Here is a 214145-nt window from a genome sequence, read left to right as displayed (position 1 = left end):
AATCTTTCCGGCTAATAGAAGCTCTTCAGGCCTACCGCATAACATTTTATACACATAGGAGTCTGTTTGCAAAACTTTTTTTAAAAATAAGTAAAGAAAGTCCTATTAAGTTCGGCAGAAGCTGCTGGGTCCTGTATACACAGCAACAAAGAGCCTCTGCTCTGCCTAGATTCAGCAAAAAAAAAAAAAGGCAAGAGAGAATGAATGAATGTTTTTAGGCCTCCCTGCAGCAGACATCTAAAGGCCAATATGGCTAAAACAAGCATATTTTTTTAAATAGAAGCAGATCCCATCATGCATCTGTCCAGACAACCCCCCCCCCGCAACCCCCCCAGTGAGCATGTGGGAGAGAAAGTTAGAGGCAGGCAGACAACTTCCAACTGTACACTGCCTTTGACCATGCTGTTCCTAATTGCATTCCCCTGTCCCAGTCAACAAATGAGCAATTATATGGCTATTATGAAAATGACACTACTTGTCTGCCTTTACAGGAAAGTGTTTGGTGAAAGGTGGAAATTCCCATCTAACCATCAAAGGTCCCCTATATCCCCTTCATAGTCTCCACACACATATACACACCCCACCTGACCTGCACCCATGGAAAGAGTTAATATTCTAAGTTTATCCTGGGGTGGGGGGCTGAATTACACTGCAACCGATTCTGCTGACATTCGCCCAGCTTCCGGCAATCAGTTTGCAGTTCTCAACATGGCATGAAGCTAGGCTGCAAGACCAGGAGCGACGGCCTGGTCACATGCTGAGCTGAGCTCTTCCACGAGCTCTGGACTTTACAAAGATTTAAAACAGAAAATCAGCACACGCACACACAAAGTCAAGGTGGCTTTTTTCCCTTCCAGTTGACAGATTTTCTTTCTCTTGCATTTAACATTACAAATATCAATCAAGGAAAACAAAAAAAGAAACCAAAATTCATGGAGAAGGAATAATTTCCACGACATACACAGACATAGAAGAGAGCTATAATTAGAAAACATTTCAGAAAATGAAACAGTTTATAGATAAAACTGTTAATTAAGCATTGCTACTGAAAACTCTGATTGGCTCCCCATCTCCAGGAGTAAATTGAACACAGGACATGATTCTTGGCTGCTTTCAGTTGCTGTGTTAGACCTGAAGCCCACTCTCCCCCCTCTAGATTCCCAGCCAAAAGAAGAACAAACCCCACAGACTCACAGCCTGAACAATTTCCCAGAATTCCTCTCCCCCCCACGCTCCAAAAGCTTTGAAGAGGCAATGCCAAACATTCATGAGCCTTGTTGTCCCACAAACACCTTCCTATCAGTTGCAATCTAGGAAAGTCTTTCTATCCCACCTAAAAAGGATGGAATGTCAGGGATGGACAACTCCAGTCCAAGCAAAATGGTTCCTCGTGGAGAGGACAGCACTTTACCAAAGGATTTCTACTGGTGGTCAAATTAGGATTTTTAAGAACTCCATTCTAAGCTTTAAATTCTAAGCTTTCTACAGGCTTTAAATTACTCATTCTGGAATAGCTCAATCAGCACCCAACAGGATTTATCTGAAGTGAGTTAGCCGAGTCTACACAGACTCATGATTTTAGGTGTCTAGCTTCAGGTATCCTAAGAGCCAATGCCCTTTAAGTAATGCTAAGCACCACACTGTGCCCCTTTAAGGTGTCAAGCCTGGTACCTCAAAACCTTGCCCTAAACATATATTTTCACTAAAAATCTTACTGATTTTGAAAAAAGAGAGAGAGATAAGCATGCTTCTCCTCAGAGAAGGGACTTGGGCAGGAACAGCTCCCACCATGGACCCAGTACAGACACCACATCGGTTTCAGACTCTCAGATCAACCAATCCCCTCACTCTCACCACAGACTCATATGAAACCTATTCATAGGTGGTGTATAAAAATGTCTCTTCATTCTCTTTTTAAAATATAAATCGCTTCTCCAGAATTGTGCAGCAGTGGTCATCATGCCATTTGTTTTCCTTCAGGTTACACAGGACAGGTCCCCATTTTCCAGGTTAAGAGAGGGAAAGGGATGGGGGGAGAGGGAAATAACTCCTCCTGGGAAAATGGAGGTTTAGGAGAAAGCCAAGGAAGATGATCTGGCAGATTTGCTGATATTGCTTCTCCTCCCTGCTTGGGGCATGGGAGGCTTTAGAGATTGCTGAACAGTTCATTTTTCTTGCTCCAGTCCATCTGCGGTGCCCTTTTGCTGGTGCGTTTCTGGTGGGCACGCTCCTTGGCCACTGCCAGTGGGATGTCCAAATCAAGAACGGGATCAGATTCGGAGCTGCGTTGCTCCACCTTCCCTTGAGAGTTGAGCTGCAAGGGCAACAGGGGGACAAAGGCAGAATAGAGTACACAGCAAAATGTGAATGCCTGCTATCCTGCCTAAACCCCATTTATTAACCCTCCTCTATGCAGAGGCCAAGGCCGAGATGCAGGGTAATGCTTGCCACTGCTGTTGCGGAATCCACATTCCGAAGCATTCCCAGGATCCAGAGCCCAGTGTGACTTCCTCCTTTCCTGGTAAGTGTGGTGATGACTCTAGCCCAAGACCCAGTGAACTCCACTCCCAACCCAAATTGTGCACACTTCCACAGGATAGTCATGTTTGCATTCTCGGTGTACTGTTCTCCGCAGTTATTTGAATATATACATTTTGGGGTTGTGTAGCCAGAAAATAAAATCCACAAGGGTTCTGCATCCTTGGAAATATTTGTGGGGGAGATGAAATCCATATAGAATATAGCGCCCACCCCCACCCCTCTGTTTTGTTGGTGCTGCACCAATTACCCTGGTGGGCACAACTGGGAGAGACTAACTCTTCCCCGTTCTCCCACCCAACTCTTGGCTATGCATACTAAGAAGGGATGGGCGAATCCTCCAGTGTCCGGTCTGGGGGGTGGGTGTCCACCGTGGGGCAATTTGGGCCACTTCAGGCTCTATGGATTTCTCTGGAGCCCTGCCACATCCGCCGGAGTTGGCAGAGTGGCTCTCCAACTTTCTAAAAGAAGCAATAGGCTAACGGTGGCTGCCATTAGCCTATCATGGGAAAACTACAGCCGTAAATGGCGTATTTTATGGACTTGCTTTTACATAAATTGCAGCTGTTTGCAGCTATATTTACGTAAAAGCGCTTTATGGCCACAAATGGTGTACAATACACCATTTATGGTTGTAATTTTCCCATGATAGGCTAATGGCGCTGCCATTAGCGTATCGCATTTTTTAGAAAGCTGGAGATCCACCCCACGGGAATTCTTGTGGACGCTGAGGTGAGTGCGGCTGGTCCGCTGCGGACTCCAGAGGTCGGATTCTTTGGAATCTGAGCTCATTTGAGTCCATGGCGGGTTTCTCCAGCATCCCTAATAGTAGGCCAGTCTCTTCATCCACAATGAAATCGTGGACAAGGGAGATTTTAGGTTTCCTGCATTGGGCAGGGGGTTGGACTAGATAGTCTTGTAGGCCCCTTCCAACCCTATGATTCTATTCTGGACCAGTCTGACATTCAGCATCAGCTCTGACAGACCAGAGGACAACCTGGTAAGGCAACCAGGAATCTTTTGGATGGGGTGGGGGGAACTAGGAGAGGGAACATACATAAAGTGCTGTTCTACTTAACTGGCCTGTTAGCCGCTCCAGTGCCATCCCTCCCCCTACCCATGGCCACACTAATAGGGGGCACTCCCATCCCTCTCCAGGTTAACTAACAATTCCCCAGGCACATAACAATTAGCCAGTAAAACACTAAAGGTCCCCGAATCAGCAAGCCAGCACAGCACAATTAAGCCAGCCCGTAAACAGCTCAAATAGCACACATTCAGATAAAAACTTTTAAAACAGCCCTGGTATCTTTTTTTAGTGTCATTTTTCCCAACAGCCACTAAACCTCCCAGGAGTTCTTAGTTAAGAGGCTAAAATTTACTCCAGGTACACAGCAACAAATTTGCCTTAGGGCCAAACTGTGGTGCACTGATCATGCTTTGTTAAAAAAAAAAAACACCATTCTTAATGCTGCCCATTTTAATTCTGAAGGAAAAGTGGCCATGAGGTGTTCCAACCTGACACCATGCTCCTAATCTGGACCAGGCCCTGCACCAGGTTTCCAACAACGTTACTCTCCCTGACTGCTATTTGCACCTCAAGGTGCTATTTGCCACCTTTGGGGCAAATAGCAACTGGAATGGGGTGATTTTCCAGCAGGAAACTGGTGTAAGGCCCTGATCTAGCTTGGGCTCTGAATAGGGTTTTTCCTTCAAACTAAAGAAAAAAATGTGGCAGCATTACGAATGCATTTTTAAAAAAGGCATGCACAACAACGTTTAGTTTGGCCCTCAGTTTTTCCCACAGGCCTGCAAAAAAATATGGCAAAGTTGTTCGCCACACATAGGACCCTCCCCACCACCCCAGCTTCCCTCTGTGCCAGGCAGTTTTCATACCTCATTGTGAGCTTCAATTAGACTCGAGGAGGGAGACACAGGCACAGGGCTAGAAGGGCTTTCAGAGACAGACTCTGACTGGTCATCCCTGTAATTCTCCTAGAAAAAAGAAAAGAGAAACTTGAAACTGAAGAAGAAAAAGGTTCCATATAAGCAGCAAGCAGCAGGAGTATTTCAAATCAAAGACAGTGGAATCGAAGGCATTATTTTCTTGCAATTTTCCATTCTAGCTAGTAGACATTTCTCCTCCCACCACTTTGGCAAAATTTAGGGAATGGAATCGTCATCTACATCGCACCGTTCAGAACTCAGTCTCTTTGCCACTGTGCTACACTGCTCAACTAGGGCTGATACCCAAATATTCAGGCCACCAAACATTCAGAAATGTCAGGGGGGTTGGGAGTGGCAAAAACCTCTCTGGAAGATCAGGAGGGGAGGCAGACATTCAGTTGTGGAGGAGCTTTCAGGTGGGAAATGCTTACTTCTTTGGCGCAGTGGCCTTTTCCTTCTGATGTTAAATGCAGCTAGCTTCTGGCCACTTTAAAAATCTCTCATGGCATAATCCTATGCAGGTTTTAACAGAAAATAGTCCTACAGCTCCCAGCATGCCCCGGCTAGCCATAGCTGGCTGGGGCATGCTGGGAGTTGTAGGACTTTTTTCTGTCAAAACCTGCATAGGATCCCACCCTTAAGAATGCAGCTGGGAACAATGCTAGTATGGGACATTGTACTGGAAAAAAAGATGGCTGTCCCCATGGAGCATGACTGTCCAGAGAAGGTGGGAGGTGGGGACATGCACAGCCTACTCTTGATGTACCATAAGCTGATGGGTACAAATGTGATGGAAACTAACTCCCCCCTCCCTGCTTCCACAAACATTTGCATTTTTTCAGGGCATCAGAGGGGCAGCTGGAGCAGCTCTGTTTTTAGGAAAGGAGCCAGTACGCCAATCATCCGGATCACTGCCTCTCTCAGCAGCACCCAACAAAACATGAGTGCCCATGTTTTGCAGCACCCAGGGAAGGAAACCAAATGTTCCCAGGGAGACTTAAAATGGCCTCCTTTCCTCAGTAGTTTCACAGAAAGGAATAAGGCATCGGCCATACATGAGGCTGGGCAATGTTGATTTCCTCTGGTCTGACCCTTCGTTAAAAGGGAACCAGCAAATAGGAATATGGGAAAACCCACTTCTAAGCACATAATCTGCTGTCAGACCACAGGCTGATAAGCCTCCTCTGGGCATCCTCCAGCATCTTCATCCCTAAGAAGGCCCGCACCCTGCTCTCCCTCTGACAAGAGCGGGGGGGATATGAGGAAAAGATCAAGCCAAACACTCCTATCCTCTCTGACTTTTTAAACATGAGCTACACTACACCTCAAGGCCTTGGCTGGAGTACAGCCAGCCATTTGAGTCCACAAGTGACCAGTTGCGATGGTCTGGGGCACACACAACTCTGAAGAGACAGGATTTGGCCTTGCCATTACTTGCTTTCACCTTGGACAGCCACCACCCTGTTTCTCCTCCCTGGCTGTGAGATGTGTATATGTGTGTGTGTGTGTGTGTGTTTGTGTGCACACGTGCGTGCATTCAAGAGACACTCGCGCCTTGAAGTTATGTCAAAGAAAGGGAGGGGGAAGTGCTTGAGCCAGTTCTTCCCTCTGTTTACGAACAAAAGCGAACTACCCCTTAGATTGTCACAAAAACCATTCCAAACCTCAAGATTCAAAGAAAGATGTTTAAAAAACAAAAACAAAACACGTGATGCTATTGAGGGGGAAAAGGGAAAGCAGACAAGTACTTTCAAAATGAACTTTAAGAAGCTTGCTATCCTGTGCTAAGACTCTTGGAAGGGAATACTCACAAACTACCTGGGGGGTCATCCAGACTGTTTCAGCAGACAACATCGATCGGACGGCCAAAGGAGGTGACAAAGGAATAAAGAACCACATTCTGTGTTTATTATGTTTTGCCAGAGTGATGAGGGATGCCCGCCCAACATGTTCCATCAATCAGATAAGTTGTACGTAAGCAAGAAGACTCTCTTATCACCCAGAGATATGTCTGGAAGGGTGTCATTTAACAAGGAGGTTGCTCTACCTACTGTGGATATAAACAATTTTATGTCAATTCAATTCAATTTTTTGACATAAATTGGCTATGCTGGCTAGGGCTGATGGGAGCTGTAAAAAAAGAAAATGACAGCGCAATTGGGAGTTGACAGATCTCTTGGAATACAGCTGAAAGCAGGAGTTAAATTCCTACAAAAGCAGTAGTTAGGAGTGAAATAGGTTTCAGACATCACTACCTGACAGATGGCTGCGTGCCTATTATTGACCAGTTGATGGACTGGCCTGTAAGGAATCGACAGCCACCCAATATGATGCAGGGAGCCCCCACACCTGAAACCCAATGGGGAGAACTGATTAGCAGTTTATCCTGACACTAAATCAGCATTTAAGTATTCCAGCACTGGAAGACCAGGTTTGGGTTCCTCTCTTTATGCCAACGAAGATGAGATGACAAGAGAAAAATTATGATACCTGTGTAGGAAAGTGGTTTTGTATGAAGCATCTCTAAACGATAGGACAAAAAAGTGTCAAGAACAGTTAGGCGCTTAAAAGCAGATGAGGACTGGGAAGTGATTTAAGGATGTTAAGTCTAGTGCTGTGCCAAAAATTTCTTCCACATTTTTTGACCATTCTCATTCAATTTGATAGAAGAGAAATTGCTTTCAAAAAGATATTCAATGGTGAAGAAGTTCTGGAGAAATTCTCATGATGAAGTAGTTCTGGAGAATTTCTTGGGCTGACCTTACTTAGGAGGTGGCCGAGGAGTCAGCACAAGTGTTCTGTTTTTCATTGTACAATCATCTCTCTGGCAGCCTGTGGCCTCTTCAGCTTCCTACACTTCAATTAAAGTCCGGTTTAAGGAACCATGAGGCAATTTCTCCCATAGGGTGTTTTCAGATCAGGACATGCAGGCAACCTGGGAGGCTAGCTATGATTAGGTAAGCTCAAAAACACTACAAAAATAAACCGTAAAACATCCTGAATGAGGCAGAACAATGGAAAAGAATGGGGAGAGAAAACTTTCAGGAAATCAGAGGACAGATTTTGGCAGAGCACTAACTCCACCTCATCCCTGGAACTAGACACAACACTGCCACCCCTCTGCATTGCGGTGGATGCAAACTGGGGGCCAGCCTGCCAAGACAGTTGATGCTGTCGCAGCACAGCCCCCCCAAAAAACCCTTACAGAAAAACAAAGAAACTGTGTTACAAGCCCTGCCAATGGGGAGCCCTACCTGTGAGAAACTGTTGAGAATTTCTCCTGCTGAAGAAATTTGGTGAAACTGTCTCCCTTACTGTTCACAAGTGGAGAATTTCAAGAAGCCATTTGTACAGAGTTCAAGTTCTTTCTATCCCCAGGTATGTGAAAGTTCTCTTCAACCTACTGGGAGAACTGCTACTTTATGTGCCTCACTCAATGGCTGATTTCATATGCAATGCTAAAACATGGCTAGCATTAAGAGAATGAGCATAGCCTCCCCCTGGGCTTATATGCACAGAAACATCCACATCCATTTTTAATTAACTACAGTTTAGCATGTTAACTAAACACTAAACTGTGGTTAATCTTAAACTATGGCTGGTGAAGACAAGCCAGCTTCATAAACTATGGTTTGAAGTTGGCTTGTTTCCACGAACTATAGTTAAGATTAATCACAGATTGTCCAGGTTTGGATGTCACTGCAAGCTACACGTCATAAAAACTGAAAATGATCACAGCTATAGCAGGAGGGGGGTTAGGCTCATTCTCATAACATTAAACTATGGTTTAGCATTACATCCTAACCAGCCCAATTTCAGCAAGATGCTAAATTCAAAGTTGGGACTATGAAACTTGCATCACCCCAGGAAAGAGGTGTGCAAGACAGAGTCTCATGCTGGGAGATACGTTGCTATAGACAGAGAAGAAACACTGCCCCACATACTGGAAGCCGAATCCACTTCTGTTTCAGAGCCTTTTACAGTTGCTGTCCTTGTGTTAGAAATAGGGATAGAAACACATTTCTATCCCTGTTTGTAGGAAAATGTGTAAAACAATTCATGATTCTGAAAGTGATTGTTACTCCAACTGACAGAAGTCAGATTCATCCCTTTGAGATGCAATACAGCCACACTGGTTTCTACACTGGCTTGTTGATTATTGTTCAAACCAACCAGAAAAAAGAGGTGGCACAGTATATATTTATCTATTCAGTTTAGCTTTAGTCTGGGAATATCCTCACTCTGCCCCTCAATGTATATTAAAATCCATGCCCCCTGCCCTCCTTTTGAGGGTCTAATGAGGCTTCCTTTCCGCTCTGTGTTTAATTAGGTTTTGTTTTTTCAAAGCAGACTGGAAGTAACATGGCCTTTTGGAACTGCAGCCATGACTGCGAGAAAGATTCCACCCACAGGGTGAAGAATGGTCCATTCTGTTCTGTGACAAGAGGCAGGCCCTGAAATGAGTGGCATGCCTTTGAGGGCTGTAGCCTTCCTGCCTCTGCCAAGGGGTCAGCTTTGCTCTGCAGCACAAAACCAAGAACCAGAAAAAAGGCTACAAGACCCTCAGTCTCTCCTTTCCTAGCTTGGGGGAGAAGCTATATTTCTGCTATGGCAGACCGCCAAGGGCTGCTCGAAACATTACACATTTTCTACATGGACAGGATTTCCATAGAGGGAAAGACAAACAGCATTAAAACCAGAGGAAGAAGGTCTCAGAGCTCTCATTCCATTTTTTCTTGTGCACATGCATCAGGAGGCTGCAGGTAATCATAGCTTCCTAGCACATGGTACACCCCAGAGGGCAGGATAGTCACCCAGGAATCTGCGTAGACACGGTTTATGCTTTTTTCTTACATGGAAGTGGGGTGGGTAGCAAATCTATAGTGCTGAAAGTGGCCCTAGCGCAACATAACAGGCCCATCAATGAACTATGTACTTGGCAGAAGCTTTACCTTCTCCACATCACCATTGGCAACTGGCTCTGGCAAGGGACCTGTGTGGAAAAAAACAGAACAAAACACCATGCAGTTAGTGAAGTTTGTTTCTTTTAACAGGGTTTCTATCACCCTTTGCTAGTTAGCATATCCCTTGTATAGTTGCCAGCAGCCTGAAGCAAGAAGGACTGCTTCCACTGTGACTCCCAAGTTCTGTCACAGCAACCCACCCCAGTAAGAGCCCCTTTCATGCACCCCTTCAGCCACTTCTCCGTATAGCATCAATGTGTGGGTGGGTGTGAATGCCACCCGTGCAGCATCAGTCATGGGGCGGTTTCTCCCCCACCCAAGAGGGTGGAAAGGCCCACACAATTATTCCTGCCCACATAGTTATTAGCTACATTTTTATCCCTCCTTACTTCAGTGTGGTCTCACCTACTCCCCCATTATATCCTTACAGCAACTCTATGAGGAAGGCCGGGCTGAGAGACAGCAAGAGCGAGACAGAGGGAGACACACACCCAAAGTCACCCAAGGAGTCCTTGCCCAACATTCTGTCCAGTACACCATGCCAGCTCTCAGTGGTTTTCATGCACAAACTGCAGCTCCATGGCCTAACACCATGGGGAAGCTGCCCTCACATGACTGCAGGTGGGTAAAGAGGGACCACGGTGTCAGTCGAAAGGGCAGTGGCAGCACTACTGCTCACTTCACTCCATTTTCAGGAGCCCCGTTCTGACTGATGACTTTACTCCTCTCCAGCCTAGCCATGGTAGATGGTGGTGTTGGATGGGGCATGGTGGTAGCTAGGCAAAAGTTTAAGAAGATTTGCATGTCCAAAGTCCTGGGTACAGTCCTTGGCACCAATGGTGTTTGAGCCAGGAAAGCCCGCCACCTGAGACCAGAGGTTGAGAGCTGCTGCCAACTAGCAGTTATAAAACTAAACTGCTTGGCTGCTGATGCAATTATGAAGTAGGAGACTTTTGAGTGGGTCATCTAGGTCATCTTTTGGCTCCACAAGTGCAGGTCTCCAAGCAAGGACCCACTGATTTTTCTCTCTAGAACATTATGGCCCTCTAGATATTTTGGCCTACAACTCCCATCAGCCCTAGCCAGCACAGCCAATGATGAGGGATGATGGGAGTTGTCAGCCAAAACAATTGGAGGACCACAAGATGCCCACCCCTGCTTGAGATGCTTTTACAAATATTAAATCACGATTTTTAAAAGGTGAAACTGAGGTTTTTCTAGGCCGATGATTTCTGTACCCAGTTTCAAATTCTACATTCATGTGAAATGCTCACTGCCCTATCATCTATGTATGACAAGAACAGGATTCTTGTGGAAAGTGTTTCTTTGTTGCTGATCACATGGGAAAAAACTCACAACCACACTCAGAACTGGAGTAGAAAGACTGAGGAATGGCGCTAAAGGCAAAATAAGCCCATTTCACGCCATATCAAGGGGGTTCGTAGAGCAGAGGGGACTTTTCCTTCCTTAACCTGCCTTCCCCAACCTGCTGCTCTCCAGGTGCATTGGACCTCAACTCCCATGCTGGCTGGGAATTATGGGAATTGCAGTCCCTCACATCTGGAGAGTGCCAGGCCGGGGAAACCCTTTTGAAAATCTGAGAAGATCCTTTTGATTATCAGAGTATCTTCACCATCCTGAGGAACCCTTTGCGAAGAAGTGTACCTGCTGAAGGGCTGACTAACTATAGCGCCAACAACAGGTTGTTTTGCTGGGAAATGTGGAGGTTAAGAGGATCAATTAAGAGCTTCCAGAGCACGTCCTTCTGCTTCCTTGTTGTGTAGCTCATGAGAGTCCTACCATGTTAATCACTCAAGCGTCACTTCCCTCATTCTGCCACACCCACACATCAGCACAGGGAATACCACAGCAGGTGATGGGAAGCTTGAGAACATGTTTCATAATAGACGCCTTGATGGGGAACACACCGCAGGGGGAGAGGTTAAGACTGGGCCTTTCAAACGCGCGCGAACTTCAGCTGCACTATGCAGCTGAATATGCAGTCGCTCTACTGCAGATTAAGAAATAGTGCAGTAGAAGTCAGGCTGGGATCCAGTAAGGTATCAAACAGGCAGGCCCTAGTTCTTGGGCCCGGACAGTTCCTTACGAAGGTCCTCCAAACTGGATAGTCAACAAATCGTCTTTTGGCTTGAGTGAACGTTTAGAGACATCCACCTTTCTATGTTAGGAATCTGTTGACCAATTTTGCAGAACATGTTAGAGAAAGACAACGTCATTTTTTTTTACATCTTGTTATTCACACGGTGAGTGCACCTGTTAATAAGTGGGCAGCGGGTGCCATTCCCTGTCAGATGTGGAGATAACACTATATGCCAGCTCAGTCTTAGGTTGCTGTGCAAACCAGGAGGCCTATAGTTGCAAAATAAATAAATAAACCAAGAGCTGGCCTCTTGAAGTCCTGCAAGCAGCTTAGAAATCAAGTTAGCATTGGGTGCCTTTGCATGCCTTCTCATGTCTGAGCCGTTGAAACACTTGAGCAGTGGTGGGAAATGTGAGGCCTGACAAATGTTGAAGGACTGCGATTCCCATCAGCCCTAGCCGGCACAACTAATGTTGAGGAATGATGGCAGTTGTGGGCCAACAACATCTGGAGGGCCACACATTCCCCATTAGACACTATTGGGGGAGGCCCAGAGCACAAGCTGGGCATGAAGCCTGGATTCATATGACCAGCATCTCTCCAGTTAAAGGATCTCTGGTTCCAGAGCTGGTAATGCATTTTCCCCCCTTTCCTCCAAACCCATTAGAGATGTCATGCACAAGAGGGCCATCAATTTGCACGTGAACCTGCCCAGATGTCAAGGCCTTCTTTGGAGGGCCTTCTCTGGGCCTCCAGAGGTTAAGCAGCTGGCAACCAGAGAAAGGGCCTTTTCGATTGTGGCACCCCATTTATGGAACACTCCCACCACCCCAGGAAACTTGATTCCAAGTCTCATTACTTTCCAGCAGCAGGTGAAGACCTTCTCATTTACAGAAGCCTTTTAATTTATTGCAATACCATCCTGCGATACCTTATATGAGTGCTGCTATAATGGCATTTTTATTCAGGTTATTTTTAATTGTTTCTAAGAGCTGTTGTAAACCACAGTTTAAATGGAAGGGTGGGGCTTTAAATATTTTGTTTTACACAAAATAAGCCACCCAACTAAAGATTCATTCGCCCAGCTTTCCCCAACATGGTGCCCTCCAAATGTTTTGGACTACAGCTTCCATCATCCTTGACCACTGCCCATGCTGGCTGGGGCTGGTGGGAGTTGATGTCCAGGAGGGCCCCATGTTGGGGAAGGCTTGGAGATCCAGTGTGGTGTAGCGGTTTGAGTGTTGGACTGGAATTCTGGAGATCCAGATTCTAGTCCCACTTGGCCATGAAGCTCACTGGGTGACTTTGGGCCAGTCACTGACTCTCAGCCTAACCTACTTCACAGGGTTGTTGTGAGGATAAAGTGGAGAAGAGTATGTTTACCACCATGGGTTCTTTGCAAGAGGAAAAGAGGCAGAATATAAATGTAATGATCAATAAACTTAGCCACTAGCATTTAGCAAACAATAAGTCTATCTACTGTGATATTGTCTGCAGAATGCTTTTACAGAAAAATACTACATTTACAGGAAAATACTACATTAAAAAGATTTCCTCACCAACTTTTTAAATGTTTCATCCTGCTTTCAAAGCAGAATGGCTATGCAGTTTCTTCTGCACTACAAAGCAACTACTTCTATCCAAATGCAGAGAAATAAGTTGGCAGTAATGGTATGATCATCACCTAACCTCTTTCCTTAGGTCTCTTGCAAACTCCAGCACACAAGCTTACACATGGGCAAGCATGAGGAAGAACATGAAGAGACACAGTTCACATGGAAGAAGAATCGGCATTGATGATACAATTAAAATGGGGGGAACAGACACTACACATGGAGGGCCTTAGCACACACTCATCCCTTCTTGTTCACACAATCCAGGTGAAGGAAGCAAAGTCCTCCCCACTCTCAATGCATGTGTGTACTCTGGTACACACATAACACTGTGTCCCTCTAAACCATGTTTTGCAAACCAGGAGCCAGATTTATTTAGGGATTTATTTGCCACTCCCAAGACTGGCTCCCAATTTACCAAGCCATGGTTTTCGGGGGCCAGCATTATATCTCCACTTTACTTATGTACTGCAAGTCTTCCACTAGTATCTATAAATACAGAGTTAGGAGCTGGCCATTATTTCACAAAACTAAGCCAGGGTGCAGTCTTGCTTTTCCAAGTACATCTTCCAAAACCAGGGATGCATGAACGTACTGCTGCTTGCCCCCAAAGCAGTCAAAAGCCTCCGAAAACATTCAGATCAAGTCCTCGCAAAGGCTCGAGCCTTTTGCAAGGGTTCAATTTGAAAACTCATAAAAAGCCCCAAGGGTGCTTGCACAGAAAGTTCTTCCTGGCAGACATTTTGCGCATAGAGTCACCTTCCCACTGGGGATTCCAGAACTGGTAGTCCCAGTCCTATCCCTAGTGGGAAAAGACACTGTCGCTTGCCTCCTTCCTGTGCCTCAAGATAAGTACTGGGCCCAGCGGCAGGGGAAGGAGACAGTGTCTCTTACAGGATTGAGGCGAGCAGGGCCTTGCTCACCTCAGTCTTGCTGGGCTGCATTTATACAGGAGTGGTCACTTCTGCAAGCATCTCTCTTCAAATGCTAGCCACAGCCCGATCCGAAAACACAAATGGAAAAGAGATTCTTATCGAACCCCACACAATCCTTAGGACTACTATGACAAAAGGATGCCTCCTCACCTTTCAGATGTGCTTCAGAAGGGATGACTTTGCACTTCCTGAAAAAGTCGTCTGTTAAGCTGTCCACCACCAACAGCTTGGTGTCATCTCCACCGGATCGTATGGCCGAAACAACGTCCGAGTGCTGCTTGCCTTCCATGCACACCCCATTCACCTGCCAGGAGAACAACGTATTTTGAGCCCTCACAGAGAAACATATTCAGGCAGGTGCCAGGAAAGCCTGTCACCTCAGATCAGCCTTCCCCAGCCTGGCGCACCCCAGATGTGGACTACAGCTCCCATAATCTGCTAGGCCAGCTGGCGATTATGGAATTCGTAGTCAAACGCATCGGAAGGCACCCGGTTGAGGAAGGCTGCCTTAGACAGAGATCCTGATACCAGCCCGTGACCAATATTAGTGACACCACTACTGCAGTGCTGCAAGATATTGTAAAGTTTGTGCCACTCCCTCGGCAAAAGCAACAGGCACCACAGCTTTGGCCAGCATCATGGGACAGTCGCAACTATCATGTCACATTATCTTTAAGTACCCTGGATTACAGCTATGGCTAACATTTACTTTCCATTCTCTGGCAGTACTCATATGCCTGGAGTAGCCTTCCCTAACCTGGCGCCCTCCAGGTATCCTGGACTACAAGTCCCATCATCCCTAGCCAGCATGGGTCATGGTGGCAGGGATGATGGGAGTTGTAGTTCAACAGAACTGGCTGCTCTCGAGCTTTATCACACTTCCCATTTGTAGTTCTCCATGCCAACATGGATCTAGAGCAGTGGTTTTGAACCCCCTCTGCCCACTGCAGGGGACTCTCTCCAAAAAAACCCCATCTGCTGAAGAGCTTCTGAGCACTTGCCATGCTGCAGAGGACGCTGGGGAACTTTCTAAGAAGCACATTCCTCAAAGGAGAAGATCTCCTTTGAGGCGGGCAAACTCCCTTTTGGGGAAATATAGCCGCCATTACCAACCCTAGCATTGAAGAGTCCCACACAGGTTTCCAAGGAATCGCAGGGTCTCTCAGAAGAGTCCAAGAACCACCAATATAAGAGCTGCACAGTCATGCCCGGCTTCTTCATGGTGTGATTCCAGAACTGCTCTGTGAGTGCCAGGAGATCGCTCTGCATGGAGGCCAATGTTTTCAGTGGTAAACCTTCACGTTGGCACCATCAGAAAGTATCTGAACTGTCTCCGTGATTGAGCAGGATATCCCTGGAACATTTTGGAGTTTCCCCCAAGAACCTGAAGTGGTCCTACTGATCAGGAGCTTGGGACCATTGGCACTTTGGGCCTGGCAAAAGCTCAGCACTGGCTTGTATGAACACTCTGCCATTCTCCCAGTTTTACTCCATCTGAAGTTTCAAGGAAGGAAATGTGGCCACAGGAGCCTGCTGCAGATTATTTTTTATCATTTGAAACCAGCACGCCTGAGGTTTCAGTACTTCTCGGAAAAGTTGCCTTGAGAACGTTTTGACCAGGAGCAAGAAGTCACCAGAGCCACAACCCGGTTGTTATCTTTAGAAGCTAGTACCTGGCATGATGCAGCAGCTGGGGCAGGAGGGAATGTGGCTGGAAGGAAGCAGTAGAAGCAGGATGAGCCCTGCCACTGCATAGAGCATAACGGCCACCAGAATTCCATCTGGGCTGGAACTGGATACCTCCAATTCTGATCTTCAACTGATCCTGTTAACTCTTGCTCATATTAGCAACATCCCAGTCATTCACACATATTTGTCAAGTGCCAGCAATGTTGACTTAACAACAGAAGTCAAACTAGAGCACAAAAGTAGCTCTAGTTAAAAGAGAAGACACAAAATATTCTCATTGGCTGTGAAGCTTGGACACTACTTGGATGTCAATTTCTGCAGCCCATTTCATTAATTCCAACTGGGACAAATGAGTCACACTTTGTTATGAGCATCCCCAGAAACCGGGATACTATCAGTTTCCAGAACCACAAGCAGAGTTGCATTCTGTGGTTAACAACACACTGACATACTTCTCCAGTAAACTGAGTTCACTGCAGTAGATCTGTAGGCTGTAGGAGAAGCTTAGTCCAAGTACACAAGAAGGTTTAGGAGATCCAAGTAGCTACTGAATAAGGGACAACAAGCAACATTTTTGAGATTCAAAGCAAAGCTAGCCAAGTTGGCCATAAGAAAAATGACAACATCCATATTAGTGTAACACCATTATTAGGTCAGCTGAAAGGTCACAAAACAGAGCAAGCTTTCAAGATCTTCAGATCTCTTCATCAGGCAAGATGAACAAATGGGTGGCTGGGGGGGCTGAGAAAATAGGAGAAAAAAGGTGACATGTTGAAGTCATGCGATGCCTATATCATGGTCAGAGTCTTCAGATGAAATGGGGAGGAGCATTCGCAGACATTCAAACTGGACTCCACCAGGTGAGGTGGTGGTTTCAGGCTTCACCTGGATTCACTGCTGTGGCTCACTGGAACTGCACAGGCTTTGTGTGCATGAAGTGTCAGGATCAATCCGAAAGGATTTTGGGTAGCGCATCTGGGAAAGATCACCCAAGAGATCTTCAAAAGCTGCTGTCAAGGGACAGCTCTAGGACAGACTGACCACTAGCCTAATACTAAAACGGCTTCATATGCTTTGGTAGGCACAGACTGTCACTCATGTCACTGTACACACATGGAAAACTGTACACTTTGGCCACATTCGGTTGATCAGAGGGGGAAACAATACAGTGTGGGTTGTTTCCCCCACCCTGCACATGCCGGTCACACAACTGGCATTTCCTCAATTACCCGCACTGCATCACGGGTTGTCGTGTTGACTGAACCTGGTGCACAGCTCAGCAGGCTTCTCACCCACCCCATAAACCCTACTGCAAGCTATGGGTTGTAGAGTGGGTAAGAAGCCACCCCCGCCATGCACTGGGTTCAGATGATACGGCAACCTGTGATCTGGCACAGGTAATTAGGGAAATGCTGGTCACTGACTGGTGAGGATGAAGGAAACAATCCATACTGTGTTGTTTCCCCACTGATTGTCCGAACCTGGTCTTCATCTCACTTGCGGTGGTGAAACCTTGTGACAAAACAGCACACGTACTAGGGAGGAAAGGGAAATACAGATGGCCAAGAGAGGAGAGCAGAGAAAAGCCCTGGATCACATATGAACTTGCTTTGTTATTAAGATCAGCAGGAGAGACCCTTTTGAAGACACCCTCAATTGCATAGGTCCACCTGCCAGGCACACAGGTAAGGGCTTTTTCCTGGGTTGCTCCCATTATCTGGACTGCACTCTCCCTTTGGAGTTGCTACTGGTCCCTTCTCTCTTTCTCTCTCTCTCTCTCTGCATTCAGGAATGGAGTCAAGACACATCTTTTTAACTTGGCTTTTTAAATTGTTACGGTTCTTAAGGGTGTTTTTAATGTTTTAATATGTTTTTTCTTTAATTATGCTTTTATTTTCTGAACTATTTGTAAACTGCCTTAGTTGGTTTCAGAAAGGCGGTACAGAAATAAAATAAAAAGATAGACAGACAGAAAGACAGACAGACGATACTGATGGCAGAGGTTAGGGAGAAGATAAGATGAGCATGCATAACATAACTTACACTATAAATATGTCTCCTGGCCTCTTTAGTCTACATACCCCTAGACTCACCAGGTAGTCTCACTGTCAGTTTGTACACAGCATCACATGCGTGGTGCAGGCCAATAATCTAGCCTGTGTGTGTCTCTGGCCACACGCACAGCTGGCAGCTTTGCTTGTGCAATCCTGTGCTAATCGCTTCAGGAAAATCTGGTTTTAATAAGGTTTTGCTGGCTTCTCTGCTAATCCCTGAACAGCTCCAGCGTGAAAGATCTGGCTGTAATTGGTGCCAGGGCAACTAATACATCGGTCTTCCTCTAGTTCAGCAGTTCACAAGCCTTCTGAGTGAAGTGACCCAACAATGGAGCTCTGTTTGTATTCGATTCCCACAACCTGACCCATATGGGCGTCTTTCAGGCATAGCTCCTCAACACATTGGATTACTAGGGAATCTCTCTTTTTGTCCTTGTAAGAGGCTATCCTGTTTGACTGGGGCTAAAGAACCAATATCAAAATGGATACTGTTGTGATTATTAAGCCGTGGCCAGGGCCATGGAATGACTTGCTGCTACAGGAAGTTCCGCCTTTAGGCTTACATTCAGCAGAGGAGAACAAAGAAGGTTCAACGAAACTGAATGTATATGCCCACCTCTCTCCATTATCCTTGCCCCCCACCTTCCTATCCTCCCTATGCATATTTTAAACTGCAAGCTCCTTGGGGAAGAGACCTGTTTTGTCTGATGGTGCTTTAATGAGTTATAACAGCTGGGTCCCCCCCTCACAACTCCAAGATTCTTAGCAAGCAGTGTAGATGTGGAGCTTCTGAGTTCCTACCCTTCTGGTAAATACCTAGAGCAGCCAGTTGGGCCCTGTTGCCAAGGTCAGAGAGTAATAGGGAAAATGGTCTCACTCATGCTAAAATAATGCACTGATATCAATCCACAGTGCATTCTTGCTGCACATGAGAATCTCAATGTACACACACACACACACACACACACACGGCTGGAGGTCCCAGAAAACAGTAGCTTTAATACCCTCCTACCTAAACATCAGAATTAAAGAGATTTGAGAAAGAAAGAGTTACATACATGCATAGTATGTCAGATTGCCAGCCTAGGTGTTTGCAACAATGTAGGAGAATCTATAAAGCAAGAACTGCTCCAGAGTCAGGAAATGGGGATTGAACTTCCCAAATTTAACGGATAGTTTATTTATCTTGCTTTAAAAAGAGCGGGAGGAAAGTAATTTTGAAAAACAGTGGCAGACTATGCTGCTAACTTTCTCATCTTGAATTGCAAGCTACATTTACCTTCCTCACGAAGAGAAGAGCAGCAGCTAGGATACTCTAATTTTAATAATTCATCTGTGGCAACCTCTTCTGAAGTCACTTTTTTAGGTTTGCTGAACAATGAAGAAAAACTCAATGGTACAAAATGTACTCAGAATGTAGCAAGTCCAAATGCAAGAGTGAGATAGGCCCATTTGAGATGTAACAGATTTGTTGTTATGAACACGAGCTTCTAGCTTGCATGCTTCCCTCTCCTAATCCTGTGTCTTCAAGAGAAGATTTTCAGAAACACCTGCAGTTTCTCATTACGACCAAAGTCAGGAACCTGTGGCCTATTTACAAATCTGATCAAACCATGGTTTGCTAATCTGGCTTGTTTAACTAGCCACAGTTAGGGGGGGAAATGTACAGAGCTGTAGTTTTTTCAAAAGCAGATGCTTTCACTCTTCTCTTTTGCACAGAGGAAGAAGAGGAGAGAGAACAGTGGAAGCCAGAGGCTTATCAGAGGTGGCCATCTGTAAGTCTACAGGAGGCCCTGTCTCCCCTGGGAAAACCAAGATGGAGACGCCATCTGTATTTCACGAACTGTCGGGCATCTTTTGTTCCATCGTCCACTCACTGACGAATCAGATTTCTTTTAGGGATGTACGAAAATTTTGTTCCACTTGCGCTAATGCACATGCCAATGAGCATGAGCGCCAGTGCAAATTTGCGCAAATCCCCTCCAAAAGTAAAAAAAAGTGGTCTGCCAGTCCATGGAATCCATGTGGCTCATGAAAAGCTGGCCCACTGTAGAATCCGCAGGTCAGATTCATAGAGATCCAAACTCATTCGAATCTGCTGTGGATTTCTCTGACATCCCTAGAGACTGCCCCCTGGCCCTGGAGGCAGGGCTTTCCCGAAGCTAGCTGACCTCCTGCACTCGATGTGACAACATGGCTTGTTACATCTTAACCGGAACATAGAATTGCATATCACAGGAAGGCGAGAAGCCACCTTAATCACATCACTCTGCAATCATCTGGCTACATGGAGAGCCAGCATGCTGTAATGGCTACAGTGTTGGACTGGGAGCCGGGAGATCTGGGTTCTAGTCCCCACTCAACCACGAAGCTCACTGGGTGATTTTGGGCCAGTCACAGACTCTCAGCCCAGCCCACCTCACAGGGTTGTCATTGTGAGGATAAAATGGCGGAGGATTATGTATGCCACCTTGAGTTCCTTAAGGAGGAAAACAGGCGGGATATAAATGTAATAAATAAGAATAAAGAATACATGCCCCATTTCCACACTGACTTGAATGATCTTGTTTCAGATTCATGCCCCCTCCCCCCAGTGCACCCCCTTCATGCATACCTCAACAATCCGGTCTTGAGGCAAAAGCCCTGCCGATTCAGCAGGCGAGTCTGGATCCACTGCCCGGACATACTGGCCTGGCTTGTTCTTGTCACTATGGAGGTTGAACCCATACCCATTGGGACCCTTCTTCATTTGGCAGAGACGGGGCCGCAGCTCTTTCTAAAGGAGAGAAAACACAAGAGGCATCGGGAAGATGGTTTGGAGTTATTTCGCCATCTACTCAAAGACTTCCCCATCAATTCCTTTTCAAGTTGCACAGTCAGGACCAGAGAGCTGGCATCTGCTTCAATATAAAATGCTGCTGCTTAAGAGTGGGACCTGCTTGCAGTGACTCTGCAAGACTGGTCTGGGGCTGCAGAGGATAACATGGATGGGCTGGCTTTATATCCCGAGGCATGCTCATAAACATATCAGCAACAGAAGTACTTCTGAATATTGCGTCCCTTCAGTGATCTGGGTCTGCTGAATAATACCCATACAAAAAACAGCAAGAGATCTGGGGAAGGGAAGCAGTAGGCTGTCACTGTAGAATTCGGCAATATCTTGTTAATTTATATTATGCACGTGCACTATGAGCACATAGTGATATTTATCAGAGGAAGGAGAAAATAATCCTGACATGCCGGAGGTCAATGCTACTAGCTTGCTCTTGCCATCAGCACATCCTTTCCGTGGTTTGCCTCCATTTAGCGTAGGTCACGATTCTTCACATGCAGCAAAAAGAATGCAGAATTCCGCTGAGAATCCCAGTGTTCATGTTCTAAAGCAAGTTTCTAGCCCATACGGCTGCAACGGCAATCTTGAAAGTAATGTAGGCCAGCCTTCCCCAACCTGGTGCCCTCGAGATGTGTTTGACTACAACTCCCATAACCCCCAGCTACCAGAGCTGGCTAGTGGGTTATGGGAGTTGTAGTCCAGCACATCTGGGGGGCACCAGGTTGGGGAAGGCTGACGTAGGCAGTTGCCTTGCTGGTCAAATCTCAAAAATTGGTTGAATCAGACTCGGGGGAGTGAGGAAAGAGCAGAGCCTTCGTGTCCTTGCTCCTCCCACAATAAGCAAAACTAGACTAAATCAGGGAAAACAGCAAACAGGGCAGAACCATGCAGACCAAGAGGCAGCGTGAAAATCTGCATAACATACAGGTCCCATCATTTGACTTTTCCTCGGTACAGAATTTGGATTTTTATTTTTTATAGTGCAGAATACACCTTGGCCAGCCTCCCACAAACTGCAGGCTTCCAGATGTGTTTCAACCACAACCCCTATCACCCCACTGAACTCTTAAGCCTGGTGCCCTCCAGATGTTTTGGACGACAACCCCCAGCATCCCTGACCATGGGCTGTGCTGCCTTTGGATGGGAGTTGTAGTCCAGCACATCTGGAGGGTGCCAGGTTCAGGGAGGCTGACCTAGACCTAGACCTAGACCATTCAGCATCCAGCATGCCCTGCAGGAACTTTTATAGCTGGAAATGTGCCCTATGCAAAGACGATGCAAGGAGGGTTGACATTTCAGGCATGCAAACATGTATGTGCCAATGCACGCAGCAGAAAAGCTGCCACTTTGCCTTTCCCCTCTTGCATATTTATAATAGGCAATACTCTGTTGTTCTACCTGCACAGTCAGCTCCATATTCATTAAGTTCAAGGCTTCCAAAGATTGGCGCACAATTAAGTGCTTAACTGAGACTTTTGATCATACCTGCCGCAGCATAAATTGTAAACACCCTCCCCCTCGCTGCATTTCTTTCCCTCATCCGGTCACCCACAGGGCCACCCTCCCTCCCGTTTCCTCCTTGAGCAGAGACAGAACAGCTGGGTGGTGAAACATGCCATTAGTTGCCATTACCACACTGAAGGCTTCTAGGGTTGGGGAGGAGGAGCTGGCACACCCAGCAGCCTTCACATTGTCACCCTCTGCAGATACTGAAGCCAAGCCGATGACGGAACACATGAGTTTCTTTGGGAAGCAAACATCCAGTAATTGCAACACAGCCCACTGACACATTGTTCTGTGTCCAAATCCGTCTCGAGCTGTCTCGCTCATCAACATAGTGTGGTTGACGTACAATCATTCCTTCAACTTGCGTGGTGCTTCCCAGATTACATAAAGAAGGAGGTCAATGTATGTCCAATACTCACCTAACTCTAATTCCTTTAATGCTTAAGATAGCCTTTCCCAACACGGTGCCTTCCTGATGTTTTGGACTTCAACTCCCATCAGCCCCAGCTAGCATGGCCAATGGTCAGGAATCCTAGGAGCTGTAATCTCAAACATCAGGAGAGCACCAGGTTGAGAAAGGCTGGCTCAGCAGATCGACCACCTTGTTCCCAGGCCTCCCACTGAGACTGCAACCCATCTTCCTCCACTGCTCGCTATGACATTAAACTTAACCCAGCTATGGAGCTCTTTATGAAAAAAAATCCCTGTCTAGGTGACCAGTTGGCAATCACCTTCCTACAAAGGAATAGAAGGAAAAGCCCACAAGATCTTTCTGCAGGGAAGGCTGGAACCGTTCCCATTAAAAGCTTCCAAGTTCAATGCAGGAATCTCTTCCACATACCGTTTTGGTATTTTATGGGAGCGAAAGAAAGAAGCCAACACTGCTACTCATTATCACATTTAAGGCTGCGAAAGCCCTATGCTAAATAACATGCACCGGGGGTGGGGTGGGGGGAGACTTTCTGGAACATTTTTTGATGTTGGAAAACACATGTAGAACATCATGTATAAAACTTGGTGTAAGCGTTATGCAGACTTAAATTAAACAGCTGCTCCTTATTCTAGAACCTCGTGGATTCATGGGATGAAGTGGACGGCTTTCCCTTTGGAAACACCCAGTTCCTCAGCCAGCCACAGGACATGGCCTCTACTCTGCAGCTTTGGAAATAAGGACAACTGTCTGGCAATCTACTCACAGGTGTCCTCCATGAGCTTTGCCAAGACTGCATTTTTTTCAACCAGAGCTTGTATTATATAGATTTAGTAAAGCAATTGGCAAAATCCTCTTTGCTAAAATACATTTTTAGCAAAATACATTTGCTAAAAATATTCTTACTGCAGTTGGTTGTGTGCCGTACTGTTTAGGTGCTTTTCCTATAATTATTTGTGTGTGTGTGTGTGTGCGCGCGCGCATGCGCACACATATACACACTCACAGAGTATCACCCAAATTATAGTACAGCTCTAAGGCAAGGGTGGGCAGCCTTTTCTCTGTGTCGAGGGCTGCATTCCCTTGTGGATAATCTGTCAGGAGCTGCTGGCAGTGGGCAGGACCTCTCCCTTTTTCTCCCCCTTTTTCGCCCCACCCCATGGCCTTCCAGGAGAGGAATAGGTTGCTCTTGCCAGAGGTCTCAACTGATCGCTTGCAGAGGGCTTTGGAAATGAGGCTAAGGGCTGCATGAAATTAGGCCAAGGGGCTGCTTACAGATTGCCCACTCCTCTCTAATGCATGGTGGAATTTCAAATAGGACTTTGTGTTAAAATCTGCCCCGTCCCATTTGCCAGAACAGCCTGTATTGAGTTATAGCTACAATGTAATCTTCAGTGTTCCCCTCCCTGCCCTCCAAGTTCTTCCAATGGACTTCCTGCACAGGGCACCCTGCATGCCTCCTCATTAGAAGAACTCCAATTATGATGGGTGGTTTGCAGAAAAGGTAAGCGTTGCAAGGAAGATCACGTTATTCTCCTTAGTCCAATGAAAAGAGCGTACTTGACCTCACTTGTTAATTATATAGCCCAAATGCAAACAAATATCTTCAAAAAAAGCCACATTTTTAGAATGAAAGAATACATAATGGCAAATGATGCAAAAACTAATAAGCAATGAGGGGAAGTTCACTATAGGTCAGCCCTGGCAGCCATTGATAGCCTTCTCCTCCAGGAATTTGTCTAACCCCCTTTTAAAGCCATCCAAATTGGTGGCCATCACTACATCCTGTGGTAGCAAATTCCACAGTTTAACTATGCGCTGTGTGAAGAAGTACTTCCTTTTATCTGTGCTGAATCTCCCACCAATCAGATTCCTGGATTCTAGTACTATGAGAGGGAGAAAAATGCCTCCCTATCCGCATTCTCCTCACCATGCATAATTTTGTACACCTCTAAGGTAATGATTCCAGATAATGAGCTGATCAGATTGATCAAGTAGAAAGATGGAGAAAGGTATTAGGAGCACAGCACAGGCAACATAGAGGGGATGAGTAGGACCTTCATAAAGACTGAAGCTTTTGTTTCACAGTAGACCACAGAGTCCAGTATGCCATCACTATTATTTCAATACACCAGCTGTTCTAAGTTGCCTGGTCACTTGCCCCTGATGTCTCCATTTTAAAATTCCCAACACTTATGTCCCAATTTCTAAAAATGTTCTGCTGGACTGAGAAACTATGTGTGTTACAAGCACTTTCCACACGGTTCAAACAACACCCAGCCCCACAAGGAGCTTTTCGCCAAGATTCCAGCACCACCCCTCAGTTCTCCCTTATGTGGAAATCAAAGTAACTGACAAAGCAGGGCTTTGGCTTCACTTTACATATGCCAGACACACCTTTTATTGCAGAGTTCTGAGGAAGAAGCCTGTCTTCTTGGGGGACATTATAAATTTAGACAGCCAACAAGACGTTTCATGGCTCTGGATCGATTGCTGGGAACCAGAAGGGACACAGGGCTGGATGCTGTGGAATCAAAATTCCTTTGAGCTGACGTTTTAAAGTTTCTCACAATCTCAGCGATCAGAGCAAACTAGCCAATAGGAAAAAGTACCGTATTTGCATCGATCACCAAAGCTTTTGGGAATTTTCAGAGCAAAGGAAAAACAATCACCAGCATTTGCATCAAGATAACCTTTCCTGCCACATACTTTCTATGCTCGTCACAGTGAGAACCTTAGTTATATAAGCCATTGTAGTTTTTGGCATTGCCATAAGGAAAACCAACAGAGGTTTCTGTAAAAATTTGGCAGATCGTTCCTTTGTGATGCCTAGTCCCAGGTCTTCAACTAGTATAGGCATGCAGAGTACAAAAACAAAAGAACACAAGAGCACCCCATCTTCTGAAACATAGCTCCTTTCTTTCCAAAACTGGGACGACCAAAGGGTGTGGTTTTCACCCCAAGATGGGGAGTCTGAAGACTGTGATTTCAGGTAGGCAGGGGACAGTTCACAGAAGTGACCCCTTTATTTCCACTCTGGTATCTCTGAACCAACCACCTAAAATAATCCAGATGTGAAATCTACAGGTATATCATACAGCAACATGTTCAGTCTAGTCAATGTGATACAGTGTTCAAGTGTTGGACCAAAACCAAGAGACTCAGATTCAACTCCAACTCAGCCAGCCTACCTCACAGGGTTGTCATGAGGATAAAAATGGGGCAGGGAGAATCATGTATGCCACCTTGAACTCTTTGGAAGAAAGACAGGATATAATTGAAAACAAATAATAACAATAATCAGCCCTGGAAATGCAAAAGAGGAAGACAAGGGATTCTTTGCAAAAGGAATGTAACGTTCATAAACAAATTAAAGCCGTCACTCCATCATGGCCATGGAATGGCAGGAACCCTTATTAAGGGTTCCTCACAATTGTCCTCCATGGCAGGGAGCTGGCATAGCAGGCTTTAGGAAAGGAACTAATTAAGTATTTGGAGGGGGGGAGGGGAAAGCTATGGAGGAAGTCACCCAACTCCCCTCTCCCTGTTGTGTCGTGGAATGTACTAGCCAGTGCCAAGTTTACATTAGCAAGTATTTCGCACACACCCTTTTGTCGAACTGTGCTCTGTTCCTTCTAAAGCACCTCTCTATTGACTCTGTGAATCAAAACCAAGGAAATAATGCCTAAAGCAAAAAGACTATCGGCTCCTCATAATTTCAGCCAGACTTCCCCAGGCTGGTGCCCCCCACATGGTCTGGACTACAGCTCCCACCACTCCTGACCACTGGCCACACTGGCTGGAGCTGATGGGAGTTGAAGTCCAAAACATCTGGACGGCACCAGATTGGCAGCAAATGCGAAGCCAGCAGCACCTTGTTTTAACACATTTGAAGTGTGTTAAACGTAGGAAGGGGCATTATTCCAAGCCAGAGAAATAGTCTCAAGTAGCTCAGTATTCTCTACACTGACTGACAGTGACTCTCTGGGGTTTTGGACAGGACATGCTGGAGACTGAATCCTGCCTTTAGCCTATCGTCGGGGATTATTTTACAAATAAGGAACTGAGGCAGATAACATGCTAGACTGAGGTCACCCAATGGGTCTACAGAGTTGGAATTTGTATGTACTCCATTACTCTTGGACTGCACGCGGGGCTGTAGCTCAGTGGGAGAACACCTGCTTTGCATGCAGAAGCAGGTTCAATCCCCAGCATCTCCAGGCAGGGCTAGGAAACAATCCTGCCTGAAACCCTTGAAAGCCACTGCCAGCCAGTGTTGGCAATACAGGGTTTAGATGGACCAATAGTCTGACCCAATATAAGGTGGCATCCTATTTCACAATACTTTATCACTACTATTCCTAGTTCACAATACTTTAATCCTGCTCTGCTTCACACACCAGCCATGTTTTAAAACACCTTCCCAACCACTTCTGGTCTGTGCAGTTTTGCCCAAGTGCCAAGTACTTACAAAAACAAGCTCTTAGAAAATGAGTACCCTGACAGTGCAGCAACAAATTGCAGATTATCTCATAAAGTCCAAAGGGATAATGTCTTCTTATGAATAAGGTGAGGAACCACTAAGCAGAGCTAGGTTTAACACAGCCATTCCCAGCCTGCCATCTTCTGTGTGTGTTGGACTCCAACTCCCATCATCCCCAGCCAGCATAGTTGTTGGGGTATGATACCTGTTGTAGTCCAACACATCTGGAAGACACAAGGTTGGGGAAGACTGGTCTTTTACAGGAAGCTGAAGATGAATGATAACAGCCTAAAGGCAAGATTTGTAGCTTGATCTTGGATCTATTTCATCTCAGTTGACTGCTTTAGAGCCATTGTTTTATGATAAAGGCAGGCAGTTGCCAGCATTTGCAGGCATGTTCCATCTGGAGCTGGATTATCCAAGCCAAAAACCTTCAAGAGCCTGCAAAAGCTGGGGGATTATTGCTCTGTGCCTCGGCAGCTATGTTATGTCATGGGGTTCCCATGCTGTTCAATGTCTACATAAAACCACTGGGGGAGGTTATCTGGAGGTGTGGGCTGAGGTGTCATCAATATGCAGATAACACCCAGCTCTATCTCTCCTTATGCAGATGACACCCAGCTCTATCTCTCCTTTCCATCAAATCCAGGTGAGGCAGTGCCTGTTCTGAATCAGTGTCTGGGCACGGTAATGGACTGGGTGAGGACCCCTCAATCCAGACAAGATGGATGGACTCTTAGTGGTTCATCTGCCTGAATAAGAGATGTTCAACCTGTTCTGGAGGGGGCTGCACTTCCCCTAAAGGATCAGGTTCATAGCTTGCAGGTGCTCTTGGGTCCAGCATTGTCACTAGAGGTACAGGTGGACTCTTAACACAGCTTTTATCAGCTTAGGCTGATACAGCAATTATGTCCTTATCTGGACAGAGATAGACGAGCTACAGTTATCCATGCTCTGGTAACCTCTCATCTGGATTACTGCAATGCGTCATATGTGTGGCTGCCTTTAATACTTCAGCTGATCTAAGACAGGGCAGCAAGATTTCAAATGGGGTCTGGTCAACATGATCATATTATGCCAGTACTTTTACATCTGCACTGGCTGCCAGTCCATTTCTGGGTCCGGTTGAAAGCGCTGATATTAACATTCAAAGCCCTAAACGGCTTGGGGCCAGGTTACCTGAAGGATAGTCTATACATACACACACACACACACACACACACACACACACCTGGACCCTAAGATTGTCTTCAGTGGTCCTTCTCCAGGAGCCCCTGCCAAATGAAGTGAGGTGGGTGGGTACTAAAAATAGGGCCTTTTCTGATCTGGCACCCCACTTGTGGAATGAGCACCCCGAAGAGGTTCGCCTGGCGCCTATGTTGTGATCATTTCAGTGCCAGGGAAGACCTTATTTTCCCAGGCATTTTAGTCTTTCACTTCCTATGATTTTAAATCTCTTACTGTTTCTTACATCTTTGCACTGATGCTAGGTTTTATTTATATGTTTATTTTTATTTCATACTGTATAGTTTTAAACTTTATATTTTATCATGTTGTATTTTATAGTTTTGCAGACATCTGACCAACACAGTATCCCATCTCCATGCATGGATTCAGTGGGAAAAACAAAGCATCAAAACATCTTTGTGAACCACCCAGAGACCTTTGGCTATTGGGCGGGACAGAAATGTAATAAATGAAATGAAATGAGAGCAGTCCATAGTTAACTTTCTCTAGTTCACAGCAGTGCCTTTGCTAATAAAGGCTAGGCTCAATCTAACATGTTCCATTCCGCTGTCACACCCAAGTGCTCCAAACCACAGAGGCAGCATCTCTGTACTATTCTACACAGGTAGCACAAAGCACCATTTGGGTCAGGAATATGTCAGCATACATACAACGTTTATTTATTTATTTTAAAGGAAAGCAACACAACCCAGCACTGTGGTTACTTGCTAAAGATAGCTTGTAAGATGCCTTCTGCCAGTGGGTAGCCTATCAGTAGCCTCAATGCAGATTATTTTGATTGTACTTATACTTAGCTTCCTGAATACTACAGAGAAGCAAAGAATGAGTTCATTACAACCATTTGGCTTGTTGTTACCACCAAACATTAGCATGCATGTCCGCATCCTGTCCGTGGCTGATAGCATGAAGCCACTGTCATGTGCACTGCAATACTTTTTATGCACTGTACTACAAATGTCAGCTCTTAACACATTGGCAGTGATGCACAAAACGTACAACTGCTCATGGTGATGGCTGCACACAAATGGCTAGCCACTGGCAGACAGACACACACACACACACACACACAGAGGAATATCAGTCACATGACGCTGTGGTGCTGACCTTAATTGTCTAGTATCTGCGGAGGAACTGAAGAATGACGTTGACTAGCTTCTGCTTTGAACCTTACTGAAATCTTAATAGAAGAGTCACAGTACCCATGTAAGATGGGGGTTAAGAATCACCACAGCCACACCAATAGTGAAATGATCAAAGCTTATAACGTATTCCAATTACTTTGTTTTGTTCCAGAGATCCAATTCCTAAGAAGCATTCAATTCTGACATTGCTTAATTTTTAACTGTATAGTGATGGCATGGCCCTGAAAGGCAGCCTACGTACAAAATAATCTACTATTTGTCTCCTTATTTAATATTGCCTTGTTGAGGGGACTGGGGCAACTCCTCTACAAGGAATGTTCACAACATTTGGGGCTATTAAACTTATTAAAAAGATGAGGGAGGGGGCATCTTTCCTCCTTCTCTCATAATACTAGAACCTGGAGTGATCCAATGAAGCTCAGGAGTGGGAGATTCAGGGCAGACCAAGGAAACATTTGTTCACACAGCACAGAGTTAAGAGTATGGAATTCAATACCAGAAGATGTAGTGATGGCCACTAACTTGGGTGGCTTTAAAAGGGGATTAGACCAAAACATGGAGGATAAGGCAAGGGCTACCAACCCTAATGAATGTAACTTCCATTGCCAGAAGCAGCATGCCTCTGAATACAGGTTGCTGGGGACCAACAGCAGCAGAGGGCTATTGCCTGCATGTCCTGCTTGCGGGCTTCTCAAAGGCATCTGGCTGGCTGATACGGGAAATGAGATGCTGGGCTAGGTAGGCTTTTGGCCTGACCCGGCAGAGTTCTTATATTCAGGAGTGGAATACAGTAGAATGACAGTGAACTGCTTCATTCAGTACAAAGCTTTTGGTTTCCCTACAGCATTTAAACAGAGCTCAAGAGAAAAAAATAGGTGCAAATAAAATGAACTTAACAGGAAACTGAAAGCATTTTGAGCCAATACAATCTCTTCGTTAGGGGACGCTAGTTCAAAAGGAGCTCCTTTTGAACTGAACATCCACCGCTGCGCAGCTTATGCTCAGAGATGGCTCTACACCAGACTTTCCCAACCTGGTACCTTCCAGGTATTCCTCAAGGTAACCATGCCCAAGAAAGTGGAAGGATTTAAAGGCCAAGACCAGAACTTTAAATTGTGCTCAGAAACAGACAGGTAACCAAACAAAACCGGAACAAGGAACATGCTCCAATTGTTGGCTTCAGGTATTAGTCTAGCCTTCTTATTTTGGACCAACTGAAGCTCCTGAACAGGTTTTAAAGGCAGCCTCATGTAGACAGTGTTGCAATATCCAGCTTGGAAGTTACTAGAGCACGGGTAACTGACACCAGCTCTGTCTTCAAGAGAAGCTACAGCTGGTGGACCAACCAAAGCTGATAAGAAGGTGCCTTTAGTAACCACCACCAAAGGTGTCCAGGGCAAGAATTTGGTCCAAGAGCACTCCCAAGCGACATACCTGCTTAAGGGGAGCATAACCCCACCCAGGGTGGGATGAGTACACTCTTCCCACGATCACCAGAATTCCTGACAAGATCTAGGGATTGTTGATCTGGATTTAGTTTCATTTGACTTCTACTGACTGGGTGCTACTAACCTCTTTCTTTGTTAGATGTTTTCATAATATGCCAAGCAGCACTCAGCTCTCTAGTGACCTTCCAATGTTACAAGCCCACTTCCGCCTCTGTTCTTCCCTTTTCAGTTCCTGGTACATACTGACTTTTCATTGAAGTGTTTCTTTAGAAAGCTTGCCCTCTTCAAGACGGGTCTTGTTCACAAGGTCGAGTTTCAGACAGGAATTCTGAAGCAAATGACTCACTGTGATGGGCAAAACCTTGATCCTCTGAAAAGTTGGAACGTAATGTTTCCTTTTCCTTTCCCTCATTCGGAAAACCCCAAAGCCACACTACTCCTGTGCTGTGTCCTAGGTACAGTGGGTGGTTACCAGGGAGAGGGTCTTTTCAGTGGTGGCACCTGGCTTTGGAATACTCTCTCCGGAGAGGCTTGGCTAGCATCCAGTCTGATGTCTTTCCAATGCTAGGTGAAGACCTTTTCTCTTTCACATGCTTTTAGCTTTTTAAATCTGTTATGTTTTGGCTCATACATTACATTTGTGCTACTTTTAGCTTATTTGTGTTACTTATTTTATTGTGTTTTATTATGTCTTAATATTTTTATCATAAGCAATCCTGATAACTCCTTTGAAGGGCAGGGTATACATCTGAATAAATAAATAAAATACTGACCAGAGAGGTAGCGTATCAACCAGATAGACATGGTCTCACCTGGCTGGAAACCAATTGCAATCATGAGCGTCCTCCAGATGTTTTGGCCTACAACTCCCAGGATTCTAGACCATTGGCTATGCTGGCTGGGGCTGATGGGAGCTGAAGTCCTCCAAAATATCTGGTGGCTACTAGGTTGGGGAAGGCTAGGCTAAACACATGGATGAGGGGGGAATTGCACTTGCTGGCTCCGTCTCAATGTCTGCACATTCAGAGGGACATCCAAAGAGGGGCAGGGGCAGCTGTTTGTGCATGGGCACTCCATGCACCGGAAACCCAACCTTGCAAGGTTCATGATCTCATGGAGTGTCCATGTATATGCACTGTACATGCTCCTTTTCAGACAGAGAGGGTGGGAGCAGCAGGCCTGGTCCTACTCCCATTTAGGATATGTATGGAACTAAAGCCTGGATGAGACTCCTGTGGATGTATCTACCCAATTCAGAATTAATTGATGTACTGGGATTGTAGGACCTTAATCCAAGGGCTTAGGGCAATTTTTTATTTGTATTTTGTACACTGGCTTACTCAGGATTCTTGTTACTTGAATGAGATACAGCAGGCATGAGGAACATGTGGCCCTCCAGATGTTTGGAGCCACAACCTAAGAACATCTGGAAGGCCACATGTTCCCCACCCCTGACATACAGGTTTGCTTTGAAAAAATGGGAATAAAAGCTATCGAGACCACAGTGGACTATCATGATGCCTGTCCCTACGTACCAGGAATATACCTCTTAACAGCCTTTTAAGCAGCAGCAGCAAAAGGACTTGGCTGCTTGCCTGTTCACTAATCTCATTGTAGTACTGTAGCTCTCAAAGTAGTGCATGAGGACAGAGAACAAAGAAGCAAGACAAGTTCCTCTGCAACACAAGGGCTCAATTCTCTCTGCTCAAGACACAACCATTTATGAGAGGATTCCGAGTGCTCAGGATCACCTTCAGCACTTTTGCCTACACCTTCAATTGCAGCCACAAGTTTCAAGGTGGGGAAGCGGGAGAAATGCAACGTTCAAAAATTCCTCTGCACTGCCAAGCCAGATGTTCCTGCGTTCAAGATGTGAGCACTTCCTCTGTAAGCAGCCCTCCCCCCCAAACCTGCCCAGGAATCTCTACAGATGTGCCCCCCTCCCCTCCATTGGTTTCAAACCGATTTGCAAAAAAGGACTTGGTTTGTTTCCTCACAACACCAAATCTGCTGAACCAGCGTAAGTTGTGCAAAAAGACCCATTTATCCTCATGCTAAACAGACACCTTGCATATATATATATATATATATATATATATATATATAAAATCTCAAGTTCAGTCAAAAGTCAGCATCTCGATTACTGGGAAGCTCTTTTTTTAACCTTGGCATTTATTTCAAAGGAAAATTCATGTAATAATAATTGCCCGCAATTAGGGCTGCCCATCCCAGACCCAGAGACTCTATAGCCTGGTTTACAAGTAACAACAACCCAGAGTATGGGCTGAGCATGGGTTGTCATTGAATTGTGGGTTGTCATTATGTGCAAACCCTGTACTATGGTTTAATTCTAAGTTGTTAACCATAAACAACCCAGGAAGAGAACCCATGGTTTGTTATTGGGTTGTGAACTGGGTTGTTTAAACCATGGGCTGTCGTTACATGCAAACCCAGACTGTGGGTTATTTTGCCAGGCTACAGAGGTAGCAAGAAAGAGTGGTTAAAAAAAGTGGCTGCTCTACATGCCAGTACTACAATACCACAAAGGCATTTGGAATACAAGAAGGGAGCGGGCGGAGGAGGAGAGAATCAAACAACTGAAAAACAACCTGCGCTTTGCATGATCATCTGACAGACAAAGCCTGGGTAAACTCTGGGTAAGGCAACAACCCATACTCTGGGTTGTCATTATGTGAGAACCAGGTCATATATCAAACAGGGCTTTGCTCCAACTTGAGTGCCCAAACAACCATCCTCATCTCCTACCTGTGCTAGACTCCTTGTTGCAGAAGGTGGGAGAAAAGGGCAGGTGAATGGACAGAGCACCAAAACTATGAAGTGAGGGAAAATGATACACCACTGCTGTATATTGTCTCTAACCAATATGGAGAGTTAAGTATCATTCATCATGCACTCCAAGACCTGGTTTGCATGACATGACAGCACACTGTGTATTAATTAACCCTCAGGGCACGGCGGTACATCTTATCTGCCATTATGAACATGCAGGCCCTGGCTAGGGGTTGCTGTGGCTTGTCGTGTCATCCGAACCTGGGTGGCAGGGATTTGAGGGTTAAGTAACCCTCACATAACCTTAAAACAGACAGTGGGTTATGTGAGGGTTGTTTAACCCTTAAAAAACAAACAAACCCCGCTATCCAGGTTCAGATGACACAACAAACCATGGCAACCCCCAGCTGGGGCGAACATATTCATAGTAGCAGATGGCACACGCCACAGCTCCTTGTGGGTAAATTAACCCATGATAAGCTGTTGTGTCACTAAGCTAGCACATACAAAGTGTCACTAAGTATGTGCTAGCCCAAGAATCTTGAGCCCATGAAAGTGTCTAACACACCCTGTGAATGCAGCCCATGTAAACAAGCCCAATAAGAGGTGATTTATATACAATATCCTGAATTAGACAACGTAAAAACACACACATCAAGGATTTTGTGCCCTTGATCGAAAAGTAAGAGCTAACTTGAATAAACAATGTGAGTTGAAGCAAGTGCACTGGGATCCGTGCCAACCTCTACAAACATCAAACTGGAGTGCGCTACTCTGGTTAACAAAAGTGGAATCGCTAACGTGTGCGATGTGGCTTCCCACCGATAGCTGTGCTTGAAGCTAGGGGGAAATGCAGGGAACAGGAAGATCAGACTGATGTGGAGGGGATGGCAATGGCTACACCTTCCAGAAGGATAAACAGCAGCAGCAGCGGCACAAGCGGAGCAATCAAAGCAAAAGCAACTTTGCTGTCTCCCAGTGTTAAAACTCTCAGGAATTCACAGGTAAACCTAAGGGAGCAATGACATCACTAGGGCTCCCTCACCCACAGGCTTACCTGGCAGCAGTGGTGGGCAGCCAAGATAATGCTTTACAAGGAGTCAGTTGAAATACATAAAGGTGCCACCTTTACATTTCTCACCGTGCCCAGGTGCACATGAAAGCAGTGCTCCAGGCCACTGTGGAGAAATGAAAATGCTGGCGAACTACCACCTGGCACAGGGGAAGAGACCATGTGTCTGAGGCATACTGGGGCACTGGGACCCAGAAAACACCCGAGGGTGCAATGTTGGTGCCATGCCAACTCATCATCTTGTTGCAGGGGCATATGAAAGTATGCCCTCTCTGTAAACGCAGTCAGAGGTGAAGCCGTTGATCCGAGAGAACTCCCTGTTAGACAGCCTCTCCAATGACCTTGGGCCTCCTTATCATGTAAGCAGGCTCAGAAGAGTGCTTACGTGGTAGTATCACTTCCACTGTGTATAACAGAGGATCAGTTACACACAGAAGAATAGGGAACTAAGTGATATGCATCACGACTGCCCATGCTGGGGCTCAGAACATGTCCAAACACTTTAAGCATCAAATTGAAACGCCACTAGTTTAGGATCCTGACTGCAGTAAAAAAAAAAAAGCCACCCCTTACTCAAGATGGGTGAAGCCCTTAGATCATGTCTCTCCTCTACATAGAGCAGGGCCTCTACACAGGATGATATTCTGATTCTTTTTTAAGCACATGCAAACATAAAGCATGCCAATTATGTAACTGCATGCAGATGTATTCAGATTTTCACAACATATTTTCATTACAGAATGTGCATTACTTGGCACAGAATATGGCCAGCTTTAAGCACAGCAATTTAACTAGAACTCGGGAGCATGGCTTCCAAACTGTCGCCTACTAAGTTTCAGTCCTTGGACAAGATCTCAGGAGAGTGCCCAACTTTGCTTTGCGGGACAAACGTACAAGGCAGTCTTTTTACACCAAGCTGTTGTGTTGGATCAGCATCTCTCAAACCAGTTCAAGATTCCCGAGACTCCCTTCACACCTGCTTGCAAGCATTTTTCAGCACCCTGGCTGCACTCTTTAATCCCAGGTGGTGCAGGCCAGGAGCCTTAAGAAGTCAGGAGGAAAGATTTCTGCTTCCTCAGTTCTCTCTCTCTGATCCCACTTTTCAAAGGCCAGGGAAGAAGCTGGCAGTAAAACATTCTCATCCCGGCCCCCTATTCCAGCCACAGTGGAAGCTCATCTGCTGCAGACCAGACAGAGTTGCAATTTAAATACTAGGAGGAAAGATCAAGGGGCTCAGGAAGTTGGCTGGTTGGCGGAGGTGACAAGTAGAGCTGGGCTACACCAATGGGTGAGGAGGTTTCAGGTCAGGATGCCACATGGGGAGCTGCTATTGGAGTGCTCAGAAAGTAGCATGCGGCCTGAGAAAGATGTGCTTAAGAAACTCCCAACAACCCACTGCAGAAACCACCGTGGAAATCAGACAGCTAGCCAGAGAGAGCTAGTGAGCAGCTCGCTCCCAAAAACATTTCAAGCTGGAAAAGAAAAGGCTCTCTGTCTCCAACGCATTTGCATGAAAAAGGGAGTAGCTACTTGGTCCCAAATTAAGAATCCTTCTAATGCCCCATTCTAATGGGGCAACAGCTGTGTTCTCAGCTTCCCTGAGTCACCAGAAATTCAGCTAAACATTTGTTATGCAAAGAAGCTATCTATCCTTTGAGGCTGGAAAAAATGAAAAAGCAGCAGGGATCTCTTCCTTCCTAGGAACAACCTGCTCCATTTGCTCCCTTTCAAACCCCCCACCTTGAGCTCCGGAATCTTTAGCAGACTCTCCAGTTTTATCAAAGGTGTGAAACACACTCAATTCTCAGCTAGTAAGACTTGGAAATACACAAGAGCTTTGAAGGCAGGCCACTGAGTCAGAACAGCTTGACTCTGTGGTTCCGAAGTGGTCTTTAGCAGGAAGAATACGCAGCCCAGCTAAAAAAATAAAAGCAAGGCAAATACATTAAGGGTTTCAGCAGGAAGCAGCAGCTAGACCATATTGTGCCAGGCACTGTTTCTTTGAAGTTGCTAAAAAGAATAAAACAGTCCCCATCAGTGAGCTCTGGAATACTTGACAGTAGGTCATCAGGATGCCATTTAGGGCAGATAAAAGGACAACGGATCTTTAAAGGACCTTTAGTTAAAATTATGATTTGATCAACTGATTTAAAAGACATTTATTATAATCAGGGCTACTTTTTTTAAAAAAAAGCTGGTTTAAAATGAAATCTGAATTTAGTACAAAAATGTTAAATCCTACCCTTCTCTTAAAACTGAGTGCATATCCACAACAGCAGCCTTCCCCAACCTGATGCTCTCCAGATGTGGTAGACTACAATTCCCATCATCCACAATGTTAATTGTAGTCTAACGCATCTATAGTGTGCAGTCTACACCAGTGGTCCCCAATCTTTTTGACCAGCTAGGCACCAAATTTGGAATTGTATGTGTTGTAGGAACTCGCACAAAATGGCTGCCATGGTGGGTGCGGCCAGTCAAAAAAACACTGATTTCCCAGAAGGCAAACTGGTGAGGCAAAAAGAAAAGTAATTTACCCAAGAGCCTAAGTATGTGGTCAAAGTGGGGTCTGAGCTCACATGACGTGACAACCCCCCAAACAACAACAAAACTGAGGCAAATACACACATACACTATAACAAAACAAACTTAACACGTGCACACCCCAACAAGGCAAAACATGCACTCACACACAGAGCGCAGGCAAAACACTTTCCCTTGCTTCCTGCCAACCCATCTTGCTCCACAGGGTGTTCCCTATTCACCCCCAGCTTCTGTCTGTTTTTCTGGGCAGGTGGGCTCACTTCAAGATGAAGCTCTGGGCTGCAGCTACTCACCATTTTTATTTTCTAAGAATTCCTCTGGGGCTCATGGGGGCCCCAGAGGCATTCTTGGACATAAAGTTGGCACTTGCAACATGCCTGCCTCCCAGTTACATTTTTTTTTTTAAAAAAACCCATCTAACACACATACAAAAATCAGAAGGGGCAGGGAGCATGGTATGCACAAAGGATGGTGTCTATGTGTACCACACTGGGGACCCCAGGTCTACATACACCCTGAATTCAAGTCTGACATTCTATATAAAAGGAGAAACCCTAGGGAAACAATTGCTTTGAACTGAAGCATTTGGTCATGTTTCTTGTATTTATTGTCACATCTATCAACCACAGTTGACATTTACTTTCCATCTCATGGAGAAACACTGAATTGCCCAGTAATTACTTATCAGTAATTCTGATAAGTCCTGATTGTGGGCTAACACGATACTAGATCCTAGCCCTTATCCTCAAGAAGTGATCTTTGCACAGCACCACTGCATACATAGAGAGCCAACTAAAAATCCATTGATTTCACACGCACATACACATACCCATATAAGCAGATACAATTGGATTGCATAAAATGGGTGGGCAGATCTGGAACTACTGTCAGATCTCTGGATGATTTGCAGCAGATATGCAAGGATTTCTGACTCCCAATTGTTTACAATAGCAGCAACAAAATGACTCTTTCCTGCCCTTGTAAATTAGACTGCAGAAATGAGGAATGCTGTAACCATGACTGGATATATGTGTGGAAGGAACACCAGCTCCATACACTTCTGATTCCCAAAACCAATTCCTGGATTTAGGATTCTTTAACTCCCTTAAGAGAAGCCATGGATGTTGTCTCCATTCATCCACTGAAGAAATCAAGGTCTTTGCTTTAAACCTCAAGCATATGGATTTTTCTGTTTCTTAGCAATACAACATCTCTCTTTTCATATAAGTTTGCATTCAGGATAAAAGTACATTCAGGAACAGTTACACATTTCAAGTTTGATATTTGCCCAATCCATGCCTGTATTTCCAAGGGTGGGAGAGATACAACATACATGATGATCACACAAAAACTCTGCTACTTGCACAAAGAGGCTGCAAATAAATAAGCTATGTACAGTCAGGGCCAGAAATATTGGAGCAAGGATACCTGTTTTGGCAGTTGGCCTCTGTACACCACCACACTGAAGTTGAAAGGAAACACACCCAGATGGGGGCGAAGTCAGGACTTTCAGCTGTAATTCAAGGGGTGTGACAAAAGTGGGGCACTAACCATTCAGGAAGGACAGCCAGTGGCATACACACATACCCATCGTTGGTGGCTCATAAGTAATGGAACAAACCAACATCATTTCAAACTTAAGGATCACCTTTAATACCTGGATGAAAATCCTTTGCAGTCAAAGACTGCCTGAAGTCTGGAACCCATGGACATGACCAAATGCCGAGTTTCCTCCCTCGAGATGCTTTGCCAGGCCTTTACTGCAGCTGCCTTCAGCTGCCGCTTGTTTGTGGGCTTTCTGCCTTCAGTCTTGTCTTTAGTAAGTGAGAAGAATGCTCTATTGGGTGGAGATCAGGTGACTGACTTGGCCATTGAAGAACATCCCACTTCTTTGCCTGGAGAAACTCTTGGGTAGCTTTTGCTGTATGTTTTGGGTCATTATCCATCTGCAATATGAAGCGGTGTCCTATCAGTTTGGCAGCATTCGGCTGAACCTGAGCAGAAAGTATAGCCCTATACACTTCAGAATTCATCCTGCTGCTTTTCTCAGCAGTCAGGTCATCAATAAACACCAGTGACCCGGCTCCATTGGCAGCCATACATGCCCATGTCATAACACTGCCTCCACCATGTTTGACAGATGATATGGTATGCTTTGGATCATGAGCTTCTCCATACTTTTCTCTTCCCATCATTCTGGTACAAGTTAATCTTGGTTTCATCAGTCCCAAGAATCTTATTCCAGAACTGGGCAGGCTTTTTTAGGTGTTTGCTGGCAAAGGCTGATCTGGCCTTTCTCTTCTTGAGTGTTACCAGTGGTTTGCACCTTGTTGTGAAGCCTCTGTATTTACATGCATAAAGCCGTCTCTTGACTGTAGATGTTGACAATGACATGCCTACCTCCTCAAGAGCATTCTTGACCTGGCTAGATGTTGTGAAAGGGTTCCTCTTCACCATGAGCAGCATTCTGCAGTCATCCACTTTAGTTGTCTTCCGTGGTCTTCCAGGCCTTTTGCTGTTGCTGAGCTTGCCAGGTAATTCCTTCTTTTTCAGGATGTTCCAAACTGTTGTGCTGGCCACTCCCACTGTTTTTGCCATCTCTCTGATGGGTTTATTTTGTTTCCTCAGCCTAATGATGGCCTCCTTCACTCGCATGGACACCTCTTTGGGCCTCATGTTGGGAGTTCCAGTGAACAGCTACCAAATGCAAATGTAACACTCAGAACCACCTCCAGGCCTTTTCTCTGCTTGATTGGTCATGGGGTACCCAGGAAACAGGCCACACCTGGCCATGCAGCTGCTTGTCAGCCATTTGTTCCATTACTTATGAGCCACCAACGATGGGGGGGGGGTATGCCACTGGCTGTCCTTCCTGAATGGTTGGTGCCCCACTTTTGTCAAACCCCTTGAATTACAGCTGAAAGTCCTGACTTCGCTCCCATCTGGGTGTGTTTCCTTTCAACTTCAATGTGGTGGTGTACAGAGGCCAACTGCCCAAACAGTTATCCTTGTTCCAATATTTCTGGCCCTGACTGTATGTTACTTTGAAGAAGCGAGGCCTGTTGAGCCATAATAAATGTTAAACCCAAAGGTTTCCCTATACCCCATGATCCTGGTTTATCCATAGGACAGCCAGTAAAGTCACCTAAAGAAAGCAATACATGCCCAAGGCACTGGGCAGCCTGTCAGATTTTAAAAGAATAGCTTTATTGGAATTGCTGGGAAAGGCTACTGAGAAATTGCTACCCACCTCTCTCAAAGCAACTTAAGATGTCTTTGTATAACACTGTGCTTGTAACCATTGGTTGAAACAATAAAAGCTTTACTGATTGATAGATATAAAAGGTCAAGTGAATGACAACTGAAAATGCTTAATGATACACAATTAACAATTTGGAGATGTAACTAAGTTAAAATAGTACTCAAAAGAAGGCACACAGACACAAGAAGGTCCACAATGAATTCTGGGTAACTGAACTCAAAAATTAATTGGCAAGCTGATCTAGATAATATGTAAGGAGAGAAAGCCCACCACTCAAGGACAGGGGCTATTTGAAGAATGAAGAGTTGTAAAACTTAATAATTAGTGTCAGTTTATCTGAAGAATGTTGGAACATAAAATGTTTTATTTTATTATTCAAGGTCAAGTGTGTACTTAAAAGTTTTTCCTTATTAGTTAATGGTTGATAATTAATGGGAAATAAATATTATATAAGGTATAAATGCTATAAAACTGATATATGCACTGCCAAAGGTGCCTGTGTGCTTCGCCCAAGATGGAGACATTTCTGAGTAAACAGCTGGATTTTATATTTTCAAACAAGGAAGATAAAAAATGTGTGTTTCTTATTCCCAAGAGCCCTTGGGGCAATTCCAGCAACTGCATGTGAAATCTGCTCTGCAACCATCATTCCACCTGCTAGAGCCTTATTTGACAGCCTGCAGACCCTTCCTCCTGCCTTTCATTCAAGAAAAAGTCACTTTTCCCCCTCCCTTTCCTCCATCCCCAACCTACTTTTTGTAAGATCTTGCCTTATGATCTGTAGATCTTGAAAGCTTGCACATTTGGGGGGATCTTTTGGTTAGCCTAATAAAGGTATTACACTAGTATGACTGTTGGAATTTTGCTTATCTTTGCTTCTAGAAAAAGTTTATACACTATACAGCTATCTTTGCTTCTAGAAAAGTTTATACACTTAGGCTTAAGTAGTAAATTTTGTGTTACTACTTAACTTTTGATTCACATTTGTGAATCAAAAATGTGATTCAGAATTAATCTTCTCTAGCCTGGAAGTTATAAATTTGAAAGCTTTTTCTGTGTTTTGATCTTATAGGAATTTGAGGAGTTAAGACCATGACACCAAATTTATGGGATAGTAATTATTTATAATGAAATAATATTGTAGGAAATATATACACTCTGATGGTGTGAGTATATCAGCATCTTTACCATCCGGAAGCTCACCAGTCTTGTATACCTATCAGCTGAACAGCCCATTCACAGCTGAGAAAGAAACACAGTACTTAGCTTAGATCCCTGCTTCCAAGGATGCTGCATTTTGGCACAATAATTGATCACTATTGATAATTCCACTGCATCTCTAGAAGACGCGGTCACACACAATACAATTGCAGCATTGGTACAGAAATGTGGCAGAATTACCTGCACTCAGAAGAAAAACAACCCTCTCCAGTCCAGTGATTTGTGCAGAAACACAAGGGATGGAGTCCTCTGAAGGGAGAAAATTCTTACACCCCCCCCCCAAATTAAGTTGGTCCCCAATTTTAAAACCCAGAAATTGGCATGTCTCATTTCCAAAGGTTCATGAAACACTAAAGCTAGGCAATAGTATATCTGCCTTGCGGGGAGTGATGGGGACTAGGAGAAGACGTCCACAGCCCACCAAAGCTGATTGCAAACCTCTCAATCTTCTGGCTCCAAGCCCGTCAACAGGCCAGCTGATCAAGCTGCTAGCCACCAACACAACACATGGCAGAAAAAAAAATGCTTCAAGCTTGTTAAGCAAATAAAGGCCAAGTCCAACCCAATAAAGTAAATAGGACTCTTGACACATGCAAATATCCCAGCTGGTGAGCAGGGCCTAAAGGCTCATCGTTAACTCCAGCAGGATACCGGACTTTAAGCCTGGGGAAAATGCCTGGCAGCCCAGGCCAGTGGCTGACAAAAGCTTTTGATCGGCTGATAAGTGTCTGGATTCATTCTGTTGCACCATGTGGATTAAATGTGCAGAGCTAGCTTCAACCCCCCTCTTTCAGAACAGTTTGTCTTAAGCTTCATTTCAAAACTAAAGGCCTGAGTCTACCAAAAAAAATGGTTCCAGAAGCCGCCTGCAATGGCAGTCCTTCCAAAGGTGGTCCTATAAGCAGAGCTGACAATTCAGCTGCAGCAGGGGGCTTTGTAAGATTCAGTGAATTCAGAAGCTGAATTCATAGACAGGCAAACTCCGGGACACAAGAGCATCAATTACAAGGGTCAGCAGTAGGGTACATCCGCCTTCCCCACCTGGGGCTGTCCAGATGTGTGAGGCTACAACTCCCATCATCTCCCAGCCAGCATGGCAGCCATGCTAGCAGAGGATGATGGGAGGTAAAAGCCCAACACATATGGGGGCTACCAGGCAGGAGTACATCTATCACATGTGTGTGCTGTCTTTGGATTGCATCCAGTATTAGCCTAACTTAAGTCCCATTCTTTTTAATGAATCCAATACTAGCCCTATACTAGTCCCATTCATTTCAATGGGTCTAGGATTTACTTTGGATACAAACCATTGACAGATATTCTGGAGATCTCTCCTTCACTCACAAAGGAGTTTGGGCATCAACAAAGTGCAAATAATTCACTTACTTTGTTATTTGGGTTCTTTTACACATTTGCGTAAGGCACGCTCATAACTTAGGATGCTTTCTGTAGAATGTGGAACCTTTGGACAACAAACAGGGACAATGGGCCAAAAGTAGGGATGTACGAAAGTCACTTACCTTTTCGAAGGGTGACATTTGCGGTGGGGGGGGAGGCGCTCTGTCCCTCCCCCCGAAATTCTCTCTGGTCGGCTCCGCTCTGCGGAAATTCCGTGGAGCTGCCAGCCGGGGCCGCCTGCAGCCAGACATCGGGCCGCTAGGCAGCCTACAGGGACGCAAATGGTGGCTGCCGTAGCTGCCGCCATTTGCGTCCCTGTATTTTGCCGTGATAGGCTACATAAATTTTTACGTAGCCTATCAAGGCAAAAAAAAACAACAGCAGACGCAAATGGCGGTGGCTACAGCAGCATTTGCGTTCCCTTTTTTTTGGCCATTTTAGCCTACATAAAAATTTACGTAGGCTATTATGGCAAAAATAAAAAGGAAACGCAAATGGCGTAGTGGCCGCCATTTGCGTTTCCCCCCCCTTGTTTTTTTGCTGTAATAGCCTAGGTAAATATTTACGTAGGCTAAAACGGCAAAAAAACAAGGGAACGCAAATGGCGGCCGCAGATGCAGCCGCCATTCGCAAGTCAGAGTGGACTGCACCACGTAGGTGCTCCGTTCCGGGCCCATTTCGTGGGGTGGGGGGGCTTCGTTCCGCCACGGATTTCGGGGGGCCGAATGCACTGGCATTCGGCCTCACCGAGATCTGTGGCGGAATTTTCTGACATCCCTAGCCAAAAGGGAAGAGAAGATAAGCAGGGCAGCATAGTTTGACCATCAGAAGCCTTGTAAATACTTCTTTATGCAAGTTGTGTGGGCTAGTTTTGAAAACAAGAGCCAGGGCTTTTCAAGAGGGCAAATTCTGCACTGCATAAAAGCCACATACAGGACAGCGGGGGGCCAACTTCACTGCTTTTCTGAATTCCTCTGCAGCCGAAGCCAAGAGTATTACGAAATTCATTCCAGCCCTGATCTACAAAGGTTTCAGCATAACCCCAAATCTAACAGCAGGGAGTCTCCACTCAAAGGTTTGAGAAATCTCAAGCTCTAACTTGATGCTGATCCTTTACTCCACTCATCCAAAAAGTAGGAGATAACCAGAACGGGGGGGGGGGGGGGAATTCCCATGGATGTGGTAAATGAAGCAAGTTCTCCTAAATTTGATTTTACTTACAGGAATTCCAATTAGAGTATTCAGTTGCAGTTACGGACAATGTTGGAAAGAGGGACTATAGGAAAAAAAAGTGTGTCAAGAGAATTGAGTTGGGGAACTTAGAACTGTCTTAAGGGCAAATCTCGTCCTAGCCTTGGTACAGTTCCTCTGTGCTGAGAGATAGCCGTAGGCCTCAATACTGCCCTCACAGGAATCAGGAGGTCTGTGAATACCTCTGATATCTCTATCTAGCCCCCTCCTACACCCATTAACCTGAAATACTTCAAACCATGCTGTAATAAGTTAGAGGATGTGGATACAGGAGGCTTCCACTCTCTGACTGTCATGGCCCAGTGCAAGGTATGTGCATGTACCAAGGTGAAATTAGGTGAGTGGCTACTAAGGAGAGGGCCTTTTCAGTTGTGGCACAACATTTGTGGAATGCCCTGTCCAGAGACATTTGCCTGGCACCTACATTGTGCTCTTTTCAGTACCAGGTGAAGATCTTCTTATTCTCCCAGACTTTTAAATTCTTCAGTTTTTATCATTTTAAATTGTTGTATTTATAGAGCTTTACACTGTTGTTGTATTTATAGAGCTTTACACTGCTGCTTGCTTTTACTTTGGTTTTTTTACTGTAGTTTTAAATGTGTACGTTTTATACTTTGTTTTGTCACGTTGCTGTTTTATGGTTTCAGCTGTTGTGAACCACCCAGAGAGCTTTGCCTATTGGGCAGTATAGAAATGTAATAAATAAATAAAATAAAGGTAGCAGAGGAGGGAACATGTCTCTATCTAGTCCTATGGCAATCTCTCACACATGAGGCTGCACTCAGGCTAGAGCAGATCATTCTTTATAGCTGTTTCACCCATTATCATTCAAAAATCCAGTTTCAAAAGCAAATGCTGCCTATTTTTTTTTTTAATTCAAAGAGTTAAGCCTACGTTTTGCACAAAATTCAGTTTCAGCTCAGCCAAAAACTAAGCCTCCCACATGACAACTGAGGAGTTCATACCACTGGCCCAGGGCCACAAGCCACCGTGTGCTACAGGATAGGCTATTGTGTTACTCTTGCCTCAAAACAAATTGTGAAGAGAGCTGGGAAATGTGCAAAGAAAATGAGTCCCTGTGGGGCTTGCCACAAAATGACACAATAATAGGCCTCACCTCTCAGCCTAAAATATACGTCCTTCCTGTATGCGGGGAGAACAGGAACTGAAGGGTATGAACTTATGGTTGCCTTTCGGCACCGCAGCCTTGTTAGCACTGACAGTTCAAGTTGCAAGGAAACACCTTTAAACAACCACCTTGGCTGAGGAAACAATGCCTTGTCATATAATAATATGTATATTTAACACTTCAGTGAACTCAGATCTGGAACCAGGGGCTAGTACTTCTTTTGTTTAGAAAGCCCAATGAATAGAATACATATGTAATGCTGTGGGCAAGCGGGGGGGAGGGTTGTCAGTGCAAGGAAACAGAGTGGATCAGGTCTAGCTCAGTCCTGTGCATGTCACCCAATTGGCTTCACTGGCTTTTACTTACTCCCAGGTAAGTGTGGCTAAGATTGCAGTCTTAGGCCATTCCTTTGAACCTCTCCTTCCTTCTGTGTGTGCACCAGACACTAGCAGAAGAGATTCTACTCCACTCCACAGGATATCAGAACAAGCAAGAGGAAGTCTCCAGCCAATGTGTAGTTGTAAATGGAGTTTCTACCATGGGGTTTCTATTCATGGAGCACTCCAGGAGTGAAGCCATTTTCCCCCTCACCCTCCATGAAAAAATCGTCATAATCTAGGAGGGTAGGAAGTGACTGACACTCCTAGGACTGCTGTATGAAGAAAATAAAAGATGCGTTTCAGCAAATGCTATGGGAATGATTAACAGCAGAATCAAGAACTGGCCTTGTGAGAGAACTTTGTGCAAATTCAGCCGTTCTGCTTCTGCAGCCTCACAACACCCCTACCATTCATCGTTCAAAGCCTTTCGCTGCATGCCTTCCACCCACTTCTTCCCAATAAGGATTTCTGCACCTGCGCCATATCATGGTTAAGGATTCCACCGCTCCACCCGCCATTAAGAAAAGGTGTGGACAAGGACAAGGACATCATAACCCACACATACGTGATAAAGTCTCCTATCTTAAGTTATCTCGAATTTAGATAATCTCCCTTAATAGTCCTTACGGGAAGTCGCCCTTCTAGCAGGACAGGAAGCTTGTCAGCAGGGGATCTTGGGCAACAGAACTGCAAAAGCACATGCAGAAGTTCACCTAGCAGCTGGATAGTTGGCAACAGTTTCTCTTCTTGCAAGATCACTAGTTCTCCCCATGTGCAACTTTAACTGCAAGGCTGCATATTCTGTCCATGGCCCTGATCAAAGGATACACACAAAATGAAAGAGAAATGATCTGAGAAAGATCCAAGTGTAGCATGTCTGACTTCTTGCATCGCATTAACGATTCCTCTTTCATTTTGTAATGGAGTCAACCCGTCCCTAGCTACCTTTAATATAAAACAAAGTACTATCTGTACTGAAGAGTCTGCAGTGAATTTTCTCACACTGCAGCCCTCTGTGAGCTTTCCAGTTCTGTTATCACAACACAGTGAGGCCACATCAATTAAGCACACTCCAAACAGAAAAAGACAGTGAAGACAGATGTTATCTTTTCAAAGATAACTAAGAAATCTATACCACTGAAGGGGATACTGTTCACAGGTTGTTCGCAAGGGTAAAATTGGCTAGACCAGGTACAGCATGAGGTGCAACACCGTGTAATTTAATAGATTCTTACATCTCACCTTATCAATAAATTATTCCCATGGCTGCTTGAAATTGAAGACCTCCCCTATATGTTATTCCTTTTTTTTAATCTTGCCCTTCCTTTGAAGAGTTTAGAATGGCATACACCAGCCTTGCCGAAACTGGCTCCCTCCAGATGTGTTGTGCTATGATTTCCATCATCCCCCTTGGCTGGGGACGATGGAAGTTGTGGCCCAACACAACTGGAAGGCACCAGATGAGGGAAGGCAAGCATACATTGTCTCCACTCCCCAACACCCATTTTATCCACAAAAACATGATGAGGCAGGTTAAGCTGAGTTCACGCAACACGACAACTCACACTCAAGGCTGAGTGTGGGTTGTTGTTGAACCATGGGTTGTTGTGTTGTGTGAACCCAGTCACACTAACAAACCATGCTTCTTAAGCATGAACAATCCAGTTTACAACCCAACAACAAACTATGGGTTCTCTTCATGGCTTGTTCATGGTTGACAAAGCATGGTTTGTTAGCGCAGCTGGGTTCACACAACAACCCATGTTTCAACAACAACCCACAATCAACCTTGAGTGTGGGTTGTTGTGTTGTGTGAACCCAGTCAGTGACTGGTCCATGATTGCCCAGTGAGCTTCATAGTTGAGTGCAGATTGGATCCTGGACTTCCCCAGTCCAGACTAAACTGATCTCATTTTTTGATCAGGTAACCTCCCTTGTGGACTGTGGGAATGCTGTGGACATAATATACCTCAACTTCAGCAAAGCTTTCAACAAAGTGCCCCATGATATCCTGATGAGCAAACTAGCTCAAAGTGGGCTAGATGAAACAACTACCAGGTGGATCCACAGTTGGCTACAGAATTGGGCTCAAAGAGTGCTTATCAATAGGATCTTCTCAAACTAGGGAGAGGTAATGAGCAGGGTACTGCAGGGCTCAGTCCTGGGCCCAGTGCTCTTCAACATTTGTATTAATGACTTGGAGGAGGAGGTGCAGGGAATGCTGATCAAATTTGCAGATGAGACAAAATTGGGAGGGATAGCTAATGCTGTGGAAGACAGAAACAAAATTCAAAGTGATCTTGATAGGCTGGAGTGCTGGGCAGAAAACAACAGAATGAAATTTAATAGGGATAAATGCCAAGTTCTGCACCTAGGAAAAAGAAACCAAATGCACAGTTACAAGATGGGGGATACGTGGCTCAACAACACTACAAACGAGAAGGATCTTGGAATTGTTGTCAATCACAAGCTGAATATGAGCCAACAAAGTGATGTGGCTGCAAAAAAGGACAATGCTATTTGGGGCTGCATTAATAGAAGTATAGCTTCCAAATCCCGGGAAGCACTAGTCCTCCTCTACTCAGCACTGGTCAGGCCTCATCTGGAGTCCTGTGTCCAGTTCTGGGCACCACACTTTAAGTAGGATGCAGACAAACTGGAGAGGGTTCAGAGGAGGGCAACAAAGATGATCAGGGGACTGGAAACAAAGCCCTATGAGGAGAGACTGAACGAACTGGGCATGTTTAGCCTTAAGAGAAGACTGAGGGGAGATAGGATAGCACTCTTCAAGTACTTGAAAGGTTGTCAGAGAGGAAGGCCAGGATCTCTTCTCGATCATCCCAGAGTGCAGGACACGGAATAATGGGCTCGAGTTACAGGAAGCCAGATTCCGGCTGAACATCAGGAGAAACATCCTGACTGTTATAGAAACAGGACAATGGAACCAATTACCTAGGGAGGTGGTGGGTTCTCCCACACTGGGGGAATTCAAGATGAGGGTGGACAGCCATCTGTCAGGGATGCTCTGACTTGGATTCCTGCACTGAGCAGGGGGTTGGACTTGACGGCCTCATAGGCCCCTTTCAGCCCCACTATTCTGTGATTCTATGACCCCACACTGGTTCTCATTGGCTTTGAAGTAGAGAGGCCCCTCCCATGTTTGCCACAATGACCCCTCCCCTGGTCAAACAAAAGCTGAGCAGCAGGACTCAGTGTTCCCAACAGCTGAAGAATTCCACCACAAGCTGCCTGCCACTCCTAACAAGAGAGGTCAGGATGGCCAAAGGAAAGGAGCCATCAGTGTTCTAGGCTAAAGTCCAATAAGGAGAACGATTAACAGAACCATATACAGTCATAAGCACAAGAGTGGAAGAAGTGATGGCTCAGCACTGGCAGCAAAGTCCATTGCCTCTTTTCTATCCCTGCCCTAAAGCAGAGGTGCGCAAACTTCAGGCTTACAGGATCTACTTTTTTTACTAGAACCCCAAGATCCACCAACCACAGCCTGATGCAAAAGACATACACTTAGAATTACTTAATTCTGAGTCCAGGAATTTGTTTTGAGTACCATCCATGAATGGTGCTCACAGGCCTTCCACACACAAAAAAACACTCCTAGTTACCCCGTCTTTCTTCATTGCAGCAGTGTAATTTAGGATGTGTGGGCATTCTTATAACTGTGGGTGCTGCTGTTCTGAGCATGGCTTCCGAAGCTGAGTGGAAGGGAGGCTAGTCCACAGCATGCACCAGTGCAAAGGGGCATTCTCCTCTAGGGGCGGTGAGGTCTTCTGCTGGGCCTCTGCGTTAGGAGAAAAAATGATCAGTAGTGCCATCAGGGCAGGACTTGGGGCCAGGAGTCCCCACCTCCCCAAAACACAGGACTGCCGTACCACACTTCAAAGGGAGTGAAGTAATACACATTACCAGCTCAAGGGGTGGGCGTGCGTGAATACCATTAAATCTAGGGTCTAAAATTACTTAACTGCATCACTGTAGGCAGTTATCATAAAAAAACATTGGTTCTGCTCAATTTAAGCAACAAGCCAGTCACTGGAGAGAAGCAAACAACAGGAGAGAATTCTCTAGATAGAGAGCCATGGTAGTGGTTAGACAGGTCACTCTCTCTCAAATTAACATAAGAAGAGCCCTGCTGGATCAGACCAAGGGTCCATCTAGTCCAGCATTCTGTTCACACAGTGGCCGACCAGCTGCCCACGGGAAACCCACAAGCAGGACATGAGTGCAACAGCACCCTCCAGCCCATGTTCTGCAGCAACTAGTGTTCATAGGCATACTGCCTCTGCTACTGGAGGTAGCACATAACCATCAGGACTGGTAGCCATTGATAGCCCTATCCTCCAGGAATCTGTCTAACCCCCTTTTAAAGCCATTCAAAGTGATGGCCATCACTATATCTTGTGGTAACCTACCTCATAGGATTGTTGCAAAGATAAAATGGGGGAGAACAATACATTCCCCTGACCCCCTTGGAGGGAAGTCGGTATGTAAATGTAACCAATAATGATTAGATCAGCAACAGAAGTCAAGTTCACAGAGTTGTTAGGATTGCAGGCCTAGCCTGTGATCAACTCACACTTACAGGGAAATAAGCCCTACTGAACCCAGTGGCATTTGCTTCCAAGTAAATGTGCACAGGATCCGGGTGACAGATGGTATTGTTGCTGATGTTGTAATAGAATGCTGAAACAAATATTTTATTTGTAAAAAAGCTTTTTCCCCACAAATAAAATCTTTGTTTCAGCATCCTGAGACATTTCTCATCTATTTGTGGGTCTATTTTGGATGCTCTCCCGCTTTTGCACTGATTTTATAATGCAAGCTAAGACAAGCTAAGTTTGCACCTGAAAAGTTTCCTTTTTCCTCAGGGAAGACCAGGTAGGTTGATATGCAATCAGCATGAGATCCTCAGAAGATGCGCAAACTCTTCTCTTGTGCAAGATTTTCCCCAATGTATTTATTTGATTCATACCCCACCTTATGACCAACGAAACAGTGCTCATTCTCTTGCTCAGTAAAATCGGAGAAATTCAGTCATTTGCATGATATCACCCCCACCCCACTCTCTGGGATTAAAAAAAAAAAAAAGTTAAGTGTATTAAACCAAAATGAACCTTCCCATCTTCCATCGTGTGTTAGAAGGCCAACATCCAGGAAATCTGAGATAAGCAGACTGTGTGTCTCTGTTGATTAATTAGTGCAAATGTTTGAGCAAATTACTTGCTTTAGATGCTGAGCAGCAGATGTCAAAAGTATCAGCAGTTACCACCTGGAGATCTCAGGGACAGCATTTACAAGAAAACAAGACAACAGATCGCCTCTCAAAAGGCACAGCATGATAGTTTGAGCTCCAGAGTTAGGAAGGGAGCCCCCCAAAACAGTGTAGGTAAATAATAGGTTTGCCACACAGGATCATTTAGCAGAAATGGATTAACAAGATGAAGGTTATTACAGAGCACTGCATGAAGGTGGATGTCCTCCCCTATTCCAGGGTATGTTAATGAGAGTGTTTTAAATCTTGTATGAATCCGGTTTCCTTGTATTAGCAGTGTGTCCTTACAACTGCCAACGTAAAGGCACCGCTCTGCTCTTCAGCAGAGCTACCCCGGAGACTTGCTTTCAATACGATGTGGCTGGCTTCACATTTTGATCGGGGCCCTCAGCTATGGTATGCCTGGCACCTGCTGGTGCTGCACTACCGACACCGCAGGTGTAGCACCCAAGGGTTCCTACTTAAAATGTGAAGCTGACTGTGTGGATCACCGGTACGAGCAAGCAATTTTAGCCAGACCAGTGTCACTTTAAATGTGGGCCAGTTTAGGGAAAACGTAGGAAAAGTCTACCCTTCTGTTACTCACGCTCCTTTTGGACAATTCAGGTAACAGAGGCCTATAGTCCCGTCTTCCAAACTTGAATGACAAGGAATGGTTAAAAGTGGAGTTAAAATAATTAATTTGGATTAAGGAGATAGTTAATATTGTTCTCCCCAATAATGATAAGCATTTCCTCTTCTAAAAAATAACCCTTCAGTTCTAACATTCAACTAACATGGCTACTCAAGAAAATATCATTTAGGGAAGTCTCTGAGCAACCACAGATCATTCTGTCCAGAAGTGGCTAGTAACTGGGCCTGGCCAAGGTGTTTTGCTGCCTGAGGCAACGGAAAAGATGGCTTCCCCCTTATGCCATATACAGAGGCCAACTGGACTGGTAACAGAGTCTTACTTTAACACTAGCAATGGGACAGCATCCTCCACTGCACCCAAGGGCAGCAACCTAGCTTAGGGGGCACAGGGCACGCTGTGCGGCACACAAACTCTTGTCCTCCAACACTTTGCTGCCACTCTCCGCCCCTTAGCATCTGCTGCCTCACCCTACTTAACACTTGGACTGCCCTTGCACAGGTTTCTGCTCTAAGCGCCCTCTCTACCTTGCTGCAAAAAAATGGTCATTTTACTATTAGAGGGGAGAAATGGAGCCCTCACCACTAAGGTATATAGTTTTCAAAGATTCTTTTTTCCAGATCTCTTTTGAAAGTGGCCCCAGTTTTATTAAGACAACTTTGTTACAGAGAACAGCAGCAAACAATTCAACGCTAGAGGTATGGTAGGAAGTTACGAGCCTGCATCTCATTTCATCGAAGTATTGAGATAAATGGTCATCACAGAATTCCTATGGAGCAGGAATGGGCAACCTATAGCCCTCTTAATGTTTTGGCCTACAGATCCTATCAGCCCTAGCCAGCATAGTCAATGGTGAGGAATGATGGAAACTGTAGGCCAAAACACCTGAGGGCCACAAGTTGCCCACACCTGCTCTAGAAGATAAAAATAATTTAGTTAGCAAGTACAAATATTTATGGCAGTTTTTGCTAGCAGTACTCACTATACTTCTATGGTTTGACTACATAAAGATGCCCCAGGGAGCTGCCTTGCAAGAGTATTTTGAACAATCCCAGGGCTGGACAGTACACACAGATTACCGGTCTAGATTGTCAGCTCCACATACATTTCTGAATGGACAGTGGATTTGTTCAGAAGTACCACCAAACTAGTTCATGTTTACGTAAAATATCTAAATCCCTCACAAAGGGATTCCAGGGCGGCTCACAATCTTACAACTAAAAATAAAAAACAGTTTGGTGTTACATGAATAAGTGCTAACTTTTGCTTTCCCTGCTGCCATCCAATTTAGTGGAAAATCAGTTTGCCATGACCCCAGAACCAGACAAACTATGGTTTGCTGCTAAATCAAGAGAGAAGTTCTGTGCAGGGAAGAGGGAAGGAGTGCGCACAAACACTGGGATCATCCATGAAGCACCAAACCATGGTTTGACAGCTACAGAAAACTTAGTGATGAACAGCCAACGTTACCAGCAACTCATACTTACATTTGTCAGCTGTTTATTCCAGCTTTGTTATCCACTGGTATTCCCATGAAAAAACTTAAGTGACATGCTATGATTACCCCCAGCAGATTTTACCTGAATACTTCCATGAAATATCTCTAGCTGCTCTTACAGGTTGGTTTCCAGTTACCAAGGGGGAAATACAGTAAACACTTATTGGTCTTGCAACCAAGAGATAAAGTGTAACTTTGTAAGCAGCCTGTGGAATATAATCAAAACACAGAAGAATGCATAGTTACAGGCACACACAACTAGCATGGGTGTTATATAAACATTATTAAATGTGCTGCTGGTAAGAATGTGGCACCTTCATGATGTAATTTGAACAATTTTTGGTGCTGGATTCTAACTGGAAGTTTACGATTCTCAAGAACAGGGGCTGGGGAGCCTACAGCCCTCTGTATCAGATAGATTCTGATTCCCATCAGCCCCAGCCCACAAGGCCAATGATCAGGGATGATGGGAGTTGTGGTTCAACAGTATCTGGAGGGCAAGAGTTTCCCCAGCCCTGCTCAAAAGTGTGTGAACAACTCACGAGTAGTGCCTGTTTAATTATAGACATCCTTCCATTTCATCCTAAGCACAGATTCTCACTCACCTATAATTCCGCATTTTCTGTAAAGCTTCATTTTAGGAAATTACTCCAGGAAGCAAGAATTCTCAAGAACAATGTGGCACAAGGCAGACGTACCTGTTTATAAGGCAAACATGGGCTTCTCAGCCACATGTTTGCCTCATAACATTACTGCTGGAGCAGCAGGGCATTGGCAAGGGAAAATCAGCAGAAGGAAAAGGTTTAACCCTTCCCTCATTCACTAGTCCTCCTCTGCAAGGCCTCCCTCCAAGGCAGTTTTTAACCGCGTTCCTCTGCAGTTGTGCTCAGGGTCTGGAAATAAGCTCCAGCAAGGCAGAAATAGAGAGGGAGAGCTTCTGTAGGGGAGAATCAGCAGGCCTAAGGAGGATTACACATGCCTGCTATTCCCCCTGCAAATGCTGTCTTGCTCCTGACATTTGCATTATGCCTTAGCAAAGGCAGGTTTGGGAACTCATGATTGCTAAGGTGACCTGTAGCTCCATCCATAAACAGCCATCCAATCAAGCTGACAGACACAGGCATAGAACAGACAACATTAAATATTTAGGGAGTTCATTGCCAAAAGATGTTATGTCATTAGCATGGTTTTAAAAAAGGATTAGACAAATTTATGGAGGAGAGGCTATGAGGCCCACTGCAGTCATTAGTAGATCTAAGCCCTAAATAGCATCAAAACGATGAGCATTGTATTAAAAAAAATCACACCAAGTGCCCCTGTGATTCCCCCCCCCCCAGTACCTCCATTACCCAGAGCTTACGGGACACCAGTGCAGTAATTGCCTCTCTTTTCTAAACAAAGGGAAATAGAGTGGTTTTTTGTTTGTTTAAAGGAACAGGGTAATGGCTCATTAAGAATAAGGTTCCATGGATTTAAATGGCAAGTGGTGAGTTGATCATTAAGAGAAACATAAGGAGAGCCATGCTGGATCAGAACAAGGATACATCTAGCCCAGCATTCTGTTCTCACTGTGGCCAACCAGCTCCCCACAGGAGACCCACAAGCAGGACACAAGTGCAACAGTACCCTCCTGCCCAGGTTCCCCAGCAACTGGTATATGTAGCCATACTGCCTTTGATACTGGAGGTAGCATATAGCCATCCTGATTAGTAGCCACTGATAGTCTTCTCCTCCATGCTCCATGCATTTGTCTAACCCCTTTTTAAAGCCATCCAAACTGGTGGCCATCTTGTGGTAATGAATTCCATAGCCTGACTATGTGCCATGTGAAGAAGTTCTTCCTTTTATCTGTCCTGAATCTCCCACCAATCAGCTTCATGGGATGACCCCACTGGATTCTTGGCTGCAATTGCAATAAAAGGGAAGTTACGCAAGTTCCATCCTTGGAGGGTTACAAGAAGCTGGACAAGAGTTACCAAAGATGCATGGTATGGATGGAGAGTCCTTCCACAGAGCAAGCTGTTAGGCAGATTACCCACAGGTTCTTTGAACATCACGGTTCCATGACAAAATCACGCTTGATGCCCTTGATTGCCCAAGGAGGCATGGATTACATGCTGTCCCTCCCTGCTCTAGATGATTGGAACCCATCTCAGTTAACAACAAGCCCACTCTTCTCTATCTCCTAGCATTTCGACAAGGGAGGTACAAGACATTTTGCTGTCTGAAGCAGAGCGCAAATGGTGAGACACACCCCTCTCCCACTAGGCCCAGCATTTTAAAGCAGCCTTCCCCAACCTGGTGCCCTACAGGTATTTTGGACTACAACTCCCAGCATTTCAGACCATTCACCCTCTGACTGTGGCTGATGGGAGCTGGAGTCCAAAACACCTGGAGGGCACCAGGTTGAGGAAGGCTGTTTTGTGAAGTCTTGCTGCACCATTCAGATCCAGGTGCCTGCCTTCATCTGCTCTCCCTACCACTGCACACAATATGGTGCTGCCTAAACCAAGTTGCATCACCCCGCTCCGTGGCAGGGCCAGCCCTCTGTTTCGTAATATGCTTATGACAGAGAATATAATCTAGCCTTATATCAGTGGCACATGCCGCTCAGAGCCACAGCATACCTTGCACATGCACAGCCTTGAAGCGGTTTGCATTTCCACCCTCCCACATGCTTTTGATCATCATATGAACAGGGATTTCAAATGTTTCTAAGCAAATGACTTCTCTATTTAGCTGCTTACACAGCTGTAAATCAAGTTCTATCAATGTACAGCAGTGTGCACATTCTCAAGGTATCCTAGGGCTCTGGGAGGCCTGCCTTCTTGCCAGCTTCCCCAGTTCCAGAACTTTGTAAATCCAATCCAAGAATTCATTGCAGGAAAGTGAGCACATGAACGTTCCCCTCCAGGAAAGCACGTGCCTGAGCAGCAAAGCTCCCCATAGATTTTCATTCAAGAAGTTTGTTTCAGCTAGGGCTTGGCCACAGAAACTGCTTTTAGTACAAGGGCTGCGCCCTGAAATATACAAAGGAGTTACTGCTGACCTAACTGCAGTCTAATTGCTGATTTTATCACCGATCCTCACTTGATTGCTTCTGCTTTTAAATGTCCTTAGTAAGTACATTTCTGTGGGCTGCCATTTTATTTTGTGAGCCATCTTGTGAGGTTGGTACACACTAAAAGGTAGGATGTAAAATAAAGTACTTGAGCATATGCAGAGTTCGTTTCCCATATACACATGACTATTTCTACACAGGATTCTGGATGGCTCCCATCCAAGTTTCTGATGAGGTCCATAACTGCTTAGCTTCAGCACCTGCTGCTCCCAAACCATTCACTGGGCTTTGTCCCACATGCTTACAGAGCAGGGTGTCTACCTAGAGCACATGGCAGAGACCCAAACACGGCATCTCTCTTTTTAGAAGTTAAGACAGAGGAAGTCACCAAGTGTGGTTAAAGAAAAGAAGCGTGGCTATATGTGCACACTAGAAGACTCAAACAGTGGAAGCTTGGAGGAGTAATATTTCAGATATCCTAGATATAGATATGTTCCTCAATCAAAGTCATATGACGTCTTCATAAAATAATTTAGAAAAGAGAAATGTTTTATCCCTGTCAGTTCTTACATATTTCAGAGAACTTAGAAGAGCTCTTAATGGTTTCTTCTCTCTCCTGCTACTGTTTATCCATTGCAAGTTAGAAGTCTGATATCAACTCTATAAATTGTTTGGGGCCAAGCTATCCAAAAGGCCTCCTCTGTGTGAGCTTGCCTGTAATGTACAATGTTCTTCAGAGGCCCTGTTGTATGTTCCGCTACCAAGACAGGCCAGGTTGGCAGGTGCACGGAACAAGGCCTTTTCTGTAGTAGCCCCCTGATTGCAGAACTCCCTCCCCTAAGGAGGTCAGATTGGTCTCATCTTTACTTCACTTGAAGCAGGCTGTAAAAATGGTTTTGTTCTGCTTGGCTTTGGATGATTTTCTACTTCCGCTCTCTGGTTTGTTTTAAAGATGATCTTCTTCAGTTTTTAATTGTTTTGTTACATTGCGTTGTTTTTAAAGTTGGATATCACCTTGGGGCCCATTTGGGCCTAAAGGGAGGTTCAGAAATATATTAATAGATAAAAATAAATGAATGTGCAGAACGTCACAATCCTATGTTTATTCAAAAACAAACTCCACTATGTCCTATGGAGCTTACTCCCTTGTAAGTGTTCTTAGGATTGCAGCCTTAGCACATTCAATTTTTACTGTAACCAGCAAGAAAGTTTACTATTATTCCCATTTTGTGCAAGTAGAACCTAAGGCAACAGGTAATAATGACTTCCTCAAGGCCACACAGAGGGGCCAAGGCAGAATCAAGACCTGACTATGGGTCTCCTAGATGCAAATCTCCCTCTCAAGTTACTGGGCCACATTGACCGCGTTCGCACAATTGCGTTCGCACAATCACCGTAGTAAACAAGCCACAGTGGCTTATTTAAGCCAAGTGTGTGCCACACACCATTTGCCTTGTCATCCGCCCAAGCATGGCTTATTGTGTTGTCCGCAGCCTGTTAGTATGGCTTGTTGAACGGGGGAATCAACCCTCAAATAACCCAACAACAGCCCATGGATTATTTGAGGGTTGTTTCCTCCTCCAGCAAGCCATGCTGCCTGGGTTCAGGCACAAAAAGCTGAGGTCAGGTGATTAGGCAAATGGTACCTGGCACACACCATGGCTTGTTTAGCCCACAATGATCATGCAAACTGGCCCAACTCTCTCCACAGGGCAGGCACAAAACAAGCCAAAAAGCTGCAAAGAAGATTTGAGCTGCAATTATCAGGACCTTGCCCAGTTATCTCAGTAGATAACTCTATTGAATATACGAGTAGGACTGTAATCTTAAAAAAAAAAGGGGGGGAATCCAACATTCAAGAAACATTCAGCTCACACACACAGTGCAAGCGACCCAGCTTCCAAGAAGAGGTCACATTTCATAATGGGGCGGGGGGACGGTTATTCATCAGAGAAAATGTTAACTGACTCACCCCAAGGAAACCGCGGGGGGGGGGGGGAGAAGATAAGGTCGGCGCTCCCTATTTAAGATCACTTATGCATAAGGAGACCCATAATAGACATACATTACGGATCTGCTACTACTAGTTCCTCAGCTCTGCTTGGCGCCGTACAGCAGACTTTCACAAGGCTCGCCGCTGCTGCAGCAGTTGCCCTGAATCCAACCCTCACCAAACCCGGGTCCTTGCGCCATGTCAGCGTTGCAGCCATCCGCCACCCCGCTCCCGCTGAAGATTCTGCGCCTGTAAGAGCGGTGCAACTGGCAGAAATTCAGGCGAGCGTTGTCGCAGTTCCCCCGACCGCGGCAGAGAAGCTCGACGTTTCTTGCCAACGCTTTAGCCCGCTGAATTTCTGCCTGCCATGCCGCTGCTTAAAATGCCGCTGGTCTTGTTGTTATTCCTGGCAGAGGCTGCGGGCGTTTAAGATCCCACGTCCTCTCCGCGGCTTCTCCTTCCACCAACTCGACCCCTCCCTTCCCAACCCCCCGGGGCTCTCTCAATCTCTTGCGTCCCCGGGAGTGACCTAGATTATTACCCGCTGGGCAGCGGGATTCTTTGCCTCGCCATCCGCTTTCCTCCTCTCCTCCTCCCGCGGCTCTCGGCCGTCGCTCTTCCCCTCCGACGTCTCCTCCGGCAGCCCACGGACGAGGTCTTCGCTGCACTCGAGGCCCAGTTTCTGCAGCCGCTCGTCCGTCTCGGCGTCCACTACCAGCAAACGCACCGAGCTCGCAGCGCCTCGGATACGGTTCACCACTTGCTGGTGGCTCTCCTTCTCCACGTTCTCGCCATTCACCTCTACCAGCCGGTCTCCAGCCCGCAGCCCGGACTTCTCCGCCGGGGAATCGGGCTCCACTAACCGGATGAACTGGCCCACTTTGCCTTTTTCCCCGTGCAGGTGGAAGCCGTAGCCGTTCGGCCCTTTCTCCGGACAACACAGCCGGGGCAAGAGTTGCTGCTCGCTCCCTCCCCCGTTGTCCATGTTCCTCCTTCGACCGACCAAACGTCCCAGGAAGCTCAGCCGCAGCCGAGGAGTGCGAAGTTGCTGGAAGGCTGCGAAGCCCCGGGCCGGCAATCCCAAGAGACAGGCCTAGGGAGCTCCGACTGCACCGCTTTGGAGCAACAGCAGGTGTGCGCGGGGCGGGGCGGGCCCGGAACGATCCGAGAGCGCAGGATACCGATTACGATTGTAGCAATTAGCCGCAGCTCCGCCAATCGCTGCTTTACCCCGTGTCTGAGCGTTCCAGAATCTGTCACTGACATTTTATCAAGGGGGCGGGCATAATTGCCGAAGGGTAACATTGGACCAATGAGATTCTGGAGAGGGAGGAGTCGAGACTCACTGAAGCTCGCCCCTCCAAGGCAAAAACTGAATCGGAAAGCGCAACGGAGGCGGGAATATGTAAATAGAAACGGGAAGCCCCGCCCCTCCTTCTTCATTGGTTGTCTTGAGCGTACAAAGAAAGTCTCTCTCTCCCTCGCAGGAAGCCGGAATGGTGCGAGGGGGCAAAACTGAAATGCCTGTAGGCTTGGAGGCTCCCTTTCAGGAAAAGCAATAGGCCTGAATATGGGGCAAAACTGGAGCGACGTGAATGATCAAAACTTCAAATGCATCATCGTGGCATGTGTGTGTTTTCTCCACAGACTTGTAGGAGACGGAGGTTCCTGTACCAGGAAGGGAGGGATCCATGTGGGAGAGTTAACTCATAATCGGTCCTAAGCACACGCCCCATTTTTTTTAAATAACTGTGACCATCATGGCCCAGTTGAACTCTATCATAGGTTAATGTAATCTGCTCGCTCACGGACTAGTTCAGTGGCCTTGAGCAAGGTGGCAGCTGCAAATCTGTCACAGCAAGATTGAGCAGGAAGCAAGAATGGTGTGTGGAGTGCATCCAAAACCAGGAATAGGGAGATACACATAAGGCCATTTCATACATCATGTGGGTAAACTTGGGCCTGCTCGCAAGTTAGCCAATCCCAGCTTCCTACTGAGTGTAGCTGTTTGCAAACACAGATATCATATCTTAGGTGCGGACCTGAACATGGAATGTATAAAGAGGCATTGATTCTGCATAGACACTTCTCTACATTCCCATGTCGATGCTAGTACGTTGATTTCACCCACTGGCAGTGTGGATCCTATTCAGTTCCCACTACCGCCTATTTCCAGTGGATTTCTGACCATGCTGTTGTGCATGTCGCAGAATTCTGGTCGCTATACCAGGGTTGACCCACATTTTCAAAAAGTTCAGAATAGGGTGGGTTGCAGTCGGACACTTGTTAGAGCATTCCCAAGAACAGTTCAACAACCCAGAATCACTGGAAAGTTATTGTGTCGACTAAAAGGTTTTTTTTTTAACATTGCATAAATCAGGTCTTATTAATCTGGCATGGAAGGTAAAGGAAGTTTCTATCCATGTTTGTTAGGATTGGACTGGGGAGCTGGGAAGAATGACCAGGCCTGCTTTACCAAGAAGCTAAGCCACATGCTACACCTGACCCACACACACACCAAGCAGACTGGGGAATACAGGGAAGGAAAGAGGGCACAGGTGGTCCAGCCACTGCACAGGAAGTGTTGCTCAAAGAGAAGGTACTTCCTAGCACAGAAATTTGACCAGTGGAGGCTGGTAGCTCCAATTTCAGTGGGGCCATGATTTCATTCTGGGTTTTTGCCAGAACTCTAAAGGAGCTATCCAAGGTCCTGGACCCTATCCCCAAAATGGGTTCACACCTTGGATGGCTGCTTTAGGGTTCTGACTGGTTCAGACTGAAACCCAGAATGACATCAAAGCCCCACCAAAATCGGAGCCACCAGCCTCCACTGAGTTTTAAACTGTTATTACTGCATCACCCATGCTAATTCTGTGAGAGCATTTTGGACTAGCAGCATTAAGAGTCAGGATCTGCATAGTCCCTATATGGCTTGTGAGTGTCAGATATGTGCACCTGATCCCTACATAACAAACCGTACCTGCCAAAATTCCCCCTTTGGCACAGCTATTAAATATACAGGAGTCTTGTCATCCTTTGCATTGAGTCGTTTTACCTAATGTGATGTCACCATAGGCTAGATTGCAGTATGGACTCAACCAAACCACATTTTAGCACAGGCCTTGGGAAATGCACCTTAAGGTTACTACACATTGTATTTGTGTAGCAACCTTATGAGGCTCACAAAATAAGTTCACAGCAAAACCTCTGGTATAAAGGATTTGTGCAAATATTGGATATAGGTGTGAAAGCCAGCATGGTATAGTAGTTAGAGTGTCATACTGGGACTTGGGAGCTCTGGGTTCTAGTCCCCACTCAGCCATGAGGCTCACTGGGTGACTTTAGGCCAGTCGCTTACAATCAGCCTAATCTACCTCACAGGGTTGTTGTGAAGATAAAATGAAGAGGAGGGCCATGTAACCCACCTTGGGTTCCTTGGAAGAGGAAAAAAGGTGAGATATAAATGTAATAATAATAAATAACTGGCATAAATAAAAGTATATTCACCAACAATTACTGCATTATGCACTTGGAGAGGGTGGCGTGTGTGCTAACTTTCCTTTTAGTGATTGTCAACAAAGGGGGAGAGGAAGATGTTCACAGAAATTTTGCTTAGTGGCAGCAGATTTTTAAGAGAAGACTTTGCTGACTTTGCATACTTGCCAGGTGTTTGTATATTTGTTATTTTGTTGATCCATGCTCACTTCTAGGCTATTCTTCTATTGTAAATTCCTCTTCTAGGAAAAGGAATTTACAATACCTGCCATACATTGCATTATTAAGCTGACTAAGCACCAAGCAAAAGGCAAGTGTGCGCAGAGTGGGGGAAAGAAAAAGAGAGCTGAAAAGGAGAGAGGCCAAACAATTATATATAACAACTCATGGCCTGAGGCCAAGGATACAGTTGAATTTAAACAGGGAAGCATAACAATCCTTTACTATGTTAAAGTTCCAAAGAATACCATGGGGAGCGGGCTGAAACAGACTTCATGAAATGAGGGCTGCAAATTTTTACTCAATTAAATAAAGCAGTTAAAAACCTTTCAATCTGTTAAAAAAAAAGTGTCCCTGATTAAGTGGACAAACAATATAGAAATAAAATAAAGGCACAATCCTATGCATGTGTAGACAGAAAAAAGTTCTACATGTATAGAATTGTGCTCCAAATTATTTTTTTTTAACACAAATACTTACAAAAAACATAGTTGGGAACCATCCCCTTACGAGAGGCAATTGCCTCTCCTCTCTCACACATCTTCTAAAATGGGGCATGATGTGGCACATCAATCTGAAAACAACAACAAAAAGCACTTCCTTTTGTTTGGAATTATTATTTTATTCATGTGTAAAGGTATGCAGATTTGATCCATCAATTCAAAGCCCTGCAATTAATCAACCAAGATTTTCTTTAATGGGGTGACAAGCCCTAAAGGTCATTTGTGACTTTGGGGGGGGGGTATGGAGATTAGATGCAAAAACAGAAGGAAAAAAGGATGGGTTTTGTGGACCTGGACTTGTGTAAAAAGAAGGCTTTGGTTTTAGCCTGGGCAGATGTAGCTTGTCATACAGAAGTGAGAAAACTTGCTGAAATCTTTGTATTGGTGATGAACAGAAAATGGTTGTCAAGCCTAGCAAGAGGGTTATTCATGCCATGAGGAATCAAGCTCATGGCTTCTAAACACCTTCAGCTTGAAATGGCAGGGAAATTGGGTCACCCCCTACCCTTATACCTACTCCAGTTCTTTCCTCCTATTTTAAGAGCAGCTTCTGCTGCACAAAGAGGAACCTTGCAGCTGAATGAAAATGGAAAATATACTAAGGAACTGAAGGGAAGTCTTTCTAAACAGTCCCTGGGGTCCTTGGAGCCACCAGGGTGGCTTCACACATTACATTTTCGTGGATGCATGTAAAACATGTTGTATTTACTGTGATGTAGCAAATGTAGCTCATGCAAAGGCACACTTTTTTCTGAATTAAATTGGAGGCACATTTCTACTGTTCCTAACTTTAGACCAGCCACAGGAGCTGTGCCTTGAACAGCAACTTAGTACCAGGCAATTGCTGAATGCTGATCTCTGTGCTGCAAAATGCTTCACCTGTTGATTTCTACACATCAAACTTCCCTTAATGGCACAAAAGCAGACCAGGCTGTGTTGGTTATTTTGCTGGGCAGTGGGCAACTTCTCTTAAGACACCCAAAGTTTTACTTTCAAAATGTGTAACAGCACAATCCTACACATGTCTACTCAGATTAAGTCCCATCAAGTTCATTAGGACTTGTTGTAGGCGACATGGTGCCTGGCTCCAGATATTTTGGACTACAATTCCCATCAACCCCAGCTAGCATTCCCACGGTTCAGGGAGTTTTAGTCCAAAATATCTGGAAGGCACCACGTCGCCTACAACAAGTCCTGTTACCTGCCCCTTTGAAGCCTAAGAGTAAGTGCTGCCTGCCTCCAGAGGAACTCACCCACTGCATGTCTAGGGGTGGGGTGGGTCCACTGCAAACAGGCAATTGTGCTGTGGGGATGATTGAAAGATCTGGTCTAGGGGTGTTGAACCTCAGGGCCAGGGGCCAAATCTGGCCCTCATGGCCACCCCCACTTCCGCTGGCCCCACATCTTTCTCCCAACCACTGGTGGTGGGATGGTTTCCTGGCTTTTGAGCAGTTCTCTTCTCTAGAAGTGCCTCTATTAAGGCTCGGTTACTGGCAGTAGGAGCTCTCAGCCAAAAAAGGCTGGTAGTTTGGCCTCACCCACCACTCGAATTCAGCCCCCAACAGCAACTCCAAAGTGGAATTCAGCCATAGGCTGAAAGAGGTTCAACACCCCTGGCCAAGTGGTGTGCTATGCAGAGATGTGGCCAGATTGCCCATCTTGAGAGGAGGCTGCTGGGATGGACGCGACTCACAGCGGTTGGGGTATGGAGTGGCACTGCGGTGTTGGAGCACAGAGCTGTGTGTGCCGCATGGCCTGCCCTACGCTCTCCTAAGCTCACCTGCAGCCCGCTGGTGTTGTGGAGGAACCTGTCCTGTCTTCCATGGTGCAGTAATTCAGAGGCCAGGCAGTTTCTGTAGGTGGAATAAGGTGGGGTTGGGTGCCATCTTGTCCTCTGCCTCAGGCAGCAAAATGTCTGGGGCTGGCCCTGGAGGCCAGGGCCAGCCCCAGAGTAGTGCTGAAGTGCTGGGGCAGCTTCCCCTGTGAGTGGGCATTCTGGTCTCGCAGGAGCATTGTCTGCACACGAGCAGTTCCCTCAGTGCCCAGGGATGCCACAGCACACAATGGGAACTGCAGGTACAAGTTCAGGGCTTAAATTGAACCCTGGGGCTCATTCCCAGGAAGCTGCGTTTAGGGCGGGAAGTCCTCAAATGTAGCTTTGGGTTGAACTTTGAGGGAAGGGGCAAAAGGCGTGTGGGTATGAAACTGCCTTTCCTCTTTTGCATTTTTGGGGGCAATTTATTTTTGGGGGCAACAGTGGAGAAAGCCACTCCATGCATCCTGCAAGGCAGACCAGGCTGAAACGCACTTCCTTGACTTCTTTGTAGATAGTTGCCATCACTCACTCCATTCAGCCTGGATCTGGAACAAATGAGGATCCCTAAGGCTTATGGATTACCAGGCTGGGCCAGGGGAGCAAGCAACTCTGAGCAAGCTCTCTGGGTTACTGCCAGTGCCTAGTCTCTGGTCCTCAGTAGTCCAACATGTGGCACGGACAGGGGCAGTCTGGCATGCAGAGGGTTCAGATCACTGGAGGTCTGCAAAAGATCCAGTCCACTCCAGGTTCCAGTTTAAAAGCTTTAAGGTGCAATCCTAGGCATGTTTAGATAGAAAAAGGTCCTACAACTCCCAGCATCCCCCATCCTGCCATCCTGGGAGTTGAAGGACTTTTTTCTGTCTTCTGTCCATAGGATTGCACCCTTACCCAAGTTGAAGATGTAGGAAGTGGGAGAAATAAGTAACACAAAAAGAAATAAAGGAGTTTTTAGGAACACTGCAGTACAGTAGACAACATTATAGGGAGTCAGCACATTTACTCGTGAGAAACTAGGGTTTCTCCCACCTTCAATGGCACACAAAATCATAGGTAAACAGCCCCACGTTTATCTCTACCCTGGGGGGGGGGGCAGAGGAGAGCTAACAAGGGGATGAGGGATTAGCCAGCCACATGATCGCAGCCCTCCTTGGTGGGGGGATTTGGGATGCTCAGGCATGTCAGTGATCACGTAGGCAGGAAGACCTGTGTTAAATGTGTTTACAACCCCCTGCTGACAGCCCAGACAGGTGAGGGAAAATGGGTGAATAGGGGAGATTTTGTCCTGGTTTCCTGGGACACAGCTGGGGTGGGGGAGTGTTCATTCATGTATTTGGAATGATGCTTCATTGGGGTCCTATGGAGAGATCCTTAAAGGAACAGATATTGTATACTCAGACCACCTACACAGAAGCACTCACCAGATCTCCTTCAGCTTCTGTTTGGCTGGCAGCAGTCATTCCCCCACCCCGCGTAGCATTGTTCTGTGGCGGTCTGGGGAAATAAATAAAGATGAATGGTGGCCACCAGCCAAATGAAGGCTAGAGGACAGCTGGTGACTGTTGGCCCCCCTCCAGCCCCCCACCCCAAAACCATTGGAATGTTTTTTTAGACTGGCTTTGAGGATATATTACCTCCCAAGGCAGTTTACAAAGCAATCTAATAAGATTACATGAAAACAACATGGGCAAAGCAATCCTACCGGGTGTGGCAGGCAGATCCAAAGGCAAAAGCAGGGCTGACCAAGGGTAGGCATGGCCAGGCTCCTGCAGAGGGCCCACACCCCAGCAGGGGACCACTGCCAAGAGCTCCTTGGACTTGCTCCTCCTCTTCACCATTGCAACCCGTGTGTTCACCTGCCTCTCGCTCCAGCCCAGACAATGGTGGGGGTAAGAAGGAGGAGCAGGAGATGCCACTGCCTGCTTGCTCACAGGCTCGCTGCTCATCAGGCAAACAAGTGGCAGAAACAATGAGAGAGAGGATGAGGAGCAGTAGCAGCTGGTAACACTGTCAGGGAGAAGAAGGCAGACTCACTGGGCAAGAGGGTGTCTCGCCCAAGGGCCCTCAAAAACCGGGAGCCAGCGCCGCTTGAACCTCAGCACCTCTTGGTATGAGCTGCTCCTGATAGGCACTTTGAGTCTCTTCAGCACATACCAGCAGCAAGAGATACGCATTTGAATGAATACTAATATTTTTAGTACCCAAACTATAATGTGTGAAGGAAACATTGTTTTTAATGAAAGCTGGTGTTTGATCAGAAATGTTGCCCCTGTGAATAAGGAAAGGAAAATGTTGCCAGGCACAGTGGCTGTATGACCGAAAAGTGAAATTCATTAAAGCATGGGAAGCACTCTGTATGTTTTCTTCAGTAATCAGCACTGAAGAACAACATAGAACTAGCAATCTTCAGAAAAGTTAGATGTTTAATAGCAGCAGCAGCAGCAGCAACAATAGCAGCTTCGGTATAACCTGTGCCTTTTCCATCCTGCCACCTGAACAGGTATTCAAGAACTGATAAGGTTAAGAAAGATGCATTTCAGCTGCATAACAGAAACACATCTTCTAAGAAGCGCAGCCAACATCTCTTTCCACCACCACTCTAAGCATCAGCCTGGCAGGAACAGCAGCAATTCCATTGGTGGGATGATAAAGGTATTTGGAGAATGCTGGAGTCTGCAATATGAGAGCAGGAGGAGGAGGAGGGTTTTAAATTAACAGATCATGTTTACTTTTCCCTTCATCACCTTTGGACTATGAAACATGTAGTGAAACTTTGGGAGCTCATTACTTAGTCTCTAAGTCTTAGAGGATGCATTGTGCACCCAGATCCTCCCACACCCACTGCGTGAGGCAATGCAAATTCCAATCAGGAGTAGCCACTCCCTTACCACTGCAATTATATTCATGTTTACTTGGAAGAAAGTCCTAAACAGTTCGATGAGCTAGGATATGCAACTTGATCCTATGCTTGGTTACGAGGAAGCAAGCCTCACTGAATTCAATGGGACCTATTCCTCCTATGTGCATAGAATTGTGGTCTTATATCACTCCTTCTAATAACAAACTCAGGCGAGGAGCGTCAACACGATTATAGCCAAAATGGGGCCACTGAGAAACAAGACAGAGGTATTGAACCCTGAGGTTTGCAGAAGTACAAACATCGGCTTAAAAAAAACAAATAAGGGGACAAGACAACCCCCACAAACCAGCCCAATGAGAACTGAGGATGCTAAGTACCCACAGAATGTCGACTGCCAGTTGGAAAAAAAAACACATAGAGAAAACTGGGGGTGAGGGTAGTGGATTGCAGTATCCCAGAGGAATGCTGGGAATCCTGTGCTGGAGCACTGTCATTAGGAGGTGAGGAACTATAACATCTAGCTGCAGATCCCACTAACAAATAATTCTTCGGGAGTAAATCCCATTGAATTCCATGGGACACTGCTGAGTAAGCAGACACTGGATTGTCGCTGTTAACCCCCAAGGAATGTGTGCAGGATTACAAAGTAAACATCCAAGCCGGAAGTTGTTCCCTTGAAGAATCAGACAAACACATTTGCTCTCCAACAGACGGAGGTTTAATTCTGTAAACTTGAAACTAGAAATCCATAAATAGCAGCCAAGACAAAAAGTGTCACTGTATGTCAAACAGGAGTGCTCAAGAAAAGGAAATACTCTGGATGCAAATATCGCTGCAGCAGAGTAAGCTTCACAAACAGACTGGAAGAGCTGGTCTGATATCACAGTCAAGATATGATTAACTTGAGAACTAGTTATGACATTCTGGAAGTCTTTAAGCAAGGAATTCATCAGCAAAAACATAATAATTTTCTGGCTGGTTATTGCTACCTAATAATGTGGGCAGTCAGAGTAGTTTTGATTGCTAGATCTGATGTCCTGATGTAATGCAATCATGGATATTTTGCTGTCAACAATAGTGAAAGCAGAAGAGAATCCGTAAAGAGGAAAAAGTACAGAACAGTCTAATTACATAGACAGAGTTTTGCTAAGACTTTGGCTTAAATTTAGTAAGTCACAAGTTGCAATCCTATGCGCAGTTACTATGAGATCTACCTACAAGTAACCATGCACAGGAATGGGCTGAGAATTTCATAGACTGGCCTTAAGGAAAGATTTTGGTTGCAATGCTATACACAATTACTTCGGAGTAAGGCCCATTGAACTCAGTGTGACTTTCTTCTGAGTGAACATGCTCAGGATTGTGCTGCATGCCTTAATTCCTCAGTCAGTTGTAAAATGATAGTCATGAAGTACTGTAATAACATAGGGCTGGACTGAAACAGGGAGGGGTGCTTCATTTAAAAATACCTTTCTATAAATCATACACATTTTCTACTGCTGTTCAGGGATGTGTGTGTGAATATGTTTGCCCTATTCAGAGCAAGGGCAGCAAGCATTGCCCTCACTTGGATTTGACTTCTTGATGTCATCACATAGCTGTCCTGAGCACTGTCCTTACTGTTGAAGGGCAGGATATAGATTTTCTAATCCTATGCATGTTTAGACAGAAAAAGTCCTACAATTCCCAGCATGCCCCAGCAAGTGGGAGAGCGGCCAGCTAGGTTCTCTGGAACAGCCACCTGCCCTCTGGTTTGCTCCAAGAATCTCAGAGTGAGCCAGAGGATGGGAAGGGTCTCTGTAGAGTCATGTTGGCTAGTGAAAACAGCTGGTGCAGCTCTTCAGAGAGCCTGCCAGGCCCAAATGCTTTACTCTGAGGGGGTCCTTCCTCAGAGCCAGGCATTGTGGGAGTGGTGTTTCAGGAAATTGCCTGTAGTGCGGGACAGGAGATCTCCTGCGACACCTCTCCAACAATGCCTGGCTCTGAGGAAGGACCTCCTCAGAGTCAAGCATTTGGGCCTGCCATGGCTGGTTTTCTGAAGAGCTGGAACAGCTGATACAGCCCTTTAGTGAGCCTAGGAAATGACAATGAGGTGAGGGGTGGGAGCCGGGGTGGGTGGGTTGTGCAACGGTGGGGGGTGGGACACAGTGGGGAATGATGGTGACATGGTGATGGGGGCAGTAATGGGAGGTATGCTGGTGCTGGCTGAGCATACACTCAGAAGCAACCTGTTCCTTCATTCTTAGCATCATCTGCCTGCCTGAGCCACTATTTTGCACCTGGGTTTGGTTGGTGGACTTCGGGATACTAGTGCAGAAGAAGAAGAAGGGGATCCTGCATGCCTGAAGTCTGCCCGGCCCTGAGCTAGATTATATCCTGAGGACTCCTGTGCTTTTCAATCTACTCTTTTAAGAGAGGGAAGGCCTATCACAATCCATTGGGTGCAGGTTAGCTTCCCTTTCCAAATTGCCAAAGGGATGAGACTGAAAGCAGGATAGAGATAACCATCTACCACCACTCTTGTTATATTTTTACACAACACAGAGACCATTGTATGCACTGGAAGCAAGTTTTCTGTTGTAGCACATGCGTTGCAACAGAGGTGCCTTTTTGACTGGGTGCACATCTTGCGCCAGCTTTGTACCACTTGTGACGGATCAAGCAAAACACGGCCTGCTAACGCTTTGAGAAACCTCCTGGTTTTGTTGCTTGCCTTGTCTAGCACCAAGCAGGCCAAAATGGGTGGCTGCATTTGGTGGATTATACGGTGCACAGGCCTGGTCTACAATGGTTAGGGAGCTACTGATCAACATCCACACAGCTAAAAAGACATTCGCCCTGTCTTGCACACATTACAAACACAGACGAATCTCTGGTTTGGAACCAAGTAATGCCTGAGCGGCCCTGGCAGACAATAAGAATGCTCTCCTCTTTCCAGTGGCTTCACTGTGCTTTTTCTTTGACATATTTACAGCATTTACTACTTTGAAGCATTTCAGTGCAAAGTTCATTTTACCATCCCCAGCCCTTAAAGGCTGAACTGGGCTCCAGAGGGTAGCAAGGTGAGGGATTTGCCACAGCTCAAAGGGCTCCCTGCCCCAACAGCGCCGCCATTCTCACTTTGCATGGAATATCCGAGAAGGGGTCGGAGGTAGTGTGAAGGAATGCTCAGTTTGCATGCCCCACTTTTCCCAGGTTAAGGGGGCATTGCTGAGGGTGCCTTGCTCCCCAAAGCCCTGGCAGGAGCATGGTTGGTATTATGGGGAGACAATGACCCGGTTCACATGATACAGCGGGCTATCATGGGTTAATTAACCCATGCTTAGCCACAGCGCATGCGGCAGAGTCGGAGCCACCCGCCTCCGCTGGTGCGCAGCTGCTGCTTTGAATATGCAGCCTCCAACTGGGGCATCCGATATGCAAGCTCTACTGCCTGCAATGCAGGGTGACCACTTATGCATTGCCATAAAAGAAGAAATGCATCACCAAAAAGGGGCACAAGAGGGCACAGATATCTTAATATTTGTGTGTATATATATGCAGATTTAGAAATCATTTCTATAATTTAAACAGAAATACATCACATCTCACGCTAGTAGGGAAGACTGTGACCAGGTGACCTGTGTGGCTGTTCAGTCTGCTGTCCAGGTACTAACTGTTACTGGACAACTTCGAGGCCCCTCCCTGCCCTCCCTTCTTTCCCTTTAAACTGGACCTGGATTGGGAGCCCTTCAAACAGATGATGCCTTCAAATAGAGGACTGTCCTCTGTAAAGTAAGACACATGGCCACCCTGCTCCAACGGTATGTCATGAGCATGGCTGGCCGTGGATAGTTCTTGCCTGGCCCAATCCATGCAACTTGGCAATCCGTGTTTTGGAGAAGATGACCCAAAGGGGATGTGCCTATGGGATGATCAGTAAGAATGACCTCCACTTTCTGAATGTGGACATTAAGCAGGGTTAATGATTTAATGGAGCCCAAGATTTCCCCTTGATAGGGGAAATCCTTCATCAAACTAAGGGCCGCTACCAGATATTGCTGATGACATGGTGATCAAGCTATACATTGGGGGAAAGCTTTCTCTTGTGGTATGTGCACTGCGATAGTGTCTTTTGAGTTGCGCGTATGCACCGGGGGCCTGCACAAGTTGTGCTACATCAATCTAAATGCAACCCACTAGCCATGTATTTCCAGGAAGCAGTAGTAAGGAGATAGGAGCAAGATGTAGGTAAGAAAAAACAGTTAAACTGCATTGCATATAAATGGCAAAAGTGTTACTGGATGCCATCCAGGGCAAGCTAAGCATGATTAAATCCTACTGAAACCCATTGAGGCTGCAGTCCACTTACTTGGGAATATATTCCAATAAATTCAGTGGTATATACTTCAAAATAAGTATGCATGGGATCAGGCTGAAAATGTGCACAGTTATTTCTGGATTTCATCTATTGCTTTGAATGGACTGGCTACTTCTCTTGGGCACTGCTGGAATAAAGACACAGGAGGAGTCCCTTTATATGAAACTATGTATCATGGCATGAGCCCCCCAAACACTGCCAGATCACTCCAGTGAGGACCTGTGACATCAACCCTATACATAGCCCTTGTAGAATGGGAGGTGTTTGTAAAAGATGATTATGTGGACAGCTATTGCACCAGTCCAAACATGAATGGCCCAGGGTTTATTTTTCACCCACGCTGCTTGGATGGTACTAACTTGCAAAAGGAGCTTGCTTCTGTCCCAGGAGTCCCAACCATGTTTGGAAGAAAGAGATTGAAGAAGTCCAGGGAGGGGCAAACAATTCATGGTACTCCACCCCTTTCCCAAGCAGACAAACCCAGAAGCACCCACTGTGCATCTGAATAGAGGGTGCCAATGCTTCCTAGAGGGATGGGATAACTTCTCTTCCCAGCCTGTTGCGCTTCCGGCATGTTGGGCTTTCCCTTCTCAGAAGGCCTTGGTTTGACATCAATGAAAAGAGGAGTCAATGTTCTAAGAAATTTTCTTTGTTTATAGTGAGAAAAAAAATATACAATGATCTCTATCCAAAAGTAACTACGGCCAGCAGCATTCTCCTGACGTAACAGGCCCTAGGAATAATACTTGGATCCCCTAGATCTTTCCTTGGGGCAGAGGGAGGAAGGGAGGAGAAGGAAGGCCGCTCTGACTACAGGATCCTTGGGTGTGGGAAGCAGGAAAAAGGCAGAGGTCAAAAGGAAATCTGTCTCCTTTTTCTTTACTGAATATTCCTGCTGATTTCATTTATCACACAAAGCATCACCTTTCAGGGCAAGCATAAAGGTTATTGTGTCCACCCCCCACCTCCGCAGTCCCCCCTCCCAGTCATGTTACTATGATTAAATTAACTCTTTAGCCTGGGCAGGCCTCCTACACAATGTTCCTATGGACTTTGCCAAAGGAGACCTTCTTGTGTGTTCGTCCTGCATCTGCGGTCAATGTAGCCCATTCCCAATGGCTTTGGAGAAGTGGGTTCTACGACCAGTCCAGACAGACCCTATCCATGTAGGTGGCAGAGGATAGTGGCATGGTAGCCAGAGGGAACCTGATTGGCTTTGGTACAGCCAATCCCATCCCTCCAAACTCCACAACAGCTAGGCCTGGGTAATCCTACAGACCCTGACCACCTCCATTTTAAGCACAGGTTGGCCCATCCTGAACTTGAGTGTATTTGGCCTTCGTAGTAGCGTCTTGTGTGCGCACACGTGCACGCGCACACACACACACTCTGACACATCTTTCTTCATGTATGCCCACGCACACGCATTCCGAGAACAGGCATGACTTATTTCTTATTTATAAACTATGAACAACATTTTCTAAAAAGTATTATCTTTGGAGAAGATCCCCCCCACACACACACACCAAAAACCGCCCAGCTCCCTCCCTGCATTTCTAATATCCCACTCTGCTTCTTGGCACTAGGTCCTCTGGGCTGCCCTTGCATCGTCCTCCCTCAGAGGAAGGCACAGCAGCTGGTCCTCTTCTTCTGTGACTCTATGTACTCATGGATTTGGAACCGGGGCTCCTCTGGCTGCCGGATGGCTCGCTGTTTGAGTTCTCTGAAAGCAGAAGGGCGGAAAGGCCGCTCAGGTGCAATTTTGGCGGAAGGGTCCCTTTCTCGTTCCCACAGGAAGCCTCAGCTTGGCTAGTGAGATATCCACTTAGCCATCCTGCAGAGCCCAAAGCAGGCATGCCACAGGCACAACCTGCTGAAGCTCCACCCAAGGAATGGTGATGACCCCACCCTCTCTGCTAGGACCTTGAAAGCCGCCTTCTCCACCAGGGGTGTGGAGTCTCTTCAGCCGGGGGGCCTGAATTCCATTTCAGAGAAGTTCTTGGGAGCCACATTCCAGTGGTGGGTGGGGCTGAAGGCAAAAAGGGTGGGGCCAATTGCAATGGGGTAGGGCTAAAATACTAAAAATGCTAGCATATTTTTGCTTAAGGCCCTTCATGCCAGAAACTCAGCCTTAGGAGAGCCCTGTCAACCTTTTTGAATGACGGAAAACTGCACAAATGCCAGGAAACCACCAAACTATTGGTGGGCGGAAGAAAGAGGGTGGAGTCAGGGAAAGGGGCGGTGCCCTTCTGGAGAGTGCTAGAGGGCTGGATTGGTACCTCTGGAGGGCCAGATTTGACTCCCTGGCCTGACGTTCAACATCCCCTGTTCTATACCTTCTCCTGAATGTTCTGTCACAAACTGAACATTGGGAAGAGCTCCAAAAAGGGTTCTTCGAATCATGGAACTAACTGGGCAACAGACTGGGATATGAGATTTGACAGAGTTAAAATTTGTCTATGGCCACCCAAGAAAGAAGCATCTGGGACAGGGGATAGAGGAAATCTCACTGAAAACATCAGCTCTGTGAGGTATGACAGTGGGTCGGGTGGGGGGGGGAAGTAAATTCTTTATTAAGAGATTTTAGGAAAGGCTTGAAAACAAAGCAGCATACATGATGCTGTTATATAAAATCGATGATGCGGCCGTGTTTAGAATACTGTGTATCATTCTGGATGCTCCATTTCAATAATGTTGTTGTGGAAGGTACAGAGAAGGGCAGCTAAAATGATCAAAATGTTAGAGCACTTTTGGGGGGCGGGGGGTAGGACAGTTATAAGATTATGAACACTTGTGACCATGTCCTACATTTCTGAAGGTCATGAGTCTGATTTTTATTTGGTCTCACTTGGGACAGCCAGTTTTATGGTTTTATTTATTTATTAATTAAATTTATTAATCGCCCATCTGGCTGGTCACCCAGCCACTCTGGACGATGTACAATAATAGAAACAGTTTAAAACAATAAAATTCTACATTAAAAACATATTTCTAAAAATACCCTAACCCACCCCAAATGTCTGCCTGAACAACCATGTTTTTAATGCGTGGTGGAAGCTCATTAAAGAGGGGGCATGGCGGAGTTCCCTAGGGAGGGAGTTCCACAGAGTGGGGTCCACCACAGAGAAGGCCCTCTCCCTCGTCCTCACCAGCCTACCTGTCCTGGCTGATGGGACAGAGAGAAGGCCATCCGAGGCTGATCTTGTTAAGCGGCCTGTCTGGTGTTGCTGGAGGCGCTCCTTGAGATAGGCTGGGCTAGAACCGTATAGGGTTTAAAGGTCAAAACCAACGCCTTGAATTTGGCCTGGAAAGCAATTGCAACTCCTTCAGCACCGGAGTGATGTGATCACGCCGGCGGCTGCCTTTAATCAGGCGAGCTTCTGCGTTCTGCACCAGCTGCAACTTCCAAACCATCTTCAAGGGTAATCCCACATAGAGCACATTACAGTAGTCTAGACAAGAGGAGACCAGGGCATGTACTACCGATGGGAGCAGATGGTCGGGAAGGAAGGGGCGCAGCCGCCTTATCAGATGGAGTTGATACAACGCTGTCCGGCTCACAGCTGACACCTGAACCTCCATGGACAGCTGGGAGTCTAAGATGACCCCCAGGCTGCGGTCCTGGTCTTTTATGCCTTTTAGGGAAGTCAGTGGCCGTGTAATGGCTGCATCACTTGGATACTCTTACGGTCAAAGAAACTGATGCCACACCAGCCCAGTTGGCCAGTGTGTCTCATGACGGGAGAGCTTGATCAGGGGAGAGTAGGATGGCTCAACCTCACTCCGTATTACATAATTCCTGGGAATGAAGGCAAACAGACGAGCCTGTTACTCACTTGGCAATGGCCAAAAAGGCCAGTTCCACATTCATACCCGTCTTGGCACTGGTCTCCATGAAAGGCACTCCATATTCCTGGAGAGAAAATAAAGCACAAATAGCAGCCAGGTCTTGCCAGCAAACCCAGTGAATCCTTTGTTTGTTTTTGTGCTGGCACATTGGCACTGGCAATAACTCAGAGCCTAACAAACACGAACCACCATCTTAAGGAAGAGGGGAGCACGCATTTTGCTGGACTGTCCCCTGAAGAAAGTGGTCCAGCATGCTGCCTGCTCTGAATTATGAGGCACTAGTGCTTGCCTTACTCCACTCACCCTGGCTAGCGATTCCCCATCTTCTGTCCTTATCACTCTCTCACTGCTCATATCGGCCTGCAGACAAAAGGGGGGAGATTAAATATAATATACTGAGGCAGGGTATGTTCACAGAACACAGTGCAATTACCTGGAGGTATTTCCATCTGTGGGGACAAAAAAAAAGTGAAAATGAAGAGTCCTGACGGGTTAAATGTTCTTAAACATTCTCAGCAGGGGCAGCTCCTGGGGATCTTGGGCTGGGAAGCACCCAGGCTTGGCATCCTGATGTTTGGTTTTGAAAATACCAGTTTCATGCAGCTACTCTAGAGTTGCCTTACCATAGCCACTTCTTCATTTGAGCAGGTCCTGGCTCTAAGGTTCCCAGTTAAAAAAAAAACAAAACAGGACAAGAGACCCAGCAGAACAGCGCTCTCCAGTTCTGCAGAGTTGCCTCCAACTATACAGCTGCAACATACAAGAAAAACCGAGGCCCTCTTCATACCATAGCACAGCAGCCCAGGAGCTACTTCCCAATGGCTTCTCCCCCATGACTGCAGTACTGTTTAAATGCTGTGTGAGCGGGGACAATTACACAGACTCCTACTGTCCAGCTGAGACTAAGTGGGGCCGGGTGCACCAGACACTTGGGAAGAAACCATGTCATGGGACCTGACCACTCCCTTCCTGCTTCCAGACGTTCCTGCAGCAAGGGGAGAAGCCATTAGGACAGAGTCCCCCAACCTGTTGTCCCCAGATGTGCCAGACAACAACTCCCATCATCCTTAGGCTGCATGGCCCTTGGGCCAGCACATCTGGAGGGGACCAGGTTGGGAGAGGTACATTAGTAAGTAGCTCCTGTGCCACAGTAGTGCCATCCGACCGCCTGACACTCAAGGACCAGCCTGATACTGGCCCCAGCAGTGGAGGATGAGGCTGAACTGAGGGCCGACTCTTTCGGACGACGCAGGTGTGCTTTTAAAGGCGTATTTGTAAAAAAACGAATGCCTTTGAATCCCTCTTCTCAAGATGACACAGATTACACAGAGCCATTTCCTGCATCGCTGTTCTTTGTGACAGATGCACATATTTAGGCACTGCCCTTCCACAGAACTTTAGATTTCCTGGGATTCCCAGTGTATTTCAGAAGTAAGGTATGCAATGGTTTACTTGGGGTTTACTGGATGAAACCACAGGCCCTGGGTGCCCTCTGCTGGCCAGTCTTAGTCAGCAAGGGTCCAGTAGCATGCATTTTAAACCTACTTAATTTAATATGATATACAAACAATACTATGTTATTTTATTTTACATAATAATCAGAAATGTAGCATCCCTAAAGAAACATTCTGACCACATCTAAATTTCCAGTAAAGAAACATGCTGACCACATCTAAGTTTCCTTGTTCAAAACATCTTGCATGTTTCTTATATTATATACATTTGGCTGTGCAGAGAAACATGATAGTAATTGTACTTCATGGCCTTTTGGTCCCTCTGTTTACAAACATTTTGGGTTCCTGTGCCAACTTAAGATACTACTTCATGCCTCTGATCTAGTCCATAAACGTTTTTGCCACAATACATTTGTCAATCTTTGAAATGCTACAGGACACTTTGTTGTTATTCCCTGGCCAGACTGAACCAAGAAATCCAGTCATGCCTAAGCCACTGAAACTGTTTGGGAGTGCAGCACATGCAAAGCAAGCAGTGGAGACAGAAATGCTCATAATATTGCATGCGGGAGCAAGGAGCCTCTGCATGTATTTACGAGGCTATGCTATCAATGGAGAGAGTTCTCAAAAGCAGAGGCAGCATCAAGAATTTCCCTTATGGGCCAATCATAGCAGGAATTGTGCAAAGCACGCAATAACAGAATGTCTCTCGTGAGAAGGCAGCTCAGAGTCATGAAAGTGGGGAAGTGTTTGCAAAGCAGCACAGGTTGGCATCACTTGTCAAGAAATGGTACACACCTTATTGCCTAGCAGCATAATGACCACATCCTTCTGAGCATATTCATGGATCTCTGTGAGCCAGGCCTGAAAGAGGCAGGTGGGGAGAGAAATGGGGAGAAGCGGGAAGGTTTAGTGTGGTGTCAAATGGTAAATTCTGTGTAATACTGAGAGCTGGGGAAAACAAAAAAACACAGAATTACGTGGGTGGTGGCATGAGGCATCGAAATCAATGTTATACTGTACCATCTCATATTACAAAACCAACCTTGGATTAAGCCCCATTGATTACCCCCTAGCTTCATGCATCATGTCCCCTTGCAACTAAGCCTATGGGCCGAAAGAAATGCATATTCTTTCTCTGTTTACCCTGCCTCTTTCCCCCTCTCTATGTTCTTTATCTCCCCCTATGTCAATTAAGGCCCATGTCACAAAAATCTAAGTAAAGTTGTTACTCTAGTAACAATTTTTAGACTGTAAGCTTCTTACAGCAGGGACTTGTCCTCTTCTACTTTGTGAAGTACCATGCACACTGATGGTATTACATGAGTTAGCAATACTTAAGCTTATTGAAAATATCCCCCCCCTCCCGTCACCACTTCCCACTTCAAGTTCCTCTCAGCATGCTAGATTTTCAAGTGTCCCCTGTGGCTCTGTGTCTATCAGCAGCGTCATGTGCAGATGATCCTGTTTCTTGTCTTGCTAGGAAAAGCTTCTGCTGATTTCTGCACATCATACAGCTGTTGGATGCAAAAGCAGTTCAGCCTGGCAACCTTACGCTCCTATCTCTCTCCCTTGATGAATGGAGGAGGATCCAGGCCAGTGGGAATAAGCAAGGGCTGCGTGATCATTTTGTTTCTGTGCAGAACCACATGATTCTATGATTGCAGATGTTAAATACCCACCCGAATATTGTCGAAGGACATTCTGCTTGTTATATCATAAAGGAGGAGGAGCGCTGGAAGACAAAAAGAGAAATGTTTGTGTGTGTGTGTGTGTGTGGAGGGGGTCCCTAAAATTGCCAAGCTATTGAGAAAATGTAAAGCTGTCTTATACTAAATCATGACAGGAGAGACATAATAGAGGTGTATTATCCTGCATTGAGCAGGGGTTGGACTCGATGGTCTTGTAGACCCCTTCCAACCTGACTATTCTATGATTCCATGTGTACAAAATTATGCATAGCGTGGAGGAAGTGGAAGGGAGAAATTTTGCTCCCTCTTGCATAATATTAGAACCCGGGGTCATCCCATAAAGCTGATTCAGGTCAGATAAAAGGAAGCATTTCTTCACATAGCACATATTTAAAACTACAGAATTCACTTCCACAAGATGTAGTGATGGCCACCACTTTAGATGGCTTTAAAAGGGGATTGTACACATTCATGGAGGCTATCAATGGCTACCAGTCCTGATGGCTATGTGCTACCTCCAGTAGCAGAGGCAGTCTGCCTATGTAAACCAGTTGCTGGGGAACATGGGTGGGAGGGTGCTGTTGCGCTCGTGTCCTGCTTGTGGGTTTCCTGTGGGCAGCTGGCTGGCCACTGTGTGAACAGAATGCTGGACTAGATGGACCCTTGGTCTGATCCAGCAGGGCTCTTCTTATGGTCCATCTACTCCAATATCATATACTCTGAGTCTTGGAAGCTCTCCAAGTTCTTGGACAGGAGTACACTCCTGCCCTTGCTAACCGTGGTTCTTTTAAGTGAAGATTCTAGGATTAAACCAGGGATCTTCTGCATGCAAATCATGAGCTATATATACCACAGAGTCTGACGTATGGCCTGTTTGCATTATTATTGGATGTTAGCAATCAGAGGGTTACTCCACTAAGAATCCCAGCTCTGACCCAACCTGGAGTGCAGGAAGGCACCCTATTGGAGGACCCACCCTGCGCATCTCGGTAGTAAGCATGAGTCACGCTCCGGAACCGCTCCTGGCCTGCAGTATCCCAGATCTGCAACAAGGCAAAATTGGTAAATCAGGATAAAGTTTTTCATCATTATATAGCAGAACTCAAATGCCAAGCAAATGCCAGTGTAAAGAAAATCACACATCCACACAAAACCAAAACCTATATATAGCTCTTAGGAATAGTCAGGGCCAAGGTTTAGGGCCTTCGCAAGAAGAGGGTCAAATTGTACTATATAGTGGCATGTACAGAAGTCCATTCAAGCAGATGATTCAAAGCCAGAAAATCCATCTGAGTGCAAAAAATTAGTGGCATGTTGCCTCAGAGGCACAGGGCAAGTTATAAACCTGCCTTAGACCTGGAAAATTTGAACAACTCATCACTCAGTGGCTATCATTCCCTTCCTGGGCAAGGTGCTTGAGAAGGTGGTTCCTGGCCTGCTCCAAACATCCTTGGATGAAACTGATTTCCTGGATCCATTATCATTGAGGTTTTGGCCTAGAAACTGCCTTGGTCACCCTGTGGGATGACCTTTGCTGGGAAAAAGATGTGGATGTGCTACAAAAAGATGTGCTACCCTGTTGATTTTCTTGGACCTCTCAGTAGCTTCCAATCTCATCTGCTATGGTATCCTCCTGGAGAGGCTGTCCAAGCTGGGGGAACCACTTTTCAGTGGCCCCACTCCTATCAGGATGGCCGATTCCAGAAGGTGGTGCTGGGGGATTTCTGCTTGGCATTTATATTTGGGGTCCTGAAGGGTTCTATTTTATCCCTCTGAGTGAAATCATCCAGGGATTTGGAGTGAATGGTCATCAAAATTCAGGTGACACCAAGTTCTTTTTCTCCTTTCCATTTAATGCAGGTGAGAAGGGGGAGTGCTAAATCAGTATCTGGACAAAGTACTGGCCTGGATAAGGCCCAGTAAACTGAAGCTCAATCCAGACAAGACAGAGTTAATGGATGATCTGTCTGCCCAACCTAATGGTGTTCAACCTGTTTTAGAGGGGGCTGCATGCCCCCTAAAGCAGGGGTAGGCAACTTTGGTGGGTTAAGGGGCTGCATTGCCCCCTCTGGAACCCACCATGGGATGCATCCTTCCCCCTCTGCAAGTGGCCACGTGGCCAGATCCCCAGTGATTCTGCTGAGAAACAAGGCGCGTGCCCCCGTGTGCCCTGTTTCCCAGCAGAACCAGTGTTCTTCTACAGCACTGTGCTCCTTCCATTGTTTCCAGACATATTCTAGTGGATCCCATCCCATTGGTGCAATAAAGATGTGCAGAAATAGGTGGCATGCGCATGCATAGATGAGACGCTGTCACAAGCACACCTACACAGGGGCCCAGTGAAGGTACTGAAGAAGACACATCTATGTGGGCCTTTTAGGGGGCTAGATGAGCTCATTCAGCACAGCACATCCCCTCCAGGCAATGTCCTCCGGTCACTCCTGCCACCTGCATGACAGATGGGATTAGAGCAGGGCCAATGCAGGATATTCCAGTGGTCTTGGGCCTCTGGTTGTTGGTGGACCGCAACTTCCATCAGCCCTAGCCAGCATAGCCAATGGTGGAGCATGCTGGGAGTCACAGTTGAATAACATCTGGGGAGGCTGGTGGCTCCGATGTCAGTGGGGCTGTGAATCCACTCTGGGTTTCAGTCAGAACCAGCCAGAACTCTGCAGGAGCACTCCAAGGTGCTGGATGCTATCCCCACAATAGGTGTCACATTGTAGCAGACAGGAGGATGTCTTCTGAATTCACCCACAATCTTTTATTCCCGGCAGGGTTCTTCTGTGCCCTTAACATCTGCATGATGAACAGCTGAAGCTTTGGCATGGCAAGAGCTCGCCTGTCACGCAGCTCTTAAAGGCACAGGACACCCTGCCAGTAGGGAAAAAATAACAGAGCACACCCCTATACATGTTTAGAAGGAATTCACAGGATATGCATCTTCAGTGTAAGTGCATCAGACTTACCTGCAGTTTCACTTTCACACCATCCACCGTCACCACTTTGTTCTGTAAGAAAAAATAAACAAACCATGCTAGCATATGCAGTGGAATAACAGGAACTGGACATTCATCTCTTGCTTTCCCTTTAGATCAGCAGAGGGAGCTGCAACAGTCCTACAACTCAAAGTGTAAAGCTCCATGGGACAATCTGTAGCATTTCAGTACGGTTTGTTAAAAGATAAGAGAAAGAGATATTTTCTGCCAGAACTGTGGAAATTGATGTTAGAATTCTCTTAGAGATTCCTAGCCCACTCAGAAAACTACAGCTCCCAGGGTTCTTTGAAGGTAAAAGCCAGTCTGGTTAAATCCTTTTAGGTTTATAGCACAGGCATGCCCTAAAGGAGTGGGGGACCAGCAGGCACGCAGGAAAGGAGATTTTATACAGGATGCAGTGCTGTGTTTTTTGTGAATTCTCAGCATTTGCCTATACTAGCTCATTTTTTCAAGTGCATAGGCGTATGCCTATACCTGTATGATTTCATACAAGAAATGGCACTAGATGGTAAAAGCTACCTGGACATTACAGTCATCCTCTGAGGCTCTCCTTCAGGTGCCCCTGCCAAATGAGGCAAGGTGGGTGGCTACAAGAGAGAGTGCCTTTTCAGTGGTGGTACTCTGGTTGTGGAACACTCCCCAGAGAGGCTCACCTGGCACCAAGGTTGTGGTCTTTCCAGCACAGGGTGAAGACCTTCTTATTCTCCCAGGCATTTTAAGAACTATTTTTTTTTAGTGATGTTAGTACTCTATTCTGCTGATTTTAATTTGGTTTTTATGTTGTAATGGTTTTATTCTTTGCTGCTGGTTTTATCTTGGTTTTATTCTGCACTGATTTGATTTGATTTTTTGTTTTAATGTTTGTACTGTATGTTTTTAATGTATTGTGCACTAGCCAGAGAACTTCAGTTGTTGGGCAGTTTAAAAGTACAGGAAGTAAGCAAGTTAAAGGTGCAGTCCTTTGCATGTTTAGACAGAAAACAGCTCTAAAACTCCCAGCGTGCCCTACCCAGCATGGCTGGCTGGGGAATGCTGGGAACTGTAGGACTTTTTTCCGTCTAAACATGCAGAGGATTGCACCCTAACTAAATAAACAAGCAAGCTGCAAATTATGTGGCTTTCTGTCATGGGCCTTCTTCATTTAGGGCTACAAGGCTTCACTAAGTGAAAGGGACTGCCTCATTAAAAGAGGAACTAATCTTTCTACTATTCATTTGAATAATGTCTCATCATGATACAGCGAATCTAGGGGAGCTAGCACATTGCCAGAACTGCTTGGGGTGGGGTCAGGAGGAAACCAGTTCCAACCAGTGCTGCTGCTTGCCGTCAGATACAGCTGATTATCAGTGGAATCGTAAGATGTCTGCCACCCAGGATTAGAAGCCAGTATTCATAGGAGATTCATACATTGCTGAAGACACCAACAACAACAGAAAGGTATCCCAACTAGAAAAAGACCAACTAAGATTAATGGGAAAGTCCCAGTTTTGGGTTACACACCTAGACAGAAGTTGCATTCAACAAAGTGGTCTACAGCACCCTTCCCCAACTTGGGGCCTTCCAGATGTGTTGCATTCCAACTCCCATCCTTCTTGGACAGAAGTAACCATGGAGGGCATTAGGCTGGGGAAGGCTGCTCTAACCACTACACCACAATGGCTTTTTACCAGTTACTGTTTTGATTGGCCAAACAACTCTCCATAGTTCCTTGAAGTAAACCATTAGGACTTGGCATGCTACATAAAGGATTCTTGACTCCTGCAGAAGATTTTGCAATCCACCAGTGTTTTCATACATGAGGCTTAAAAGGGTTTCAGTTTGTTTGCAATGCATATACAAACTACTGACCTACATTGGCCAGGATGTTCATTCATATTACAAATGTCTGTCCTCCCTTTGCTCTTTTGTATTAACAATGATGGGACAATAACTGAAGTAGTGCAAGAGAGTCTCAAGGGCAACTTAAGCTTCATGTATGAAAACCCAAAGCCTGAGGCCTTGACTACTGAATGAACATCTGAAATTACCCTTTAACTGCCACTCAGGAACAGAGTTCATCTTTACTGGTATGGCATGTGACTCAGACCTATCTATTCCTACAGTACTTACCAAGAGGTCTTAGTTTTCCTCTGTGTAAATGCTGTGGAGCAATGATGGCTTCCCCCACAGCAGATAACACTGTACAGATTATTGTTACTGAGTCAGTTGCTGTACAGCCTCAGCGTGGACATAATTCAGTGTGGACATAATCCATGGATCCCGGCGTTTGCAGTACTGCACTCTAGCATGCTTGCTTCTTTGTTATAGCCAGAGGTTACTGCAATACAGTGGTGAGTTAGGTAGGGACTTACATCATGTTATGGAGGCAGCAGGGCTGCCACCAACCTGCACTCCTCCCCACATCCAACATATCTGAGATTAATCTCCCTTTTAAAAACTGTTTTAAATTGTTGCTGCTGCTTTTATTTTTTAATGTGTTTTATCATTTTTATTGTATTTGTTTTATTATGTATGTTGCCCTGAGAGCTTTGGCTCTAGGGCTACATATACATTGAATAAACAAATTATCTATCTATCTATCTATCTATCTATCTATCTATCTATCTATCTATCTAATCTATAAACTCAGAACTCTGAATCTAAATGGCCTTAATCTGGAGGACAATTTGTGAGCATTACACCAGGCTATACCTCTGTTTTTTCTCCTAAGGAACTTTAATCTCCATGTATTCCAAATTGCCACTCCTGATACCCATTTAAAAGCACAGGTACTGATGAGGGTGGAAGCTGAAACATTTAACTTAAAATATATTTTTAATACTTTGTTGTTAGTCTTTCTGTCTTTCACATATCTGTATATGCTTGTGTGTATGTGTGTGTGTATCCATCTACTTGATAATGTTCACTAAAAGAAATGTATGATGTGACATCAAGTCACAGATTCGTTTTACCAGTGTTACCAGGAAGATGTATGGGTGGTGATGGGGAAATGGGGGTCTGCACCCGCCACGTGTGCCCCCGCCTCTGGTGACATAAAGATAGGCTCCTAGTACAATATGAAAAATTCCCTCCCACTTAAGCACTATCAGAACCTCAGTATCGTTTGAGATGTGGACAAGCCTAGATATACCTTTCCAAATCACTGTTCTTTTCTCCAGTGCCTCATTCTTTGTAGCCTCTTTCAACAATCCCACAAAAGATGTTAGACTGTCCATCCAGTTAATGTCATGACAATCCAAATTGATGGTAGCAATCCCAGAAAACTGAGCATGAGAAACATCAGCACATCTAAGATTGCCTAGTCATGACAACAGTTCAATTCATACAGAAGAGATGCTGAAATTATATAAAAAAAGGAAGTCTCTGGCTGAGAGTAATCACAGGTTTCTCCCCAGACATCATATGCATGTGCTTGTTAAAAGATTCAGTTAAGCTCTGTAACTTTTTAAAAGTTCAGAAAACTCTGTACCTCTAAAAGGTTTAACTGCTCCATAATTTGACATCTGCATGAGGTTGTGAGGACTGGGGAAAGGATGAAATACTGTTTCTCCAATCATACCACTGCAGTAGCAGGTGAAGCTGCATTTACTGGATTTTTCCCTCTTTCAGCTGAATTAGAGCCACGGGATATGGAATGTGGCAACTTTATGGGCCCTGTTCTTACAATATCTTGGCAATGTGGTAGTTCAGCCTTCCCCAGCTGGCTGCTCTCCAGATGTGTTGGACTACAACTCCAGTCAACCCCAGCCAGCATGCTAATTGACTGGGAATGATGGGAGCTGTAGTCCAATACAACTAGGGGGAGGGGCAGGTTAGGGAAAGCTGTGCTGAAAAATTGCTTCTATATAATTAGGATCTCCGGTTGCAGCAGTGATATATGTATGTAAGCACTAATTCAGACAGATTGTATGGACCGTTTCCAATGCCATGCCAGTGGCAGCAGCACCAAATGGACAGAATCCTAGGCAGGACAACAGGAAAGCTCCAGGGGGGCACGGCTCAGGAAAAACTAGCTAGAACCAGCCCGCGGCAACCATCCCCCATTCACTAAATGCTAGGAAAACATCCACATTACTAGACCTTCAGCTTTGAAAAACAGCTGAGATTGTAAGAGAAGACTTACTGGGTTAGACTCATGGTCAACCTAGCACAGTATCTAACGGCAATCTAATACAGTAGCATAATATTCATAGAATCATAGAATAGTAGGGTTGGAAGGGGCCTACAAGACCATCGAATCCAACCCCCTGCTCAGTGCAGGAATCTAAGTCAGAGCATCCCTGGCAGATGCCTGTCCAGCCTCATCTTGAATGCCTCCAGTGTGGGAGAGCCCACCACCTCCCTGGGTAACTGGTTCCATTGTCGTATTGCTCTAACAGTCAGGAAGTTTTTCTTGATGTTCAGCCAGAATCTGGCTTCCTGTAACTTGAGCCCATTATTCCGTGTCCTGCACTCTGGGATGATCAAGAAGAGATCCTGGCCTTCCTCTCTGTGACAACCTTTCAAGTACTTGAAGAGCACTATCACATCTCCCCTCAGTCTTCTCTTCTCCAGGCTAAACATGCCCAGTTCTTTCAGTCTCTCCTCATAGGGCTTTGTTTCCAGTCCCCTGATCATCTTTGTTTTTCAATTAATCCTAGGTTTATTAGCCATAAAAACTTCTATTGCCCATGGATTTGACTTTTGAAAGAACCTATTTGTGGTCTTGTGGCAATGAGTTCCAACAGTGGATGAATGCTGTTTATAAATATTGTTTTAAACACAGCAGTGATAGCCTCATTGAGTTCTCTCTAGCTCTAGTTGTAGGTGTATAGCACCCACAGATAATATCCTCAAGCCATTAATGGTTTTATGGATATGTGTCTCTATAAGATCTCACTTAAGCAGTCTTCCTTCTAACCCACCTTGATTTTTGGGGGTAGACCCCTTTTGTATTTAACGCATTTTGTAATTCTGATCTTCTTGTTGCCTCTTTATAAACCTTTTTCTGATTCTATTCAGTCCTGTTATGAGATGCAGCTTTAGAATTATACACAGAGAGAGCCTAAGATATTCTGGTGCCTGAGGCTGAAAATCCAAATGGTTCTCTCTCTCTCTCTCTCTCTCTCTCACACACACACACACACACACACACACGGTAAAAATATAATAATTAAATAAATGACAATTTGGTGCCCCAAGTTCTACTGCCTGAAGCAAACCTGTGAAATTGCACAGCAGCCCTTCCTCAGGCAGAATGGAAATGTCACTATGCTCAGCTACAAAGAGAGTAAGAAACAGAAACAGAAGCCTGGTTTGAAAAATGGACAGAGCAATCTTAACCGTTATCCAGGAGAGCTCCAAGTCAGGGCCTCTGAGATAGCATTCCCCAACTTGGTGCCCCCTAGATGTTTTGGACTTCATCTCCCATCGGCCCCAGCCAGAATGGCTAATGGTCAGGAATCTTGGGAGTTATAGTCCAAAGCATCTTGAGGGCATCAGGTGGGGAAAGGCTGTTCTGAGACATCCAAAGCCATGCTGCACTCATGGAAATGAGGGAGGAGTGGTGTTTTTGTTCCTTTTACCCCTCATCAGCCATGTTTTTTAAAAATTAATTAATTCCCTCTTATTGAAAACAATGGGAAGGAACTAATCTATGCCAGTTCCAGGACTGGCATAAATTACTGGTCTGTTTGGTGGTGGTGGCAGCGAAGTTGGGGGGTTACTTGGAAGTCAGATCCATCAGAGGGTGATGAGGGCCTCTCGACAGCAGGCTTTTTATCCTGCAACTTATCGGGGCTTCTGCTTCCAGATTCTTTGCAGGATTAAGATTGGCTCCTTACATGGGCTGACAGAAGTTTTTTTCTGGGGAATTTCTTTGTCTGCAAGTTCTACATGTTTCATTATACAGCCACTAGATGGTTCTGTGGTATAGTAGAATGTGCAATTATACATGGCTATTAAAGTGGATTAATATTTATTACCGCATTATCCCCAATCTTTTAAAAACCAGGCTAAAGGTCAGAAAGCGTGGGAGACCCCTGGAGGTTGACGATGTCATGTAAAGGACCTGCCAACTTCTGTGAGTGACCAATCACGAGCATGCAATAGAAGCCTCATGTAGAAATGCCCCCAGGCTATCCTATGGCCCCTTGGATGCCTTCCCAGGGATCATAGGATTGCAGTTTAAGCGCACTGAAAACGTAATACCATTACCTGTCTTTCCAGTCTGTCCAAAGAAAAGTTCTGTGGAACTCAAAAAACCCAAATATATCGACTTGCATACATAACCTTGCATATATCCACACCAGTTGGTCCCGTATTCGAGAACTTGATTTACAGACATGATCCAAATGCAAATAAATAAATGGTCTAATAACATTTTACATCTTCTCTTTTCTGGGACTAACATGGCACAAGCATCCATGTTGGTGGCAGTGCTTTCTGATTGTCTACAGAAAAGCGCTGTGACCAACATGGATCCTTGTTCTGATTGATTTCTTCTTTACACTAGGAGAGTTGGTCATCTGTGCCCCTCTTCTCTGTTCACAAGTTCCTGCAGTCAAGGCCAACCCAGATGTGAAATCACACGCCTGGTTTTATTCTTACTCTTTAAATAGTGCGACAGGGGAAGGCAGAGGACTCAGGATTGGGGCCAAAATGTGTAGGGAGCAGAGGCATTGCTGCTGTCCCAATGAAAGTCACCCTTCCCGCAAACTGCCATAATCCCCAGGTGGGAAACGTTTATTGGTGCCAATAGAGGCTTCCCACGTGGAGCAAATAACAGCTTTGTGTGTCAGAGAGATCTTTATTGGGACTGTAGCGGGGGAGGAAAGGGTTAAATCTCTCTTCAACATGTGCTGCAGTCCTGATCCCCCCCCCCCCACTATTTAAAGGGGGGGGGGGAAATCAGGCATGTTAAACACCTGCATGCATTTAATGTAATGTCTAGGTTGGCCCTTATCATATCCTTTGCCTGCATTGTGCCCATCACAGTATAGGGACGGCAGGATGTCTGGCCACCGTTCCCTATGCTGCAGCAAAAGTGCCTCCCTTTCAGGGTTGACAGCTGTAGTGGTCTCACCCGGAAGTCTATGCCGACGGTGGCTATGAAGGTCCCAGAGAGGAAGGCCCCGTCTTTGAACTGGATGAGGAAGCAGGTTTTCCCCACGCCTGAATCTCCAAGCAGCATCACCTACAACACGGGGTGCAAAAGCCCATTAATAGAGCAAGGGACAGCAGATGCCTTCAGTGGGGCTGGGAGCAGGGGAGCTGAGGGGAAAGAGGAGCAGGAGGAAGAACCCAGCAATCCGACGTCCAGGGCCTGGGCAGGGAAGCAGAGCTCCATGGAGCACAACCCGGGCTGCTTTTTGTTACTTCCAGTCTGGTCAACTTCCTCTTCTCTCGCAACTCCCTTACCAGTTATTTGCTCTTCACATAATGGGCCACTGTCCTATTGTTCTTAGAGCTACTTTCAGTTCCTGTTACAGAAGGATCTCTCTCGTCGGGGGGCAAATGTAGAAAGCTGCTGGAGCAGCCAACAAAGACCAAAAATGGGAAATACCTAATCTTCAGTCTCACTCAGTGGAGGCTGGTGGTTCCAATCTCAGTGGGGCTGTGTATCCATTCTGGGTTTCAGTCAGAACAAGCCAGAACTCTAAAGGAGCAATCCAAGATGTGGTTCAGCACTTTGGATAGCTCCTTTAGAGTTCTGGCTGGTTCTGACTGAAACCCAGAATGGATACACAGCCCCACCAAAATCAGAGCCACCAGCCTCCACTGGTCTCACTTTAGCTCTCTCATACACCCATCGTATGCTTCCCTGCATTAGCCTCCAAGTAGCAATAGTGGCTATTCCTCAACATGAAAAACGTAAAGTAGAATGTAGAACAACTCCTTGAAATCTGTTTGTTTCCCTCTTCAGTGCTATAATAAGCTTACACTGGAGCCTTCCCCAAACTGGTACCTTCCAGATGTTTTGGATTACTATTCCCAGGATTCCTGACCATTGGCCATGATGGATGGGGCTGATAGGAGTTGAAGTCCAAAGTATCTGGAGGGTACAAGGTGGGGGAAGGCTGGTCTAAGACTTTCCTGATAAGAGTAAATATGGCACAAGTGCTTTGCATACCTTTCTCAGCCTTAAGAGTTTCCCAAAATTTGGGCTCAGGGAAGCCAATATATAACCTCCACCCCCTGCCATGGCTACAATCCCAGGTCCGTCCATCCCAGACCTCTGCAGAAAGGGGTGAGGGGTCCCGCTGTGGTCCTTCTGGTTTGACTGCAGACCCATATAAGAAGAACCCAGCAGGATCAGACCAAATGTCCACCTAGTCCAGCCTTCTGCTTTCCACAGTGGTCAGGTAGAAGCTTCCTGGAAGCCTTTAAGTCAGACACAAAAGTAACAGCCCTTCCTTGGGCTGGGGCTGGGGACACCAGCAACAATTGCTTCCATGTTTGCATGTTTCTATTCCATGCATATCTTCCAGGAAAGGGGAGGGAAGGAAGCCCCTATGCCAGCAGTAGAGTCCATGGCAGATTGAGAGAGAGAGAGAGAGAGAGAGGTTTCAGCAAGTCGTTCTGGCCCTCTATGCTCTCGCAAGATCTGCATCATCCAAGCAGTGTCTGATCTTCAGCTTATATGTTAGCAGTTTTGATGGGCATCAAGCCAACAGTCTTAACCTTCAGGGGGATTCTGGCCCTCTCGTGTGAGTATGTCACCACTTCATCTCCCAGGATGAACAGGAGGTTAGAAACCCTCTTCCCTGATGGGTTGACCTCATTTCCATGACCCTTGAAAGCATCTCTTCCTTCTTGCCACCATTTCCCCTCTGCTGAGCAAGAGGTAAAGTGTTTGGCCTGTCACCACTCTAGGAAGCAGCTGCTGCTGCCGCTTGTCTCACAGTTGGAATTCACTTGTTGTCCCAATCCGATTCTATTCTATCTCATACCATGCATTTGCTCCACCACCTACCACCTACCCAGGCTTTATGACTATAGCTTTGGCACAAGGCCCCATCTCTGGCCTGTCTTTAGACACCACTTCAAGAACCTACCTGATACAAACAACCCATCAAGCTGTACTGCCACATATTCAGTTTTGGCTCTGAATGCACTGTATACGTTTTGGGGGAGTTGCATCCAATGTTAGTCCTACTTAAAGTCAAATTGAAATGAATGGGGCTTAAGCTGGACTGACACTGGATACAACCCTTTGGATGCAGACAACAAGGCTGCAATCCCATCTGTGCACTTACTTGCAAACCAGCCTCATCAACTCAGTGAGACTTACTTCCACATAAACAGGCTTAGGTTCGGCTGTTATTCTGCATCAAAGGTTTGGGGCTGGAGAAGTTACTGGGTCTCTTGAGATGCATTTGTGAGCTGTAAGAAATGGCACTGTGCCGAATTTTTATATCCATTTATTTTCAACCATTTATTAGGGGGAAAGGGTGAAAAGAAATTGCACCTAAAAATTGTGGGAAGGGGTGAGAATTTTGGAGAAATTTCTTAGGGTGCAGGGCTTGAGTGATTACCTTAATTTAAGGAGGTGGCCGAGGGGTGTGGGTGCTCTTTTACCACCACCACCCCATTCTATCCTTCAAGCCTCTCTGGCTGCTTGAGCTTAGAAAGCCCCCTAGAGAACTTAGCCAGGACTTCCTCCTGAGAGAGGCATCTTTGGTTTTCCTTTGTTGTTATTGGAGGAGGAGGAGGAGGAGGAGGAGGAGGAGGAGGAGGAGACGACAACCCCCACCCCCACCTCTCTCAGCTTTCAGGTCCTCAGCAGGCAGCAGCACTAGAAAGCCACAAAGGAGGAATCCTGGTTAAGTCCTCTAGGGTTTTTTTTCAGAAAGCACAAGCAGCTGGAGAGCCTGCAAGACTAGAAGGGGGGAATGGGAAAAGAAAGAGCACACACACACCCCTCAGCCACCTCCTTACAATAAGGTAAGCACTCAAGCCCTGCACCATGAGAAATTTCTCCAAAATTCTCAACATCCCATGAAAGTGGCAAAAAAACGACTGCCCCATCCGCAGGGAAATGAAGAGGTTGCGAAAGGGCAGGCTAGGATTTGGCAAAGCGCTAGTGAGAAGCTGCTGCTCAGATGGATGCTGCTCCCATCACGTTTGTCCTAAGCAAGCAAGCATCCCATTAGTTAGCACAGCCTCTGCAAGTGCCAGACATCTATTAACCCCTCAAGTAGTCCCCAATGGCACAGCTTGAAATCCACCAACTTTCTTCCCTCACTGCAGCCAGATCTCTCATTGATCTACGAGCAGGCTGTGATTCGAATCTCGAGTCTGTTTGCAGCAAATAGTTCCTTCTTTCTCTGCCCTTTCTCTGTATAATATCCCCTCAAGTCACTGTGACCGTAAATGCACACAGACTCCACCAGCGGCTTGAGTACCTCTCAGATGAAAGCCTGACAGGTACCACTATAGTACCTTGCTCAGGTGAGAAGTGCCATGTGCCAGCTTTGTCCGAGCTGGGACTCTCTTCCTCCCTTGCAACTGCCTCACCCTTGTTGCAAGACAGCAGAGCAAACATGCAAGCCAGCATCCACTCCTCCTAAGCAAACAGACTTCAGCACAGAAGTCCTGGTTTTACTGGCACCTCTGGATCCATTTTCACACGGAGGCGGAGAAGGCATTATCTGTTTTATTATGAGAAATCTGAAAAGCACTCTTCTCATGGCATCTTAAAGACTTAGCGTGGCATAAGATTTTGTAGACCAGAGCCCATTTTCAGGCTCTAGTCCATGAAAGACTGTATCACAATTGACTTGTTAGTTTTTAAGGTGCCACCAGACTCCTTTTGGTCTCCTGTTAGTCTTTAAGTCCCTGACCACTTTTAGTTTAAGCCCCTGTCCACCTTTAAGCTCCTGTTCTACTTTGTTAGTCCTTAGGATGCCACCAGACTCCTTTTAGTTTCTGCTGAAGGAGACTAACAGGGCGACCCCTCTGGAATTTATCACACCGAGGAATCTGGATTAGCGAGTCCTCATCCACCCACAAAGGGTGATTCCACCAGCCGGCTTTGAGATAAGAGCAATTTCCTGTCTATCACTAGGGAGCAAACCTATCAGATCTATCAGCAGCCCTTGCAGAAAACAAACACTGGTCTCTTAAGAGCCAACACTTTAAAAAAGTAATTCTAAAAAACTGAAGACAAACAAACAAAACTACAAGAGCAGAGCAGGACAAGGGCACATCTCTGGGGTAATGGAGACCTCCACAAGCAGGCCATGGGTTATGCATCACTTTGAGACATCTCTGCTCAGAACTGCTCCTCCTTTGCCAGAATACAGCATTTCCCCAAAGGCCTAATAGGTGGGGCCCACTTTTTCACCCCAAGTTAAAATGGGAGGTTCCATTTTAAGAGTGTGAAAGGGTAAGAGCTACTTGCCTGCAGAGGAGCCCCGCCCCCGGTGTTTTTTATGCTAGGGATAATTCCTGATTGGAAGAAAGCAACGCCCCAAACAAGGGTGCCTGCAGAGAAGACACACGCAAGCAGGGTGGGAGGTTTTGTGCTATCTCTGGGACAAGAGTGACGGGAGGCCTCGTTGGGCATCTGCCAGGGTTCGCTGAGAGCCCCAAGAGTCCATTGGCTTGACTACGGCTCCCCCTTTGTGTTGCTGCCTGTCCACCTCCTGCCCATGCCAAGCGAGCGAGCAGCAATGGGAGCAAGGAGGAGTGGCCGCCTCTGCTCACCTGGCCCCCTCCCCTCCGGGCAATGGGGCGCCTGGGCACAGAGGGGCGGGGCCAGCAAATGAGCAGCCGTGAGGAGGAGGTGGAGCTACTCGGGGTGGAGGGACTGAAAGCATCTTTCCAAAAAACCCACCCAGAAACTCTGGGGCTGCTACTGACTGAATGGTGAAATAGCATTAAAGTTTGCTTTGGGTTATGTTTTCCTTCTGGCAAGGCGTTAAAAAGCCAGAAATGAACAAGGGGCCAACAGGTTTTCTTCTGATGGAGAAGCCTGATCAGTGAAAGGCAGGGCCACCTGGGGTGCTTCCAGATGGAGGGCTCCAAAGGCATACCAGTCCAAGGGCCCTGTGCACCTCTTCCATCTTTTTCTCTTTCATGGATTTTCTGCAATAAGAAAAAAGATGGAAGAAGCAGTGGGAATACACGGGAGAGTGGCAAAGGGAAGATGTCATTGTCCGTGAATGAATCAGGGCGATGGTGCCCGAAAAGCCTCATCTAAAGCACCCCCAGTGTCAGGGTAGAGGGCAGGTTTTGCCTTGACTGCATGTGGCGAAGGGGCTTGCGTGACTCCGTGAAGCCATAAGCGATGCCGTGCAGGGCCACCCAAGACGGACAGGTCATGGCGGAGAGTTCTGACAAAATGTGGTCCACTGGAGAAGGAAATGGCAACCCACTCCAGTATTCTTGCCTAGAAACCCCCATGGAATGTATCACAAGGCTAAAAGAGATGACGCCGGAAGATGAGCCCCTCAGGTCGGAAGGTGTCCAATATACTACTGGGGAAGAGCAGAGGGTATTTCCAAGTAGCGCCAGAGAGAGTGAAGCGGCTGGGCCAAAGCCGAAAGGACACTCAGCTGTGGATGTGTCTGGTGGTGAAAAGAAAGTCCGATGCTGTAAAGAACAATATTGTTTAGGAACCTGGAATGTAAGATCAATGAATCAAGGTAAGTTGGAGGTGGTCAGACGTGAGGTGGCAAGACTGAACATCGACATCTTGGGAATCAGCGAACAAAAATGGACAAGCATGGGCGTATTTAATTCAGGTGACCATTATATCTGCTACTGTGGGCAAGAATCCCTTAGAAGAAATGGAGTAGCACTCATAGTCAACAAAAGGGTGGGAAAAGCAGTACTGGGGTACAATCTTAAAAACGACAGAATGATCTCAGTACGAATCCAAGGCAAACCATTCAATATCACAGTAATTCAAGTCTATGCCCCAACCACTGAGGCCGAAGAAGCTGAGGTTGATCGGTTCTATGAAGGCCTACAACACTTTCTAGAACTAACACCAAAAAAAGATGTCCTTTTCATCATAGGGGATTGGAATGCTAAAGTAGGAAGTCAAGAAATCACCGGGATAACAGGCAGGCATGGCCTTGGTGTACAAAATGAAGCAGGACAAAGGCTAACAGAGTTTTGCCAAGAGAACACTCTGATCATAGCAAACACTCTTTTCCAACAGCACAAGAGGCGATTCTACACATGGATATCACCAGATGGTCAAGATCGAAATCAGATTGATTATGTCCTTTGCAGCCAAAGATGGAGAAGCTCTATACAGTCAGTAAAAACAATACCTGGAGCTGACTGCGGCTCAGATCATGAGTATTCTTGTTGCAAAATTTCGGCTTAAATTGAAGAACGTCGGGAAAACCACTAAACCATTCAGGTATGACCTAAATCATATCCCTTATGAATATACAGTGGAGGTGAGGAATAGATTTAAGGGATTAGACCTGATAGACAGAGTGCCTGAGGAACTGTGGATGGAGGTCTGTAACATTGTTCAGGAGGCAGCAACTCAATCCATCCCAAAGAAAAAGAAATGCAAGAAAGCAAAGTGGCTGAGGAAATGAGGCTGAGGCTTTACAAGTAGCTGAGGAAAGAAGGGAAGCGAGAAGCAAGGGAGAAAGGGGAAGATATACCCAACTGAATGCAGAGTTCCAGAGAATAGCAAGGAGAGACAAGAAGGCCTTCTTAAATGAACAATGCAAAGAAATCGAGGAAAACAACAGAATGGGAAAGACTAGAGATCTTTTCAAGAAAATCGGAGATCTCAAGGGAACGTTTTGTGCAAAGACAGGCATGATAAAGGACAAAGAAGGCAGGGTCCTAACAGAAGCAGATGAGATTAAGAAGAGGTGGAAAGAATACACAGAAGAACTATACAGGAAAGATCTGAATGTCCCTGATAGCCATGATAGTGCGCTCACTGAACTTGAGCCGGACATCCTGTAGAGTGAAGTCAAGTGGGCCTTAGGAAGCATTAGTAACAACAAAGCTAGCGGAGATGACAGTATTCCAGCTGAGCTATTTAAAATCCTAAAAGATGATGCTGTTAAAGTGCTGCACTCAATATGCCAACAAATTTGGAACACTCAACAGTGGCCACAAGACTGGGAAAGGTCAGTTTACATTCCAATTCCAAAGAAGGGCAACGCCAAAGAGTGTTCAAACTACCGCACAATTGCGCTCATTTCACACGCCAGCAAGGTGATGCTCAAAATCCTACAAGCTAGGCTTCAGCAGTATGCGAACCGAGAACTACCGGAAGTACAAGCTGTGTTCTGAAGAGGCAGAGGAACTAGAGATCAAATCGCCAACATTTGCTGGATCATGGAGAAAGCAAGAGAATTCCAGAAAAACGTCTATTTCTGCTTCATTGACTACGCTAAAGCCTTTGATTGTGTGGATCACAAGAAACTCTGGCAAATTCTTAAAGAGATGGGAGCACCAGACCACCTTACCTGTCTCCTGAGAAACCTGTACGAGGGTCAGGAAGCAACAGTAAGAACCAGACATGGAACAACTGATTGTTTCAAAACTGGGAAAGGAGTATGACAAGGCTGCATATTGTCGCCCTGCTTATTTAACTTATATGCAGAGTACATCATGAGAAACGCCGGGTTGGATGAATCACAGGTCGGAATTAAGATTGCTGGGAGAATTATCAACAACCTCAGATATGCAGACGATACCACCCTAATGGCAGAAAGCGAAGAGGATCTAAAGAGCCTCTTCTTGAGGGTGAAAGTAGACAGGGGAAAAGCTGGTTTGAAACTCAACATTAAAAAAGCCAAAATCATGGCATCTGGCCCCATCACTTCCTGGCATATAGAAGGGGAAGAAATGGAAGCAGTGACAGATTTTATTTTCTTGGGCTCCAAGATCACCGCAGATGGTGACTGTAGCCATGAAATTAAAAGACACTCGCTCCTTGGGAGGAAAGCTATGGCAAACCTAGACAGCACAGTAAGAAGCAGAGACATCACCTTGCCGACAAAGGTCCACATAAGCTATGGTTTTCCCAGTAGTAACGTATGGCTGTGAGAGCTGGACTATAAGGAAGGCTGAGCGCCGAAGAATGGATGCTTTCGAATGTGGTGCTGGAGAAGACTCTTACGAGTGCCCTGGACTGCAAGGAGGTCAAATCAGTCCATCCTAAAGGAAATCAACCCTGAGTGCTCATTGGAAGGACAGATACTGAAGCTGAAGCTCAAATATTTTGGCCACCTAATGCGAAGAGAAAAGTCACTGGAAAAGACCCTGATGCTGGGAAGGATTGAAGGCAAAAGAAGAAGGGGACGGCAGAGGATGAGATGGCTAGATAGCATCACCGATGCAATGAATATGAACTTGAGCACACTCCGAGAGAGAGCGGAGGACAGGAAGGCCTGGCATGCTATGGTCCATGGGGTCACGAAGAGTCGGACACGACTTAACAACAACAACAGAATGGTAACCGTTCACTTCTGTGCGAATCGAAGACTGGTGCATTTAGGGATACCGGTAAGAGTAAAGCTGCTCCTGATCCCTGGTGAGTCCAATGACCCCAGCCACCGGGAAACAATGATTTAGCCCTTTCCAAAAGGGTAGCCGTGTTAGTCCGTCATGGCAAAAGCAAGAAAGAGCCTTGCGGCACCTTGTGCATCAGATGACGTGGGCGGCAGTCACAAAAGCTTATGCTATAACACTTCTGTTAGTCTTTAAGCCAGGTGCCACAAGATCTTAATGCACGTGTCTGTCTCTGTCCTAAGAGCAAAATGTACACTCACCCACAAACGTATCCAGTGGAGCCCCAACATCATTTCCCAGAAAAGCTGCTCAGGGAGGGGGGCAATTTCTAAGTCAAGGGACAGTAGAGGGAGGGATGCTTGTGCTTAACCTTTCCCTCCCAGCCGCTTTTCTGCTCAAAATCCCCACCTGGGGTTCAAGTTGTGCATTTGCACAAGCATGCACTTAATTATATCTCAGGGGAAGAAACTGTCAGGGTGGACACTGAGCCCATAGAATCCCAGAGTAGTTCTCATGCTGAAGAAGAGCAGTCGCTACTGGGAGAGGAGTGCGCTCCTCTTTCCCAGGGCCAACAGCTGACGGAGATTCCTCCCACTAGCATTCCTAGTTTAGTTAGCAGTCCAGGGAGTGACTCAGCACAGATAGCAGACTTGGTGGATGCGCGACGCCGATGCAGAGAGCGGCGCCAAATGGAGGGTGCAGAAAGGAGGCATAGTGCCCGGTTGGCGCTCAAACAATGGCTGCGCCCAGAGGATCCAAGGGAAAAGGGGAGGGACTCTCCCTAGTCCTTAAGTTCAGGGGTCTGCCAGTAATTCCCTTTCAAACGGGGACCAACTGTTCCAACTTAGGGCATAGGTGCTGTGCTGCTCAGATCTAGTTGCAAACAGTAGAGTTGTTAAGTTGTAAAAGAAGAATAAAGCTTTGAAAGGAATCCCTTTGTCTGTGTCTGGACTTGGCTACTGGATTAGACTGAGAGAGGCCTCCAAGGAGCCCTTGACAGAAACAGTTGGGGGCATTTTGACTCAAAATGGCCAGGCGGGAAAGAGCCTGTCACCCTCATTGCCCACTCACTAGTTCTCTGCTCCAAAGCCTCCTCCTCCTAAAGCTGTTTTTGTTGAAACATGAATGGCGTTGGGCTTTGTTCAATGCATTTTCATGTGACATACAGCTTGTCCCTTAATCAGGATGTCTCCTCTCCTATCGCTAGTTGAAGCTGTTTGCTTATTTCTGGCAGAGTACTTTCACACATGAACAAAATGCACCCCAGACCAGTCCAGCGAAGGAGTTCCAAGTATTAGTTTCATGATGAACAAAATCAATAATCACAAGGCAAGACAAAGCAATTGGGTCGGGCGCAGACGGAGTTGTGGTGGGGCTCACGACCGGTGCCATTTTGGACCACAACACCTGACAGGGCCAGCTCAGAGTGCATAAGCAGAGTGAGGCGGCCGCCTCAGGCAGCAGATTTGGGGTGTCTTGAAAGGGCAGCGAAGTGTTAGTTAATTTGTTGCAATTGGATTCTTACTGCCAGGGAGGGGAAGAGGTGCTGGTAGGATCTTCTGCCTCCTCTTGTGCCACAGTGACATGGCTGGCTCTGCATGTTAACGCAGCTTGCCTTGTGTGTGTGGGGGGGGAGGAGGGGCCATTTGCTGTTCTGCCTCAGTCAGGCAGCATAATATCTTTGGATGGCCCTAACATCTGATTTTACATCACGAAACTAGCACTGGAAACTCCCATGCTGGGTCATCTTGTGGAACTGGGAAGCAAAAGGCGATCTGCGCCCATTCACAAGACCGCTACGCTAGCTGCAGCCAAATGTTTCTTCAGCCTGTGGCCATTCTTTGCTCAGGTTGTTCACTGCGAAGCTGGCAACTTTGCATGCTGCTGCCAACCCAATTCCAAAATGGTTTATAGGGGTCGGGGGAGAAGGCAGCTTCTGCTCATGGCAGATGACTGGCACAATCCATTCACCACCAGCTGAAGAACAAAGCTGGTCAGTAGGAACTGACCCTTTGAACTGCCCCCATGTACAAAACAGCTCCAGCTTACCTGCGTACAAACTTGCAAGAGGCTCAGCAGATTGCTAGATCAGCAGACCTGTGTCTGACTCGCAATCCAGGCATGGCAATAAAGCGGCTGCCCCCATCCCCCAGCTCCCAGGATTCCTGAACATCAGCTGTGCTGGCTGGAGCTGCTGGGAGTTGTAGTCGAAGAGATCTGGAAGACATCAGGTTGGGGAAGGCTGCAACAAAGCTGTCCAAGTGCCACCATTTTCATAACAAGAGTGGTTTGTGGGTGGCAGTGCTCTGCTAGGAGGGTAAATATAGTCAGACCAGAGAGGACTCCCACTTGGACCATTGTTGTTGTTGTTCAGTCGTGCCTGACTCTTCGTGACCCCATGGGCCATAGCACGCCAGGTCTTCCTGTCCTGCGCTCTCTCCCGGAGCGTGCTCAAGTTCATATCCATTGCATCAGTGATGCTATCTAGCCATCTCATCCTCTGCCGTCCCCTTCTCCTTTTGCCTTCAATCTTTCCCAGGATCAGGGTCTTTTCCAGGGAGTTTTCTCTTCGCATTAGGTGGCCAAAATATTTGAGCTTCAGCTTCAGTATCTGGTCCAAAGCTGGCTTTGTCTGTTCATGTCAAAGTGCTAGCACAGATCAAGCTGCACACACGTCTGCACCTGTCGACAACTTCTTGAAAAACCAAGTAGCCTGGAACAGTGCCCAGATCTATAACTGGAGGATGTGACTAAGACGTCTTCCTGCTTATGTGGACTTATTATTGAACCTACCTTATTTACAGTGGCTGAAGAAGCGCTCTACAACTGACTGACAGTGACTGTGCCCTGCTCTCGCTTTTGATGACCGCTAAAGCTGCAATCCTGTGCATACTTCCCAGGGAGTAAGGCACCTTGAACTCGCAGGGAGGTGCTTCTGAGAAGACATGCCTAAGATCACCCTGCAAGAGTGGGATTCCTAGAGCTCACATCCCAGCCTGGGGAGGGATGTGCTCTGCTGCCCTTCCCCCACTGGGCCGCCTTCATCCGGAAAGATGCGTCTCATCGCAGGCCTTCCCACAAAGCCGACTTTGAGCTGCTTCCTCTTGGTGTGGTTTGAACAGCAACTGCTGCTGCTGCTGCTGAAAGAGAGAGGCTCTGTTGCTGTTTCTTGGGGATCCATTTTAGCTAGCAATCTCCCTAAAGGAAGAGAACACTGTAGTCGGACTTCACCCCCCTCGCAAACAGCCATATAACGGGGCGGGGGTGGGCTTAGCTTGAACCAGTGGCACCTGGTAAAACTTGCAGTCAAGGATCTGCCAAGATTTAGAAAAGAGAGCCCGTATTCAGTGCCAGGTGCGAGTTTTGCCACCTGTTCTGGCAGCGTTATAACAGCTGAGTGACAGGCAGAAATTCAGCAGGTGAAGTGATCCCCACCATTGCATCTCCAGGTTGGGGAAAATAGAACCTGTTGACTTTCTGCCAGTTATGCAGCTGTTAAGGGGGGCAGGGAGCAGGAGAGGTGGCAAGCCTAAAGCCTCATGGGAGCCTTGGAATGACTGGAAGAGAGTGCCTCTGAGCTTCTGAAGATTGCTTCCCCTTCCTCACCAAATGGCTGCACGCAGCGTCCACCCGCTGGGGATGGAGGGGAAGGGCTTTTCTGGCAGGCTGCCTTGAGCGCCAGGAGGAGCACCTTTCACTTCGGAAACGGAGACGGATCAGTTTTCCTCGTGCCACAGAGTTCAGGGGCAACCAGGGAGTTTGGAGTGGAAGACTTGGAAAATCCTCCCTCCAGCAACAGCGAGGCGAGAAGGAAGGCGAGCAGGGGGTGGGATTTACACCTCCCTTACACCCTCCCTCCAGGGTAACGGGGCGGGGGTGTCATTGCCCTATTGCAATCCGCCTCGCGCATCATAAAGCTGAGATGACAGCCAAGGAAGCCCCCCCAGCCCCCCACCCGCTACGCCCCCCGCCACACCCACTCGCGCCCCCTGGCGCCCCACCTTGCCGGAGACGTCGTAACTCCTGCCGAGAGAGGAGGCTCCCTCCGCGGCCGGAGGCGAAGGGGTCCCGTTGCGCGCGGGAGGGGCGCCCTCGCCGCCGTTGCCGATCATGGTGGCTCCGGGCCAGGGAGCAGGAACTGCTTGGCAGCGGAGGCTGGAGAGCTCCTCCGGCCACGCTGCTGCCGCCGCCGCCCCTCCTCGCCCGCCCGCAGGCCCGCCCCTTTCCGCGCCCAGTGGCCGTTGTGCTCGGGAGGGCCCCGGGAGGGCGCCCAACCGAACCGAACCGAACCGAGTGCGGGGGCGGAGCGGGATCCGAAGCCCCGCCGAGCGCGCCTCGCATCCGGCCCAGATCGTCTGGGCGAGACGTGGCCCCAGCCCCAGCCAGCCCAGCCCTGCCGGCGCAGGTTCGCGCCGTGCTACGCGGTGGCTGGACACAGACTCTGTTAACCACCCTGTGCGACGCATCCTAAATAAATGCCCCGGCAGAGGGGGGAAAGGATAGCGGTTGTCGTCGCTCCTTCAGCGCCCGTTTTCAGACGTTCTCCTTACCCGTGCAGTCGTATGCGTGTCTCCGCTTTGACTTCAACGGGACGTACTTCGGGGTAGGCAGGGGCGGCATTTTGTGGCCTTCCAGATGTTTCTGGACTACTGGGGCTGATGGGAGTTGAAATCCAAAATAGCTGGAGGGCACCGGAGTAGGGAAAGCTGCAACAGAGCCATCCAGTGTTGGCTCCTTTCAGAAGGAGAGTGGCTTGTATGTGGCAGTGATCTGCTAGGAGGATGAATAGTAAGAGCGGAGAGGGCTCCGGTTTACACATTAGCTTTTCTTGGTCCCAAGGTGGCTTTGTTTGTTCCTGTCACACTGCTAGCACAAATCAAGCTGCACAGACATCTGCACCTGTCGACAACTCTTTGCTGGCTAGAGCTGACGGGAGTTATAGGCCAAAACATCTGGAGGGCCATGAGTTGCCCACCCCCTGGTGTACAGGATTGCAGCCTAAGCCAGCTTTATACACACCGGATCATATCATACTCCTTGACACCTTGTAGCAAGGATCCCTTGGTTTTGATTGAGGCAGATATAAAACACTTACCTAGGAGTGAGCCCGACTGAACACTGCAGACGATGACACGGTACACAGGATCAGCTTCTGTTTCACACACATGTCCCCCCACCCCCCCGAGACACACCCAAGAGCCAGTTTTAGGATTGGCAGAAAGACGTAAAGCCGATAGCGCCCTGATGATCAATGATGTTTAAGATGCCCTGTTGCACTCCATGCCACTGGAAATGTGTGTCACCCTCCACCTGTCAGAGCAGGGATGGAACTAGATAGTTTTTAAAATATTAAATATGGGGAGAAGAGAGAAGACAAGCCTGACTCTGAAGCTTGCTGACAAAGGTTCCAAAGAGACTTCTGGCTTGCCCGGCATGCAGCCTCTAGTCCACGGTAGAAAAGGGAGCTAGCCAGCCAGTATATCAAGACGCTGGACTGACGTTGCTACTCAGCCTTTCCCAACTTGATGCCCTCCAGATGATTAGCCAGCAAGTTGTTGTTGAGAGGTGCAGATGTTTTGAACCACAACTCCCAGTATTCCTGACCATGGCGATGCTGGCTGGACTGATGTGAGTTGAAGTCCTAAATATCCGGAGGGCCCCAGGTTGGGGAAGGCTGCTTTGGGACTATGATGCTTGCCTCTCATCTACTTCAGCTTGTGCCTCTTTAAATCAACAGTTAACTACAAAACTCACTGTAAGTCAACAGTACTCTGTGCTCACAAGGAAAGTGACTAAGGCGACCACCTATCCAATGCAGGGCAGGAGAAGCATGGAAGGGATTGTTCCCTCCTTGCTTCTCCTGCCACGCATTTGAGGCTAGACAGCTGATTTTGGCTGTCTAGCTGCGGGAAGGTGGAGCAGGGGAGGAGGCTGCCAGAAGACATTGGATGTGTTGTTCTGGCATTTTCGCCTTCCCCGCCCCAGAATTCCCCAAAGCAGGGCAGAAGGGGGGAAAGGTCAGTTCTCGGCGCACAGGCTCTGAGGTCAGTTCCTGGAAAACCACAGCGGCAAACTGCTGACTAGCGGCCATAGGATTGCTCCCCCCGAGTGCAATCCTATGCATACTTAGACAGAAAACAGTTCTACAGCTCCCAGCATTCCCCAGCCAGCTGGAGCTGGGGAATGCTGGGAGTTATAGGACTTTTTTCTGTCTAAATGTGCATAAGATTGTGCCCTTAGGCTCCAATTCTGTAGCCACTTACCTGGGGTAAGCCCCATTGAACTTAGTAAGACTTACTTCTGAATAGGCATGTATAGGATTGTATGGTAAAAGAGTAAAACTGCCCCTGCAACATCCTAGTGTTTGGCAAAGTGGGTAGTAGTAAACAGTACCCTGTTCCATATATATCAGCAGTAAGGAAATGGGATCATACAGTTCCACATTCTTCTATTTTAATTGCCAGGACTTGGAAATATCAGGGTTTTTTCAGGCATCATTGGCACTAAATGAAGGACAGAACAATCCTGCTCCATTTATATAAAAAACGCTTATAGCAAAAAGATTGGACAGGGTAGCTTTGTATGCTGGTTTGTATGCTGGTTTTCTATTTTGGAATACAATCTGGCAACCCAGTAAGGGATATCCACATATGAAGCTGGAGATTTGCTTCCAAATTCCGCTGCAGCAGCAGTCTGCACTGCCAAAGAGGCAAGCCACTTTTAAAACTGCCCAGAGGCTTGTATCTTCAGTACTGGAATTCACACACAAATATGTCCCTTCTTTGGATCCATCCCCCACCCAGCAATGGTATGAAGTGTGTAAGAACTTCAGTATGGTAAATTTGGCCCTGAGACTGAATGTGTAGGACAAACCCACACTAGATCAGTTGATTCTGTGAAATTAACTAGCACTTAAATATACATTTCATGCTTCCACAACCCACTCAGAGGCAGATTTTTTCCCTTCAGTTTGACCTCTGGCCTCTACAGATACAGAAATACTTTGGCTACATGCAGCATGAAAATCAAACGATATCCGAGAAAGGGTACATTTGATGCCTTAGGAATTCTCAGATTTCATTAAACTCTTCTCTAATCTGAGCAAATCCAGCAATTAAACAGAACAAAGTGTGCATGTTTGTTTTTGGGACTGCCAGGAATTCTTCGCTCATTTGAACAGCAGTAAAGAATCATCTTACCTAAACAATCTCCTTATCTAATCTGTTTAAAGTGACCCTTTTTTTTTTCCTTTGTACAAAATCATGTTCATGGTAATTACAGAATACAACTCCTCTGGCTAATGCTAAAGGCATTTTTTAATAACTGAAATAGTGCCCAGTCTGCAGCTGATGGAAATCAATTGTTGATCTATGAGCAGAACCAGCTCTTTCTGTCCTCACTCTTGTCCTTCACCTGTCTGACTGGGCAGAAGGTTCCTTGTGTGAATACATAGTATCAGATCCCTGGGTTTCAAAGCGGGACATAGATCCTATAAACTAGTAGCTGAAGATGGGCTGAGACAACAGCGAAACTCTGAGATGCAACAAGAGTCTCCATGGAACTTTTGACTGAATATTTTAAACTATTTTGACTTTCCTTGGAAAAGAAAAACATGTTGATAATATACTACAGGGGTGGAGAACCTTTTTCAGCTTGAGGGCTGAATCCAGTTTCAGAGAAGTTCTTGGAGGCTACATTCCAGTGGTGGGCCGGGCCAAAATCAAAGGGGCGGGACCAAGACACAAAAATACCAGCATATTGTAGCTGAAAGCTCTTGTTGCCAATAACAAAGTCCTAGGACATGCATTTCAACCTTTCAGAATGGGGGGAAAACTGCAAAAATGCAGGGAAACAAACAAAGTATTGGTGGTCGAGGGAAAGAGGGTGAGGCTAAGGGAAAGGGTCTGAGGAACCCCCGAGGGCGGAATTAGGACCCCAGGAAGTCTGGATTTACCCCCTGGGCCTGAGATTCCCAACTCCTGATGTAATATAAAATCTGATGAATATGAAAACAGGCACAACACTGCAAGAAATTGAATTCAGATCCATGAGGTCAGAAAGTTCTGTAGGGTGCCTATTAGCCTCTTTTAAATAGGTCCAAAGTTAACTAAACAGGTTTACTGCTTCTTGGACATTCTGTGTGAGGCTCACTCTTTTTCTTTTTCTTTTTTAAGTATTCCTTCCATTGTAGCATTATCAGGTCCTCTAAGTCTATACTAAAGGGGGATGAATGGCTTGCCAGTGGCATGCTATTAACTTTTTATGTAACAAGAAACTCCTGTTGACCTATATGTATTTATTTATACCTTTTCTCACCTCCCACTCATAATATATATCACAAGGATACCTAAATTTCTTCTTTCTTTCTTTCTTTCTTTCTTTCTTTCTTTCTTTCTTTCTTTCTTGGTATCCAGGCAAAGTTGGTGCATGGTGGTGGGAGGGCCATCTATGAAGTATTGACATGATACACAGATTTAACCTTTTTTCTTATAAAATAAAAAGGTTAAATTACAAACTGGGTAATTTTAAAATGTGCTTAAGTTCAAATGAATTGACAGAGGGAGGGAGTGCTGCTGCTGCTTCTTCCTCTTCTTCTTCTTCTGTTTGTGTCCTGCCCTTCTTCCAAGGAGCTGAGGTTTGCACACAGCACAGGTGTGTTCCATTTCATCCAACCCAACAGCCCTATGACAGAATGACCCACTCCAGACCACTCAGTCTGCTTCATGGCTGGGTGAGGATTTAAAGCGAGGTTGCCCTGATTGAACTCCAAACCTCTACCCTATCCCAATCTGGCTCCTAATACTGCAGTCTATGAATATTGCAATCCTATGAATGTTCCAGACGTCTTCACTCCTGCAGAGGAGGGATAGCATTCCCTTTCTTATATTGGAGATTGAAAGCATTCCTTATGGGAGGGAAGGGGTGGGCAAAAAACACAAAAAACACCAGCCTATTGTAGTATAAAGCTCTTACTGCCAGTCGCTAAACCTTAGGAGAGGCCACTCACCCTTTTAGAATGGGGTAAAAACTCCAACAAAGCCAAGAAACCACCAAAGAATCAGTCGCTGGGGGAAGAGGGCATGGCCATCTGGAGAAACTCATCCCTGTTCCCCGTCCCTGTCATATAACACTGGGTGTGCCAGCTTCCAGCTGAACCCTGTTGCCAACTCTGTGGACTTCTGGCATTCCCATAGCTGCCTGCCCCACCAACCTGTGTTGCCTCTGTATGTGGGTCTCTGTCCCACGGAATGTGGGTCTGTTTGTGGTGCCCCACCGAAACTGCTTCGGTGCTCACAGATACCTGTGTAATTTAGGGCACAATCCTATGCTTGTTTAGAGAGAAGAAACTCCAGCAACTCTCGGTGAATGCTGGGAGTTGTAGGACTTCCTTCTGTCAAAACATGCATAGGATTGCATCTTCAGGCAGCTGGAAAAGATGTCATTCTACTGGTCCCAGGATTAATCATATAGCCTCTTTGAAGTGACGCATTGTATAGCCCCTCTGAAGCAGCCCATTTAATCTCATGATTGACTAAGACTCATCATACAACACAGTTCTCTAAAACTAGACCAGGTTAAACTTGCTTAGAAGAGGTGTCTCCTAATGACTCCGACCTCATTATTTACACTTATGCGAATTGGGAGTTACAACACTGAGGTCAGATTTGGTTTCTTCTGGTCTTAAGTTACATGAGTGAATGTCAAAAGCAAAGCCACTGGAAGAAATTCATTTAGGCGGTGATAAACTACAGTAAGTGCAGTTATAATTAAGTTTCTTTCCTAGGTGTGTAGCTAGTAATGTCCTGTCCCTGACCCAGAAAGTAGCGATGCGTGCAAACACAGGCAGGCAGATGGCACATGCAGATAGGCTTCATGCAAGCATTTTTTATTTTTACTTTTTGAAGCTACTTTCCCAGGTCTCCAGGACCTCCTATTTAGCCTTGATTTTCCACTACCCCTTGCTAGAGGAACCTGTATTTCCAGTCTCTGTAACAATGCTATGGAAAATATTCAAGAAATGTAAGTGCATCAGATCCAGAAAACTGAATGTAGATTAGATTGTTTGGTGGATTTATGTGTTTAAAATTTCCAACGTGATTTAAGGTTTCTCATGGGTGTTTTACAAGTGGCAATTATTCCATGAGGCAGAGAAAAATTATAGCCTTCACCTTGAGCCTTCAAATAATTTCCCCGGCAGTTTCGTGAGAAAAGGAGTTTTCGGTTCCCAGCAACCTCAGTCAAACAGGTGCTGTTTTGTCCCAAGGGCCTATAACATGGATATGTCAAATAGCAAGATTCTGTCCATAGAGCCAGGAAAGAAAGAGCAGTTCAGTCAGTAACAGCTTCTCTGTGCCAGTTCAAGGTAGGGTGGCTGAAGACAAAAACATTCTTGCCTCTTTGAGAAGTGTGCATATGAAGCAAGATGCATCCCTCCAAATGATGGTGCGTGGCATTTTGCTCCCCTATCGTGGACTGCAGCAAACAGGCTATTTTGTCTTTCTGGTCTGGCCTAGCACCTCCTATGGGGAATTAGAGTGGCTGGGTGTCCTACTTTACAGATGGCAGTCCTCTATTTAAAGGGCTGTCCAGTCCATGTCCAGTATAAAGATCATAGAATCATAGAATAGGAGGGTTGGAAGGGGCCTATAAGACCATTGCGTTCAATCCTCTGCTCAATGCAGGAATCCAAGTCAAAGCATCCTTGATAGGTGGCTGTCCAGCCTCATCTTTAATGCCTCCAGTGTGGGAGAGCCCACCACCTCCCTAGGGAATTGGTTCCATTGTCGTATTGCTCTAACAGGAAGTTTTTCCTGATGTTCAGCCGGAATCTGGCTTCCTGTCACTTGAACCCATTATTCCGTGTCCTGCACTCTGGGATGATGGAGAAGAGATCCTGGCCTTCTTCTCTGTGACAACCTTTCAAGTACTTGAGAGCGCTATCACATCTCCCCTCAGTCTGCTCTTCTCAAGGCTAAACATGCCCAGTTCTTTCAGTCTCTCCTCATAGGGCTTTGTTTCCAGTCCCCTGATCATCTTTGTTGCCCTCCTCTGAACCCTCTCCAGTTTGTCTGCATCCTTCTTAAAGTGTGGTGCCCAGAGCTGGACACAGTACTCCAGATGAGGCCTAACCAGTGCTGAGTAGAGAGCAACTAGTACTTCATGGGATTTGGAAGCTATACTTCTATTAATGCAGCCCCAAATAGCATTGGCCTTTTTTGCAGCCACATCACATTGTTGGCTCATATTCAGCTTGTGATCTACAACAATGTCAAGATCCTTCTCGTTTGTCATGTTGTTGAGCCACATATCCCCCATCTTGTAACTGTGCATTTGGTTTCTTTTTCCTAGGTGCAGAACTTGGCATTTATCCCTGTTAAATTGCATTCTGTGGTTTTCTGCCTAGCGCTCCAGCATATCAAGATCACTTTGAATTTTTTTTTTCTGTCTTCCAGGGTATTAGCTATCCCGCCCAATTTTGTGTCATCTGCAGATTTGATCAGCATTCCCTGCACCTCCTCCTCCAAGTCATTAATGAAAATGTTGAAGAGCACTGGGCCCAGGACTGAGCCCTGCGATACCCCACTCGTTACCTCTCCCCAGTTTGAGAAGGTCCCATTGATAAGCACTCTTTGAGTTCGATTCTGTAGCCAACGGTGGATCCACCGACTCATTGTTTCATCTAGTCCACTTTCAGTTAGTTTGCTCATCAGGATATCATGGGGCTCTTTGTCGAAAGCTTTGCTGAAGTCGAGGTATATGGTATCTACAGCATTCCCACGGTCCACAAGGGAGGTTACTTGATCAAAAAATGAGATCAGATTCATCTGGCAGGACTTGTTTTTGACAAATCCATGCTGGCTTCGAGTAATCACTGCATTGTTTTCAAGGTGCTTCCAGATGGATTTCTTTATCATCTGCTCCAGAATTTTCCCTGGGATTGATGTCAGACTGACTGGTCTGTAATTCCCAGGTTCCTCCTTTTTGCCCTTTTTGAAGACAGGGACAACATTAGCCCGCCTCCAGTCATCTGGCACTTCCCCCGTCCTCCATGATTTCTCAAAGAGAATAGACAGCGGTTCTGAGAGTTCTTCTGCCAGTTCCTTTATTACTCTAGGATGCAGTTCATCTGGCCCTGGAGATTTGAACTCATTCAAAGTAATGAGGTGTTCCTTGACCATATGCCTATCAATCTCAAGCTGCAATCCTATCCCTTCAGCCTGTACTTCGCCTTTGCCAGGGGGGTCATAGACCTTCTTTTGGGAGAAGACTGAGCCAAAGTAGGAACTGAGCACCTCTGCCTTTTCTTTGTCATCTGTTATCATTTTGCCATCCTTATTTAATAGCTGAACAACAATTTCTTTCCTCTGCCTTTTACTATGCACGTAACTGAAGAAAGCCTTTTTGTTGTTTTTAGCATCCCTCGCTAACCTCAGCTTGTTCTCAGCTTTAGCCTTCCTGACACGATCCCTGCAATTCTGTGCTACCTGCCTGTACTCTTCCTTTGTTACTTGGCCTTCTTTCCACTTCCTATATGTGTCCTTTTTTGTTTTCAGGTCATCCCTAAGCTTTTTTGTGAAGCCCCATTGGCTTCTTCTGTTGTCTCCCACCTTTTCTTCTTGTTGGAATTGTTTGTAATTGTGCCTTGAGAATTTCCTTTTTTAAAAGCTCCCACCCATCTTGGGCTCCTTTTCTCGTTAGCATCGCTTGCCATGGGACCTTACTGATCATTGTTCTGAGTTTATTAAAATCAGTTTTCCTAAAATCCAGGGTACACGTTTGACTACACTCGGCTTTTGCTTCCCTTAGAACCAAGAACTCAAGTACAACATGGTCGCTTTCCCCCAAAGTTCCTGTAACTGCTACTTTATCCACTAAGTGTCAGGGTGGACAATGAGCCCATAGAATCCCAGAGTAGTTCTGATTCTGAGGAAGAGCAGTCACTGGGAGAGAATCTGGGAGAGGAGCGCGCTCCGCTTTCCCAGGGCCCACAGCTGACGGAGATTCCTCCCACCAGCATTCCTAGATTAGAAAGCAGTCCAGGGAGTGACCGAGCAGAGACAGCAGACTTGGTGGATGCGCGATGCAGACGCAGAGAGCGGCGCCAGATGGAGGGCGCGGAAAGGAGGCGAAGTGCCAGGTTGGCGCGCAAACAACGGCTGCGCCCAGAGGCTCCAAGGGAAAAGGGGAGGGACTCTCCCTAGTCCTTAAGTTCAGGGGTCTGCCAGTAATTCCCTTTCAAACGGGGACTAACTGCTTCAACTTAGGGCATAGATGCTGTGCTGCTCAGATCTAGTTGCTACCTGTAGAGTTGTTAAGTTGTAAAAGAAGAATAAAGCTTTCAAAGGAATCCCTTTGTCTGTGTCTGGACTTGGCTACTGGATTAGACTGAGAGAGGCCTCCAAGGAGCCCTTGACACTAAGTCATCTCTGTTGGTTAGGATCAAGTCAAGGATAGCCAATCCTCTAGTTCCTTCCTCTACTTTCTGTAGGAGGAAGTTATCCACCACACAAGTCAGGAATTTCCTGGAGGGGCCATGTTTTGCAGAATTTGTCTCCCAACAAATATCGGGGAAATTGAAGTCCCCCATTACTAATACTTCATGCTTCCTTAAAACATTGGCTATTTGCTTTTCAAAAGTTTCATCCTTGTCTTCTCCTTGATTGGGTGGCTGGTAGTAGACTCTGACCACCAGGTTCCTTTTATTCTTTGCTCCATTGATTTTGATCCAGATGCTCTCGATGGGGCTACCAAGCTCATCCTCCTGTATTTCTGTGCAGATATATGTATTTTTCACATACAGTGCAACCCCACCTCCCTTTCTGTTCCTCCTGTTCTTTTTGAACAAGTTATATCCTTCAATTGCTGTATTCCAGTCATGAGAGTCATCCCACCAAGTCTCAGTTATACCTATCAAGTCATAATTTCCCTCCTGTATTAAGAGTTGAAGTTCGTTCTGTTTGTTTCCCATACTCTGGACATTAGTATATAGACATCGAAGACCATGTGCTTCATAGTCTGGCTTTCTTCCTATATGTGTCTGAAGACTATTATTGGGCGCTATCAGAGCTGTTCTCTCCATTGCAGTGCATGCGCCTACGTCCATTGTTACCCCCAACATGACATCTCCCTTCCCCGTAGGATTCAGTTTAAAGCCCTCCTGATGAAGTTCTTCATGCTGTGGCCAAACACATTCTTCCCATCCTTTGTGAGGTGCAACCCGTCCCTTGCCAACAGCCCATCTTCCAGGAAGTATAGCCCGTGGTCCCAGAATCCAAATCTCTCTCGTCGGCACCACCTTCGTAGCCAGTCATTCACCCGGAGTATTTTTCGTTCCCTTTCTATCCCTCTTCTAACTACTGGAAGGATGGATGAGAAAACTATCTGGGCCCCAAAGTGCTTGAGTTTCCTTCCCAAAGCTTCAAAGTCTGACGTGATTTCTTCGTAGCTCCACTTGGCAGTAACATTTGTTCCCACATGGATGAGAAGAAAGGGATACCTGTCAGTGGGCTTTATGAGTGCAGGCAACCTTTCAGTCACATTTCTAATCCGTCCTCCCGGGAGACAACATACCTGGCGAGTCCACGGGTCTTCACGACATACTTGGGTCTCGATCCCACGCAGCAAGGAGTCTCTCACTACTACCACTCTTCTCTTCTTCTTCTTGTAGGCCTGGGTTTCATCGCCTCTGTTTGACTGACCTTTAGCCTCTTGCTCACTCTCATGCAGGTTCCCCTGTGATTCTTCCTCTGCAGGCTGTCCTCCAGTCTCATCCGCAAGTACCTGGAATCGGTTCCACAGCTCCACTGCTTCCACTGGTGCAGAGTGGCGTCTAGTTGTTCTTCTCCTAACTGTCACCCTTTTCCAAGGAGTATCCTCTACTCCATTTTTCTTCACCTCAGCATTTCCCACTGCCTCATCTTGCTGTTGCTCTTCAAGCTTCTGGTCTTCCCTTTGCTGCTGTAGTTCCCCCATTCTGTCCAAGAACTCTTCGTGTTCTCTTATTCCCCGGAGGGTCGACATTGCTGCTCCAGTCCACTTACTTTTTCTTCCAGCAGCGTGATCAACTTGCACTTGTTGCAGGAGTAAGCCATGTTGTTCTCAGGCAAGAAAACAAACATTGCACACACCTTGCAGGTCACCACCACTGGAGAGTCCTGTCCTTTCATTGCCTCTTTTCCCTTTTTGTGTCTAGCTTTGTGATTGTTCTAGACTAGCCTGTGCCTGCTCCTCTACTCAGTAGAGGTTAAAAGCAGAGTCCCACTGGTGTGGAAGTGTGTGTTACAAGACAAATAAATGAAAAAAAGTTAGTTAAAAATATAATAAAATGAAAAATGAAAAAAAAAGTTAGGGGCCTCCCCCTTGACCTCCCCTGCCGAACTCCCCTGGCCAACTCCTGTTTGCTCCCCCTGTCCGCTCGCTCTGGTCGCTCGCTCTCTGGGAGCTTGCCTGCTTCTGTAGTCCCTGGAGCAGCTGGAGCAGCTTGCTCTGCTCTGCTCTGCTCTGCTCTGCTCTGCTCAGCTGGGAGGCGGGAAACAGACTGAAGCTTCCCGCCCACTCAGCTGCTGGGAGTACTCAGGCCACACCCCTCCAATTCAGTTGGAGCTCTCAGAAGCACCTGGTGAGCTCACAGCCACTCAGAAGGATAAAGGGCAGCCCCCTGGGCTTCCTGCAGCCCACTTACCTCTTAGCCTCTGTCTCCTTTGTCTCCTTTGTCTCTTCAACCACTGCAACTCCCCTGGCCAACTCCTGTTTGCTCCCCCTGTTCGCTTGCTCTGGTCGCTCACTCCCTGGGAGCTTGCTTGCTTCTGTAGTCCCTGGAGCAGCTGGAGCAGCTTGCTCTGCTCTGCTCGGCTGGGAGGCGGGAAACAGGAGCTGGGAGGTGGGAAACAATTCTTGTGGCATAAGCTTTCACAATCCATGGAACCAGTGTGCTGGTAGATCAGATGCATGAAGTGTTATACTCCAGTTCGTGTGTGTGTGTGTGTGTATACACGAGGGCCAAATTAGAAATGATATTAATGTAATTGCAATTAACATGTATGCTTAATGGGGAGTGTGAAGAACTAAGACCACAGCAGGCAAAGGGTGGTGGCTAACTCTTCCCCTCTGCCATGATCGTAACAAAATCTTCCCCTAAGATGGCTATAAGCCTAAGGAGGTGAAACTTCCATAGGCACCAATGGAGACTTCCTTCTCAAGACATCGGGGAAGGGTTTTTTTCATCAGGATTGTGGTGGGGAATGGGTTAAACACCCCTGCCTGCATGCCATGGTTCTAGTCCACCTTGTATGCTTGCCATAACATCAGTGGGAAGGGGATCTCCCAAAACTGAGCAGAGATACCTTCTGTGAGTGGTACTCTTCTGCCCATGGAGGCAGATGCTAGATCCAATTCATAGTAATAATTCGGGCCCAAATGCCATGAAACGCAAGAGGCACAGCCTATGGTATTTTTCATTTTTTAAAAAAATTACTTGTATAAACAGAACATAGGTTACAACATTACATACTTATAGATATAATATATTAAATAGATGTGTCATATCCTTGGAAGTATGTGTTCTATTCTGCCAAAATTCAATAAAAGGTTTTAATCAATCAAAAATTAACATTGTCTTCCCTCTCTTACTTAGTTTAGGCATGACTGCATGATCATTCCCATTCCTCAACCGTAGGAATATTGACAGGTCCGTTTCCGTAGGAATACTGTCAGCCTCTGTTTCTCAGCATAATAGATTCTTGCTGCTCCCAGCCTGAGGCATTTCTAGGCAAAGCTGAAATGCGTACAAGATAAGCCCAGTGACCATTCATATTGTTCCCAAAGCCATCTTAGTGTAAAATCCATTATCCATCTTAGTGTAATTCACATTGCTGTCAGTGATCACTATACATTTGAGCTTTGCATGGAAATGTCACAGACAAGGAGTGTTTCATGGCCTTTTGGCACCACAATAAATCTGCTAGCCTTTAATGTGCCGCAGCACTTTTATTTAGTGTTGGTTGTGACAGACTGACAAAAGTACTGCTCTGGAATTTGCCTCCCTGGAGTCTATGCACTCAGAGATATCTGTGTGGACTTCAGGTTCAGCATCCAGCAAGCTACACAGCATGTTAAATTCAGTTTACAGTAAAAGAGGCAAAAGGTTTCTTAAATATAATGAGAAAACTTGCCCACATTTGTATTTTATAAAGCACCATGCTCATTGATGGCTTATCCTCACCCTTGTATGGCAAAAGACTGGAGAAGGGAAAAGATTTCCCCACTAACAGAACACTTCAAATTTGTATAGCACTTTAGAGCATTCAAAGAGCTACACATATATTGTCTCAATATGCCTTAAAACAACCCTGTAAAGCAAGCCAGTATTCTTATCTCCATGCTGCAGATGTGGAGAAAGCAGTACTGAGGCTGTGGCTTAGTAGCTTGCCTAAGGCTTCCTCCTGGATTCATGACAGAGGCAATATTTGAACTGAGGACTTCCTGGTTCACACAACTCGGTTTCTTATCACAAAATACGCTTTCTAATGTCAAGTTTTGTTATCCTACAGTGGGCCTCTTCACTCGAGCACAGTCTGGAATCTTTCAATCAACAAGGCTAAGTTCACCTTAATACTTTGACAGAGCAATCCTATGGCCCCTAGACATTGTACGTACATATGTACGTATTATAGTAAATTTCAAGAGAACAAAGCAAAACAAAACCGTAAAAGCAAAAGAACTGTTGGCATAATTGAATGTATAAATTTCAGTTAGTACATGTGAAATGTATATGGCCCCTAGACCATATGAGGGGCCATAGCACGCTGGGGATTTCCCCCTCCAAGATCAGAAACAGCGGAGATCTGCACCCCCTCCCCCACCCCATTGCAGCCAGTATGGAAAGAACTACGCCAGCTGCCCTCCCAGACTGGGAAGTCAATCATGGAGAGGGAGAAAAGGGCGTGTTTTGGTGGGTGGGGAGGGAAGGAGACTGGAGAGGCCAGGATATGAACTGTCCAGAGCCTCTGCTAGCCTTCTTCCCTCCCCCTCTGAAGCACCCTCGCTAAATGGGCATCAAAGCCCATCTAGCAAAAAATCCAGGGCGGGAGGACGGGGAGGTGAAGATTGCCTCCTCTTGCCCCGCATTGGATGAATGGAAGCCTCTGAGCTTGGGAGCTCCTGATCACTGGGGGTGCAATACAATAGGACTGTGCCCTTACTTTTTTATCTTCAGCCATTCTGCCTTGGGGATACCCATTCAATGTTTTCGGGATGGGTTTTATTCTGGTTTTGTTTAAAAGGGTAAGAGACCTCCCCCCCCCCCCCCCGGGCTGCATTTTCCCACATGGATCTTTTTAGCCCATGACAGCATCTTTCTCACTGCTAAAGAACGTCCCTTTCATTTCATTTCTCACTGCTAAAGAACATCCCTTTGACAAGTGATCAGTTAGGAGCTGGAGATGGGTATGTACACGAATGGACATTTCCTTGGAGATCCTCAGGACAGGAAAAGAAAATCCAGACCATTGACAGAGTGCAGCCTTCCTCAACCTGGTAATCCAACATATCTGAAGGGTACAACTCCCACCACAGCAGGGCCCATGGCTGTGCTTACAGGGGAGAATAGGAGTTGTAGTCCTACTCATCCAGACAGCACCAGGTTGAGGAAAGCTAAGGGTGCAAACCTATGCATGTTGAGACAGGAAAAAGTCCTTCACCTCCTAGCATTCCCCAGCATTTTCCCTGTCTAAACATGCACAGGATTGTGCCCTAAGTATCTCTATTCTTTGTTGATGTCTGTATTTATTATTAGGATGGAGAGATCATTCAACTTCATCTCAAAGGGATGTCTTGGCCCTCTCCATACGTGGTAACTTTCTCCCACTGATTAGTAAAAAATACTCCCCAACAATTTCTTTTATTTTAAGGGCAAGCAGTTCACTTCTGTTTGGATGTGACAGAGCCCATCCTTCTGGCGTGGACTCCCCAGACCCTAATAAAGCTCCACACCATTGCTGCTTCACCTTATCAAGGCTCTTCAGTTCATTCTGTAGGTGTGCCGCACCTTCCAAAAAATGTGTACATATAGCAAAAGATAGACCCATGTGATTTTCACTGTACATATACGCTTTTCACAGATGTACACATACAATTTTCCCTGTACGTAAGTGTGGGAAATCCCTGTCACCCCACCCCCACCAACAGTGTATCCCCATAGGAAAAATGCCATGCATGCCGCACATAGTATGTCTAGCATGCTAGCGATGATAAGTGTAAGACGTGCTAGTCTTCTACTCTCACTCCCAATTTGCACTGAAAAATGAAAGGAATCTATTTTAATCCAATTCTTCCTCCATACCTTCAAATGTATGGCAAACACAACCTGCAAAGAACCACCAATTCTGCCAGTCTCAGAAAGAGAGACTACCTTTTGCCTAAAATTGCCTTATAAGTGCCACAAGGGGGCAGCCTTTCACTTTATTCTAATATCCAATTCGTTCTCAGTGTGAATCCTTATACAGACAAAATGGCAGAATCCATCCATAAGAGGGAGATATCTGCAGGCTCAGGGGAACCCAGAGGTTTGCAGAAGTACAGAAAATCTTTGTGGGGACAGGAAACCAGTAAAGGGGGGAGGAAGAGACCCCAAACAGCCCAAGGCAGACTGAGCATGCTCAGTGACCACAGAATGTTAACTGACTGTTGCTGGGGTGGGGGGAATAGAAAACCAGTGGTGAGGGGGAAACGGAATAGAGTACCCTGGAAAAGGGCATGGCTGGCTGGCATCCTGAAAAGGAGCACTCCCACACTGCAACATTTTGTTGCAGGTCCCACTTGCTTGTGACCATCACAACCAGCAGCACTCTTGCAGCAAAGATTCATGGTATGTTGCTTGTCCTTTTAAAATGAGTTAATTAAATTAGTTAATACCAACAAGGATATTTGCATTCGTTCTTCACCTTTTTTTCCGCAGGCATCCTTCCACTACAGGGGAAAAAATATGTTGGCAAAATCAGCCCGCCCCCATGAACAATCTTATCATGTGGTTGTTATAAATTATTCTACGGTTTTTATTCTCCTGATTCACTCAGCCAGATTAGGAAAATAAGTATTTCTGCTGTTCATCTTCACCAAACAGTAAGGCAAGCAGTTTATAAAACTCTGAGACAGCCATTTATAGCCAACACTGGGTAACTTGTGGTGTGATTCCTGTGATCATATAACATGAGAAAACGTAGCATGTATAGGAAACAGGGCCTGGGATCTGGATGACTGTGATTCAAAAGATCACCTACAAAATAAAGTTGCATACATGGTACATTTACAGAACATTTGCACTTATGGGGTTACGGATTTTGGCAACTAGGCCTTAAAATGTTACTGAATTCAACATGTCCATGGCTTAGAGGCCTCTTTTATGTAGCTATTGCAACCTCCCCAGGCCTGGGCTCTCCAGATGTTTTGAACTACAACTCCCAGCATTCCTTACCATTTCCTATGCTGGCTGGGGCTGATGGGAGATGAAGTCCAAAACATCTGGAGGACAGCGGTTTTAGGAAGGCTAGCTATGTGATGAGAAAGCCAACAATCATGGGATATTGCCAAGGGCATCACATGGGGTGTCAGGTGGAGGAAGAGGAAGGCTACAAACCTGTTTGGGTGTATGCTGTGCAGGCTGCCTCCGTGCTGGGGCAAAGCAGCAGATGGAGCCCAAGGCTGAGTGGAATCCATCCAGGCAGGAGAGGAGGAAAGACAGTAAGCAAAAGGCACGGACAAGGCGAGGCAGGGCAAGGCAAGGCAGACAAGCTAGGATCACAAGGCAGGAACATGGTGTGAGCAGCAGCAGTTACACAGGAATCCCCGAATGGCTCAGTGCTATCTAGGAAGGTGTTCTGAGTGGGACACTGCCACGTGACTGACTCTATCCAATCAGGGGCGGAGGAAAAAAGAGGAGGATAGGCTTCTCCACCTCTGGGTGCTTCCAGACAGACGCCCCCTAGCGCTACCAGTCAAAAGGCGTTATGCACCTATGGGCTCCTTCACACTGAGCTTTTATCCTGCGATTGAAATTGCTCCTTCACGGAAGTTTGTGGGCTCTTTACATGATGCTGGGATCATCCAAGGCATCTCCTGCACTAAATGCCCTTTGTTCTGTTTTTAAATAGATCGCAGATAGCGAGCAATCAAATTACCCCATTGTGTTCTGTTCGCTTCAGTTTCTTCCATGAAAAGAGGAAAAGCAGCAAGAAGAGGAGCGAGATCAATGAAAGATATGGAAGACTCAGCTATGGGGAGAAGGAGGGGGAAGGGGAGGGGGGAAAGGAAGCGTGTGAAAAGGGGAGTCATTGTGATCCTGCATTTAAAATGGAAGCAGAAAGCCGCATTTTAAATGCAGGATTTTAGGCTGGTGTAGAGATGCCCCTTAGCTCCTTAACAGTTTTTTTTTTTCCTGGTAAGAAAACAGGCAGAAGCAGCAGTGGGAAAGCATGAGAGAGTTATGAGTGAAAGACGGCGACGATGTCTGGACCCCCCGTAAAATTCTATAAATGAGGCAGGCTCATATGGAAGCACCCTCTTTCTCTCTCACTTTGCCATAGTTTCCCCTAATCCAACCCAAGTGGTAGCTCTTTCTGGCCTAGGAAACTCTGGGCCCCTCACTAGAGTCCTCTTATGGGTCTCTTCTTGACACTGAGGACTACTTCACATGTTATTTAGCAGCATATATGGAAGGTCATTTACACACATGATTTATGGACAAAGATGTCATGTGCATCCCTTAAAAATATAAGCAGCCATTGCTCTGCTCATGGGGATTGTTTTTCTCTCTCTCATCTGACTCGTTTGAAAATGCAAACAAAAGGGTAAAACCAATGGTTCAAGGTGGGGCTGGGTTTTTTCATAGCTGCAAAATATGTTGGTTGTTCCATATCTACTGTATATTATTGATTCTCCTTATGAACAACACCAGGTCAAAATTCTCTGTAGCCCCACTATAGAGATTTTAAACCTCTTTTTCTTTAGTTTTTTCCTTTGTCAGGCTCCACCTCAGCTGGGCCCCTTTTGGTGCCTCAGGGGCCCCAATCCCAGCCTGGCAGGGTTCCTTGGGTGCTCCGAGTCCCTCCCATCACCCATGAAGTGACTGGGGAAAAGGACTCATTTCACTGTGGGCAGCTGCTTTGCAGGATGGGCTCTGAAGTCTGCTTTCACATGACGCCACCTCTGAAGGCCTTGGTGCCCTTGGCCTTGTCCCCGCTGCTGGGTGCCCTCAGAAAGCAAACTGCCTTGGGTAGTGGAGGGCTCGGTTCAGACTCCAAAAGGTCTGAGCTGCCTCTCCTGGGCTTACTGGTGGTGACTCAGCCTCCTCATCGGAGATATTCGCAGAGAGTTCTACTTCAGGCTCCAGATTCTGCATGTCCCGGGGCTGTGAGACTGCCCCGGGCAGCTTGGGATCTGAGTATGAGGAGCTGCTAATGCTAACAGGCGGGACTGGGAGCCAGCTCACAACATAATCATGTGGACAGGGGCCAGAGCTCAGTGGTAGAGCACATGCTTTCTTTTGCAGAAGGTGTCTCATTCGATCCCTGGCACATCCAGTTAAAAATAGTCTCTGCCAGCATGATGTGGAAGACCTCTCTCGGAGAATCTGGAGAGCGGCTGCCAATCAGTGTAGACTAGGTGTAGGCAGCCAGTGCTCTCTGGATGTTTTGGACTACATTTCCCATAATTCCTGACCATTGGCTATGATGGCTGGGGCTGATGGCAGTTGGAGTCCAAAACATCTGGATGGCACTGGGTTGCCTACCTCTGGTGTAGACGATACTGGGCTAGGTGGTCTAAAGGTCTGACCTTGTGGATGGCTTCTTATGTTCCATTTTGGTGGTATGTAAAATGGCAGGTTCTCTGCCTGTGGCGAATAAAAAAGAAGAGCCATTCACCATGAGGAAGGAGCAGATTTGGCTTCATGATGGTGCAATACAGCCACTGGGATTTGGCTATGTGAGGGTGTTTGAAGCTAAATCAGAGTGATGGCAATGCTTTCTACATTCACTTTGGCATCTTCTGGGTGAGAGAGAGAGAGAGAAAGATGGTGCCCAGTAGTATCAGGGTATGCAATCACTGCCACAACCAGACCGTGAACAGGTCCATGAACATGAACAGTACCATGAATAGAGAAGGGGCTGAAGCTCAGTGGCTGAGCACATATGTTGTATGCAGAATGTCCCAGGTTCAATCCCTGGCATCTCCGGGTAGCACTAGGAAAGGTGGTGTTTATGTATCCCAAGAAGCAAGAAAACAAAGAAGTGTGTGTGTGTGTGTGTATATATAAACATTTGTCCCCCCTGAAAGGCCCCTTTTCGGGCTGAAAACATCTACCTGAGAACTTCCATCTTAGCCCTAGTTCCATTAGGCATCCCTGCATGTAACACGTAGTTCTGCCCTTAAATATACATGTGAAGCCACCCTCAGTTTAACGACCTGCACCATAACTAGCCAGGAGAGAGCGGTAAAACTCAGACACTTTCCCTGCATCCAGAGATGGCCCAGGATGGTTTAGTGCCTGAGGCAGAAGAACATTTATTTGGAAAACCCTGATTGTAAAATAATGCGAATAAACAAAATAATGGCAATTTGCTACACTGTGACGGTGGCCCCCACTTGCATAATGGTAGGGCCAGCCCTGCCTGTGTCCCCATTCCTCTCTTACTCTGTCTCACCAGCAACAGCTGATGCTGACAAGTGAAAGAATTGGACATGAGCTTTCTGGTTCTCACCACTCTTCCTTCCATGGGGAGGTCCACTGCCTGTGCGGAGACCAGATGGATGAGGAAACGATGCCCCACAGTTTACTCTGACTGGCAATGTCAAGGTCGCTTCTCCAGCTTTCTAATGGATGTGGCAACAGGGTTGTGAGGCTCCACCTACATGAATGGCAGTGGTGGCAACAAAGGCAAGGGGAAGGGAAGGGAGCAAGGGATGGAAAATAGCAGGAGTGGCACAGGGCTCTGTGGAGGGTGTGCGCATAGAGAACTCAGCACTTCTATCCAAGGCGCTCCTATATTTGGTTTACTGAGGAGGGCTAGCTTTTTCTTAACTTAGGCTAGCCCACCAGGAGAGGCCTGCGTGTGGAGATACAGGAAGCCCCATAATGTGTACCGTACCAATGGTCATGGCCTCCCAGGTAGTATTTATTACCATCATCTGCTGAGGTTATTGCACAGGAAGCCAAGCATCTGGATTTCTCCATGTAGTAAGCAATTCCCAAATATGCCTATGGTAGCTGAGCAGTGCTTACGGTAAATCCGATGCCCACAGTTGCAGAAAAAGAGCCCGGTATGAACTTGCCCTGGTCAAACTGGACTAGCAGTGACGTCTTCCCCACTCCGCTGTCTCCAACCAGGATAGTCTGCAGAAATCAGACAGAAAGACATTTTAGCATCCCTTGGTGAATGACAATCCAAATGGACTAAAGAAGATCCAAATCAAAACTGCTGATGTTCCGTTTCTGAATCCTCAGCATACACATGCAGGTAGCAAAATAATGCATGGTGTGGAGAAAGTGGATAGGGAGACATTTTCCTCCCTCTCTTATAATACTAGAACCCAGTGGGGTCATCCCATGAAGCTGACTGGTGGGAGATTCACCAGCTACATCCAATACTCAGTAACTTCCCTAACAAAAGGGAAAGGGCTTTGCTTTGCTTTGCTTTGCTTACAGAAGTTTGCAGGTTCAGTCCCGGGCATTTGCAGTTAAAAGGGTCCCAAGCAGGAGGGCTGGGAGAGAACCTCTGCCTTAGAGAGCTACTTTCACTCAGAGCAGATTCAGAATAAGGCAGCTTCATATTTTTTGAAAATGAAAGGAAGACATGTCTGCTATGGGACTGGAATCCTGCCTTGAGCCTGCGAACGCCTCAGTAATTAAATGACTGATGAATGGCATAGAAATTACTGAAACACTTAGACAGTTCTAAGCAGGAACAGTCTATCTGAGCAATAAGAGCTTGGAGTTTCAACAGTACCTTTAAATGTGTACAACGAATAGTAGCTCATTCATTTCCACCACACCTCACACAGGGGTCAGCTGTCACCACAGCACTCTCGGGTTCCTTCTTTTTCTTTCCCTGCCTCCCTGCACTCTTAATATTTCCAATATTTGCTTCAAGATGGTAGGAGGAATGCTGCTTACAGGATCAAACATCAAACCCTAAATCAACTTTTTATTTAAACAACATTTTTTCTGCAGAAATCTCTCAGTTTGTGGCTTCTCTGTCCTCAAGCCAGAGGAAATTGGTGTCACCCCTAACTATTTCCTGGTTCTCCCAGAAATTACAACACACTAAGGCTGTGCATACTGGATCTTTCATATTATTACATCATTTCCTTTCTTCTTAAAAGAGAAGGGAACAGAATATTAATCTTCCAGGTGTGCAGCTCTTTTAATAACTCCCCCACTTCAAGTGCATTTGGGTTCAGTGACGTCCTCCTTCATCTGCCATCTTGATTCTGCTCTGCTCTAGTTTCAGGGTGTGCCATTGATGCAATCTCTTCCACTGCCTTCCTCTGTCCTGGACTATCCCCTGGGGGATCTCTGCCCTGGTCAGCACAGGACAAGGATGCCATGCTTGTCTGCTCACACCACACTCTCTGCTGGTTATGTGCTTGTCCCTTATTTGCATTTATGGCATTGCCCGATGCTTCTGTTGGGGAGTCTCTACATGATCAATTCATTGCACACTTGTGATTGGCCATTCACGGAAGTTTGCAGGTCCTTTACATGACATCGTCAGCCCGCAGGATGTCTCCCACGCTTTCCCCCATTTATCCCGTCCCTGCCTTTCCCAGCACAAACATAAGTGTGTCTACTCAGAAGTAACCCCTTTGTGATCAATGATGCTTGTTTCCAAAATGTGCACTCCTGAAGTTACTGAGGTTCCTGTGAATTGAAATAATGCATTTAGGAGCCTTAATGTCAAAGCTTCAAAGCTTCAGTTGATCACAACATGGCAGGGAGAATGCTGTGTTCTTTGTTGTTTTAAGGAAATAAGTAATGGGGGGTGAGGGAGAGAGAGAAGGAAATTGTTCGAGCTTCAGCAGGTTCAAGGCTGAGAGAACACTCTGTTCTTGTAATGATTGTTGCTTTAGGGGAGTAAGTAATGCGGGGGGAGAGAGAAGGAGAGTGATTTTATCAAAGGATAAAATGTGGGGGGAGCCTGGATGGGGGGGGAGCCTCTCTTATTGGTAGAGCAGCCCCTGCCAGTCAGATGACATTCACTCCAACCCCCCACCCGGAAGTATGTTCTGCGAAGCAACTTATACTGGTGCGATGCACTCATGCGTGGAACCCTGCACAGACCAAAGCACACCAAAGCCAATCCCTTGAAAAAATCCAGGTAATCCTCCATTTGCTTCTCCTTCCATTGTCATGGAGAACCCCCCCTTGGTAAGTTCCTGTTACTGAAGATGCTCCTGCTGGCAGAAGGAGCCAAGCGGGTGTGATCGGGCAATGTGTACCATCATGCTTGCTCATGAACCATCAGCCAGGGCTCTCTGGAATTCTGGCTTGTCATTTTGCGTGAACATTGCCTATATCCCGTTTTTTCCCCACCCCCTTTCTCCCATCAGATATAAAAATGCTTTCATTTTCACGGCTTCCTATTTGCCATTGCAATGACCACTTTCCAGGTCTTCCACACCTGAGCCAAGTCCTGAGCTTGCAGGTTTAATGTGGTTGGTGGCTTCAGACCACATGAAGCTTGGTGGGTTCGGACCACTTTTTGTTGTAGTTGCTGACTCAGAGTTTGTTGTTCTTGTTCTTCTGTCTAGGATTCAATCACCACCACTGTTCTCTTCCAAGATGGTAGGAGGAATTCCTACAGGACAAACTCAGATTTTAAAATCAGCTTTAAGTGTTACTTAAGGTTTTTATTGAAGGTCTCAGCTTGTGGCATCTTTCTCTTCAAGCCAGAGGAAGTGGGCATTGCTCATAACTAGTTTCCTCCCAAGAACCACAACTGCCTCAGGCTGTACCTACTGGCTTTTTCAATATTCTCTGCCTCCACTAAGCTTGAAAAATTGTGGACGGAGACTCCAGGGTTTCAGCAGTGGCAGCAACTTCTGCTTTTTCTTCCCAGATGTTACGAAGAAGAGACAGTATCCCTAATTGGATGGGGAAAGCAGAAGTGGTTGGGGTGTACTTACCGTTACACCATGTGGCATGCAAATGTTAGAGGAAAAAACCCATAGCGCTGTGAAAGAGCAGCAGATTTGCCTGATGGAGTTCAGAAGAGCAGGTGCAGAAGACACAGGATAATGCAAGCCCATGGAGATGGCCAGCATGCTGCAGAGGCACTTAACTACGGGAGTGTCGTTCCTCCTCCTCATAGGTGAGAGGATTATGTTTGTCAGCTTACCCTAAGGGAACATGGCCACAGAGAGAGAGTGTCCAACTGGAATGGGAGTGCTTTATCCCCAGACAGAATTGTTGCATGCCGTTGTTTCTGGTGTCCTACTGGCTTCTCCAGGGTTTTTTTGGCCACTAGCACCATGGTTGCAAATGCAGCTGCAGTAGCTGCAAAAGCACAGAGATAGTTGGGGATCTGGGGCCTTAGATGGGGAGAATCCTAGGGTTTGGAGGTTATCAGTAGGGCAGCTAATTTTAGACCCTGAATCCTAAAATTGTATGTATTCGAGGGGGTACTGTGGATTAGTTATTGTTTTGAACCTTGGCATCTCCTCTAGAATTGGGAGCAGTAACAGTGGGTGGAGTTTGTGCTAAGCCCTCACTTCTGTGTGTGCTGGATAAAGGAACGGTTGTGGTTGAGGCCCGCTGATTCCTGCAGTCATGGTGTGAAGCACAGAGCTAACACTTCACCTCTCCCTCCCCAACAGCTATTCGTACAGCTGCTTCTACATTCCTGATAGGTTAGAACAACAAAACTATTTGTGAACCATGTTAAGAAAACATCCAGAGGATATGCAGTTTTACATGTTAAATTCACTCACATCATAGCCCCATCATGACGACAGGAATAAATGAAGTTTGCTTCTGCTGCCGTCATGAACTGCCACTCTCTGAGTAGTCATTTGGGGGGTCCCTGAGCTGTAGGTCCCTGGACTTCGGCCCTGAGGTCCAGCCCTGGCTGCACCACTGAAGGTTATTTGTTTTAGGATTTAAAAAATCTTCCCTATATTTTATAATAAGATGCAAGGAGCTTGTGTTTCCATAGCCTGCTTCAAGATGCAAATTAACCATTTTCGCATTGGCTTCATAGCTTACATTTATTGCTCCCCCCCCTTTTGTGTGTGTGCAGAATTTGGCATATTCCGCCAGTATAAGGACAGTGTCAGGGTGGAAACTGAGCCCATAGAGCCCCAGAGCAGTTCTGAAGAGCAACAACCCGTGGGAGAGGAGCTCGCTCATCTCTCACAGGCACAGCGGCAGGGAGAGATTCCTCCTGCCTGCATTCTTGGGATAGATAGTGACCCTGGCAGTGAGAGAGCAGGGGAGGGGGTTTTGCTGGATGCTCGGCGCAGACGCAGGGAGCGGCGTCAGATGGAGGGCGCTGAGAGGAGGCACTCTGCCCACTTGGTGCTAAAACAACGGTCGCGTCCCAAGGACCCAAGGGTAAGAGCAAGGACCTCTCCATAGCTCATAAGTTCAGAGTCTTCCCGCTCTTCTCCTTCAAACGGCGACCAACTGCCTTACCTGGAGCTTAGGCTACTCTGCTAACTACCCCAGTGCAGTTCCTTGCTTAGTCGCTGGTGATTAGCATCTGAAAGAGTAATTACGTTGTAAAAGGAATAAAGCCTTGGAAAAAATCCTTTTCATCTGTGTCTTGAGTTGGCTATTGGAGGGGACTGTAAGAGGCAGCTAGGGTGCTCCTGACAGTGTAGAAGATCCATGAGAAAGGAATCAGTGTGGGTACAGTCAGTAATTTCTGAAGAGTAATGGGAGTAATTCCCCCCTTATCACAATGGTCCTAGTCCTGATGCTAGCAATCAATGCTCAATAATAGTATAAATGTACTTGAAGCAAAGAGAACTTGGCTGTAGGAGAAGCAGACCATGTTCCTTCCTTATTTCTTAATTGCAGCCACTTCCCCATGTCCCAAAAGAGTCAGAGCAGTGAAGACAGTTAAAATGAGGATCCAAAAAATAAAAAAGGGATCCATGATTTTTCTGTGCTCTGTGATTGGATGGTGGTTTTGGGAGTCTTCCTTTTAAAAATCATATGAAATCATGAGGATACCTTTTTTGATTTCATGGATCCTTGTTTTACTTTCCTCCATTACAAAGATGGAAACCAGCCCCCATTTTAACCCTCAGGATCTCTATAATGAAGGGGCACTATGCCTTGTCAACTGTGGAGGTAAATCGCTGGTGGAAACACCCCAAAGGACTGCTAGTTATCTCCTGCTCATGAGGAAGTGACAGCTAGCAAGTGGCAGGGATGTGCGCCTCATCTCCTCCTCCTGCCTGGGTGATTCACAGCACTTTTTGCGTATAAGTCTATGTGCACATAGGCTTCCAGTCGCCATGTTTTTTAAGAACATGGTGATTGTGGTGGAACTGGCGAGTGGAGCAGGGGCTGGGGTGGCCTTCTTACTTCTCATATCCCAAAGTAACACCACCAGAATGATCTCTGTCTCTGAAACACAGCCATTTTTCTCCAGTTATTCAATCTTTTCCCCTCCTCCACCACTGTCTCTGATAGGAGATTGCTGGGTTATGTTCAGCCCTGATTTGGCAACTAGAGTTTCCTTTTGCCAAAGCTCCCTCCCTCCCTCCTCCTCCTCCTCCCCCTCCCTTTGCTGAACTTTCTGAAGTTGATACTTTTGGCGCCAAGCTGTCTGGGTTGCTTAGAACATATACAAGCTGCTTCTCTCTGGGGTGCTTCATTGCTATTCTGCTCCACCTCATACCACATGGAAGCACCTCCAAAACAGCCCACTTCGACTTATTATCTGGGCTTCGGACTGAAGCGGTGCACAGCTCTAGATATAACACTAAACTGTGGTTAATAAAAAATGGGAGCAAATGTTTCCAGTCTTTTTCCTGTGACTGTGCCATAGAGAAAATGGAGAGGGGAGTATGTGAGCCCAAGGCTTACCTAGGCTTGTTCCCATCATGCTAAACTATGGGACTTGTTACGTCTAAATGTGGTCACAGACTTGTGGTCACTAAACTTGTTAACGTCTAAATGTGGTCACAGAGCAGAAATACAGACTGGTTCTCTAGCATAGCAGATTAACAGAAATTGGGAAAATATCATATTAGTAATATCCAGTTCACCAGAGACTCAATTTATTCGTTCTTATTTTAATACAAATATACAATTTATACCAAATTAAAAGTATACACTTTATTTTTTGGAGAGCGTGTTTTGTTTTTCTAATAATAAATTTTATCCAATTTTGAACAAAATTATTGTCTGTCTGTCTCCTTTCTTGTGTATGTAGATAGTTTGTTAATGTTGACATTTCTCCATTTGCATGCCACTTATGATCCCATGCAGACAATTTGGTTATTTTTGACAGATTTTAGTGCATGTTGCCTTGAGAGCTATTAGCTATAACGTGATGTACACATCTTAGAAATTAATAATAGTAATAACTTCCTGTATCTTCTGTAACATATCTGTACTGCAACTATTATATACATCACTAACTCTTGACACACTGGAAGTACATGTTTTGTTAAGGTCTATTAAAAAAAATAAAGCATTTAAACCAGAGTTGGGCCACATGTGGCCCCTGCAGCCCCCAGTGTGGCCCTACTACCCCCTGAAATTTGCGGGGATCCCCCAAATCTTTTTTTTTCCCAAACCAAATGGCATATGGAGCCCCCAAAGGGTCAAATTATCTTGTTTGCAAGCTAAGTTTGATGCTTTGGGGGCTCCATAGCTACTACAGAGTTGCAAAACGGTCAACATTAGCTTGCAAATAAGCTAATTTTGCCCCTTTGGGCACTCTGTAACAGCTCTGGATGCCATTCTGTTTTTAATATTTTTATTTCCCCTCAGTTTTTGGAATCCACAGGGGTGGTGGGGGCTACAGGGGCATGCAAAGTTCAGCTCAAAATTTAAAGGTATTTCAAATTTAAATACCCAGTGGTATTTAAAGTTTAAATGCCTTTAAGTAGCTGTTATCTCTGATGACTGATTGGAGATAGGATCTGGGTTTCCCTGCACTGTGCTGAAGAAAGGCTGTCTTTCTTGGGAAATCCCAGCTCTTATCTTTGGTCAGTGATCAGAGTGTGGGTTTCCTGCACAAGGATGGAGAGGAGCCTGCAGAAGAAGCTTCCAGGCTGAATGGGGAACCTGTATGGGCTGATTCTGGCCCGTGGCCTGGAAGGTCCCCATCCCTGATCTAATGGAAGTTTAATAATTGTTATCTTTTCAGTTTGTATATTAACGTTTCCATGATAATTTTTGCTAATTCACACGGCCACGACATAGGAAAATAGGTGCCCTTTTCTTTCTTATACTTCCAACATACCTGGCTATATGATACTGTAGTTTTATTAACAGTAATTAATGACTAGTATACCATCTACTCAGGGGCCGCGGTGGCTTAGTGGTTAAGACGCTGAACTGCAGACCGGAAGGTCGGCAGGTCAGCAGTTCGAGACCCAAGTGCCGCGTGACGGAGTGAGCTCCCGTCTTCAGTCCCAGCTCCTGCCAACCTAGCAGTTCGAAAGCAAGAAATTGCAAGTAGATAAATAGGTACCGCCTCGGCGGGAAAGGTAACAGCGTTCCGTGCACCTCGGTGTTCAGTCATGCTGGCCACATGACCACGGAAGCGTCTTCGGACAGCGCTGGCTCTTCGGCTTAGAAATGGAGATGAGCACCACACCCTAGAGTCGGGCACGACTGGCTGGGGACACCTTCACCTTCATACCATCGACTCATTTATCAGAGACTCCAGTTATGAATGTCTTATGAACTCCACCTGCCCTGGGCTGATCAGAATCTTCCCCACATTTAGGCTTTGTTTTCTTATCCTACAAAGTGGTCTTTATAGTTTTCCTGCAGGTACTTGTCATGTAAACAGCTACACAGAAACCTCCCGATGTGCATCCTTCTTGCCAAAGGCCACTGATTCAGCCGTAGGGACATGCCATTTGATTGTTTTCTGCTATAACAAGAGGGATAAGGGCTGCAGCTACTGTCTCAATTTGGGTTCATTCTGTTTTTCAGGTGTTACTTCTGCTCTGACAGGCCCTCCAACACTGGCTGGGTTTCTTGGCAGGTCACTGTCTGTGGTGTGTCAGTACGATAAAGGCTATCGGATGTACATTAAATATTGGTGCCAAGGAGCCGGTTGGTATACTTGTACCACAGTTGTTAAAACAAAAGGAACAGAGGCAGAGGTGAAGGTCGGCAGAGCCATGATCAAGGACAATCATACATGGCATGAATTCACAGTGAGAGTGGAGAACCTCACCCAGGAAGATGCTGGGACTTACTGGTGTGCCATAAAAAAAGCAGGGAGCGATCTTGGATTCCCTGTAGATATTACAGTTCTCCCAGGTGAGTCCTTTTTCCAAAATTTACAGGAACCTCAAAGCCAAATACAGTTAAAAGGGAAGAAAGCTTGAGAGAGAGAGACAAAGCCAGATTCTATGCAGATTTACTCAGAAGGGGATTACTCCCAGGTAAGAGTTACATACAACTGCAGTTCTAAAGAGAGAGGCTACTTTTATACTATTACGTGTATGCATCCCGTATCTGAGTGGTGAGAAGTTTCAGGAGTTCTAGCACTAGGCCTCAGTCTCCTTAGAAGGAAGCCACTGGAGACGTATGGTGTTTCTGTGATACAAGGTTTATTTACAAATATATACAGGCAGAGCATAAGGTGAGGGTCCACAGTATTAAACAGTATTCAAACTCCCACAGATTCCTGCTCCCCATCAGATGTCTAGGGGAACCCATAGTGCCAAAGGATTCCCTACAGAGGAAAGCCAGCTCTCTGTCTCCTTTTCAGATCCAGTTCCAGCACAGATTTACTTCCTGCTACACAAACACAAACTCTGCTAGGCCCTTCTTATCTAGTGGAGGAAGAAAGAGGATTCATTGTCCATCATCTATGCCTTCCTGAGCCACCCTAGCTCCCACTGAAACACATCATTAGAATGGTACCTGCTCTCCGCCATCCTTTATCAGGTCTTAAGAATATTGGCTTGAAGCTCCCAGATGAATAAATCAGCTTCAAGAAATCTTAAGAGTCAAGGAGGGTTACATAGTTGGAAAAGAGATCCTAAATCTCTTTGAAATCATCAACATGTAAAGCAGACCAACCCTAAATCCAGAACAATATTTAAATTAACCAAAAAAGGTTATAGGAAGAGAATATTTTGAAGGTTTAGTAATTTTCCACAGCGCAGAATCAAATTATTTTACCCATTAAATAAATAAATTATGGTAAATAAAACACTTTTTTAATGTTGCCACATAAATTTATGCTTGTAGAATTGTCTCCTGTCACAGACTATGGTAGTAATAAGGCTGTTGGAACTAGAGATGTCAGACAAATCTGCAACAGATTAAAATGAGTTTAGATTTCTATGAAGACCGACCTTTAGATTCTGTAGCAGATGGGCTTTTTCCGAGTCGCATGGTCCTACAGACCAGTTTTCCACTTAAGCTGGGGGGATTTGTTCTAATTTGCATTAGTGCTAATGCAGATTGGTGCAGTAGTGCAAGTGTGCATTAGCGCCAATGCAAACTAGGGCGAGTAGAACAAAATTCTGTTTAAAAAAATCCAATTCTGTCAGTGAGTGGATGACGGAATTAAAGACACCTGACAAACACAGACGGATTTAACAAAATCCATACATCCCTAGTTGGAACTGACTGGAGTAAAGTTGTTCAACATCTAGAAGGATGTGCCTGCAATGCAGCAAATCCCCAAACTCCTTGTGCAGTGGATCCTTGCCAGCACATGATGAAACAAACCAATGCCAGCCTTAGGCTTTTTCACATTCACAGTATGAAAGTCAAACTGAAAAGTCTTCCTGAAAAATGTATAACGTATGCTAGCTCAGTATTTGATTTACCGGGCTGAGGTTGAGTGCAATTTCCCCAAAATGAGCGTACCTGGGCAGGACAGGGGAGTCTGGAGAAATCCCAGCTGCTTTGAAGTCATGAGCCCCTGAGTAAGAGGGTGCTCTGGAACATTTCTCAACTGTTTGGAATGTTGCTTGTGTTACATGCTTCCCATTTTCATGGTTAGGGAGGCATCTCAGGTGAAGGGGTGCAACATTTGACAGCAACTTACTTTGTGACGTTTGTACGAACCCCATGCAAGGCCATACTTGTGACACCTTCTCTAATTATCATTAATGGAAAAATTTTGTACCCTTTGTTGTAAGACAGGGGTGGGGGGCCTCCGGCCTGTGGGCCAGTTTGGACCACCAGGCTGGCCCATCTGGTCCATGGGGCATCAAGCCCCCCCCCCCCCAGTATCCAAAGCCCAGCCCCCTGACTACCAGGGGCTTGGAGGAGGCAGCGGGAGAGAAATCCCTGTTGTAATCTCCCATCTGTGATCGGAGATTACAGCAGGGATGCCCCCTACTTAGTGCACAGCTCACGCTCCCACTTGGGTTAAGGTGCAGGGCTTCACTGCATGCTGGCTTTCCCTGGGCAGTGGATGCCAGCGTCCAGCAAAGCCGGCGCTCCAGCTGAAGTGTCAGGGGAGGAGCAGTCCTCCATCTGCCAGTTTGGTTGAGGAGGCTTCGCCGCAAAACTGTGCACTTGCCTGGCACTTCCAGGAGCTGTCTGAGCCCCGAGGTTGCAGCTCAGCCAGCTTCTGCAAGCACCAGCTGAGTGCACTTCACTCCTGCCTCTCCTTCCCCTGCGCAGGGTGGAAGAAGCAGGAGCAAAGCCAGCCAGGTGTGCAGAAGTTGAAGGACAGGCAAAGCTGGCTCCCCCAGCCAGGCACCTGATGATGTCAGAGGGCGGGGCTCCACCCCTGACATCACTGGTGGGGGCCCACCCCTTGACATCATCAAGTGCATAGGGAGCATTTCTAGATGAGGCCCTTAACCCACTATATCTACTTCCGGTTTCGTTGCAGAATTGAGATCAGGTCTCTACACAAAGAGCTTTTTCTTTCCCACCTTTCTGTACTGCCCTCTATATCACCTTTAGGTGGCACTGTGGGATAGCAGAATGACACAATTACACTAGTGGGGACTTGTGCTTTGTTCTGGGATGAAAAGAAAGACTGCATTTTCTCCGATCCACCCCCCCCCCCCACGAAAGTGCTCTTTTAAAAAAGAAGCAAAACTGGAGGGTCACATCATCTAAAGCACCCATAAACCACCGTGAGTGAGGAATGATAAGTGCGCAATAAAGCCTCATGCAGAAAAGCCCTTGGAGTGCCGGGGGCGTGGGGGATCCAGTCCCTATGGTTCCTCGCCCCTATTCTGAGAGATACCACTGGTAGTATTGAGAACACTCAGGACTACGCTGTACAATATACAGGTAACCTGTGATTGGCTCTCCCAATACGTTTTTCATTTGTTTTTGTTGAAAACATCTGTAAGTTTGATCAGAGCAGCAGTGCTGAGGGAGAGGATTTTTAAAGTCCTGCTCCCCCACCTCCCTGAATATGATTTTGCTGATATCAATTGCCCTCCAGAAGCTGCTGTTAAACTCTGTTCTCCTCTCTAACGTTGTAGCCCACTTGAATGGAAAACTACTGACCTTACCAACTTCTGAATTAAGTTGGCCTTTGTTTCTGAAATATACGTTGAAACAATTATTTATTTATATATTACACTTATATTCCACCTTCTTTCCTCCTTAAGGAACTCAAGGCAGCTTACACAATCCTCCTCCCCCTCCATTTTATCCTCACAACAACAACCCTGTGAGGTGGGTTGGGCTGAGAGTCTGTGACTGACTCAAAGTCACCCAGTGAGCTTCATGGCTAAGTCGGGACTAGAACCTGGATCTTCTGACTCCCAGTCCAACACTCTAGCCGCTACACCACACTGGCTGACTCACAATTCATAGCTATTCCCTTTTAACTGTCTGCTTTTCATATTTGAATCCATATCGATTCAATGGTACAATTGCTAATTATCCCCATCAATATGTAATTGCAGTTGCTCTAATCCAGCCATTTCCTTTCTGTAGAGAAAAGTAGCACTTGGCTTCCATGTATAACTTTTGCACTGCATGGCACTAGATGTGATGGCTGATGGGGTTTCCCAAAATCTGATCTGGTTTTGTAAAGTCCCTTTGTTTCAGGCCATTTCAAAATGGAGGCAACCATATGTTGTCTCAAAACAAAGAAGTCGGAGAAACTGAAGGATGACCCCATGGTAAACAGATTCCAGGTGGAATCTCTTGTGAACTTCCCAGGCCCTGTCTTTTAAGAGACAGAAGCTGTCCGACAGGGCGAGGGGACAGCCAGACCCACTTTGGCCATGTGGAGGCAGGCTTGTAAGAGCCAATCACCAAAGCAGACAAACCCAAAGGTCCCACTTTTCATGTAGAGAAGAGATGAGCTGTTTGAACTATGCACTCTTACAGTTTTGTGAGCCATTAATTTTACTAAGGAAAGATCTAAGGCCACTTCATTCTCTATTGCTAATCAAAAAGCCTAATCAAATGCTCAGAATTTGACTTTGGATTTAATGCAGAGGAGAGTCAAAATGGTATACTAGGAAATGACTTACATTAACAACATGTGGATACTTCTACATCAGTTTAACCCCTGTTATGTTCACAGAGCCCTTAACTATATGTATGTAAAGAAAGGGGCAAGATGGTGTCATGTACTCTGAGGGTGTTTCTACATTAAGCAACCCCCCCCCAAAAAACCCACATCCTTTCCGGAGCTTCCTGCTTTCGTCTTGTTTACACAGCAGCCAGGTGGTTTGAACTGAGGGAGTGCCTTCCTCCCTCCCTCCCTCCCCAGCATGTGTGCATAAGGGAGGGTGGGTGGAATCTTCTTTTCGTAGCTTAACTTCTGCTGTACTGTTTTCTCACAGCCCTCAGGAAACCTCTGACTTACTTCTGAGTAGATATAAAATGTAGGATTGTGCTGCAAGTCTGCAACCCTTGGCACACTTATGTGGAAGTAAGCCTCATTGAACTCAATGGGACTTACTTCTGAGTAGACATAAGATCACCCGGTAAGTCTGCAGCCCTTGGCACACTTACTTGGGAGTAAGTCCCATGGAACTTAATGGGGTGCTCTGAAACAACAGAGTACGTTGCTTCTGAGCTTGGTGGGGTGGGGGATCAGATGTGTCTCCCTTGGTTGCAGAGAGGCATTTTGCCCTCTTCTCCCTCCAGCTGAGAAATGCAGAGGCAGGAGACGCAATCAGCAGGCAATTCTTGCCCTTGCTCCTATCAAATCTCATCGTGACCACATCCCCAATGACTGAAAACAAGCACCCACAGCAGGCAGACACAGCAGTTTCTTCCACTATTGGAGAATTTCACAGGGAGGTCATGCACTCCTGTTCCTTGGGCTGGAAAAAATACCACATTTGTGTTTGGGGAAAACACCAGATAGGCTGGAGGAAATGGCGGGAGACACCCTGGAAGGTAACGGCATCATGTAAAGAGCCCTCAAACTTCCGAGAGACAGCCATCTCAATAGCAGGATAAAAGTTCAGTGTGATGAACCCCTGAGGCTGGTGCCAGCATGAAGCTAGATTATCCAACTCTGTTACTTGTGAGGCTGAGATCCTGTTAGGTAATCTATTGGCTGGGTTACTCATGCAAACAGCTGCCCATATGTGTAACAGAGGAGAGGACTTGTGCAAGATTGCAGTTTCTCCCCTATGAACACAAAATTACAAGATTCAGTTCTTACTGCAGAAATGGAATGGCAAACTCATACAAGTCCCCAACCTCAGACATTACAGTAGATCACTCAGCTAAGCAGTTATTTGCACAAGTAAGCTGGCTGAGAAATCATTTAACCAGCTTTTTGAAGCTGCCCCAGAGTGGTTCCACTGATATATGAGGAAGTGGTGGGACTCATGTTACCTTCACCCATGTGCTTTTGTTTATGGAATTTAGGAATTTGGAAGGGTGATCCAGATGCCCCCGGAGGCCAGTAATTTTTGGTTTATGTTTTAGAGCCTACTACAACAAGAGCTGTAATGACTGAATATTTTTCCACAACCCCAATTATCTCTACCACAAGACCACCAGAGACCACCAGTAGGTAAGAATGAATAGACAGAAATGTCAGTGTAGGGAATCTAAGACATGGCAACAGTACTGGTCTGTGCAAGAACTGGATGGCTAGCTAAGCACCAAAGGAGCAAATGTGGAGTATTTCACATGTTGCCTTCATTCAGGGACTGTAGCTTAGCAGAAGAACCCGTGCTTGGCATGCAGAAGGTCCCAGGTTCGATCCCCAGCATCTCCAGGCAGGAATGTGGAAGACTCCTGCCTGAAACCCTGGAGAGCTGCAGCCAGTCAGTGTTGACAATACTAGGCTAGATGGACCAATGGCCTGACTCCGTATAAGGCAGCTTCCCATGTTCCCATTCCAGCATTCAGCAGATAACTTGTGTTTTCCTTATGGTAAATTGGGGGATTGGGTGAGGCACATATAAAGGAAAGGAGATGGAGGTTTGGAGATGGAAGGGACAGGAGCATGACCTATCTGCATTTGCAGCACGAATGAGGTGGCTCTCAATGCATCAGCAGAAGTGAGGAGTAGAATTAATATTCCCTTTATCACAGACTCCATTTAGAGCTTAAGGGCTTTTCTCCTATGGAGGAACATTCCTTGCTTCCAAATTCCATCCAATTGGAATGAGTCCAATTCACTTATTCATATGACATCCCACTCTTTACACAGTGCATAGCTAAACTATGGCATTCACGGCCAGAAGATGTAGTGATGGCCACCAATTTGGGTAGCTTTAAAAGGGGGTTAGCAAATTCATGGAGGATAGGGCTTTCAATGGCTTCTAGCCATGATGGCTAAGTATTATTTCCAGTATCAGAAGAAGCATGCCTCTCAACACCAGTTGCTGGAAACATGAGCAGGAGGGTGCTATTGCTACTTGTGGGCTTCCCATAGGCATCTGGTTGGCCACTATGGGAACAGAACAGTGGCCTGGGTAGGCCTTTGGTCTCATCCAGCAGGGCTTTTCCTATGGTCTTAATTGTATGCCAAACAGCCAGGAGCAACCGCAACCAAGTGGTGTCGCACATACTTTCTTCCTTTTTGTCTTAGAAATCTTCTTGATGACTACGCGATCCTGTTACCAATTGTTTTTCTGGTGTTGGTGGTAATTTTAGTAGGAGCTCTACTGCTAATGTGGAGGATAAAGAAGCAAAATGGTGAGTGAAAGTTTGTGGAAATTCCGTACATTTATCTCGGCTGTCTCATCCCTTTGGAGGTTGTTGCTAGCCTCCTCCCTCTTGTCTCTCCACCTTCATTTCTGGTTTCCTCCATGCTATCTCGTTATTTGACCTTTGCACAAACCAAAACTCCTGAAATTGGGTTAAACCCTAATAAAAATCAACAAGAGACTTGGGGCACAATCCTATGGTCATAGGCAGCTGCCTCCGAACTCAGATGCGACCACCTATCCAATGCAGGGCAGGAGAAGCATGGAGGGGATCATTCCCTCCACGCTTCTCCTGCCCTGCATTTGCGGCTAGACAGCTGATTTTGGCTGACTAGCTGCGGGAATGCGGAGCAGGGGAGGAGGCTGCCAGATGACACATAGGACGTGTCGTACCAGCATTTCCACTTTCCCCGCCCCGGAATGCCCACTGGAACGCCCCGTTTTGGCCACTCTGTGCTCCTCTTCTGAGCGCAGAGCATGGGGCCATTCCATGCTGCCTGCGAGGCAGTGCAGAAGGGGGAGAAGGTCGGTTTCTGGAAAACCACACATCCTATGGCTGTCTAGCCGCTGACTAGTGGCCATAGGATTGCTCCCCCTGCCGAGTAAGCATCAGTGACTTTCTCCTCCCTAAATAATGATGTATCGAGATCCATAGGAAGAATTTATCCACATATTCTCCTATTTGGTACAGTATTTTTATTTTATTTATTTACTGTACGTTTCAGTAACCACTGTTGGTTGGGTGGTGTCCGATACATTAAAAACAAAGTACAAACATCGAAATATAAAAAATAAAATCAGTGCAGAATGAAACAAAGATAAAACCAGCAGCAAAGAATAAAACCCTTACATCATCATAGAACAAAATTAAAACTAGTAGCAAAATAAAGCATTAAAAGCATTAAGAACAGTTCTTAGAATGCCTAGGCGAATAAAAAGGTCTTTACCTGGTGTTAGAAAGGCCATAATGTAGGCACCAGGCCAGCCTCTCTGAGGAGAACATTCCACAAATGGGTTGCCACCACTGAAAATATTAGAAGCAATGATTTTGTCTGTTACTGTCAAATCTTTAAGCTCTCATCTTCTGCACCTGGGTTAAAGTACAGTCTTGTCAGTAGGTTGCTGGAAAGATACTGGAACAATTAGTGCCCACTCCTGACCTGACTGTACCACTAATTCCTTGTATGCCCTTGCCCAATTCACCATGTTTTAAAATAGGAAACTCTGCAGTCCTTGCAAAAGGATTAATATACCAAGCTGAGTTTCTTGTAAGGAGTCAAAGACAGAAAAGCAGCAGGAATGGGAGGGAGACAGTTCCAGAAGAGGCTTGTGGATCCAATTTTGGTGGGGCAGAGATTCCATTCTGGGTTTTACTTAGAAGCAGCCAAGAATCTAACAGAGCTATCTGAGGTGCTGGTCCCTATCCCCCAAAAGAATCCAGCACCTTGAACATCTCCTTTAGATTTCTAGCTGATTGTAAATAAAACCCAGAATGGATTCTCCGCCCCACTGAAATTGGATCCACCAGCCTCCCCTGGATAGTTCCCTCTCACAGTGCCTCCGTTTTAAACGTGGCCCTCCTTTATAGAGAGGGGCAATTATTCCTCAGGAGCTCTTATATTTCTGGCAAGTTCATGTTTGGGAACGTGAAGGAGGTGAACTGAGCTTTGAGGAAGAATTCAGAGAACCTCAACAAGCTCACACGTCACACGTTCGCCCATCTCTAGCTGAGTATTCCCCTCACCTGACTTTACACTTCAAGAAAGCTTTGGTCCACTTATAGCGGCACAAGGCTTTCTACAGCATCTTGGATGGGCTTGCTCCTGGAATGGGCATGGGAATGACGCTCCATGATTCCATCACGATTAGTAGCCATTGATAACTTATCCTCCATTATTTGTAAGAAAGAAAGAAATCTCACCACATTGGCTACTATTGGACTGCCCAATCTACTATTCAAGCTGATGGATAGTAGCCAATCCAAGACAAAAAATACATGTATTATGCAGTCGCACCTGTGTATGGCTGTAGCTCAAGTTATAGGAGACACATTTCTAAAAGTACAGCCATGCAGTTGTAGAAATGAACAATCATGTACACATATAGTTGTACATATCTCACCTAGTGGCTACTTACTGTTTTCTGTGGGGGGAAGGTGTTTTGTTTTATGTGATCATCAGTTGTGATTTCATAATAGCCAGGAAGTTGGATAGCAGCTGTCTAGAAGCATGAAAGATGGAAGTCCAACTTCCTGAAAGTTAAACATTGTTCTCCTGGGGCAGAGGAAGGAGATGAAAGAACACAACCAATGATCTCTTCAAGAGGACCCAACAATCTGGCCCAGTCCAGACCTATGTAGGAACTAGGTTGGGAGAGGTGGGAAAACATCACCCTCTTCCCATAGCAATCATCCACTTCCCATAGGAACCGCCCACTTCTCCTTGGAGAGCTTTCCTCTCTGCTTTGAAAACTACACTGTGGAGAGCCTAGAGATGCACGTTCCTTTCTGAATTTTGTTTTGCTATTGCCCTGATCTGCACTTTTTTTTGTTTATTTTTTTAGAAATATAGGCTGCAATATTACATCAGCGTCTTAAAACTAACCACTATCTTTTCAGCTGCCAAAGCATATGGGGATACTGTACTGTCTATGGTAAGTAACTAAATGGCTGCTTTCCTCATCTCTCACCTCCAAGAATTCACATGCACACCTCCACCCACACTGTCTTTGACAGAAAGCGAGAGGTTACTAGGGAACATGGTCATGAAGGATCACTGTCAAAAGCCATACACAAAATATATTTCCCACCTACACAAGCAGTCCCAGCCTTTCCTGTGTACACAATCACATGAGCAAACGCAATGTGTGAATCAGTACACAGAATCATAGAGTGGGATGAGGCCTCACTGTCATGTGGTTCAACCCCCTGCTAATGCAGGAAACCCACAGCTACAGCCTCCCTGATAGGAAACCCACGGCTACAGCTTCCCTGATAGGTGGCCATCCAGCCCCTGCTTAAAAAACCTCTGACAAAGGAGAGTCCACCACCTTCTGAGGCAGTCTGTTCCAGAGCTGAAGAGCTTGTGACATTAAGCGCTTCCACTCAAAACTAAACTCTTCCTAAAGTTTAGTCCAAATGTCCTTTCTTGTACTTTGAATCCATTCATTTGGATACTATTCATTGGAGCAACAGAGAACAAATTTGCTCCATCATCTATGAGACAATCCTTTAAATACTGGAAGATGGCTATCGTATCACCTCTTTATCATCTCTTCTCCAGGCCAAACATACCCAGCTACTTCAGCCTTTCCTCTCTTTCTTGCCCTCATTTGGACACATTCCACTTTGTTGATAGCCTTCTTAAACTGTGGTGCCCAGAACAGGACACAGCACTCCAGGATATTGTCACGGATATAGTCAGCAGCAAGTATGAGTATCAGGCCAGGGTTATGAAAGGGAAAGGTGGAGTTATGGATGAAGGTTTGGCCACAGGGTCAGAATTCCTGGTTCCACATATAAGTTACAGAGAGATAATTTCAAATCTTTGCATCTCTTTTTCTTGTTATTCGGATGTATTTCTATAATGTGTTTCATTGGTACTTAGAGGCCAGTGAATAAACAGACCTGTGTGTTTGGTAAGGCTGATTAAGAAATAAAACGTTATTGGAAAGAAAAGAAATGCAAGGAGATAACAGATAAGGAACACGAGAAAGCAATGTGCTGAACTAAGAGAGTGCACTGTTTAAGAACTGTGCAACACAGCAGCTTCCTAAAGAAGATGCCCTGACGGCTCAACCTTCCTTGGGGGGTGGGGGATATGTGCCTTGGCTCATTTTCATTTCCACATCTGTGCCTTGAATCATCCCAGAGCACAGGCCACAGAATACCGGGCTCAAGTGACAGGAAGCCAGATTCCAGCTGAACATCAGGAAAAACTTCCTGACTGTTAGAGCAATACGACAGTGGAACCAATTACCTAGGGAGGTGGTGGGCTCTCCCACACTGGAGGCCTTCAAGACGAGGCTGGACAGCCATCTGTCGGGGATGCTCTGACTTGGATTCCTGCATTGAGCAGGGGGTTGGACTCGATGGCCTTGTAGGCCCCTTCCAACCCTACTATTCTACGATTCTATGAATCCTTATTTGCCCATATTATAGCACCGTTTGGGTATTATGCATGCAGGCGGTGTGGGGCCACATGTGCTGGGCCAATCCCCATTGTCCCTGTTCCCATTCATTCCACCCTGACCTCCTCATGCAGGATGGTCTGAATGGGTCATCTATGTGCTTCTGGTTCAAATGCACTTAGAATCGGGGATCCTGATTGCAGGGAAGCTTCTACACCTGTTCAGCCGAACCGCCTTCCCAGGCAGTGCAGGAAGAGCAGGAGTGGAAAGGCCAGGGCCAGCATTCCTAGGCCATTGAAGGTGGAGCCAGTGCACACAGCCACACGCACCCCTGACCAGAGTTGGAATTTGCCGTTCGGGCCTAGCACCTGGGCAGGGCCCATGTGGACGGTGTGTCTGATTGTCTCCATACAGCTCACATCTACCCACAACAGCAGCTGTTCTCACATGCAATAGCTACAGAACTTAGCCTGCAGGATATATTCTTAGCCTGCAGGTTTTATTCTGGTTGTATTGTTATACTGTGGTTTTAATGTTTTATATATTTTATACTGTTTTATTGTGGGCTCTTTGGTTTTAATTTTTGTGAACCACCCAGAGAGCTTCGGCTATTGGGTGTTTAAGAAATGAATGAATAAATAAATAAATGACTTTTATTTATTTTTATAAGATGTGTATCCTACCCTTCAAAGAAAGAAAATACATTCCAGGGCAAGCTGTATGGGATAAAAAAAAAATTATCAATAAAAATGCAACAACATTAAAACTAGTGACAAATAAAAAACAGCATGGGTGGTATCGTACGTTAGTCTAATTTAAGTCCCATTGATTTCAATGAGTCTACTCTAGGTTGGATGAACATTGGGTACAACCCTGTATAAAACAGCATAAACCTAATTGGATAGGAAGCGAAGCTGTGATAAGAACTGGGATTTTTTTTAAAATAAAGGCTTTCATTTTCTGCTGGAAAGATAATAAAATGGGTGTCAGGGAAATCTTCCTGGGGTGGGTATTGACTAGCCAGGGTGGTGCCATATGGAATGACCAGTTTGTGTCCTGCTCCAATTCAGGGACCAGCTTGTGGTTCTGTACTCAGAAGGTTCTGACGCCTGGTATGAGCTAGGATCCCAGATAATGCTCCCTGCTTTTGGGCGCATATAGAAGTCCTGCATCCCAGATGCCTGTGGGACATGTCCTGACATACTGCTACAGATGCATAGCAGGCTGGGGTCTGCTCAAAGGCCCCGAAGCAGACACTGTATTGTTTTGAGTTAATTTCAGGCTCCTCAACCTGAAGGCAATGCTGCCAGTGCAATGGTGAAGCCCTGGTTCAGATCCCACCACAAGAGAGTTCCTCCCAGCCCTGATCAAGCCAGCAACGGCACAGCAGAAGTGGAGTACGCATCCATGGAAACAGCAAGATGCCCAGCTCCTGCACCACAGGTTGTGTCCATGGGTCACATTTGCCAGCTATTCCAGTCTTTCCTAGATCCTGCCTTTGAGGCTCCATGCATGCTAAAGACCATGCACAAGCACATTGTGCTTCGCGAGTGGGTTGTTGTTGTTGTTTTGAAAGAAGATCCTGTCAGTGAAGCGTTCTTTAGGAAGATGCCTGAGAAAATGTGCCCCTCATAAATTCCAGCTCCGTTCCCCCATTATGGGCTTCTCAAAAGACATGCCTGGATATGGAGTGCAAGGTCAGCTGAATTCAGGTGGCCCCCAAGTCACAATATGGTTTGGCTACCGACCAAGGATTTTTCCAAGTGACAGAAGCCTCCCCCAACAATGGGCCAAAGCCAATTGTGATGGGAATTTGTTGCACCTCGGGAAGTCAGAGAAATGCGTGCTGGATTCAATGAGTTCAGATTTCTATGAATCCAACCTGTGGATTCCACAGTGGACCGGCTTTTTCCAAGTTGCACAGATTTTGCAGACTGTTTCTTTAATTGGGGGGAGGGAATTGTGCAAATTTGCACTAATGCATATTAGCACTAGTACACACTTGCACAAGTGGAACAAAATTCTCGTACATCCCTAAAAAAAAATCTGATTATGTCACTGACCGGATGATGGAATGAAAGACGCCTGACAATCTGAGTAAAGCAGACAGAATGTATTTAACAAAATCTGTACATCCCTAGTTGCAATTTGCAAAACAGGAATCTATGCGCACACACACACACACACACCCATTGGGTCTTCTCTCCTCCTAAGGCATCAGTGTTGGACATAGCTAGAAACTGGATGATGAGTGGAATGAACTTCCACAACAACAACACTTCCTGGTCTGCCTAGTATTGCCTTGTCGCCATGGCAGGAAGATGATTTACGGTGACTCTTGGGAGTGTAGCTGCCACATCTAGATTCTCTAAGCCACCATCGACAAATTCTCCCAAAGTCCAAATACTGCAATTCATTATGCAAACTAAGAGTGTATGCACCCATTTCACATAATTATCATTACATATTTATCCTGCCCTTTTTTCAAGGAGCTCAGGACTCAACCAGGACATTGTTTTAAGACTGAGTGTCTTAACCCAGGACTAGGATGGACATGTGTACTACTTTACAGAGGACAGGCTTCTATCTGAAGAGCTGTCAGAGGACCTATTTGAAGGTCTCCTCTATTTGATGGGCTGTCCATACTTGGTCCAAAGATAAAGAACCATAAGGAGGGAGGGGGCCTTGAAGTTGCCCAGCCACTGTTAGCACCTGGACAACAGAGGACTGAGCAGGCGCACAGGACACACCTTATCAGTGCCTTCCCTACTAAGGTTAGAAACATTGCATTTCTATTAAATTATAATAATTATTTCTAAATTTGCATCTATACATATAATTAGCATATATAAATGCTATGCAACTCTGTGTCCTCTTGTATCCCCTTGTTTGGTGGTGCATGTCCTGGTTTTTGGGCAACATTTAAGTGGCCAGCCTACCCAGGGCTGAATGTTAATTGAGCCTTTTAGTCTCTTTTCTATTCATCCATGTTGATGTATCCCACTCCATGTATGAGGCCTGGGTCCCTTTAAGCTAGGTTAGGATGAGAAAAGGTGCCTTGCCTAATTAAGGTCACCCATTTTGCTGGGGTTTGATTTCTTGTGGGTTGTGTCCCCGCCCCCATCATGCCCCCTCTGGAAAGAGGATGTCAGACCTTCCCCCTTGAAAGGTGGGAAGTTCTGCTTCTGAGTCAGAGGGGCATGCTGAGCTACCACCCAGCCCCCCACAACACCAGTGCCTGAAGGTACAAGCTCAGACCATGGCCAGGCAAAGAAGTACCTACTTATAAAAAAGGACTCATTAGGAAAAACCCATTTCTCTTGAGTAGGGCTCTGGTCAGAGTGCTCCAATGTACTGCAGCTGAGCCATGAGTGGGGCTCAGGAGGCTCTGGTGATGAAAAGCCTTCACTGTCTGCCTAACCAGTGCTAGAAACAATGCTGTTCTGTCTGCTCCACTGTTTTGTGCCATGCTGTGTGACTGGTGCTCCTGACCCTTTGGCTCCTTCTTGACCCTGCTTCTGGACTGTGTCACGTATCTGACTGCTTGCCTGTGCTTTGACTTTTGCCTGCCATCTTGACCACTCTTGCCTAGCTTGAACCCAATGGACTGAAACTTGTGGGGTTCAAGGACCTTTGCCTGCTTCGTTACTTTGCTTCTTGGTTAGCCCCTTCACTCAGAGGCTGCTGCAGCCAATGTAGGGACCCCCCCCCCCAGATGTAACATTCTCTGCCTGCAATGGTTTCTTCTCGCTGACCAGTAACAAATGTCCTGTGCATTGCCTTTCTAGGTTCCTACCAACACAGAACAAATTTCTTATGCTACCTTAAGGTTTTCTGCCATGGATGAGCAAGCTACCTATGCCAATGTGAAGTAGGCATCCAATCCTGACAACAATGGAGTACTTTGTGAACTGAAAAAGAAATATGTGGAACCTTTTCTATGGGATAGTTTCCTCCTGCTCCTCTTCCTCTAATGGATCACTGCAATGCCTCATCACATATGTTGCTCCAGGCTTTTGTTCATTTTTTCCCACTGTAGGAACCCAAGCAGAATATTGCTGTCAAGAAGGCATCTTGAACAAAATCTGCCTTGCTGCCTCCAAGCAGTGGGTTGACCATCTGGGTGAAGCTTTCACAGGTCCCCACACAGTTCCTTTCAAATCAGGAATTTAAGTTTTGCAGTAAGATTGTGCTAGGGTAACTCGTTGCTTGCATTCCTATGGACCGGACTTCCACAACTCCCATCATTCCCAGTCACTGAGAATGAGGGGAGTTGCAGTCCAACACATCTGGAGAGCAACAGGTTGGGGAAAGCTGCTGTGAATCCATTGCTTTGGTAAGATATATTTTATATTGGAACTGATGAAGTCTGAATGCTGAAGTTGCATGCAACTAGGTATGTTTGCAACTGCAGGCCCTGTCTTTTTAGAATAACTGTTTGGGAAATTCTCCTGGGATGGATATAATAATAAAAAAATGGATGCAAATGGCTTCTGATGGTGAGAATAAATCAAAAGCTGCAGCCTGAAAGAAAAGAAAGAGGTGGTGGTGTGCCTGGAGGCATTCTTGTTGAGCTTTTTTTGTGGCATGCTTGGTGGCTGGGGGACTGACCCATTCCTCTGAGAAAGTGGATGTTTCGGGCAGTATTGCTGAAGAGACAAGTTGAAAATATTCATTGTGTGGGATTCAATGTCTTTTTGTTATTGGGAGCAGAATTCTCTTCCATTGCTCCTTATTTGAAGAGGATACTGGATCTTGTGAATGGCCCCAGGAGTCCTCATTAAAGCAAGTGAACTGCTAAAACCTGAACCAGCAGAGGACTGCAGTTCTTAAAGAGCCAGGACTCACCTGCTCAATTCCGTCAGGCTGCAGCAGAGGAAAAGGAGGAAAGCAGGGCCACTCCCTCAGCTGTGCAACATTCAGCTCCTCTCCTCGAACGGTTTTCCATTCCAGCTGGTCATTACGAGAACTTTGCAGCTAGGAGTGTCTGAGTTTGCTTTTCCTCTTCTTCCTCTTCCTACCAATCTCTTTTCCTTTTGTGTCATGTTTTTTAGGCTGTAAGCCTGAGGGCAGAGAATGTTGTATTATGGACCTTCATAAGCCACTCTGGCAGCCTATTGTGGGGGCAATAATGTTTTAAATAATGTCATGGTGTTTTGGAAAGCCCCTTCCTTGTGCATCTCATTTTGAAAAAAGATCCAGTTCCTGAGGTTCAAGGACTAAAAACTTCCTTCTGTCTTTCTCCTTTAACATATGAGGGCACTGACAGTGCAATCCTATGTGTGGTTACTGCAAAGCAAGCCCCATGGTGTTCAGTGCCCCTACTGAGTGGGTTTAGGGATGCTGCCCGAGTCTGGGAGACTGTAGCTGGCTCAAGTCTACCCATGACAAGGTGGGATTTGGCCCTTCAGTACTTGGGCCCACTTGATCACAAACCCTTGGGCAGAACTTAACCCACTCCCTAATCCTCACTGAGAAAAATGCGATTAAGTCTGCATTCCTTTATTTAACTTATTTATTAACATTTACATACTGCCTTAGGGTGCAATCCTATGCGTGTAGGGCTTTATTCTGTCTAAACAGCTCCTAGCATGCCCCAGCCAGCCATGGTGGCTAGGACATGCAGGGACTTGTAGAACTTCTTTCTCTCTGAACATGTGTAGAATTGTGCCCTTATTTGCTAAACACACACACACACACACACACACACCCCTCACATCAAGCTGGTGTACAGTAATTTAAAAAATAAACCCTTAACAGTAGAACAGCTACATAATTTAAAAGGCTATATTAAAAAGATGCATCTTCACACCCTTTCTAAAAGCCAGGAGAGTGGGGGCCAGTCGTCGTCCTTGAGGAAACACATTCCAGTTTGAAAGCAACACAGGACAAAGCCCTTTCACGAGTGCCTAAAAAACAGGACCCTGCAGGTAATAATGTCCGCAAGAGGGCCTATCCTGCAGATCTTAATAGTTGAGCAGGTTGATAATGAGACTGGCAGTCCCTTAGATACCTCGGTCCTAAGCTCTTTAAGGGTTTAAAGGTGAAGACAAACACCTTGAATGGAATTGCACCTGGAAAGCAACAGGCAACCAGTGCTTTCAGGACAGGTGTATTATGTTCCCAATACTGTGTAGCAGTTAGCAGCCTAGTTGCTGCATTTTGCACCAACTGATGTTTCTGGACAATCCTCAGGGGTAACCCCATGTGGAGCACGTTGTAGCAAACACAATGTAACCAAGGCATGACTAACTGTTCCCAAGTCAGACCAACTCAGGAAGGGTTGCAGCTGGCACACCAAGCGTAATTGTGCAAACACGCTCCTTGCTGCTGCCAGCGCTGCCACCACCTGGAGCTCCGGGGACAGCGCAGGATCAAGGAGCCCTCCCAAGTTATAGACCTGGTCCTTCAGGGGGAGCCCAACCCCTTCAAGAACCTGGGAGTAAGTCTCACTGAACTCACCAGGGCTTACATCTGAGTAAACATGTATAGGATTGCATTGTCTACTTCTACATATAAGCAACTTAAATCTTGCAAGCAGCTGGAGCTGAATACTAAATTCCAAGTCCTTTAATTCATCAGAAATGCCAGATCATCTTCTTTTCTCAGCCTTTTGTTTTCCACTCCAGTGCTTTCTACAAGAAGAAAATAGAGCTTGGATCTTTAGTTCCAGTAAATCAGTGGTGGTCTATTTCTACCTTAATAGGAATGTTCTTGTGCACAAATGCTGAAGGAATGCTTAGAAAACAGTGGCTTGGAGAAGGCAGAGAGGACAGATAAGAGTACTGATAAGGAGAAACAGGCAAAGACCTTAGAATGAATAGCCTTCCCCAACCTGATGCCCTCCATATGCTTTGAACTACAACTCTCATCATCCCTGACCATTGAAAATGCTGGCTGGGATGGTTGGGAGTTGTAGTCTGAAACATCTGGCAAGCACCAGGTTAGGGACGGCTGCTTTAGGTAAACAAAGCACGGTGCCTGGATGATACAGCCAATACAGAATTTGTATTGTATATTTGTATATCATTCTCAATACAGAATGATACAGAACAATACAGTGTTTGGGGGCTCATTTCTTGGTGCCAAGGCCTCCAGAAGAATAGGGAGATCAAAATGAGAAAGAGGGGTTCAGCAGCATGGCTTTCATTTCATTCTCCCCATTTTCATCCTGTCAGCTGGTAGATCTTAATAAGAAAAGGCTCATGTGACAATGCGATGTGATATTTGCATGTTCCTCCATGCAACATGTCGCTTTTTCAATAGGACTGATTCACAGCCCTGAATCAACATGCCAATCTCCAGCCCTGCTAGCACTAAGAGCTGGTAAATAATTCACAGCTACTATGAACACTGGGGTGTAGCTCCCCATCATTCAGCTGCAGTTCCCTTAAATGAGCCAGACCCCTGTGCCAAGAGGGAGGCTTTTAATGTTCTGTTAGATCAAACATCAATCAAGAGCATTAACTCTCGAAAGAATAAAAATTATGACATAGACACAGGATATAAGATAAAGTCCTCTGGAACAGATGGGACCCTGGATGTCAATAGCACATTTACGTTTGGCCCATGCATACACAGTTAGGAGGCATAATGGCTAGTACCAGTAGGCTCATTATACTGGCATTGACCCAGCATCCAGTATTGTTCCCCTGAATAGAAATAATAGCCAGGCCACTGGCAGGCTCCAGAGATATGATGGAATGGCTGTGCTGCTCACATTCTCGTTTGGCTTGAGAGTGAGAGATGGGCAAGAACGAACTGTGAAAGACTTGCGGTGGTCCCAGGTTTTCTCCTTTAGCTTAGGGGTGTATGAGAAATTTGTTTATTGTTGACCAGAATTATCCACTTCACACCTCCCAGAACCAAACACAGTCATGAATGCAAACTGTGGTCCAAGTCCATACATTTCTGAGTTTGTGATGCAATTCACAGAACAAAACAGAAGTGTTTGAGAATGTGTACATTTGAAAAATGCATATGAAAAACACATCCTTTTGAAAAATCTGCGGAAAAGACACTTTAATCAATGGGAGAAAAAATGTGCACAATTGATGCATATATTTGGAAAAGTGCTCACAAAAATGCGCATAGATCTTTCTACAAAAATAAAAAAGTTTGGGGTCTGATACAGACACAAGTCAGAATGAGCTTCGAGGTGGATTCTGGAGTCCCTAGATGAGCTCAGGTTTTGCTGATTTGCACATCCCTACTTTAGTTAACACAAACTCTTGAGTTTGCATATTGAAGAATTGTCACCTCTGTGACAGTATGTTCCCAGAAGGTGTAAATTTGAATGGATGGAAAACAGCCTGAGTAACTGATTATGGACGAAGTCAGAACATAAAGGCTATGAGATGTTACCAGCTTCTGATGCTAATTAGAGCAAGTGGTTTTCCTCTCTCCATTTTGGAATTTCCCTGTCTGTAGCATATTGCCATCATATAACCCATATCCTTAGCCTCCCAACAGGGTATGAGATTGCCCTGCAGTGAAAGGAAAGCCAAGATCTCAGGACAGAACATTTTGATTGCAAGAAGTTTTCCCTACAATCCATTTGGAGGAGGAGGTTACTAACAGGTTGTTATTAGCTGCATAATTTCTCAAAGGTGCTTTTCTGCCTTGTGGAGGAAAACCAGCTACCTTGTCCATTTCCTTCTTATTGAGTCTCCCTGACCCCAGGCCATTCAGCTCCTCTTTTATTCCAGATGCCAGGCAGGGTGATGTCATGTCTGATTTCACATCATGATGTCACCTTTGCTCTTCTGGTCTGTTCATCAGCCTTTGCTGAACTTTTCCAGATCCATACATATGGGAAGCACATCCAGCTCCCTAGCAACCCCCCCCCCCGCAAGACTAGGAAAATGCCTACCAGCTGCACCACACTGAAATTGGGGATGGTCTCAGCAGCAGCAATAGCCAATAGGCAGCTGCAGAGCTGAAACGGGATCAGTGTCTGTCAGAGTTCCCCTTATGACCTGGATCCCCTGAGCAACTCCTTAAGGATCTCTTGCCTCCTTAACAGTCCCACCTCCCTTCTTTTAAACTTCCCCTTCCCAGTAACATGGGGTTTAGGCTGTAGATGTGGGGTGATTGACACCCCAGACACACAGGGTTTAACCACAACAGTTTACTGGTAAATTAAAGCAAGCAAATCACAACTAAAGGTATTTACACAATAGAGCTGAGGGATACAAAAGCCCTTAAAAGAAAATAGAAGTTGCAAAACGCAAGTTCCTTTACCCTAGCTGTACTTAGACTTCTCCAGGCTGCTTCTTCCTGCTCCCTCTTCAGGCTCTGGTCTCCCCAACTCTGCTCTTACTGGCTCTCTCGCTTTTTTTTATACCCTCCTCCATCAAAACTGAAAATATTGTTTCCAACCTGGAGAAATGAAACTTAACTGGGGAAATGAAACTGAAACTTAACTGGGGAAATGAAGCTACTCCTCTCAGGGATACCTCCTCCTAACAAAAAACCCAGGCCTCTAAACCTGACCTTCTCCCCCTTTGCCTCAGTAAGCCTCAAACCTTCACAAATGGATGCTCCAGATTTAAGTAAGACTCTCATGGATGTGAAAAGGAGCCATTTTCTGGTTGCAGGTCTCATAAAGTGCAAACTCTTCCCATTACATTCTTGTACAATTCACATTTTATGTAAATGACCATCATCACTACGCAAGATGAATAAATAATTATGTAGCACTTTTAAGAGCTCAAAGAGCTTCACGTACATTATATCAGTGATTCTCACAACAACCCAGGAAGTTAGGCCAGTATTATCCCCATACATGGATGCCTGATGCAAGAGCTGTTCATTTAAGGGCACTAATGAGTGTGACTCAGCAAGCCTACTACAGATTAAGGGTTGTATCCAATGTTAGTCTGATTTAAGACCCATTCATTTCAATGAGTCTACTCTGACTAGGACGAACATTGGATACAAGCCTAAATGCTTTGAGCACTGTAGGGTTACTTACTTTAAAATTGCAGGGTTGAAACTGCTACTGGTCTTAGAAGTTATCCATGTATTTTGAAATGGACACAGCTTCTGTGCAGGCCATTCCATTTTTAAGTGCAGAATACCTCTGCTGTCAGTAAGGCAAGGAAACCTGTGTAGCTCGATATCTTAAGGCTTCATTACCTAAAAGCAGATCTGTTTTCTGCATCCGCTACAGCTAGACTTTGGATCAGGCTTCTACAAGATGGCTTCCCCAGTATGAGGAAGGCTGATGCTCACACAACCTCAGCCTCTGGCACTGAGCTGCTATACATCATTCTCTTAAACCTGTCCCAACACAATGTTTTGCCTTCTTTGCACTCACTTCCCTCTCCCTTTGGGGACCTATATAAGTCTTAATGCGTGATATATTTTTGCCTTCCCCTATCTTCATAACACTTAGACTACATTAGTTATTTAATCTATATGATATACCTATGAGGATGTACTAATATGGATTCCATGACTGGAAAAACTGTAGGTAAGGAATTGATCCAGTGCCAAGCACTTACAGCTGATCGACACATTCAGAAAAGTCATGTGATATAACCGTTCCAGAATGGTTGCACTTTGGAATACAGGTGAGCAAATCACAGCCTTGAATGCACATGTGCGTTCATTGTCCTATACTATAAAACCTATAGACATGGGGTGTCACAGCGTGTTGCACAGCGTCATATATAAGATGACATAATTTCTTGCCAGGATGTCTATAGCTTTAGTGTAGTTCTCCAACTGGCCCTTGTGTTAGTCAGAATCAGGGCTGGCCCTACCATTAGGCAAAGTGATGTAGTTGCCTCAGGCAGCAGAAGGTGGGTGGTGTGGAGGGGGCAGTGGAGGCAGCCCCCTGGCCTTCTCTGTTGGAGGTTAGAGCTGTGTGTTCTGGGCAGCCTGTCCTGTACCCTGAAGCTAACCTGCTGCCCTCAGGTGTAGTAAAGGATGTTGTTCCACCACCAGTGTGAAAATAAGACTCAACTGCCTGTCTGGTCAGTTTCTATAAGTGGGACGAAGAGTGCCATCTCATCCTTTGCTTCAGGCAGCAAACTGTCTTGGGCTGGCCCTGGTCAGAACCCTAGCCTCCAAATATGGCTGGGGTAGTGAGGGGATATAGGGGGGGTGGGGTGTGCAGGACAGGTGTGTCTTTACTAACCTGGGTGTGTCTTTACTTGCCTTGGTGTGTCTTTACTAACAAAAGACATTATGTTGTTGTTGTTGTTGTTGTTCAGTCATTAAGTCGTGTCCGACTCTTTGTGACTGTACATGCAGTTTTATGCTGGTGGGAAAGGTGGAATCTAGTCCTGGGGGAGGAAAGGCTTCAGACTATGCTGGTCATTCATCGGATCTTCCCCCAGCATATTCCCATATCTGCCCATTTCCCCTCCTCTTATGCCATGCTTGTTGATCTGGTGTAGCACTTACATAGACTTAAAGTTACACCACCATTAAGGGATTAAATAGCAATCCTATCATCACTCAAGCCTGGATAACTCAAGAGTAGAATTGTTAACTCCAAGTTTTCCAGCTTGATTGGATTATAGGTCAGGTTGTTTGACATCCAGCCATGGATGTCCATTCATGGTCTTCCCTGGTCTCAGTTTCACAGATGCATACTTTGACAATAAACATCTGATATCAAAATGCAAATTCTGCATTGCTGCCAGATTAGAAACTATCTTTTGGTATAGTGTTGTTATGGGGTTGCCTGCTGATTACTGTGAATAGTAATCACAGTAGGCCAATCACTATGGCTTTGCCTGAAGGCAATACCTGGCTATAGTTTTGGACTTGACCAGGAATCCTAATAGCCAAGGATATGCAGATGAGGTCTGTCAATGGGAGCTAATGCTTTGCTGATACAGAGCCTACTGGAATGTTCTGAATGGGAGAAACAACTGAGAGCAGCTGTGTTTATATTCAGTCAATTCCCAGAGAGCACGAGTCTTGTCATTCCAGAGTTCTATGGTACTGGATAGAAAACTGCTGCACTTTAGATCCAGAGGCCTGGGAAGTTTGCAATGTTGTGTCATCATTGTAAATATTCATTTTCTCTACTACGATCCAACCATAGCATTGCTCTCAATGGTACGCAGACACTAGCATTTAGAACTCATGTGCAACATATGCACCAGGCCTGACTTAGCCTAATATGGATTTAAGGGCTTGCAAGTGTCAGATGCAGGAAGTCATGGTCCTGACACTCACAATCCAAATGGTGACTGTGCCGATCCCCACACCGATCACTCCTAGTCCAAATGGGCTGGCTATTCTGGCACAGGTGCACTAGTTCCTAGGGCACTAAGCCAGTAATGGTGGCAGCCATCTGCTACTAGGTATTTCCAGATCCACTTCCTGCATTGGTTGATGCTTCACTGAGGAAGCTGCCATCTGGAAGTATGCCAGTTACCATTTGACCTATGAAATGGGGCATTTCTCTCAGCCATTTGGTGAGGTTTGCAGAAATACAAAAAAAGAAGAAAATCTTAGCAAGCAGCCTACAGCAGAATCTCCAGAATGAGTTTTCAGTCTAATTAAGTGCCTCTTTTTCTCAGTTCACTTCTACATGAGGAGTCCTCCACAGTGGTAGAGTTAGTTATGCCAGGGCCAGATTCTATGCTCCACAATCAATAGAATACCAGCTTTGCTCAGCGAGATCTTCAACAGCAATTAAAATTGAATATCCTGTTAATTACTGAAAGTGAAAAGTCATTCAAAGATGGGGGGAGGGAGGCACTCTAAAGGCTTTTCCATCTCAGAAATTCTTCTTCCACAGCTTGAAATGCAAGCCACCCTCCTCAATAAGACTGCAGGGACTGCTACTACTAGCAAAGGGATAATGGACTGGTAAAGCAATTGAAATCAGTTTCTTCCTGTTCAGAATCCATTTGCCAAGTTCAATATTAGAAAGACTTTTGCATGACTAAGGGTATTTTCATATGCCCTTTTCATAGAATCATAGAATCATAGAATCATAGAATCATAGAATCATAGAATCATAGAATCATAGAATCATAGAATCATAGAATCATAGAATCATAGAATCATAGAATAGTAGGGTTGGAAGGGGCCTACGAGGCCATCAAGTCCAACCCCCTGCTCAATGCAGGAATCCAAGTCAGCGCATCCCTGACAGATGGCTGTCCAGCCTCATCTTGAACGCCTCCAGTGTGGGAGAGCCCACCACCTCCCTAGGGAATTGGTTCCATTGTCGTATTGCTCTAACAGTCAGGAAGTTTTTCCTGATATTCAGCCGGAATCTGGCTTCCTGTAACTTGAGCCTATTATTCCGTGTCCTGCACTCTGGGATGATCAAGAAGAGATCCTGGCCTTCTTCTCTGTGACAACCTTTCAAGTACTTGAAGAGTGCTAACATATCTCCCCTCAGTCTTCTCTTCTCAAGGCTAAACATGCCCAGTTCTTTCAGTCTCTCCTCATAGGGCTTTGTTTCCAGTCCTCTGATCATTTTTTGCAGCCACATCACATTGTTGGCTCATATTCAGCCTATGATCTACAACAATTCCAAGATCCTTCTTGCTTGTCGTGTTGTTGAGCCACATATCCCCCATCTTGTAACTGTGCATTTGGTTTCTTTTTCCTAGGTGCAGACCTTGGCATTTATCCCTATTAAACGTCATTCTGTTGTTTTCTGCCCAGCGCTCCAGTCTATCAAGATCACTTTGAATTTTGTTTCTGTCTTCCAGGGTATTAGCTATCCCGCCCAATTTTGTGTCATCTGCAAATCTGATCAGCAATCCCTGCACCTCCTCCTCCAAGTCATTAATACAAATGTTGAAGAGCACTGGGCCCAGGACTGAGCCCTGCGGTACCCCACTCGTTACCTCTCCCCAGTTTGAGAAGGTCCCATTGATAAGCACTCTTTAGTCCGATTTTGTAGCCAACTGTGGATCCACCAGATCGTTGTTTCATCTAGCCCACTCTGAGCTAGTTTGCTCATCAGGATATCATGGGGCACTTTGTCAAAAGCTTTGCTGAAGTTGAGGTATATGATGTCTACTGCATTCCCATGGTCCACAAGGGAGGTTACTTGATCAAAAAATGAGATCAGATTTGTCTGGCAGGACTTGTTTTTGACAAATCCATGTTGGCTTCGAGTAATCACGGCATTGTTGTCAAGGTGCTTCCAGATGGATTGCTTTATGATCTGCTCCAGAATTTTCCCAGGGATTGATGTCAGACTGACTGGTCTGTAGTTCCCAGGTTCCTCCCTTTTGCCCTTTTTGAAGATAGGGACAACATTAGCCCTCCTCCAGTCATCTGGCACTTCCCCCATCCTCCATGATTTCTCAAAGAGAATAGACAGCGGTTCTGAGAGCTCTTCTGCCAGTTCCTAGGATGCAGTTCATCTGGCCCTGGAGATTTGAACTCATTCAAAGTAATTCAGTGTTCCTTGACCATATGCCTATCGATCTCAAGCTGCAATCTTGCCCCTTCAGCCTGCACTTCGCCTTTGCTGGGTGGGGGGTGTAGTGCAGGGGTGGGGAACCTTAGGCCTGGGCTCCAAATCTGGCCCTCCTGGTTCCCAGATGATGGCCACAACAGACTTCAAGGGAGTCTACATACATACACACACATGCATGCATGCATGCATGGATACATACATACACACACACACACACACACACACACACACACCCTCCACAGAGAAAATGTCAGGGAGAAGAATTCTAGCCTAGCTTTCTCCCTAACATCATTGATGAGCTACTTTAATTCATGGAGGAATGCATTCGTTTATTTTTTGTATGGAGTTGGAGTATTCAGGTCATGTGAGCTTTCACCTGAAGTTTGAAATGGTATAGTCCAGACACATGTTTATAATCTCAGTGAGGGCCAAACCACATGGGACATTGGAGCTCCATGACTGGCTCACAGTGGTGGTGGTGGTGTAATGGTAATTGCAGCCACAGGGGAACTTAGTTTGGATTGGGGTTGTAGCACTGGGGTGGGGTTTTTAACCCCTTGCCCCTGGGCTATTTGCTCGATCTGAGAGTTAGTAGCTGCACTAGTAATTCCTCCCCCACACACAACCCTGTGCAGCAATAGGACCTTCATGGGAAGGGAGGCAAGTCAAATTGAGAAATGAGGGCAAGAGTGAAGAGTAACCCCCACCCTCCTGCACATAATCCCAATAGCTGTATTTACATTTTTAAAAACCCCAGGAGATCTGAACATGGATCTCAGAATGTCACATCTAGTTAGTCCAGAGAATATTGCCAATGTTATAATGAGTTGACAGCTACACTATTGGTTCTTCCACTCAGTAGAAGCATCAGAGGGGGAGAGAGAGAGAGAGAGAGAGAGAATGAGAGACAGAGACAGAGAGAATGAGAGAGATAATGAGAATGAATAAAGCCTTGAGAGTTCGGTTCTTGTGTCTGACAAGCTGCAGACTTTAAAAATGCATTTATATCAAGACTTACAGGGCCAGTGCAGCCAGAATAGAGAAGATAGCCAGACAACAAAAAGGAAGCAATTTAATGTTAAGACAACAACTAATTTCCAGAAAAGCCCAGATAAACATAGACATTTGCACTGGGGTTTCACTTTAGCTGTTGTGCAGCCCTATCCTCTCCTGATAATATATAGTCACCTTGAAACAAGAAGAGAAGTGTTTGGCTTATCTAAACCCCATCTTTATTGGTTAGTTTCAAACAAAGGATTAAACAACACTGATGTCTCTGTCCTAGACAGAAAGAAACCCAGGAAAAGTCAGTGAACATGTCACATAGCAAATAAATGTTAATGGTAGCCAATGTCTAAATTTCAAGGCATCTAAAAGCAGAGGCAACTGTGAGGGCAGGGAGCAGACACAATCACGGGTATGTACATATTAATAGCATTTCACACATCACAGAACTGTACCAACACTGGGATTTCTAGAGCCAATTTGTTTATACAAAAACTCAGTAAAATGTTATACCAATAAATAGAATTTGTAAAATAGAAACGCAGTTTTATGTGGATTTTTGCAGACACGGCTTAGCCAGCAGTCCATCCACTAAACAAGATCCTGACTGAGGATCCCTCATTTTGGACAGCTACATATACAATAGAGCAGCCCACTCCAGCCTGGTACCCTCCAGTTGTTTTGGACTACAACTCCCCTCACCATTGGCCATGCTGGCTGGGGCTGATGAGAATGGAAATCCAAAACATTTGGAGGGTGCATGTTGGGGAAGGCTGTGAGAGGGAATACCGCAGCCTGAAGGAAAGCTCATTAAATATTAAGAACTGGAACCCTTCATTTTAAGAATAAGCTATCACCACTGTTAGTCTCATGTACATTTTCCCTGGAGCCTTATGCATGCAAAGCAGACCCACTCTGAGCTCTCCTTAAAGGTTGCTGCTGCCACACAGTCAGCTAAAAAAAAAAAAAAAATTCACCTAAAAGAGGATATTGTCGAGTTGGGAAAAGTGCGAAAAGAGCAACTAAAGTGATGAAGGGGCCTGGAGCAACTCTCCTCTGAGGAAAGTTTACAACACATGGGACTGTTTAATTTAGAAAAGAGCTGACATGTAGGGGTGTACAAAATTTTGCACAGTGAGGAAAAAGTGGATAGGGAGACATTTTTCTCCTTCTTTCTTAACAGTAGAACACCAATGGGGTCATCCCATGAAGCTGATTGGTGGGAGAAGCAGGACAGATAAAAGGAAGTGCTCCTTCATACAGCACATAGCTAAACTATGGAATTCACTTCCACAAGATGTAGTGATGGCCACCACTTTGGATGGCTTTAAAAGGGGATTGGACAAATTCATGGAGGCTATCAATGGCAAGTAGTCCTGATGGCTACGTGTTACCTCCAGTACCAGAGGCAGTATGCCTATGTACAGCAGTTGCTGGGAAACATGTGTGGGAGGGTGCTGTTGCACTCATGTCCTGCTTGTGGATTTCCTGTGGGCAGCTGGTTGGCCACAGTGTGAACAGAATGCTGGACTAGATGGACACTTGGTCTGATCCAGCATGGCTCCTCTTCTGTTCTACAATGTAGTGCAACCTTCTACAACCTGCTGCCTACCAGATGTGTCAGACTACAATTCCTATCATTCTCAGAAAACATGGCCAATCCCCATTGTCCATGTTGGCTGTGAAGGATGGGAGTTGCAGTGAAAATCATCTGGAGTGCACCAGGTTGGGGAAGGCTGCTGTAGTGATATCCCCTAGAACTAGAACCATGTGAATCCTATGGATGATACTGATGTGGCTCCTACCTACACCAGCATTACTCCTTCCCAAGGGCTGATCATATAGAAGCAGGAGCCACACTTCTGAGATATATAAGAATGATGAAAATGGGTACAAATGAAAGCATTTGGAAGTAAGAGCTTAATACCTAACCAAGAATCACGCAAGACTGAAATCTGCAGCCATCAAACCAATTAAACTGGATTAGTATGAATGAAGTATTATTAAATTCAGTGGAATCATCAGAGTTTTTGGAACAGGTTATTTGAGGATTGCAGCCTATGGCTGCAATCAGAGATGCTAGAGAGTTATAGAAATTCTATAGTCCAGAATAAAAGCTGCCCTGGCACTATAAGAGAGGGTTTTCCCCAAGAGACTTTGTTTGCAGGGCAGAACAACACAGCTTATGTGGCAAGTTTCCAAAAACACCCCTTAGCGTCTGTTTGCAAACATGCTCTATTTCTGTTTACATTCAGTGTCTGCCTGTATCTCCTTTCCAAATTACCCCATTACTGCTTAGAAATAAACAAGGTTCTAGCAGTTGCTGTCCAACAGCTGCACTGTGTTAACAGCGTCGTAGACACAAGCAGTTCCATTCCCCATAATTTGTTGGCAAATTGAAAGTTTCTTGCAGTGCTGTTTTTCATGGGATTCTATAAATAAGCTACATCCTGGCATTAATGTCCCATCACGTCCAGAACTCATTCTCGCCATCTTTTGGGCTTTGCGAACATTGCAGATATTGTATAGTTAAGGAACTAGTTCATGAAAAGATGTTAAGTTTAGGATTGGGGTCCCTTTTAAGAGAGTGCGGAGATCATGATTAGGAACACAGGAAGCTGCCTTGTACAGAGTCAGACCATTAATTCTACTATTGTTGACGCTGGCTGGCAGCAGCTTTCCAGGGTTTCAAGGAGGAGTTTTTCCAGCCCTACTGGAAATGCTGAGGATTGAACGAGGGACCTTCTACATGCTTTACCATTGAGCTATGGCCCCTCCATGACTAAACTTCCATAGTTGATTCCACTCCCCACTCTCTGGCTCTTGTTTTAAGTTTCCTCCTCCCTTCAGGTCGAAAGGTATATGCAATTGCAGTGAATCAATTTTTTTGACTTGCAACACGGACCTCTTTCTTCCCTCCCTTTAATTATTTTTTAATACATTGCCGTGGTTAAGGAGATCTGCGGACCCGTTTCAGGAGGTACTTGTTTGCCCCACACATTCAACTTGTAAAACATCATATGTAAACCACAAAGATAATAGAATCATGTAAGAAACTGATGTTCTAAGTCTCCATCATCACCCCCTTTTGCAAAAAGTGCACTGTCCCTTGCTTAGGTTGCGCCATGCATTGTTTCTTAGGTGAAATCTAGTTCGTCTTGGTGCTCTCTCCGACACCCACAAACCCTCTCCCCCACCCCATGCCCACAGACACACACGGAGAGAGCAAGTCGGTACCTTGTGCAGAAGGTCCTCATTGTAGTAAGTGCTGCTCTGGATGCCAGCTCCATTGGCACCCATGCCTGAGTAGCCATAAGGGCTGCCAGCCCCGCTCTGATATCCCCAGTAGGTCTCCATTTCTTTCTCAAGACAAATTTTCTTGCGTCAGTGATAAAAGCACCGGCTCTGGGCCAGACCTCAGTGCAGCAAGGGAGAGCCACGGTTTCCTCCGCTCAAGCCTGCTACATTTTCCTCCTCTGCTGGAGAGAAAAGGGTGCGAATGAAACGCATCTAAAGGGAGCTCATCCTGGACCAAGCTGAGATGGAGGGGGTGAGAGTGTTGTTGACGATCTGGGCTCGGTTTCTAGGGGCTGAAAAGGTGCTGAACAAGCGAGAACCTCGCAGCTTTTAGAGATCCAGAAGGCTGCATCGCCTGGACAGGCTTTCGGCACGAAGGCTAGCTCCCGCGGCCCGAGAGATCGAAAAACCTCTTGCACTCAGCTCAGCAGCACCACGGAGAACTCTGCAGCACAACGCTCCCCTCTGCAAACTCTGCCCTTCTAACACGGATCAGCACCGAGGACAGCGCTCGCAACACCTGGGAGGCTGTGAGGTCAGCACCTGAGACAGCGCCCCAGGCCGCAGACTTAAACCATAAATAAAGGCATTGCAATAAAGCTTCTGGCGTTGTCCCTTTAATTTTCCAAACTTGAACAAACACTCCGTCTTTCCTCTTCCGTCACAGAGGCACACACCGCCCCCTGGTTCCTTTTCTGGCACTGCCAGCAACTTCCCAACGTATCACCGCGGGTTTCAGAGTAAATAAAAGGGGTGTGAGCATGTGTGAGGATGTTCAGCTATAGTGTTTCCTCCCTATATTGAATAAAATCTGGTAAAATCAGCCCATGCCCCCAGCACTTTTCAATATCGCTTCTTCTGTCAGGAAAGCAAAACATAACTCCTGGCCCTTCTCAGACGCTCAGGGGAACAGAGCTGACTTCATTCATCATGCGAGCAGGGCCATATGGGATTGGAAAGAGATGTACCAGCTATTTCAAAATAAAAGACAGCTGCTGGAGGAAAACATGATCCCTTGAGGGTGCTTGTAGCATTTCCTGTAGCTTTTCTTCAGTTTGCATTTCAAAGGGAAAGGAGGGAGATCCTTACCTGAGTGGTCCGTTTAGGTACCAAGAACAGATGCAAGTGGATATGGAGAAGTTTCATCAGACATTCTAAGTTCAAATATTGGAGTACTCAGTGGGACATGCAATTATAAAGATACATAATTGTATCTTTAAATATACAATTAAAAATACTTTTTAAAAGTCTGGCAACTCAAGATAGTTCATACAGCTCCAGGAATTCTTCCAAATAACCTGAAGCAAAGCTTTGGAATATTATATTACCCTCATTTTTATTAAACACAATGCAGACGAGAGAGAAAAAAGCTGTCACTGTTCAAACGTCTCATATAACTAGGAAATTCCTAAACAAAGACTCACAGTCTTTAAAGTAATATTCTTCAGCTTGATGTTTTGGATGACAACTCCCATTGACCATTGGTCATTCTAGCTGGGGCTGATGTGAACTGTAGTCCAAAACAACTGGAAGAATCCAGGATGGGGAAGGCTTATAGGAAGAGGCTTGTGCCATCAGAGATCCCTGCCTGAGTAAGCACTGAAACTGCTAAGAATAAGGAATGGATGGATGCAGCTACCCAATAAGATGCAAGATGCATTGAATACACACACCATGGTTGCTTGAGGGTGGCAAGTGAAGAAGTAGATGCACAGAGCAATCCAAAATCTAACATAGGGGTAGTGAACCACAGGCTCAGGGCCCAAATCTGGCCTGCACAGGGTCCCGCAGAATGTCACACCCCTTCCCTCAGCCCCTAACCCCCCAAACACCAATAACTTGGTATTTTTCCAGCTTTTCTCCAGTTTTTTCCCCTTCCTAAAGGGTTGGAATTCCTCTCCTATGGCTTGGTTTGTTTGTTTGTTTATTTATTTATTTATTTCATTTCTATACCGCCCAATAGCCAAAGCTCTCTGGGCGGTTCACAAAATTAAAACCAAACAACACACAATAAAACAATTTAAAATATATAGAACATTAAAACCACAATATAACAATACAACCACAATAAAACCTAGCAGCAGTGCAGGAGTTTAAAATACAGATTTAAAACAGCAAAGATAAAAATTTAGAAAGCTAAAATGCTACAATGCTTGGGAAAATAAAAAGGTCTTCACCTGGCGCTGAAAGGAATACAATGTAGGTGCCAGGCGAACCTCACTAGGGAGCTCATTCCAGAGCCGGGGTGCCACAGCAGAAAAAGCCCTCCTCCTAGTAGCCACCCGCCTCACTTCCTTTGGCAGGGGCTCATGGAGAAGGGCCGCTGATGATGATCTTAAGGTCCGGGCAGGCACATATGGGAGGAGGCGATCCTTCAGGTAACCTGGCCCCAAGCTGTTAAGGGCTTTGAATGTTAACACCAGCACTTTGAATCGGGCCTGGAAATGGATAGGGTTAGCTAGGCTATCTCTGTCCAGATAAGGGCATAGCTGGTATACCAGCCTAAGCTGATAAAAAGTGCTCCGTGCCACTGAGTTCACCTGTGCCTCAAGAGACAGTTCTGGATCCAAGAGCACCCCCAAACTATGAACCTGATCCTTTAGGGGGAGTGCATCCCCTCCAGAAGAGGTTGAATATCACCTAGCCGGGCAGACGAACCACCCACTAACAGTACCTCCATCTTGTCTGGATTGAGTTTCAGTTTATTAGCCCTCATCCAGTCCATTACCGTGCCCAGGCACTGATTCAGAACAGCCATTGCCTCACCTGGTTTTGATGAGAAAGAGAGGTAAGAGCTGGGTGTCATCTGCATATTGATGGCACCTCAGCCCACACCTCTGGATAACCTCCCCCAGCGGTTTCATGTAGATGTTAAACAGCATGGGGGATAAAATAGAGCCCTGTGGAACCCCATGGCACAATTGCCATGGCACAGAGCAATAATCCCCCAGCACCACCTTCTGGAATCGGCCATCCAAGGAGGAGTGGAACCACTGTAGTGCAGTGCCTCCAACTCCTAACCCAGACAACCTATCCAGAAGGATACCATGGTTGATGGTATTGAAAGCCGCTGAGAGGTCCAGGAGAATCAACAGGGTCGCACTCCCCCTGTCCCGGCAGAGGTCATCCCACAGGGCGACCAAGGCAGTTTCCATTCCAAAACCAGGCCTGAAGCCCGATTGAAATGGACCTAGATAATCTGTTTCATTCAAGAGTGCCTGGAGCTGTCCTACAACCACCCGCTCAAGCACCTTGCCCAGGAAGGGGATGTTGGCCACTGGCCTATAATTGTTAACATCCTCCGGGTCCAGGTTAGGCTTTTTCAGGACTTGTCTGATTACCGCCTCTTTTAAAGTGGCAGGCACCACTCCCTCTCTCAAGGAGGAATTTACAACCTCCTGGACCCAGCCGGACAACCCCTCCTTGTTTGACTTAATAAGCCATGAAGGGCAAGGGTCAAGCACACAAGTGGTCGATCGGACTTGGCCAAGCACCTTGTCCGCATCCTCAGGCCTCAGTAACTGAAACTCATCCAATAAAACTGGACCAGACGGTGCTCTGAACGCCTCTACCAATGGAACTGCATTAATGGTGGTGCCCAATTCAAGACGAATCTGAGCGACTTTATCCTCAAAGTGCCGCACAAACTCGTCACAGCATGCCACCGAGGGTTCCACCGTCTCTCTCCCTGGCCCAGAATGTAACAGGCAGTAAGAGCTTTAAGCTAAACTATGCCGGGATCTTTCATGTTTTGGCTTTGCCCTCTTTTACATTTGGCCCTGCCCCCACTGAAATTGATCCCCCCCCCCAGATGTTCCTTGAAATTGAATTTGTGCCTTGGGTTGAAAGAAGTTCAACAACCTAACCATGGTAGAGCAATCGAAAGGGGTGGGGGAGATCCATGGAGGAGGAAATGGCAGATCTCAAGTCCTGCCAGGCTCAGGACAACAGGGTAGAAGGCCAGGGGAGGGGAAGCTGGAGGGAAAACAAGTATGCCAGCTTCAGGACCAGTCTACCCCCCCCCCATTCCAGGTGTAGGCTGGTGGAATGGAGGAGTTCAGATCCAGCAAATCCAAAGTTTCTCTGGATCTGCCCCCAGCATGCCCCCCTTTTGCTGCTACTGCCCCTGGAGCAGCAGTGGTAGTGGCAATTTCTGTGCCTGTAAGAAGGAAGTTACCAAAGTGGACCTCCCTCTTCACAGATCTGCATCACCTTATAACCCCTGGGACACCCTCCCCTGGACCATAGGATTGCAGCCATAATGCCCCAACAGAAGATAAAAGTAACAGTGCAAAAGGATGTGGTTTCTGCAGCTGAAATTTCTGTTCCAGAATTTGTGTGTGACTTCATGCAGCCAATTTCTTTACGCAGATCTAGTCATTCTCTCTGCTATGAAAGAAACAGAATGGCTGCATGTTAGGGACAATATTTAGATATCCCTAAATATCTTGGACCAGAGCATCAAAGTTCTTTTTTCCTTTTTCTTTTAAGAACGTTGGTTAATATTGAAATACATTAGGTACACCGGATCTTGATTATCTTTACATTGTTAAGTCATGGGAGCGCTCATATCCGTTAACAGCAGAAGATATGACATAAGAGTTTACCCATACTCTTCCTTTGCTCATGGATTGGCGGCATAATCAGGGTAATGAAAGGGGGTTAGCTGCACCAGGGAAAGGAGCCAATAACAGGGACTTACAGCAGGAGCCCAGAAGGGTACAGCAGAGGAAAACGAACACTTGGCTGAAATCCAGCAGAATCTGGATGGATGTGTGTAGCAGTCAAGAATAGCCTTCGATTTGAACAATAGCTTCTTGCAAGGATTTTTATAAGGCCTGCTGAACTAAGGAAGATGTGCTCTAGTATTTATTTATTCTACTCTACAGTATCTTGGACTGCATGAACTACTCAAGCTATAGACATCCCCCTGGTTTTGTACAAGGGTACTCACATAAATGATCCCTTTCTTAATCTTTCTTAGCATTGCCTGACTTTCAGGCTGATGCAGTGCACCAAAAGGACATTTTTAGTGTGTTCTGGCAGGGTTCAGTGCCCCCATCGGGTCTCCTGCACGGTGGGCCGTTGCATCAGTCTTCCAGCTATAAGGAGCACTTGCTCAATTGGCACAGTCAGTACAGAACAACATTTCAGAGAACTGGAATTTTGCCGTTCTGTTTCAAAAGGCATCTGGGACACATTTATCCCAAACCTAAAGGAATAGCCACAAAGTCCCTCTGCCACAGCACACCACATTGTACAGACAGGACAGGAGCAGGGGGAGCGCCCAGGTCTATGCATGTCCCAGGCCCCTGAGGAACAGCAGCCTTCTTTGCTGCCTGCTGCTGCCAACATTCAACCTACAGGTTCATTGGTTTGAAGTACTAACCCATTTTAGGAAGAGATTGTAGTCTAGGGTTGCCAGCTTTATACTGGCCTTGCTTTTGTGCCTTTAACAGCAACCCAACATATTGACATTAGGGAATAGAATCATAGAGTGGGAAGGTGCCTTGAAGGTCATCTAGTCCAACCTGCTGCTCAATGCAGGCTTGGCATTGCAGGATGCAGCTACAGCAACCCTGAGAGATGGCCATCCAGCCTCTGCTTAAATACCTCCAGCAAGAGAGTCCACCACCTCCTGAAGAGGGCTGCTCCCCTGTGAAGCGGCTCTTGCCATTAGGAAGCATCTCATAAGTGTTCCGCTGAAATCTACTTCCCTGGCCTCAATCCCAGTATAGTCATCACATGACCATCAAGTATGCACAGCTGAAATCAATGGTTGGGGATGCGCATCCCCATCTGCATTGTAACACAGAGGGAAATGCATGTGTGCTTACATACACATACCATGTAGTAGACATGGAAACCAGTTTTGATACATCATGGCTAAATATTCATCTCAACACAGCACTCGTATGCAATCTGCATGCACAATTTCAAATGTGGCAAGGGAATCTCTTAATGAATTAGGGCAAAACTGTTGGGTTCTTTATTTAAAGTAATAAAGTACCTTAGCATGAGTTATTATTTTATGTTATATTTTATATTATCATAATTATAACTACATATAATATAATATAAAATATAATATAATATATTATTTTATATTATTGATCTTAATGGGAGTTACTCCTGAGTAGCTGTAATGCATCCTACTATAAGACAGAGCTTGGTTTATAGTTAATTTATAAAGGACTTTTAAAGGAACATACACACACTAGTTCCGAGAACCATTTGTACCTTTGAAAGCTGCTAGTTCACTAACTCTTCCTGACCAAGTTAATTATATCTCCTTCCTTCTCCCCTTCCATCTGATGGCATAACTGCTTGAATCCATCTGAATGGTCTTAGCAATAAATGTAGCACAAAATAGTAGAAGGATGGTCACATGGTGGGAAGAAGAAAGGGTCCATCATTCCCCAAGAATAGGCCACTACATTAGCACCTATTGTAAAACACTCCTTCCATAAGGTGAAGATATTCAGAGACAAGTAGCCATGAATAAAAAAAACCTAATAGCCATCCATCAGAACTTGGAATCCTATAAGATGCAAGCTTAGGGCCTAACCATTTAAAAAGCAGAGATGGCATTTCAGTTTAAACATAGCTCTGAATGACATAAAGAAAATCAACCAGTGCCTAAGACTCATTCTACACATTATTAGAGATGGGCAAATGTACCCCTGGTGAAGTCATTCTTTTTCAGGAAGTAATGAATTTTCCCATGTTAGCTCAGACAAGTTTTCCTTTAATACAAATTCTTGTTCCATGCATACAAGTTTCTGCACATACACAATATCAAAGTACATCTTAGGAGCTGCAGTTTGGAGATGTGCAGTGTGGTATGTCATCATGCATCACCGCATTATGTACCCTCTTCCCAATTGGTTGTTTTCACATAGCCTGGCTGCATGATGTTTACTTGCTGTCGCCAATTGCTCATCTGTGGAGGAGAGAAGAAGATGGACCTGCAGGGTCAACCTTCCCCTCCTCCTCGCGGACCCAGAGCTGTGGAAGTGATGATGATGAGGGAAGCAGTGGGGCACACTGCTTAAACCAACCAACTCAGTGCATGTGCAGACACTGTGCTTAGATGCAGCCTACTCCAAAGTTCATAAATAATTCTAAACTTAATAGAAAATTTGTAATACATCGATCCAGCCTTGCTACAAAGGTGAGCATTATGAACTCATAAGTTTCGCATTATGAATGTATGAGACTAATTATGGAATTTAGCAGCATCACTACACATCATGCAAAATGAAGTGGTGGCAGCATTCTGGACTGTGCTACCTTAGCGGTGACGGGCATTTAATATTTTTGACTGCTGGCCTACATAATAAATTCTGTATATGTAGTGAACTAGCACCTCAGGAAAGATAGTTTAACATAGCTCTGTCCTTTATTTGCAAGTTTACTACATGCAGGGAGATTTTTTATTTGGGAAAACAAAGTCTTATAGCACCTTAAAGACAAGCAAATCTATTTTGGCATACTTTTGCATGGATTATAGTCCACTTCATCAGATGCATAATGGGAAACATTCAAAACTAGGACACACACACACACTCTCTCTCTCTCTCTCTCTCTCTCTCTCTCGTAGTTGAGTCCAGAATTCCACCATCTCATTCCGTGCAGAACAGTACAGAGATTAAAACAGAATTCATTGCGCAGCAAGTCTCCTGAAATTTGTAACTGCAGGAGTACATTCCTTAAAAAAAAAATTAAAGTTTTTTTAAATACAGAGAAATAACACTAATCAATATTCCCATCAGCTTTTCCTCCCCTTGTCTTTTGTCCCATACATGTTTGATTTTTTTGCTTTATAAGTCTTAGGTGTAGCTAAATTGTATCCTGTAGAATCAATGCAAATGGCTGATAGCACAGTTTCCCTCTACCTGGCCCCCTCCAGATGTATTGGACTACAACTCCCATAATACTCAGCCAGCACGGCCATTGGAGGACATCAGGATGGGTGAGATGGCGATAGGGTTAGCACTGCAGAAGGGGAAGCTAGAATGCTCCTCTGTTATTTTTTGCTCCTTCTGAGCTTCTAGAAGGGGAGGCCTCTCCTGCTATGGCCGAGTCAGGCTCAGCTCCAGGGCTAACTATGGAGCAAATCCAGTAACAAGGTAGAAAAGAGGCAAAGAAAATCAAGCATGGTTGTATCTCCAGCAAGAGAGCAGTTCAAAGCAAAAGTCAGTAAACAGGCAAATGTCAAGAGCACAGGATTGCCAGTTCCAAGACAAGGGTATGAGGCATGGCCAAGGTCAAAACACAGGTAAGCAGTCCAGAACAAATGCAGCCCAAACAGCAGAGTCCAGCAGGTGTCCAAAGATCAGCAGCACAGAGAATCAGTCATAAAGCAAAGGCTCAAGACACTGGAGCTGGTAGAAAGACATTGCTCCAGCAAGCAACAGCTTTAAAAAGAAGGCTTATATGTTGGAGCTTCCAGAGCCCCACCCAGGATTCAGATGCATCACATTTGAGGCTTGTGGAAGAAGTCCTCCTCATGAGGAGGGCCCTTCTCTTGAGGAGTTCTTTACTTATGAGGAGCCCTCTTCAATAAGCAGAGACTCTTTCACCAGGCCATCATCCTAGTTTGAATCTTAAGGTGCTGGTGTTCTCGTGGGCTAGATAGTGGTTCAGCAGCCTCCTCTTCTTCAGAAGCTGAGATCTCTGCCTCTGGAGGAGGCAGATATGAAGGAATCACCCCGAGGGCCCAGGACCATCTTGGGTAGTGACAGGGTCCTCTGAAGTCTGAATGTACCCAAAGAACTTTAGCATAATATATTGTTCTTTGCATGTATTTTCCCTCCATATTTTTGAGCTAAAACAAATAAGAAAACATTGATCAGAGGTGTGCCTCCTAACTCAAAGGAGAGGATGCCCCCAAGGGGAAAATGGAGATGCCACCCCACCTTTCAAGGATGAATTTGGCCCAGTAGGATTAAGAACAGCTGGGAATAAAACAGGAGAATGCATTGTGATGATTATGAGATGGTAATTTGGTTTGGGAAACACAGAACAATAAGCAACCAGGAGTTGACAATAAAATAAGCAATGAGTATGTATTAAGTCAGCATAACCACCTTGAAATTAAAAAAGCATTGTGGATTTATACTCAGACTAGAAAGCAATCATCCTACTACATTTAGATAACTTGAAGATTGTTCAGCAAGAAAATACAATGCATACAATTTCTGCTAAAGAGCTATTTAATGCGCACCCTTCCAGGGTGTCTCTGGATTCTCTCCCCCAAGTACTGTCTCTCATTGACAAGGGAACCCTGCTGCTTATTGAGTAATCCAGTTAGCTAATTAAATACTGGACAGCTGTCTTCCATAACAGGAAGCATCCCTTCCTGGCCCTAGGCTTGTCCTCTCAGCGTGTATGAACAGGCCACACTCACCATGTTTGCAGGTTGGTCGTTGCTACCGTTGTTTTGTTTGATTAATAAAAATGCAAACTAGTTCATTTAAATCAGGAGTGGACAACTTGCAGCCTGCCAGATGTTTTGGCCCACAGCTCCCATCAGCCCCAACCAGCACAGCCAATGGTGAGTGATGATGGGAGTTGTAGGCCAAAACATCTGGAAGGCCACAAGTTGCCCACCTCTGCAGTACAGGTTCTATTTTTGAAGAGCACTGGTGGCAGAGCAGAATTTTTAGTGGATCAGCCTAGGAACATCCAATGAATGTTTGGGCCAGGATGGAGAATGGTTGCTATTGTCCACAAACCTCTAGTGAAGGCTGAAGTTGACAACGTAACTCTCTGCTTATTAGGATTTTGTATTGCCAGAGTGATTGGTAACAGGCAGAGTTAATTTTCTGAATGGCCACTAGAGGGCACCCATGTGGCAGAAGGTAGCTGTAAGAAATAATATATCTACAGGCATATAAATACAGAATTTAAGCATGAGATGCAGAAATCTGTAAAGCAAACTGGAGTACCCATGCTAGCTCTGCCCTAGAGCAGTTTACTCCCAGGTGATGCTGGCTGGAGAAAAAGGGCAACTTGCATATTGTCCCCCACCTGGGAGAAAGGGGTGACTAGATGCAAAGGAAAATGGTGCATCTTTAACCGTTCTGTGGAAGAAAGAATTCCAGCTGCTTCTGGAGGTTGCTTATATTCATCATCATATATTCTTATATGATCATATATTCATCATCATCCTAATTTGTATGCCACTTTTCCACAAATGTGCTCAAAGCAGCTCAAACACAACAGTGGCAAAACCCCCAAAATGCATACCAATACATCAGTTGCAGTAGTATACGATAGTATATCCAGTCCACCACCACCACCACCACCACCACTCTCTGTTGTGTATGCATTGATTAATTTATGTTTGGCTACTTGGCATAGGAGGAAAATAGGAGCTATGATCTGTCCACCAGTCACCTAAGGCTGCTGTTCCAGCTCATGGGAGGCCTCCTGTACTTGATCACTGACAAAAGGTTGGATCCAGATTTTGTCATGCTTAGAGGACACCCATTGAAATCAGTGGGATAAGATAGTCATGACTAACTTAAGTCTCAGTGATTTCAATGGCTCTGCTCTAAGTATGACCAAAGCTGGATCCAACCCAAGAGGACCTCATTGCTTATTAGGGCAACCAAATGAGCAGGGGTGGAGGAACCCAACTTGGGCCACTCCTGATATCCAGATATCAGCAGCTGAAGACAAACATGCTACTGTACACAACAGGCTGCTGCTAAAGGCATAGCTGCAGTGGCTGGTTGACAAGTTAGCAGCCTTATGACTTAGACATGGAAGTTAAATTTTCTGGAAGAAACATCCATGCAAATATGCATGGCTGCAAATTCTCAGAGCCAGAAACCAGCAGCACCTCCAAGACAACTGTAAAGGTGCCAAGGCCAAGATGTGAAGACACCTGCAGCTCGAGTTTCTGGGAGTTTGCATCAGAACATCTTACACACATTTTGCTCTCTAACTGGATCAAGCGAGCTACTACCTGGTTGACCACCGGCTTTTTCCTTACACCTTCAGCATTGCTATATGAACTTTGGGCTGGTTGCCACATACATGTTCGTCGCTTGAGGACTGGAACATCAGGCGATTACTCACGTGTGTGAATGGGCCATTGCAAACATAACACCACAGGCAGAGCCCATCGTTCTGCCTTAAGCATAAGGTTTTTCAGTGGAGTCAGTTCACATGCTCAGTTGCCAGTCATCAAGTGTACAGAAAGAAATCCTGCTGTGGGGAAATCCTCTGAGACAGCCAGACAATAATTTGACCTGAATTGGTCTCTGAAACAGCTAGACCAGGGGTGAGAAACCTTCAGTCTGTGGGTTGGATCTGGCCCATGGGGGTAACCCATCCAGACTGCCAGCTTTCCCCCAGGCCCTGCCCCTTTCCCCCAAAGCCCCACCCCTATCAGGGTTTCCCCAGCTCACTGCTACAGAAAGCGCTGCTTTTCTGTAGTCTTGAATTGGGGAACTGGCAACATCAAGGAGCGTGGCTTTGGGAGGGAGGGGCTATCCCCCTGACATCATCTGGCCCCTTGGGGTGTCCCAGGAGGCAACCTGCCTGTCAGGGCTGACACTGTTTGCCATGCCTGAGCAAATCATTTATTTAATCTGAATTGCTGCTTCACCCCTCACCCCTCAGAAAAGAAAGTAACAAAAAACAAAACAAAACAAAGCCATCTGGCTGGGCATACCTCAAGTGTCTATAATTGTGAGGGATGTTTGATATTTCATTTTGTTGCTCTCAGAAGCTATGCCTGAATATGATGGTTGTTGTCTGGCAAAGTTCAGGGTCTTCTTTCCTTTGCTGGCCCAGGTACATATGGAAGTATGTCATGATGTTGTTGTCATGAAGTAGCTACCCAACAGCTTCCTTCCCCTGCCTTGAATTCCGACACAACAGAGAACAGGCAGCTCTTCATGGCTTCATGCAGGCTCTGTGTCATACCCGAAAAACCCTGACAGGAGGATTGCACAAGAACATTTCACTTTTTCCTGTTGTTGTTAGCCAAGTGCTGAAATCAGGTCATGGCTGCCTTAAAGGGTGGCAGTCGGAGCAGAAGCAGCACTGCGGGGTGTAAGTAGCTCTTGGCTGGATGCTTCTTTGGAGTGCTGCGATGATCTCCTTTGGCGCCAAGAGCAGCGTGTGATCTTATTTCGTGAGTCGCATTTGGAAGCGACCTATGATGGGTTAGCATGTCGTGTGGGGAGCATTTTGTCTGCCCATAATTAGTAAGTTACCTCCCCTTGTTATCCACCCATCCAGGAGCCCCTGGGTGGCTTATCATATCGTCTGTCAGGCATTCCATAGATAAACTGGCAACTCCGTGGATAAATCCAGGTGACCATAGAGATGGCTGCCTAGAGGGTCCGGAACTTCCAGTGATGCTCTAGTCCACAAGGCCAAACTCTATGGTAAGGGTCGCATAGTGATGGCTGGAGCAGCTGGCATGACCCTGTTCCTGCTATTGTGGCTGCTGGGACATGCAGCAGCAGTGGCGGGAGGGCAACAAGGAAACCACGGAATGGGGATGGGTAAGGAAACCATGTTGCCCTGGATGGTTCCATGGCTGTGTGTGGGGTGCATGTGAGATGGTTCCCTTACCCCTCCCCGCAGTGTGGTTCCCCTCCCCACCTGATCTTGTGAATGCGCTCAGTGGCTTCCCTAAAGCCACCTAATGAATTTATAGCAGACATGAGATTTCAACTAAAAACTTGCTGGTTCACACCTTATTCTCTTAGCCTCAAAAGCTGCTGTCACCCACAAGCATCTACTTGGTTAAATTTGGAGATGAACAAACCTAAAACGTCTTTCGTGTGAAAAGGTTGTTTGCAATTCTAGCTTTTTCATGGTCTGAAGATTTTCTTATTAACTCCTCATTGCAGCTCACCAGGCTGTGACCAGCCACCACCAGCTCCCTTCCGGGTTGGATCCTCCAGAGGAGATTTGAAAGGTGCTCAGGGGGTTGCAGGAGGGAGGAAAGGATGCAGAAGTCCCATTCAACCAGTGCTATCCTTCTGTGTGTGGAGGAATGACTGTGGAGTGAACTCTCCATCTGCAGGCTGATTCAAACATTATTATGAGATGGAGCTGCCCCTGAAAATTGTGTGTGTGTGATCAGAGTTCCACACAACTAAATTAGATCTGGCCCAGTTCACAGTTGCAAATTCTTCGCATGATTGCAGATCAAACACCAGAGAGACCACTTTCATGAATGTTCGTGGTCATGGAAGGTAGAAGACTCTCCTTTGTTAGAGATTTTAAAGCAGAGGCTGGATGGCCAGCTATCAAGGATGCTGTAGTAGTGGATTTCTTGCATCAGCAAGAGATTGGACTAGATCAGCCTAACATAAGAACAGAAGAAGAGCCCTGTTGGATCAGACCAAGGGTCCATCTAGTCCAGCATTCTGTTCACACAGTGGCCAACCAGCTGTTGACCAGGAACCCACTAGACATGCGTGCAACAGCACCCTCCCCCCATATTCTCCAGCAACTGGTATACATAGGCTCACTGCCTCTGGTCCTGGAGGTACCACATAGCCATCAGGACTAGCGGCCATTGATAGCCTTTTCCTCCAGGAATTTGCCCAACTCCCTTTTAAAGCCATCCAAATTGGTGGCCATCACTACATCTTGTGGTAGCAAACTCCATAGTTTAACTATGTGTTGTGTGAAGAAGTACTTCCTTTTATCTGTCCTGAATCTCCCACCAATCAGCTTCATGGGATGACCCCAGGTTCTATTATTTTGAGAGAGGGAGAAAAATGTCTTCCTCTCAATAGGGTGCTTTCCAGATGTTTTAGACTATAAGTCCCATCATCCAAAATCCACTTGACCATGCTAGCCAGGGATGATGGGAGATGCAGTCCTTTGACATTCCTACCAACTCTATGACTCTTTGCTCTAAATCATCACAAACACAGCACCGCAGGGCTTTTCAGGTGAAGACTATTCACAGATTCAGCGGTGACTCAACATGTGTTGTGTGATTCAATGATGAGAAATCAAGTGATATAAGTGAATCAGCCCTGAAACAGTTTCCCCACATTAGTTGGCCACATGATATGGAAAGCATACCATGCCAGCCAAGGCTGCTGGGCCTTATGTGAGTCAGGAGGGTGAAGATTGCCACAGCAGCCCTAACAACATAGAAGCCACACTTCCGAGGTCACACTTCAGTCAGCTCTCCTTCACCAGCTGTGGTTCTCTCATACCCACAGCTTGAACGAACTATGAAGCATCCCCCCATCCGCATTTCAATGTGGATACATTATTGGCTGTTATCACTCTAATTGATGGTAGCCTTGTTATAAGTTACCTTGAGGACTCTTCATCAAAAGGCAGGACACACATTTTGAAGTAAATCAAAGGAAGGCTGTTAGGTCACTCAGTCCATGAGCCAGTCCTTTAGAGCCAGCTCATTGGCCCACTCAGAAAGCCACTTATCTATGGGATGTATTACATCAGTCTGTTCAGATGCTTGGTGTTTCAACACATGATTTTACTGCAAATGCATAGATTGCAGCAGGGCAACTTATACAGATAAGTTTAAGGCTATGTGCAAAGGATTGGAAAGTCAGGATCACGGAGATCTGGTGCTATATTTTCCCAGCGGCATTTTCTGATTTGAGTACACACTTTAAGAAAAGGAATTATTTTGCATTAGCGTAATACATCAAGTGCATCTAGATGTGTTAAGCAGTTTTATAAATATGTGAATAATTGGTCAGAAAGGAAATGCGTTTGTTGCCTTGGTGTGCCTGGAGAATCATTAAATGTGTTAATTGTGTGCACAAAGATGAATGCATTCTAATAACATCATTATGAACTGTTATTGTGCCACATGCTGCTGGAGAGCTCATAATGAGTGTGCTACTTTCCTTTTGTATGAACACAGGTATTGATCCTGGAGGTCCTCTGTCTCTCCAAAGAGCTCAGTAGTTAACCTCAAGGCTTGGACCAACTGTGGTGGCATTTTAGGCACCAGTTAAAGACCTCTCTCTCCACCCAGGCCTTCCCTGACTGATTGTGCTGCCCAGTTTTTTTATTGTTAGTTTTTTTTATTTTAAATCTTTTAATTGAGTTTTTTTCATTATTATTTTTTCTTCAAATGTTTTTAATGGAGACATTATGTATTCTGCTTTTAAACATTTTAACAGTGTACATTTTGTATTTTCAACTTGTATGTTGTTAACCACTTCCTTTTAGATATAGTCAAGCAGTCTATAAATTGATTAAATAAAGAAATAAATATGGTACGCATCTGTATTATGCATTGACTTTGGCCAGATCAAATCTAGTAATGGCAAATAGACTCAGTAGAACCCAAATGATATTTGTTGCATTTGTTTCCATGAGAATTCCTACTTGGTTCAAATCGCCGTGTTCTTAAAACAGGCATGAGACACAGTTGCACGAATGCAGATTTTAAACAATGCAGATCCTAACCGCTATGCACGTTCATGCTCTCTCTGCTCCACTGCCCACCCGTTTACCTTCTCCCATCTCTTATTGCACTTGAGAGCTCCTATCCAGCAATGTCACAAAAGATACATGTACATGTAGGCATGTGTTTGGAACGCCCTTCCAAATTTCTGCATGACATCTAATTGCATTGCCTCAAAGCAACGTTGTTCTGAGCACTGACCCAAATATTTTTGTGCCTTTTCCTTCTGCCAGATGAATGAACATGTCAGTGATTAACATGCCACTTAAGCAGGAGTCCTCTCCACCCCCCTCCATATCTAGAGATTCCTCTTCTCCAAAAGGAGACTGACACTCCCCCGCCCCCCCCAAGGCCATCGTTCACAATCTTTGGGTGGTTTAAATGTGCATCCTTTAGCTGACATTGAGCCCGGTTCAACAACAACAAGCCTTTTTTTAGTAGCAGTTTATGGCTTTTTTGATGTTATGATGTGATTCCTGACAGCACAGGCAGAAGATAACCAGCCAGCATAATATTTGACCTATTAAGAAGCTCCCCAAGAGATGGCCCTATTGTTAGGCAGAGTGAGGCAATCACCTCAGGTGGCAGATGGTGGATGATGTTGAGGGGGCAACAGCAGCACCCCCTGGCCTTTCTCCTCTGTCTGTGTGCTCCACGTGGCTTCTCCTGACTCTTGCCCCTCCTAAGCTAGCCTGCTGACCCCAGGTGAGGTGGAGGATGCTGTCCCATCATCAATGAGGGGCTCCAACCCCATACCTCATCAAATTCTACACTGTAACTAATAAAGTTATGGTCCATTTATAACTCAACACTGTCTCTGTGTGGTTATTGGTTCCCCTTCCCAGGGTGGCCACCTAATAAGCATTCTGGATACATGTAGAACAAAACTGTGTTTTAAAAAAATCTGAGTTCATCAATGAGCAGATGACTGAATGAAAGATGCCTGACAATCCATGAAACACAGATGGAATGGATTTGGCAAAATGTGGACATCTCTAGGTGCACTGATGGGACACGTCAAGGCTTCTCCTCTCCCCTTTTACCACTCTTTATCTTTAAACCGACCTTAGACTGGGCAGCCCTTCAAATACAGGATTGTCCTATGGCAGCCCTTTAAATGGAGGACTTGTCTTCTGTAAAGTAGGACACCTGGCCACCCTAGATTCAACTGCTAGTCCAGTTGGCTTCTGTAGGTGGAATTTTGCCTCAGGCAGCAAAGTGTCTTGGGCCAGCCAGAGAAGCTATCAATGCTCTTCTGAGTTGCCACCTCATTTTGCCAAAAGAGATGAGTTAGGGCAAATTTCAAGGTTCCTGCACAAGAAATCAGTGGAGGCTGGTGGCTCTGTGGGGCTGTAAATCCACTCTGGGCTTCAGTCAGAACTCTAAAGGAGCTATCCAAGGTGTTGAACCCTATCTCTAAAACAGGTTCAGCACCTTGAATAGCCATGACTGTGTCCTAATAGCTCAACAAAGTCTGTTGGAGTTGAGCTGTACATATTGATCTGAGATGAGGCAGGAGCCGTAGCCAGGAGACTGGAGTCAAGGGAGAAGTCAGAGGTCAGGACTGGAGAGCACAGCAGGCCTGATGGACAATTCAGGATGCAGAACTGAAGAGCAAGTCAGGATCAAAGGACAATTTATTTATTTGTTTATATCTAGAGAATGGATCCAACTTTGCATGGGTTGGAATAACCCTTCACTTGATATTTCAAGAAAACTTGCACACCTGTCAGACTTGGACACACTTTGTGGGCCAAAAAGCAGAGTCATGCAGGAGTCCAGAGGTCAGTAGCACAGAGGCTCCATCGCATGGCAAGGTCAGGGATACAGGACATTGGAGCTGAAGGTCAGACATTGTTTGCAGCAGATAGTAAGCTCTGACTGAAAGCTTATATAGCCAGAGCTTCCAGAGCCCCACCCAGGCCTCAGTTGCACTTCATTACAGGTCCTCTGGCAAAAGTCCTACTTGTGAGGAGGGCCTTGCTCACAAGGAGGCCTTTAATCCTGAGGAGTCCTTTTCTGCAAGCAGGCACTCTTTTCCTGGCCAACATCTTGCCTGTTCCTTCAGGATCCAATGTTCTTGGGGGCTTGGTGGTGACTCAGCATTCTTCTCTGATTCAGAAGCAGAGCTTTCCACCTTTTGAGGGGGAAGCTCTGACATCCTCTCTCCTGAGGGCCCAGGACAATCTTGATCGCCTCAGGATCCCCTGAAGTGACTTGTTCCTCAGGGACATCTGATTCAGGAGTCTCCAGATCATCATCTGAAGAACATTTCTTGGGGGGGGGGCATGATTAGGAGTCCTTCCTCTCAGAGAAGGTCCCTTCCACTTGCAGAAGGCAGATCCTGCACCCAACACTATTTATTTTAAGGATTTCTAGACCAACTGTAATTCTGTCTTCTTTTTGAAGATAAGGCATCTGTCAGCCTTGCTAGTCTTAGTACCCAATCAGTACAGGACTTATAAATTAGGAGTAGGTTTGGGAGCCCTTGGGCCATCAAGGTGGCCTTTAAGGAACAGCAGCACCTCCTCGGGTGACAGTGATGGTGACAGTTGAAGGAGGAGCCTGATGGAGATGGCCTTTCAGCAGGACAGATAGAGGAGATAGATTTGCTAAGAGGTTTTGAGCCTTAGTTTCTGTTCATCATACATCTTGTGAACGTAATGTGTTTGCATCAAATGTATCAGTAATAATTGTGCCAAAAGACCTGCTAATCCATTACAGATGACAGACAAAAACAATCAATCATTTGTGGATGAAACCTTCTCCCAACCTCACCACTGCACTGCTTAAATCTCACTGTGACTCCAGAAGAGCAAGTTCCCTGCTGTAAAGTGATCCTTTTTCATCCCAGCTCTTGCTGACTCTGCTATAGCCCTCTGTAGCTGCAGGTTCTGGCAAATTCAGATTCATTGGTAGCTAACGCATTATCTCAACAATGGTAAACATCCAGGTGGTTTTCTTGTCTGCTTGTGAATTTGTACTTTCTGCTGTATCATTGACTTCCTAGAAAATTAATTCTCATATGTTTTCCTCAATTGAGCAAGACCTGACTTCCCCTGGTGAAAAAGCAGCCTTTTCAGCAAGATTCTGGCAAAACCACCAACAGACAGAGACTGCAGGATTTGGTGTTGAGATGCAAATGAAACGAGCACCGTGAAAACACCTCAGAGGAACCACGGTCTTCTAAAAAGTAACTTACCTCAACAAGAGCCATGAGGCTATCCTGTGGCTTGATTTGGACTCTTTTCCAAGGTGAGAACAACCGGCATGTGGGAACTGATTAGACGTGGCACGGGTTACATCAGGCTGGGGAAAAATACAGCCTTGGGCAATTTAGCAAATATCCTTGGGCCCAGTATTTCTGTTTCTTTCTTGCTTTTGGCTGAAGATCAAATTTTGAAAGCAAGGCATGGGCAGAAGTCCAGAGAACTTGGAAGTGAAGGGCTCTTGGGGCCCCAGAAAGAACAAAATCTGGGGAGCTCTGCAATGGAGGAAAAATCTGTATTGGCAAATTTTGTCTCTAGTTACATCAAGCAATTCAGTGATCTAGCTACTAATGTAGAGGTGGGTGGGGAAATAGTCTAGGCCAGTGGTCTTATGTTGACTCTAGAATCCCTTGAAAAGCCTATTACATAACTAAAACCTTAGGAATATTCCAGATCTTTACGAAATGTGGAGCTCCGTCTCCAGAGAGTTTACATAATTGGCCTTTCATCAGTGGTTTTTAGGAAGGCAGTTAACATATATTTGTTTTGCCAGGCCTTTGATTTATTTTAATTCCTACTTGCTCTTTTATTGATTTCATTCATTTAAATTTATTTATTTGGGTTGTCTGTTTTAATGTGGCAAACTGCCTTGGGGGCCCGCTCAAGGCTGAAAGGTGGTATAGAAATGATTTTATAAATCACCTTTAAAATAAATATTTCTTTGGTACTCATGATATGGACACGGGCAGAAAGTCATGTTATTAAGCTGTGGGTTTCAAATAATAGACATTCTGTTGCTTTCTCTCCCATTTGGTCATGCAGACACCCAAGGCTGAGTCATTTGATTAAGAGAGATGATGATCTGACCCTTCTCTTTGTTTTTATGATTTCCAATTAATTTCATACAGAGGCTCAAGTGGGACCCTGAATACTCCACTCATTTTTAGATCTGTTTTGCTCTGAGTGAAAAGGGCTTCCTATTTCTCTCTGTTTTTCACAGTTTGCTGGGCGCTGGAGGGGCCTGACACAGTGACCGCACCTCTTGGTGGCTCAGTGGCTCTGCTGTGCAAATATGGGAAGGGTGATGAAGAAGCGGTCAAATACTGGTGCAAAGAAGCAAGTGTGAGACTCTGTTCTAGTGACCACACTGTCCGAACGACAGGCTCAGAGGCAGAAGTGAAGTGGAAAATAATGTCTATCAAAGACAACCATACATTTCGTGAATTCAGCGTGACCATGGTGAACCTCACAGAGGGAGATGCTGGGACATATCTTTGTGGGGTGGAGAGGAAGTATGACATCTGGCACAAAGTGGAAGTTATCATTACTGCAGGTAAACACTGCTGTGTTTACTCTTATAGGGAGAAGGCTGGTGCACTTACACAGGAAGCTAATGCACTGTATCTTCTATCCAAAGGTAGGAATGTGTTGTAACTGGGCATTGGTTGTGCTCAGAATTCTGAACCCTGAGCATTGCAGCTTCAACTTTTAAAGAAAGCACATTTCTAGCCCTTAAGGCTACAGAGATAGATTTGAAGCTGCATGAATAATGCCTGGTGACATCTCAGAAGTGGGGATGGCAGTAGGACTTCTAGGAACCTGGGGGCTGTCTATACGGCACCGCTTTCACCCTTCACTCCATCAAAACTGCACAGCATTGCAGCTGTGAATTAGTTTCTGCTGCAATACACACGCAAATTACTGTGGACTTCCCCAACAGGAAAGTCTGCTGTGCCCTTCTTTTTTTACCACTATATTTAAATGCACAGCTGCGCAGGCACGTGAGGGTGGGGGTGCAACACTTTGGGTTTTAGTGGCTGCTTTGTATTTTAGGGGTTCTGTTGTGTCTGTCCATTTCTCGTGAGGTAAAATGTGGGTGATCTGCTCCTCCATTACCATGCCAACTGTTTGGCAGTTCTCCAGCCCAAGACTCTCTCAATGGTTTGCACACGCCAAGGCATGAGAGGTACATGCCTACCCATCATTCCAAAATGGTGGCTGGAGCAAAGTTGGTCCTTCTGTTCCCCTGAAACCCCCCAGCCCTTGGGCACTGACTCCAAAGCAACCATTGTGAAGATATGAAGCTGTGAAGGCGTACAAAAGTGTGGATGAATAAATGGGCATGCCTCTCCGTGCTTCTGTAACTGCATAGCAGTGAAGGAAGGGGGGGGAGTGAAGGGGCATCACAGAGTGCCACAAGCACTAGGCACGCCTACCACACGCCCACCACAAAATGCGATGTTGCTTTGGGGAAGGGACAGACAGCTTGCAACTGCAAGAAACCTGCAGCAAACCAAAACCATTGTAGCAGAACGCCTCTCTGGAAATCTGAATTGTCCGGGTGAAAACTATGGATGGCGGTGAAGTGGCAACTGCATCATATGTCCTGAAGGACCTCAAATTGCACCTGCCCTGGAGTAAATGGCTCGTGGAGATGGGGCCCTATATAGTTCTTTGCCAATCTGAATGACTAGGGCAGCAGCAAAGTAAATTATGCAAAATATAGGATGCCATCTTCTAGGCGAAGAATGTGGCTTGCTTTGACCCATAGGCAGGTTCAGCTGTCACCAACACATTTATCGTTTCTCCAATTTGTGAATTGTGGTTAATGTTCTTATTTTCTGCTTTCTTTGATTTTATGATTCTAGACTTGCTTTTACTGCAATATGTTTTTAATTTACTTGTTTTATTGTGGTTTTTTATTGTGTTCAATGTGAAATTTGTAAACTGTGTTGGATATTTTATTGTAGAAAAGATGTATATAAATATTTTACATAAATAATACATTTATGGCTTTGGGAGGTTTGGCACAAGATGTTGACTGGGTCATCGTGGATGGGTGCACAGAACTGGAATTCAGCCACCTGTCCATTATCCAGCTGCTGTGTTGCTCTTTAATTCCTGAATTCTCATATTGCAAGATCAGCCTGAGGTACCACCATCCGGGGAACAATCTGGACCCACTTTGAAATCTCTTTTTGATGCATCAGTCAGGAAGTATGGATACATTTACCATCTCATAGGTCAGGATTTGACAGCATATGTTTTTCTCTGCAGATTTTGTTGCCTCAACCCATTTTAGAAGCATGGAACAAACAACAGAAGAACCAGGTGGAGCAGCTACCATAGCTCCTGAAAGGTATAATAACCATTTGCAGCCCACATGCTCCAAGGAAGACTCCAAATGTAGCCTGTCATTATAGCTGGATGCCAGGTATGGCTGAAAGTATGGCTGAATGACAAGCATTATTGTAGCTGAATGCCAGGGGCCACAGTCTAAATCTTCTTCATCTCTGCCACCTCTACCAAAAATATTACTGCCTGTTCATGCAATTCATTTCTAACCTATGTTTCTACAAGTTTCTACAATGAGCCTAAGGCAGAAGGTGGGGCAAACAGATGGTCCCCAAGACAGCCTGCCAAGGGCCATAGGGTAGGTCAGAAATCCCCCTCCAAGGCAGCAGACAGAGCTCTGATCTCGGAGGAAGAGATCTGATCTCAGATCTCCCCCTCCATGGAAAGACCCATACCCCTCACCTCACCAACATCAGAAAGAAGGAAAAGGGAGAGGATCAGGAATGTGGTGTGGCCAGAGCAGGGGAGGTTCTGGATCCAAAGGATCTAAAGCCCTCCCATCCCCCAACCACACCCCCATCCCAGCAACACATTTAGGCCAGCCCTGGAGTTGGCCTAAATAATTTCCCTCCTAGAGGGAAATGATGAAAAGAAAAAAGAAAAAAGGTGGAAGAGTAGCAAACATCACTACTCCATCCCTTCTGCCCTGCAGACAGGAGCCCAGCAGGGTGTGGGAAATGGCAGAGGATTCCAACCTCAGATGCATCGATATCAAGACGGGATTGCACCCAATAAAACAAATGTATGATTAATTTATACTCATATGGCTTGCTTGTCATTATTCAGTAAAAAATAGTGGAATGTCTCTTTCTTTAGAATCCAGCCCAGCAACACTGATTTTCTGTTCCTGTTCCTCTTGAAAATCCCCATCTTCCTAGCCATGATAGCTGCTGCAGTTTGGGTGCATACACGGTACAGGACAGCAAGAAGCTCTGACACCAAGATTCCAGAGACACGAGAAGAGCTTCAAGCACTCCCATCAAAGGGTATCACTCAGTTGTGTAACTAGCTACAAGGTTTCCAGGTATGACATGAGAAAATGAGAAGGCGGGAGGCAGGTGCATGACAGGGACCTTCCAACACTGATAAGCAGATCTGCAAAATATAGTTTACATAGCTTGGTATATGCAATCAGGGATCCTAAAATTGTGTCAGCTCTTGATGAACTTGGGTTGTTATCCTGAATCAGGTCAGGTGGCTCATACTCCAAGAGCCTCTTCCCTAATTACACAGCACCAAAGGAGTGGGGGCATAGCTCATATGGGGTAAAATCCAACATAAGTCCTATTTAAAGCAGACCCACTGAAATAAAGGGGATGGAAATTAGCCATGACTAACTGAAGTTCCATTCATTTCAGTGGGTTACTCTAAGTAGGACTTGCGCTAGATTTTATCCATGGTAGAGCCCATGCTTTGCATACAGGAAGTCCCAGGTTCAATCCCTGGTATCTCCAGGTAAGTCTGGGAAAAACTCCAGCCTGAAAGCCTGGAGGGTCACTGCCAGGCAGCGCTGACAATAATGGGCTAGATGGACCAATGGCCTCACTCAGCATAAAGCAGCTCCCTATAATCCAGTGTTCACATATCGCCCATCCCAGCTTTCTGGCACATGTATCAGTATGCCACACAAAGCTGGGAACATGTTTTTGATGACCATAAGCACATGTTAGGGTTTTATGTAAAATGCTTTGCATTTGAATCAGCCCAGAGTGTTTGCTGCCAAACTCTTTCTGATTCTGAGCGCATTACAGACATAATAATCCAGAGTCAAAATAAAAGAACCATTAAAAGAACCAAACAATGTCTGGATTATTCCTTCAAACTAGCTTTAGCCTCAGATCTTTCTTTTCCAGTTAGAATATGTGATAACACAAATTCCAAGATAGTTAAGAAGAACGAAAGCAAATGCTACAGTTCAGGTGTCACTTCTTTAATCAACACCACTTTCTTGTTGCTGTCTGTAGTTTAGGAACCATCTTTATCTTAATCTAGGAGTGGATCAAGACAAGAACACTGCCCTCTAACACCGTGCACAGAAGGTGTGCGACTAGTACTTGGTGATGGATCTAGCTGTCCTCTCACTGGCTGTCTTATGAAATGAGAGACTTTGGATTGAGCCAACAGGAGAGGAAAGCAAAGCATCAATTCAGCATAATTCTACTTCATCAAAGTTGGAAAACAGCATCCCAAAATCCTGGATAGTTTAAACACTTATCAGAAAGAGGCTCATGCTAAAGGAACTGTGTCAGTTCAGCTACTTAGCAGAGGTTAAACCAGAGTCATTAGTTTTTCCTATTTGGTCTCTATTTCCTACCTATGCTCCACATCTGATCTCACTTTCAGCTCCTGAGCACATTTATTATCTGCACTTGTGAAGTCCTTTCAATAAATATTGCTATATTACATAGTTACATTACAAGCCACAAAGACCCTTTGCTGGTGTAGTAACAATACCAGCCCCCCCCCCCCGGTTCCCTTTCCAAACAAATTATTTTCTAGTCTGTAAAACTACTGGCACATTCGAAATAACGTCCTGCATTGTCTATGAATTTTCATCAAGGCCAACCTGGAGATCTCTTATCTCCTCATGGCCCTTCCAAAATTTGTTATGGGGTTCTTTTGCAAGTATGCATTCATTTAACACCCCCTCTCAAGTGGCTGTTGGTTTAAATCAGGGCAGATGCCAACTCTACCATGGTTCGCATCAGTGTGTGTAATGTAGGATTATGTCAATTACTCTAAAACTATTTATTTAAAGCAATAACATGTACTTTGTAGAAAATATTAAACTTCTATTTTTTTATTTTAGGGTTTTAATTTTTGTGAACCATCCATAGAGCTTTTACTGTTGGGTGGTATAGAAATGAAATGAATAAATATGGTCACTCTGGTCTTTATTCCTGCTGTAAGTGTGTGTGGAAATAGAGTACGAAATATTATTCCTTTGGATGCCTTACATCCATTAGTTTGCATTCCAGATACACTGGGGAGTATCGTAAAATCTAATGTACAGACAGCTGAACCAATGCAATCATATGTAGCACGACTCGCCTGTGATGAGACTGAATGGTGGTATTCCAAAACGAGTAAGCAGATGGCACTATTATGTACCAGTGACTGATATACCCACATATTATATGATCAAACTGCACATTATCTGACCAAACTGTGAGATGGAGGGGGTACAAGCCACACACAGAGCAGGTCTGAGTGCAGGCAGAATACCCTGAGTGGGATCATAACAAGTAGGGGCTGCAGGAAGGAGGAAGCCTCTGTAGAGGCTGCAAACCTGCCTGCACAGGGTGAATCCTTAATCGTCCCATCCTCCAGGCCAGGCATGGATAACCTTCCTCCCTGCTGGACTGTATGTGGTGCTGGGTGGTAGGTTGGGGCTGTGTGCCAGTGGTGGGCATGGCTGGAGGTGGTGGGTGTGGCACCAGCATCCCCGTCACCCCCCTCTGTCTCTCATAGGCACACACACAGATAGACACAGAGCCTCCCCCCCCCGCTCTCTCTGATGCATGCATATGCACATACTCTCTCCCCTCCCACCCCCATCCCAGCAATTGAGGAGGGTTAAACCTCATTTTAAGGTTTAACAGCCACTCCCATGTTGCTGCAGCCTGAGAACCAGCCTAAAGGCTGGTAGCTTTCTCTTTAACCTTCAGTCTTGCTCTGATCGTGGTTGGAGCAACATACAGACAATCCTGGCCAGCTTCAGCCCCAGCATCACTTGGAGCTTTCTGTGGTGCGGATCTCTTTCTGCCTTGCTTCCTGAGGAGCCTGACCTAACCTGATCCCTGCTCAAGATCGGATCCCTAGCAGAACCCTGCAACCCAAGCTACATCAAAGAGCACCATCAGAACCCAGGGCATGAAATGGTACACATGATTGGGCTGGAGAAGATGGGGCATAGAGAGAGCTATCCGGAGCCTCCAGATGAGCAGGCAGTAACTTCATTCCCTCCCTCCTGCCTCAGCTGGCCCAGGAGGACCAGGCATGAGGGTGGCACTGGAGCCAACGGGAGACGTTGAGCGAAGGAGGGAGAGCGCACATCCATTCGTGTGTGTGGTCCTCAGGCCCTGCTTGGAATAAAGATGGGCTGGGGACTTTCTTGGAACAATTCCTCCTGTTTCTAGGTGCCCTCCCAGGTCTTGCAGTACCTGATTGCAACCAGCTTCCTGTCATTGGCTTTCTGATGGCTAAGACCTACCCCCTCCCTCATCACTGCCTCCTGCTGCTGTCTGAAAGTTGCCATCCACTCCAGGTCAGTTTCCTCTCAGGCCTTGCCAGGGCTGGCCCAAGATATTTCTCTGCCAGCGGCAAATGACAAGATGGCAACCCCTTGCCCCACTGCAAGTACAGAAGCCAACCAGACTGACAGTTGAGCCTTACTTGACCATGTCCTCCACCACACCTGAGGGCAGCAGCCTCAGTTAGGAAGTGTAAGAAAGGCTGCCTGGTAGACAGGCAAGTGTAAAGCTCTGTCCTCTAACACCTCACCACTACTCCTTGCCTCCGCAGCATCTGCCGCCCGAGGTGGCTGCCTCACTCTGCCTAATGATAGGGCCAGCCCCAGACTTTGCCCAGTGGTCTGTGGTCTCTCCCCAGTGCTGAACAGGATACATATCTGTGTATGCACAAGGAACCTCATACAAACAGATGTCTGGTGCTTGTCTGCTGAGTGAGGAGCAAGAGGATGTAAATTAAGTTTGGAAAGATGGCTGAGCAAATAAAATCTGACATATGTTAAGTGACCAAGCTATCACTACATCAAAAAGAAAAACTCTGTGGCTGGTGACAATGCCAGTGAAAATGCATAAAAAAAGGGGAACTTGTCATGGGCTGTGTGGGTGGCTGGCGTCCAGAAAGGCAGTTCCACCAGCATCATGGACTATGTTGACACAAAGCCACAGATAGCCAAGAACTTTCACTCTGGCCCACGGGGCTCCTTGCTGTGGTGGCAGCTGCCATTTTGAATATTCAGTGTGTGTGTGTGTGTGTGGGGGGGGACGTAGCTTCTTGTTATGTGTGAACCTGGTGAGGGTGGGTTGTTGGAGTGGCTGACAAGCCACCCGCAATCATAAAATAGACTATGGGTCCTGGGTGGCTTGTCAGTCACCCCAACAACCCACCCTCACCAGGTTTGCATGTAACAAGAAGCCACAACAGTGGGGGTTTGTACTGCCAGCCTGGCACCTGTGGATGCTGCAGCCCACCGTGGCTAATAAGCCACAGTGGGCTGTGGTGATCATGTGAACCAGGTCCTTGACATCATGCTTGAAGGAGAATCTGCTTGCGGAAGGACTGTGCAACTCACCTCCCCCAGAAACCGTTTAATGTGCAGACACCACAGAACTAATGCTTATGGAAGGGGCGGAGAGGAAGACATGCCAGGTTTTGTTCTTAAACTTTGAAGATTTGTCAGTAATATGTTACAGTAGGTGGGCTCAGATATTTTTCCCAGGTAGGAGATCCTTTACAGCTATAGATGTTGAACATTCCAGATTTTCCTTTCTTCTTTAGCAGGGATCACACACATGATGCCGAAACTGGAGCAGAGAGATGCACACAAAGCCATCTAGTGGTTGAACAAGGCATATGCAATGGAATGCAACACCGACTGAAGGGCCAGCCTCCCCAAGCAAGCCTAGGGAGCAGCTCTTTTTATTGTTTTGTGTGTTGGCCTGGAAGTATTCCTGCTCTGTAGCATTGTGCAAGAGCCTTGCATGTCATCTTATTACACTTTCACTATACTGAAAGAATGCAAATCAGCATTAAAAATCATTATTTCAGTTGCTTAGTTACCTTTTTTGTTATTTCACAGAATCATAGAGTTGGAAGGGCCATCGAGTCCAACCCCCTGCTCGATGCAGGAAGCCTGATTCCCAGGCGGTCTCCCATCCAAGTACTAACCAGGGCTGACCCTGCTTAGCTTATGGTATACAAAACCTGAAATATAATACAGTAACTAAAACAGAAAATAAAAATGAGAGATAGATATCAATGCAGGCAATAGAAGAGAGGTGTCACATTATCAAAATGACAACCCGAGAGAATAAGCCGTGCAGCTGAATTTAAGATGGAAGCAAAATGCAGAAGTTGAGAATAAAAACAAAAGCAAAGGAGAATAATATTGCAATAATCAAGATGGGACATAACCAAAGAATGAATCAAGGGTTTGGCTACCCCAGAAAAAAGTTGAGGACAAACTTTGGCAATGTTCTCAGAGGTGAAAATGCAAGTTAGAGCAGTGCAGGCAGAGAGAGCAAGAGAAGAATGTGACCCAGGTTGGCCCGTGAACTAGACTGAGTCCCTGAAGCAATTTTCTCTGGCCTCTTGCAATCCTGCCAAATTTTAATCAAAATGTGGTAAATGGTTTATCCACAGTCTTACTTCTGAAAGGAAGAAGAAATGCCTTCAAGTAGTAAGAGACAAAGATTCAGACATCTCTGCTACATCTCTTATTCTTATCTGCAATTTCCAGGCTATTCCTGTGGGCACATATGCTGCATACCTTTGAAGCCCTTGTTGCTAGATGGATCCAACATATTATAAATCCTGGCCATCCCTGAGGAGGTCAGACTGCAGACACTTCTTCCCCCTAGACCACTATCTGGAGAACAGAGTGTATCCCCCCACCCCTGCCCTCCACTCCAACCCTGTATCAGGAAGTTGCCCATCCTTACCCCAGAGAATAACAGACACAAGATGGGCAAGATGGCTTTTTGTGTCCTGCCTCTCATTTTTAGGCTGCTTTGCCTCTCTCACAAGACCTTCCATCACAAATCACCCAGCTGTGATTGAGAGCAGTCTCCACCCTCAGCTCGTTGACTGTAAAAGGCATGGGAGAAAGCAAAAGGAAGTGATGAGGCAACATGAAGAAAGAAGCAGTAGCAAAGATTGTTTGTCATCATCGCAGCAAGAATTGCAGATGCGGTATGCAGAGAATTGTTCACTATCCCATAGAGACGTGAGATTTGCTTAGAAGAAAGGGAACAGCTGTTTAGACAATGCAGCTACCATCCTTGGCTGGCTTGGTGCTGTTCCTGCCAGGTGAGATGTTTATTTATTTTGTTGCCTAAAACATTAACCAAAAGTTAGCTTTCCTGTGAATCTGACTTGCTAGGTATGTTCAATTTGCAGAAATCAGTACAGGACAATATGCACAGCAAGTTACAGTAAATGTCAGAATGTTAACTTTGAGCAGTAAGTCTGAAGATTTTAAATTGCCATTGGGAAAGGTAATCACATACACCACCTGCTATTTACCAGTAAATCTCAAAACCAACAGAGTGCCTTTGAATGACCGAACAGACCTTCATTTTCTTCATTTCCTGGCAAAGGGCAACATCAACCATGGCCTGATTATAAACGATGCCCCCAAACCATGTCCAGCAAACATTTCTGACATTCACTGGTAAATCTCAAGGTCAATCCTGTGCTACAAGGCTTGTTTGCAACATGTACACAAGAGCAATGAGAAATACCATCCATGAAAGTAGGTAATTTACTGATGTACTCTGATGGGCTTGAGATCTCCTGGTAAATACCAGAAATGATTGTTTTCGCAAGATTTGGGAAACTTAGGAGTAGCCTGAGACTCTGAGATATTCTAGGATGACACTATAGTCTCTGGCTCTTAGAGTTTCAACTTGGAGTCGTTTGGAAGGACGGGGTGGGGAGAGGATGGAACGAGCTTGAATTGTCAGGATTAAGCCATAGTACCGGACAATTCTTTACACTATGATGGTGGTGGTGGTGTCAGCGGTAGTGGTGACGATGATAGTTAACATTTATATAGCACCTTTGAAGTATTCAAAGTGCTTCTGAAACATCATTTCAGTAATTCTTACAGCAGCCCTTTAAGGTCAGTCAGTGTTGTTATATTCATCATCACCACCACCATCACGGTGCAGATGCAGGGCTGGAGCAACGATAATAGTAGTTTCCCTACCTGGATGTAGTGGTGAATTTTGAAATGCAGGTGGCCATCATGACAGTTCCCATAGCTGTGTCCCCCAGAAGGGTGCAAAAACTCCAGGCAGCTGTGAAGATTCATATCAACAAACCAGATCCAGCAGTTTTCATCTCCACCAGGCGCAGGTCTTTTGTGAAGCTCATGGCTCTTAATCACCCGTCCAAAACCAACCCACCACAAAATAATTTGGATCATTTATTTTGCTGATTATTTCTTTATTATATTTCTAATCTGCCCAATAGCCAATGTTCTCTTGGTGGAAAAGGACTAAAGGACAGTTAAAGGACTAAAATGCCAGACAAGAAGTTAAAAATATAAAATATAACACAAATATTTAAAAGAATACATTGCAATGCAAGGCAAAAGAACAAACAGCACAGGAAGGGATAGAACAGCCATAAAAACCTAGAACAACAGAGGTAGCTCACAACAATATATTGTTGCTGGGGGAAAATCCATCCCCTGCCAAGGGATGTCAGAGAAATCTGTCTGGGGGGTGGAGCTTGCCAAGTTTTCATCAGCTTGCCCGCCCCCGCTCCTGCGGATTTCGGCTTGCTTCCCTGCAAGCTGACCCAGCTCCATCTGCCTTGGGTCAGGCCAGATTGTGGATTTTCTGGGATTTTTCATAAATAGAAAGTTACCAAGCTGCAGCTGCAATTTCTGTAATTTGTGCAAATTACAGCTGCAATTTGCACAAATTATGCAAACTGCAGTTGCAATTTGTGCAATCTTTTAATTATGGGGGGGCGAAAAGCGTTCCTGGATTTCAGGAAAAGCCCACTGCGAATGCAAGCTGAGCCAGGTGGGCAGTGGGAATCCATCAGGCCCCCAAAGGGCTAGAGTTGCGAATGATGGACATCCCTATCCCTGCCCCATATCAGGTACTGTGAGAACTGCACCTAATCTCACAGGGAACAGGGAAGCCTGAGGGGTAGTGTGTGTGACAGCTGACATCATCGTCCCTGCTAATCAAAAAGTCCCAGGGCTTTGACCCTGTGAGCCCTGGCTCCACTACACCACTGCTTGCATAATGCCGCTTAGTGGATTTATGGCTGAACTGGGGCATTCATAGCTCACTTCTTACACTCTTGGATGACATATTGCACAGCACCCAGGGGTGGTCCTACCATTAGGCAGAGTGAAGCAGCATCCTCAGGTGGCAGATGTTGGGAGGTAGCAGCAAGGTGTTGGATCTGTGGGTCACACGGCCTACCCTGTGCCCCCAAGCTAGCCTGCTGCCTTCGGGTGTGGCGAAGGATGCTGCCCCAATTCCAGCGCTGAAGAAATATTCAGCCACCAGTCCAGTCAGCTTTTGTACATGGAATGGAAGGGGGCGCCATCTTGTCTTTTGCCTCAGGCAGCAAAATGTCTCGGGACGGCCCTGACTGCACCACATGAGAACAGTCTTATTAAGAATGCAATAAGAAGACATTCTTCCTGGGTACAAATGGTCTTCCTGGTGATGCATGTGGCAGGGTGAACACTGTGCACCCCAATCCCCAGCGCAGGCTGCGGTGTTGTTCTCATAAGAAGATGATAAATCTGTTTCTGGTTGTACCACTTCATGTTGCAAAGAGTGATGACATGATGCAGGGCTCCATTGGACCAAATAAACCCCAGCCCGATGCAGAAATGCAGATGGCAGAGGGGAGGGTTGTAGCCTAACTTGTTTCTTTCTTTACTTTTCAGGATGTTTCTCTGGCCTGACTGGCCCTGAGACAGTGTACGCAACCCTGGGGACATCGGTGTGTGTGCAATGCAGATACGATCAAAGGTACGAAAGGAATGCGAAATATTGGTGTGGAAAAGCCAGCCGAGGAACCTGCCCCATGATTGTTTGGACCTCAGGCTCAGAAGAGCCAGTGAAGATGGGCAGAGTCTCCATTAAAGACACCCATTCATTACACCAGTTCACAGTGACGATGGATGACCTGACCGACAGTGACATCGGCATGTACAGCTGTGGAGTGAAAGTGAATGGAGGCCCAGATCTGACGGCTCCTGTTAATGTGACAAGTAGGTGATGGGGGCCCTGCTCTGATTTCATCCCAGCAGGCTGAACCCAATTGAAGTGATGTTGCAAGCAGCAGAGATGGAGCAGAGCAGTTCCCTGTGAGACAGGGGAACAGCTTTCCTCCAGCCTCACGCCCTCCAGATGTTTTTGACTTTAACCACCATCAGCCCCAGCCAGCTTGACCAATGGTCAGGAATCTTGAGAGCTGTCATCCAAAACATCTGGAGGGCACCAGGTTGGGGAAGACTAGTCCACACAGGTTTCAGGCAGGGGTCTTTCCCAGCCCTACCTGAAGAAGCCGGGGATTGAACCTGGGACCTTCTGCATGCCAAGCAGGGGCTCTACTCCACACTGAGCTACTCTACACTGAGCCTTTCCCCAAGCCCAACCTCTAACGATAGAAATGCAAAGGAGACAAGTGAAGCTCCCAAGTGCAAGAGTTTAGATGAGGAGTACTAGGGAGATCTGAGGTGCTGGACAGTGGACTCTTCCAAGCCTCAGTCACCACTTAGCCATGACGATGACCCCAGAGGTAGTTCCTCAGTGGTCGTGCTAAAATAAACCAGGAATGCAAGGGGTGCTGGGCAACCGAGGTGCATGTCCTCGTGATAGATTTGCAGAAGGGATAATCCTTGAATGCAGCCTGCCCCAACCTGGCACCCTCCAGATGAGTTGGACTCCAAGTCCCATTATCCCCAGCCAGCATGGCCAATGACTATGCTGGCTGGGTTGATGGGAGTTGTGACCTAGCACATCTGGAGGGTGTCAAGTAGAGGAAGGCTGCTTTAATATAAGGCAGAGGCAGACGGAAGTGTTAGGCTTCAGCTTTGAAGCGGGCCACCGTTCCAAGGCTCTTTGTTCCTCCTGTTTAGTATGTTTAGTGCCTTACCCAACTAGCCAAAGATAAAACAGAAGCCTCAAGGCCTGCTTTGACACTGGAAATGAAAGTGACACCCGAAGTGTCTCCTCCCAGAGCTCCACCCTGTGGCATCGAACTTCTCCTTTTTATGCCTGTCTTCATGCCCAGCATTTGCAGAAGGCACACAAGTGGCACAGAGCATTTTCAGCCCTTATAGCACTTCAGCCCTTTCCCCTTGTTGGTTAAACACCTTCTCAAATTGTTTTTGCCTGATTTGTCACAGGATGGTGTTAACGGATCATGTTTGTGGTCTACACTACAGCTTCTTTAAGCTGAAGGATTTGGGCTTTAATCAAGTCAAATCCTAACGTTTAAGGATGCTGTCCAGTGGTGACTGGGAGGACATACCAGGAACCATTGGATTTTGCAAGTCTCCTTCTCCACCTACAGAGAGGGAGACTCACATGTGAAGGAAGAGGTCCAGCCCAGGAAGCCTCCTCCAAGCAGCTGGAGGAAGGTCTGCTGCTCTCTTCCACTGTCAGAACTCCGCTGACGAGAGGGCAGAAAGGAGGTGTTCAAGGGGCTGACAGGGGAGGGGGACACCCACAGGATCTAAAGGATCCAAAGCCCTCCCATGTGCCCCCCAAAATGGGGCACCAGGGTTCAAACTGGCATTGTTCATTTTGAACAAGAGAGATGTAAGAGAGGAGGAAAATCTCCATACATGACCAAAGAAAGAAGAATACTGCCCAGCAGGGAAGAGGAAGTGTTGACTGGCCACCACACAGCGCTGGCTCCAGGTTTTGAGGGCCCTTGGGTAAGACACCCTCATTGCCATGGTCATGAGCAGCTAGGGATCCACAGACTGCGTAAAATCCGTTCTGTCTGTGTTTCACGGATTGTCAGGTGCCTTTCGTTCTGTCGTCCTCCCATTGCTGGAATCGGATTTGTTTGCTTCTGAATGTGCACAGTTTCACCCATGCAAAAATGCATAAATTCCCCCCAAATGCCCATTTTCACACTTCAGCCTATGAGGGAAACGTGCATTTCTGGCTGGGCTTTTTGGGGTTTGCGTATATTTCTCTGATGAAATGTGTGCGAAAGTTGGGAAAGTTAGAAAAATGGTCAGCAAGTCCGCAGAATCTGCCCGACGGGGGAAAGCCGGTCTGCTGTGGAATCCGCAGGTCGGGTTCATTAAAATCCAAACTCACTTGCTTCCATTGCGGATTTCTCCAACATCCCTACTGACTGCTCCTGCTCCTCATCCTCTTCCTCGGGGAGCATGGAGGCGGTGGCACCTCCTCCTCCTCCTCCCCACCACCACTTCCAGTGTTCTGGACCAGTGCAAGAGTCAGGTGAACGAGCAGGCTGCATCGGCGAAGAGAGGGAGCAGCTCTGGAGAGCTCCTGTCAGTGGGCCCCTGATGGCGTGTGAGCAGGTGCCCAGCTGTGCCTACCCTTGACGCTGGCCCTGCCGCCACAGGTTCTCCCTTCCCCATGGAGCATGGAGAAAGTATCGCTCTGGAACGATTGGACATAGATGCAAACCTAGTCCACTCATCTACATCAAAGGGAGGTTGTGGGAAAAACCCATGTATGACACCAGGATGAAGTCAAGTTTATGGCAGACTCTCGATGTGCAGGATTCTAATTTGATACCATTGTTTCCAATTCTGTTTCTTTCTGTATCAGCGGCGACCAGAAAACCAGTTCACCCCGAGCGAAGCAGTGAATTCTTTTCCAGCCTGGATTTCAGCTCCATCAGGTGTGTGAGCTTCCTCCTCAGCACAACGTACAGCACAGTCTGCTTTGAGCCATTCCCTCCCTTCTGACTTGCCGATATGATGGGTCCAAAACTAACTTCCCGGCCTGGTGCCAATGGCCACACTGGCTGGGACATGATGGGGGATTGTAGTCCAACACATCTGGAAGGCTGGGCTACAAATACTTCATAGAGGAACAGAAAAAAATGCCTGCACTTCCTCCCAGTTCTTGTGGTATCATGTTTGTTAACTCGTGTAGGGTCTGGAGGCCTACCACAAACCAATTGTTGCAAAGAGACAAATCTTGAAATTGACAGTTATCGTAATACAAGCCCCCCCCCCCCCAGCTGATGTACCAAATGAAAAACAAAACACCTTGCACTCCAAAAACTTTGCCTCTACATAGTCCTTCGCAAGCCTTTCGGTCCAGTCCTGCATCTATCTCGCCCAAAGACATGTGTCTTTGTTGTGTAATAGTGAGATCTTGTAAAAGGCAATGATGAGATAACTGCAGAATTAATTATACCTGTTCATAATTTCAATAGTTCTGCAAACAAAATAATATATGAGTTCACCTGTAAGGAAGGGATCACGTTAGGCAGCTGTCAAAGTAGACATGGCAAGATAGCTCCAGGAACATACCACGATGAGAAGAGCCACTTGTGAGCAAGAGCTGCTCATCCGCTCAAATAAAAAATCTGGAAGGATGAGGATGCTAGAAAACAAGGAGGTGGCCAAGGAACAGTCAGTCGCAAGTCCCCTGATTTTCTGTGAGGATTTGTTTTAATGGCTAATTATCATAAATTATTTCTCTGTATAGTCTTGAAGGTATTGTGAAAGGAGCAAAGCTCCCACTCCTACTCTTTAAAAGAAGTAAGAACATAAGAAGAGCCATGCTTGATCAGACCAAAGGACTATTCAGTCCAACATTTTGTTCCCAAAGTGGCCAGTCAGGTGTCTTTGGGAAGCCCATAGTAGGACATGAACGCAACAGCATCCTCCCCCTCCCCAGCAATTGGTATACAGAGGCAGACTGCCTCCAATACTGGAAGTAAGATATAGTAGCCATCATGATTCATAGCCACTGGCAGCCTCATCCCCCATGATTTATTCTAACCCCCATTTAAAGCCATCCAAATTGGGGGCCATCACAACACCTTGTGGGATTGGATTCATTAGTTGAACTATGTGCTGTGTAAAGAAGTTCTGTACAGGCACTAGATCCTGTGGTAGTTGACAGATGTTTCTCTTTGTGTGCATATTGTGCTGATCAATGTTAGAGAATAGTGGAACATTGCATTGCTCTCTTTTCCAAGACAGATAATACTCTGTTTCTTCAATGCAGTTACCTGTTCTATGTGTCCTTCCTGGTTTTGATTGGCTTGAAAGTGCCCATCCTCCTGTGTCTGGTCTTTGCAATTATCTGGATGCATAGGAGGAACAGACAGCCCTCTGAAGAGGTGACACCAGAGACGCCACCATAAGAACTTAGACCGTACCAACCACACTGTAGGAAAATGCAACGGAACAGTTCCTGTCTTGTTTACCACTGCCGTATTGTGACCAGCCAGGCTCCTGGGCAGGGCCAGCCCAAGACATTTTGCTGCCTGAGTCAAAGGTCCTCTCCCCACTCCACATATAAAAGACTGACAGTTGAGTCTTGCTTCAACCCTAACAATGGGTCAGCTTCCTCCTCTGAGGGCAGCAGGCTAGTTTAGGGGGCTAAGGGCAGGCTGCATGGCACATACAGGTCTATTTTCCAATGCCTTGCTGCCACTCTGCATCTGCTGCCTCAGATGGGCTTGGCCCTGTGCATGACTCACTCTGCCTAATGTTAGGCTCGGCCCTGTGCATGACACAAGGACTATTGCACCATTGTATGAGGAGGGGACATCCTTGCTGCTCTAAAATAATCTTTAATTCACTAAAGAAGGCACCCAGTAGCTAAAACTTCTGCCTAGCTCTTTCCTATCTGAATAAAGAATCACAGACAACAAGAAGAGGCAGCTGACCTGGTTGGCCAGGTGTCCTACTTTTCAGAGAACAGTCCTCTCTTTGAAGAGCTGTCAGAGGACAGTCCTCTCTTTGACAGGGTTTTCTACCCGAAAGACTGCCCAGCCCAAGTTCAGTTTGTTAGCAGGCTGCTTAGTTCGAGTGCGGACCTGGCACAACCAGCCCAGCATTGGAGGCCACGTGGACAAGGCCTGCAGAGATAGCTGAGTAGTGACTTTGAAAAGGCCAGACATGAGCAGAAGAGGGTTACTCATCAGCCCTGGTCAGGTACGGAAGGACAAGGCCTGACATTATCTTAACAATTGGAGCTGCATAAAATTCAAAGGCCTCTGGGAAGGCAGGATGTGTGGTTTTGTGCCACTATTGTGGTTTAGTCATGCTAGGTGTGATGTCAAATCTTTTGTTTATAATGCATAAAAACTCAGGGTTTTGTGTAACCGATATGCGGGGTGGGGGGTTATCAGTGCCTGACATGGCTTGTAGGGCTTATTCCACCAGCTCTCGTCACAGGATATTTGGACTCTCAGCACCTCCAAATTCTGCTGCTGGAGTTCTAGCTGACCCTTCCTGGGGAAGGCAAACCCCAACATCCCACTCACCCTCAGACAAACCTACAGAAAATGAGCCACCATGGAAAATACGGAATACTGAGGTTCTGGCTGCCTTTACATTAAAGAAAACCCCCCGCAGTCCTCCCCTTCCAGAGCCTTTCTGGGCTCCCTGATGCTCTGACGGTGACCACATGATTGCTGAGAGGGGAAGTGTTTAATATTCAAGGTTCCATAGAACTCAATGAAACAGCGCCATCTAGTGGCTGTTTTATAGCATAACAATCCAGGTTTTTTTATACCTCATTTTTTCTGGATCTTTTAAACATGGAATAACCAGGAAATACCTCTGGATGTGCCATGGAGGTTGACAACATCATGAAAAGGAACCGCAAACTTCCGTGAGTGAGCAATCTCAATAGCAGGATAAAAGATCAGCATGAAGAAGCCCTCTGTCTCTCTCCCACAGCTTAGTTTACCCAGGTTAGCTTTAGCCTGGCCATTTCAGTCAGTGCCTAAGTCATGGTCTGCCAAAAACTTCATTTTAAAAGGACATATTTTTCTTGTTACTAACTAGACAAGGAATTTCAACATGCCTTAATTCGTCAGCTACAGGAACAGGCCTTCTAGTCCAGGGAAAGTTATCTTTCAACCTCTGCCTATCTTTAGACATCTTTCTACAAATTGTAGCCTCTATCCCTTCTTTTCTATGGTGTGTGTGCTTTAAATTGGATCTGTCTTTAAAATGATTTGATTGGAGCCCCAAGCTTTTCAGGCACGCTTCTCTGGCTAACTAGTGGAAAGGATTGCATCTGGGACCCCTTTTGCACCCCTTTTGTTTCCTCTGTATTTGGGTACACATAGTTGGCAACCTTTTCCAGAACAGGCATCAACTATGAGGTTCCACAGTTGATTGGGTGAAGATCGGAAAGGCTCAAGGAAACAAAAGGAGAGTGCACAAAGCATTGGAGCAGTGATTGAGTGGGTGTGCAATTTCAGAGAGACCTTCCTGCCCCTCCTTTTAGTTACAGTGATGACGCTTTGGGCATCCAGCTGATCACACCACCTTGCAACAGGACACATCCCTCTCCTCACCTTTTCTCTCCATCCAGCTCCCAAATGCTCACCTCAGTCCTTTCTTTTTCATATCCAATAGTGTTAGGGACACCTATTTTATTAAACCCCATCTTTCTAACCCCACAAACCCTTCTTACAGCAAGCTGAACAATCAGCGCAGGTCCGTGACCTAATTTCCAGTCTCTGCGAAAACTCGGCTAATTTCCCCATTAGACCAGTTCTCATTAGAGGCTTAAAGGTTCGTTATTCTTGTATTTGAATTTCAATTGCTCTACCAAGTTATTTTCCCCAAATCAATGTGTACATCTGAAATAAGTGCTTACAGTCAATAAAGATACCATTGTTTTCAGAAGTCAGTGTATGTGTGGATTGTTTGGGGTGCTACTCTTTGAGAAACCATTGCCAATATCAAAAGATCCTTGTAGTGAATGTTCTAGACACATGTTTGCACATGTGTCTAGAACAAACCTATAGCTGTCATGACAATAGTAGCCATTAATAGCCTTATCCCCCCCATACATTTGTCCAGTCCTTTTTAAAGCCATGCAAAGTGGTGGCCATCACTATATCTTGTGGTAATGAATTCCATAGTTCAACTATGCGCTGTGTGAAGAAGTACTTCCTTTTATTTGTCCTGAATCTCCCACCAATCAGCTTTATGGAAGGACCCCTAGGTTCTAGTATTATGAGAGAGGGAGAAAAATGTTTCCCCATCCACTTTCTCCACACCATGCATATTTTGGTACACTTCTATCATATCTCTCCTTACTCGGCTTTTTTCAAAGCTAAATAGTCTCAGAAGTTGCAACCTTTCCTCATAGGGGAGTAGCTCCAGCCCCTTGGTTGCACTTGGTTGCAATTTTGGTTGCACTTCTTCACACTTTTTCCAACTCTACAATAACCTTTTTTAGGTATGGTGAACAGAACTGCACAGTATCCCAAGTGTGGTCGCACCGTAGATTTGCACAAGAGCAGTATGATATTCACAGTTTTATTTTTTATTCCTCTTCTAATTATGCCTAATGTGGAATTTACCTTTTATACAGCAGCCACACACTGAGTCAAAATTTTCAACAAGCTGTCCACAACAACCACAAGGCCTCTTTTATGGTCAGTCTCTGCTAGCTCAGATACCATCACTGTATATGTGAAGTTGAATGTTTTTGCCCCAATGTGCATCACTTTATATTTGCTTACATTGAATTGCATTTGCCATTTTAATGCCCATTCTTCCAGCTTGGAGAGATCTTTTTGGTGATCTAAATAATTTGGTGTCATCTACAAACTCAGTCACCTCACTGCTCAGTTCCTAATTTCAATGAAGCTGAACTCAGTTTCTTATTTTTATTTTTAACATAAAAGAAAAAAATACACAAACCTCAGCAGCATGAGTACAGCAGATTGCAAATGAAATGCCTTCCTCCCTTCCATTTCCAAAAGAAAATGGTTGTCTATGGCAGCTATGTGGAACCTTCCTTTTCAGAGGCAGTGTACTTCTGAGTACCAGATGCTGGGAACAAACAAGAGGAGAGTGCTATTACCTTCATCCCTTGTGAGCGTCCCAGAGGCATCTGGCTGGTTAGCTGCTGTGAGAAAAAGGATGCTGGAGTCAACGTACCCTTGGTCTGATCCAGTGAGGCCAATCTTAGCTTCTTATTTTCGTTCCTAAAATAAAAGCAGAAACACACTAACCACACAGCATGACTACAGAGGATGGCAAAAGGTAAGCCTTCCTCCTTTCCATTTCTGAAGAAAGTCAAACAGCTCTGTTTTCAGACTCATAAAGATCTCATCAGTGAGCTTCGAAGTGTCCCTTCCAGGTCTTGGACTACAAAAACGTGAGCTTCCTGGGAGAGATCATTTCCACTTGATCTCCCTCCAGCTTGACTAGAGAAGAGAGACGCAGAAGCATGAAGCTGTTGATGATGTTGCCTCTTCTGGGTTGGGTGCTAATTCCAGGTAAGGAAGAGAGAAATGCTGTAGCAAGACCACTGGTCTTGAAGTGCAAGGCAGGATTCCATAACAAGGTGTGGGCAGTTGCTATGGAACGTGCAAGCAGAGCCAGAAAGGGGGGTGGCAAAAGAATTGAGGCACAAGACTTGAGAAAAAGTTAACATTTGCAAGGACACAGGATTGTCACCTACAATCATAAAGTGATTTCAGAAAGATCTTCAGTTCATTACATGTTCTTTTGGGGCTTCTTATAAGGATTATAATCTTCAGCTCACAGACACTCCCACTCCACTTCAATATCAATATTTGTTCAGTTTATAATTAAATAAGCTTATTTTCATTTTTAAAAAATAATCAAAAATCACAAGTACTGATTTGAAGGCACTAGCATAGTTCTCTACTATGTAAACAAGTTTTATTAGAATAGACAAATACCAGATCAGTAAACGGACAGATGGACAAAACAAAGGTAGCTCAAATAAAGGAAGTCCATTTATAAGTGCTTTCAAAAGGTTAGTGGGTTAAAATAGATGTAACAATTTTAACAGTGTTAAAAGTCACTTAGTCAGAAGATTAATTTATGAAAGCAAAGTATCAATTCATTCATTCATGTAGTTCACTGAATAAAGTGTACTCAAGTGTTATTTCTTAGGGTTGTTTATACAATAATATAAAAAGGCCAACAAAGAAAAGTCAGGGAATTTTCCAAGAGAGATAGTTCATGCAGTTAGTGTAGAATAGTATCTTATGGATCCAGTTAACTAGGGTTGGCGTGGGCGGTGGACTCCCTCCCACCCACTGCCCCAAGCCATTCCTGCCGAGCACCCTGCCCCAGTCAAGCTCCCCCCGCCGCTAGCCAAGGTGCCTACACTCACCCCGGGACCATTCAGCAAGCTCTGCAATTGCTATTTTGTGGGGGGAAATGGCAATTGCAAAAATGCGCACATTTGATCTTATGTAAAATGGTGCCGTGAATGGCTGAAAATGGGCCATTTATGCCTATAATCTTGCATATATTGACCATTCATATAAGGTCATGTGTGCATTTTTGCAATCACCTTATTTTATTTTATTTTTTGCGAAATGGCGATCACAGAGCTCACTGGACGGACAGGGCGAATGTGGGTGGCTCAGTGAGCGGCGGGGTGCTCGGGTACAGGTCTGGGGCACGCGAGTGGGGGCAGGGGCTCAGCAGGTGCCTGGAGAACCTGGATGGTGGGGGGGGGGCATCCATCCCTACAGGTAATGGCAGTAATTCCTGGATTGTTTAACCCAGGAATTGCCGACGACGAGCGCCACATGCGAGTCGTTTCCATTTTCAATTAAACTGGAAACTTCAGCTGTCCAGGATGCTGCTGCCAAACTGTTGACCAGGGCCCACTACAAGGCACACCAGCACTTTGAATTGTGCCCGGAAACAGACCGGTAGCCAGTGTAACAAGAGAGTTACTTTTGTTACAGAGGCTACCGGTCTGTTTCTGGGCACAATTCAAAGTGCTGGTTATGTCCTATAAATAGGGATGTATGAACATTTGGTCGAGGGGGGCGTCTATTAAAGGGGAATCCGGCCTTCTTGAGGCTCAGTGGACTCCCCCGGAGCCCCTGCGCATCCTCTGGATTGTTTGCTGCTTTCCCCCCCTTTAAACTGGACAAGCTGTGTCAACTGCGGCTGCAACTGATGTATCTTGGGCAAATTACGTCTGTCATTAGTGTATTGTATACCATTTCTATGAACTTGAGCACGCTCCGGGAGAGAGCGCAGGACAGGAAGGCTTGGCGTGCTGTGGTCCATGGGGTCACAAAGAGTCGGACACGACTGAACGACTGAACAACAACAACAACAATGCCCTTTCTGGGTGTAAAGCGCTTAGTTATAGGTGAACGTTACTGCATTTGAAGCAAGGGACATAATACACGTTACTGTCCAAAGAGCACCACCCCCAGCCCCGTAAGACCATTAACAGAGCAACCCTATCGTGTGGACGCACCTGTGTGCATATGTATCTGTGGCAGAGCAGCCACCACATCTACAGCCCTGCCAGCTCACTGCAGCCAGGTAGGAGGGGTGTGTGTGTGGGGGGAGACGTTTTAATTTTCCCTCCCATTGTGTCCTTTTTGAGGATGTGCTTGGTGAATGAGGGGGCTTAGGATCCTGCAGTTCCTTGCCCACCCCAGTATACTGGGAGGTCTCTGGTGGCATACATGCCATCCAACTGGTGGGCTTCCCTTTGCAGCAGTGGATGCACTGATTCCTGCAGCCCTTCAACCAGCCGAACGCCAGCTGTACGATTACACCCGACACCTAGTGTCTAAAACAGGGATGGAAAACTGACTAGGTGGGGGGCTAGGAAAACTTCCAACTAAGAGGGGACGTGGCAATGGGAATCCCCTTGCTATCGCCAATCACAGATTGGCGATAACAAGAGGATGCCTCTCCCAACCTCCTCCCCAAGCCCCAAGTAGCCTCCAGGCCAGGGGCAGGGCTTGATGAGGGGAGTGGCCAGGGCCTGTGCAGAGAGCCCAGGCGTCCGCAGGCCAGAGGGGGAACCCCCATGGGCAAGATTAGGCATGCAGCCTGGAGATTTCCCAGCCCTACTCTAAAATTACCCAACTGCACCACTGGCCTTTAATGACCTCCTTCCAAAGAGAAGGAAACCCCAGTCAGCACTGTGCCCGCAGGGCCTCGCACTGCTACCGGATATGGGGGCCGCAGGCACCATGAGTCACTGCTCTACCCAGAGTCATTGGTGGCAGTACCATTATCAGAACCCATTATTCAAAACTATGAAATAAACTAAAATATTATTCCTTCAATTCGGTGCCTATGGCGGCAAATAAATAGCTTTGGCTATTGATCAGTATAGAGATGTAATAAACAAACAAATAAATAAGAAACCGACTGCAGGCAAATATAAGAGCACCAAAACCAATAAAACAGCAGCAAGGGTGTTTGTACATGTGTTTTATTTATTTATTTATTACATTTATATCCCACCTTTTTTCCATGATGGAACTCAAGGTGTTTGCGGTTCCCAGGTGCTCCCCCCTCCAAGCACTGACAAAATTCAACAAAAGTTACAATAAAGTTCAGTATTATCATAGTTGCCTATTTATGTAGTAGCATCAATGCACATGATGCTTTTCAGCGTACAAGACAGCAGGTCCTGTCCTTTTGATGCGGAACTTAAAAGCTAAAAGGTGATATAAGGTAACAGTGGAAGGAGAAGAAGTAGTTGCAAGGGTAAACAGGAGAAGAAGAATATGTAATTATTTCAGTTCAACATGTATGTGTCTCATAGTGTATTTAGAATTATCTGATTTTTTAAAAACATTTAAATAATTTGTGCGGAGATTTGTTATAGTTTCTAAATGTGCACTCAGTGACAACCCCACCCCCCTCCAAATCAAGGCCCTAAGGATATATATATCACATACATACATACACACACATATATACATAGTTTTAAAAGATTGTATGGAACACATTGCCATAAGTCTAAGAATTTAAATATATTTTTCTCATTTTCTGAAAGTTGATAAAATGGGACTCTAATGAACTGCCAGAAAAAGTTCTTTAATTCCAAGTTGTGTTAGTTCAGACAAGAACAACACATTCCTATGTGTGTCTACTCAGATGTTAGCCCCATTGAGTTCAAGCGCTTACTCTCAAGTAATGTTATAGGACTGCAGCCTTATTCAATGATTGGAGTCTGAGATTTAAATGGTTAAAGATAATGGCTTGAGAGACTTTCTCAGTTTGGGTTCATTCTGCTTTTCAGGTGTTACATCTGCTCTGACAGGCCCTCCAACACTGGCTGGATTTCTTGGCAGGTCACTGTCTGTGGTGTGTCAGTATGATACAGGCTATCAGAGGTATGTTAAATTTTGGTGCCAAGGAGCCGAATGGGACTATTGTACCACAGTTCTTGCGACCAAAGAAATAGAGGCAGAGGTGAAGGTTGGCAGAACCTTGATCAAGGACAATCATACCAATTGTGAATTCACAGTGAGACTGGAGAACCTCACACAGCAAGATGCTAGTATTTACTGGTGTGCTGTAGAGACAGCATGGAGTGATCCTGGATTCTGTGTAAATATTACATTCTCCCAGGTGAATCTCTTTTTCAAACTTAACAAGAAACTCAGAGTCAAATACACTTAAAGGGGAAGAAGATGGAGAGAAGGAGAGAGAAAGAGAGAAAGCCTTAGCATATGCAAATTTACTCAGAAGAGGTGTACTCCCATATAAGAATTACACAACTTTGGAATACTAAGGAGAGAGGCTACTTTTATGCTAATGTGTATGCACTCCACATCTGAATGGTGAGAAACAGTGGTGCAGCTAGGGCTTCATTTTGAAATAACTCTTTTTAAAAAGTTGTTTTAAGAAACAGCGGATTGAACCAATCAGATGCTGCCTTTGGGGGTCATGGCCAATGAGGGCACAAGCAATGCAAAGGCTGCCCCTTCCCTGTTACTGTGCCCTCATTGGCCGGGTCCCCCCAAAGGTAGTGTCTGATTGATTCAGATTGCTGCTACTCAAAATGTAAGTTAAAAAAACAAGTTATTTCAAAATAGTGGGTTGTGTGGCCTAACTTAGCACTTTCTGGTCTGCCAGTGCCCATATAAGCCACAGGCCAAATACGTTACCATTTGATGTCTCTGGACACATATACAAGTGTACACACATTCAGGGATACAGCTTGAAAGGACCGTGTAACTTTGGTAATAGCACGTCTTGGCAGAAGTGACTCAATGACACACACACAGAGGTTTCTTTGAAATGGGCAATTTTATGAAGTGTGCAAAGAAACAAAATATATGCAGTGGTTAGTAGGGGGGAAATAGCTGGCTGAAGAAAGGCACTTATACAAAGATGAATTCAGTTAGTTTATAGATGAAAGGCACTTATACAAAGATGAATTCAGTTAGTTTATAAGGGGTCTTTTATAAGACCCCTTGTATTCAGGGGTCTGCCAGTAATTGCCCTGCAAACGGGGACCAACTGTTCCAACTTAGGGCAATTACTGGCAGACCACTGAACTTAAGGACTAGGGAGAGTCCCTCCCCTTTTCCCTTGGATCCTCTGGGCGCAGCCGTTCTTTGAGCGTGAACCATTTGGCGCCGCTCTCTGCGTCCACGCCGTGCATCCCCCCCAGTCTGCTATCTGTGCTGAGTCACTCCCTGGACTGCTTTCTAAACTAGGAATGTGGGTGGGAGGAATCTCCGTCAGCTGTTGGTCCTGGGAAAAAAGGAGCGCGCTCCTCTCCCAAAGGAGCGACTGCTCTTCCTCAGCATCAGAACTACTCTGGGATTCTATGGGCTCAGTGTCCACCCTGAGAGAAGGTTGGGATTAAGCAAATTGGGGCCCTAACACTACTGAGAAAGAGGGAGAAGAAAATGAAAGTTTTTTGGTGGGGGTGCAAGAGTGGGGAGCAGGAAAAGATCTGATGGTGGCTCTGCTCAGCAGATAGGTGATGCGCCAAGGCTAGTCTAGAATGCGTCCTTGCTCAGTATCTCACTGTTCTTTAGCTAAGTTACAGCTGTGCACAAATGCCCTCTCAAAATTCTCTGCCGTATTTGTGCCCTATTTGTAGGCAAAGTGGGACAATTTCACTAAATTTCTCCAGGGGGAAATTGTGCCTCTGCTTCTCCACCTATAAGCAGCAGAAGCTGAAGCGGCCATCCAATCTCCACCTCATCGTGCTGGTCAAAATAATTGCTTATCGCTGAACTTCTTTTCACTGAAGTTCTGCTCAGCTGGCCTCGGAAATTATACTATGTGTGTGTGTGTGTGAGAGAGAGAGAGAGAGAGAGAGCGGGAGGGAGGGCGGGGGAGAGAGAGAGAGAGACAGAGACAGAGAGAGGGCGGGAGGGAGGGAGAAACAAGTTGGTGGCATTTTTACTCTGATATAATAGAGTGAATAATAACTTGCTCTTCATTGATGGGAAAAGCCTAGAATGATATCCAAAAATCCTGAGCTCCACATTTATTCTGATTTTGGAGCAGGGCAAGACAGCCAACTCTTGCCTTAGGCACTCAAACCAGGCTAAAATAATCTATTGGAGGAAATGGACTGCAAGCTTAGAGACTAACCAGTAGAGGTCCTTATGAACCATTACAGCAAAGTGACACATGAAAATTGGTAGCCCGTATTGTCATGATTATAGCCTGGTCCACGAAGCAGCCAAGCTGGGGTCAGAGTTTGGACTGATAGAATTCAGCCACAAAGACCAGCCACCCTGGACAATGTTCCCACACTCAAATGCACACAGTAATAGTTGTTTTCCGAATTACACTGAAAAGCATAGATCACCCTTACACTCAAAGGTTTTACCTTGGGGGTACTAGAGAATAGTATGTAACCCATTTCAATTCATAACGAAACAAAACAATAGACTGTATTCAACATATTAATAGATATCAAACATTTGTCTCTTGCACACATTCCAAGACTGATGCAAAAAGCTCTGGAGCTTGAAACCCCATCCTCCTCATGTATAGCTAGAAGGAAGCCCCATTGATTTCAAGAGGATTTACTTTCAAGGAAGTTCCTATAGGACCTAAGCCTTAAAGAGAGGTCCATGACAAAAGAAGGAAATTCCCTCAGTAATCCATTTCCTCAATATCCCATTTTAATTCACGTTCCACATTCAACCATTTCCAGGAGGACAGAAAATATCAAATGTTCTGATTAAAAACATAGAAGTTTCTCTCTGTAGGCCTTTGTGACAGATAATCATTAGGCTTAGCTATGATTTCAAGGAAGTGTCTGCTGTGTACATCACTGAACAATTTCTACACTTTTACATCTTGTGGATCCTAGTGCTGTGCATAGTTGTTTTTGTGGCAGACAGGACTACTTGAATGGGCTAGGCAGAAGAACAAATGAATTCTGGAGCTTCCTGAATGCTCCCTGAGGACACACTCCACAATGCCCACACTGAGGGAGATGCAGCCCTTTTTCTTGCCCTCTTCTTGAATCTCTGTGTGAGTTGCTGATCTAGACCTGCCTCCTGACTGAAAGGACTCAGAGCAGTAAGTAGCTCAGCAACACACCATGTAGCCTCCTCTCACATACAAGGTGTGTGTGTGTGTGTGTGTGTGTTCACTATATAATGTATTTATTTCTTATAGGACATTCCCTCAAGACTCACAGATGGAAAAGCACTGATTAAAGTATTAAAGAGGAAGAAACTATTTCCCCCTAACATAGCACACAGATCTCGTACTCATAGGCATTTAATTTTTGCTGAGCAAAGGTTCTGAGGACATTTTTGCTCAAAACTGGGAGAAGGGAAATTCACAACCTACGAAGGAGCCAATTGTGGGTTGTGCAGCAGAGCAGAAAACACAGGCGCACTGCAGGTAGTGTGGCCGCTCGTGCACGACAACCCATCACTTTTTAAACTGATGGGTTGTCATTACATGCAACCCCCCCCCATAGTGTATGTCTAATTAAATTATAATTATTATTTCTAAATTTGTACTATCCCCATTAATTTGCATATGCAAATGCTATGCAAATTGATGGCCTATTTTGTCTTCTTTTGGGGGGTGCACTTCCTCTTTTTTTGGCAATGTGCAAGTGGCCACCCTGCTTCAGAGCCTTCTGGGTTAAAGAAAATGGTGCCTCTCAGCAACTGGGACCGCAATTGCTGCCAGTAGTAAATGCACCCCACATTTCAGCCCAGCCCACGCCTCCATGGCCCAAATCACAAAAATGCTACCCCAGTGACCCCACACTTTACAGCCTATGGACAGCAGGTGAAGTTGGGGAAAACATTTCAATCTGGGACTGCATTTAATCCATTTTTCAGTCAGGTTTGTCATCACAAGGCCTGCAGAGAAAAGCAAGGTTTGCCTGCATTTTAGGAAGTTAGCACACACACACACACCCCTACACACACACACACACAAGCAAATGCGTGAAGAAGAGAAGCGAGAAATAGTCTACATGTACCTACGGGCAGAACAGACATTACTTTAAATCTGTATCTAGGAACTATGTTTTTTTTCTTTCTTTTTTTACTCTAGAATAGGTGCAGGGGGCTTGATCTGGATCTTTAAAAAATACCCCAAGCACACTCCTCACGCTATGGTCCTGAGCTGCATCAGACCCCTTACACCTACTCTAGACTAAACATAAAAAGATGTACCTGCTAGACATGGATTAAGCATAATGTCTCCAGCGAACAGAAGTTTTAGGCTTCCATTCACTGGGAATAAGGACTAAGAGACGAAGGCAACACCTTAAGGGAAGAAGGGCATTCCCGGCTGGGGATTCTATGAAGGGAGAAACGTAGCACCACATAGGTGTTGCGAGAGGCCTAAGGAACAGGAAGGGAACATGGCCCAGGCTTTAAAGATAGCAGGTGAGCTGTGTGGGGTCTCAGGGTGACAGAACCGGAAAATACAGGATTTAAAAGGATCAGAGAAATTCATAGTGGTTTCTCAATGCCTATTAACCATGCTAGCTAAATGGAACCTCCCTATTCAGAGGCAATATGCCTTTTAGCACCAGATGCTGGGAATAAACAAAAGGGAAATGCTCATGCTTTCATGCTCCGCTTGTGAGCTTCCCACAGGCATCTGGCTGGCTGCTGTCACCCAGATGCGTTGAGAGTGTGCTGGACTCAGTGGGCCCTGAGTGCGTGACCCAGTAGGGCGGTCCTTCTGCTCTTTTGCCTGTGCCTGCCTTAAAAGCAGAAGCACACTAACCACAGCAGGAAGCATATGGAGGACTGTAAAAGGGAAGCTGCTCTGTTTCAGACTCATCAAGATCTCATCCGTGAGCACTGATGTTTCTCTTCCAGCTCTTGGACTGTCAAACCTTATGAGGCCATCTTGAGCTTCCTGGGAGAGATCAGCCCCCCTTGATCTCCCTCCAGCTTGGCTACAAAAGGGAAGCAGAACCATGAAGCTGTCAAGGATGTTGCCTCTTCTAGGTTGGGTGCTGATTCCAGGTAGGGAAGAGGGAAATGTGGTAGTGAGGCAGCTACTCTCAACGGGGGAAGCAGGACTCCAATGAAGAGGTGTAGGCAGTTGTTATGGAAGATCCAAGCAGGGACAGAAGAGGGGATGTCAAAAGATCAGAGGGGACAAGCTAGAGAAAGACAGCATTTAACATCTGTGAGGACATAAAGTCATAAAAAGAGAAGTCCAGAAAGATAAGCTTGTATTCATTATACGTTGGGGGGCGGGCTCTAATCAAAAATTTAAAATTCACTTCACATATACTCCTGCTCTACATCAATTTTATTTCATTTTATTTTCAATTTATCATTAAGTAAATTGACTTTCATGTCTGTGATTTGCTGCGTCCCATGTTGGATTCAGAGGACCATTTCTATGTAATTGTTTATAATCGTCACATGGTGAGACTCTGGAGAACTGGGCTTGCCTGATGGTGGCTAATATGCAATGGACTGTCCACACTTGATGCCTTTGGTAAGCTGTAAAGATCTGTCTTGTTGATGGCCACAGTCTCCATCACGCTTTGGATGTACTAGTATGTTCCAGTTCCATGGGAAATCTATTGGATGGTAGTGATGGTTTAAGTTATCTTGGCTTAAATCATAATTGACTCACCAGTTACAGGTATCATGCTTGAATGCTTGAAAAATGCAAATGAATTTTTTCATGCAAATGCTTGCGAAAAAATGCCTTTCCTGTTCTATATTGGCTTGTACGTTTTTCTGCATGCAAATCTTCACATGGCCACTTGGAAATCATACAATGGGGCTGAGTGGATGGCCACAGTTGCCCAGGCAAGTGTATCATGACTCCTTGCTCCATGACAGGTTGCTGGCACAAGTTGTTGCACTGGCTGATATGCCAATGTTTGAACTCATTGCTTTGTTGGGTGAATGTTTTAATTGATTGGTTTGTTGCCCATAAAATTCCATTTTATTCTTGTAGCCATGATAGTGCTATGATTTAAGTGCATTTAACATGCATAACTACTCCCTTTAAAAAAAAAATCAGGGCTAGCAAACCCAGTTTTTGTTTGCTGTTGTTTTGTTTTGTTTGCTTTAACATGTCAGGCATGTAGAAGCAGTTGTGAAGCATGGAACGGCAGCAGGGTAGTGATGGAGAAAAGAAATGTTAGCTGTATGCTTCACAATTGTCATCAAAAAGTGTGTGTGTGGGGGGGACTGGACCATAAAGTCCAGGGTCTAAAATTACCTAGCTGCACCATGGATGGTCAGAGGTTTTCACTTTCTCAACAGCTAGACCTGCATAATTTACTTTTGTAAATAATACATTTACCTGGCGCATCCCCTGACATTGAGGCATAAGTGAGGAGACACATTATTATTATGAATACTTTATGCCCATTTTGAGAAGTTCACATGACTTTCAACGAGAACCATGTTCAGCCACAAGGGAGCCCACCTTAAAATACATTGGCATATTGCAAGCCAAATATGAACAGACTTCAAGGGCATCACAACGTTATGCCAGTGGTAAAATTACCACAAGGCAGGAAAACCTGCTGATAACTAAATATCCATAATTTCATTGGGATAAGTGAGGACAAAGTTGTTGTTTTTTTTTACTATGTAAAGAGCCAATACAGTAATGCCTGAATGAGCACCTCTGCACTAAAGGATTAGCCCCATCAAGCCATTCATTCACGTTAAGGCAGAGCCTTCTGCATCTACCCACAGGATCTCACCCTGCAGGTTTGATCTATATTGAACTCCTCCGTCACAGTCACATGCTTTTGGATGCACAGCCTTCTTTCTTCATTTGAGTACCGATTCAGAACTGCACAGCCTCCCCATTCAAGCTACAGAAACCTGGCTTAGAACTGCAGATGTTGTGTAAAACTGCACATTAAGAAAAGCCCTGCCAGCAACCGTCCCTAGGGAGGGAGCACCAAAGGAGATGTGTCCTCCCCAAGAAAGCCCTGTTCCTTGTAGTCACTAGCTGACTTCTGCAAGCAATGGCACTCAGAACAGCATCTCTTCAGCTAGCCTAAGTGCATGGAGTTGTTTTTCCTCATCATAGAATCATAGATTCATAGAATAGTAGGGTTGCAAGGGGCCTACAAGACCATTGAGTCTAACCCCCTGCTCAGTGCAGCAATCCAAGTCAAAGCATCCCTGACAAGTGGCTGTCCAAGCTCGTCTTGAATGCCTCCAGTGTGGGAAAGCCCACCACCTCCCTGGTAATTGGTTCCATTGTCGTATTGCTCTGTCAGAAAGTTTCTTCTGATGTTCAGCCAGAATCTGGCTTCCTGTAACTTGAGCCCATTATTCCGTGTTCTGCACTCTGGCATGATCGAGAAGAGATTCTGGCCTTCCTCTCTGTGACAACCTTTCAAGTACTTGAAGAGTGCTATCCTATCTCCCCTCAGTCTTCTCTTCTCAAGGCTAAACATGCCCAGGTCTTTCAGTCTCTCTTCATAGGGCTTTGTTTCCAGTCCCCTGATCATCTTTGTTGCCCTCCTCTGAACCCTCTCCAGTTTGTCTGCATCCTTCTTAAAGTGTGGTGCCCAGAAGTGGACACAGTACTCCAGATGAGGCCTGACCAGTGCTGAGTAGAGGGGAACTAGTACTTCATGGGATTTGGAAGCGATACTTCTATTAATGCAGCCCAAAATAGCATTGGCCTTTTTTGCAGCCACATCACATTGTTGGCTCATATTCAGCTTGTGATCTACAACAATTCCAAGATCCTTCTCACTTGTAGTATTGTTGAGCCAAGTATCCCCCATCTTGTAACTGTGCATTTGGTTTCTTTTTCCTAGGTGCAGAACTTGGCATTTATCCCTATTAAATGTCATTCTGTTGTTTTCTGCCCAGCACTCCAGCATATCAAGCTCACTTTGAATTTTGTTTCTGTCTTCCAGGGTATTACCTATCCTGTCCAATTTTGTGTCATCTGCAAATTTGATAAGTATTCCCTGTACCTCCTCCTCCAAGTCATTAATGAAAATGTTGAAGAGCACTGGGCTCAGGACTGAGCCCTGCAGTACCCCACTCGTTACCTCTCCCCAATTTGAGAAGGTCCCATTGATAAGCACTCTGTGAGTCCGATTCTGTAGCCAACTGTGGATCCACCGGATCGTTGTTTCATCTAGCCCACTTTGAGCTCGTTTGCTCATCAAGATATCATGGGGCACTTTGTCAAAAGCTTTGCTGAAGTCAAGGTATATGATGTCTACAGCATTCCCACAGTCCACAAGGGAGGTGACTTGATCCAAAAATGAGATCAGATTCATCTGGCAGGATTTGTTCTTGACAAATCCATGTTGGCTTCGAGTAATCACGGCATTGTTGTCAAGGTGCTTCCAGATGGATTGCTTTATGATCTGCTCCAGAATTTTCCCAGGGATTGATGTCAGACTGACTGGTCTGTAGTTCCCAGGTTCCTCCTTTTTACCCTTTTTGAAGATAGGAGTTTTTAAAAAAGGAAATTCTAAAGGCACAATTACAAACAATTCCGACAACAAAAAAGGTGGACGACAACAGAAGAAGCCAATGAGGCTTCACAAAAGGCTTAGAGATGACCTGAAAACAAAAAAGGACGCATATAATAAGTGGAAGGAAGGCCGAGCTACAAAGGAAGAGTACAGGCAGGTAGCACAGATGTTCATGCCAGAACAAACAATTTATCAGGACATGCTACAGCATGACTGTGTGAAATAAGATGCATTGTTATCAGTGTCTACAGTTATCTTTGTTTTCCACAGGTTGCTGGGCTTTGACTGGCCCTGGCAAAATGGACAGTCATGTGGGAGGATCGCTGTCTTTGTTTTGCCGTTATGCCAAAAGCTATGAACAGAATACAAAACTTTGGTGCAAAGTGAAACAAGTTTTTTTTTTGAAACCACACTTTCTTCCCACTTCTTGTTCTATATTAATTAAATCCGTATCAGAGGGAAAGGTGAGAGAGGGCAGCATCTCCATCGAAGACAACAAGGAAAAGCAGTATTTTGAAGTGACCATGGACAAGCTGAGAATGGAAGACTCTGGTGTTTATCAATGCAGAATAGATCGTCCATTCTTCTTCGATATCACACATGATGTTAACGTAACTGTTTCCCCAGGTAAACATTTCTCCTTCTCTCCTTATTGTAATGATAAAAATGCTGGAATGAGTTGCGAGTACATGCACATTTCTTTGCAAATAGTTAAATTAAAAATCTCTAGAAAATTAAGGGATAAATGAAGCTCTCTTTTTCATGGTCTGACACATGGAATGTTGTTATATTAGAGGAACTTTCACCATAATTTTTGTGTTTAGCCCCCACCTTAGATCCAGAAGAAAGGCTATCAACTCCTGAACAAGAAGAGTGGCTATCAACTACTGAGCAACCAAAATGGCTATCAACTACTCAACAACCAGAATGGTCATCAACTGCTGACCAACCAGACCCTGATCCCTCTACAGGGGTAACAGCTGAATCCAATTCCAGCCCTGCTCCCACAGGGTGAGTATTGTGATTCCCTCTCTCTAAACACATGGGCTCCTTCTTATGAAGGATCAGTGACCAAGAGATGCTTACCATACCTCCTTTTCTCCTCCTGCCTACCCAATATGGGCAACATCCCTGCAGCAAACATCTCGTGTGTCTGATCTGTCAAATTAAATGGGAGAAAGATGCCTCTAGTTATCTTTCGGATATACATTGTTGACACTGATGTGATGATGGACAGCTGCAGTACCAGGCACCATTAAGAATGTCATGGCTGGGGAAATCACTTCAAGTCCTTGGCTTTCATGCTGCTCTCCTGTGCTGTGTTGCTCAACCGGAAAGAAACAGGTCTGATTATGGTGCTTATTTTATCACTTGGATCAGACTGTACACATGTTTTCACCCTGACCCACTTTCATATTATGCTAATTGCTTGGCCAGCATTAGCCGCATGTATGTAAGTATGAGTGGGCAGATACTGGGAATGGTGTCTATTGCATTTCATTACTTGCTTTGGGTTTGGGGGCTGCATAACCAAATACTTGTGGGGTTCCATAGCCATACATTTGGGGCTGTATAGCCAAATGAAATACCTACTGTCTTTTGGGAAAGGATATTCACAGGTAATCAGTCTTTCAATAAATCTTTAATTTCTTTCAAAACTTGGTGTGTTTCTTAACTCTGCCTCTGTAAGATTCTGGATCTCTCAGCCTGATTAACTGAGAGATTTCTGGTTTGGTAAAGTGCATGTCACACATTGATGTGATGTTGGATGGCTGTGGTACCAGGCACCCTTAAGAATGCCAAGGCTGGAAAGCCATTTCAAGTCCTTGGCTTTCATGCTGCTCTCCTGTGCTGTGTTGCTCACCTGAAGGAAACATGTCTGGTTATGGAACTTACTTTCCCACACTTGCAGAGTAAAAAAGACTTCCACCTATATCCTAGCTAACATGGCTTGGAGAACAGAGGTCAAAACTGGCCAGAATACACCACGTTTATAGTGTAACAGGGGAATACAGAAGATGGGATGGCTATGATTAACCTGAATGATCTGATGTCCCCAGGGGGGCCTTCAGAATCTGATCCTTCATACTGAGAGTATTGCCTTCCTGATAGAAGCAAAACGTTCAAAGGTGCCTGGTTACTGACAAAATTAATGAAAGGATGCTCAGCAGGGCTTCTGTTGGTGTGCATCCTGCAAAGCTTCCTAGCATTTTTCTATGGGCCTCATCTCCACCCCTAAGGTACACATTACATTGACCCTTTTTCATGCAATCTGCTGCTGCCATTATCATCTGTTCCTACAGTTTCATACCTTCTTTGTCATCTAGCCCCACCCCCACCCCCACCCCCACTCCACCCCACCCCACCCCACCCCACCCCATTT

The 214145-nt window shown here is 45.8% G+C and overlaps 6 protein-coding genes across 16 annotated transcripts in view; 4 read left to right on the top strand and 2 right to left on the bottom strand.

Annotated features, from left to right (window-relative positions):
- Positions 1–964: 964 nt before the first annotated feature.
- Positions 965–59690, bottom strand: NHERF1 (NHERF family PDZ scaffold protein 1). The gene is made up of 6 exons (XM_084838014.1): positions 58993–59690; positions 20456–20617; positions 14249–14402; positions 9438–9478; positions 4435–4533; positions 965–2314 (listed from the first exon to the last, which is right to left on the bottom strand). The coding sequence occupies exons 1-6, from the start codon at positions 59434–59436 to the stop codon at positions 2147–2149; spliced, it is 1068 nt and encodes a 355-aa protein (XP_084694140.1). The 5' UTR covers positions 59437–59690; the 3' UTR covers positions 965–2146.
- Positions 59691–72336: 12646 nt separating this feature from the next.
- RAB37 (RAB37, member RAS oncogene family) lies at positions 72337–159395 on the bottom strand. Of its 4 annotated transcripts, XM_084838009.1 has the most exons (10): positions 159276–159395; positions 121452–121562; positions 88758–88868; positions 81665–81706; positions 79672–79738; positions 78687–78739; positions 77803–77868; positions 75854–75910; positions 75538–75614; positions 72337–73424 (listed from the first exon to the last, which is right to left on the bottom strand). In XM_084838009.1, the coding sequence occupies exons 1-10, from the start codon at positions 159393–159395 to the stop codon at positions 73319–73321; spliced, it is 810 nt and encodes a 269-aa protein (XP_084694135.1). In that variant the 3' UTR covers positions 72337–73318. The 4 variants fall into 4 exon arrangements, with proteins under 4 accessions (XP_084694135.1, XP_084694137.1, XP_084694139.1 ...); XM_084838011.1 differs by lacking the exons at positions 121452–121562; positions 159276–159395 and adding an exon at positions 101179–101382; XM_084838013.1 differs by lacking the exons at positions 121452–121562; positions 159276–159395 and adding an exon at positions 99227–99394.
- On the top strand, positions 124417–147671 carry CD300LF (CD300 molecule like family member f). Its single transcript, XM_084838008.1, has 7 exons — positions 124417–124539; positions 129354–129686; positions 135261–135348; positions 136375–136481; positions 139110–139144; positions 141902–142063; positions 144409–147671. Exons 1-7 carry the CDS (start codon positions 124476–124478, stop codon positions 144493–144495), a joined length of 876 nt encoding a protein of 291 aa, XP_084694134.1. The 5' UTR covers positions 124417–124475; the 3' UTR covers positions 144496–147671.
- An 18489-nt stretch (positions 159396–177884) lies between the features above and the next one.
- Positions 177885–184059, top strand: LOC146354027 (CMRF35-like molecule 5). 4 transcript variants are annotated; one of them, XM_084838006.1, is made up of 5 exons: positions 177885–178032; positions 178987–179319; positions 181044–181125; positions 181938–182145; positions 183086–184059. In XM_084838006.1, exons 1-4 carry the CDS (start codon positions 177993–177995, stop codon positions 182128–182130), a joined length of 648 nt encoding a protein of 215 aa, XP_084694132.1. In that variant the 5' UTR covers positions 177885–177992; the 3' UTR covers positions 182131–182145; positions 183086–184059. The 4 variants fall into 4 exon arrangements, with proteins under 4 accessions (XP_084694132.1, XP_084694130.1, XP_084694133.1 ...); XM_084838004.1 differs by having other exon boundaries at positions 178987–179403; positions 183086–184018; XM_084838007.1 differs by having other exon boundaries at positions 183114–184017.
- Positions 184060–188029: 3970 nt separating this feature from the next.
- Positions 188030–197721, top strand: LOC146354026 (CMRF35-like molecule 7). The gene is made up of 4 exons (XM_084838003.1): positions 188030–188177; positions 190792–191118; positions 193667–193739; positions 195083–197721. Exons 1-4 carry the CDS (start codon positions 188135–188137, stop codon positions 195219–195221), a joined length of 582 nt encoding a protein of 193 aa, XP_084694129.1. The 5' UTR covers positions 188030–188134; the 3' UTR covers positions 195222–197721.
- Positions 197722–208056: 10335 nt separating this feature from the next.
- The window catches only part of LOC146354025 (CMRF35-like molecule 2), a 13615-nt gene continuing 7526 nt past the window's right edge, over positions 208057–214145 (top strand). For 2 of the 5 annotated variants that reach the window (XM_084837998.1, XM_084838002.1), the window contains exons 1-3: positions 208100–208295; positions 212033–212389; positions 212587–212773. In XM_084837998.1, the coding sequence (XP_084694124.1) occupies positions 208247–208295; positions 212033–212389; positions 212587–212773 (593 nt within the window). In that variant the 5' untranslated portion in view covers positions 208100–208246. Of the gene's footprint in view, positions 208296–209033; positions 209100–212032; positions 212390–212586; positions 212774–214145 lie in introns of those variants that run through there. The other 3 variants (XR_014788272.1, XM_084838000.1, XM_084837999.1) reach the window with 3 other exon arrangements.

This window comes from Heloderma suspectum, chromosome 2, assembly GCF_057233095.1.
Source record: "Heloderma suspectum isolate Gila_16-S chromosome 2, 16-S_ref, whole genome shotgun sequence".
Classification (NCBI taxonomy): domain Eukaryota; kingdom Metazoa; phylum Chordata; class Lepidosauria; order Squamata; family Helodermatidae; genus Heloderma; species Heloderma suspectum.
This window is presented reverse-complemented; position numbering and strand designations above follow the sequence as displayed.

Coding starts and splice junctions, on each gene's coding strand:
- NHERF1 (XM_084838014.1), bottom strand. CDS start 59,436: ATGGACAACGGGGGAGGGAGCGAGCAGCAACTCTTGCCCCGGCTGTGT. Junction 20,618..58,992: donor AGAATCCCGCTGCCCAGCGG/GTAATAATCTAG, acceptor TCTCTCCTTTAG/AAAGAGCTGCGGCCCCGTCT. Junction 4,534..9,437: donor CCAATGGTGATGTGGAGAAG/GTAAAGCTTCTG, acceptor TCTTTTTTCTAG/GAGAATTACAGGGATGACCA.
- CD300LF (XM_084838008.1), top strand. CDS start 124,476: ATGGAGATGGCCAGCATGCTGCAGAGGCACTTAACTACGGGAGTGTCG. Junction 136,482..139,109: donor GAGGATAAAGAAGCAAAATG/GTGAGTGAAAGT, acceptor CTATCTTTTCAG/CTGCCAAAGCATATGGGGAT. Junction 139,145..141,901: donor GGGATACTGTACTGTCTATG/GTAAGTAACTAA, acceptor AGTTAATTTCAG/GCTCCTCAACCTGAAGGCAA.
- LOC146354026 (XM_084838003.1), top strand. CDS start 188,135: ATGCAGCTACCATCCTTGGCTGGCTTGGTGCTGTTCCTGCCAG. Junction 191,119..193,666: donor GGCTCCTGTTAATGTGACAA/GTAGGTGATGGG, acceptor TTTCTGTATCAG/CGGCGACCAGAAAACCAGTT. Junction 193,740..195,082: donor CTGGATTTCAGCTCCATCAG/GTGTGTGAGCTT, acceptor TCTTCAATGCAG/TTACCTGTTCTATGTGTCCT.
- RAB37 (XM_084838009.1), bottom strand. CDS start 159,395: ATGGAGACCTACTGGGGATATCAGAGCGGGGCTGGCAGCCCTTATGGC. Junction 75,911..77,802: donor TTATGCTGCTAGGCAATAAG/GTGTGTACCATT, acceptor TTTTGTCTGCAG/GCCGATATGAGCAGTGAGAG. Junction 73,425..75,537: donor GCCTTTTTGGCCATTGCCAA/GTGAGTAACAGG, acceptor TTCTGCTTTCAG/AGAACTCAAACAGCGAGCCA.
- LOC146354027 (XM_084838004.1), top strand. CDS start 177,993: ATGAGGCTATCCTGTGGCTTGATTTGGACTCTTTTCCAAG. Junction 178,033..178,986: donor GATTTGGACTCTTTTCCAAG/GTGAGAACAACC, acceptor TGTTTTTCACAG/TTTGCTGGGCGCTGGAGGGG. Junction 181,126..181,937: donor GCTACCATAGCTCCTGAAAG/GTATAATAACCA, acceptor CTCTTTCTTTAG/AATCCAGCCCAGCAACACTG.